Source organism: Coloeus monedula (genome assembly GCF_965178545.1).
Source record: "Coloeus monedula genome assembly, chromosome: 8".
Classification (NCBI taxonomy): domain Eukaryota; kingdom Metazoa; phylum Chordata; class Aves; order Passeriformes; family Corvidae; genus Coloeus; species Coloeus monedula.
Genome location: NC_138788.1, coordinates 28,826,508 through 29,044,927, shown reverse-complemented (window position 1 = coordinate 29,044,927; position 218,420 = coordinate 28,826,508). Strand labels below are relative to the sequence as shown.

At 42.2% G+C, this 218,420-nt stretch overlaps 3 protein-coding genes and 1 long non-coding RNA gene across 8 annotated transcripts; 1 reads left to right on the top strand and 3 right to left on the bottom strand.

The window, feature by feature from the left end:
• Window positions 1-9,880: 9,880 nt before the first annotated feature.
• RBM20 (RNA binding motif protein 20) lies at window positions 9,881-112,706 on the bottom strand. Of its 5 annotated transcripts, none has more exons than XM_082286196.1 (14): window positions 112,474-112,706; window positions 35,971-37,150; window positions 34,263-34,324; window positions 34,016-34,107; window positions 33,588-33,679; window positions 29,629-29,772; window positions 28,573-28,704; window positions 26,675-26,754; window positions 25,177-25,858; window positions 23,244-23,342; window positions 21,143-21,812; window positions 18,663-18,782; window positions 17,841-17,962; window positions 9,881-13,910 (listed from the first exon to the last, which is right to left on the bottom strand). In XM_082286196.1, exons 1-14 carry the CDS (start codon window positions 112,605-112,607, stop codon window positions 13,800-13,802), a joined length of 3,720 nt encoding a protein of 1,239 aa, XP_082142322.1. In that variant the 5' UTR covers window positions 112,608-112,706; the 3' UTR covers window positions 9,881-13,799. The 5 variants fall into 5 exon arrangements, with proteins under 5 accessions (XP_082142322.1, XP_082142321.1, XP_082142324.1 ...); XM_082286195.1 differs by having other exon boundaries at window positions 9,882-13,910; window positions 25,177-25,861; window positions 112,474-112,705; XM_082286198.1 differs by lacking the exon at window positions 112,474-112,706 and adding an exon at window positions 43,266-43,294 and having other exon boundaries at window positions 9,883-13,910; window positions 25,177-25,861.
• A 3,718-nt stretch (window positions 112,707-116,424) lies between these two features.
• LOC309575578 lies at window positions 116,425-118,168 on the top strand. The gene is made up of 3 exons (XR_014226610.1): window positions 116,425-116,665; window positions 116,744-116,790; window positions 117,448-118,168. It is a non-coding gene; the product is annotated as an uncharacterized lncRNA (long non-coding RNA).
• A 20,502-nt stretch (window positions 118,169-138,670) lies between these two features.
• SMC3 (structural maintenance of chromosomes 3) lies at window positions 138,671-162,798 on the bottom strand. The gene is made up of 29 exons (XM_082285777.1): window positions 162,693-162,798; window positions 158,709-158,784; window positions 157,097-157,135; window positions 156,225-156,292; window positions 155,782-155,853; window positions 155,516-155,595; window positions 154,902-154,980; window positions 153,435-153,552; window positions 152,709-152,884; window positions 152,027-152,107; window positions 151,592-151,756; window positions 151,313-151,434; window positions 150,748-150,961; window positions 149,006-149,109; window positions 148,690-148,789; window positions 148,075-148,235; window positions 146,638-146,779; window positions 146,185-146,335; window positions 145,062-145,214; window positions 144,041-144,192; window positions 143,670-143,828; window positions 142,859-142,966; window positions 142,343-142,451; window positions 141,593-141,840; window positions 141,259-141,471; window positions 140,399-140,590; window positions 140,060-140,237; window positions 139,423-139,529; window positions 138,671-139,112 (listed from the first exon to the last, which is right to left on the bottom strand). Exons 1-29 carry the CDS (start codon window positions 162,705-162,707, stop codon window positions 139,041-139,043), a joined length of 3,654 nt encoding a protein of 1,217 aa, XP_082141903.1. The 5' UTR covers window positions 162,708-162,798; the 3' UTR covers window positions 138,671-139,040.
• A 13,529-nt stretch (window positions 162,799-176,327) lies between these two features.
• DUSP5 (dual specificity phosphatase 5) lies at window positions 176,328-186,125 on the bottom strand. Its single transcript, XM_082285779.1, has 4 exons — window positions 185,685-186,125; window positions 181,341-181,483; window positions 179,723-179,942; window positions 176,328-177,889 (listed from the first exon to the last, which is right to left on the bottom strand). The coding sequence occupies exons 1-4, from the start codon at window positions 186,076-186,078 to the stop codon at window positions 177,489-177,491; spliced, it is 1,158 nt and encodes a 385-aa protein (XP_082141905.1). The 5' UTR covers window positions 186,079-186,125; the 3' UTR covers window positions 176,328-177,488.
• Window positions 186,126-218,420: the final 32,295 nt, after the last annotated feature.

Genomic DNA, 218,420 nt, shown 5'->3' with positions numbered 1-218,420 from the left:
CGAACCACGGCCTTCCTGTCTCTGTCGTGGCTTTCCAGGACTTGCCCCTCACATTGCACAAGAAGCCTCCCCTGTTGAGGGTTCTGAGTACACCCTCCTGGCAGCGGCAGCACCGGGTTTGCTCTGTAAAACTGTTCCAGGCATGTCTCCTCCGTGCTGCCGTTGTCATCTGTTCATTCTTGCCTTAACAAAGGGCAATCACGCATCTGAAAAGACACTTTACTGGAAAGGGCTGAACTTGTGAAATGTTTGGAAAAATTAGAGTATTTAAGAGTTCCAGACAGTGAGTTCATTTAAAAGCTAACAACCAGAAACACAAAATGCCACCTCTACCTCAGAATAATTGCCCCTTTTTACTGGTTTACTGTGGGAGAAAATCTTAGGGAGCCATTTATTAAAACAAGGTGTGTTATTGCCTTGTAATTATTATTTGACAAGCTGAGGTCCTATGATTAATAAATCATGTGCCTGCTTTTTGTGTGTATATAATCACATGCTCTATATTTATATGGACAGAGGGTTGCAGAACATTTACCTTTGTGCTTAGGACTGGCAGGAACTTCTGTGCTATCAGGTCTCCTATCAACGGCACCATGTGATATAATCCTTATCGTGACCTTGCCAAGTTCCATCCTCAAAGCGATTCAATATTTTGCATGCACGACTGCAGTGGGGAGGCCATTCCAGAACCACACTGTCAAATGGTTGGTAACGATCTAATCAAAATGTCTGATGCCTCCTTTTGATCATTTATTCTGTACCAGCACTGGCCCTTAGCACCATCAGCTCTTCTTTCTTCCCTTCCTGAGAGTATTTATGCAGAGAAAGCCTCATGTTCTGAGTATTTGCTTCGCAAAATGAAGTGAGATAGCCTCTCCTCAAGCTCACCCCAGCCTTCAGTGCAGCCTGGGCTGCACCTCTCCTGGTGCCTCCCAGGATTGCATTTCTCACTTCCTATTTCCACTACTGGCAAGTCTGTTACTTGGTGATCAAAGTGTGAGCTGCCAGGGAGCTTGCAGGAAAGGCTTTGGTCATTTATGCCTATGACCACCACTTTCTGCTATCTACCTTTCTCTGTCTAACATCTCAAGCCTCTTTTGTCCTGAGGTTGCTTCATATTTTCTGTCATCAGCAGTTTCACCAGTTCTCCAGTAACATTAGTGCCAAGCTCATTTACAAAAGCACTTTGCCGAATCTGCAGAGTGATGTTTAACACTCCCCTGGTAACTGCCCTCCAGCCTGACAGCCCCGCTGCTCTTACACCAGGTCTTTAGGGGGTTATACCTTGTGCAAAATCACCTCTCCCTTTTCTTAAGAACTTTCCACATGACCTCATATGAAATGTGCAATGTAAGTCCAGAGAAGTGAGATTCACCCCATTTCCTTCACTAGGCAAATGGCTTGGCAGCTTGCCTTACCCAAGGAAGATAAATGGGTTTGGTAAACCCATTTCATCTCATGCCATTTACCTTCCTCTCTTTTGCTAGCCTTTTCTTCACCATTTTTTTCTGAATCTGTCCACATACTGTTAAGCTGAAACCTTCATGCCTCTTCTTGCCCGAATCAGTTCACTTCTTCCATACAGGTTTGCTGTGCTCCTGTCCCTGACTGAGGGACCTGTTAAAGACATCGGGCCAGTTCTTCCAGAGCTCTGGCATGTGGATTAGCCCGTTCCTCTGCCTTCAGCGCAGGAAGCAGCCCTGAGATTTGCTTCTATCCGGTCCACAAACATTTCCATACCCCCATCCTATTATCCCTCACATCTGCAACCACATGATTAACATCCTCAGCAAAAGTTAAAGCAAAGTATGAGTTCAGGTTTTGCCCATGCCCAACACATATTAGCCTCTATCCCCTATAATCTGTTCTTCCTCCTGTTTTCTTCAGCCATATGCAACAAGGAAAAATATTTTCCCATTTTTTATTAATGTCCTTTAAAAGGCAAAACTCCGACTCGCTTTTGAGACATAGCTTTTATACCCAATTGGTTCTTTAGCTTTTTAGAATGATTCCTTCTGTTCATTCTAAGTATCATTTCTGAGGTATAAATTCATTCAACTGCAGCGTCTGTCTTCAAGCTTTTCCCCTTGCCTGGGTTTTATCTGCAGTGAAGTTAACTAGAATTTTATCCCCTGTCCTGGAGTCTCATCACAGTGAAATTTAGACATGTAAATCCCCAAGCTCCTAAGGAAATCTGGCTATATGGATTAGTTCCTGTTATTTATTTAAATACGCCCCTTGGAAGTCTGAAGCTGTATCAGTCACACCTGCCTTCATACAAGAGATATAATATTTTGAACAGGATACTGTTTATGCCTAAAAAACCTCAAGCATCTCAAGTCTCCAAGAAAAAAATTGACCAAAGTGGATTTTCGTGATAGTTCTAGGGTAAAAATAAGTAGCTCAGTGGTGGAGCAGAAGTAGATTAGTTGGTCTTTTTCCAATTTTTTTTCTACCTTATAAATATAACTGTGCCAGTCACCTTTTGTGATAAACACTAACAAGATGTTTTACCTCATCAGGGCCAAGGGCCTCAGCCAAGGCCTTCTCCTGACCATTGAGGTCTAAATGTCTACGTGCTTCTCTTCACCCCACTTCACATCTGCTTTTTTCTCCACCTCTCCTCTCCCTCCTTCTGGCTTTCCTCCCAGAAAACAGGACACTGTCCCTAAGTCCCACCACTGGACTGAAGCCAGAGAAGTGTCAGCATACAAGGATTTGACATTTTCAGCTATGTTGCTGCAAGGCACAAAGGTTTGGCCTCCCACAGCCCAGCCCGCTGAGGCGGCCAAAGAGTGTAACATCTCCTGATGTCCTGGCAGGTGTCTGAATGTGTATCCAGCCTCCTTGGCAGGCTTGGACCACCTGGTCTGGAGGGAATCAGTGCTGCTGCACCTTCACCATAGCCAGAGCTAATAGGAGAGCAGCAGCCTGGCTGCAGTGTTGGTACAGGGAAAACCACCTCTGGTCCTCAGTAGTGTCTCCCTGGGTGCCGAGGTTGATTTGCCCCCTGTTGAGGAAGGTCCTCATGGTCTTCCCATATGCGTATGGCCAGTGGGCTGGAGGGCTCGTGCAGAAGATGGGGCTGCAGTGGCCGTGCTCAGCCCAGGGGCACCATACCTTGCCCTCCAGGCCCTCCAGGTCACAGGCTGCGCTCACCCACCTCACCCCACACCATGCCAAGGCAAGCTGGACTGCAGCCTCAGGCACAAGAGATCCCACAACAGCCCCTCAGTTATGTGCACAGGGCTCCTGGGGAATGGAGCGCAGCTTGGGAACAGTGGGTGCTGCTCCCAGCCAGGTGTCTCCAGGGCACTGCCCAGGCTGTGCTGACACTCCAGGTGGGCTGAGTGCTTTCCCCCATCTCTGCCCACCCCAAGGAGCCGGCCTGGCACTCTCACTGCAGGGGAAGGTGGGGTGTGTCTTCTCTCTGGGGCATGAGCCACAGAGTCAGCACTTTGGGGCTGGGTTCCCACCTCTGACGCCGACTTACTGTATGACCTAAGGCAAGTCACTTAGCTGCTTTCCTGCATTTCCTGACTCTGCTAAATGCCAGGGATAATAAGTAACTTTGTGTGAGTGCTACGAAGCTTTGAAATCTTTAGATGAAAAGGTGCTGTATAATTGCAAAGCATTTTTAATAATGCTAATCATTCACTTCACTCTGCATTGCCTGACAGTCTCAGGCTGCAGCAGCCTCCAGCAGGCAGCCAGGGAGCATCAAGCTTTGCTCAAGTGCAGCGTTTTCCTGAGTTTGTTTCTGTTTTGACCTCATGCTGGTCCAAACAGGAATCTGAGCTCAGCCCAGGACCTGACAGAAAGCTGCAAACTCAGAACAGCTCCTGGGCCTTGCAGGCAGGAGCTTTCTGGAAAGCAGGGGTATTTGGGGGAAGGGATTTAAACAGCTGTGTTGACAACACAGACAATAGGGATCTGATTCAGGCTGAGGGGGGCTACGTGAAAGGCTGCACGACACTGAAATTAAAGCAACAGTCAAGAGCAATGAGAGGGAAGAAAGGAGGATTACTTGGGTTGAAATGCTCCTGGTTTGGAAGCAGCCACAGCCACGTGTCCCAGGAGATGCCTGGCTGGCACCAGCCTCCTCTGCATCCCAGAGAGCCTTTATCCTTTTAGATGCACTCTGTCAGGGATGCAGAGGCTTCTGGGGCAGAGTGCTTGAGTGTGAACATTAATCCAGAGGATTACAAAGGCAGGGCTTTTGTGAAGCACTGCAGATAGAAAAAGATGAGGTTATCTTCTTTAGTTAGGCCTGCAGAGCTCATGTTTAACCACAATATTATTTTTATTTGACTCACTAAAATGACAGTAGCTAGTGATACCTGCAGCTCATTGCAGTCCAATACCTCCTCTTCCAAACAGAGGAGACTCTGTGCACTGCTGGCGACTCCTGCGATTTTATCACAACTTAGATGCTTTGGGGATTATATCCTAAAATCCCAGCTCCTTGAAACAAGGGAATTTTAGCTTTCATTTATAAACAAAGTATGGCCCTAGCCCTCAAGGTTTTGTGGATGAAAGAATTGAAACCATGAAACTAGTGCAACCTAAAAGCTCAAAAAACCTGGGAGGTGAATAAAGAGATCCTAAAGTTTGTGGGCTAATAAAAAAAAAAAGTCAGGAAAATAAATAGTTGGCAAACAACTTTGTCTTGGGAAATGGGGCAGGGCTTGGGCTGACTCCTGGCTTTTTGGGACTTGGGGTTGCCAATATGCCTTTGAACTTGCAGCCATTCATAAATCAACAGCAGCCACAATGCACTGGAGCTCTGGAAGTGCTGACATGAGGAAAGTGATGGGAAAAGGTTATTTTAGACATGTATGACAACTCACCTTGAAGCATTACCTGAAGCCTCAACAACTCATATCCCCTTGGAAAAGAAGTATCTTTCTGCTCTGGGAACTCATTTTGCACTGTAGCAAACCTTTTGTAGGTAAAGAGGGATTCAAAGGTTCCACAAGATCACAGAAGGGCACTGAAAGAGGTTGAATGCATGGCTTGGTCCCTTGCATTTCAGGAAAGTGATTCTTCTTTGTTTCAGTGGGTGGTCTTTGCCGAAAGCCTCCAGGACCAAATAAGACAAAATGAGAGCTTCAAAACCCTCATAAGCTTCACTCTGCTTTACCCTGTCTGCATCTTCAGGCTCATTCACACAATCACAAGCAATCAAGACACCACAGTGGCTCTAGTTTGGGTACCAGCTGACCCACCCCAACTCCCTGCTCACACCTCGCTGCTCCTGCTGAGCCAACATCCACTCACTGAGACCACCTGCATGGTGCTTTCAGCAACCAGAATTTGCTTCCCACATTGCCTGGCTGACAAGAAGTGATTAATGAAAGTGATCTCATGCCATTCCTCACTATGGTGTGAACATGCCCCAAGTGCAGAGAGATGGAGCAGCTCCTGGAAGGAACATACCCCAACAGTATTTCTGAGGGGTTTCTTCAGTTTTTTTTCTCCTTTCACCAGGCTGGCAGAGCGCAGTGTTTCCTCACACTGCTTGCATCTGCTGCTGTTTCAAACAGGTTTCTAACTTACCTAAGTGCTCAAGTAGTTTTCAATTCAACCAGACTCCAACTGCTGGTTTTGAGATCAGACCCCATGGGAGGGGTTTGGGAAGAGATGTGCTGATGGCTGAACTACAGCAGCAGCTCGTGAATCAGCACCTGCCTCTGCAGGAAGAGAAAAGCAGAGGAGCATGTAACTCACAGCCTGTGAACATGCAGTCACAGGGACATCAGCCTGCTGGTGGGAAATACCCATGAACACAGTCGTACCCATTTATTTCAGACGTCTTGGGTCTATTTCTTACACAGCCTGGCATCAGTCACACAAGGCACTGCCAGGTCTCTGTGCCCCTGTGGCAGCTGGGCTGCCTTCTGTGCCTGGCACGGGAGGGGAATATCTGACAGCAAATCCCTACCCTGTCTCACTAAAATACCCCTTGTCCCCCTCCCTCAGGGGTCCCCCACCCCACCCCCAGGCTAATTTGTGAGTGAAAATGACAGAGAAGCTTTCTGGGATCGTTTACAGCATCCTGGATGCCTTGCTGATATCTTGAAGACTAATATCTAGCATATCCTGCCTGCCTGAGTTAATCGTTCCCAATTGGAATCAGGCACTGGAATTGCTCAGCTGGAGTGGTGCTGATCCCCATTAGCATCAGGACAGACCTGGGCTGCTCTTGCTGTTGGTCTCAGTGTTCTTTCTTCTCGCTCTGCTATTGAGCATACCTGTTTGAGGTCTACCTTTTTTCCAGAGACCCTGCATATGGTGGCAAGGGCATCTTGGGGAGCACCAGCACCAGTCCCTATGAATGTCTTGGTGCAGCCATGTCTAGGCAAGCTCATCACAACAGCTTCCACCTACAGACAGTGTCGTGGGAAGTAACAGTGAACAGGGTAGATAAGGAGGTTAGAAACTCAACTTGGGCACACCAAAACAACTTTACTTGTGATTGTAATGGTGAAGTACGTCCGATTGCCAGCTGCTCAATGCTAAAGTCCATGCAAGGCAGCTCGAGCCTTGCTCATGCACACACATGCACACACACCCCCACCCTCCAATGTGCCCACGCCTTGGGAGCCAGGACCTCTACAATGCACTAATAGTACTGCTGTGAAACTGGTTTTTACACCTCAGCAGTGACACAAACAGGCAAAATTTTCCTAGTTCTCCACCACAGGTGTGCAAAACACAGTGTGGCTACACCCCCTGAGCTCAAGGTGAAAGTTTGCTGCCAAGAACACGTTGCTATCTGCCAAAGATAAACCAGCTGCAGTGCAAAAAGCAGCCCAGCCAGAGAAGAAACCCACAAACAAAACAGGCTTCCTGTGTTCTCTATAGACACCAAGACAGTGTTTAAGGAAGGTGGAACTAATATGCATGTCCTCAAACAAGGCTCACGAACAAGGGGAGGACAGCTTTTAAACAAGAGCCTTTGTTTCTAAGGCACAGGGAAGAAATTAGGCTGAGAAAGCTGCCTGCTGACCCAGGGCTGTGCTGCTGGTACTTACTGTGTTCCCTTGAGGAATAGTGTCCAAGAGTCTGCCTTGCAATTATTTAAACGTTTAATAGGCTGAATTCAGCATGCCCTATGCAGCTTTCTCATTCACAAAAAGCTTTTGGAGGTGCCCACTCATTCAGATGATCCAGTTAATTAAAAATTGATGTATGCTCCTATTTCACTTTAAAGGAAGCTAGTTCAGGTAGCTGAGTGCTGCTCCTGACAGGCAGCCCTTTAACCAGAACAGGCCTGATGTGAACTGAGAGGGCTGCTGGCTTTGGGTATCTGATTAGAAATCTCACCCTGCAGAAGGCTGATGCAACTGTGTGCAGATCAGCCCTAAGAAAACCATCTTCACAGTGTGGAAGATGGATTCTGGTGGCCCCACTTCTCCCTTGCCTGATCCCATGCCCCCGTGACACCCACCAGGGCCCTACTGACCCTCATGTTGGCAGTAAAAGGGGACAGGTAGGAAAGAATAAATGGAAACTACCTCTGCTTCTTTCACTTCTGCATCTGGGAAGTCAGGTTCCCATGGTGCCATGAATATGTCAGGTTAGTACAAGCCTGTTCCATAAAGACTGGGGCCAGACTGCCAGGCTACAATGCACCATAACTCTGCTGAGGGCAATGAAAGGGGAGGTGGGACATGGTGGGAGAGCTGGGAAGGATTCCTGACCACCAGGTCAGTAAGACTGGCTCAGGCCCTGCAATGAGAATCATAGAATCACAGAGTGTTCTGAGTTGGAAGGGATCCACAAGGATCATCGAGTCCAGCTGCTGGACAACCACAAAATTCACACCATGTGCTGTCTAAATGCTTCTTGAACTCTTGGTGCTGTGACCACTTCCCTGGGAAGCCTGTTCTGGAGCCCAACCACCCTCTGGATGAAGAACCTTTTCCTAATATCCAGCCTGAACTTCCCCTGACACAAGTTTAGGGCACTGAAAACTTTTGTGGGTATTTCTTTTGTGTTTCACTGCTGCATTACCCAGTTCCACTAAGATGTTTTAGGGAGAATCCCTGTCTCTTGTTGAGTCCCTCTCTTGTCCCCAACCTGGGGAATTTTCCCTCCACAAATACATACCACATGCTCCCATGGCCTCATGTTGCAGCATTGCATCAGGTGAGCGAAGCACATGAGGAGAGCTTGACCTATTGACACAGGTAAGTGGAGACTGGTGGAGTCGGATGTAGGAAAATAAGCCAAGGCAAACCTGTTCTCTGTGGCTGCCCTCGCTGCCACCTGCACAAACATGGCAGAGTCTCAGGGCGCTGAAAAAGCAGGAGGGGGGAGGCTGCTCCACACAGTGCCTGTCAGCCCAGCTGATGTGCCAGGGCAGCGTCCCCCAGCCAAGCTCCACAGCAGCCTGTCCCAAAGCAGGCAGCACCATCCCCAGCTCCCTGCACACCCCTGTCCTCCCTCCTGGTCAGCTTCCCACAGAGGGCTCCTGTTTTGGGACAGCCTTGACCTGGTTGGCTCTGTGGGGCAGAGTTTTACAGCCTGGCTGTCCAAGTGAGGTCAGTCACAGCCTTGTGTCAAAGGCCAAGCTGGTGTTTTGTTCACCTGTGAATTTTCCAGACCTGAGTTCCCTTTTCCACCAAGAATATTAAGCGTGACAAAACCTGGACTTGAAACATTGTGTTTGAACACCACAGTTTGGATTTTTTAAATTTTGTTTTGTTTTTCTATTATGGATATATGATGTCATTTGCCTGATTTCTAGAGCGAGAGATTCATAGCTCCAATGAGATGGTATCACATGAACAAAGGTTTCAATACATCCAGGACAGAACTGAAACTATTTGTGCTTAAAATACATGACATATGTGCCTCGCCTGCAAAACAGTTACTTAAAAGACACTGATTTAACGAGCTGCAGAATCAGAAAGCTGACTGCCAGCCTTTCTGCCTATTTTCCCAGCCATTCAGTGGGGCAGACAGGACCCATTTCCCTCCCAGAGAGGGGGGTGGGAGGTGTAGCTCATGCTTTGATAGTGCCCCATGCCCTGCCTTGCACATGGACCAGACATTGCCTTGTCTCAATTTTCCTCCCGATGTTTTCCACGGAATGAATTCATCAAATCTGGTGGTAAATTCCCCCCTCAGCTTTTGTCCTCATTGCATTCTTTAAATATTTAGTACAAGAATGTTTCTACGTCACCCTGGCCGAGGCTGAGTATTTCCTCCCAGGAGCTCCGCTTGGTGGCAGTGGTGGTGAGCCAGGGAGAAGGCCAGAGTGGGAAAGGTCCTTGTATAGCTGGGGTGGCACTGGGGAAGACACTGCTGAAAAGAAAAAAAATCAGGAAAGGCAGAGGGAGGGCACAAGGGAAACAGAGCAATTGGGCAAACTTACGGGACTTAGGTTGAGATGATGGGGAGAAAGTGCCTGGCTGGGGAAGATTTTATGTGGCGCTTTCAGAAGGCTGAGAAGACAACTTAGATGGAGACAGCAAAAAGCCATTGGGATCAGACAACTTGCCCAGTTCATTTGAAAATAAAAAGAAAACGGGAAGTAAGGACATATCTAGAGGGACAGGAGTGGGTAATAACAATTAATAATAATTACAGAGTGAACTGCTGAGATGTGCTCACTTCAGCACCAGCTGATGGCAATCACTCACAATCTGTATAGCGGGAGCTCCCTAGCAAGAACCATGAACCAAAACTTGTAGAAATTGTATTTTAAAAACAAACCTTTTGTCCCTCTGCTTCATTCTTACTCCTTAAACTATCTTTTATTCACTTTGATTTTTAATAGATCCCCTGGGAAGCTAGAAGCATGTTGTTTCTGGGACAATTGCCCACCAATGTATATGCTTTATAATTCTCTTTATTAAAATCTTTCTTTTTAAGAAACACAAATTGAAACACTTTGCAATCAGTTACACAGATCAGTTAATACTGGTGACAGTTCCTACATAATTAAACAAGTACTAACAAATTTCAACTGTTTACAAACCAAAACTTAAATTAACAAGATTATATAAGCTCAATAAATAGTACATCTGGTCCAGTTCAAGTATAATTCAACAAATCACAGCCTTAATCCTTAGAGAGTAGAAAAAAACCCTGAATATAACCAGCCTAACACTAATTTAGTGTTAAAGCCAATGTGAAACTTTGTCTGATCTAATGGGGAAAATGTTTAATTCTTTCATTTTTTTCTTCAAAGAAAGTAGGTTGCAGATTGCCATTAAAGACTATTTGAGATGAATATAGATTTCACAGAGATGAAAAACATAGTCCCTATTATAAAAGTGCAATCTTTGGTTGAGATGTATTGAAATAGTTTTGATATATTAAGGAAGCTCCTTTTTAAATATCAATATTTGTTTGGCTAGACCTGAGCCTGCTTTGTGCTATATATATATATGTATATATATAAACAGCGTGGATTATAGTGATGATGAATTATGCCAACTAAAAAATGTCAAGATTTTAAATATAATAAACCAAGAGAAACAACACATTTTTACATAAGCTGAGGAAGGTAAAGGGCTGCCTACAGCAGAATTCTTCCTCAGCAGAATAGGTAGTAGAGAGAAGTTGAGGAGTTGAGTGCCTGTCAGCATTACATAATGGCCTGTTGGAGAGGGAAAGAGATTATCTCTGAGTTCTCAAAGTGCATCGGGCTGAAAAGTGATCATGGGCATCATTAGGAGCTACATGAGACTTGGGATTGCTTTCAAGTGTTGAGCTTTAGGGGAGAAAAGGACCTCCTCAGAAGGGGAAGTGCCCATTTTGCTGTTCCCAGGATTTTGCAGGCTGCTGTTTTGTCAGGGCAGAGCCCAAAGGGATGGGGTGTCCAAACCACCTCTACAAATGTCTGGCTCTGATCACGTCTGTGGGGTTGGGCTCTGCACCTGCATCGCTCACCTGAGTCATCTCCCTCCAGAAGAGGAAACTGCACAGGGCAGAGATGCCATCTAGAGCCTCCTTTCTCGGTGGCAAGCAAGGGCCTGTAGCTGTGACCCAAACAAGATATCTGGAGCCAGGACATTTCCTGCTGAGCCTCAGTCAAGTCTCCACCTCTGAGACTGAAACTTAAATGACTGGGGGCTGAAGGATACCAAGACCCACTGTATCAAGAGGGGATTTTGCATTCCTAATGCAACTGTCCAGGAAAAAAACGAGGTTAAATGCAAGCTGTGAATAATGGGAGTGAACCTGGTTCAGAACCAGAGGAGGGGTAAAGTAGTTTGAATCATCTCCCATAAATCCAAAAATAAGCCCCTGGGTAAACACTCATTTTAATTATTCTTCTGCTGCCAGTCAAAATCTCATGGTTACCTGCTGCTCTCCCTGCCTGCCTGTATCCACCTGTTGTCTGCTTTCAGAAAGTGTGATTTAAAGCTCTTTGGCCTGGGAAAGTCTTTGTTGTGGATTTGTGCCTTGCCTATAATAAAGGCAGTGGACCTGTAGCTTCTGCTGCGATACAAATAAAGAATAATAACTGTGATACTTTTCTCATTTGAGGTTACCTGGGGATAAAGTTGCTGGAGGCATATGACTTTGATATACAGTCAGCTATGTCTCACATCCAATTAAGCTTAACCACATGGTCTAACAAGCTCCCATTAGGCTGGTGAGAGACCCAGTTTGATAGCAGGGTTAGCTTCAAAGATTTGATGCTTGCATTTGTAGTGATTTCCTTCCCTTGCGTTCAGTTTCTGCTGAAGGGCATGAAGGGAACTTCATATTCAGATGATACATGACCAGCTTGAGAGCTGCACTTTAGAAGACAATTGCACAATCTTTACTGCCATTTTCATCATCTTATAGCCTGCAATACAAGCTCTTGTCCTAATAGCCCTGTGCTCAAGTTTCACTGCAATGTGAAAAACAAACAGTCAAAGGAAAACCCAACCCTTGAAGGAAAAATACCTGGTTTGCAATATTGGTGGTTCTTTCCTTCTCCATAGGGGAAAAAAAAACCAACCCCAACAAAAAAAAAAAAGCCACAAAACAAAACTAGCTGTTTTAATGACAGATGGACACAAGTCTTAACATACTTCAAGCCTGGACAAAGGTGGATTCAGGCTGTAATATTTTTCATTTCCCCTTGTGTTTTGGTAGGCTCTGTCTGAATCTGGGATGCAAAGAATCCCTCAACTTGCAAGAAGCAGGAATTCCAAATATGAAATCTGAACCTACCTCTGGTAAAAATGAGTGGAAAGCACAGGCCATGAAATGGAATAGGGCTTCAGGCACCTCTGAGACACTGCCTGGCTACAGGATACTTCAGCGAATGACCACAGCTGCTGGCACAAGACATGATGGAACAAATACTTTGGTGGAAGCAGTTTTGGCAATTTAGCCACTTTGCAATATTGTGCAACATCCCTGTCATTCTTAAGGATAGCTAGAACCTTCTGGGAAACTATTTCCTCTGCACAACATCTAAACAGGACATCCAGTACTAGCAATTTTTACAGAACATACTGTGATGAATATTAGAGTCAGGCAAAGAATGGAAATGCCTGCAAATCCCCATCTGCCCAGATCGCACGGGACATTTTATAAACTCTGGGATCAATCTTGGCAATGGTTTGCCTGCATATTCACTTTAGTACACAAAGCCCTATCAAAATGAACCAGAAACTTGTACAGTGCATTTCAAAGGGACTTCGCAAAATACTAAGGAACAACTGTGCAGAAACAATAGCTCATAATAATGCCAGAGCTGCTGGTGCATCCTGTGTTCTCTGTGCAGCGCTCCATGAGCCATCAGTTGTTGTATTCACCTTAAAAAATTCAGGGAAATAAAATACAAAAACAAGATTAGAAGTCTGGCATCATGCCATAAAAACCAGGAAAATTCAACGTTGCCAAGCTGAGGAAAAGCAAGCTTTAAAGAAAACAAAAAGACCCCAAAAGCAAGGATCTTGAATAAAATGTCTGAAAGAGACATGGTCCAAACATGTGGCACTTTAAAAAGCCTCTCATGAGAGTTTCAAGTCTGTAAGACTCAAAGTTGGCACCCTCTAGAATTATCAAAAAGAAGAGTTTCAAACCCAACGGTCCCTGGAGAACACCCTGGCCACACCATGGAAAATGCTGAAACCAGAGCAGGCTGGCTGTCAGCACGTGCATTTGAACTGCCCTTGCTGTGCTGGCTGCAGGCTGTGAGGTCCCTGGGACAGACTGTGGCTCCCTCGGAATTCGCACAACACCGGCAGTGTACAGTCAGTGCTTGACAACACAAACATTTTGTCATTTCACCAAGCTCTAAGACATGGAGGTGGGTGCTGATGGGGTTTACATTATGCCATCTGCTGACTAGTTTTAGCACAATGGTTTTAGATATCCTATGCAAATCCTACTTCTCACTGGGGCAATGAGTGAAATGGCTGAAGATATTTTAAGCAACATTAAAGCCTATTTATAGTCACATCTCCTTTCCTTCCAGCGTCCACTGGAGGATGCTGAGTGCTTCTAAGTACTCCACCTGACCTGACGTGTTACATCAGAACTAAAACTTTAAGAATCCCTGAGAATTCTGATTTAATCTAGGAAACCACTCCCAGCACGCAGAGTGTGAGAAAGAATTGCTCCACTTCTAACAGATATGCCAGCATTGCTTCACCGTGGGAAACAGTTTCAGGCATTTTGGTTTTTAATGGCACTCTGGGCATAGATGCATGGAACATGCTCTTTATTTCCCCTCCTCTGTACAGTGCAAATTGACAGTTATATCATAGAAATTAAGAAAAAAAAAAAAAAAAGTATCAGCATTCACTCATTACAGCTCTTCCAGTTCATCTACATCACAGTTTTTTCTTTGCAAAGTGAGGAACAATGCCAGTGTCATCCTGAGGCAGAGGGCTGCCTTCTTCCTTCATTTTCAGGCTTTCTTCTGCAAGCTGGGATAGATACTTCTGCAATCACATAAAAAAATAAACCAAAGCATTGTTACCAAAACTGAAAATATTCAACATGGGATTCTTTATGCCTGTTCAGAGCTCTATCTCTTCCAGCATCTCAAAAGGAAAGAAAGCACATAGAAGCCCCATTTTGGTGAAAACTCAAGCCAGAAAACATGGCTGTTTCAGGCAAACTACCTGAATACATGCAGAGCCTCAGAAGTTCAGTGGTTTACTGTTTGCCACAGGGGGAACTGGTGACAGAACCAGGAGGACTCTACTCCCCATCAGTCTGTGTAACTAGACCTCACCTTTTCTCTACTCCCCTGTGCTATCGGGCAGGAACTAACTCCACTGAGTCAACTAGGAAAGTACTGGTGTGTTAAACATAGACATGATTTCAGAGTCATGATTTAAAGTTTATATATTACATTTTCAGCATGTTCAGTTCAGAGAGACACCTTTTGTACTAGAACATTTTGTTTTAAGGGAATAATCACTCTCAGTAATAATTAACACAATTTAGCAGTTTGGCTAGAATATTTATATTTACTGTGTTTCTCTAAGATAAAGCCTCTTGCTACTTTAGGTACTCAGTGAGATTTAAAAGAACAGACATGGCCAGTGAGGCTTTCAGTCTTTTGGCAGTGTTCTTAGCTGGCAGAGCTGCACACAAAATGGATGAATGGTGACCCATGGGTGTGGGTCTGAAAATAGTGCTCAAACTATTTATTCAAGGTCAGCAGGCATAGCAATGGATGGAAAGAAGCTTCTTCAGCAGCAGCTAGTGCTGGGAAATTTACACATAATAACGTAGAGGTATTCTTATTAATGACTTACACGGCTCACATACATCCCATTCAAAAATAACTGACCTGGACATTGTTAGTATCATAAAACTCCTTTTCTAGCTATTTGCTCATTCTGATTTATTTTGAAAAGACCCTTTCACATCACCGCAAAATTTCACCTACTTGCAGGATTTCCCCAGAATACGGTTTACTTTTTGGCATCCATGGGGAAGAGATTAAATGATAAATGGATATAAAAATACTAAGGGCTGTGTTAGAATTGCCACATTCTCTCACGTAAATACAAGCTTTGAATATAAGAGGTTCATCTGAAAGGGACTCAGCAATGGTAATGAATGGACATACCCGTGACAAAGTGACAACTGCACCCTTGTTACTCTGAATAGAGAGATTTGGCTGTGGAAATTACACAACTCTCAGTCTTGATCTCTGGGTGCAAAATTCCATGTGGCAAAAAGCCAGAGTAAATGTTACAGTAGTATACAGAGATACAGGGTCCATAAAGGCTGGGAGACATGTTCCGTACACCATGGACTGTAATAAATCACTAACATTTGTCCCTGGATCAGATAACCCAGGCTTTTGGGGCTTTTAATGAGCACCGACCAAAATAAGACTCAGTTTTATCTGCTACCTTTAGCTGATATTGTCAGTTATCATGAGTATCACAAACACCATTTTGAAGTTTGCAGATTCAGATTAATTTATAGCAAAATGGCAGTCAAGCAAAAGATGTGTGGTTTTTTAAATTTAAATACAAGTTTTGACAAATACTGCATAAAGCCAGTGGAAAACAAGATGAAATACTGCACTGAATTGCCAAGGTAGCTTTCACCAGATGAATGGTGAGAGCTTTCTGTGGTAGCGGAGAAAGGGTTGGCAAAAATAGTGGATTTTTTGGACTTGGGAATTGCAGTGGATCTGTAAATACAAATATCGCCTGGGAAAATAATTTGTTATGATGAAGAGAATTAAAAATTACAGAAAGTCTGCAAGGCTGACAAAGAAACAGTTGGTTTTTTTATCAGTGATTGATGTTATTCAAGGGGCATCATACTTAGATGAAGTTGACTATTTTACTTCAAGACAAGGCTTTTTGAAGAAAATTGGCAAACAAATTGTTTAGCTTTGCATTCAAATCCAAACACTGAACACATGAACATCTATTTTGGATGTGGCTCAAGGAGGTCACATGAGAGACAACAAGTAGCAAATCAGCTATAAAAGACTTAAAGCCATGACACAATTTGGGACACTGTTGTTGTCACTGAATGATGGCATTTGGCATTCAGGCAGAGAACAGGAACACAGCTTGCAGCAGCACTCCCGTAGCTCCACTATAGTCAGAATCCCTAGCTCCTTTATTGGTGGATACACTCGTTAACTTCCATCATCACAGAAGACTTATATTTCTTGCAGAATGCATAAATGAGCATTATGGTGACTAAAAGTGTTCTAGCAACACAGAACAATGATTTGAAATTTGCTAAGTTTCCATTTGAGCAGGCAAAAGTTGGACGAGACATTTACTTCCTGTATTTAGTAAGATAAGAGGTATGGCTCGACAGAACAGCCTGTTTTTATTACTGCATTTGACAGATTTAATTTTAACAGCTTTTATAGTCTTTGTTCTTTTATCTCGATTCAGTGTTAGATATCTGCCACAGTACTCATGGGAAATCTCTTAACAGAGAGAAAAAGAGATTATTTTCATACTAAGTTTTAGTTGGGCCTTTTTTCTTATGACTTTAACAAAATAACTTAGAAAATGAGATAAAAATATAACTGACTTCTTCCCATGGAACCAATTTCCAGGGGCAAGGGCAGGAGCTGCAATATTTCTTTAATATGAGTTTCTTAGTGACAGACTTGCATGGGATACATGGCTTCCACTGAGTGGTGCCACCTCTGGTGAATCCTTCTGGATTTTTTGTATGAAGCAAAAAAAGGCATTGAAACTGGGCACTTGTTTTTCAAGCTTGCACTTGGAAGATCCATTATGAGCAAGCATTGCAGCTCTGTAGGAAACCTTCGGAAGCCAGAGGCCTTTGTATGGTTACAGCTATGGAACTTCAGGAAAGCCAAGAAAAAAATTCTCCCAGAGAAATTATTTGACTGTGAGTGTTACTAGAAAAGTCAATGCCTGCTAGCCAGCTAAGGAAAGAGAGCTATTACTTGAACAGAAGCAGAATTACTGCATTTACTGTGGCAGAGGGAAGGAACAGAGAAAGAAGGAGCAGCTCTGCTTTGCTCTGCCATGACTTTTGCTAAGAGTATGAGAATGCCAACACAAGTGTGTGTGCAGTGTACACACACTGCTCACGGGCAGGGACTGTGGTGGGAGCCAAGGCCAACTCCTCTGAGGAGCCCTGAGCATGGGGCAGGTAATGCTCAGGCTGTTGTGACTGATTCTATTGATGGTGCATCTGAAAAATGACAAAGGCAGGTCTTTGATTGAACTGCAGGCACATGTGTTCTCCATGTGCTATTATCAACTGCTGATGTGTTTTTGTTATATTCTTACGGAGCAACAAGTACTGACATGCTCCTGCACATCCTCATGGAAATTACTCAGCAGGGGTGGCTCTGCGTGGCTGAGCCATTGCGCTGCTCTGCACACAGGGAGGGGATTTCAGTGGGTCACAGAAAATGCCTCACAGAGCCCGTGTGTCAGAGAGCTGTGAGCTGAAAAACGCTGAGAAAGCTACACTAACACAGAAATGGGTCTGGCTACATTATCAGACAAGTGCCATATTTAATGCTCCCAACATTAAGATGTACTAAAGGCTGCTGCTGGGGTTACTCCCAGTGGCAGAAACACCTGGGACCCTCTGGAACAGGGAATTAAAGATCTGAGTTGCATGCTGTGCTAGTGAGAAGGACCAAATGTAGATGAGAAGATCAAATTACCATCTGGCCTCGTTTTACCTACGATCGAGAAGTTGATTTCTAGGATCTGGGAGTGAGAAATCAGCATGCTAATGTTTGGAACTACTGAAAAGTTTGTTTATCTGAATTTCACTTCATCTGAATTCTGTCCACAGAATAAAAACTAATTTTTTATTGCATCATCTACCTTACACAAAATCCACCCCATGAGCTTGTTGTTAGGTAGCTTCAGGTGTGTTTTTACCTGGAGATTTTTGTAGTGAACAGTACTCCTGCAGTGACTTGTCTTTGCTGTCTCTTCATTTGTGTAGAAGAGTCCACAGAGCTTGCAGTAAAATCCGGTTCTAGGCACCACAAATTCCACACCTGTTGAGAAATTCTGAATTACATTAAAATGTCAGTTGAAACCCTACCCCTCCTACAGTAAACTTGTTTTCAAAGAAAAAAGGTGCTACCTAGCTAAATGACAGGAATAGGAAGACTGAATCCTGGATTCACTTCTCTGATTTCCCTATTTTTGCAATATTGATCTGTACTTTAAAATCCTGTGCATTGAAAACACACATTTTCTCTTCTCTCTTAGATAGACATACTTTAAAATCTACCTTCTCATAATATTGACTGGAAACTTCACTCTGCAACCTCAAGGGCTAGAAAAGCAATAATACTTTTTAGCAGTAAATTCATGTTTAAGTTATACAGATCGCTTTTGAGGATGTACTTCTTCCAGGTTGTTTGCTCATAATCACTATTTACACAGTAAAGCCAATATTTTTGCTTACACTTTTATGTCAAAGACTTTTAAATTACTAAGTATTTTTTCATATGTATTTCATATATAGTCCAAGGGAACTTATTTCATCTCATCAGCTGCCTTTTGCCATTCATTTGGAATGAATTAGCAATAATCTATAATCAAAAGCCTGTTTCTTTCAACAGCAACCCATCTGTCATATACCCTATTCCTTCTCGCCTCACATCTGTTCTGAAAAATAAATACAGCAAGTAGCCTTAAAGTGACATCTTGTTGTGAGCCCTGGGTATTGCAGGGGGCGGCCCAACATACCCAGGGGAATGCTGAGCTCGGTGAAGACGTCCTCTTGTTCCCAGCCTGGTGCAGAGGGCTTTTGTTTAGACTCTACCTCCGGGTATTCCAGAGATCTCATTTCCAAGTACCTAGAATTTGCTTAACAAATGAATAAATGTATTGAATGAAAACAGTTTATTAAAGAGACGTTTGTAAACTTCTTGGGACACTTTCTGGGTGGATCTATAAATGAAGTAAAATCTGGGAAAAAAATGCTTTTCCATTCCAAATCAGAGGCCTGTTTAGTACAACTCTAACAGCTGTGTGTGCAGTCACTCCGATTTCTCCCAGTAGACCATTTTTCTATTTCTAATTTAATGTTATGTTTGGAGGGCCTTTTTGTATTTTAATCTCTAAATAGAGCTATAGCATTACACACCTCTGGCAGAAGCACGGCCTGACTGCAGCTTTGTAACCACATATGCTACTGCATGACCAGTGGTGCAGCTGGGCTGACACAGGGGCTGCTGAGATGGTGGGGGCAGCAGGACCTGATGAGAACAACTCCCCAAACCTGCCTTTTATAGGATGGCTGCAGCATCCTCTTCCTGGAGCCACTCTTCTCCCATCCTTACCTCTCCAAGGGACAGTTCCTGCTTTATGGCTCCCAGCCACTAAAAGATTTTGGTTTCTGAATAGTAGGGATGGGATGGTTGGTCCCTGCTGACTGACATTAATGGACACAGAAGGAGATTCAAGGTGTGGAAAACACTGGATTGATTTGCTGAGGCAGATATAGCCTCAGCAGAACAGATGCTCTCCCTTCCTATGATTTCTATCATATGAATTACTTTTATTTAAAAATAGAGAAATTTGCTATCACAGAGCTACAGAATTACAGGTAAACTGGTCTGATTCCTCTTCTTCAGTCCTTACATCAAAGAACTAGCTCACTTATCTGGACAAAATTTCTATTGAATCGCAAATTTCACCTAGATAAGAGATATACTTTCTTATAAAACAAACATATTTTGCCCAAACCAAACTCTTCCTGTCTTTCAAGTCTGTAGTTCAAAGATCTGCAGTTTCTGGCTATGAGGATGAATTTTTCTTCACTGTTTTAAATATGTCTATTGTATGATTTAAAAGAAAATAATATAAAATCCTAACTGGTCAGCTTTCAAATTAACTTTAAACCTACCCCAGGATTCCAATACCGCAGCAGAGAACCTGGAAAGCCCCCATTAAGCTGGTAAGCTTTACTTAAGACACCCAGGGCCTTTGCAGCAACTTAAATCCCATTTAAGTTGACTTCTGTGCTTCTGAGCTGGCAGCTGCATTTGCAGAGGGCCTAGAGCCTTAGACTGCAGATCCCAGATAACAAGTCCATGTCAGAAACCTGGGAAGCATGAGAGGCCCTGGAGCTTCCAGGCTCCCTGCTGACAAGCTGGAAGTTGAGATGCTGGAAACACTAGTAAATATGCTCTTGAGACACCCAACTCATTCATCAGCTGGCTGCCCAGGAAGCACGGGAGAGCCAACTTTGCCATGCCCAGTCCCATGGCAATGTTATCTCCAAATATGCAAACTCTGGCAAGGTGTCTTCAGGCCAATCAGGTTAATAACATGTAACAAGAGTTTCAAAGCTGTCCTGAAGGAAGAAGTTAGCTCCAAATGAGATGCTCACATGAAATGTTTCCAGCATTGCACCCTCAAAAATCTTCCATCAGCTTCTTTTCACAACCCCTTACCTATGACATAGGCTCTGGCAGCAATTAAAAAAGAGCATTTCTGACCAACATACTCAATGTTGTTTTTCACTTCATCTCATTATGCACAGCCCGTTTGCTCAAGGATCATTTGACAAGAAACTGAACAAGCTTTCAGACCCTCAAGATACCTTTTTTCCTGACAGCTAAAATATTAATAGGTAGCTATGATTACATTTATTGACCTCTCACAGCACATCCTATCAGTTACATTAAAGGCAGCATGCAGTAGATAACAGGACATGATAAGGCAAGTCCTGACACAAGGCATGTATTTGCATGAACAGGGACTGAGAATTAACAATCTATGCATGATATCCATGTTACTAATGTTTCAGTACAGTGTGTAAGAATACCCACCTTGTCCAGGAGCCAGCCAGACATTACAGATACTTTTCTGCTGACCTTCAGAGACTGTCACTCATTTCATTGACAATTCAAAATAAATTTAGCAAGGCACTGAAAGACTTCAGCTAAACTCATGTGAACCTTGACATGACAATTATAGCAGCTTATGCCTTTCAGAAAGCTTGCAAGCTGCTTATCATATTTCCTTTACACTATTCATCTAAGAGGCTCTAATGGTTTAGTTTGGCCAAAGGCACTGGGGTTCTTTTACTGAGCTGCTCCAAGGACAAGCCTTGATACTATTAACAACACTTATTCTCGTTAGCAATAAATTTCAGTCTGCCCTAAGAGAAAACATGCAAGGCTCTCTGCAGGCTAAAGGGAAAAAAAAGAAGTAGTTACCCTTGGCCTCTGGACACTCTTGGCTTCCATGTCTTGTTTCTTCACTAGCGTTTTTAAGGAGCATTTCCGTTACTTCTCTGCTCTCAGCTCCTTGTGATCCCATCTGTTTGTAATCATCTATAAATGTATCAGGGAGCTGGAGAATCTCTTCTTTCAGATGAACAGAAGGTATATGGCGATCTTCAGGCTCTAAACGAGTGTCAGAGCTCTTATCAATTTTTCCTTCCTTCTGCTGGCAATCAGACTCCTTAGCAGATTGGTCTTCTTTCAATTCCTCTGGCTTGTCTTCAGGGTCCAGATTTAGGCTTGATGCTTCAGTTACAGCATCATCATTATCATCGTCCTCATCATCTTCCTGATAGCCACTAGAAGCTGCACTGCCCTTTGCTGTTTTGAAGTTTGTTTCTAAAGCTTTATGGGCAAATTTGTCTTCACTCCTGGTTAAGTGGCTGTGATCATTTTTCAGTTCTAACACAGTTGACATACAGGGACACATTTCTGAAGCAGCTTTATTTTTCTGATCAAGTGGGACTATTTCTTCAAGCTCCGTTATATCAGGCTCCATAATTAAATCATCTTCTCCCACTTCATCTACTGTCACTAATTCCTCCATGTTAGCAGGATACCAGGTCTCACCTTCTATTTCACTTCCACTCTCCCAGTCTCGGTCCTGTCACAAAGATGTAAAACATTTGAGAGATTGGTGATCATAGATCATCACTGTTAAAAAGTGGGCCTTGAAACCAGGAAGAACCTTGATATAGCCATGCCTAATTCCTCTTGTGTTTTAGCTTCAAAGAGTGATATGCCTTGGTGTTGTGATTTTAGACTTATGCACAAGGACAAGAAATCTCTATTGAATTTTACATAAACTTCCCTTTGTGAAGATTCTGTAACTGCCTTGGGGATTACAGTGTCTCCAGTCCCCTGCTTATTGCTTTTCTGTAAGCAGTAGAGCAAGGCACAATGTGTTACACTTTGTTATGCAATGGGTGCTACTATGTGATGCCCAAGGAAATGAACCTCTCCCCTTCCTCTACTTCCATCTCAGTGCAATGAAAATATACAGAACCCCATTCGAGCCACTGTGGCTTTCCCTTTGCTGGACTAGGTCCTTTAAATTCATACGGTGACTGAGAAAACATGGCTTCCTTCTGCAGTCATTTCCTTCCACCAGCAAGATCCCTCTGCCAGGGACTGTGCTGGTAGCCACTGGCCTAAACCTTAGGAAAAAGCAGGTTTAGAGTTATACTCCAAGGTACATATTCTGAAATACCTCATACATGCAGTTACAGACTTATAGGACTCAGGCACTAATACTGGACTTTAGAAGTCTTAGAATTAAAAGGTATATCTTACTTTTAAGACACACTTGAAGCTTAGATTTCAACTCCCAGACTCCTGGTGTACACATAATCTATTAATAATCTGTATTCTCCTCCTGTTTGGCCATTCCCACACTTCCCCTCCTAGAATCCTAAAACAGCATGAAAACTCTGTGAGTTGGCACTGCTCTTGCCAGGAGATCAGTTTTCTGCAGCAACAGATATCAGTATCTTCCATATCTGACCATCAACCCATGACCTGAACCCATGATATGAAGCTGGAGGAATTCCAGGGACATTGCTCTCCCCGATTGCAACGCAGCAGTAGGGTTGCTGTAAAGGCATATTTAATTAAAACCAGAAACAATCAGGACACTACTATCTGTAGTTCATAAGGCCAATGTTCTAAAAAGTATCCATCATACTCCCCTCTTTCTCCACTAACTGACCGCATCTCCTATTTTTGGGCACGCTTTGCGAAGTTACCCAGTTCACTTGGGCATACATTCCTTACAGCTGCCACTGCCAAGCACTATGTATGTGAAGCAATGTACATGGGCAAAGAGTAACTAAAAAAAGAGTTCTGGAGGCTTCAGGAAAAGCTGTCCCTTAAAGCAGAGGTCAAAATAAGACAAGTTAATTTAGACAACCTCCTTCTCCAACCCCTTTACGTGTTTTTTCACGAGGGGTTAATATTTCATTTGGGAGAGCATGCTACCAAACCTAGGGTTTCAATCACTTTCTCAAAGAAGCCACACCAGCAATGTGTCACCAACCTTCTCTTTCCTTGTGTTTTCCAGAATCTCTCCGGATTCTTTTCCGTGCTTATTATCTGAAGGTGAGTTCTTCTCTGGAACTTGCTGCTCTTTTTCAAGCTAAAATAAATACATATACATGTATAGCAACACACAGTGGTGCTCTAGTATGTTTCTATTCTGGGTGTAGACAAGCAAAGTCACTCACAAGGTCACATTCTTTATTTCTAAAGTTTATGCAAGTCAACTAGGCTGTGGGAAAAGACCCAACAAAAATTCCATTAGCAGAGCTGCACAAATAAGAATTAAGAAAATGAATTTAAAAAAAAATTAGCGGTGTAATTTATATCACCTAATTGGCTAAAAGACAGGTGGGGGAGAACGTCAATTCATTAAAATTTCCAGCCTCCACTCCTCTGTTCTCTACCCACATTTGTCATGTTGGCTCAGATGTGGTAAGGAGAGCAGCAGTGTTAAAACTCTGCAGAAGACCTCGAGTGTTTTGTTTATTGACATAGGATCAGTTGAAAATGGAATTGCTTGCACAGTTCATACTTTGGAAGAATAAAACCACAGTACTACCTGGTATTTAGTAAAAGAGGGACAAAGCAAAACTGAGTTTAAGACATACAAAACTATTTCTTCCTTTTAAGATAAATTATTAGCAATAGTCCCTGGAGAGGTATGTCTTTAGCAAAGCCACTGTAAAATAACTTGGAAAACATGCAGAGGAGTGTGATTTAGGATGCTGTCTGACATTTCTCTCTGACATCTCCTCCCAAGGAGCCATACATCATAGTGAAATACCAGCCAAAGGAGAAAGATGATAAAAGGTGGTACAAACACACATATCTATGGCATGAGGTAGTGCTGCTGCTGGTTACAGACTAGCGAGATACAAATCTAGGAGATTCCACCAACTTGGCCCCACATGAGAAAAATGAATGCAAGGTCAACTGGAAACAACCAACAGTGGCCCTGGCAGCACAAAGGCACAAGCAAGAGATAGAGCCCTGGTCAGCCAAGCAGCTCTGCAGCCTCCCGTGCCAACAGCTCCAGGGGTGGAGAGCAGCAGCATATCCCTGGGGGACACCAGGGGAGGCAAGGTGGCCAAGAGCCAGTAACCAGAGCCCTGAGGGGTGGGGATATGAGTATGGGCTGTACTGGGACTGAACAAATGAGGCATCTTGATGTGTTCCCCCTCCTACTTTTTCCCAGTGGAGAATCAAACCCACAAACATTGCCACTTTATGACTGGAAGTATCTCTCCTGAAATCCCATAATTTTATAGGTGAGCTGATTCAGTGGTTCTTGCCATGGGAAGAGATTCCTGCCAGTACACTGAAGGGAGTGGTGTGAATTAGCCCTGCCACAGCTGAGGGTAAGAAACAATTGCTCTGTTGAGTTATCCAGAAAGAAATGTTCCTCATTAAAAGTTCATTCCCCATTTTAATAGTATAGCAACCACTTCCCTGTATAAATACTGTGCACTTCTGTAAAGTATCACTTAATTCCCAGATAAGTCAGTCCTCCTCACTGGCAGTGGAAGGTGGTGATGGATGCAGAAAGAGCAGTTATGGGGCATTCTGCACAGAGTTAGCAAGAGTACAGTTGCTCCTTCACACACAACCTGCATGCAAATAGCAGACTGTCACCTGGTTTTGTTTTCAGCTGTCTGTCCCCACCCCTGCACTTGTTACCCAAAGGTTCTGTGCTAGACACAGAATTAGAATGTCCATGTACCCAACACCACAACAGTGTAATAGATCTGCATGGTCTGGGCAAAAACACAGACACGACGACTTCCCAAGACCTCTTCTATGACTACATTCCCTGATTTTATCATCTAAAAACATTTCATGTTGCCAGCATCACACCCACGACAAATGCTCTAAGATATTTCAGAAAATATATTAGTTCAGCATTTACACTTCTTACATACACTTTTATTTACCTCGTCCTCAGGAGGTTTGGTTTCCTTCACATCACTGCCTTCAGCAGTAGCATCTTCTTGGTCTTTTTCAGCTTTCTTCACTTTATTCTTATCACTTTGTTTTTGCCTGGAGCCTTCAGATACTTTGCCGTGCTTCTGTTCAGCTGCCTCCTCCCTGGCAGTGTCCTCGCTGTAAGAATGCCTGCGTTCCCTTAACTTTGCCTCTTCCTTTCTCTTACATCTCCCAGGTAAATCCTGCAGCTGCCTCTGAAACTTGTCAGATTTTGACTTAGAGGATTTTCGGTAATAGTCATCTTCCCTGTTCTTGTAGCCAGATAAAGGGTGAAGAGACCCAGGGGAACCAGTCCTTAAGTATTTTTCTCGGTGTCCTCTGCCTCCTTCAAGCCTTTCATCCAAATCAAACTTGTCCAGTTGTCGGGAATAATGTTTCCTCTCATGTACCCACGTGTCAGTCCTGTCCCTCTTCTCATCCCCATTCTCTCGCCATTCTCTGCTATCTCTTTCCTCTTCCCGTCGAGAATAGGGGGACTGATCCCAAGCCTCTCTCCCGTTTCCCCAGTCGGTCCTGCTGGTCCCCAGCGGGCTGTGGGGTGAACTGCCAGAAGTGAAGCTGGGCGTGTGGGATCGAGGTGACAGTGAGCGGCTTATGGGGCTGCGGGAGCGGGGCCTGTCCGTGCCATACCTGCTGCAGGGGAAAAAGGCAGCTGTGACTGGCTGACCCACTGTTGTCTACCAATTCTTGTACACTGGAAGCTCATGGGGACTGCCCTGGGGACTGTGAACCTGAGACCCCAGGCCTTTCACAGACATGCACTGCACAGCTGCAAACAGTGAACAGGAGAAAAGGCAGTGTCATAGCCACAGAGCTTAACTAAATCCCCACAGAACTGTCAAGAATATATTCATTCATTCTTAAAAGCGTCTCATAGGGGTTTAGCATTAAAAGCTTATAATATGTTAATACCTTTACAATGACCCTAATGTATGTAGCCTTAATACTCACTCAGCTAGGGCATCTCTGACACAAAAGTGACAAAGGCCATCTGTTTAAAGGAGATGTTTTAGGACTGTGATTCTTCTCCAATTTTGCTGAAAGTTCCAGAAGTCAGACAGATCAGAAATGTACCCAAATACATTTTATTCTGAACTGCCTTCTTCCCACTTGGTCTCAAAGCACCCCCAGCCCTTATGCTTTTGACTCAACAGGGAGGAGAGTGGAACAGCTTCATTTTTGTGCTCTTCACATGCCAGACATATTTTCTGAGACATAATCAGTAGGAAAGAGTTATTTTCATAACATGCACAGTTTCAATCGGATCTCATTATACAGTATATATTATAGTGTACCTACTTTTGAACTATATAAAAATATATACTATTTTATAAGTGAAATCTGAATTAGGAAAGCCAGTGAAATAAGAGAGGGAAGCACACAGATAATACTTCTTCTATCTGTAAGTTTAGAGACTTCCAATTCCAAACTATGGAGAAATTTTACCTGTCCACTTCACGCAGCAGGTCCCTCTCTCTTTGTGAGTGGATGTCCTGGATTATAGCAGCCACATTCTTACCTGGTTTCTAATAAAAACAAAGACACTGTTTTTAGCATGCTCCTCTACTCTCCAAGCTGATACAGGTGATTTGTCCTTCAAGAAACAGTATCCATGCTTCATTCAATTATACCATAACTAGAAATATTTAGTTTCAGTGTTGTGGTTACACTCTTCTCTGCAGTTGGCTTCTCAATATCATGATCGAAACAGTAAAATGATACAAAGGAAAATTTGCTCTATTACATTGTAGCACTCTCTCCTCATCCTTGGCTGCTCTAACAGGCTTTGAAAACTAGCTTGTCCTTCCTTGTTACACAATCACTGCAGAGCATTTTCTAGGTACTGGATCTAAGAGGAAACAAACCAGAAAATTTTCTATATACAGAATTAAATATGTATAGCAGCCTATCTCTGATCCTCTAGGTATGAACTGCCTTCTCTTGATCTCAGAGTTACTCATTCTGGAGTATAGCTCTGAAGGACTATGTTTAGACAAGGAGAGGAGCTTCAGACAAGCTAAGTGCAAGATGTGTACTGGAGTGTTGATTACTCTACGTAGGTTGTACTACACAGGCTGGAGCGCTCTCAATTCCTCAAACACTTGGAGCACACAGAGATGAGCAACATAAGCATGCAGGAACTCAGCAGTTTGTAACAGTATATAGCTCATGCATATTTCCCTCTTTGTATTTTTATTTGTTTGCTTTCTTTCTTGTGCAGAAAAAAATAATTCCATGACCTGAAAAACTGTCACTGGAAAAGCAGAAAATTTTCCTGGAATCTAGGCAAACTATCACACTCTCCTGGGTAACTCCTGCCTCTCTGTCAAGATGCACAGTCTCCACCACCTAACATCTGAACCCCTCACTGTGCCACATTAGGAAAGACTGCCCTGATTTATGAACCTTTGTCAACTCCTTTAAGTGTCCTTAAACTATTATACAGATGCAGGAGAGAAAGAGGCTTTTTCAAAGATCAAACCAAACCATCCAAGTTCCTTTCTTTTTTTCCTCAAGGCTCATAAAAGGACCCTTAACAGTAAATTGGAACATTACAGAGTTGTTCTATAAAATAACTTTGTGCTGTGTTAGGTAATACAATATGGAGCTTTTAAGCTCTGCATTGCCAGTTCTGGTCCGAGTCACCATGAAATAAAATTACTCTCTCAGCATTACATGGCAGTATATAAGCCTCTATAAATATGGTCACAAGAGCAGTGATCTTTGGACATCACTCAAGTGTCCACAACAGAAGTGTCACACACTCTACAGAAAGTCTAAAGAATATTGCTCTGGTTTGACTCTATGTTAAAAGAAAAAAAAAAAAAAAAATCTTGCTTTATAACTTAGATCATTCACAAGAAATAAAAAGAAATCAGTGTGCTTTTTAGTCCTGTTACTGCTGCTTGGTGTCAAGATCGTGCCATGGCTCAAGCATGGAAGCAGTGAAAAAAGCATTGTTCTGGGCTTAATGCCTAACTAAAAGGATAGAACCATCAAATTTTTACTGACATATTGTATCTTACACATGGCTGTGTTTTAGACCTTTGTTAGACCAAGCAATGTAGGGAGCCTGCTCAAAAGGAAGCTCAGAAGGGATTTTTGAAATAATGGTATGAGAGGATCAGAGAAAATGGGGTCTCTTCCAAGAGTTACAATTTAGAATAAGAGCAAGCAGCTGACTGTAAAAGATCGATAACATACATTCATTATCTTTCTTAATTTCTTTTTCTATAATATTAAAGCATTCATTAGAAATGAGTAATCACCAAGAATTTTTTAAAATGTATTCTCCAGATGTGCCATGGAAACTCACATAATTTGATCAGGAATGACCATCTTACCTTCAGCTGCAATTCCTTGTATCTTTTAGACATCCTAATAAGTAACTTGTCATCATTTATCATAGCAGGTTTTTCTTTGTAGTACTGTACCATGGCTTGGGCTGCTTCACTGTAAGCCATTTCCAGAAAGGCCTAGCACAATGGAGAGAACTTTACAATCTATTACATAACTAAAAATACAAAGTGTAAGAGAGAAAAGGCAGCACAATAAATTTTCTCTGGATTCTTCTCATGCAAAATGTCTTGATACTACAAAACTGGGTAGCTTTCCAGGCCTGAGGCTGAAATGGTAACACTCAATCCATTTCCCAGTCTTTTTTTAACTGCAAATAATGATTTCAAACCAGTTATTAAAGCCAATATGTGACCTTAGAAGCTGGTTTAGTTTAAATGACTGGTATCTAATCTTTCTTGCCTGGCAGTGTTCAAGGCCAGGCTGGATGGTGCTCTGAGCAACCTGTTCTAGTGGAAGGTGTCCCTGCCCATGGCAGGGGGTTAGAACTAGATGGTCTTTAAGGTCCCTTCCAACCCAACCCATTCTATGATTCTGTGATTTTTAAACATTACAATCTCAAACATTGTCCACTGGCATGGATTCTACATCCATCCATTTTGTCTGCTGCAGGAAAGTGAAAGAAGATATTCTACTCTTACCAGCTTACACCACTGGTATACTTAAGCTACTTAGGATAGACTTAAGCTAAGACTAAGAGAAGTCTGAAAGTAACAAATGGCTTAGAGAAGGCAGCCAAGTAATTCACTTAACAAATTAGCAAAAGTACAGTTTTACAACACTTTTTCATTGAGATTTCTGGGATTTTTAAACAAGAACTCTAAGGCAGTTCTTGTGCAGAACATAGTCATGTTTATGTCCTCATCCAACCAGTGACCACCTTTTTTTTTTTTTAACTTTGAGAGTGGGCTTCATATATTTAAGTTTCTATTACTAAATAAGAGGTTTTCCCCAAAGACTCTGTCTTCATGTCTATATGTCTTCATATCTTTATGTCTTTATGCCAATAGATGTCAACACTGGTAACCCCAAATGTACAGTACCTGATTAGTAGATTTCATGAGGATATAGTTGGTGACCTTTCCAAATGGGAGGCCCAGGTTAATGACATCATTCTCTGTGCAGCTTCCCTCGGGGAGATTGCAAATGTGAACAACTCGACCCAGTGTAGATTTCCTCTGGGGAAACTGGGAAAAAAAAGCTCAACTCAAACCAATGTTTTTATCTTAGATATTCTATCCACTAGATAACATCTTACAGTTCTGCAAAAAAAATGAAATGCTCTGTGTACCTGTTATTAAAAAAAATATTCTTTAAAAACTTGCATTTTAACATCCTGGTTTAGAAGTGCAAATGGGAAGGGAAATGTTTAGCTGCAGTTCAGGTTGCAATTGAGTCTCCATCCCGGGACTTTGCAAAGTCCAGAGAGGATTTCTAGAAGGGAGACTGTCCTTCAGACAGGAGCAATGATATTCCTGCAGAAACTAACTGCTCACTGCAGTCCCTGCTGAATTTATGGATATTAGAAATCAGTTTGGGTGACTACATGGGTGTTCAGGATAGCAGGGACTGAATTTAAATCCTTCTTCGTGGAACAGACTGGGCTAGGGGTAAAAGTGATCCCACTTAACTTGTGAGAGGACACACAGCTGTACCTGGGGGTAGAAAACCTGCTACTTTCCCCTCTCACTGCAACAACACACAGGAAGAGGCATTTCCCCCCCGGGGCCACAGTGAGCACTGGACATGCAAAGAGGCAGAGCTCCCGAACTGGGCTGGCACAGGCACAGAGCACTGGAGTGGTGATTGCTTCCCAAGGGTGGAAGTCTATTTTGGAGTGCTGGGGCAGTTCCGAAAGAGCCGCCCATCTCTCTGACATGGAAAGCAGGCTCTACACTCCCTGTGCAAAAGGCAGCAGGGTACAGCCAGAGAGAAAGTTAATTTACCACAGCTAATGACAAGCAAAACATCACTCACGCAGGATTAAATCTTTCCAGACTACCTCCATGTTTATGACCTCTGCATTAGGATTTTACCGAAGAAGTAACTCTACCTTCAGTTAAAATTGTGCCATTCAAGGGAAGATGGGGATCAAGTTCACCAGAGCCATCACAAATGTTTGGCTTGTCAGCAAGTTCACAAGTTAGAGAGCTAATGTTATCTTATTTACACCTCCATCCTGTTGCCTTCCCTCCAGACTTCATCACTTAACCATTTGTGTATTTTTGCTGCATTAGGACCCTGCATTACACAGTGATCTGCTACTTAGCTTGCATCTCACAGAGCCCACCCAGGTGCATAAGGTAAGTCAAAGAAGTGCAAAAGTCCAGAAGTAAGATATGTTTTTAACAGAAAAATGACATAGACCTGATCCTGAACAAAAGATGAAGCAACTCAACTCCACTTGAACAGAAAAGCTAGTGATGTCTGCATGCATCTGGCAAGGCAGCATGTAGCACAGAAGAACACAACTACAGCTAGAGGAAAAGGAAACATCAAATGCAGTCCCAGTGTAAGAACACCCCAGGTCATCAGTCATCTTCTGCTTGTTTTGTTTGATCTGTTAAATGATGGTATGTAAGAATCTATGGGACTAGAAAGGCTCAGCTCTTCCCTGCCTTGGCTCCAGAGCCCATGTTCCCACCCACAGCCCTCAGTACATTAAATCAAACAACTCTAAGACACTGCCACTTCCCCACAATTGGCAATGGCTTAAATTAAAGTGCTATGCCATAAACCTGCTGCAGTTCTTGATTAAGAAGTGGTCACATACTCATGCCAGAAGTCAACAGGCTGTACCAAGCAATAATTTTGTCAGCTGATTGCAGTTAAACTGGATCCATTCATTAAATAGAGCTGTAAATCATGGCCAGAAAAGGAATATACACCTTCTGTATCTACAATCAGGAAGTTAGAGGAGCTGTTGCATGCCAGGTGTTGAATGTAATTTTCAGTAAGACTCAAAGTTAACTTTCTTTGCAACCAGTGTCTACCATGGGTTACCAATGCAGCTGCATGGCTATTACAAAAAACAAATTTAAAAAAAATATATATGCACAGCAGCAAAATTCACCTCATATTATTTGCAATATTACTTCATCCATCCAATTTGGTGATTTTTTAATTACAGCTTTTAAAAAAATATTTTGTTGTTGTTGTTGTTTTTTGCTTTTCAAAGTCTTTATCTCATCACATGAATTTTTTCTAAAGATAGTAAGAAACTGCCAATCTTATCCCTCCAGTGCTAATGGTTCTCCATGCCTGAGTGAAGACTGGTAGCACTTGCCTTTTAAAGAGGGATAGAGTTATTTGCAGATGGACAGCACAGAGCAAGCTCTTCCAGAAATCTGAACACTTTGTTTATGATTACATGGAGGGTCAAGTGTAATCTCCTACTGCTCAGTTAAATGGCAGCAGCTTAGCTGAAAGTGAATACTACCGTGCAAAGGTGTAATAAATTACAAGCCACCTGGGTTGCAGAGTGAATGACAGCTGGCAAACTCAGTCTTAACACCTCTAATATAGCTCCCTGTTCATCCAATGAGCTTCTGAAGAAAAAAGGGATTTACAGTGTCCAGGAAAATCAAAGTTATTGTTTCTTTTATGTCTCAAAATACTGCAGGTCATTCAGAAGGAGGATTTCTTCAGGCAGCTTAAATGATAAATAGTGACAGATTCTGAAGAGAAATGACACTGGTATTAGCAGTAATTTCATTTGTTGTAAAGTTGACAGACATGATGAAAAGGAACATTCCTCTGCACCCACTGCTAGTCCACCTTTGACCTTGGAGGCAGCTGTCATGAGCAGCTCTCCTCTTTGCTCGCCTGCACTCATGGTGTCCGTGACAGGCAGAAGCTGAAACCCCTTCAAATGACCTCTTGCATAGTAAAACTGCATGGTAGAAAATTGGTTGGATTAAGGAAATCTGGGTGACCTTTCTGCAAGCAGTGCCTAATGTGATCTGGAGGGACACAACTCAGCCTGGCCTTCCAGAGTGTCTGAGATCACATCAGGAGAGATATATACACAAAAGTTAACAAGGTGAAAACTTGAACCCCTGGATTACTGCTGCTATTCCATGAATGCCCTAACATAAGTCTTTGGTGTGCCCAGCTCTAGCTGTAACTTTCTGATATGTGATCAGTTTCATTTTAACCCTAACAACTTTGTCTTTTCATTATGAGTATGATTTGCTTTTATTTTCCTTTTTTTTTCCTTTTAAAATCTTTCTGCTTTGTCAGGCTAAGAAGCCCTTTTAATGTTGGTTCTTCTGGTATTTTTTGATTATAGAGCTAGGAATTCAAGTGTGCATTAGAGCAATATAACTGGGAACCTGTGTTGAATGCAGGATGCAGGGGAGGGACTAATAAACCTAAACCATGGAAGGCTCCACATCAAAGCAAACTTGTTGAAAGACTACCAGTGACAGCAGAGGATATAAATACCACACTAAAATAAACTAAGGAAAAGTTAGTCCAGTATAATGAACTGATCTGGGACCTCCAGGCAAATAACAGTGAAGCTGCAACCACTATCTTTGCCACTTGGGAGAAGGACCTCAGCATGAGAGAGGCAGAGAGCAATTGCTATGAATAAATAACCAGAGAGAAAGAAGGTTGCTTGATGGGGTCAGTGCTGAAGGTAACTAAAAACTAATCCAAATCTTCATTCCAAGCTGACCTTCCTGGGTCAAAAAGACTCAGGCAATGGGGGAAAAAAGTCAATGGAAAACACACACAAACCTATTTACCCACCTCCCCAAATAACCCTGACAAGAGAACAACTTTTAGGACTGAAAAAAACAAAACAAAACAAAAACTACAATTAAGTTCATATTTGGTCAAAATCAAAAGCATAAAAGAACTGCAGGGAAGTTGAAATAACAGAATGAATGTTCAGATTATTGTCTAAACTAAAGCCTTCAGAGTTTTAATTCAAGTATAAGTGGCTTCAACAAGAATCTCAATACAGACATCAATTTGCTTAGGAACTCACTCTTACCCCTGATGGAGGAGAAGAAAATGTAGGACCTGGCTGGCCAAAGGATCTTGCTGGTGTAGCGATAAAAGATGCGCCAACATTTGATGGATAATCTAAATAATGGATTACACATATTTCATTAAAATCTTGAGTCATATTAATTGCATTAATGTGCTCAGTAAGCAATGCCCCATTTATATAGTAAGTAATTTCATAGTCTCTACACCAAATTATCTGTACTATGAAAAGAAGTTACCGTTTGAAAGAAAAATAAATACGTATTTCCAAAGGCACAGTATTGGCTTTTAGCCTTTTTGTGCACAACTTCTCAAAATTTTTCCTTGGAAACTTTTACAACATTTCATTTAAAAACCCCAGTTCTCCACAGAGACTGGTTTCCCTTCCAATTAAAAGAAGTATTTTTAACTATTGCATATACAACCATTCACCTTCGATACTAGATGGATTGAAAACTGCTGCATTATTTGGTGATAAATGCAATGTTCCATCTGCTGAGCTTAACATACACCGGATACCAGTGCTGGAAAAGAAAGAAAAGAACTTTAGGAAGATACATAATGTGCCAAAAATATTAAAACTTAATTGTTAGGCAGAAATTCCTGGTGGAAAACCACTGAAGTAAGAGATGCTCTGTTAGCAATTCAGTTTGAAGAGTGACTCTAAAATAATACTTACTTATCTGAAAAAGCCATACATTTTTGGATGTGAAGACTTCCCTTAATGTGCTGATCCCAGTCCTATGTTGAAACAAAGAGACAATGAAAACAGGAAAAATCCTGAGAGAAATTTACAAGAGATTATTCCTCCATTCAGTTTACCTTATTCTAAAACCAATACTGAGATGCTGAAGATCAAACTGTGTGATGTTGGAGGCAAGCCACCTTCATCCAATGCATTTACTGATTCATTATTTGAACATTAAATTATCAGTTACTTTACAAAAGGAAGGTTTCTAATACAGAAGCCTTCTCTGTATTAGCTTTTAAATTCAGTATATTTCTAGTAATTAAGTTATTCCACTCTTGCTGAAGACCTCATCCTGCAAGGTGCTAAGCACTCTCAACTCCTGCAATGCCCATAAAGAAGGTGTTCAGTGTTCAGGGCAGCCAGGGCAGTGCTTATTATTTCACTAGATCAGCAACATTTGTTGAAGTACATTTAACTATTTACATTTCTATGATCCAATTGAGCCAGTGCATCAAACACCAACTAACATATTCCCCAAAACTCATTGCAATGACATTTCCCCTGCCCTTTTAAAGTGTTTAATGAAAAAAAGAAATGTCCAGCATGCCCTAGACAGGGGCTACTTCAGCCCAGCCCTGAAAGCTGCAGTAATCAAAGCAAAACCTTTAGCAAGCAGTTGCTAAAAGAGTAAAGGGTAAATATGAAAGCAAATATATTCAAATATCCCAAATCCCCAGGGTGTGTAGGGATCAGGTCCTATTTAATTTGCTAGCCATTTTACTTCCTACATACATGCTGTTATAATTTTATTGTCAGGCCACCATCAGGATGAGAACACATGCCTTTGTGGTTAGGTGCTGGTCCTGTGATGTGACAGAAAAGGTCATGAGGACTTGTTGAGCAGGGCTCACCAGGCAGCCAGAACAACCATGGATGGCTGTGGGGCTCAGAGGGCCACTTAAGTGGCCTCCTCCGGATCTGACCTATATAACATGACCGACAACGCACTGCCTGGGAAACTGGGAAGCTGTTTCTTGAGGGTGAGGCTGAATTTGGAGCTCCCTTGGCAGTATGAACAGAGAAGTGAGAGAGAGCACAGTCTGTACCACATGTTCTGAGCAGCTTCTTGCTTTCAGGTCAAAGTCCCTGGGGACCTTGAGCCCTAAATTTTCCTGTGAGATACCAGGAAGAGAAAAATCCTACAGAGGAATAGTTAAAATAATTTTATCAAAAGAATGTGCTGGTCCGTTTAAGCAAGCTGCTTCCATGAGGCTGTTAGGGGGAAGCCTTTGGGACCAGAAAGGGAGAAGCAGATGAAACTACAGCCGTGGGGTTGCAACACTGGCTTGAGTATTGGGGGATCATCTTCAAGCTCCTCCCCACCCCGCTCTGAGCCCATGAAGTGAGCTACGACCTCGGCTCAGACCTCACGTTTCTCACATCATTGCTGTAATCTCACCATCTTCCACGGCAAGATGTGGAACAAAACCAGATCTCGAAGCCCCAGTAACTACCATGAAACTGCCGTACCATACCCTCAGCAAAAGTATGGCCCTTTGTTTCTGCTTCGCTCAGGGCACCTCTGTGGTCATGGACACTGGCGGTGAGGGGTGGCAGGAGCTGGTGGCCACATCAGTCACCTGACAGCCTGTTCAAGGGTCTCAACCCTGCCCAGGGACGCCCTCAAACCACTCACCTTCAGATCGAAGATCTTCTTGTCGCACAGGGCGCAGACGTGGGGGAAGTGGAGAGGGGCCACGCCGCGGAGGTCGCCTAGCTGGTGCGGCAGCAGGGAGCGGGCGGGCAGATCGGGCGTGCCGCCACTGCGCTCCTCCTTCTGCCTCATGCAAGGGCTGCCGAAGCTCTGTGCGCTGTGGTTGAGGCGGCCGAAGGCGGGGGGGGCGGCCGTGCTGAACTTTGTGTCAGGTGTCGGCTCTTCGGGGTTGTACAGCTCGTTTCTTATTTCATACTGCTGCTGACTCGCTGACGGCCACAGGCTGTCGCCGGGCATGAGGTCAGACTTGTTTTGGCTGGGGAAATTAGGGATATTTTCCCACTGGTTGCTTGTACTGCTGCCATGCAGGACAGGTCCGGGATCTCCTTTCGGATGGGAGCCTGTGTGTGGGTCGCTAGGGAAGGCCCGTGCCGCCCCATGCTGTGCCGCCGCCCCGTAGGACTCCTTGGGAAATGCCGCTGCCGCCTCATGCTGCACCTGGCCGGGAGCCCCGAAGTGACTCTCGTAGCGCGGCCCTGCAGCTGAGGTGGCAGTATGGGTGCCACCAGCGAGGAAGCCGTGCTGGCTGGACTGTTCCCCCTCAGAGGCGAACGCCTGAGAGGCGGCAGTGACGGCGTTTTGCTTGTTGAACTCATAAAAGCCCCCTGCAGCAGTAGATGTGGAAGCACCTGCCTTGTTGAGACCCACCACCACGGGTTGCTGGCCGGAGGTCGGAGCCATGACATTTCCAAAGGGATTCACGACAATTGCATTGGGAGCCTGGGCTTGGACGGCTCCCAGACCTCCCCCCGGGGCGGCTAAGGCCGGGCTCTGGGCAGGAAAGGCAATGCCGCCGGAGGGGAACCTGGTGCCGGCAATGCCGGGCCCCTGGGGCGGGCCGGCGGCGTGGCCCTGCGGCGCGTTCATCACCGTGGGGTGCCTCAGCTGGTTGAAGAGCGGCTGGGACATGGCCACTTTGGAGAGCACCTGGTTGAGGACGGTGGCGGCGGCCGGGTTGTTGGTGACGGCGGTCTGAGCCAACTTCAGCCTATGGAGCGTGAGCTGCGCCTGGAGCTGCGCCAGCTGCAGGCTCGCCGGCGAGGGGAGCAGGGGGCTTGGGGCACCGACAGAGAACGGACTCTTCTCCAGGAGCTTGGCAGCACTGCAAAGGATCAGCATCTGGGTTAGCCGAATTTGCCCCACATCTACCTATGCTCACCTCCTGTTAAAGCCTGGCATGGGATACACAGCCGCTTTCAGAGATTTAGTGCATTCAAACTCAGGGAAAGCAAAGGGGTGATTGAGAATGTATTCATAGCAAGCCATCTCCCCTTCCACATCTGCTGCCACATCTCTTTCAATCAAAAAGATAATTGGTAGACAACTATGCCAAAGACCTTGCTTTAAAACCTTCATTTCATCCCTCATCAACCCCTGGATAAGACCTTCAGCTCATTTTAAGTACCCATAGGATTTATGCTTCTAATGAAGACCAGGAATGGAGGCCACACAGGCCCTCCCACATCATCCCCAAATCAACAATTTTTCCCCTTTTCTGCACTTCTTGCAACTTTCAGCTTCCCTGCTAAGACATCACTTACAGTGACTTTGTGTTATCACCATTATTCCCTTTTCCCACAAAGCAGGGGGATGTGAAGAAAAGGACATCAAATGGGATTTTAAAGCCAGCCCCATAGGTATTTCCCACCTAGCACATCTGCCTGCATAAAGCAAGATGAAATATTCCACAAGCATTTATTTTAATTGTTTACAGTTCTCACGTTATTGATCTGCACGGCAGCCTGTTCTGTAGCAAAGTCTATAGTTTCCTTGTTGAGCAAATGCAAATACAGAGCAGGAAAAAAGTGAATGATCTGCCAGAAGCAACTACAAACAGACTGTCTTAAAGAGTTTTCCCTGTTCAGCTGGAACGTAAGGCAAAATTTCTGCAGTGCCAGCCGGTGAAAATCAAGGTCTTTTTACATCCTAGAAATAAGAGGTACACTGAGTGTTGTCCTTCAAGTCTCATACATGGGATGAATAAATGACTGAATTGCCTGCTTCAATTCCAGAGCTGGTAAAATAGGAGACGACTTTTTCAGGCATATGGTGGTTCCTTGCTTTGGGAAACACCTTTGAGACATCTCACCAGTTCACAGCACCACCACCAAACCATCAGTCATTTTCGTGCCCCTACTGGAAAAACGTTATCCTTCCCTTCCCACCACCTCTGCTCACAGACGACACAGCTACTCATTGCATTACAAATGGCTGCTCATTCTGACAGTAAGAGCAGAGAGCACTCACACAACAGGGATGTGGTCCAAAGCTCAATTAATTTATATTGTAAAAATGTATTGAGTTTCAATTGAGGCCTTTCAAAGTAGCAGGAGCTATGCATCAACCACCATGCAACCCTCACTGTTAATAATTGGCGAATTTGCTAAACTGCATGGATGAAGCTGTAGTTAATGATAAATGTCTTGTCAGCATGCTACATTTGAAAACCACAAATTAGGAAAACATCTGCTTAAATTCAAAGTATGACTAAGAGAAAATGAATGGGTTTCATATTTAACATTTAACTTCCACTAGCAACTGCAAGGCACATCTGTCTCCCAAAACACAAAACACCATTTGGATAAGTGCATCATTATGTAATGACACGACTCCCTGCCAGCACAGGCTGACACCAGTGCTCAGCTTCAGAGCTGAGGTGCCTTTTGTTTTCCCATGTGGTTTCCATCACTTACTCTCTGACTTTCACTTACAACCCAGTTTGCTGTAAATTTGATTATGGATGAGAGTCAGGGAGCAAGTACAGTCAAAACAACATGAAGGGCCTCACAAACCCTGGCCCGGGAGATCCTGAGGACCCATAAAAGATGCTGAGGAGCCCATTGGGTGATGAGAGAGGCCCAACAAGTACAGCATGCCACAATGGCACATGCACTGTCATTGCCACCAGGAGACATGGCCTGGCCCCCTGCCTAGGCTGTATTGTGCCACAAGCATCTGGAATGTCCTGACTCATGGCATGTTTTCTGGCATTTACCACAGTTTTGACAACTGTTTCATTTTATAGCTAGTTATACCTTTTGTTCTTTAAGTAAGCTGCAAAACTCTTTTAAAAACTTTTACAAAGCACGCAAATAAGATCTGCCTAGTGGTCTCAAAAAAAAGCCAGCAGCATATAATGTTTTCAGCTCAGGAGCCACGGATGACTGCTGTTCCCAGCAATCTAATTCCACTCTGCTGCAAGCCTGTGCAGTAGTGTGCATATTCCGACAGCTGCAGCCACTTCCCAGATCTGGCGGCTACCTGCTGGACACAGGCACAGGCTCCCTCTCCAGAGAAACCATCTCACTTGATACTGCCACAAGCCCTGAAGCTGCCTCAGCCTCCTCATATTTTGACCAACTTTGGAGCACTGTTTCCAAGAACCCGCCCAGCACACACCCTGCCAGAACACCACCAGCTGAGCATGCCCTGGGCACTGGCTCTCCCCAGCTCTGCGCTCTCTCTTGGGCTCTGCTGCTGGGTATGGGGAAGGCAAGGCCAGGAGTGCCCTGCACAGCTGCACTGGGAGTGCTCTGGCCACTTCAGACCAGCAGCCTTTGGACCCTGCTACAGAGCAGGGCAGCACCATCTCCCTGTGCCTGCCAGCTTCATCCCTGGATTTCAAGCCAGCGGTCCAAACCAGGGAAAGACTGGGGCTGCAGGAAACCTTACCTGCAGAAAAATGAATTTTATATGAAGAAGCCACAGCCTCCAATCCGCTTAGAAAGGCACAGAGTTAGTGGGAACAGTTGTTCCCATGCACGTATAGGTTTGGGAATGGCCAAACCTTCAAAATCCATGTCTGTTATGAATTTCCAGATTTCAGAGCATTTTGGGTTGCAAAGTTGATCCTCCCACAGCAGAAACAGAATATTTTATCATCTAACCAAGGCAAAGAAGGAAGGGCTTGTTCATGGGTCGGTGGGAAAAGCAGATATGCAGATGGGAGGTTGGAGAAGAGCTGTACGTAAAGCACCTTTTAGAGAGACACCCGGATTTGAGGATTTCTGTTCTGCTGTGAAATACATGGCACAAGAGATACACCGGGCCAGTGTGCACAGCTTTGAAAGTTTCTTTCTTTCTTTCTATTCTACCACCACAATGTTTATGTATTTGATAACATAATTTTGTAAATAATCCTGCTACAGACTTATTAACCCACTGGAAAGTGCAAACACAAGGTGACGATGGCACTCAGCTAAGGTATTTTGTGGGTGCCATTCCCCATGTGGACACACACACCTCCCACCCTCAGCTCATCCTCAGGTTACCAAAAGGCAGCCCACCCCTGCTCGTGGGGGGTCTCTGCCACAAGATGATTGAAAGCAGCTGAATGAAGCTCTCATTCTCCATCAAGCGCTCAGGGAATTGGCCTGCGTCAGACAGAGTTAGCTCTATCCCGTGCAAAACATTCCCGATTATAAGGTCAGCAATGTAAAAAGTAAACAGAAGTTGTCCTCTGCAATTATTTATTTAACACCCGCTATACAGCTGGCCTACACCAGCACCACTAGGGACGCCAGAAATGGTCTTTCTTTGCTAAAATAATGACAGGCAGGAGTGCTGCCGCACAGTTTCGACAAAGAAATCTGTAGTCCAGACAAGTTTTCACACAGCTCTGAGAGACAGGAGTTGAAATTGATACATTGATACACGGTACATTGATATCTCTGCACTCACAATGGGATTGCAAACACTGGCAAGGTCATATCACCATAAATCAATTCAGCCCACCTGCTATCCCTGTAATCTTTATCATGCTTTTAGCATCCAGGAACAGTGTCAGAGGTAAGGTATCTAGATGGCTGGATTATTTGAGCAATCCTGTCTACAAGAGTGATGAAAAGGCTGACCACAAAACATATCTATTAGAACAGACCAACAACCTGGAGCTTGATTTTCAACTGGAAAAACCAAGGGTTTCAAAATGCTGCCCAGCACCTTTCAAAGTTAAGAAATAAATTTTACAATCTGGGCTAATAAATTGATTATCTGAGTTGCAACTATTTATATACTCATAAATATTTGAAATGTTGCATAGGGTGTGAATTTGAATGCTTTTAAAAAAAAAGACTCATTCATAGCAGTGCAGAATTTTTCTTACATCTTCCATGAATCTTGCATATCTTCTAAGATTTTTGATTCCCTCCCCCGAGACATTTGCCTTTACATATAATTACACCTACCTGTCAAAAGATTTGCATGAGAAAGTTTTAATAAGTTTTGTTCCAAAATGTGGAAATTTTTTCCCCAAGCTGTCTGTATTACTGTGTTAAACTTTCAAAATTAAAATGACAAGGACATTAACATACCCAAGTATCCTAAACATATCATCACCCTGCACTAGTACAGTATTAGATTTGAGTATGTGCAGTAGCATGCTGGTTTTTCTAAAGCTGCTTCTGAATCAATTTTTCTAACAGTTAGCAAACTTTAAATTTGTAATCCAGGACTCTTGAATACATCACACAGAACCATTTCCTAATTATGCACAAAACCATTCTGTTATGCAGAAATGTGAACATCCCTTCCCTGTAATGTATTGTTTATGTGAAACATATGGGGCTGCCTTCTCTAAACTCATCCAAAACAATTGCTGCTGTAATAAAAAAGAAAATAAAAATGCCTTAAAAATATACAAATCAACTGTTTGATGATGAAGTTGGCAAGGTATTAGGGGTAGACCAATTTTCAAATAAAAATGCATCATTTGACAGTACTTCGTTAAAATTACGTGTTTGTATGTGAGGACAGAATCCAGCCTCATGAATACAAGGAAATAATAACGTCGTATTTTGAACACTGGTAGGAGTAAAGACACAGTTCGGCAATCTCCACAACTTATATTAATTATAATAGTAATTATTATAATTATATTTTATGTAATGCTGTCTATGTTCACTTTTGCTTGTTGAATAAATCCAGCACACATGCCAACAAAGACTGGAGCATTGGTTAAAAAAAGAACACAGGAATTTTTCCTATACCCGGACGCTGTTTCTGGCTGATACTAAATAACTCTTTACTTTCCCTTCAGCTCCACAAGAAATATTTTCTTTTTGTTTAAGTAATACAAATTTCTTGGTCAGAAAAGCTTGGAAAGATTGATGAAAGGAGAAAACCCTTCACCTTTATAATTTAAGCTCTGAAATCATCTACCACCAAACTTTTTCTTTCCTGAGTTCTGGAATTACAAATGATTACAAATGATAAAAAAGAGATCATGTTTCCTAGTAAGTTCAGCTAATGATGGGGAGCACTAAAAACCTTAAGCTACTTTAATAGATGTATAAGCTGCAAGTAAAACCCTTCTTATCCCAAATAACGATTTCTAAAGCCCTCCATTACACTACTGAGAGAGGAAAATAAAACATCAGCCAATGTATACATGTGCTTTGCCAAGTGAGTTTTGCATGTTTGGCAATGCTAAACTCTACTATCTGGACAATTATCCAACCTAACAGTTAGCTGGAAGGTGAAATGTAAATGTTATCACAGAGCTGCTAACCCCGATGTTTACAAAGCTAATGGGAGTTAAGTGCTTGCCTCCTACCAAGAGTCCTTCTGCTCTTTTGAAACTTTCAAGCCAAAATGCTCTCTTGCCAGGAAATTTTCACTGAGAAAGGAACAAGATAAAGGGGCAAAATGCAGTAGCTTTGTCTTGGATAACAGTTCTTTGTTGTGATCACAGAAATAAAATTGGAAGTGATCTTAGGAGGAGGGTTAGACCAGTTCCTGAAGCGGGATCATGCTGAACTCAACCACTCGGGACATATTTGTTTAATGTGCTCTTAGGAAGCTTCTTTGGTGGATATTTCATGACCTCCAGGGATAATTAATTGCTCAAATCCCCTTAATTTTATAAAACTCCTCTAAAGCCTATGGTGGCTGTCTGCTGGCACCATAAACCCGTCTTCCAATGCACACATAGAAGGGCTTCTCTTACCTTCTGTAGCTGCTGCTATCGTGTCTTCTCTGCAATCATCCCAGATCCTTTCTCTACACATTTTCTGTGTTGCGTTTGTTTGCAATCCCAGTCGGATTGCTTTTCTTTATAAGAGCACAGCCCTGTGGTTCCCTGTTACACTCAACCCCTTTCTTGAAGAGCTATTGCCCAGAGATGCAGGTTGGAAGGAATCTCTGGAGCTCAGCTAGTCTGACTTCCCACACAATAAAGACTAGCTTCTTTTGACTGTCCAGTGGATTAACTGTATTACCATTTCATTTTATCCTCCTCAATATTGCATCCAGGTTATGCCAGATCCGGTTTGTCAGGATTACTCTGAATTCCCGTGCTGCCTCCAGAGAACTTGTAAATCCTCTCCTCTTGGCACCAGCTGCAAATTTAATGGATACTTTGCTCACCCAAGTTATCAATGAAAGCATCAAATACACTAAGGACTGTTCCCAATAACAGAACAGTGGTGTGCTTTCCATTTGCTCTCCAAACACCAGTAATTCAAGACATGTTATCCACCTTGAAGCTCTGCTTTGCATGCTTAGGAGACCATGTTTTTTCCTCCCCGACAGTCATTTCTGCTAAAAAAATAAAATTCTCATATTTGCACTTGCAAGAATAAAAGGGCAGATCCTCTCTGGTGAGACTGATTTCTTACTAACAACTCTTGCTCTATATTTCTGGGAGAGTTGTCTCAGACTGTTGTTTAAAATCAATTATATGTTCTGGCTTCTTTACAAAAACATTTCCTTCTATTTCGTTCTAGCTGCTTTCACAGTTGCTGAATCCAGTCCTATCAAAAACAGTTGGCACTTACAACACAAGAGTAATACCAGGTACGACTGAGGTCTGCGCTGGCCATCGCACTTCCTGCGTATGTTACTCTTTTATCCTGAAAATATGCTTCTTATGTTCTATGGAACCACAGATTGCATACTGAGCTTATTTCTGCTTTCCCCCATGCAATGCATCTCTCCATAAATATTCAGTTAGGTAAAGTTCAGTTCTTTTCAAGTAACGTACATAGTCTAGCAAATGTACCACCTAAACCCCAGGCTCTATGTCATTATTTCCAAAAGCTGGGAAAGTTATCATATTGTTTCATGATATTTAAATGTTGTTTGGTTTTGATAATGTGCCACAGTATGTCAAAGGTGTCTCTGAGGACTAGTGTGCACATAGGAACATTGGTCTATATTTTAAATTTCACTAGGCAGCCATACTAATTCCTTTAGCTATACTGCAAGCATCTAGCTGCAACTGTTTCCCAAGAAAATGTAATTCTTTATTTACTGAAGTTAAAGAACTATATTTTTAAAAGTGTATTTGAAATGTATGCTAAAACCTGTCAGAAACAGCTATAGCACCAGATCAGTGCCCTCAGTAACATGTTGCAAAGTTCTAAATTAGCAGAGAAATCGTGTCACAGTTTTGTGGAGATTTCAGGACATGCCGTGACAGTCTGGCAGTGCCATGCTGCCTGTGCCTGCTTCCCCAGCACCCTTCCTGTGACAGCTCTTCTCAACTAGGCTTCAAATACCCTTTACTGACGAAAGTCCTGGTTGGTTGGATGATCCCTGCAAACAGGATCCGCTGCATCCCAGCAGGGGTCCTGTAAGGAGGGGTGTTGGGGGTCCCCAATAACTTGGGACCCCAACAGCCATGGGCCCTATGCAGATGGTGGTGCCGGGGTGCTGAGTGCCTGTGTCCCAAACCCCTCCTGCTCCTGCCCCAAGCTACCAAGAGAACAGCTCTTTGCCTGGGGTCAAGGAGCACAGAAGGTCTTTTGGGGCATGAAAAGCAGGAGAAAAGGTGCTATGGACTATAATGCAAGTCCACAGGGCGAGCAAAAAGGCAGGGACAAGAATTAGCATTGGCAGAGCCAGGTAACTCTGGTGGGAATGAGGCAAATGCACCCCTGCTCTGGGAGCATGCTGCTGCTCTGTCACACTGCTCGGTGCTCCCGGTGCTGCTCCCAGCCTCCCCTCAGAAAGAATACAATTCTGGGGGGAAAGGATCTGGAAAGCTTATTTTCGTGTAATGAAGAAAAGAAAATGCAAACTTTAAAAAAGAAAAAAACAAGTCAGAAACCCTTTAAAGGTTTTTACATGAGCACATAGACAAATGCCCAGCTGAAAAATAATCCTTGACATATAGTATTTACTACAAGAGATATTACAGTAATATCTCACCACACCTCCTGCTAATGTGTTCTCTGCATGGCATTGTTAACCACTATAATAATAATAAGTTTGAGTGTATCAATATCTTGCAGTGCCTGGAGGCACAGCTGTTTTCATTTGTATGTTGAAAGTAGGAGCCATGATGTGGTAGGCGGATAATTCCTCATTTGAATAAGCCACTTCTATTTCATAGTAACATAAGAAAATACAAAAGCCCTTTTACCAAGGTAATATCTTCAGTTTGTAGACAGGAAAATGACATATAACTGTGGAAAGGGTAGAGTATGAAGAAGGATTTTTATTTCTAAAGTAGCTTCATTTGTGCTCCAAGAAAGAATTGCCATTTGTGGGGAAAAGAAATTAAACTCTCCTTTTATTTTTAAGTATTAGTCCAAGTGATACATTTGAAAAGTTTAATGAAAAAGCATATTAGTAAACTAAGTCTCTGGGAGAACACTATTGACACAGGCTACAGAAATCACATGCAAATCTGAGCTCTTCTGTTTGTACTCTCGGTCAGCCAAAAAGTGACAGCTTGTGACTACAAGTCACCCAGACACATCACATTCATTTCATAATTAATCTAGTATCACCATCTCTCCTAAAAGCTGTTTACATGCTATGTGCTACTAACCAACACAGCAGATGAGTGCCCGAGCAGAAATGCTGGAATAGCTCCTATCTGAAGTGGCTGAGATTATTTACTTTCTCTTTGCTGCTAATGTTGAAATGTTGGGAATTTAAAGTAATAAATTAAAAAAACACAAACCAACCAAAACCCCCCAAGCTTCAGTTATTTTTCGGTCAGATTTATGATTAGAAAACCAGAACCTCTGTGGACTTCCTAGGGGGTGTGTATATATGTATATATAAAATGAAGTTTATACAACATAAATGTTATAAATTCCTATTGTTTAGGTACTCACACACACTACTGGTATACATAAATTATTATACATTAACCTTGTGAAGCCCTGATCTAATTCAGCTGTTACTGAAGCATGCTGCAAAGCCTTTGCTGATTTCACTGTAGCAAGAGCAATGCTCCTGTATCCCTTTTTGGTTATATTTAATTTAAGCATAAAACATCAAAGAAGTTTGCTCTCTTTCAGTGATCTCTTTGAAATCAGCCTTTAATACTACGCCATAATATTTATACTGTTACACAGAAGTAATACGCAGTGTATTTTAGCCTGGAAGCTTTCATTATCTATTTTGCAATGAATGCTGCTCTGTTTTCTTTAATGCATTCCAATTTCTATGCTAAAGAAATTTAATGTGAATCCTAAAAGATATATAGGAGGTTTTCTTTAATTTTCTTATGTTAGAGGGCAACAGTTGTATGAATCAGACCTGAGAATGTTTCTTCTGGGAAAAAACAGCCTGTGCCAGAACTGCTGCAACTCTTTGGCTTTGAGAAGTTAATTTATTGTCTTCAATAATAAACTGCCATTCAAGCAACCTTGTGAAACAAAACATAAAACAGGATGGTGCTTAAATCTTGAACAGGAACCAAAAGAGTTTTCCATAAAGGAAACAAAATTGGGAGAAGCATTTTGTATTAAATAACGTCAATTATTTTGTTCTCTCTTTCTGTCTGCCTTCAGTATTAATTAAGAGCAACTGACAGTTAATATGCTCCAAGCTCTGCACAGTAAAATTGATTAGTATACTAAGACAGAAAATAAGAATCCGTTTTTGATGAAAAATATCAGGTTTCAGAGCACTGCATGTGGCAGCTGTGAGGAAGGAAAAAGTGTGAAGATATTAACCTATCCACAACACTGAGCTGGGCATTTGCCCAGTCCTGCTGACAGAACTGTCAATGGAGACGGCCGGCCACTACTTTTTGGTTAAGCACTGCTTTATTTCCTCTTAATTTTTGCTTGAAGGTTTGTCTATTTTTACTATAATGTATGTGGTCTGCTTAGTTGTCTAAACATCATAGAAGCTTATATGACGGAGGAAAACTAAGTTTCTATTTATCCCACTGGCCTGCATAGTAGATGTTACACCTTGTGTTATTGATGTATTTTTTAACTGCAAAACACCCGAGGACCCAGGTTCATTTTTTGTGTGAAAAGACATCTAAGAAAGTTATTATCGCTTTTGCTTTTTTTAAAAAATAATAATTATTTTATTTAATATTATTGTATTATTTACCAGGCTTTACTTCTGAAAATAAAAAACTCTCTTGAAGTATAAAGTATCAGCTATAGAAGAACCCCAAACAATAAAATGACAAAACAAACAAACAAAAAATAATACTCTGTTTCTTCTTTTTTCTTTTTTTTATTCCAAAGAACTCTATTCATAGTCTAATGAAGGCATTTCCAAACTCAAATGTCTTTGAAATATTTTGGTATTTTGACTTCTTTCACATTTTGCAAATAATTCTTTGCCCACTGGTTGCAAACAACATTAATATAATTGTGCTTTGTGCCTATTCACACAGACTATGAGGCTTATTACAGGGTGGTTAACCATGGCAAATCAATAGGATACAATTGGGTGTGGAATGTCTTTTAAAATCTAAAAGCCATTTATTACAAAAAGCTAAGCATGATAAGAAGATACTGCCCAAACCAGATTGTATCTTTAATCTGAAATCCCAGTTAGCTGTTGCCGCCAGAGCTGCACTTGCCTGTCTTTTCCCTGTGTTACAGAAAGACCTGTACTTCAAAATTAAATTTTAAAGACTGCTAAGATACTTCACTTGGCAAATTAGTGTCCCTCCTTGCTGAGGACAGGGGACACAGGCATTTCGGCATGGCGGTGGGAGGACACGGGTGACACGACATGATCTTACCTTCTTGCAACATGAAGGGCTGCCCGGAGCAGCGAGCTGGTGCGGAGGGAGCGCGGCCAGGAGCCGATGTCAGCGTTGCGCACATGCCTCTCAGTAACATCCCACTGACATTCTACCTGCTCTCTGCACCCCAATTATTTACAAGCTTCCTTTCAGAAAGTCACAACTTCAGGAACGAAAAAAACCCACCCCAAATGGAGGACTGGAAGGCGGATCACGTGGCCACCAGGAGCCGGTCCCGTTGCATTACACGCACCAAGTGTGGATGGCAAACAGTATCGGTTGATGTTTATGCCATATGTTCTCGATCTCTTCACGTATCAGCACCAAAATCCTGTTTCTGTACAGTGTAATGCCACGAGATCCTACTGGGAAGAGGGTCACAGTCTAATTAGGCAAACTGTGGAAAAAACACGGCTCACTAATGAAGGCTGAGGGAGACTGACTTACAAAGCAAGCTCTTGCTCTGGAAGGCAACAAGCATTGCCCAGCTGAAGTTTTAACAGTTTCTTAAAACACGCACTCAAATACATCACATTTTATCCCCATAGCAATTTGTCCATGTTCGGGCTGGCTGCTTCCTAAGGACGGTGAAGGTTTTTAGGAAAGATACTGTTGATATTTGTTAGCTCGAGCAGTATTATCACTCAAATCTTCTATCTGCCTGCTCGGAAATGTTCAGCGAAAGGAAAAGTCATCATCCAGCACTAATCCACTGCTCCAAAAGTGTACGAGCACTGACCTGTGCCACAGGTTCTGCTGGGACTCCAAAGCAAGAGCAAGAGGTAACACAGAGCCCGCACACCCGCAGCGCAGCCTTCGGCAAGTTATCTCAGCAGGCTTCTTCTTATGGCTGATCCACCTTTTCCTTGAAAACCAAAGCTTTCCAAGAACAAACTTTGCACTTTCATAAACCTAAATATATTATGCCTTACATGTGGGTGGCAAAATCAACAATCTTTCCCAGATTTCACATTATTAAAAAATTAACGTAGACACAAAACCTATTTTCCTGTCTCTGCTTCTAACATGACAGAGCATATATGTCAATTAAGAAATAAATTCTATTATTAAGAAATAAATGAGCTGTTCTCTCATATCCAAAGATCAAAATAAAGAAAATATTCCTATTTTGCCACAGAGACACGAGCCTCTTCAGCCCATCAGATGATGTTCCTTACAGCAAGAGCTTGTTAAACTTCCTTTTTCCAGCATTAGTCTGGAAACCTTTCGCAATAGCACTGGCACTCTGTATGTGACATGATCCTTCTATGGAAGATGCCATTTCCAAAATTACCTTGCACTAAGGCAAACCACAAACTAAATCAGCCTGTGAGTACACACCTCTTACCTTTAAAAAAAAACCATAATCCTGCAATACTTCACACTCACCCAAAGTGGAGACTGGAGAGTTTTCCACCCATATTTTCTAATTTTTTCCTGCCTTCTTTCTTCCTTCCAGCACTGTGTCAGAGAGCTCTCTCCGCCCCACAAAGGGAGAAAACTATTGTTCAAATTTTTGGCTTCTCTCCAAATACAAAACCCCCAATGTTTAAGAGATGACAAAGACCGTGACTGAAAGGGGAAAGGCACCTAACAGGTGGTCCAAGGGGGTTCCTTCACACATACAACTCCCATCAGAAAACAGCGTAAAATTCAGGGAAGGAGAAGGAATTAGTAAAAGCTACAGGGCTTTTCTACAGCCTGTCACATCTCCCCCCAGCACAAGCGTCCTCATGTTCTGCTCTGCATCTGCATTACATTAAACAGGGTGAAGAAACACAAACCAACTTTCACTCAAATCTGAACTCTCCACTTCATGTCACCCTCAGGACAATCATGTGAAGCACATATGGTGAGCTCAGCCTGGGAACCGCATGGGGACCTTTCCGGCCAGGAGCAGAGCTAATCCCCACCACTGCCCGCACATGGCTTCATGTGACTGAGCGCTGCAGGTTCTCCCAGCCCGCAGCTGCCGGCCCAGGCGCGGGGCCGGCCAACTGCACCCTGTCAGCAGGCAGACTGACATTTTTTTCCACCGAGTCAGAGCAGGCCAACAGTGAGGGAACACAAGGAGAGTAACACGGGCAGTCTGATTTCAGAAAACACTGCCTGCACAAAACACAGGCTGCATGGCTGCTGATCTCTCCGAAGAGGGAAAAAATTCACTCTCTCAGTTCTGTGGTTTTCCCCAACTTACATTTTCATCTGTCATCAGATACTTGAGTTTCCCTTCACACCCAGGGAAAGAACGTGCCCCAAAACCACGGTGTTCCAGGCAGTCTGGCAAGTCTCATCCCTGTGGCATGTCCTCACCTCATTTATCTGCTGAGCTAGGAGAAAAGAAGAAAGAAACCAGCAGCTAGTCCTTTCCCTACCTGCCCAGAAGGAAAGACCTGCCATTCAGAATAAATCAGTTAACATTCACTATTATGTGTCTTCCTAGCTTTTTTTGCAACCTTAAAAGTGATCAAAAGGGATAAAAAATAAGCATTACTTTTGAAAGTGGGTGTACTTCAGAGAGAGACTGTGAAGTCCCTCAGCTGGTTCAATTTCAGCTGGGAGCATCTTCATTGTTTTCACATAGTCTCAATACCTACCTTCTTGGCACATGCAAGGTTTCCTGACTGCCTGATGCCCTCTCCTCATATTAAAGGTAATATGATGCTCTCAGGGGTTGGTGAGATGAGAAAGGCTCACTGGCAGTCTTTAAATGTTAGTGAGAGTAAGGAAAGAAACCATTCAGACCACTTGGATCAAAAAATGAAAAAGCAGAGATGAAGTAATGCAGCTGAGAAGAGATTTTAGCTAGCAGTTGGCACACAAGGAGAGATATCATTGAGTCAAAGGCAATAATATATTTGATGAGGAGCTGTAAGTCCTGTGATGCAGCTTTTCAGGAAATTTTGCTCTCTAACACTCTACTTTGGGATTGTTTAGGCTTGACTTCGTAATTCAGAGGTCAATCTTTTCATATAAATCACCTAAGCATAATTTCTGGGCTCTGATATCACTTCACATGTTTAAAAATCTCTTTTTATTACAGCAAGCACAAAAAAATTTAGATTCTGCCCCTATTTCCAGAGCTTCTGGATCATAGTATTACTGTTGCAAAAAACATCAGTACGTCATTTGGAAAACATCCTGAGAAGTCAGATGCATCAATGCAAGCCAAGCAGGAATGTGACGGATCAATTTGAATATTTAATCATCAGAATTAAGAAAAAGAATTTTTTAAATGGAGTATGTCTCATCCATCTCAACCTCTACAATGTAATGCACAGTAAAACAGAGCATTATCTTCTTCACCCAAGAAAGAACTTAAAAAGATGTCTTCACACTACATGCAGAAAACTCACAAACCAACTTTTTTGTACTTTTTCTGCTTTTACTCACAGCCAGTCACTCCTCCTGAGCTCTCATCCTGCTCCATATAGTAATCTTCAAACAAAAGGGAAGCTACAATTCTTTTTGTAGCCAGCATTACAGCCTGGAAACCACCTTCCTTACTGTGACTGGAATGAGACAACTTCATCTACAGCTTCTTTATGATAGACAGGAAAATTGAACATTTGTCTTGAATGTCTATATCTAAACATAAGTTGAAGACTAAAAACACTCCACACAACTGTGATTCCAAAATGTCTGGACACTGACTTTTTGAACAACCACCAGCAAGACCATTCAAACTTTATAAATACTTTTTAACATGACATCAAGAAACAATGACAAACCTTAACACAGTCTTCTGGGATTATAAATGCAACTACTGTTAGATACTAAAACAGGCCCACAGCAATATTTCTAAAATTTTTTTAGATGCTCAAGTGCCTGTAGAGAGTGAGGATTCAAAGACTGGCAGTATCAATTCAGCTCCCAATATATACTACTGAAATCACAGTGTAGGGCGGCTGCCAGGGTCCAGGTCAATCCTGGTCCCTGGTATCAGGGTGGATGAGTTGTAAAACCTGGGTTTGGGATGATAAAGGACCCACTGGGTCACACAATATGAAATATCTGTGTTACACCTGAGGTCAGACTCCACTGTTTAGTGGTCCTTTCTAACTAAGAAAACCCCTACCGAGCTGAGATTTGCTCATATGTCCAGGATTCATGCTTCTTCTGCACCTGGTTCAAGTACTGTGCTAATCAAATACTCTAACACAAGTATTTTTGCTGCACAGAAAATACAATCTAGCAGAGAAAATGCTGTCCTCCTGCACTCCTGCTGACTGCTTCCATCTAAGGGCAGAACACAGTTCCTACCTGAATGATGTATTTCCTACTTTTCTGTTATCCCTACTAGGTTTTGTACTGTAGTCCACAGTGAATGCAGTGGTTCATTATCGCACAGGGAACTAATTTGGTGGATGGGACAGCAGGTGAAGATAGTGTTCAGTTCTCAGCACTGTTATAAAGAGATCCTGAGCAGTTCTCATAGGTGCATTGGTTTTCAATTACTTTATTGGATTACCTAAAATCCTCCTGCACAACAGATCAGTCTCAAAATCTCTTGTCAGATTTAGTAACCGTCAGGTGTTCTAGCTATGATCTGGCCTGTGGTCTCCATGTTGGAAATACTTTCAGACACTTTCACTCTCTGGCTTGTCTACTGAAAGCAAAGCCTTTGTTCATCATTGGAATTTCAAAGAGAATAATACAAACAATCAGCTCTGCTGCCCACTCCAGCATTAGCATACAGATAACTTAGAGGGCTACCTAGATGTCATTGATGAAAACTCAGAAACAAATAATTTAGTTGAGTTTTGTCCCATTTGGCCATACATCTGGAATAGGACATGATCAGCTAGGCTTTCACCGATACAGGATGGTGTTTCCTGCAAGACATCTGGTCCTGCTCAGTTATTTTCACCTAATGCAATGCACAGATATTATAGAAATTAAAACTATTGCAGAACTGCCATTAATTTCCAGCACAGGAAAGATTCATTAATTTTCTCCTCTAGGAGTGAGTGTGGCTCAGTACATGGGGCTACGACAGCTCAGCTCTTCAGTAGCTCTGTCAGGAGCATGCAGAGGTACGCAAAAGAGCTTTTTCCCTGCCTTATATGTCGGTCCTGAGGGGTGTGATGGAGACAGCCAGTCCCAAGTGCCATCTGCCATGCTACATGTGAGCATCACACTCTGCTGCCCCTTCACATGCCTGCCTGGATTAGCCAATGTCAACAAGATAGTTACACCCTTCCCTATATGGGCACGTGTGGGGCATCCAACTCCATGGGCACTGCGGGGGAGGGACTGCAGGGATAAGACAGACAAAACACAGGCTTGAAGCCTTAGGAAGCAATGCCAATCTACTCCTGACTCTTGAAACAGGATCAGAGACCCCGGGAACAGAGCCCTGGAGTGGAGTTGAACACACTGAACAGATTTTGTCCTGAATACAAGTCACCTGATGGCAAGGCATAAGACAACCCAGAGTTTTGGTGCTGCCAACCTTCTTGGTTCCTCATACCTCACCTTCTCCAGGTTTTGCAGAGCTGGTGTGGTGAGTACAGAAACTGATGCTCAGGAGGAAAGTCTCAAAGATCTCACCAGTCAGGAGCATATCTAGGCATGATGCATTTATCACCAGTGCCACAAAGGCAGGAGGGAACAAACCCAGATTATATCGGGTGCTTTCCCTGTCTGTCACATGCTGTGTTTGCTCAGAAGGTTGTTGACCCAGAGCATGAGCAAGGACATGCCAATGGTCCTTTTGGCCTCCTGGTCTCCAAGGAGGGAAAGAGGACAAGCAACACTAGGTCTATAAACAGATCATGGAAAGGATACAAGTGTTTAAAAAGCTAAACACTAAGCTAAAGGTTGGCTCAAAGCTGCCCTAAGGTGGTAAATCTGGGGGTCGAGCAGAAAAAGAAATTGTCAGCAAGGATACAAAGAGCGTGGTTGGTTAGAATGTATGTTCCTCCATCTGAGGCATATACCTTCAAGGGAAAAAAAGGTACTAAAGTATTTTCACATAAATCAGCTGAACGTAAATATGAAATATTGCATGAAAATCACAGGAATAAGCCTGAGATTTAATATCAATACTAACATATAGGATGAGCCATTTTAATAACATCTCCACTCTGCTTCTACCCGGGAAAACATGCTGATGCAGGCTGGGAAATCTGAGGAGCAGCTCATGTGATGCAGACTCCTGACATTCTCCCAGACATGACTAAGCTTAAACAAGTGGCATTATCTGGTGTATTTAAAAGCAAGATGTGAAAAACATGAAGGCTTCATTTGGTACCACTCAAAATGTTCCTGTTTGGGATCAGGATGAGATTTGTGAAGTGAAGGATATTATGAACAAGTTAAAATTTGCTTGCAGCTTTCACAGTCTCGCCAGCCTTGAACTTAGGAGAGAGTGCTGAGAGCTAACAGTATGAACATATAGAATAGTAATTCTGTGAAAATCCCTATAATGGAACTGACACCATACCCCATGGCAAAAGTAACTGCAATTCCTATTACAGAAAACACATGCTTGGCTAGAAATAAAGCCTAAAAGCAGGCACTCTTATTCAGTTTTGCAAGTTTTACATCATTACAAATACATTGATATTTAAAGTCTGCTGCCTCCAAATGTATAATTAAATAGTAGGTCACCACAAATGTTATTTTCCAATCATGAAGCTGAACATGAAAATGAGCTTTGTATTAATCAAAAAGTGATGAAAAGGAAAATGAAACCAAATGTACGATGTGAATCCCAGATGCTGTTACCCTGATGTGTGTGCTCAGCTCAGGAACACCAAACTCAAACACACTTAAGCCCCTGTGCAGGCACACCCTAAAGGCACACATCGACCAGAACTCCTGCACTGCAGTTTCCCTTATTCTTAGCATGGGATTAATTTTATTCTACATTCATACGTACTTTTAAAAAAAAACAACTTGATATTACAAATGAAGACTTCTGCTTTTGAAGAAAATAGAGCAGAGATTACACTTAATTTTAAAAGATTTTCAAAACATACATCGTGTGGAGTTAAACACAGCCTCTTCAAATAAAAACAAATGTGTTTTCCATCTTAAGAAACTTGTCATTTCTCATCTTTCCTACCGAAACTTTTGCATTGAGCTTAGCAACTACTGGAGGTGCTCTCTTGCTGATACTGCCACCCAATGGCTCTTTAGTCATTAACAGATTACAAACAATAAAATCAGATGTGATGCGGAACCAGTTCTGCTTCCGCTATGGGAACAGAAAGTGCCTGGGTAGTAGGACACTTCCACTAAAGAGGTCTTCTGAAAAATGACCATACAAAATACACGTTAAAAATACTCATTTGAGGAAGGTGGAAATGGAGCCAATTCTCAAAATTTCAGCTGAATATTCTTACTACCATCTCCAGCAATAAACATGGGTGAGTGATACAGCTGACGTGGACACCAGCTTCTGCACCCAGTCCCCAGCCAGGCACTTCTGAAGATGTTTCCCTGCTGCAGGAGAACAGATAAACAGCCTCTTTCTCCTTCTTCTTTCTGGCTTTCTAGCTCTGGCTACACTTTAGCCCTTCCTGACATAAAGCAAATCTTACTGGCCCTCAAGCGTTTTTAATTCAGGGCATGGAACGGGATCCAACAAATTATCTTGTGATCTCTGAGTATGTATGTATGTATATAGAGAAAGTAAAAGGGCCTTCAAGAAGAGAAGAAAAATTAATTAAAAGATTGAGGAGAAATAGAAAACTCTGCTTCCATTCCAGCAGTCAAGTCCATGAGAGGTTTCTTTGCCCACAGGTGGAGGAGACCTCATGGTGGAGAAAGCAATATGAAGCTTCCTGTGGGGAAGAAGATGGGGGTTTACACCTGGTCCACACCTCGACTTTGCCTTTGAATAACAGGGGGATTCCCTTCTTTCTCTGATCCCAAATGGTCCTGAAAATGCCTCCCCTTCCCAGGTTGTGAGACCCCAACTGTGTTTGTTGGCACCATTTCCCTCACAGCCAAAGAGGGACAGATGGCTGCACTACAGCCCCAGCCTGGGCAACTCTCAGACAAAGACCAGCCTTGAGCCACTCCTGACTCACAGCCACCACCAACATCCATCAGCCACACAACAGGGAGTTATGGTGAAGCCGTCAGGGAACAGGACTCCAACAAGAAAACAAGTGATAATGTTTTTATCTGAAAGGCTACAAAGCATTACATGCAGCAGAAATATTATTCTGCATTATATCTGCTACAAGGTCCCAACAATTTTACTTTAATGCAATAATTTGATTCACAAAGCAATGTCTAGTAACTAGTTCTTTTTGTCATTTTTTTGATGAAAAACAAGACTGATCCTGCTTTATTTTCTGCACACGGTTATGATGACAAGCATCTTCATGTATATTTACTGTGTCATAAGCAGTAGTAAAAGAATTCCCTTCCATATATCAGCAAATTTTTTCCACATGCAAATTATAAGTAATAAAAAAAAATTTCCTTTGGGGGGGAAAAAAAACTACTTTATTCTGGACTCACAGCAGTTTAAGACACCCATAAGGAAAGCACTGAGGTAACAGAGGGGCTACAGCTGGTCTTCCTGCTCTGTGTGTGTGTGTGTGTGCGCACGCAGGGCATCCTTCTCCCCGAAGTGGTACTCAGTGAGTGAAGGTGGAATAACCACTAGATGGGGATGTCAGATTTCAGAACGTTAAAGAACCAAGAGTTAAAAACAGTATAACAAACTCTGCAATAAAGCTTTTTCAGAGTATTAAGAGAAGAGGAAAGAAAAAAAAAAGGGAAAAGAGGAACAGAGAACCCATGCACTTGCCTTCTCCATGTCTTTTGCTGATTGAGTGAAAGACCAGTGAACTGATTCATATTGTGCAAGGGATAAACTGTACAAGAGAAAACAGGTAGAAAACAGTATCAGATCAATGTGCGTATTTCCAAACTGACCTGAAAATAGTTTCAACAGATATCCAGGCAAGAGCAAACTGCTGGTGTATCTCCCTGACCTCCTAGCAGGTTCCCCCACTTCTGACCATCTCTCTTCTCTGGCAAGGGATCTTTCGTAGTTCCACCTGCTCTTTGTCCTCCTCTTGTGTGCTTGTCCTTTTTTCCACCCTGCTATCCATACGGATCCTCTCCTCTTCCCTCCAGCGCCTGGTGACCAAATCCTACTGCTCCTCTATCCATGTCTTTTTATCAGGTTACAGCTAGAACTTCAATACGCGTCTCCTGTCTAAATTAATGGGATCCACACCTTCATAAGATGTGTGTGGCCCTCACCCCTTCCACCATGACAGAGCTCTTCAAGTGGTTCTGTAGGTCCCAGGGCATGAAGGCTCTCTTATTAGTCCTCACCCTCAAACTCTTCACAGCACTGTCAATGCTTTTTCTTTACCACTTTATCAGCTTCAGGGCCCACTTGTTCACTTGTCCCTCTTTCTCCCTGTGAGGGCAATGCCTTCTGCACTAAAACCCAAAGTTCCTTTTCCCTCCACCTTCAAATCCTCTTTTCTAGTATTACCCTCCTACCCAGCAAGTGGCTAAACAATGACAGAGCAGCAGAGCAGTGGGGGAATTACTCAGAGATACTTAAATATTTCATACATCCCTTGAAAATTCCTGTATATGTCAAGAGAAGGTTGCACTCTGAAGTCAGACTCTTTTACAGAAGACACTTGGGGAACCCTTTTAGGAATAGAGACAGATTTAGGGGTATTCCAAATAAGTTGGATCTTCTTTTTTCCACAGCTGAAAACTATTTACTCACATAAAGCCTTTCTAACTGATATTTGTTCACATTAAAAAAACACATTAAGTCTTTTAAACTTTTCACTGATTGCTTTTTCTTGTCCCAAGGTAAAAGGTTACAAACAAAACACAACTGTTTAATGCTCTGAAAGTAGCTGGGCATCTCCCTTTAAAACACCATTGTGTAAGAGTGAAAAATAGTACAAAACAAAAAAAAAGTTATTAAAAACGTTTCCTTCAACTTAATGTGCAAAATCTTGGATTTATTTCTACTGTGTTTCTAGCTGTGTTTCAGAGACGACACATATTTGGCCAGGCTTTCAAACTCTTGAGTAAACAAACAAAAGAAATAGTTAATGCCCAATATGCTTTGTCATACCTTTAAACTTACTGGAAAGTAAAGGTAAATACAAAAAGCACTGCAGGCTGTATTCCTGACTGCCATTCTTTTCAGCCAAGGATAAAATATTTATTGGTCTCAGCAGTACAGACTCAGCCTCCTCTGGGCATTTGCTGTAACATATCTGAGATCTGAGAAGATGCTGTTAATGGTCACATGGGAGCCTCGGTGCATTTACAATGCAATTCTGTCACACCACAGTGACAGAATTAAATTTTTCAAAATATTTCTAAAACTTCCATACCTTTGCACTGGTAAATGTTCAGTAAGGCTCATTACAGACTTTGACACACTCTGCAGTTGACTGTAAAGGAGCATTTTGCCATTTGCAAGACAGCTTTCCCCATGCTCTGGTCCTGCTCAGTGCTCTGTGCAGCCAGTTAGGCTGTGGAATTCCCTCCCATGAGGCATGAAGAAAGTAATTCATTGCATTATGCTTGAGCATACCAGTATCTGGGTGGGCACTCCTATTTACTAAAAGAATAACTACATGTGTGCATCAGAAAAGACTTTAACTACAGCTTCATGAAAGATCCTGTGCAGAGATCTCTTGAGGAGCTGCGGACAATACTCCCAAAAGGAAACCTGATTCTATTCGCGGAATTACAACATCATCCACTACAGCAAGGAAGCATAAAACAGCTCATTAGCAGCCCTATCAAGTGACAGACCTAAAGCCAGCTCCAAAGTCATCCACACCTGTCTGCCTATAGTGACTGCCAAAAAGCCAAATTCCTTTGGGATTAGAATCCTTGTCCCTTTTCTACATCTGGGTCTTACAATCCAAATTTGCTCCAGGAAATCACAGGTTTTAGAGCAGCAGGGTGCACAGCCAGGGTGAAAAGATAAGCAGATGCTGTAGATCCCTCCCCACAAATGAATGAATTCCACACTACTGTGTTTCAAATGTGAAAACCCAAAATGCCATTAAAAATACCCATCAATTTTAAGTAGCACCATTTGAAGTAGCACAATATTAAGTAGTTCAGCAAAAAATACACACTGGCACTTCTGGTACACCTGGTTCATTTATGGTTATAAACAAAAATGCACAAGCTCTACCACAATCTTAGGACCTCGTTTATAGTAGGCACCCTGAGGTGTTCTTTTGATGGAGTAAGAGCAAACAGTGTTAACAATATAGTAGTTATTATGTAGTTTCACACTGAACTCCAACACCACAGTGAAAAGCCTTAATTATGATAAAACTGAGCAGAACTTTTAAAAGTAATCCACAAAAATCTATTTTTCCACACCATACTTCACAACGATCTGAATACATCATCAGTCTCCCAGGATCTGTTTTCTATAAGCAGTGGGATTTTTTAACATGCTTTACGTACAGGCCTCAGGGGTGATCTATCAAGAAATTTAATAGTGAGTTCAGAGAAATTAAACTAACAACTGACATGCACATGTATCCAGCAGAGATTCAGCAACAGGACTACAAAGATCACACCCACATGATAAAACTCTCTATAGGAAGATGGGAACAGCCTCAGTTAGAAATCAGATGATTTTATCCTGGAAATCTTCCCTAATTGTAGCAAACTGCTAGAAAAATTATGATGAATAGATAACACAAAATGGTAGAAAGAGTGAGAGAAGAGAGAAGTAATTTTTTAAAGACATTTTAATAAGAAATTTCAGTTCTTTGTAATTACGTCTTGGAAGTGTGAAAAAGGAGCCCTCACTAATGCCAGCCCTGTTTGTTTTCCTTCCTGATACAATTAGCATTATTACTATGAGAATTTACTGCACTGTCACGGTAAAGGACATAAAACTAGATGCAATAGAGCTGTGGTAGTACACAGCTGTAATAAGACCAGCACCACTGATCCTATACAGTAGAAGAAAATTATACAGCAGCAAATTAAAACTCCTCACACTGCCAAAATGCTACAAGGTACAGCACCGAGGTACAGCACATTTGCAAGCCCATGTGTAAGAATTTTTCAGAAAAAATTACTACCTTGCAAAAAGCAAAAGGTAGAAGAAACCTTCTGAATACTTCCCAAAATTATTCCTTCCACTTCAGGAATATAAACCTAAGTGGTTTTTTCTATATATTAAACTCAGTTTTACGTTTTGATCCCAAATAACATTGAATCTAAATAGGTGAAGACATGAAAAGAAGGTCTGGGACTTTTCTGCTTGGCAGAGAAAAGGACTTAACAACAGCCTGAGTTCCTTGATCATTTCAGTACAGCTTCCCCACTGTCCAGAACTGCCTTAAATTGCAATTCTAATTGTAGACTTAATAATTCTTAAAAGAAACACATGGTTTTGATGTAAGGAAAAGATGCACTAATGCTGGAGGACCATTTAGTCTCTCTCTTAGCTTACAAAGACTTGTCTAGCAAAAGTTTGAAGCACAATAAAGATCCCAAAAGGGAAGTCTGAATGGCAGCATCCATACCCAAACACCCACTTGCTTCCCTCCACTGCCAAGCTGGTATGGATTCAGCAGTCAGCACAGACACCTAACCAGCATCCTCCAAATTTCACAACAAGCCTGCATGAACAGAAGGCAGGGCAGAGCCTGAAGCAGGTTTAAGGAGGCAGACAGCTGGCCTGAGAATGGCACAGGAATTCAGTAAACCAAAGGGCTGCGTTCCCAGCCCACATGAAGGGACCCACAACCCCAGATGCAGGATGCAAATGCTCAGAAGCCCGTTCAGTTATGTACTAAGTAGAGATTTACACTGGAGTAAAAAGTCACATATCATAGCAAAACGTTTGTGAGAGAAGTTCAAGGGCTCCTCATTACAGGTGGGAGGGCAATAACTAACAAGAATCTACTTAGTAGGTTCCCCTCCCTGCCAGAGCATTGAGACAGTTCAACTATTTCTCACTCAGTGTTTTGCCTTTTACCTTAACAAAACATGCAGAAATTTTAAGGAATTTAACCACCTACCTGTGGTTTAACAAATCACTACCTCTGGTTGAGAGTCCATTTAGTATAAATGTGCTAAGAGGTACCACCTTCAGTAGGGTTTTTAGGAATAATTACCTACCTTGTGAAGATAATAAAAGTCGGATCCATTGGAAACAGCTGCAGGTTCTTCTGGCACCTGAAGGGCATCTTTAAAGAAACCTCCAGGATCTGTAGCTGTAATGCCTGGTGGGAGAGCCCAGGGTTGTGCCTGGCCACTTGGTCACACACACAGTCCGAAAGTTGATGCACTGCATTCTGCTCTGCACCATTGACCTGCCCTTGCTCAGGCAGAACTTCAAACCCCACAGTCTGTTTGGGATAATAACTTAAATCCTAACCCATATCCCCCCTCCTAAAAATGCACTCTAACTGAATTCATTACTTTTGTTTTATCTGTGAGACACAATCAGTGTTGAACTGCACAGTAGATGGCGGTAAATCTTCACTTGCCATGTTAGAAACCCTCCGGCCTTCCTTAAGAATTTAAACGATTTGTGAATACATTTATGACATTTTTCAACATACTGTAGAAGTAAACTCCCACTCAGCTACATGACTTCAGCTTTCTCACCAACCTTTTCCCTAGGTGTGCACACATGATTCTATTATTTCACACATGGTTCATTCTCAAGAGTTCTTTTATTTTGGAAAAGCAATGGGATGTACACGCAGTTTAGTGCTCTCAGATGAAGACTGGCTTATTTCAGTGTAAGGTAATCCAAAAACGTATAAAACGTTAAACAGAGGATTCTTAATCACAGCTGTAAATGTGTTGACACACAGAGAGTGAGGAAGGGAAGAAACATACTCAGTGTTGCTGACAATATGTCAAACAGCATTACCAGAAAGAGACAAGCTGCAGCATGTGATTTGGATGACACTTTGGGACAAAGAAATATATCTCGATTTAAATTTTCTGCTGTAGAAAAGCATCATCTTCCTGCCAAGCCTTTGCAAAGTTCTGAATCTCCCCTAAGTTCTCAAACGTTCATCATTTAACCTCTTCTACCAAAGATGCCATTTCAAGTTTTAAAACACTCCATGTCCCAGTTCACAAAAGATACATTTACTAAATAATTTTACAGCTACAGGTATGCCCTAGTAATTTATAGGACACATAAAGCCATAAAAATTGAGCCAAGAAATGGTTTTCATGGAGGGTTTTACCCAGAACATGAATTGGTAGAGATATTTCCAGTTCCCTGCCTTCATTCTTGGAACATCATCAAAACGAACAAAGATTTGCTAGACAAGCATTTTGATCAAGTTCAGTCAGTTAAATGGCCATTTTTCCAGTAAAATTGTAAAATTCACACCAGTGAGGAAGGCAACCCTTTAAGTGCCTTCTCTTCCAGTGTACAAATTCAGCTCATCTCCAAAAAATATTGTTATGCCTTGCTGTGTTTCAGAGACTTTAATAAAAATCAGTGAGAAGCCATAAAACAATCTCTCTTTATAAATTAATTATGATACTAATTCAACCAGATTAATATTGTACTAAATTGTAACAGTGCACAGAAATCTGGTTTACATCACATCTTTCTGACGGACTACATTCCAAAATAATTTTGGTGCCAGCTCTCACATTCCCAAAAGTTTTTTAAAAAACCACCTTGCAACCATCTGTAGAGGTCTCTTAGCTTGCATCCAGCACTTGAATACTGACTCTCTGGGAATTCTGGGCTAGCATTCAAGATCAGTACCCTGACATCTGCACAGGGCAGTGCAGAAGTGTGAAATCTTTGGGACTCAAAACTCCACCAGAAACATCTTCTGATCACGCTTCATTTATATGAAAGTCAGTCAAACCGCTCCTGCAGTTCTGTTTCTCATGAGCAGCAGCTGAATTGCTTGCACAAAGCAATTCGCCTGCTGCACTAAAGCAATTGCCTCTGCATTGCTCCAGTGTGCTGGGGCAGCAAAGACAGAAATTTATGCCAGGACTCATAAACAATACTGCCCTTGTACCCTCTCTGTTCCAGCGTGGGACTTCCTTGCAGGGAGTGGAGAGTGCTTACCAACAATACAACTTTTCTTCAACATAATAATGTTGCAGATTCATTTCTCTTGTAATTTTTAAGTACTCTGTACACATATTTGATCTTTTCTTTTTAAAAGACCCCATCAGGGAGGCCTAGCAGCCATTTACTGCAGAAACAGAAGGGAAAGAGAAAGCTGCCTATGAACACCAGTCATCACACAGATGAGCTGGATGCAATGCAGTATCCGCTCAAGATGAAAATGCTTGAACAGAGGAAAAAAAGTTAAGAGGAAATTATCCTTTAGATGTTCACAGCACTGTCAGAAGAAAGAGGATGAACCTGCTTTAGCTCTACCAATTTAATCCTTATTAAGAAGTGGGGTTTGCAAAAAATCTCAGTGTTTTCAAGCAGCCTAACCAGAACATGGAGGCTGTACCTGTGAAAGGTCTCAAAGCTCTGAATTAAAATTCACCTCTTTGGTCTATCAACAGCAAATGCTTCACCTCCCAGCCCCAGGGCAAAGCCCACTGGCTTCACACTATTTCACACCATCTACATCCTCAGTAAAAGCACAGGATCCTCTACATCACCAGAGCAATTTCAGCCCAAGATTCTCATTCAGCTCAATGTAACGTGATTTAGGTGAAGCACAGAGGAACCTAACTGATTGTAATCTGATGATCCACAGCTTATGATCATCTATCTCCCTTCTCAAATGCTGAGCTGGACAACTAATAGGGCCACGAATTTAGGATTTCCTTGTCAGATTTTTATAAAACCCCCTCACAGATAATCTAGTACCTTCGAAGTGGCATTGTCACCCATGACTAGAGCTGAAAACTTGCTGAAGAAAAAGCTGTAATACACTATAGTTAAAAAAAAAAAAAAAAATTAAATCATGTCACTCTTTTTTTACCCACTAATTCTTCCAGGCCACTGAAGCATGTGTTTATTGTGGGTTATTGATGGGTTTAAGGCAGTGGAATAAATCAATTAACCATTTCTGTTGCTTCCAGTATAAGCAATACTGGAATTCTTTGGTCAGTTTAGGCCCCAAACACCACACATCAATGAAGCTCAGTAGTACGGAATTATATTTACACATTTACTGCAAAGAAGCATTTGCTTCACCCTCACTGTAGGATAAAATGCTCAGAAAGAGAAAGCAAAAATCCTTGTGGTGACATGTACACACTCACTTTGGAGAAGATAATCTTTCAGTATGAACAAAATGAGCTAGATAAACATCTCTTCACACTCCAGTAAGTTATGAGCCTCCTCCACATCAAAGACAGCACACAACAGCTGAGTCATATGCAGTATTTACAGGATGTCCACTTGTCCAGTAGAAATGCCCCTACAGAACCTGAATATCTTCAGCCTGAGAGAGAACTACAGACAATCCTCTGATACTGCCACAGCAAACACACAAGATCCAGACACTCACAGACTTGTGACCTTTATCACAGCCCATCACAGGCTGCTCACCAGGGTGTGGACAACCCTATTTATGGCATCATCAAACCACTGCAAGTTATCCCTTGTCTGAGTGCTTGGAGATCGGCATACCTGAACCATCAAATATCTCAGCATTCCTCACAGGGTGCTCAGTCTGTTCTAGCAAGACAGACAAATCAGGGTTATCGTCAACCTGCCTTGGTTTTAGTTCTGACACAGGTATGGGCAACACAAAAGTATATGATTCCATGGTATGAGGAGACAGTACTCACAGCTGACTACTGGTAATCAGGTAATTTCCATGACAAAAATAGGAACAGAAAGAGGACTTTAGCAAAAATGTTTTCCTATGGGCCAGAAATCAAAGTGGAGGAAGAAGCAAAGCAGTTGGGAATGATGAGAGATTTTGCTTTTTACCACTTCTCCCATTTTAGTCCTTTCATTGCCTCCCCTGCTGGATAAATGCAACTTGAGTTCCTGTCTCTACCTTAAAATTTCTTCAATCTTCTCCTTTTGCAAATTTTGGTTCAATCCTGACACTGCCTCGTCTGCCTTTTCCACTCCTCCTCTTATAATGCTGCATGAAATCACAGGTTTGCAAAGATCAAGCCTGGACATGCCACTGGCTCACCCCACATTACCCCTGTGTGCCACAGCCTGGAAGGCTTCACCTTGTTAACTCAGTAATATGTATTTGCATGGAAGCAAGGCTTTCTGCAAAACATCACTTTTGATCAAATTTCCCTTACCATTGCAATGGAATTTTATCTCAATTTAAACATCCTTTCCTGAACTTACTACTTTGGATTTGGCTTTAAAACCTGTTGTGTTTATAAGGGCCCAACTTGCTGCACAAACTGAGGTTACAATCTTATTGTTATTCAAAACTGCAGTGATTTTTATGCTTCTAGTGAACAGCATCTAGGTTTACTCCAAGCTGTTGGTGGAATTGCTGAATAAGACTCTTTCCGAGGCTCTATGAAAAGATCCCTATTTGAAGGAAATTCACTACTGCCAGTAGTTCTCAGACATTTCTAAGTTTGGGGCTTTTAATACAGTAGAAAGTTGCTGTACAGATAATGTGTTCCTTCCCTAAAAATAAAAAGACTGGGAGATATGAAGCAAAATACATGGCAAACATGAACTCTCATTATCTGTACACAAACCTTTATCAAACAAAACTGAAAAGCTGGGGGGAGGGGGGGGGGCAAAAAAGTCAGCTAACTCCTTTTAACAGAAGATTACACTGACTGAAATAACCACACTTCTACCCTCTTCAGTCTTTATCAATTGTATTCACCTTAAAAATTCCTGTAATATTGTCCCTTACTTGTATCAGACTAACCACACTAGAGCTACACAGACCACTCCAGTCATCATTTTTCAATGCTTATCCCTTCTTCCCCAGTTTAAATTTATTCCCACATTCCATGATTTTTTAAATTAAATTATCAGGGCAAAAATGTCTGGGAACTTCTGGATCCAGCTCTGCAGATTCTCTGGTGCAGGTGACCAGATGGGTTGATTTTTAATGCAATTCTACTAGGAAAAACATTACCATATTCTCACAAAATATTGACTTCAGTGTACTGTATCCTTCTGATTCAATACAACAAGGTTATCCTGCTCTTTTCCAAATAGAAATTAAGTACTTATTGAAAAGCAAGATAATTTATTGAACAGTTCTGCTTTTTTTTGCATCAATTCTATCTCCTTTACAGTCTTTATCTGGTCTCAGTCCTTTCTAGTGTCATTCTGCTGAAACACCTAAATTCTTCTATCAGCCATGGATTTTGTTTTTAACTTCCCAGAGAGAATGTCCCTGTTGATTTTTCAGTTATTGAGTGGGAAGAGTGCAGTAGATATTCTGCAAGGTTTCTTTACAGTTTAATTTAGTCACTTCTAATTTTTTCTTCTCAATCAAGTTTGCTCAGAAGATTTTTCCCCAGAGTGATGAAATTCAGCATTTCTGAAATGCCACATCAGCATGTTAGCCATCCAAACCAGTATATGCCTCTTCTTTGGGAAGTAGGTCAGGCTCACTGGTCCCTAGGCAACCACCAAATCTCACTCCCTTGATCAATTCATCTGCATCCCTGTTCATGACGTATGAAATGGGTTCAGCTGGTATTGTGTGCTGTGGTTTTTGCATTAAAAGATTATTATCTGTTTTTAGCAATGCTAAGTGAGTTATTATTAGCTGCATCAGAACTCTGGCATATTGAATGGCCCATTTTTAAGTATTTTGTATCTCCTTTCCCTCTCCTCCCACATACTGCCATACAACAGACTAGTTCCCATTGGTCTCTGGTTATATTTAACGGATTCTTTTCCAGACCTTGATTATCAAATTAATCCTTATGCAGTCAAAACTCGGTGGATATGAGTTACTCATCAATTCTTTAATATCATAACATCCAGCTTCATTTCTTTTTTGGGGCTCATCCTTTCTAAGAGTCTGGCTGAGCACATAAGCAGAGAGGGAAGTCACAGAGTACACCCCCAGCAAACTGCAACTACACACATGCACTACCAGGGCATTTGAAAGTATGAGAAGTGAACAGGCACCATATAGCAAGGCAGGGACCAGAAAGCACCATGACAGAGCTCTGGCTAGGCCCATGCAAACCTCCTTCCACTGGGGCTGGTGAGCTCCCTTGCAAGAGTTGCACTGAGTGTTCAAAGCTGCCATTCAGTCACAGTAGCCTGACCTGGCACTGGTTCAGCCACTGAAGTATCCCATGAGTTTTATGACCCTCATCACACAAATAGTTCCCTGAGGGTTCAGCAATACACATTTCTTAAAATCACTGAGAATATCAGTTCCCTCCTGCTGGTCTCCCACAGCACATCAGAGCTATGTGAGCAATTTCTCTCTCACATATTGTGTATTAGGGGATCAATCTATTCACTGCAAACTGAGCTCAGTTTGTACATTTGACTTAGCAATAGCACCCAATGCAGTAAATTAAATGTTAATTCAATGCCTTTATATCTGCTTCTTGTAATGTCAGACATCCTTTGCCTTCCAGTTTGTGAGGTACAGGCTCTGCAGCTCCCTGGAACATAGCCCAGAGTTGTGCTTGGGCTCTACTATTAAGATAAAATGTATTTGTTTATAAGGAAACAGCTCACAAGGTGCTGCATACTTTTCTTCCTTTCTCCTGACAATTATCTTCTGGTTATAGCTCAGAACTAAGATGAAAACCAGGACTGTTTTTCTTAACTACGTCTAAAGACATCTTGTGCAGGTAAGAGTGAAAAGCTAAGGAAGTACAAACTGCAAACCTAAAATTAAATTATGATGGAGAGACTAAAGCCAGCTACCAAAACATGGATATTATTGTGTAAAGGTAATAATTGTATCACACTCTCTCATACTTACTGTAACTACACCTGTATGATTAAAAAAAAAAAGAGATGTAAATATAAGGAAACAAAACACATATTTCCTACTGACATAGGAAATACTTGGGTTTGAAACTGGTGAAAAGGAAAAAATAAAAACAAAAATATGTGAAACGTAAAGGAAAATGAGAATGATGTATTTTTCTAAATGCTCTTGCAGATGAGCGATGGGCATGAAACAAAATTTTTCTATATTTGGTTGAAAAAAATGTGTCAGTTCTGGTTATCTGTCATAAAAGATACAGAGAAGTAAGGGAAAATTTCTTCACATTGATTAAAAATAGCATTTAGATCCAGTGCCTCAGAAGAGACAACCATGAGACACCACCAAATCCAACTACTGACTAATCCTGACCATTGCCTGCCCTGGCCCAGCTCATGGAGGGAGAGAACAGTCATTCCACCCAAGCAATGTCAAGTGACAGCAGTTTTACCTGACACATACACAGCAAATGCATCAACAACGCAAGTGAAGTAGATGTCACCTAGATCTTCACTGGGGAAAGCATGGGAAATATATCTAGATTAACTCCTCACCTCCATGGGATTGCTGCACTAATCATGGCTTGTCTTAATATCAGCAACTTGCATTAGCTCTCCAAAGCAGCAAGCCAAGAAGATTAAAAATAAAAGGCATTTAGGGAAAGTTGTTTTCATTCCTCCATGTCCCACCAGTTCAACCCCTCCAGGTTTGGGGCCTTGGCTTCCCTGTGTGACTGGTGTTCACATAGCTGCAGCCTTAAGAACTGCTGGGCATGACGGCCTGCAGACACAGCATATTTCCATCTGTCTTCATCATCAAGCTGTGGCTGTCAATCCCACCAGCTTCACGGGAAACCTTGGTGTTACCAATCAGCTTAGCCTACTGTGCACACGCCACACAGCCATAAACCATAAAATTATTGTTTTTGCAAGAGCAGCGGATTTAAAATTGCGTAATCCCTCCAACTGAAGAAATGGGAGGCTATTGCATCAACTTAAATACACATGTAAATGGATAAAACCATATGCACCAGTGTCTTCGGATGTATTTGAACCTTGAACCTACTATATATATATTTATGCACCAAAGAGAACAGGTATTCTGTATTTCTTATGGGCTGTCCTTGGAGCAGCAGTTCACCACATGATTTCTGAAGCCAACAACAGCAGCAGCATCTTCTATAGGTACAGAGACACGACAGGTGGGAGAAGCAGACGAGACAAGATTCCTTTTAGGTGTACAAAGTTTGTATTTCATTCATGCTATTTCTGAAATGGAATAACATCAGCAAGTAGTCATGAGGCCACAAGTTAGGAAATTACATCATGTATTTGGCAATGACTGCAGGATATAAATAAACGTGAACATCAAACCTTTCACAGAAACAGATGCAAAAAAGGATTCATTTGCCCCTGTGCAACTTGCAGTTTGTAACATTTACGTGTGCATGCGCAAATTGCTTTTTGCTTCCCAGGAGTCAAGACAGACCTGGCAGAACTGGGCTGCACATTCCCACATGAAGGGCAGTGGGTGATTGTTAACAAGACGTGGAGCACAGCATAGAACCTAACTCAGTACACCGAAAAAGCATAAATCCAAGAATGTATGTAAGGAACCTTTTTCTCTCTCTCCATTTCCCCATTCAGAGTAGTTATAGAAAGAGAAATTACTCTGAGTGCTACAATTCAGTAGGAGTAACCCTTATAAAAAATTGTCTGTAGCCAACCATACAATAGAAACACTACCTCCCTTCTTCCCTTTGGATTACTTTAAACCCATTTGTGAGTAGTTCAACACCTACAGCCAGACCCATCAAAGATAAAAACAGGAAAAATTTTATTATCACAACCTGTCTTACAGATACTTCTCGGAGCAGAAGTGGATACATGCTTCCAGAAAAAGGCATTGTGAATCATATCTGACTTAAATTAATTCTACACAAACTTTTATTGCTTCTTCTGCTTTTATAAAATAATGACTTAGCTCCCTGGATGAAGGTAGGCATAGATTACTGACATCCACAGGATATTGGACCACACTTGTCCAAAACTACTGGCATCCTATGCCATTAATTAAAAGGGACAGCATGGACTCACTTCTGCTGGCACTGGAATGAATGCAATGTCAATTTAGCAGCTACACAGTTTTCAGAATAAGGAAACTTACCTGTCAGGCCAAACAATTTGATAAATCTTAATTCATAATAATGTAAAAAACCCCCCAAACCCCAAAACAACAACAAACCAAAACCAAGAGACCTCTTTGGAAATACTCTTGGCACTTCATGCTGATCTTTAGTGACTTTCCTTCTTCCTCCCCACTCCCACCAGCAACAGCCTCGACATGTTGCTGAAGAAAGATGCAAGTGAATCCCACCCCTTCCACTAACATCCTTTCCTACATGGGGATGGTACTTTCCAGCGACATAAAACAGATTCCAGGCAAAATACTTCATCATATCTTACTGTCTGGCAACCAGATCAAAATGTAGAGGTTTTGGTATGTACTATGCAAATGTATACAGAATTAATTCTTGCTGTTCAGCTCCCCACTACCTTGCATCACTCTAAGAGCTTGAGAAAACACCTCAGTCTGGATTTACCAAATTAAAGATTTCTATTGCTGGTCTTGCCTCCCTGTAATTAGCCTTTGGTATTTCAATATGCAAAGTCTTTTCTTTATGCAAGAACTCCAATGTGCTTTAGTACTTCTGCTTAATTATGTTTTGCTGTTTTGGATTGTCGACTGTTGAGTGCAATGTACTTTTTACAGGTGAGGAAAGAGAGGGAAGACAGAAATTGAGCAAACCCACCTAAAGCAGGACCATGACACTGGCATTTTCTTAATTATATCAAATTAGCACACATGCTTAACTAGCAGGAGGTGTACACACAAAACTTCAGTAAGCCTTCCACAAGTTAAATCAATAGTGCTCTACAGCAGAGAGGTTCATTGCTCACTTAAGCTTAGCTACTGTTTGAAACAATGCACAGGTTAAATAACTGCAAATTCTAGAAATGTGCCAGGAAATGAGGACTGCTTGTCTATTCTAAGATTTGTTGCATTTCTTTGTCTTGCAGCTACAATTCATAACTATATGCAGAAGTCCTAAGATTTCTAATAGTTAATTGGAATCATGATCACATAAAAATAACTGGCCTGCAGCATAAAATTAATCTAAACATGGAGAAACAATTCCAAGCAAATGGCAGTCTTGCTGATTGAGGTTTTACAGATGTTGCAGGGATATTGCTTCCTTGCTTCTAGCACTGCCATAATTTTAAGACACAAATCTAAACACATCTTTATAGTGTTGGCCATCGGCCTTCACACATGGCTGCTGTAATCACTCCTCTCCGAAATTTTTCTTATTTTCCAAAAGGATTTTATTTATTTTGATCACAGCCTCTTACTCATTCTCTCTTGCAGTGCAGATAGTAAAACACAAATGTTATTCAAACACAGAAATCCTTAAAGTAGATTTCACTGGGGTTAGGGGCTATTTTTAGCCCAGCTAGCACAGAGATGCACAGAAGTGTTTACTAGCTTGAACATAGGTCATAAAGTCTGCATTTGTTGTTACCAAAGACCACCTGCAGTTTAGATAATTTATGATCAGTGACAACTGTGTGTTACTCTCCAACAGGCAAATACATTTAACCCTTCTCTATCAGCCATAAAGCTCTTGAATGGACACTGCAGCAGTGACCTTTGTGGTATCCCTCAAGTGTGTCTTTCCATCTTTGTGCCTATGGAAACATACAGGGGACTTGCTGCCCTCAGACTTACAGGCTTTTCATGCTACTCAGATCATCAAAAGTGAAGTCCCAATTGGACATGTAGGGCCAAAATTCACCAGGAAACCTCCCAGAAACATCAGGCAAATTATCTGGAAAGCAAAATAAGCCCATCTGAAGAAGATAGTGGAAAGAACTTGAGAACTCAGACCTGCGTATGAGAACTAAGAACTGCATATGTTACTGTATATCCACCACTTCACATTTTATGAATTTCAGTATTATTTCATCTCAAATTAACCTTGCAGGTAATTATAAGTCCCTGTGAAATATTCAGGTATGAAATGCAAAGCCATTTACTTCGCACAGTATTGTCAGTTATCTCCTCTACTGCCTTTATTACCTATTATGTTCATATTAGTATCCTGTCGTCTGCCATCATCACTCTATGTCCCTATGACAAATTCATGAAGAAGTTCCTAAAAGAGTCTCCTGGCCCACCTCTCCCTTGCTGATGGCTTAGGGTAGGAGGCTGAAGGAAGTTGCAAAGGGCAACAAGATTTTAATTGATCAGGTTTGGGCAAATACAAGAATTTGATCAAAGGTAGTGATTTACAGGATTGGGACTCAATTGTTCTGTGGTGGCTCTTTTCTGCTCTATTAAACAGTGACTGCATCTCAGCCCAGAAAAGCTACTCTACAGTTCAGCCCTGTAACAATACAAAGGATGGAAGAATGAATTGCATGGTTTTTCAAATCAAGGAAGTTCTCCCTGGGAATACTGCATTATTGTATTTGCCTACTGCAATACAAATAAGATAAGCTTACATTTGTTATCACCCCTGGTTTCCTCTACAGTCAACAGATAAAACTGAGAGTCAACAAATAAAGTCACATGACGGTTATAATTTGGATTGCCTAGATTGGGAACAATGTAACATTTCTCTATGACTAATTACCACACTAAACAAAAACAAGTTTGGTACTCTTTTTATAAGCCTAATGAATAGAATAGAGCTTTTGAAGTCAAAACAGATTCCCACAAAAACCAGATTTTTTTCCTTGTTATAATCAATTAATGAAAAATAATGCATAGATCATCTTGCATCTAAACCAGGTGCACAGTGTTACCTGGAATCCATTTTCTAAGCACAGAAAACAAATATGAAATCTGACTTTCAAAACAGAATGATCACTCCATTCCCCACCAACTCCAGTTCACCATATAAATTATTCTGGATTAATTCTCATTTTTTATTTGGGTGAACACAAGTCTTCTTGCAAGTAATTTCCATGAGAACCCAAGCTTAGTCTGTATCACTTGTCATGCCTAGATGAATACTAACACTAATAACTTTACACAATGAATTATTATCTACCATGTAAATAACTACCATGATCTCCTCAATGTCATTCCTTAGTATACTCAAAGCAATTAAAAACAACTATCCTGATGTTATTCCAAACTTTGATGAAGCCAAGAGAAAGATTTATATTTATTTCCAAAAATAATAAATTCTTTTAACTATATACTCATGGTTTTTAAAATGTTGTCTCTGACTCTGAGTCCTTAATTCGTTTGCAATCAAAATACTCTCTGCAAAAGTACAGGGCAAGACAACCCTGGAAGGTCTCCTGAGGTTTGCTGCCAGACAACTACAGTCTGCAAGGCTGGGCTTCTGCTTCTCCACCCTCAACCACCAACCTGGCAAGCCCTGGGAGAGCTGTCTCTGGACAGGGCTTTTGGGGCTGGTCTGCTGGATCTTAGTAAGGTGCTGGGCAGTGTATGACTGGGTTTTGCATTTGTGGAGGCAGGAACTTGAAGCACTGGCTCCACTCCTGGCTCCATCCCAGGCTGGATGCCCTGGGAATTCAGGCACATGCTGCTGAAACCACCAGGAACTCCTGCTTCTCTGTAAAGAGCTGCTCCATCTCAGCCTCCTGAGCCAAAGGGCCAAAGCAACTCAAAGATCTCAGGTGCAATGCAGCAACAGATTCAGAGCCAGTGCCTCTCTCAAGCAGGAAGCCCCTGCTTGGTTCATTTGAGAGTTAAAAAATGATCAGTCAGAAATTTTATATCTTAAATGCTTGCAAAGCAGCCCGTTAGTTAAGATCACACAATACTTGCTGTGTTTTTTCATAGAGGGACACTGCTTTAAAAAGCAAGCTGACACACTCTGCACTGGCTTTATCTTCTAAATGATTTCACATTCTGTGCCAAAGTCAGCACATTATAATAATCTTGCCCTGGAACGTAATGTGGGAGAAATTATTTATTACAAATATTCACATACACAGTACTTCTCAAAATAATCTGATGTTTGCTCATATTAGTAGCTGGAACAGTAAGTAGATTAACAATTTATTATCTCTCTCTCCTGTGAATATTATAGTTCTCTGTTCCTTGGCAAACACTTTGGATTGTGCAACAACATTACATTTCATTATGCATCACTGTCACATACTTTTGTGCTACGAAGCTCTTGTGTGAGATGTCGAATTTGTTAAAAAAATCTTTGAAGTGAATTAAATTTCAGGCTGTTTCATTCAATTGCTTATTGATGCTGTTAAATGTCTTCAAAATCCATGTTCCTGACAATGCAGCTTGAACTGCAGATGACTTTGGAAAGTAACACTTGCTCATAATTCTTGAATTAGCTTACACTGCTGAACCACATGGAGCTCAAACTTGCCTGGTTGCACAAAAGATTTAGAAAAATACAGGCAATTGAAATTAAGGATGCCAGATTTACCACTGGGATATTCTACTGCACTTCCACTGATCTCCATAGCATTAGTTAATAGCAAAGGTCACTTTGCATTCCAGCACGCTTGAACAACCCCCTGAAGAGCAATGCTTGGCGCTCTGGAGAGCTTCTGACAACTAACAGAGCAGAGGGGAGGTGAACAAGGACAAGATGTCACTGATGCCTTAAGGTACGTCTTCATAAACAATCAGGGAAACTCTTTAGAAAGAGATTGAGTTCTAACAGGTTTTCAGAGATCTGATTCATCAAGGGAAAAAACAGGGCACTTGGTGCTAATTTTATTAGAACTTACTGATTGCCACTACTATTTAATCAGCATACTTAATGTCATTCATTACGATGAATATTCACTTACTGATGAACAAACCTTCTGTCACATTTGTCAGCAATAATCAGTTCTTCAGAGGAATGCTAAAAGCCTCATAGCCCTCTGATGAACATGCTAAAATACACCAAGATAACCAACACTAGGAAACTGAAATTGGCTGTTTAAAGATTATGTTCAACGGGCTAATGTACAACATCTTCTCAGATTTTCATGACGTCTGAGAGATTAAAAGCCCTTTCGGCAGTGTGACCTTTGCATGTGTAGGGTAATCTGTATCTCCTGCACATCACATCCCTGCATCTCTTGTCCCCCCAAACTAATTTTCAAGCTTTCAGTTTTGCTCAGCTAAAGATAAAGGAGGTTCAGTGCTATGCAGGTAAACATGCACACCTCTTGCTGCTTTTGGGGTAGGATCAGAAAAATAGTGCTACTCCCACATGTTCATATAAAAAAAAAGCAGTAAAACTTGAAAGAAAAACTATGGTAGAGGGATGATGTATTTTGGGAAACAAAACAGCAGATTATCCCCAGATTTAGAAGGTTTATCCCATCATGCAATGAGGCCCCAAATTTCAGGACAGCCCAAGAAGCTGCTACAAACCTGACAGAATCAAGTTCTCCAGCTGAAGTGCAGCAGACCTAGGGCTCTGATATAATGTACAGGGATTAAGCAGTGGCCTTTCTGAAGATAGTGTAAGATTTCTTTCTTAGATAACATAATTATGTCAAGAGTCAGTCCCATTTCTTCTAGTCATCAATACCTTTATGCACTGTCATTAATATATTTCTAATTTTCTGATTCCTAGGGAAGAGATCCCTAGGAATTAGGATTTGGTGTAATGCCTTTTTCTCACACAATCTTATTGTATAACTTGCTGGAGAATGTATCCACCAGGGAACAAAATGCAGAATTTATCTGATATTCCTATATTATTGCCCTGGAGCAGATGCTCCAGCACAGAAGATTTTCAGATTATCAAGATGGGGTAACAGGAATGTCATGGCCTCTGGTAGTCTGTGTAGGGACATTTATCAGAAAGACAGCTGGTATAAGACTGCTTTGTTCTCATCCTCTGATGCAACAAAAGGTACTTTAAAAAAGTTTTTAAATAATTAAGTAGAAGGTTGTTTCCAAAATACAACAGACTGAGGAATTTGTTCCCCCAGCTGATGAGTTTGTTTTCTTGATGCTGAAATAGACTCAATAACATGGTAAAATCCTTCCTCTCAGTCTCCACATGAGCCAGTGGATATTTCCATTAGGGACACTGCTTACAAGGCCCTCAGACAAGAGGCTGGAATCACAGTTTACTGCCCCAACAAAACATTAGGCTGTTCTTGAGTCTGTTTTCTTGAGGTCAAGAAAACTTCTTCCCTACTCTGGTAGGATGGAAACATCTGGGGTATCTCACTTTGACAAGTCACAGAACAACTGAACACTTAAGAAAAAAAGTAATCCGTCAGCTTGTGGGGTAGAAGAGATTCACATTCTGTATCTCAAAACGCAATGGTGGCAGAAAGTTGTGCAAACATTAATGAAACTTCAGATTGCAATCCTGTGGTTGTGAACAAGAAATTGTACCTTTTATCTAACAACAAATAAATGCAACTCATGCAGGAAAGGAAAGAAGTCTTACATGAGAAAACAAGCAGCAAGGGAAATTAGCCTGTAAAACTTCATTCCTAAGATACTTATGTATCTGGCATAGGTCAAGCACTAGAAAAGATGCATGAAGGAGAAAGGTTGTGATGGGCATCCGTGTCGCCACAGCTCTGGAATGCTGCAGTGTATGTTTAAAGAAAGCCTTTCTGAGAATTGCAGGATGCACATGGCATGGTGCACACATGGTGCATAGTATGGCATTAACTGAGGAGAGGACCTGAACAAGGAAAACATCTGTATCTTCTCCTTTTTACAAGGCTACAATGTCTCCTTCAGAAGGGAATTAGGTGCCCCATCTGCATCAGAGCTAGCGCTGGCCAACACGCAATTTTTCTCTGGAAAGGATTTTTTTCTAAGGATAAAAACTGCTTTGAGAGTTGAACTTGAAGCTATTCTGCTCACAAAGTACTTAGGTATATTTTTTTTTTAAATCAGCTCTGATACAGTTTTCCTGAGTTTTGGCTTGTTTTAGTAATATTTGCATTTTTTCAATGTGCTGTCAGTGTTGAAAAGTCACAAGTAGGTGAACAAAATGGATCATCTATATAAGTACCACGAGAGACCTGACAAAAATAACATTTAACCAGTGAGGAAGTGCCCACAGGACATATGCACGTGGGTTTACCCATTTCACTGTGCATGACTTGGCTGTGTAATACATATTTTACATCAGCTTCTGCCCTGACTTTGTTCACATCAAACCCTTGTAAGAAGATTGACAAGCTCTTAGGAGGATATGAGATTACTGACACAACAGAACACACATAAGCCATGGCTTAATTCAGCAGTATCCCTAGATGGCCACCTTTTCCTAGAATATTTCCAGCTTCCACAAAAATTTCTGGAAAGCAAGAGACCAATATTTAAAAGTCAGCAACTGTTTAGCTTGAGTCTTACACTATTTACATCTATTTATCTTTTTTCCTTGCAAGGTTTCCATTTGACAGGAGAGTAATTTGCAACTGATAGCACTGAGATGCACGACTTTGCATACATTACCCACTATGGTGCAGCATAGAGATATTTCAAGATAGCTTAAAATAAACTGGCTTGAGCACAAGAAATGGGTTGAGATGTAACAACACAGAGCTCTGCCCACGGCTTCATCCATCCCAACAAGGACCAAACGCAACTGGCACAGCTTGCAGATACATTAGGCTTGGATCAGTGCCCACCTCTGCCGCTCCTACCCCGTTCTGAGCAGGCATTTTATTCAATTTTAACAGCACTTTTGTAGAGAAAGTTTAGGCTCCTGCTACCAATGTCCTCAGTGCACAGCTACTCATCACCAGCCCTTGCAGCAACACCCACATTAACATCAAACACGCAAACTAGCTGCCACATGCCATAACAGCAGCTGTGGCATCTGCAGAGAGCAGGAGCCTAAACCCCTCCCTCAGAACCCTATGGAGACACTGGAGACCCTGCACTGGAACAACCACCGTGGTATCCTGCACTGCTGCCACACTGGGCAGGGGTCAATGTAAAAGTAAGGAATAAAGCTTTCATGCACCTCAAAAGTGATTTACAACAAGTGGAGGTGGAGAAACGGGAGAGGAAAAGATATTTTCCTACAAATTTTTATGGCACATGAAAATCCTTCTTAGCATATCAGGTCCTTTTAGAATATAAAAATTGTAGTGACTGAAAAAATAACAAAATGGTGACATAAGAATCAAAACAAAAATTAGGCGTCTGAGACACAAAAGTATTTTCAAAACTATATTAATACTTTTGAATTTTAAAAAAAAAAAGTTTTTTAAAATTTTTAATGTCCTCTCCTTTTTGGCCAAAGCAATTATATGCTAAATGTTCCTAAAACTGCAAACAGCAAAGACGGAGAATCAGATTCACTCCTTCAGTGAAATTCCTGATTATGTAGGAAGTTAAAAGAGTTAAAAGATCAAACATTTAGTATACTTTCAAATATCAAGTTTGTACTCAATTGTTCATCAAGTTTACCTCTTCCCAGATTCAGGGATGTGATCTTTTCTGGCTTTAAAGCACTTCCTAAACATCACTTTTACAACACCACCTAAACAAACAATGCACTTGTACACATAGTGCACACTTTATGATCTGCCTACACCAAGATTTCCTGAAGCATGTTCAAGAAAAAGGCCACATGGAAGAGGACTTCTTTCCGCATGCACGACCTAATTAACTTTCAGTTGCTTCTGGTTTTTAAGAGGTTTTTAATGCTTCAGTTCAATTTTTATTCTACTGCCTCTTCCAATCAAGAAAGGAATCTAGAAATTTAAAGGGTAAGTCCAGGAAAAACTCACAATTTACTACAGAGGCTTATTTAAAAGCAAAAACAGCCACAGTGGATTAATGTATTTCCTTTCCCACAGCTTTTTCAGTTAAACCATAACTATGCATATTTACTGCAACTCTTCCATCTGCCAGCAGCATTGTGCTGACACATCCAGCACACAGGCTGGGGACTGATAGCGAGGAGACAGGTCCCACCACTGCTCTCAAACCATGTGATTAATATGGCATGAAAACTGGTGAAAAGCCACACTTACAGACATTGCTGACTATTGACAGTGACCCAAATCCTTGTTATTTCAGCCCTTTATCCTAAATGTGAGTCAAGTCTTTAACAACATAAAATGCTTATAAACAAACACTAAAATAGATTGTCATCAAAAGCTTAAGGCCTATAATCACACTTGCTCCTTTTTCTTACAGGTCCTACATAGCCTGTGTAGAGGAAGAAGAACTGGCTAATGCGGGCATTTGGTTTTTCTTTTATGAAAAGCAGTACAACCAAAGAGGAGGTACTTACCTTTTGACAAGGTCAAATAGAGTCCACATAGCTGTCAGAGTTTATCCTTTGAACCCAATCCTTTCAGCAGGCATATATATAAACAGACACACTTGACAATAAGGGAAGTGTTACTGATAGATAAGTTATGTAAATGATACAGCATACTATAATCACCTCTAAACTTATTCTTGGAGTTCAGAGGTTTCTGGAAGAGATCAACCAGCCACAATGTCATTCCAGTGCCCTAACATGACAAACCCACTAACTGCAGCAATGCCACAGTAATTCTTCCAACAGCTTGGTGACCTCTTACCTCTCTCCAGCCTAACACTAGCCTGAAAAAACCTAGCTCCTCCTCAAACTGAAAATTGTGTATAAAAGCCTATATTTTGCTTCCACACAGTGAACTTCAAGAAAAGCGATATTTTCTTTTCTTGTTTGTGATGGCAAGTCTGTTTTGGGGGATGGTTATTTCTGAAGTGTCATTCTTAATTACTAATAAATGAGCTGACTCCAATTCTGATACTGACTTCAGAGGTCCACCAGTTTCTATGGGGGTTTCACCCCTCTTTCATATTTTCTTTCTGTCCAACACTTTCCACATGAAAGTTATGGAAAACTCCCAATTGCAATTGGCCAAGATGGGCAAATCACAGCAGAATGTGGCCATTTCAGCGCTTGAGAAGGCCACTGAAAGCCACACATAATCCCAGTTGTCAAGAAAGCTGAAATCCAGAGGTCTTCGGACTACTGGAAAATACAGCCTTCCTGACCACCAGCATCCTACTGATGCACCAAGCAACAGCAACACAGCCAGAACCGGATAAAGTAAACCCACATATTTCCCACACAAAGGTAACATTGCCTCCTTCCAGAGGTTAAAGTAATGCACTCTCCCTTCACTGAGAACAACAGGCGGGCTTGGTGATAGAGATGTTTATTCACTGGGAATACAAATCAGACATATCAGTTTGCTGTGCAGAAGTCAACAAAAACATCCAACCTCATTTACTTCCAACTGGGCTTTACACTAAAAACCATGGCATGAATACTGTCTTTCCCTGCCCCATGAAGTTTCCTGGCAGGTGCTTTTTCCTTAGAGATGACTATTACCACTGATGATGCACATCAATGCTCTTCATGCTCATATAAAAAGAAAAAGCTGCAAGCTTTCTTAACTCTCTGCTATAAAACTTAATCTTTTACATCTTAGCACAAATACTATTTCCATGTGCCACACTAGTCTCATCTGATATCAAGCTGTGAAAAAAGAATCACCTACTGATCCTGACAGGCTTAAAGGTAATAAAATGACTTTTGGTCAAGAGTGTCAGTTAATATGGCAATTTCATAAAGGAATCTTGTAAGAAATATCACGCATTGCTGTTCATAAACACAAGCCTGGTTTGGCTATATTCAATTACAAGCAAAGAAGGATAATTAAACAGTTCGTGATAAGGAATGACTAAAACATGTGCAATTTTATTTCTGTTCTCTGCACCTGTGTTTTCTATGGCTTAAATTATAATTCTGATCTTTTAAACTGCACTCAGGGAATATCCCACTTCATTCACATGGGAATGAGATGTTCTATTTTTAATTAATATGTAAATTTAAAAGTATGCAAGATATTGCAGAGCCTTATCACTAGCCAAATATATATTGGCAAATAACTCTTAAATTGTTTACTCTTGTCTCAAGGCAACCCAAGTACTTCCAGAAGTAGTCTGTGTGCCCAGTTTACTTGTCAGTGTTATTCCTCGCCTTTGTTCTCTCCACCGTTAATTTTGTTCTGTTTGGTGCTTCAACTCACATTACTTAATCCACGCTGTTATGGGGACCTCTTGTAGCTCATTTTTCAAACCGGATTGTAACCTCTACCCGTGTAAGCTGCAACTGCGTTTTCCAACGCTCGGAGCAACGAAACCACAGAACCCTCGCTAAAGCCCTCTAATCCTTAACAAAGTCTTTGAGGTGGAGGCACCCGCTGCTGTCAGATGTGCGCAGGGGAATGGCACAGGGAGCTCTCGGTCCCGTGGTGGTACCGAGGACGACAGCTCTGGCTCCAAGGCGGCCGTGGGACACCCGTGGGTTCCGCGGGACCAGTGCCACCATGGAGCGACGGGCGAGCAGCGCACACGCCTAAGGCCAGGTGGGTAACTCAGCAGGTTTACTGCAACTGCCCACTCTTGTTCTAGCACCGACAGACTGCTCCTGTCCTAAGTATCGTGGGAAACATAACATCCTCATGCTTTCACTTAGTTATTACATTTTTAATTAGTTATTGCAGTATCATGGTAGATTACTGAGCTGTCTGTAATTTCATCTGCCCTATATTCCAGTCACTGCTTTTTACAGCACTTATAGAAGTTACCAAATAATTCTCAGGTATTTTTATTTTGCATGTTCCTTAAAAGTACTTGAAACGAAAGCACTGATAATTGGTTTGGATATAAAAATTGAAAGGAATCTAATATAAACTTTATTTTTTAAAAAAAATTCAGTTAGTTTCAAGCCTCCTAAACTCCAACAAAAAAAAAAAAAAAAAGAAAGAAGACACTGTACAATATATTTATGTGTGTCTAGACAGGGATTTCATAATATACACGACTGCTCTTTATTTCCCATCCATTTTCAAGCATGCGGGTAACACACTACGATATTTTTTGTTCAGCAAACACTTTCCCTTAAACTAGAAGAATAAAAATGGCTCCATAAAGGAAAAGTACAGTTACGCAACTGAAAGAAAACTAAACTACTTTCAAGATATTTAAACACATGCAAAGGAAAACAAATTTATATCCTTTAAAACTTTAAAATGCAATGTTAACCTGACTGTAATAGTTAAACATAGTTATTAGTTGACTTCTGTATTATTACATGGACTAGTGGTAATTAAAAATACTTAAGTAATGATCTACTATAGATATCTCCCACAAAAATCTAATGCCAAACACGTCAAAGAATTTTCTGACATGAAAAGCTTATATTATTCAATCTTTGTAGTACACTCACATTTAATTATAACATCAAAATGCTTTTGCATTTATTCCCTGTATACTCGGGACAGCACAGAACTTTCTGAGCTCAGTGAGGATTTCAAGGAAATTTCTTCATTGCCAGTACTAACATGCATATATGAACTTCAGAGAAACAGAAATTATCTAACATTTTAACTACTCTCACATATTGATGAAATAACTTGTTCAAGAGATTAATTTTTTCCCTTACCACCATTCAATGGTCTTTCATATTTGCTATACTTTTCTTATACTGTCCCTTTTAGAAATATGCAGAAATATACTTAAAATTTACTAAAAAAATGCTTAAAAATATTTGACTGAAAAAGATAACAAAACATCAAGTCAGGTATTACTATTTTTTAAAAACATGTTTCTAACATTAAAAAATTACTTTTAGATCATTCATAAAGAATGACATGTTTTTAATAAGATTTTCCTACTTTAACAGAAAACATCTAGGGTTATATTCATTGTACTTTATTCCAGCAAGCCAACAGCACAGCAGCTTCTAGCTGTAGGTGCAGCTCAAACCTCTCAGCATATACTATGCCAGCAGCATAGTAATGGAAAATTATTGTAAAATTTATAGCAACTATGATACTTTCTCCCAAGTAATTAGAAAAACATCTGTTATTTACATTGAGGTTTTTGTTTGTAACTGTTACTCTTTCTTTTCTTTTTACCTCTAGGTGATATTTTATTTCACAATAAAAGGAAGTGCATAGCTGGTTTTAGATTATGAAGGATTACACGGCATTAAGACTTCCAGAAGAAAGAGCCAGCCAGAACCAGCCAGATTAACACCAATGCAGTCATCAGGATTTTCCTTCCAGCACCCAACTTTTTACACTTAAAATATTCCCTATTTTTTTAGATTTAAAACTAATCCTTCAAATAATCTTATCATTATCTTTATTTGAATCTATGAAGTAGATATGCCCAGTGCTATAGTTTCAGTATTTTGCTACAGTTTCAGTATTCTCTGCTAAGGATGTAACAAACCCATCTGAGACATTAACTCTTTTGTAATTTGTGGGGTTTTAAAGATTTTTTTTTAAGATGAGAATTATACAACAGATGAAATTGAACATTCATTTTTAGTAACCAAAGCTGAATACAAATCGATTTTAATATTCTGAGCACATCACTGAGACGCATACTCAAGAAAGCCAGCAGAAACTCAGCTGACTGAAATATCCATGAGCATCCTTAAATTTTGGGATTTACCATAAAAACAAAACAAGAATAAACACACTCAATTACCCTTCAATAAGTTCTGCATCACCACCTTAAATGCAGGGGTTTTCCAATATTAAAAACATCAAACACAAGTTGATATACTTTTAAGATTATGTGCTATCATAAATGATGAGGAATGAATACAAGAAGCAGTCATTAACATACTTATTTACTAGTTTCAAAAACATATAATTACAATTATGGTTGTTAATGGTTTACTTTGAGAGCTTTCTTGCCAACTTTAAATTACCAGAAATAAAGATGACTGTAACCCCATTTTTTTATTGCAACTGTTTTGTAAAATGTATTACAATATGTATTCTGAAACAGATTATTTTTATATTAAGAAATTCTACACTACTTAATATGCAGGCAATTAGGCCACTGAATTTAAAAAAAAAAAATCTTTGAAATAGGAAGTAGAGCTTTATAAGTTTCCCAGACAAGTTTTGTAACTGCTGTTCCTTAAATCTAGCAGTCTTAGAGTCAGGGCATGGCACCCCATTACAGTTTCCTCACTGCAAATCAAACAAACAAAATAATACATACCCAACAAATCTTTTTGACAGGATACACAAAAACCAATCCCAAATGTAATAAAAGTAAACAGCACTATTTATGTAAAATTTTGACAGAATTCTCCAACAGCATATTTAGTTGAAAACAGACTGATTAATTAATATGAAGAAGTATAGAAACACAAATTGTCTACCAAAATATTTCTTCCTTTTATTAGCTAGCCATTTATCTTAGAAACTGTTGAAATACATTCTGCTAAAAGCTGACTGCTTGGGCCATTTCACCACACAATGATCAGAGGAAACACTTTCATGCTCTACTGAAAATGCACAGGTATTTTTTAGCACTCTTTTAAGCATAAAAGCAACTTCCTTAAACAACCTGTTTATGTGTTTAATATTCTCTGCTTCACTGAACATTCACACAAATTAAATCAACTAAAACAGAAAGCAATCAACAAAAGCAAAGGCATAAATTTGATGTGCTTGCTTACAAAATTCTGAGTGGACAATGAAATGCAATAAAAACTACTAAAAGATTTTGCTTGTTTGTTTATTATTTTGTTTTAGAGGTTGTTTTGGGGTTTGGGGGATTTTTTAATAAAAGCTAGAAACAGAATGAACAGTCTCCCTGAAGTTATTTGTTGAAATTATTTTACATTTTTCCAAGAGAGGGCTGGGTTCAGATTTTAGGAGTCAAGAATCTCCAGTGGAAAATCTGCCCAATCTTCCACACAACACAGAAACTTAGCCCCTAAACGGATTTAGTCTATCAGAAATCAGCTCCAGAGATAAGATTCAAATGCTGGATCCAGTAATTCCAGGTGTTCTCAAAGCCATGTTAGCGTCACAAATGGAAAGGATTTTAGCCTTCCCCACATCCTGTTTAAAAAGCAGATGTTGGGGCTCCCCAGACCCTGACAGACAACTCTTTGTTCCCAGTTGACTGGAGGGCGTCCAAACATTCCTGCTAAAGAAAATGGGGTTTCTCTGTCCCAGTTGTGTTATGAAGGAAAGAAAATCACTAATTCCATTGGGTCTTTAGGGGGCACTTCTCGATGAGAGTGGTCAAGGTTACCAACATCCACACAGGTTTGACAGTTGGCTTATTTTAAGGTGATCTTTGTTTTGTTTTTCTCTCAAGCCCAAAAATACAAGTGAATGAATTTTCATGAATAACATCTTTAGGACTGAAAATTTATTGATGAGAATTAATTGGGCTTGGGCTTTAAATTGTCTCATGTCAGCTAGTCAGAAAGGAGTGTTGGAAATCACTAACTGAATGCAATGAGATAATTTTCCTGTGCAACAAAGCCAACATTCCCATTCTTTCTTTAGCCATTTTATTCAGAAATACAGCATTTATTAATCCTGATAGTTCTTTAACATATCTTAATACTGGGTATTAACACCTATTTTGCTTAGATACCAGAGAGCACGCAGAGGATTCCCTGGGAGGTATCCTGAAGCAAAGACTCAGAAAAAGACCTGCTAATTCTAAAACAGAAATTTTCAAGCTCCAGGGGGACTAATGAATAACACAGAGAAAACCTCAAGCCAACTGACTTTGGAAATTTTGCATAAAATTAAAATTCTGAGAGAGCTGAACAGGAGTCTCTAAAATATTAATTTTTGGTAAAATCTCACTGAGAGATATTGTGAAGATACTAAAAGGAATAAAAAATGTATTTTCATGTTCCTGAAACAGAACAGTTCATGTTGCCTCCTGCTCTTTGAGGGTAATAAGACAGGATATATTTATTGGTGTAACTTATTGGATAATTTGGCAATTTATTGGAGTTCTAAACCAACATGATTTGCTTAGTTATATGCCTATAATATAAATGCACTAAGTAAAAAGGTACACATAAAGAACTCTTCCAGAACTAATTATTTCTAAGGAATACAATTCCATTCTGATTGTATTAAGTGTACTTTAACAACGGCTTTGGAGTACTTGTAAAAGATAAATAAATCTCATGGCCTGTCAATGTGGTATTTGATATATTGTGCAAATGAGTTGTTATTAATTTGCAGCTTAAACTCCTTCACAGGTTTGCTCCCAGTGCTGTACACAGCAGGTCAGTGCCAGTACTGAAAAGTTTTGCTGTAGTTTAGCAACTCCAGTTTTCAGTCACGCAACGCTGCAACAGAGACAAGGTTATGAGTTTCCTTTGCCACTCCATTTACTGGGAAACATTTTACTCAAACCATATTGAAGACCAGCAGTACGATCTGATAAAAAAGTAACCTCTCTAGCTTTCACTCCAGCCAAAATAAAAACCCATGGGTCGTTGCTGTAGAAAGCAAACTCCAGGTGAAGGACAGCAAAATACCACCAGAAGGAATCTGTTACATTCAGCATGGTTCTGACACTCTGCTGACTTGTATTACCTGACTGATACATGAAGAGCCTGAAAGATGGGGTTTGGAAAATTTAAAAAGTCACCATGACAAATTTTAACATAGAAAACATCAATGTGTCACAGACGTTAAGCCATTTTTACTACTCAAGCAGAATATTTTGGCTGTTTAAATCCTTGAAGATAGGTGGCTTAAAGAAATAATCCCAACTTTCCAACTGCAGAGGTGAAGAGGACCTGGCTGGGACCAAAGCAGCTCATTCTTTAGCACAGTTCATTTTTCCTACCTTTTTTTTTTTTTTTTTTTCTTCTAAGCTTTTTTTCCTTTTTGACAGTTTTAAAACGGGTGAATGACACTAAAAAGCATTGACGCTTCCATTCGGCAACTTCACAGATCTCTATATAGGAACCACATAGAATCCACTGAAAAAGCATGCAGTACACTATTTAACAGGTAAACACTTTTGTATCTACTCATCCAGCCCTAGGAGTCACTGGGGATTAATCTACATTTACAATCCATAGGATTAGGGAGTGTTTCAGAGCAGCCTATGCTGCTAAATTAATAATTTTTTATAAGAGCATTTCACAAATCTGTGTGGTCAGAATTACAAACTCCCAGGACAAAGAGTGACCACACTGTCTGATTCAGATTTTTTAGGTAATAACTAGGACTGTTTGTAGTTAATATAGGAGTATCACTTGTGGGGATGATTGCAACAGAAAGCATTTATTGTAATAGTAATTAATAAGATACACCAACAAATTTCTCCTGAAGGATATGAAGATCTTTGTTGCTTCAGGAAAAACGGGCATAATTAGGCTACGATTTACTAAGTTTCAACTTAACTTCTGTTTTTCACCTGATACTGAGACGCTATCTATAGTGATATAAGCAAGAAGTATGATATCAAGAAAATATCTATTCAGCTCCTCTAATTAGTTTTTAAACTCAATCAATACCAGCTTACAGTATTTTTTTTTAATTTGGTACAAAAATACTCTGAGTCAGATTTCATAAAACTCATTCTAACAATTTTAAACCAGTTTATCCAGGTCCATCAGCTTAATATCGCAGATAAACAATATTTAGACACAAAGCAGTTAACACATTGAAGATGTTCAGAGAAGACCTTATACGACAGTGTAAACTGCCTCTATGATAACCACGTTTTCTCTGATTAAGAATTCATTTTGAAAGAATTTCAGTTTTCCGAGGTTTTCATCCATTGCCTAATAAAATTACATAGATGTAGGTGTTAAATAGTAGTTTCTGCAAGGCTTCACTAACACAAGTTCAAATACATATTATTTGCCACCTTAATTTTCTTTTTTGGGTGTAATTTACCATTATTGCCAATTACACAACCATTTCTCATGTTGGTAGGCATGTAAACAATTGGCATAAAAATAACGTCCATAAGCCCTGAAAAGAGTATTCTGTATTTACCATGAGGAAAATATTCCTGTAATGTATTTTCCATGGTATAATTAAGTTGAAGAGACAGAGGCAACTTAGTGGTTATTAATAATTACATTTTATACAGTCTGAACACAAAGAACATTCCATTTTGCTGTTAACACAAGTTCATGAATTTTCACTTCCTTCTTCAAAGTTCTGCTTAAATTTTGCAAATGTGTCTTTAGATAGGGAACCATTTGCCAGTTAAATGCCTATATTGAATAAATTGTTTCTTCTCTTTGCCCCTTCCCTTGCAGTAGAGGAAGTTGCTATAGTATGTAAGAGACTGAAAACAGGAAAAACTACCACTTTACCAAAACCACCTATCTTTATCCATAGTGATAAATGCACAACCTCTTATAGGATTTTCTTCTTGTGCATTATTTATAGCTGCAGATTTCATAAATTTTCACAGCTACAGTTTATTTACATTATTGTATTCTATTTTTTAAATACAAACATAAATAAAGCCAATTAAAACATACAGTTTCTCAGTTATACTATTCCTTATTATTAACCCACAAACAGAGTAGGAACTGCAGTTAAACTGCTTTGCTCTTTCAACACTGCAGGATCCAAGAATTAGGGGCAGGAGGCAGTATCAAGCCAAAACACTAAATGGTTAAACAAAACCCATCATTTAAAACAATGTGAGTGAACCTGCCCACTAACACACTACAGCACAGACAAAGCAATTTTTTTGCATTCTAACAGTTTGTACAGAATTTGATGTGTTCATTCTAAAGCTTCCTTTAATGCCTTATCTTTATAAAGGCCTATATTAAGTTTTTACTGCTTATCTAACAAAAAATCTTTTTAAACAATGCACATAAATAACTTCTCCTTAAATAAACCACAATGTAATTGCAGTGGCCCCTAAAAACAGAGGAATTAATTGTTTAATTAAAAAAAAAATCCCAAATGCACCACAAAAATACACTTTGAAAGTACACCTACTGAACAAAACCAATAAATAGATAAAGATGTTTATAAAATTTTTTATACTTCCAAATTGTTTACACTTTTGTAACACTAATTCATGCTTTTAATAGATCTTTGTTTAAGGAAGCACGGTTTCCTATGGCTTCCTGGTCTCACTAGCAGTGTTCTCCCACAGCCCTGTAGCTCACTGAGCCTTGCTAGTGACTTTAGTGAGCATCCTTAAAAATAGAGAAAAGTTTGTGACTTCTCCTATCTAGGTCTTTTAAATGCCAGCACTTTCAAGCAGTCCCCCAGGACCCAGGAAGGATAAGGGTATGTTGTCAACAAAGGAAAAAAGAGATAAGGCCTTAAGTGCCCACCCCCTTGACCTAACAAAAACCCAGGGCTTGATACTGGTCTCCAGGTCAAAAATAGACTGTCTGCATCTGAAAGCAGCAGAGAACATTTCCACAGTTATCTCATCCTCATTCGTTTTGCAAATCACATTAAGCACTTCATATGTGCTGTGGAATCATTCGGTAACAACTCTGAATGATGTTTCAGAAAAAGCATGCTTTTCAAGAGCAATAGGAGCAATTAAGAAAACTAAATCCTACCATGAAGTCCTTTCTCTTGTACATTATGCTTTCAATAGATGTCTTCACAAAACCACCACCAACCTGTTCCAATAAAAATTAAAACCAAAACACACAGGCATCCCTCTGCCTTTTTTACTCAACACAATAATATGACACATTGGAGGCACAAACGCTTAACAAAAGATTGGATAGCCACACACAGCAGTGAAATACACTGTTTTCTCCTCCTTTTTATCTATCAAGGAAAAAATAACATTAACTACCAAAAGTTATTCTAAGCAATTTTAACAAACCAATATCATCAAGTCAAATGAACACACTACCTTTTCTGATTCATTATCTTTGCTTTTGCGTTTCTCCTCTTATAAAATTTTGTCTGCTTTCCTCTGATAAAAACTCAGTAATTCCCCATGTTCTTGCTGAGCGCTCATGTGAGTTCACACGATTCAACTGCTTGTGTCGTCCAAGCCAGTATAGCTTAAATCCCAGTCAGCCAGGAAGCCAGGCAGATAAGCACTGGCCTATGGAAAATTTATCTTTTGAAAGGGAACAGGGTACTTGAAACAGAACTTAAGGTCAGGACAATCTGTAAGTTAATGTAAACTAGAGTTTGTAAATTAAGGTCCAAGTAAATGCGTTGAACAAGATTATCTGCCAGGTTCCACTAGGTGTTCCCAATTACAAACCAATTAATTTTCTCTATTTTGAATTAAGGCAGATTTTGGATCCACACTTCCTCCGCTTCAGATTTTAATAATTTAATAATAAAATTAAACAAACTGGATTCTGAGATATGCAGTTTGATTAATAAAAAGGTGGTGGGATGCTTTTTAGCTGAGACATGCACATTTCCTTGCAAACCAACAGAACAAAAACATTTCCAGTGGAAGACTCTCTTGTATAAGAAACTTTTTTCTTCCTTTTTTAAGGAAAATCTTTGCTTTTATTTTAAAATCATCTATTCTAAAATCATCTATTCTATAAACTGAGTACTGACAGGTTTTTTTCCAGGACTATAAAAGTACATAAATTTCATAATGTGTTTTAAATTCAAGATCAGAAAGCTTTAGAAAATAATTAATATTTGCCTTTCAAAATCTTCAGGTATAATGGAATTCTAAGGCATTGAATAGTTGCAGAGAGAACAAAAATTTCATTAAATCAAGGGGAGAAATCATGTGTAAATAGTAATTGAAAGCCCAGGTATTATACAGTAGTATTTAACTAATCACATTTGACAAAGTATTAGCATATAGAACAGAACAAAACCACCTACTAAACCAGATGAAATTAACATTACTCAATCACATTTGTTCTTGAATGTGCACTTCCTCTTATTGAAAAGATTTGTATTCACAAATTTGAACTAAATTAATGAGTTATTTCCAAGCCTAAGCTAAAAAAAAAAGTCATTTAATGTAAAAAAATATTTCAAGGTTTTTCCTATATGTACTCCAAAAAAACAATTCAAAATACCACTACAGAGATTCAGACATGCCTAAATAGCTTTCATTATATAAATTAAAATAAATTCTACACTAAATATTATATATGTTTAGTTTAGAAGTGATAAAGAATTTGACTTGCCCATCTCCAATCTGAGATTCTAACGCCACAGGAATTTCTTTTGCCAGAAAAATTAACTCCTGCTTTTGGAAGAGGGTTTTTTCAGTGACACGCAATCTTCTTGATGGGATACAACTAAAAACACGTGTTCTCCTTCTGTACTACATATATATCCGAGAATGGGAAACAATTTAAAATTTACTCATAAAGTAACAGCTTCTTGAGCTAATGATTTCAACTTCTGTGCTCAACATATCTAGAGAACAAGCACAAAAATGGGACATTTCTGCAGCTGACTTGCAGGGAAGAAATACACTGACAGAGTAAGCAACAACGAGCTACAATATGAACAAACATGAGATATTTTGTTAAATTTACCTAAACAGAAAATATTTAATTACAGTAAAATTGTCTGATGCGCCACAGCATGTTACTGTTTACTGATGGATAAACTTAGGTGATTTTCCATTTTGCTTGTCCCATCCACATGGCAGCTCCACATCACTTCCCACTAACCTACTCAAAATAGAACAAGACTTCTGGATGGTTACTGGTTTGATCTTATCTATTATCAATCAGAGAAAATAAACAATACAGTTTGATAGCCTGTTGTATGATTTCTGCAAATTTTTTTCGGAAAGTAGAACAAAAGACCATGTGACTGCTTTATAAAAGCCTCCCACTTTAAAAAGGGCAAGGTTAATATACACAACCTGATGTTTAATGACTAAGGTGATTTATGCAGGAGAAATAGTTTATGGTTTGCTCTGTAGCTTTCCTATAAAATTACAGTTTGAGATGGCATATTTAGATAAACACAGCTCCTAAGAAACAATGACAAAATACGGTACTGCACTACTGATTAACAAAAATTGCCTAATTGAGATTAATTAGAAATTGAGAGCTGAGGTGGGAAGAAAAATGTAGTTTAGAATGTTAAAGGAACATTTGCATCATAAAAATACCTCACTTGTATCTGAATAATTTTTTAACCTATTTGTGCTAAAATGATCCTGTACTACTGCTGCAACTAAATAGATGTGTGAATGTATTTTAACCATATTATGCCTAAAGAATTTACTTCTAGACAGACAGCTTTTACACTGACAGATAGCTTTTTTCTTTTAAAATTAGAAGACGACGGTAAATTCACAAAAAGCAGAAGAGAAGTAAAATCTTCTAAAAACACTGTCTTTTGATCAACTGACTTTCCTACTGGTAGCACCACTTTAAACTGCAACGGGATTTTAAAAACTGTCCTGAGATAGCCAAATCAAACTCAGGGTATCTAACAAATTTCTCAAGTTTCTATGACTAATAGTGTATCACAGAGTTGATAGTTATGGGCTAAATGCAATCCTGACCTTTTGCGCTTACGGCTGCGAGCCCTGCAGTCTGTGCGCTGAGCCAACACAAAATCTATGCTTACAGCAGTGCTCTGCACGCCAAAAATCCTCCCAGACAGGATCCCCACTCAGTTTATAGCCTCTTTAAAATACAGGAAAGGGTTCCTAGAATCGCATAAGGTTCCCTACTCCTCAGGAAGGTAAAGTCTTTTACAGTTGCTCCCTCCTTCATCAAGAAAATCACATTTTTTTTGATGAGAGACAGTGTAGTGCTAGAAAGCGGCTGCTAACAAAGCATTTTCAGGCTTTAGATAAATGTTACATTTCCAGAACATAAAGATTTTGCTTTCTATCAAGTCTGAAAATCTCTGGCCTCTCTCAGTCAAACAAATGTTGAATTTCTATTCCTACCATCTTAAACCTTAAGTCAGTGGGCTAGACTTCTGAGCAAAAACCCTTCCAGGTGTCCAGTCTGCCGTGATTCTCTATAGCGTCTTACAAATGGGAAGAAGCAATGGATATTTCTACTTTGTGCTTTATACACAAGGTTCAGCTGTTGAGGAAGAAACAGCCAATTAAAACACCAAAAAAAAAAAAAAAAAAAAAAAAAAAATCAAAGAAGGCTTGGTAAAGGAGAAGAAACTAGGAATACAGCAGATCTGGACAAGGCAGGACATCAGGAAGACTAAAAAGTTTTTGTGTGGCAGAAAACCTGAAGAAAAAGTTGCTGAGGAGCACAGGAGGAAAGGGAGAAGGTCTGTGGGAGGACATGAAAACATTATCCTTTCAGGACATTTTCCCCTCCTCTGTCCCTTCCCTCAGCCTGGGAATCAGACTGGTGAGCCCATTCTCCACAAACTCTTTGCAAAAAGAAGAAAAGAGGTTACATGAAACTGAGCAACACAGCTCTTCCCCTGGGCTCGGAGGAATAGTTAATGAAGAATGTAATTAGGTCTCTGCTACTCTTCAATTTCCAAAAGCCACTGTCATTAATTTTGTTTCAGAGGACAAGGCGTAGCAATCAGAATGGCAAAGCACATTAATCACCAGCAACACGGCAGTGAGCAAAGACATCTTGAGTCAATAAACAAGCCTGGTTGAGTGACTACAAACAACAAATGCTCCTTACAAACAGCCAAACTGAAGATCATCAGGAAACTGTAAAATGAGACATGTCCATCGTGCAAACCTCTCCTCTTTCCCCCTTTCCCTAAAAGGGGCTGTTTTGACACTGAACTGTGGAATTCCCCAGAGACATGATAAAGGAAAAATAAAAACAGCTACCAGTTAATCAATGCCATGCATGATAAAAACCAGATGAGGAAGTCACTGGGTAAAACAGCAACACACAACCGTTAAAAAAACAACTGTTGGAATCTGCTCTGCTTTCCAGTGTGTCTCAGCTCTTGTTCCAACCCTCCTTGCCTGAAAGCCTACAGACAGGGTAGAAAGTGCTATGACAGGTCAGATCAACTAACCCAGTGATCTGAACCTGCCAATGGCAACCTATGGACAGCTGGTTCATAGACAATGAGACAACCACAAGATGCTAAACCCATCTCAGGAAATTTTCTCATTTCCAGAAGCTAGTAAAAACCATGTATTTATATCTCTTTTGCTCTTCTTCTCTCCATCCCATTTTTCTGGATTTAACCAAAGGGTAGGATAGCCTAAAGAAGTGCCTACAAAACCCACTCTATGGGATAGCTGCCAGCAGACTGAAACCTCCTACCCCAGCCCTAATCTCCCTTGAACACTTCTTGTATGTGGGTTCAAGTGAGAAACCCTACACAGCTGGATGTTAGGATACATAGGGAGTTTTCCTTCCCCATGTACTCCTCAAATCCTCCCTCTTCGCAGCAATACTGCACCTGTCCCAGCACAGTATCCCTGGCGCCTTCAATTAATGCTGAGAAAATCCTGAGTTAAGTGCCTACTTAAATTTGATGAGTTTTCCATTCAAATGATGGTCTGTCATCCTAATAAAAGCACCAGTTAGTAAACAACATTACTGCACGAACACTGGCAGAATTCTGAGCAACTGCAAGCTGCAATTAATTTGACCTTAGCCACCATGCCCACACAACCAGTGATGCTAATGCTGTCATTTTATTCCAGATCAATGTAAACACCAACAAATCAACATTCCTGCCATTTCTCCAAAGAGGAATCAAAACTACCCAGTGCAGCTAGAGGAATTTGCAATTGAACAGATGTAAACTCCTTCATAGCCCTGAGGAAAAAGGAATTCATTCACCAATGTGTAGCTTGAGCTAAGCTAATCCGAGTTGCATATCCAGTTTTCGAAGAGCTCTGAGTAGCAATCAATCTTCCTGCATTCACCAAGTGATTTGTTAATCTGCAGTTTTCATAATGTAATAAAGAACATATGGATTAACCAGCTATTGTTCATAACAGCCTGATGAGCTTCTTAGAGTTTCTTGGTTACTTACTGAGTATAACAGTATCCAGTGCAGTGAAACAAACTGGGCAGTATGGATTACATCATGTTCTACCATCTGGAAAACATTACAGCATAATCACTAATACTGTGAAGCCTCCTGAATCCGTTCTTCATTTATAACGCAACTGTTTGAGCTCCAGAAAGAGCATCTGAAGAGTGATTTGTAAAATATTACTGAAATCCTAAGTAGGATATTGTTCTTAATAAAAACCATACCTAAGTACAAACTTGATTTTCAGCTTATATCCTTAACCAATTATGTACCAATGCAAATCTCCACTGGTAAGTTTTCTTGCTAAATCCATCCTTGCAGTGGATTAGTTAGCTCAAAGAAACCACACTGGGATAGAGCTTTCCAGGACCAGCAAGGTGATTTGAACATTCCCCAGTGCCTGGTTAGCACCCTCTATTATGTATGCAGAGACACTCAAAAGTGTGATGACATTCGACAACAACACAGAAAGCTGGGTCACAGCTCAGGGAGTGAGTGGCACAGGCTGGCAGTGGGCAGAGCCACCGCAGTCACAGGGGCTATAGGTTATTCCTGGTCTATCCACTACTCCTGTGCTGACAGGGCAGAAAAAACTGCTCATGGTCAGTTGCTGAAGAGAAATGCTGCCCTAAGAATGCACCACACAGCAACTCGGCAGACAAACATTGTGTTTTGTATAGTCACCCACTTTCCCCATGAGGAATGTCCAGCATCCTAGCTTATTTCTGGCCTAGGATACACATGCTGCAGGGCTCGCTCTCACTACAAGAAAAGCCAGCCTTGCTCCTTCTAGCAAGGGACTAGCACTGCTTCTGACATACGAAGCAAAATCTACACAACACCCCCTAGATCCATTTCCATGAAACTTGTTCCACAGCTGAAAGCCAACAACAGTCAACAACGTGCAGCAGTTTAGTTTCACAGTGGATCCCCTTTACAAATAGCCCTGGGCTGATACATCCCACCATGCTTCTTAAGATATTTTTTCCAGTAAGACAAAGCCAAGCCCTTAATAGGGCAACCTGCAGAGAGCTCAGTAAATGAAACCTCCAGACTGGCTTTCCCAGGCAGCCATTCCCATTTTACTTCCAAGGCTTCGGTATCCCTAAGGAGATATGCAACAGGATGATTATCCACAGTTCAAGAAAATATATCTATGTGTGTGTGTGTATATATATATATATAAACACAGGCTTTCCACACAAAGCCACATTGCTACAACAATCTCAACTCTTCCATGATCTCCAGCTCTCCAAACAATCAGGTCAGGCTAACCTTGTCACAAATTTATTACAAATGTGGTAAAACCTATAGAAGGAGTAGTTTCTAGAAGTTACTGTAAAAGTTGGGTCACATTACAGGTCATGCAATAATCTGAAATCTCAACTGAAGAAAAAAAGAAACCATTTGTTGCTAAAATTGCACCCTGAAAATATAAAGCCAGTTTCCACCATACCAATGCTTTGGCCCAAGTGGTCCCAGAAATGTGGTAAGAAACAAGACATCTTTTGGACAATGTAGTTTATCATATACATGATTATTCTAAAACTGATTTTACACAATTCCCTTGTGAAAGGAGCACAGGCCTTTTTGGATGACATGGCAGCTGTGTGGGAGACCAGAATGGAGTATTTATACACTGGGAAAGGTTAGTAATATTAATAGCTAAAATTGTGCATAGTCTCTAAAACAGGAGCTCCTTACCTAAATAAAACTGTATATAAGTGCACAAACACACACACCACAAAAACCACACACACAAAAAATGCTGATACATTACATACATCTCTATTACTAACATTGAGATAGAAGTTTTCTATTCTGCCTGTATGATATGCTACACAAGAAAGTTATTTTGTCTCATTTCATTATCAGATCATGTGACAGGAATCTTGCCATTATTTTTATTCATTTCAGTGAAAAGTGCTTTATGACCTGGCTCTTTGGTTTTACTACCCACTTAAATAAATACACTTCATGTTCCATTTTTAGAAATAAAAAGAAGGATGCTTCAAATTCTTCAAATAAAGTCTACTATTGCAACTATTTAAAGCCCCAATATGAAGAATATGTAAGAATTTTTATTGTCTTTTGAAAAACCACACATTTACCTCAGCTAATAAATCTGTTCATGTGAACTCGGCAGCATTCAAACAAATGGATAATGCTCAAGCTGCTAAAAAACAGATATAGTTTCTAATTCTCCAGTTATTTAACCCATCTATTGAAAAGGACATTAGAGAATTTAAAGTGTCTGTTTTAAAATAAGATGAAGCTGGTAAGATGTTTTTAAACAGGCACTGACATTACAAAAATAGTTCTTTTTGCCACCTTGAGAAATGTACTTTTAAGATTATCTAGAACAATCAGCAATTCTACTAGACTTGCATGCATGAAATTCTCCTTTCCCTTCCAGTAATCTTCAGTCAATGTTGAGGGTAACTGCTGTCCTGATTGCCAGCTCATATTGAACAGATGAGCACTAGTAAATCAAAAGCTGTCCAGATCTCCTACTGTGGATCAACATATACAAAATGGCTGCTTGCCCATGACTGGAAATCCTTCTGATAGCTTAATGTTGTCAGGTGCTTCATTTCTAGTGGCCAAAACATAATGTAACATTCCAGAGGACAAATTTTTCAGGCTTCATTTCAACCACAGAAGTATGTGAACACCATTAAAACCCAATGATTTTGCCAAGATGCTTTTGTCAAGCATGTGTTTCACAAATTAATTTACAAAATAAACATACAAAACTAATCAATTTTGAAAACTAAACAGCAGCAGAACATGCAGACAAAGATGACAGAAGCAGAAGTTCTGCAGGTACTGTTAGTCTGGCATTTCTAATGTTGGACTGCATTCTCCATTGGAGAAAAGACAATATATTAACGTAATTTAACTTATTGTTAAAAAAATTGTCCAGGTGAACATCACATCTGTATTTAAGTCTGAAAACTAAATTTTACCATTTCTCAAAGAACAAGGGTCTGTACATTTCTTTACAGGATGTAATATGCTCACATAAACCTTTGTGCTGACAAATTTTCAATCTGAAGTAAAAAACAGGCAACAGTACAGGAGAGCATGAAGAGAGGGACAGCAGCCAGCCAAGGCAGAAGGATTTACAGAAGAGATGGTTTGCCAAGGGTTTTCTGGAGAGGGCAGGGAGGGGGTGGAAGCTTGGAACAAATTAATAGGCAAACTGTTCCAAGCACCAAGATTGGCATGGGAAGACGTGTCCAAAAGACTCTGACTCCAGGTTTGTGTTACTTAACATCACTGTCTAGCTATCTAACTATACTGACACTAACCACCGTGAATAGCAACATTTCTCACCAGTGATATAAATGAGCTGTCATCCAACACCCAAATCTATGAAATCTCCGGTGTTTCTGGTAAGCAGAAGATGTGTGAAAGTCCAGAAGTCAGAACAGCAAGTAGGATTTGCCTGGGCAGATGGAACCACACTTACTGCCATCCCCAGGTACCAGCCATCCTAAAGACAATTTGCAGCAGGTCACTTACCCATTTAGCTGTCAAGGGTAGGACTGCAAATAGACTCCCATATGCATGCTGCAGGAGTATGTGGATGTTGAAGGTAATGCCTTTCAAAACTGACCACCTCACCCAGCTTCATCTACCTGACAGGACACAAAGGACCCAGCACAGTGGAGCCTGATCACTGCTTGATCAGACATGAGAAACTGCAGGGAAAACTCTTCCCAAAATCTCCAGTGTCACAGCTACTCCCCACTGACAAAAGCAAAGGAACCAGGAAAGCACTGAGAAGGAAAGGGCCTCCATTTCCATTTTGTACTATGGTTAGGATCAAGAGCCAGTGACAACAGAGTACGCAAAGGAGCGCTGTGTTCTCTCAGGAGCGTCCTTCCCAGTGAAAGGGGTCATTTGGGAGTAAGTCGCACAGCCTGTGCTCCAAACAGCTGAAAGACAAAGAAGTCAAGGGACAAATGCCACAGGGAACAGAGACACCCTTTTCCCTTGGTACCTCTGGGTGCAGCGCTGGGTTCTGAACACCGTGTTCATGGACGGGGATTATGGGCGCGGAGCTGGGAGAGGAGGGTTTGCAGGAGGAAGCACACCCTCTGCAGGCTGAGACTACGCCTCTGGAAAACAGGAGCGCTCTAGGCAAGCAAAGGCAGCTCAGTTTGAAAGGAAGATGTAGGGATTTTTTTCAAACTCACTGAAATGCAGGAAGAAGAATTCAGTATATCCAAATCAGCAGAAAAACGGTACAAATCTACAGTATATAAGCAGTTCCACTGCACCTCCTGTTCTGGGATCACATTGCCCCTTTCACACATAAAAAAGAAAAGACATGAAACCAAAATAAAATAGGAATAACCTTGCACAAAGCAAAAGATGTGAAGGAATGAAAGAATAAAAAGACATTTGTTTTCACTTAATGTGAATACTTTTTTTAAGTGCACTTCCTCATGATATTTTCCAGGGGAACACATGAAACATACACAAAAACCTTATCTACTTGCTAATTTTTTAACATATCAAAATATATTTTTAAACACTTACCATGAGGTTTCCATCACCGTAAATAATAACAGAACTAAAAATTAAGCATAAAACTAAGTAAACAAACATCAACTAGCTAAAGTGTGTCTACAGAAAAGATTAATATAATTATAGCTCAGCAATTTGAGAAGAGAATATTTTGAATAAGCAGGTAATTAAGTTAAGAGAGGCCTAAAGAAAGATTTCACACTCACATTCATATGCTGAAGCAGTTTAAAAATAGAGAGCAAGAACTGCCTGACTTCATGTTTTAATTTTAGCTGGGTGATGAGCTGGTCCCAAAGACAGAAAGGGACAGCAGGATTTTTTCTCTGCAAAGTGCCCTTCGTATTTTTATGTGAAGGAAATGCAGTATGTTCTATTAATATCCTGTTGTGGCCCTAGATAAGCTTAGGCACCCTTTCATACACGAAAAAGTTCTGGTTTGCTTCTTCAAATCACTTCACTTTCAAAGACATACACACAAGTTAGAGAACGTCCCAACTGCTCTGGCCACTTCACAGGTAAACAACACCCACAACGGAATAGACACTGTTTTCCCATCAGTCACCTACAACAATTACTAAAGCTCTTGTTTTCTATCATGAGGAGAGAAAAGCAAATGACAGAGTTTGCACCTTAACTTCACTTTCATTTTAATTAAGAGTTGGGAAAAAAAATGTCTACACCAACCGGAAAGGTGGGTGGGTGCAGGAGGGAAGAAATGTTGTTTGACTTAATGCTGAGATAATGCCTAGGCTCTCCCAAAGAAGCTGGGAGAAGTACATAGACTTTTCCACATAAGAAGATTCTTCCTCTGGGTATGCTCCCTCACACGCTTCACCTTCCTGACATATCTCTGATTAACCTAATCCAAGCAAAAGCTTCCCCACAGCAGGTCCCTGCCCATCCAACATTGTCACAGGCTGGCAAATTTTCACAGAGGGGCAGGACTGAAACTCCTCCGGTTCAATAGTATCACATTGAGAACTTTTCTGTCATTCAGGGAATGGTGGAATCGAAGGCTAACCAGCTTGTAGATTATTTTTCTGACATACCCTTCCCAAAGTGTCAGCTATGCAAGTGAAGGTCAGATTCTCCCCCAAATCCTCCAGTATCACAAAAGCACATTTTTAACTAAAACCCATTTTCTTGATAGATGACAATGGTTAAAACCTAGGCAGGAGTCTGAGTTAATCCTGCAGTGAAAACAAGCCTGCTAATGTCTCCCGTCCTCTTCCACAGTTACATTCCCTTGCTTGTATTTTAGAGCAACAATCAGCAGTAAGACTTTAGCATCATCCCCCCTCTTATGTTCAGCATTTATTTATGGATTCATCTGAGGCTCTACCTGTAAAATTCCACATGCATTAATACTGGTCATTGATTCACTCCAGCTACTTCTGTGAATAAGCATTTGCAAACTTTATTTGCCAGGGAAGTGAAATGCAAGTCAGTCGAAGTTTGCATTACTATCCTGCTGGTCCGCACTCCCTGGGTGAGGATGCCCTGCCATTATGATCTTTAGTACACTATGTTAGTAAACTCTGTGTCCAAAACCACAGAAGAACCATGCCATCCCTTTTAGTGCCCTGCTTCCCATCCATTCAGCTCTTGAGGAAATAAAGCAGAGCACAACACTTAAGCAGGTGAGCCTAGGAAGATGTGTGTAGTTTGCTTACACCCATATAACTGATACTTTTTGTTTTTAATCTTAACACAGTTTTGCATTTTTAATTACTGTTTTTTTTCCCCACAATCCTACCTAACCCAATCCCAATTTATGTTAGAAGTTCCATACAGTTTTGAAAACTTTTCTCCATTATGCTACTCAGATGAAGGTCACTGTCTTTTCTCCCAGCAGAAGCATGCTCTGCATTTCATTTATACACATGAAATGAGCTCATTAACTCTTAACACTCCTAGCATTTCTAGTTTAAGTGTCAGATACGAAAACAGGCCCAGGTATCAAGAGCACTCTAATCCCACCATTGGAATGACAACCTCCACTCGACTTCTAGCATCAAATGAAGTTAAAGCACTTGAAACTAAAGACTGAAGAGATGACAAAGTCCTTTTGTATTACTGAAGACCCCTCTATTTTAGAGATGCCTCCTTGCAAGAGGGTTGTTGGCTGATATTTTTACTTTCTCCTGCTTAAGTTCAACACAAAGTTTGTAGGAAGAGATCATCACTCACTGCATCACTATTTATAGTTGCTTACTCTATCGTTATCCTAACAAGACCTTAATCAACAAAGATTCTGATCCTCCTAAATTAAAATTGTAACATGAAGGCATTTTTGTTTGAAGGAGTTTTTAATATAAACGAAATTTCTGCTTTTCTTGCTCTAGATAAAAAAAAAAAATCAAAAAATTCAAAGACCAATTCTTCTTCATTTCCCTTTTCCAAATCATTCATATAAAGCTTCTCTTTCATCCTCCTGTGTAAACAAATCATTCATGGGTTCTAGGTATGAGAGGTTGGTTTTCTGTGGCAGACGGCAGAGATATTCAATTTATTTTTCTATCTTCTAGAAAAGGAAGAATACCCTTTGAAAGAGTTTACCATGCCGACACACCCCTTCCTTCTACACAGCCCTCTTGTCCCTTCAGCAGGGTGATACACCAGACTCCACCAAGGGGCAAGTACATCTTTGACAAAGCAGTTCCAATTTCAGAAGGAAGCATACAAAGTATGCATTGCTTGCTCAAACAAGCAGCCAAGTCTGAGTTTGCTTCAGAGCCCACCCAGCAGGATCTAAATGCAGGGGAACGATAGGAACCTCTCCTCTGGCTTTATTAGGCTGTCTGGCAGTACTGTAAAAGAAGCATTCTCCAGGACTTATCGAAGATGCAATGCAGTCCCTGTAGCACTGGCTTTCCTGCATGTGAGGGGCATGTGTTCTCCAAGGCAGGCTTCCAGGTGGTCCAGCAAAATCCCCACCACCAAACTCTGGCACCCAAAAAGCAATGCCTGCTGCTCCCACTGCTGCCACCCATGCAGTTCTGTTCTTAGAGTAGTGCTGACTCCTAAAAGCAGGCCACTCTGCCAGCTTCGCTACAGATAAATAAGTACAATTACCTCAGGGAACTTAAATTAAGAGCTGCCTCTCTGTCTCATACAGTTATATACAATTCTGTCATGTTCAAGCTTGAAGATGCATTTTTTTCTTGCTCCCTTGATGGTTTTGTTATTTCTTAAGAACAGGGGCTGGAGGTGGAGGGCTAAAAGTTATGTACTCCAAGTCTTCTTGAATTACTAAAATATCTAGTCCCAAATCTGGGGTCCATTCATCACAAGTCACACTCTTGGTCAGTCTCTGCTTTGTCCACCAGGAGCCAACCAGCAAGCCTTCCTCCCACGCTGTGCTATTTGTGCAAACTGCTGGCTTGGAGGAAAAAAGTAGATACAGAGTTGGTTTACTTCTATTGAGGTCCTCTGGCATCCAGTTAAGAGGTGAGAAAACTAAATATAACAAACTTAAAACTACAATTATTGTAGGGGAGTTTGCCAGAGCCGCTCTGAAGCTCCTAATGGTCTGTTGGGGATTTATGGATCAGCTGTGAAAATTTACTCACAGCTAAAACTTGCCAATCAAGTCCTTGGCTTTGAACACTGCTACCAACTTCTACATAATACAGTTTGAAATTACAGAAATGTCAAAGCAAAACAGTAGGTTTTAATGCTTCAGAGAAGGGCACGGAAAAAACCTATCGTACTAAAAAGGTCAATAAGACATGCATGCAGAGGCTCCCTTCTGAGTGTTTGTATCTTTGTACAAAAGGGTCTTATATATTTACAGAGCAGGAGGAGATTACAAGTGCTGCCAAAATACACAGTAAGAGACAGTATGTTGTACAGAAAAGACTACAAACTGCTGTCTTGCATTTTAAGAGCAGATTCCCTCCATAAATTTTGCCAGCCATCCAGAAAATAATATTATTTGCTGATATTTTTTGTTCTTGCCATATGGATGGGGATAAAAAGGGATCATTATAAAATTTATAGAAGTGTCTCTGAAATTGTATCTGTTATTTTCATGTTATTCCATTTAAAAAGGGCAGCAAAGATAACAAACAAAAAATCCTGAGAATTTACACAGAAAGCAAAGCAAGTAGCCAGCTTGGATGATAGATATAAGACCATTATTAAGCCTTATTTCCCCCAAATGCTCAGCACAAATGGGAAGACAGCAGTGATGGCCCCCTGTAAGGGCAGCGTTGTGCAGAGGAGCTGATGGGCTCTTTGTAGATGCCTCTCCACCTCCAACTCTACAAATCCCTGCAGCTGGTGAGGCTTCAACACTCCAGAGTACTGGTTTGAAAACATGTCAGACCACTAATATGCTATTAAGCGCCACAAGGGAGCGTGGATCCGTACTCCTCCCTGCACAGATCCATACTCTTTTAAAAGGGAAGTTTTAATGCTGGAACACAAGGTACCTTTCTATTGTTTACTTTGGCTTCTACTACATTAGGTCTCTTCTGTCAGCAATTACCCCAAAAAACAAGCAGTAAAGAGTCATGAAGCCTTGCAAATTTAGATGATAAGATCTGATCCTTTAAAGCCTTATACACATAAATAATCCTCACGTGTATGAATAAGGCTTTACAAGATCATAGCATATACCCTATATCCAAAGAGGAATTCAAGCCCTATTTACCACTGACAAGCAAACTCTTGGCCACCTAGCATTATTTATGTTATGCTATAAATTATGTTATATATTTACAATAGAAGGACATGCTGCTTTACTCTGCACAGATATACTTTAATCATCTACACAAAATGACAAAGTCACTTCTAGCCCTTACAAATTTCAATTTAACTCCTTTTGTTTATTTGGAAGGGAATTCAATCTTTTAGTACTCTGCAATGCACAAAACCTACAAAGACTCAGTTAAACAGTAATGATCCCATCTATTTTAGAAGTCTGATCTACCAAAGATACATGACACGTGGTTAACCTAAATTTCATTGTAAAATTTGGAGTATTTATTTAGCACTTTTTAATTCACCAGAAACTGGGAAAGAGAAGCTATATTCAAGTGCAGAAAATAAGAGTTGACTTGGATTCAAGCACCACAGAACTTTGATTATTTTCTTACAACACTTTACCTATGAACCTCTTTGCCCATGCTGCCCAGAGATGGTGTCTATATCACCATCCCAGTCAACCACTACTCTTCTGTAGCTCTTAAAAACGTGTTTACCTCTAGATGCAATAATGACGCTTTCCTAAGTGTCATGCATGGCAAAGTAACCTGAGGCAGACCTCTTGGTTCATCTCAGAGAGTCAACAGAAGATGCCAAAGAAAGGGTCAGCCCTGTCTGTACCATGAGAAGGTGTTGGTGCACAACAGAACAGTGACCTTGGATGAAATAGTAAAAAAAAAGAGGCCGATGTTTAGTTGTGAGTTGCCAGGACGGGGGAAAACCGTAGGTGACCTTACAAGAATGTGCCATGAGAGGGACACAAATGGATGTTGCAGAGTACATGGATAGCAAGGGTGTGAATGTTAAGACGTGTTAATGGAAGACTTTGGAAGATAAGAGGAGCCTAGGGCTAGAAAAAAAAAAATCTCAGCCTAGTTCGCTAATATTTCTCTCCGTGGTTTCAGGAGATGACAGTCATCTTTTCTCCAAATGCCATCTTCAGTCTGGATTGTGCATAATCTCTGACAGAATTTTTTGTGGAGCAGCAGAGGAAACCTCTGACAATCTCTGGAATAGCATCCCAACTCCAAACCACGCAAACACCCATAGCTGTGCCCAGCTCTGCAGGGACTGGAGCAACCTTCTCTGTACCAGAAGTTAATCTGCTCTCACTCTATTTCCAAGAAGATCAGAAAGAAGGGTGAGAAAGACATTATTAAAATATTATATGGCACATAGTTCTCAGTAAGTATTTTGCAATTTTATCTTACAAGTTTTAAAAAAATGAGGCAAAAAATAGAATAATAAAAGTTGGTCAGCGTAAGGAGCTGTATGTGTCGTCAACCTAATAAAATTACTTAACGCATCTTCCCTTAGGGGGAAAACACATTCATCAGCAGAGACAGAAATAAGATTTCTTCCTGCAGAAACAGACTGTATTTGTTATCTCAGTAAAGGCAACCTCAGCCATCAAGCCACTTGTTGAAGAGGTACTTAAAGTCTGTTTCTTAAGACAAATATTAAAATATAAGTAAAAATGCACTGCATCTCCTGCACATTTCCAAAGAAGTGGCCCTAACTCACAGACACCATCAACCCACATCTCTGTGCATCCAGGAAAAAAGCAAAGCCATGATACATAAAACTGTAGCTTTTGACACTATCAAATTCAAGACATTTGACATTGCTTGAATTCTAAAACTCTACATCTTACTCGAAAGAAAATCACAAGTTTCATGGCAAGCTGAGGAAAGTCAAGATTAGATAACACTAGATGCTTTTGTTATCTCAAAAGCTGGTAAGTCAGAGAAGGGACCAGGTGATCAGAAATCTGTCAGGGAGCTCTCTCATAACTTACCCAAAATTCTCTGTTCATCCTGGCCAGCAGAAGACATTACTCAAGGGAAAGGGAATTAAACCCTTCCTTATCTTGTCCCTTTCTTTGGAAGAAGTAATCCAGAAGTGAAATCCCTCTCCAAGCAGTCACTGTCATTAAGATTTCATGTAACACAGGCTTTAGAGTTACAACTGAGCAGGAGATGGACTACACCTCACAACCAGCATAGCTACAGGTTCCTGTCACCCTGAGAGTCAGGCGGGGCTCATGGCATCTTTGGAGCATTCTGCAAAGGATGGTGAGACATCTGCACATCTTTAAACGGAGATGATGAAGAACGAATCTGAACTGCATCATTCATGCAACAGCCACAAAGAACACCTCCATCCTGGTCCTGCTCATTGCCTGTTCAGCTCATCTTCCAACACAGACATGGAGAAAACTAACAACAAATGCACCCTCCTTGTAGTTCCTTAGATGCACAAGACAATCTTACGACAAGCTGCATATTCAATATCAGTTAAACTCCCATTTCACAAGTTTACATACGCACACCCAGAAATGCAGTTAGCCTGCTACAAAGTAACTGCTTGTGCGCTCATACCTACTGATCCTTTAAGAAAACAAGCCTTTGCCCCCTTCCTGCAACAGAATACCCAATGCTTTTATTCAGCATTTCTTCTAAATAGGCAAGAGGCATTTGTAAAACAGGCTAGTCTTGAGCTGTCAGAATAGGACAGATATTAAACGTTTCTAAGGCCCAAAGGGAGACATTTTCTGGTTTCACCCTCTGTGTCAAGTGACAGCTCCACTATGACGGGTCATTAGTGTGACAAAGAGAAAGCAGCTGGACATAGAGAGGGGCAGAGGCTAACAGAGCGATTACATCCTTAAATCAACTATAAAATGTTACAAAGGATGAAAGAGAAAGAAAAAAGGGAGGAGTATACTCAGGGGAATAAAGTCAGTTTGATAAAGTGTCTAGCTGCGAATCATATGACGTTAATTCATTTAAATAAAAGAAAAATCAAGACAATTTCCTCTTCTGAGAAAGCAGATTCTATTTGAAGGAATATTTTAAAGTGATTAAAATTATTATTTCATGCAAACAACCCACTTTTTCCCTCCTAAATAAATTTCTACAGTCTCTATGAAGTAAAAATGTATCTTTGAAGATCTAGTTCCTCCCATTTTGATAGCCTCCATAAAGGATCAGAACTGGTTACTGAGGTTTGTCCCATCTCCATTTTCTTTTGCTCCGAATGAGATGAGAAAGGTTTTAGCACCATCACCACAGCATAGCAATAGCTCAGCAGCTTACACACAACTCTTACTGTTAGGTGCACACAGCTCTGAAAGGACAAGTGGTGAATTGAGAGGAAAACTAAAAGAACATATTTTCCAGTCTTCCCATTGATGGGAGCAGTATATTAAATTTCCAATAAAAAGCAACATCCAAGCAACTGAGTTTTATTAAAGAGGACTCCATTGCCATGTGTTGTACTCCAGAAGTCACTTACTATATTGGTCCTTATAAATTACACATTATTTAAGTTTTTGCTAAAGTTGGCATCACTGCTGTTATGTCTCTCTCCACTAAAATTTGACATTTCTGGGAAACTAAGAATTGATTCATAACTGATAATAAAAGTCAGATTACTTGGAAATGTTTGCATGCAACGCATTCCTTCTAAATTCTTTTGTTCTGACCCATTTCCGCTTTTGTACCTCTGTGCTCTCTCTTCAATCTTTTTATTATGCCTTTCTGCCAGTGAGCTGTTGGGTTTTAAATCAGAGATTAAAGAAAAAAAATCAACCAAACAGAACAAACTCAAGTCCCAAACTCCACACTTTCAGTCATTTTTCTTTAAAACAGAGAATAGCTATATGATTAAGTCATCTTTAAGCTTTGGGTCACAGCTGGTATAAAGGAAGGGTCATTGTTTTCCATCAAAAAAAGAATATAAATTTTAAAATAAATAAACAAAAAAGAAATTTTAGTTACATAAGTTGAAGATAATTATAATCACTGATGCTACTTTTGGAAAACAACTAAAAAGTGAAGCACCTTCCTTTTGTCCCTGTCCCCTCCATGCACACACATATTTGGTACTTTAAGTTGTGATTGTAATCTCAGGTGAGGTGTATGAAGAGTCCCAATAATTACACAGCAAGAAGCCAGACAATTCCAGGAAAACTGCATTTTCCCTCACTGTGTGTTTCATAATATACAGAGACAATAAATTGGAAACACAAGGAAGAGCTTGACAATGTGGGTTTAGTTCCCACATTCCCTGGCGAGTCCCACACCATGCTGCTTTTGCAGCTACTGTCCCTTGTTTTGGTAAAGCTGCTCAGCTAAAACAACTACAGCCCTCTCTGTTTTGTTTTCATCTCCAGTCAGGGCTGTTAGAGTTGTTTCAACACAAACTCCATGAGTTTTCAGAGCCCTATTAGGTAGAGAAGAACCTGAGATTTTGGAGATGTACTTTAAAAGGCAAATAAGTATGGAAAGCCTGTATCAGTAACATTAAGAAGAGAAACAGTAAAACCAGTGTTTCTCCTAATGTCCCCTTGTTAAGTATGAGCTTAGCCTTTGCCATATATGCCAAACTATTTGCCATGACTAATGTATATAATGGGAGTACATTTCATATTTTATCTCTCTTGAGAGACTTTGAGTTGGGGAGGGGGGAAAAAGAAAGAAAAAGGAAAAAGAAAATCCCACACTACACAAAAAAACCAGACAAGGAAGCAAATAAAAAACCCACACATTTAACATAATGGGTTACAGCTTAAAAAAAGAAGATAAACTGGAGGTAATTTTTCCCAACAAGTTTTCCCCGTGCTGCTATAGGAAATAAAGCACTCAGCACCAGCCTGCTTACTCCTCTCTGTCCCCAGAACTGGCACAAACTGATGACAACTTGGGCGCAGATGTTGGAAATTCCATCTTCCTTCCAGGGGAGCTCAAAATCTCCAGACTACAACCCCTTAGAAAAAAAAATATTAACTTTGGTTTTCCCCCCATTGTTTTAAGGTGCCTTTTATTCAATTTGTAAACCAAACATATATTCCTATATCAACACAGGGAGTTAAAAACTGCTCCATTTCCACTAGACAGATATTACCCATGACAAATCATTAGAAACGAAAGCATACAAAGAGTTGGATTTCAGTACAATGAGGTCTCCTGTAATCGCAGAGTATACTTGTGGCATGTTTTCAGCAAGAACTCTCACAGAAAACACTCTTCATGCAACATCTCTATAACTAACCCACAGTCACCACTCAGTCCTTTCTCTCAGTTATTTCCAGCTAGTTGCTCTGTCAGACTGCAATGAGTCACACACCTGGAAATACTAATAGGAGTCTCCACTCTCTCATGCTACTTAGCCACTCCAGCCAATCTAACAGCAGGTACTAAAATTTGTCACATACTGACCTGTCATCTAAAAATTACACTTTGCAATGCAACTGCAAATTATAAACAAAAGCTTCAAACCACAAAAATTTTCTCATAAGAGCGGACTTACCAAAAGAGGGGGAAAAAGCCCCAAGCCAACAGTTACAAGCTCACATTGGTCTTTTCAGAGCTATCCAATATGTGTTTCACTTGCTGGCACTACAGACCCTACCCTGCATTTCCACTCCTTCAAGACAACTGCAGCAAAAACCAGTTATGAACACTGGCCAACACCATTACAACTGTTCTTCTTTTCAGTCTTCTGCTTTATTGCATACACAAGGGTATGTTTTTCTAAGTCATCCTCTGAGGCATGTAAATTCAGGTTTCCCTTTCCCAGCAATTTCTCATTCTCAGCTCTACAGCTTGAGGGCTTTGACTGCAGTAAGGCTTTTAGTTTTTGAAAATAAGAAGTATTTTCCTATCAAACATCACAACAACCTGCATAGACAGAATGCTTTAACTGCTCTGTAAATCTTTTCATTGGACCTTTACTATCAACTCAACTGACGTTGTCATTCAGGAAAAAAGTATAACATGTAGTGAGCACATTTCAATTTATACCTTATTGTAGTTGGGTACTATCAGCAGGGAATTTCAAACTAGAGGTTTAGTAATACTTTTATATTAAAATTACATTATTATAAATGTTAAAGCAGAGGGGAATTTAAAGAATGTAGTACCTGCTACCTGTGTTGCATGAATTCAGCCAATGTAGCTGCTACCAAAGACATCTCAGATCTCCAGTTTCACTAAATTTTAATCCTTGTTCAACACTCACTCATAGTGAAGCTTTATCAGCTGCCCATGTGGGAAGCAATTTTTTAAAAATTACATTGCTCTTCACCTAACATCTGCAAAACTTCCTAACAAAGCTACTGAGGGGGAAGAAAGAAGGAATCCAGAGAGCTTTCAAAGTTTAAATGGTATAATGAAAAATGTATATTTTATACTATATTATAATGAAAGACTTGAAACAGGGAGGTGTTTCGTTACACACTGCAGAATATTCTGATCTACTTGACTCTGGATTAGCATTCTGCAACTGCACATTTGTTTACCGCAGCTCGCAAAGCAAAAAGATGACAATTATTTTTTAAAAAGTCAAGAAAAACAAAATGCTCAGAAAATGAGATCAAAGTTTTCTTTCTTAATAATGAAACCATAACTTCATTTTGCAGAAGAATCACTACTTTCCTTTCCATTGTATTTTACCAGTCATAATACCTGTTCTAGCATATTAAAATAAATTTGGAAGAGCAATTTTGGATATTCCCCAACATCTCCCTTCCAATCATTCACTGAATATTCAATTTAGACTATAAAATACCAAGTTATTATCAGCAAAACAAAGTACAATTTGCCTGCATTTCTAATTCAATGCATTTATTAATCGTCAGGTAAACAGGCACACACCAAATTACGCCACACGGTTACAAAACTGTATGATCAAGTTGCAGGACCTTAGATGGAGATGTTTGATGTTTGCCATCCTGCATCACATTACCATGACAAAGAACAGTCAGAACACGGCATCTCTCTCAAACCTTTCCATTAAAGTTAGGGTCAAAAGGAAAACTATTTCAAGATTTCCTACCTATAATTTGCTAGGAAGTATAACTAGCAAGAATGTGATGTCCTCATATGTAACACACACCACATCAGAAATACAATCATGAAGTATTTTCAACAGCTCTACCTATCTGACTTGCAATACACAGCCACATGAAGTCTTGGTAATTGTGAAAAAATAGGGTCATCTTTAGAGACTGTAGTTTAAGACTGATTTTGAGTAAGTGTAAATTACTCTGTGGTTGCACAATAATTCATATGTACCACTGCAACAACCCAGTGGACTTAGGAATAGACCACTAGTGTTTCAGTTTCAGTGCAAACCTCCAAGTCTGTATTTCCAATCAGAAATAAAAATGTAGGTAACAAGAATCTTGAATGTTTTCACTATTAAGTTACAGACCATGATTTAAAAGCAAACAGACTAAAAGAAAATCAAGCATCAAATTTACAGACCACAATCTGCAGAAAGTTTCGAAGTCCAATTATTTATATATTTATGAAAGCTGATGTGATTCCCAACTTATAATAACATTCATATCTTAAATTTACTGAAATGTTAAAGCATATGTTGAGCATAAGTATTTCTATACATGTGTGTATTTTGCAAATGTGAGAGAATTGAAAGCGTTTCCTCCGTTTGTTACATTGTTGGGTTTTGTTAAGAAAGTGATAATGGAGATGCCTAAGCCAGCGCCTTTGCTGAAGCGGTTGTTGCAGGAAAGCAGCTCAAGCCCAGCGGCAAGGCCGTGACAGCTCCTCAGTGCTTTGTCATACTCGCGCTTTGCTTGAGGGCCGAACACTGGCTCAGTCCACTTGGCGGTCTGGGACATGATATCGAAAGTGGTTCTCAACCTTCACCACTGCGCAGCACCCAGTGTCCTGCTCGTCAACTCAAGCAGCAGATCTTAAAGTAATAGAAGGCAATTCTAATAGCTCCACAGCCGGATATTTGTTAGCAGATTAAAAGCCCTTACCTCTTTTAATACGTTATGACTTGGGGGAAAATGAGATACAGTGCACACAACCACCTTGAATCAGCACAGATCATCAGCTTAGGCCTTACTCATGCTTCACCTATTAACTACAGAGCATTCGGTTTGTCTTCAAGCTTCTCATTTAGCCAGAGAAGTATCACTGGCACCACAGCATCTGTGTAGCTGAAGTGCTTTTTCCTTTCTTTCTGGGTGGAAAACGAAACAGCAAAATGCCATTCGCATCATTGCACTCATTAATAAGCCTTCCACGCCCGCACAGGTTATTTTTCCCGTGACACTTTTGTAGAGATGCGATCTCTTCTGGCACCCCGCAAGCCCCGCACTCCAGGCCTGCCGGGGGGACCGCAGCAGCGGAACCGCGGCCGGGCAGGCGGCACACACCGCCGCGGGGCAAGCGAAGGAAACTTCCCCGGCCCAGCTCCCGGGCGCGGAAGACGCGGTGCCAGGGCGAACCCTCGGGAAACCGACACGAGCAGCTTTTCGGGCAGAAAACTTCTGAGGGAAGAGAGGCTACTGCCGGTCTTTAGGGGAGTCCGTGCCCCCAACAGCGGGGACGGGCCAGCCGCCACCCGCACGGCGAAGCGAAGCTCAGCCCCGCGGGGCACCGCTCGGCCACGACTAGGGCCAGGGCCGGTGCCGGGCCGACCCTCCGCCCGCCCGGCTGTCAGTCTGGGCGCGGGGGGAGGGAAGGGGGGCACCGCCACCGGGGAGGGAGAACGACCCGCGCCTGCCCGCCCGCCCTCCCGGCGCAGCGGAACGCGGGGCGGCTCTTACTTGTGGAGGAGCTGGGGCAGGCTGGGCGGCGGCGGCGGCATCCCTCGGCTGGCGGCCCCGCTGCGGGCATCGCTCTCCGGCGGGTCAGCGCCGCGGGGAGCCGGGGCCTGGCTCATGGCAGCGGCGGGGACCATACGGGGCGGCCCCTGCGGCGGGAGGCGCGGGTGGCCGCGCAGCCTTCGACCGCGGCGGCGGGAGGGAGGGTGGCAGAGAGAAGGGAGGGTGGGGGTAGAGGACCGGCCCTGGAGACAACCTCGCTCCCCCCGCCGCCCCCCCGCCGGGCTGGCGACGGCGGGACAGGCAACCCCCTGCAGCTGAGCCCGCCCTGCGGGAGGGCTGCGGCCACCGGCGGGGGCGGCCGGCGCTGCGCGGAGCCCCAGAGACGCTGGCGGGGCCGGAGGGAGGGGCGGATGGAGCCCCCGGCCCGGCCCCACCTGGGCGCCGGGCCCGCTCCTTCCCTCCTTCGTCCGCACCTGCCCGACGGGAGGGACCCACGCCCCGCGGCAGCCCGGCGGCTCTGCCCCGTGTTCTAGCCGGGGCGGGGTGGCTCGGGCGCACCTGTTCGGGGCAGGTGACTGGGGCGCACCTGGCCCTGCCCGGGATGGTCCCGGGGGCCACGCTTGTCAAAGAATGGGCTGTACAGCAAAAAGCGAGCAGCACCGGCTCCTTCACGCTCCGGCAACAGTTTACAAGCGTCAAACGCCAAGGGCAAGGGGAAAAGCGTGTGTACTGTTCTAATCCCTCGCTGGTAGCACCTCTGAAGAAATGTTATCAGTCATGTATCAGAAATAGGCTCTGTCGGCTGATATAAAACCGGAGAGGAGAGTGTACCCCAGCCAATTAATAAACCTCCTCGAGTAACAAGTCATCTCTGTAGCAACCCCCCAGTCTGGGCCCAACCAAGATGGGCTTTTAATAAAAGATGTCGATCCTGGGCTCCCTGCTTCCGAACAGTGATCAAGATTTAGGAAGGCTTTACCTGCTGGTGTAATCACTCAGGATTAAGGAGTGGAATTGCTGCCTGATGATACAATGTGACAAAAAAAGTTTTACCTGCACACGTTTTGGGAGGAAATTTCAGATGACTAATGGAGCAGAAATTGCGCTCTTGCATTAAATAAGTAACACTGAAAATGTTTCTTCCAGGTTTTGCTTCCTCTTTAATGTGCTGTTTTTTTAGAGGGGGACAAGTCAAAGACCGTTTCAATACTTGCTCCTGCACTACCTCTGCTTGCCACACACCCTCCCCCCCAGCACGCACGTACACACAAACACACACACACACACACACACACGCACGTACCGAGGAAAGCAGAAACATCCTGGCTCCTTTGAAAAATTAATCCTAAGTCAGGGGAAAGACGAATTTTGAAGGAGTCAGGTTCTCCTCCCCTGCACCTGACATAGTCATTTACAAGTATGTAGCCTTCTAAATGGGAACAAAATTCCACCTCCGGTGACTGGAAAATTTTGTTAGTTGCATTAATCACGTACTTTACACTTTGCAGATGGAGAGCACCAGCCAGGTGCAGGGGAGTAGAGGATTGGGCTGGATTTCAGTTGCACAGTTACTTAATGGTAATGTAACACCAAACGCATCTTCTAAAAATGAATAGCCATAAGTACTTGTTTAGACACATTGACTTACACACACTATATTCTGAGAAATACAAAACGTGGACCTTTGCATCCTTTCCCACAAGGAAAAGAATTTTGAAAGTTATGTGTTTTCTGGTTCAGTGAGGGCCAAGAGGTGGTCAGCACTGTGTAGCTACAAGATATCTGATCTTCCAGCAAAGGAAAGGTAAGGTCTGGCAGACAGGTGAGGCAACTCATGGGAAAAAACGTTTAAGATGTGGAACTACCTCTGCCCAAGATTTAAAGCAAATCCCAGGTGTCCATTGATCATCCACAGAAAAGTGTCTTTGTGTGAATTTCCTGAGCAGCAGTGAAAGCCCTTGAGACTAAGCAACAGCCACTCCTGCCTGTAATTATTTGAGGAAGTGAAAGATGGTGACTCATGGCTCAGAGGGCAGCAGGAGCACAGCTATGACACCAATGCGTGGCCCTGGATTAGGAGGTGGATAGTCACAAGAACGTGTTACTTCGCACAGACATATTACATCACTTGTAATAATGGATCAAGTGTGTTTTACTAGGCACTACTGTTTCTGCACTTAGTATGTCCAGTGTACAACTAGGCATTCAGTCTCAGCATGGGGTCCTAAAACTCTGCAAATATTTTCTCCATTTATTTTAACAATCCTCATCCCTATGTCTGTTTCTTGTCAAGGTTTTTTTTCTCTTTTTCTGTCATACTCCAGTGTTTGGCTTGGCATGGTCTGGTGTGGCAGAAGCACTGACCCCTCACTGCCAGCTGGTCCCTGCCTTACCACAAAGCACTAGCGCAGGCTCACTCAGATGCTGTCCCACAGGGAAATAAACGGGTGGGTGTGAGCAAGCACAGACTGACAGACGTTCAGGGACTCTCTCATTCAAGAAATCAACATAAGCAGTTTTCTGGCCAAGCCTTACAGTATTTCTGGAGCACTGCCACAAGAGAGAAAGAACAGTGGCTGGTCCAAACAACACAGTTTTAGGGTCTGGGTTTGGCAGTAGAACTGAACAAGTGCTAACAGCTATACAAGTTCCTGTTCTCCTAATATGGAACATAGTTATGCACATGGAGAAATCAGAACTGTAGGGTTTTTTCCCTTGACTAGAGACATATCCTGTATTTGTGTAACTGTCAGCTAATAGAGATTTTATTAATAATATTGGCAAAACATTGACTTCCCTGTTGCTGACTTCCTATGTATTAAATACCTATGATTTTAGATTAAAACTGTTGATTTTTTTGAAGTATCTATGCCATGGGTGTTAATGAGAGCTCATGCAAAAAACACTCCTGACTAATAATTTCAGCTGAGATTAATATGCTTACTGCATCCTGCAATACAATTAAACAATCCCCACCTCTTAAAATGCCTTTTTGGGGTTTCCAGTTATAGCAGTCTGCATGCTAAAACTGAAAGCCTGATCTAACTGCTGTTCTAACTTGCATAAGGATAAATCAGAAGCAGCTCTCTGGTGTAAATGAACTCACACCCAGAATATTCCATTTTTAGGAGCACATCAAGAAAGGCACAGGCAGAACCCAGAAAAAAGAAAGGGATCATAAAGTAGAAAAGTGATGGAGCCAGGCACACACAGGATACTGTGTCTCCAAACAGTTCAGCATCAAATAACACAAACAGCAATGATTTCATTGCTTTAAGAGCTTATTTAACCATAGAGTCACACAGTAGAAAGGAAACCTATCTAAGAATAAAAGATGTCAATCTGCCTATTAGTCGGACTAAGGCCTTTCATTGGTTCGTGCCTGAATCTGTTATTCTGTGACCTGAAATTTAATCTTTGGAGAATTAATTGCCCAAATTGCAATCTTCTGAAAATTAGTATATAATCAACTCTTCATTATCAGGGAAAAGAAGCAGTTGAAAAAAAATGAAAGATGGAAAATCTAGATAATGTGAGTACCTCAGGGCCAGGGTTGGCCTGGCCGTATATGCTGTGCCCTGGTGTAAATGTCCTGCTCACTTAAGCTGCAGTGAGCAGTACCAGTTTAGGTACCACTGCATGTCTAACATGGTTTATTCCCAAAGTGAGTAAGGCACCCAGACATAATGGAGAATAAACTCTGGTTTTGACTGTTACTACTGTGCGCAGGTATTTTAATTCATATTTATAAAGTGTGATCTAGATAGTGTTGTGATGGTTCTGCAGCAGCAATAGTCATTAAAATACAAACATGATTTCATATAGAATGAGATGTCATCTCTGAAATAGGACTGGAGTAACATAAGTATCCAGTTGCAGGAATAAAAGACTTCATCTAGGAGGAATGGCAACATCGTACTCCTCAACAGACTGTGGAGAGAGGCAGGAAAGCACTCTCTTACTCGACTTCCAAAATTAATGAAGGAAAATTCAGGGGAAAAAAAATGAAATACACTTAAGTCCAGTCAGTTTATGGTTATTAATATATTAGGTTTTCCCAAGTTACACTGAACCCTGTTTCTGGAGCTTGCTGTACATGTTTTCTTGTTCTCTCTGATAATTGTTTGGATAGAGAAGCTGAAGGCTGAAGCAGAAATTTCTGGTGCCTGGGTGTGGGAAATCTGCCTTCTGGGTAAGTCTCTATTTAATTCTATCAGCTTCTCCTGAAAAATATTTCAGTCAGCACTACTTTTGACTTTTTTCTTTTCAGTGAGTTTCTTTTCTCCGGATGTGAATGGCAACAGGTGGCTACAACTGGTAGGTTCTTTTGCAGTTACACTGGCTTTGCATTTTCGTGCACCTGTGTGGGCTCTGCAGCTCATGACTGCATGTCATTAAAACAGTGGTGTTCAGAAATACTCAGGGTACATTTACAAAGGACCAGGTAAAATTTAGCTCAAGCCTGCAAGTTGCTTTATAAGCAAACAAATAAATTTTCTGACATTTGAAAGCACCAGAAAGTTTTCTATCAGTTTGAGAGGAAAATACAGGGGACGTCCTAGTCCTTAAGAATTATTTGGTTATAGAGCAGATGTTTTATAGGAGAACAGAATGACCTGAAGAATTTGTCTAAACACATTAGGTTAGAGCAAAATAATCACCCCATGAACAATAAGAAAATGAAGCTTATGAATGATTCACCGAGAGATATAGTCTGGTTCCAGACCTCTGAAAGATGAGAGACAAAACTCAGGAGCTGAACTGACGGCTGCAGTGTGCAGATCATGTGCTTTCATGAGTCAAGCAGATCAAGATGCAAAAGGATAACCTTTGGAGATAAGCTATGAGACACTCAACCATGGATAGCTGAGACTTTCAAATACGCTGGGACAGCCAGCTAATGAAAGGCAAACACTGCAGAATTTTCAGCCTGATGCAGAACAGTGTGGAATAACTAATGATGTCTTTTTGCAGGTACTGTGAGAAGCTGTGCACTCCCTCAGCACCTCAAGCCAGTGACAATATAATCCTCAATTCACATATTATAAATTTAGAAAACATTGGAATGTGCAACCGATCATAGCTAGGAGGCATACACACGCTTTGATCCCAGAATACTGGCTTATGTCATTAATGGCTTGTATCATGCTTTTTTCTACCCGCAGAAATGGCAAATGTTTACCATTTTAACTATATTAGCCAACTTCTTAAAGAACAGCAGAATGTAATTAAAGAAAACAGTGGGAACAGTAAAAAAAAGAATGTTAAACTACTCTGGGGAAAAAACAGAGTTTTAAAAAAATCCTTGCTGTTACTTTCAGCTTTTCAGATAACTGAAATATGCATGTTAATAACCTGACTTATCTTTCTATGCCTTCACTATTACATACTTCCATTCATATCTTGGCATAACTGGTCTGCTTCCAGTCATCCTCACTTTTGTTTCTCCCCCTTCATGGCCCCCTAAGCAGAAGAGAATTAACAATAATTACTTATTTGTTTACCCCACTCCTTTCTAATGCATGCATGGGGAATTTTTCCTCTCATCTTCAAAGTGGTAGGTAATAACTACCACATCTTCACTATTAATAAGAATACCCATAATTAATATATTTAGTACAGATTTTACTTCAGTAATTTTAAATTTTAAAGATACTATATTAGAAGTAATATCCAGGCCTTAAAAAGCTTAATTTGTCAAGCCTTTAAATATTAGTTCTTTATGTGCATGCACGTTCTAAGGATATATGCATAGTTGGATGCAAAGTCTAAACTTAATGGTTTCTTTACCCATGGTAAAACACTGATTTTTGCTTAACTGCTGAGTACCATTTGATAGCGATAAATACTAATGACACACAAGGACAAACTGGGCATAAATTAGATTACAAAGTAAGGTCTTTTTATATTTTATATGAAGACAAGTGATTTCTGAAAGTCTGCTTAAGTACAACAGCACCAAAGACTGCACAATTTACACCCCTATAAGTGATGTCTGGTTATAGTGAGGATACGGTGATCTGGTCTCTGGCAAACAGATCCGTTCCTGGGACCTCTCATTTGTGAAAGATGTTCTGCAGGACTGAATTTTTGACAGGCCACTTGTGCCAGCCCCGTGTGCTGGCGTGACCTGCCGAGGTGCCCTGACTCTGGGAAGCTGCAGAGCTCAGGCAGAGCCAAGGCCAGAGCTGCACTGCCTCCTGACGGAGCGAGGCAGGGCTCCTTCCCCCTTGTCTGCTGACAAATTGCACAGCTGTGGTGTTACATGTCAGCACTTGCAGTGCAGATCTCCGGAGACAAACCAGGAATGTTCTGCATGCCAGACAGTGGCGCTGAGCCATTACATTGAGACAACCTTCTTGAGGGAATCATGGGCCCTGAGTGAACAAGAGTGGGGAATCCACTGACGTTCTCACCTGCAGCCACGTAACCCAGAGGCAGTCTAGTGCTGCAAGGCCAGCTCTACAGCTGAAAGAAAAGAAGTCTTGCTAAAGTGTGCCAAATCCATGTAGCATTTGCTGCATAGACACTACAGTGATTTCAAACAACTCTCATGGCATTTAGACAAGGTAGGTGAGACTACGTGTCCCTGAAGTCTGAGGTATGCTTTCATCAACATTCATGGTCAGCCCAAAGTTATTTGATGATGTTTATCATCATCTGGAACACTTCCAGTGGAAAACATGATCTTGCTGATCTGGAATCTAACTCAGCTCCTGCAACCTATATATTCGGGGTAACAGTCAACAGAGAAACGCACACTGACATTTAATGAAGAGAAGCAAAGGACTCTGAAGTTACCTGAAATGATCTGCTCACCTGTTGAGGTCATCTTCTAAAATTAACCTTTCTGTTTAGAACCTACAGCTCTTGTTTGTTTCACTGAACTACCACAGCTGCTAACCTTTCACCTGCTCCTTCCCGTTAGAAAACCTACAAGGACTTTTAAAGTAATTTCCCTATTGAGAAGCTAAAGAATATACAGTCTATAGGATTGTAAAATAAATTTTGTAAATAATTATCATAGGGACTGAAAAATGAAACAGCAGTATTGAAAGACAATTATGGAGGGAAAAAACCCCAAAATGTTATTGTAACCATGGAGGAAAAAATGTAACTGTTATTACTGTGATGTCAAATTAGTTTATTGAAATGTGCCACCTAGGATAGGGAAATAATAAGAATAAAAAAAATTTTGACTCGAGTTCTGGAGGGCTTCTCATTTGTTACTTCACACTTTAGTAGTGAGTTTACCTCTTTCTTTATTGGCATCTTGTGAGGAAGGGCATAGAAAACAAACAGCAAAGACAAATATTGGGGTAAAAAGAAACATGAATTAAAGAGAAATAACTCATGGTCACAGGTAAGACAGCAAAAGCTCCACCATCTCAGAAAATAATCTTAAAAGAGGACTAGTAGCATACTGTAGATGAGACTACAAGAAGATGAATGCATTGCTTCTTGGAAACCTTCACTCACAGCTGGTGTGAGCAGTCTGCTGTCAAACTAGAATGGTGTATAATTTGGAAATCTGGAAGGGTTAATTCCTTTTCCTATATTGTTATTCAGCGGTCTGGGTAACTGAACAGATCACACATCTGAAATGTGCATGTAGGGTAAAGTGCTCTAGGCAAATTAGAGCAGAGAAAGAGTTTTCAGAATGATTTGGACAGATCAGAGAAACTGTGAAAAACACAGGATTCAGCGAGGAAGGACAGGTGTTAAGTCCTGTACTTAGGAAGGGAAAATATTGTCTGGGAAAGTACAGGATGGGGAATGACTAGACAGAAAACAGTTGTTCTGAACTTGGGGAGTATTACAGAGGATCACAGCTGAACATGAGTCAACAATATCATGCAAGGAAGGCATCCATCAACCTAAACTATATAAATAGGAGCTTTGTCTGATGTAATTCCCTTGTTTTTGTTGGTGGCGATAAGGCCTCAGTAAGAACACTACATCCAGTCTAGCAGTGGTACTTTCACTAGGAAGTAGATTGAGAAATTCAGAAGAAAGGATAGGACTAACCAAAAGCCTACAAAAGAAGAGCCATAAAAAAAAGGATGATGGAAAGGGCATTGTTCAGTCTAGAAATGAGAAGAATGAAAGCAGAAAATAACTTTAAAGAGAATGGAATAAATTTGTTTTGATACCCATGGTGAAGAAGATAGAGGAAAGTAGCAAGAAAAGTTCAGATTAAACCTGCTAATAGCAAATGAGAGAATATGTCCAATTTTGAAACACCTGAGCCTAGCAGTTTTAAAAATAGATTGCACAAAACATCTGTCAGGAATGAGTTAAACATACTCCAACTTTGGGGCAAGAGGAAGGATTAGATGCTTGGAGGTGTCCCGTTATCCGTGGTTATTGGAGGAAGCAAACCCTGGAATGGCAATAAAAACTGAAAAATCCATTGGAAAGCAAGAAGTGCAAAAGCTGATATTACCTATGTAGTTTGCAGGTCCAGCAAGTTGTGGATACAAAAATGTGCTGCTAGCAAGAATTTTCTTGCTATTTTCTAAGTCCGTGAGAGACTTTTCTCTCTCACAGAAAGAGTAGCTGAGTTCTATAAACAATGAAACATCTGCAACCTTGAGAAGCCTTGTTTATACTATAATAGAAAAATATATTGACAACGGATGTTATAGGATTTTAGCCAATCACCCCAAGGGGTGGCTGATCCCTTGTCCAATTAGACTATGATGAAAAAAGTCTATAAAAGAGTTTGTAAAATAATAAAATAAATCAATCTTGCTGCACAATTCCTGCCTGCTGGATCTTCTCTCCTCCTCCCTACGGCTGCAGGACGCGGTAATATACCCTAGGGCATTTTAATAGCAAGTCTTCACAGTCCTTACAGGACTGTTCAGGTGGCTTGAAGATGGCCAACAATTTATATTAATAAAAGGCATGACCATGCATCTAAAGAGGGTCTTGAAAGTGATACAGTCAAAGTAGGGAAGAAGAAAAGGCTGGTTTTTTAGGGAGAGAGACAGAAGCAGAGATCACACAAACATTTTGAATGTTTGTTTTTGTATGTAGTGAGAAGGGAAGTCATAGTGTCTCTAAGAAATGGATCACTCTCCCAGACACAGAAGCCATTCCAAGCACAAGCCCTGAACAGAAAATAAGATTTCACACGTGGAGTGTGCCTTAAATTCATCCCCATCCAGGAAACCCTGAACCAGAGCCTAGGGATATCTTAGTTTAACTGAGGCTTGTTTAAATCCAAGTTATTAAATATTTTGACTGACTAATAGGCAGTTTAAGTAAGAGTCTTCAAGAAGACATGTCTCCACATACAGAATATAAAATAAATATGATCATACCAGAATACTTTGCATTTAAAGAATCCTGTCTGAAAAGTCCAAAGCTTTAGTCCCCTCTTAAACCCAGCCCCTTTTCCCTCCACTGTTAAACAAGATGTGTGGTGAGACTGTGGCTAGCAATCCCAGGGTGAAAGAAGTGACATAAACTCCACCCAACAGTCACAGTCCACAAAGCTTTTACTTGGACTGCCCTTGGCTGTGATAGCACATCATTACTAATCTTCCAAACATTACACACATATAATCTGGAATGTAAGGACTACTATGCAGTCTGCAAGCAGACCAAAGCAAAGCCTTTTGATTACTTCACACTTGGGATACAAGGAAAAACAGAAACAGGCTTCAGCCAGGAAAAGGCTAAAGCCTAAAGTCTACCTAAAATCACACATTAAATAAATTCTGATTTCTGGAAATGCTCAGTTATGAAACTGGGAAGCCTCACAGTGGTCTCCTTGAACCAAAGAATACACAATCCATTTGTGAAAGCTCCCTTAACTTTAGTAGTTCACAGAGAAATCAATTAGGTTGTAATTACAATATATAGACTATTCAATTAATTTTTTTTCCTTAACAGGGCACCTTCAGGACAAAAAGCTATAAAAAAGAAAAAGAAGCTTTTAAAATCATAACTTCCCTCTTCCTTTTTTCCCCTTTCCACTTGTTTTTTCATAGAGAACTGACATTTCACACAGTTTTTTCCAGTAAACTGATCAACTGCCAAAAAATATGTAGCCTCAGGCAAACTTTATCAATCAACTCATGTTGAACACAGCCCAGGAGAAAGGTAATACTCCTGAAAGAATGATATCATTCATCTTGATTTTTCTCACAGGCACACTTATGTCCTTATCCTCTCAGTTTCAAGAGACACTAAAACTGTAAGTGTGGTTACAGACGTTACAAGTGAGGTCACATGTTGGAAAGAAGCAAGAAAACTTCTCAGGACCCCTGTGATAAAAAAAAAGACCAGTGGTAAGGACAGGCAGGAGGAAGGTAAGACAGAACCCAAATGGAAAGATTAAACCTGAATAGTTCCAGTTTAATAAAATTCTAGGTAATTAAAAATAAATTCTTAGTAAAGAGAAATGTTCAGGACAGTTCAAATTCCTCTGCCTTTTCAGAGAATGGATTTGAACTGCAGATTCCCATCTTTCCAAAGTTATTCTAATTTCCAGTCTTCTGAGTTTCTGGGACTGATCTCTTCCTTTTGTATTGAAGCTACTTTAGCTAATATAAATACATATAAGTCAAAGCAGCAGGAACTCAGTCCATACGCAAGTTAACTCTCCCTAAGTCTGACTCTGGTGAAGCTTTCACAAGATCAGTGATTGTTTTTCTTTCTCTTTGTTTTGGAGTGAGCATGTAAATGTAAAACAAATTCCTTCAGTGACATAAAAGTTGTGGTTTGGGTCAAGCTTGAACAAAATGGAATTTTGACAAGGACAAGAAGCAGGTCTTTGGCTGAAATGTTTGCTTCCAGATGGGCTTTTTTACTATCTCCAGCTACACTCTCTGTCCTTTCCTAGGACAGGATTAGAGGACAATGTATTAAGAGTCCAGCTCTTAGGTGAATGACCCATACAGCGATCGAATCCACAACCTTGGTGTTATTAACACCATGCTCTGACCATCTAAGCTGATCTCATTTCAGACGGCTAAGGCTCCATCCCACAAAGTGCTGCCCAGCTCCTGTGCTTGCAGACCCTTCTTGACAGCACCAAAACCACTGCTAGAGCTTATGAGGGGTTAGGGCAGCAAGAAAGACCCAGCCCAGCAGATCTGAAGGGTGCAGCACTCACCAGGAACCTCCATCACCTCAAGGGAATGGCCCCAGCTACATAAGTTATAGACAGCTCTGCCATTGCCCAGGCAGTGAGAACAGACCCCTTTCCATCTGCATAAAGTCTGGATAACAGAATATGTAAATGACAGAAAAAATTGCTTAACAGTAGTATATTGTTCCTTTGAAGTATCAGCTTCATTATTACTGCTGGTGAGTTTATGCTCAGAAACAAGGATTGGTGGCCCATGACATTTTATCCAAACTAGTCTGACTACAGATGCTGGTTTTTTAATGATAAATGCCTAATCCTAAATTTTTAAATGTTTTTTAATTGTCTTGACAGCATCCTACGACTGTAAGCACCACAGGTTAAACAGAAATCATTAATTGTTTCACCTTAGCAGCTCATAGCACATTTCTGAAAAGAGCCCTAGTGTGAGGCTGCACAGAGAACCTTTCACACTCTCCTCACTTGGAGCAATCCCATTACAATATCTGGCCCCCTTTCTGGATATGGCTCTGAATGACTTGCTTTAAGCCATTCAAAAAATTCACGGTAGACCTGGGTGTTGAAAGTAGCTCTCACAAGGGCTCATCCAGAGCTTATTTAAGTCAACAGAAGTCTTCCCAATTGATTTCAATTAACTTCTGACCAGATTCTGAGTCTCAGGGCACTGCCCTTGCTGTGGCAGCATGCTTTTTATACTGCTCATTTTATACACCTATCATATTTCTTCCAACAATTCTTTCCAAATTAAATTGCCTTAGGGTGCAAGGGAACATTTCAGAGAGATGAGGGACTGTAAGCTATCCTATTCTCATTGAAATCAACATGACTTGGATACTTATCTGCAATGTGTACCATTTAAAATTTTCCACTTAATCAAGACAGACCTTCCTGCAATGCCTTTCCCCATTTTTCTCTCTTTTCTTCTCTATGGATACTTTTGCAGTCTTTTCTGATGTGTAATGGGAAGATGACAGATCTTAGCATAGATGGACACTAGACATCACTGAGAGACTGATGCCTGAAAAATCTGTCTCAAAAAGTACAGTTCCATAAAAACAATTTATTAAAAATGGATGAAATTGGTTATTAGTTCAGTTAAGATAGGATCCTCCAGTTTTATCCTCTGATTCCAGTAGCACACAAAAAAAAACTGGCCTGCTGCCATGATAAAATAGGCCTATCATTTTCCAGTGGTTTAAATACGGGTCAAAACATTTAATCAGACAATACTAATTTATTTTAGTATTCCCTGGGGAAACCCAGGGTGACTTTAACAGAGAACTCCTTCTAGCTTTTGAAACAAAGAAGAAATGGAAGGACATCCACTGTGATTTATTTTCTCTGTATGATCAGTGGAGAAATTGGATATGCATGACACATTCATTTAGTCCTCACTTCCCTTTGATGATTAGGGCTGAATTTTCATTCTGGTATATGGGGATTTGTGTGTGCCACTCCAAACAACAAGTGTCATACATCTAAGTCCAAATGTAACTTTCTAAGAGTGAAATTCAGAGACAAGAATCTCCAGCATAAGTGGCCAAAATAGAATATCACAATAGCATGCAAGCAATATTTATGCTCTAACGTTGAAGCCTGAGCCTCACAGAGGCTTGACTAAATTTGTAATTAAGATCCTTTCCCTAGATTTGGTGAAAAAGCACGTTGGAAATATGTGCAGGCATCAACCTAATTAAATCTATAAAAATTGATTAGCCATTTCAAAACATCTGTTACTTGGTTCTTCTCACACTATTGCAAATAACCTCAATAATGAGGTGTGACCAATTGCTTTACAGTGGGAGCATTGCAGCCTTAGGCGAGGAAGACTGAAGAGGTGTAGCTGTAGCTCAAACTGATTGCAGTGAAATGCTGGGTCTGTGTAGTTAGGTGATGGAATTTCATTTGTTATAGCAATCATTTGTTTATTAATGTAACTCTTTTACAGAACATCAGAATTAGACAGAAATGTGAGCAACAGTTTTTCCAGCAAAATCCTTTTACCTTTTGGGATTACTTGATATTCACCAAAAGAAAGAAGTTCTATGGAACTAAGCTAATGGAATGAAGAAAAGAAAGCTATATAATGGATTTGTAACTGCTTCTTGCAAACTCAGAGGCATTTTGAAAGGCTATTGCTGTGGCATAATATTTTCCAGTTTTCATTCAGTCCCAATGTCAAGTGATACAAGCAATAAAACTCTCCCTTACCTTCCCCTGTAAGACTATTCCATACATCACATTGTGAGCAAGTTTTATTTTTGGACTGTGATGAACACCTCACAAGATCAGGCCAGTATGAAGGCACCAAGCACGCGGTGGTGACGCATCACATCACATGGATTCAAAAACACTGCCTTCCACCACTGCAACACTGGCTGCACTCATTGAAATGAACACATAATTAAAAATACAGCACAATTGCATTACTGTTTAAAACCTAAATATAATCCTCATTAAATAATCACACTGCACTCAGATACTAAACATCTGGTGGATCTATTTTAAGATTACACATGTAGCACCCCTGGACAGGTCTCAGCACTAGAGAAATCAGATGCAAGTGCTCACAACCACACATCTGCATTGCGAGAATGAGAAACACTGACCTTGAATGTGCTGAGTTTACCCAGCAAAAGAGAGGTGGTAACAGCAAGCAACTCAAACTCCACTTCGAGGATGCAGCAGCTATGGAGATGCCTCAGCTCCATTTGCAGATAACCATCCTTGACTCAGCTCAGGGGAGGGAGCTAATACACTCAGTATCTGAAACACCTCAACTCTTCTGTGTACATGTATTTTATGCATAAATCTTAAGAAGAAAAAATAAAAGCAGGATTAAAAATATAAATTTTTGGTATCCAAGGCTTATGCCTCTATGGCCATTTAAGAAAACGGCAATTTTGCTCAGGTGGGAAATGCCATGGCTCTGTTTCAGATGGGAAACTTAAAAGAAATTCCCTGAGGGAAGTGAGAGAAGAGCAAAGGTTTTTAATAGTCCTTGTCATGCGGAAGGAGTGAAACAGAGAAAACATTCTCTTCTGTTATTCCTCCTTTCATAATTCCAGGCATTAGTGTTTGAAAACCTTGGCAGTGGAAACTCCTGTGCCAACAGGAAGCCCAGAGTGCAGTACAGTGAGAAAACTTAAGTCTGATAATCTTCACACAAAATTTCTGTGCTGGGCATTTAATATTGTAATTTCCAGTACACAGATAAACCCCTGCTGGAAGGATAACAAAACAAACCCATTCCCACTGTTTCGGCTCTAATTCTACATAATAGACTGCATAATGCACTCAGGAAAGCTGTTTTTATCAGCATCTTCACCGAGTATTCCACTACAGTGGAAACTGTAGTACTAACAACAGCCTATGCTCAACAGCAAGGGATGGGCAGACCTACAAACTGATGACAAACACACTGTGCCGCTGCAAGCCTTCTCCCAGGCTCACAACACAGACTAATTTCCCAGCAACCTAAGCAGTGGGTGAGTGATCTTTTCCTCTCACCAGTCCAGCTCAAGGGCTACAGGACAGGACTTAAGCTGCTATAAATGGGACTCCTTTAATTGAGCAACAAATAACCAGCCTTAAAACTTTTTTGAATCATCCATGATAAGATTTTTCATAAGGGCGTAGTCTGTGGTGCTGTTATAAGGATATCAATTTTGGTGGAAATGTTAAAATAAACAGAACACCCAAGTCCCAAACCCACAAAAGCCATATCAGGAATTGCAATTGGGATCCCACCAACGAACATGATTTATGGACCATGAATACTGTTAAAGTCTTGTTGTAGGAACTGTTGGCCCCCATAAGTTTTATTTGGCTTTAAATGTGTTTTTTTAAGGAGCTAGGCTTTTAGGTCAGAGTAGATATGAAAATTTGGAAATAATTTTGCTTTTCACACCAGTTATTAATACACCCTACGCAGTTTTATTTTGGATTTTATTCCTTTCCCTGCAAATTCCACAATTAGATGGGTAAGACAGCGCATTTTTTATGAGTTGTTATACTGATAGGGGTTGAAAGCACTTGGCCCACAGGCTTGTCTCATTGTACACCCAAGGCCTCTGATAATCAATCCTCCAGAGGTACACTGTGTATCAAATGTTCCTTCATTAGGACCATACTTTCTCAGTCCACTTACCAAAAATCTTTCAAGGCAGCCCATAGCTGTGTGGTAAGCCACACAAATCAGACGTGGCAAAGGACCAATAAACCACTCTGAAGTAGACTTCATTGGCAAAACTCATCCATGTTTACCTGCAGCTGATTTTTACTGCAACTACCTTCCCTCTTTGGTTCCTTCCCTAAAAACATAGGACCCAGATCAATGTGTAAGAAATTACAGAAGGGTTGAGGTCCCCAGAGAGGTATTTTTGTCATCTTATAAAAACAACCAGGAAAACCAGGTATTTTTACAAGTCTTTGTTAGGACAGGATTATTACTTGTGTATTTCATCTGAACAGTTTTGAAGTAAAGTTATTTATTTAAATTTAAGAATTAATTTAATTCATTTTAACATTTAACTCTTTTAAAAACCCCAAAACAAACAAAACAAAACTTAACAGAACACTTAACAGGTGCAGTACAGACAGCAGAACTACCTGACTGTGCATGCCAGAAGGTTCAACTTATGTCTCTATCACAGTTCACAGCTTCATCTTCTATATCCTTATCCAGGCATAATGCTGCTCTCTTTTGCAGTAAAGTGACATGAAAACAGCTGTTAGCATTACAACCACATATGACAATTTCCAATTAATTTCAAAATTAAATAAGCTCTTTTCCAGTAATTCTTTGATGTCATCTAATTTTCTGCCAGTTGGTAAAGTCAGAGAGACAGAAGTTGCAAAGTAATCTGAATTTTATGGTTCTGAATTTTTCTCCCTTACAAGGAACAAACCATTTTTTGCTTTGGTCTTTGAGGGATTATTAGTATAGAGGAACTATTGTAACAACAATGAAGGGAATGTTTGATTTTCATTTCAACTTGTACATCCATCTCTGTTCTTGAAACTGTGATCCCTCATGCTGTGGTATACACTGAGAACTGATCAAAAGTTGCCTCAAAGGCTCATTAACACTTCAACACTAAAAAAAACACCAGGAAAACACATTAAACTTTTTATTAGTCACTCCACCACCAAGCCCCCTTTTCCTCGCACCGAGGTTACATGCAGTGGATCCATTTTCTCTTCCCCCAGGTCACTCCATAACTCCCAGTAAAGTCACAGAGAGAGGCTTAAGGGGTTTTATTTTAAGCTAAATCCCAGCAGGAAAAACTTGAGGCTATGTCTGTGCTGCTTCTTACAGAAGGGCCAAGGCTCCCTCATGGCAGAGCCACTAATTCTCTATAGTGTGGTCCTACAAGGGCCTGTGAATGTACATTCTGGGCCATGTGTGAGGGGGTGGCACAGCATCCAGCTTCATGTGCCAAGGCAGGCAATTATGTGGCCTCACATACCTGTGACTGCTCTAAGACCAGCCTTTTGGTACAGCATGGGCAGGACCTCATCTCAGAGCAGCAATCTCATCTGTTAATAGACAACCACAGCTGAGTTTGGGCTGGCTCTGATCTTTAGATGAGGCTGGACTCTTCTCAAGGGGTGAAAACAGCTACTTGTATTTACAGTTATCAGCCTTCACCATCAACCTCCTCAGCTGCTTCACATCCAGACAGGACTGCTTGGACCCACAAGACAAACCTCTGAACACTCCATCCAAAACAGGTGCAAAAACATAGTCAAGGTGGAAAAAAAAAAAGAAAAGAGAGCTGAAAATTAACAACCCTTTGGAGTTGTTGGGTTAAATTATATTGTGCATAGAATTTGCATAGCACTACACATAATTTTTCCTTGTCTGAGGTATTTATTTATTTCCCAGGCATGCTACCTCTGCTCCGTCATCTACTTTCTACATGCAGGAATTTCCTCCTCTTCCTCATTGCTGATCAACTTCATTAAATCTTATTCCACCAATCCCTCTGCTAACTCAGTATCACCTCTTCCAGAGGTGTTAATGTAAATCCATGATGCTCTATACCATCTTTTAGCCATATAACTGCATGGCAATTTCAGGTTTTGATTAAGAGTTGTTCCTAACCTTTCTGGGTACACACAACTGCTTTGAGATATGGTTTGCAGGCACATTTAAAGGCCAAAAGGGAAGCATCAAACAAAAAGAACCTACAGCCTTCTATTTAAAAACAAAGCCCCATCATTTCCATACACTCTCACTTTGTCTAATACTTGACTCATCATTTTGTAACAGCACTGGCAATACTGCAAAAGTCACTTCCCCGAGGAGCTGCCCAGGCACTTGTATATCCCTGTGATGGCTGCCAACAGCAGTAAATAAGCTTTCCAGTCTTACAGTCATGCTAAAGATCTAGCTATTTACAGTAAAGATTCCCAAAGATTCCCCAAGCGCTTGCAGACATATTCACTGTTACATAAAGTCTTTCCTATCTACACACTTAATCTAAAGCACAATAAACTCCATAGAAAAATTCTCATTAATCTCAGAACTCTTGGATCAAGTTCTAGAGTCACTAGTGCTATCCCAGTTTATAAAGGTCGACCTTCATACCTGTTTGGCTGCTGATACTTATGTCACTGTCATATATTTTTAATTTAGGCAAGGAGTACAATGGAATAAGCCAAGACAATTTTACTTGGCTTTCTATTTTTGTTTCATCAAAGCTTGCCTCTGTCTCAGTAATGTCTAAGTGCATCTGCGTTTAACATTTTCAGACCTATGTTCAGTTAATTTGGTCAAGCATCCTCTGCTGTTTTAGGTGCAAAACAGGAAGTGTCTCAGTCCTCATGTTAACTTTGGGCTTAAAGTACTCTGCAAGTTCTGGCTATGTGCATGAAGGAAGTTCCTATTATTGCATCCTTAATGTGACTGTAAAAGGATCCCTCCTCCTTGCATGGCATCTCAGGCCAGTGGGTGCATAACATACTGGAGAATTACCCTGGGAAACTGAGGACTGAGCCCTCAAGGGCTCAGCAGCGAAGGTCACAGACCCAGCCTCCAGACCTTGACCTTGGCTGACTGTGTGACAGTGCCAACATACCAGGCAAGAGGAGAGAGGGGGAGAAGGGTCAGCAGACATCGGAGACAGATGGCCTAATTCATCATACACCAGAAATAAATTAAAAAAAAAAGCTGTTCCAAGCTTTACACGCACAGTGATGGTTGTAAATTCCACAACTGTGGAGACCTGCCAAGCCATTATACACATACCCATATTGCAGTCACTGGGTATAGCTCCTGAAAGGTGAACCCAGGAGAAACTACACAGCATGAAGGGTGCTGAGATCTCAGGAAATTGGTTCATAAAATGATCATCCAAGCCCTAGTGGAAAAATGGCATGCAGAAGTTAGGGACTGATGTGATATTACAGTTTATTTATAACCAATGCACTTAAGCAATGCATCAGTTATCTGTGGATGTGATACTAAGTATTTTATACCTAATAAGCTTCTTTCAATAATAATTTTTTTATTTTGCTCTTAATAGTTTCCCAATTGGAGCTATTTGATAGGGCGTCCCGCTAAATAAAGTTCTCTTGTCACCAAGCAGAGTACCTCATAGGAACTGGCAAGGCTGGTGATGCTGCTATGGGAGGATAGAATGCAAATCAAACAGAGCTTTCTCCAGACCACGTACTTTGGTTTCTCTGCAGAAAGAGCAATAGAGCATCCTGGATGCTACCTTTCAATTTCTGGCATCTAGAAATCCACAGAAAAAAGGAAATAGAGTGGCATCAGTAATGGTGCTTGTTGCACAGGTTGAGTGCTCAAAGTGATTTTGTGAGCACAGCTTCCCTACAAAGACAACAGCAGGCATTGAGCTACGGAATGCCACAAAACAAGTGCCAGAGAGCTCGACCATGGCCTTCATCCAGCCCTTTAGCTCTCTTTCTACACAGGCCAGCATCTATGCACTACACAACAGAGTTATTAATACAACCTCCACAATCAGCCAGTGTGAAAACCCACACATAGATCCTAGGGCTCCATTCAGGGGTTCCTTAGGAGCGCATGGCATGGATAACTGCAAATTCTTGTCACTAATCTGAAACTGCAACCCACAGAGAAGCCTTCCCTTTTGCTGCCATGTGACCTTGGAGGGATCAGACAGGAGAAGGAACTCCTCTCTGTACAAGTAGGTTCAACAAGCAAAGGCGTTTGACAATTCAAGTATCCCTATCTGACTGCCAGTCTCCAAGTTTGTGGTTCTGGGTTGGTCTCCTAGAAGGTGGTGCTGTGTCAGAGAACCAGCACAACACACCCTCCACTACCTCAGAGTCACCATGCACACCTGAACTCTTACATAGTCAAGATAAAAACAACATTGTGAAAACCTGGCTGTCTACTTTTATCACACCAGCTGTATCTATCCATGCTTTCCCCTTGTCTCACTGCACATTCCAGAAACAAGCCCAAGCTGCATCAGAGGAATTAGACAATGAAGCACAAGTGTGCTGTGCTGAATATCACCAGCTGATCCCATTCTGACAGGGAACATTTTATTCACTGAAAAACTGCTCTCCATCCATGAAGTACCCCAGCCTCCTGAGGAGGACCTACAAGACAGAAAGCAGGCTAATATTCTCCAGTTTTCCCTCTAGCTATCCACCAGATATTCCTTCATGAAAACAAAATCCTCCTCCTCCATCCAGCTTGTGGTCTCTGCTTTACACTTACAATGGATACTGACGGAGTATTTATGTGATCAACCTTGACATCTAATCTAGGAATGGTTCTCTTATGGATCAGACCCTTGATATCTTATGTAGCAGATGGAGATGTCTTCCCAGGAGACAACTCCAAAGGGGTCATTAATACAACCCCAGCTGGTTTATTTCCCCTCTGTCTTTTGAAGGAGCACAATTGTATGGGCTCCCTTCTCTTTTTCACCCTCAAATTTGCAAGAGACCTTTTACTAGATTTGCAAGACACCTTTCATCTAGATACACAGACCATTGTGTTCAAAAGCTTTGAGATATATTCTGAAAGTACAGTTGTGAACACATCTTTTAGTGTCCCTTATTAAACAAGGGATTTGAATGTTGTCATACTTCCAAGTTGTGCATCCATCTAGCCAGGTACCCATCTGAATGAACTTATTTAGCATCAGAGCCATCTTACAAGCTTCAGCATAAATATCTTTGTGGGGTAAGAGAGGATTCATGAAGGCAATGAGACTGAGTAAGTTAGAACTTGGGCTCACACGCACTGCCTGGTCCTCCAGAGTATTTTTCTGTTGTAAATTTGTTCTCTGAATGAACCAGAGGACAAATCCAACAATGCCCAGGATCCGGCACTAATCAAGGAAGATCAGCCTGAACCTCATCCTCAGCCTGTGTCTAGTATGGCTCATGCAAAATTACTGGGGACCAAAAATCCTGGAGCACTGACTGAAAAGTGGTCAAAGAATTGTCACACAAAAAAGAAAGAGGCTTGGCAAAAGACTGTTTGAAAGGGGCTGTAGATAAATAATCAACACTGTAACTCATCAAATACCCCAAAGCTGTTATCTAGTGGCAAATATACGTGATAGTATTGCAGGCAAGCACAACTGGGAAAGAAATGTTCAAACCCAGAAGTGACATTGGCACATGTCTTTTTGAGCCTTCTTAAATAGAAAGTGTTTTTTAAAGTAGGTCATAGATACCACCACTGTGCATTGCAAGAACTGTGTGTGAATGCCTCCTCTGCATTACAGTGTTTTTACCATCTAAGCAAGCAAACCCTATGCTGTTCAGTCCCAATTCAGAAAATTTTGAATACAGCTGTGCCAAAGTTAAGAAGACTATTTCCTTAATGCCTTTATATATCCTAGGTGTTTTTATATGTATTATATACTTACACATTTTAATATTACATACTTTATAATATATATATTCTAAAATTTAGAAATCACTCTTAGCTGTTATGGAAGCAACATAGAGTAATCCTAGCACAGTTTTTGGTATCTGTACTGTCAGACTGAAGGTAATTACAAAGCAGTGAGAATGCAATTTATTCTCAAGTAACCAGTGCTGCAAATTACAGCTGTACTTGAGAGATTCCAGCTAGTCAATATTTACAAGTGTGAATTCTAAAACTGGCCAGAAATTCATTCACAAACTGACTTCCCCCAGTTTAAGCAAGGGGGTGTTTCCCTCTGCACTATGAGGGCCTGCATCCAGCTGTCCAGATGCTGTTTGAGTGATCTAAACACTGAAGGTCACGGATGCATTTTTATCCTTCAAAATGTAAGCAGAAAAACCTGTGAAGAAACAGAGGCAGATTTTCATTGTGCTCAAAGCTCCAGCAGCGTCTGCCTACAACTTTTAATGGTATCAACAGCAATTAGATGTACTTCTGACTCAAACACATGCTCTGTCTGGAATGCCTCCTATTTAAAGCCCAGTACACGCAGATGCTATATCATTGACATCCCGTAACCCAACAAACATCTAATAGATCCTCTCAGGCATAGCTGCAGAAGTGAGGTCTAAATGCTCATCCCATCCGATGTATATCTCATTTCTAGGATGGTGGGAACTGTCAGGCATCAGAACCTGAGAACATGCATGTCATTTCTCATCATTACATTTCCCCACAGAAGAATTAAGCTATCCTAAATGCAAGCCATGACTACAGTAAGAAATTACAAGCTTTTATCTGTATTAGCAAGCAGAAGCTTGAGACACTTAATAAATAAATAAAAAATAATGCCAAGGACTAACGAACAATGATTTTGTCCATCACTGTTGCTGCATTATGTAAGAAATGTTTGGCCAAGACAAAATACATAGGCAGAAAATTAAAATCAAAAAGCTGAGGCAATCAAGGTGACCAAACCCAAGAATTGCTCTCTTGTGGCTGCAGCCAAAAGATGGGGAACTAAAGAGATAGAGAAGGAAAGAGTAAAAGTGACGCTAAAGGACTAACAAAGCGGAGTAACTAGAAATAAGGATCTCAGTCTAACTGGCTTCCCTCTACACTTCAGCTGACTGTAAGAGGGAGAAGAGAGATGCAATTGCTAGGATTGAGGTGAGAAATACCTCCAACTAAAATAATCCTCAAATACATTTACAATTGCACTAGAAAGAAGTGTTACATATTTTCTATAAAACCCAATTTCCTCTTTCATAACCCTCCTGTAAATTAAAATGCTCTCACTGGTGAAGTGAACTTCAGCACACATGTGAAAAGATTTTCATTTTGTTACTGGGAATGCTTTTATTGGTTATTAGGAAGACAGTAAAAGCATCCGTTGTGTCCAGTGAAGAATGAAAGCAAATGCTGGAAATAAAGATCAATGTCTGAAGACTCTCAGCTTGCAAAATCAGCAGCTATTTCCCCCCAGATGAAGAACTTTTATCCATCAGAACCTGGTGCTCCAAGCACAGAGCAGTGCTCTTGTGTGCCTATGGAAAAATACACTCAAATAGGAGCAGCTGAGAGGATCCCAGTAGTTACTGACTTCAACAGTCAAGGTAACTCACTTCATACCTCCAATGTGAGGGAAGAACTTTAACAGGAGCAGCCAATCCCCTCTGACCGTCCCTGCCTTGGGAACCATCCCCTTCCAAACCCACAAGTTCATCTGCACGAAGAGAACAAGGACCTCATTCACTAGAAAGAATTATTAGTAATTTCTCATAGAGGAACCAGAATCATGTACCTTTGTGATATTTTTTTGCAATTTTTACTTTACTTGTACAATGTTTATGTTCACACAAATTTATTTATACATTTTTCTAGATTGCTAAAATGTTCTCATCGGGTAGAACTTTGCCAAACTATTAAAATCTTAAAGGCTTTTATAATTTTTTAAGCAAAAACTGTGAATTGTTCTCATTTACTTACATTCACATCCATGTAAAACTATATATAATTAGTATTTCTCCATTTGTTCAGGATCCTAACAACAACTGTAAGAGTCTCTGGAACTCCAAAAAACCTCACAGAAAAGCTTTGATTTAACCCTCAACTTTAACAATAAAGCAAACTTTGATTTCGCATTTAGTCCAGTTTGGCTCCATCTCCTGCTCAAAGGTACAAACTACATATTGTAACATTTAGATAAGCTTAAAAGTATGAAACTCATAGGTGTTAATCTTACAAAGTACTTGAAGAATGTTTGCTAGAGATGAAAACTATCCTAAGATATTAGAAGTGATCAGTGACTCAGCTGTTAAGTTTCACATATTGATAATTAAGAACAACTGAACACCTATATTGGTGAAACCAGTGGCTCTCTGGATATCTACAATTTCTGGGATGTCCTACATTACACAGCAAGTGTGTAGTTTCATTGACCTCTGCCTTAAAAATTCAGATGGAAAAAACAGGACACTGAAGAAACTCAAGGACAGAGTAACTCTCAACAAAGCTTATTTTTAAAACTCTAGTAGAATTTAAAACACTGACAGACCAAAAAGGCAACTTGTAAATTCTGGTGTTGTATGGCGCAGATATGAACCATCACAAAGAGAACACAAGATCATCCACCTTGGAAACACTCAATCACTCCATTCTGTAGCAATCTGAAGCAAACAGCAAGGAAAACTTCTCTGCTACTCCTGACCTTGAACAGCAGGCTGGGGAAAACAACTTCCTTTAGGTTATATATACTCGTATTTTTTTCACAACATACTTTCACCTTTGCATAAGGACTTCCCTTAAAAAAATTCAGCAACAAATGAGGTTCTACTTTTCCTACTTTCATGCAGTTCTCTCCCATACAATTCATTTTTCAATACAGTGGGCTGGTATGGATTTTGCTACATAACCTTCATCCCTGTTTGAGGCCCTCTTTAACCGTAGCTTCTAACTTAGCAACCCAAGCTCACTGCAGGGAATTCACAGCCCTGCAGAGGCTGTACTTTTGACATCTTGAGGAGGTTCTGTTACTTCACCCTTTCCCATTCCAGTCCCATGTGTACCAACGTTATTGTAACACACTCAGTACACCAGATGAAGCAACTGGTGGCATTATGTTTTTTTCGCACTGGCTAAACAACAGAGAGGCAGCACAGCATTAAGAAGGAGCACATGGGAAGAAACATGCTCACAGAAACAAAGTGTCAACTTAGAAAGTAGCCTCTCTAAAAACGCCTTTTCAAGGACAGAATAAAGTCCAGCAGCAATTTGAACAAAGAACCACACCCCCAACTTACCTTGAAAAGGGATTCTGAAAATCTTAAGTTATCTCTCAGAATTTGTGCAAGTAGTTCTAAACCTTGTTCTTTAGCAGATGAGAAACTGATAGCTAAAGCCTGTCTACTCTTCCTCTGCGCTGTTATCAACATAGTGCTCAGTTGTTTCCACCGGATTGCTGGTTACCCATTTTCCTACTGTGCTTGGTAACCCAACTTAACGCTACACTCAACCCAGAGATTTCCTGACACAGCTTAAGTTGTTCCAAGTTATTCAGCTGTATTTAGGCTTCACTATGCCAAGCATTGTAAAAAAAAAAAAAAAAACCAACATCACCAAAACAAAACCCCTTGCTCTAATCTACTTCCTCTTTAATGAGATTATGTGATAAAACTCATGATCAGTCTTAGACAGATTTAGTATGACACTTCTTAATAAGCACAGTAAGTAGCTTCATGGCCTGTGAACTACCTCTCTCTTCCAAAATTCAAACTAACTGTCATGCTGATACCCTAGCACTAGCAAGCCTCATCAGTTAGCTGAGAGCAGAGCCTGCTACTACCACAGTATGTTAAGTATCTGGTGGTCATGGATTACAGACACATGTCCTTACACACACTGGACCAAACAGCATGAAATCAGTAACCTGAGGTATGAACTTGTGGCTGCATTCTTTGGGTCCTTCTCTGGACTTCGAACTCACTGGCTTCACCAGTGAACTGTGAGCAATTCAGGAACACTCTGGTCTGCAGCAGCCACCCTAAATGCATATTCAGAGCTCTGTATGAAGAGGACAAATTTCAAACTCTTCAGGGTTCTCAAATACAGTCTATTCCCATGCTAAAAATTTTAGGGGCATTTGGGACACTTTGTTTCACATTTTGTACTCTGTCCTCTCGTCACTGAGAAAAGTCTTCTATGCAGCTAGTGAGTCCCTGGAACTATAGAAAGATTTATGTCACACCATCCTCCTCCTCCTGGCTTAAGACTTACTGCAGGTAGTGATTTCCCATGTCTCTCACTATCAGGGGAAGTTGCTCCGTATCAGCTTCAGTACTCTTCTCTCACCCTGCCTTGTGATGCCAGGATATGCACTCCTGAGCTCAGGAGACCAGACATCAGTGCATGCTCTCCTTTCCTGCACTTCCTGAAGTTTGCAGTGGGGAGCAAAGGCACTTGCAGATCAAAGCCTACCAGAGAGCTTTATTCTTCTGCTTTGTTGAACGTGCCCTACAGAATAAATGCAATACACAAGTTCACTGTTTCTCACTGTACTAATGAAAGTCACATACGGTATTCTTAAAAGTTATTATGTACTTATAAATGTACTATTTTAACACCAATGGATTCTCTTTTTACAACCACTTTGCTACCTAGGAAATCCATGGTTTGTGGTAAATCCTTAAGTGTTCCAGGAGAACGCATCAAATTATTCAGTATCGCTTTGCCGAAACTCTAGACAGCAGGAAAAGATTTCACTTTTTGACTGCTGACTGTCACTTGGCTCAAGTCTTTCAGGCTGAAGGGATGTAATAGACGAGTTGTTACACTGGACAATGTGCAGGAAAAAGAAGGGGCTGTGATTTGTTTTGATACAGTTCTAGGGTTTTGTCAGACTTTCCAGGATTCTCTGATACTTACCCTTTTTTCAGATCAATAACCAGAACACTATGGATTTGGACAAGCATAGATTTGGGGCAGTTTTCTTCTGGGACTGGCAATGTGCAGAAAAGGGGAAAAAGGAGTGGTTTGGGAGAATTGTTTTGTCTCACTCTGAAATACCCCACTCTAATACCCCAAGTGTTTACTTCATCTCAGTGGATTCCTCTTCAGAAAGACAATATAACCCAAAAACTTAATATATACAAGTTACAGCCATAAAACCAACCATTTTAATTGAAGCCATTAAAAAAAAACCATGTGAGGCAATATAAATGATAAAACTATACTTAGGAAGAAATAGCTAGCACTTTCTGAAAAGCTTTAAAACAGCAACAAACACTTTACAAAAGATTTGAAGGAAGAGAATAAAATTTCCAAACTACAGGTATTGTATAAAGGTAACATTAACAATTATCTTATAAAATACAGCAACAGAGACAAAACGGATACTCAAGCTCATTTGAAACTAAGCCTTCTGGGGTCTTGGTTAAAATGTGTGTTCAAAAACTATTTTAAACAAGGACTAAATACTTCATATTTTAAATGTACAGGTCCCTGGCATAAACATAGCACTATACACATCTTCCAAATAAGCAGTAATTACAAGTTCCTTTAACCATGCGTGGTGTCATCTTCTACAAAGTCTTTGGCCATTTCTGCTGTGATCACATCAATATGACTGACCTGGTGGAACAAAGAAGCATTCAGTTATTACAGTACCTCCTACAGAATAAGACAGACATTTCCAAAGGCTCCAGGACTCAGCAACAGATCTATGACCAATTTATAACTCCCTTTAAAGAATGAGACATGGGACATCTGCAGGTATTTAAATTCTCTTTCAAGAAGGAGAGAACTTTTCATAGAAGACCACAACAGAACTAGAAATTGATCAGCTGAAGTGAGTCTGATTCACTCTGAACTCTTGCTAAGTCTCAAATGCACAACTTATTTTAATTACAGCGTTTACCAAAAAGCCTATCATACTATTTACCTTGTTTCTGAATTTTACACCATAGAACTTGTCAGCTGACTCAAGCAGTTCAGGCCTAAAAGTTGTTGTAATAAACTGAGCATGTTCAGCTAATTCCATAATCATATCTAAAAAAGAAAAAAAAAATTCTTTATTAATGTAATCTTCTCAATAAAGTGAGACAGACAGGAATAGAAAACTCTGCCTTATTCAAAATGAGGTTTTGGTTAATGAAGCAAAATACTCACAAATCAAGCAAGTATTTATACCAGTTTTACTTCCCAGATAATACATACAAGTATTATCATTAATTGCAGTATGGACTCCGGTAAGTCCAGCCACTCAGCAAACCTACTATGGTATTAAACTTCTACAGTAAAAACAGCATAAGCATTTTTCCATTCATTTTTAATATCAAACTAGACTTCAAAACAGGACTGTTTTTCAACACACTTAAGTGCAGTAAGGAGACCCTTTAGATGCAGTAACAAAATGGAGCTTCTACCTAAAACCAAGTTCATGAAACCTTCCCCAAACACACCCCGGGCTTCTCAAAAATGTGCTTTTACGATTAAAAGCTTTATTCTTAAGCATCAGGGATGAGAATACAAACTATTACCTTCAACTACAATGAAGATTATAAAAGGTAGACAGGTACCTGAGACAGCTTTTCTGTGCTGGGCATCCAAGGCTTGGTCAATTTCATCAAACAAGTAAAACGGAGCTGGATCACATTTCTGGATGGCAAATATTAGGGCCAGGGCCACTAAAGATTTCTGTCCACCTGAAAGTTGCTGCATTTCTCTCATTTCACCCTGCTTCCCTGTGAATGATACCTAAGAAAACAATGCAACAGCAAGGTTATTCCATAACACTGAACCACAGCATCACTTGCTATTAAACAAACAGGATCAACTAACTATTGCCTTTTAAAATATAGTTCGAAGGCAACCTAAACAAACATGCAGGGGACTGAAAAACAAGTATTTTTCTTTACCCTTATGCCAACTCCAGTGAACTGATCTACAGATGGAACACTGCTCTGAGATCCAGATCCCCTTTCACTCTCAGTGCTGCCTTCACCTTCATCCTGGGACTGACTGCCCTCCACATCTCCTTTCTTCATCACTAACGTGGCCTTGCCACCAGGTACTAACTTTTGGAATACTTCACTGAAATTTTTTGACACCTGAAAAAGAAACAGTCAATAAACCAACTCATTTTTACAGAGTGAAATCAAATGCTGTTTTTGCATGAGCACAAGAAGTATCTGCTTCAAAGCAGAGATCCACATTCTTAAGCAGAAGAAATGTATGCTGTACAAAGCTTGAGTTAAAAAAAAGAGCCAAACCAACCATTTTTGTAGTATGAGAATTTTCAAAATTTTTTACAAGAAAATGGTACAATTAAAACATAGAACTGTAGCAAAACCAAGATTTATTTAGTAACCTTCAGTTAAGCAAAAAACCTTTAAAGAGAAGAATTCACAGACTTCGTAGTGAAAATCCTTTGTCAACATTAGAATTACTTTCACTAAATCTAAGAAGGGATTTGGTGCAGTTTTTTGCCACAGTTCCCAGAAAGGGTTGTACAGCATACACAGGAACTCACTTGACAGGAAGTATTGAAAAGGTTTAAAGAAAAGCTAGAGTTGTATTGGAGATGGGCACATACTGAAAATTGTAGCCTCTTTATTTTTCAGTACTTAAAAAACACACAAGCCTCAAGTTACATGACACTGCTTTCTCCCAGTATAGATTTATTTAGTATCTGCTTCTTCCCATATTGCTGCTACACCATGGGACAGCTTGATTGATTTCAGCACCAGTGTCTTTACAACAGTTCCCATTTTGTTACCTGTTTGAAAGTCAGCTGAATAGCCTCGTACTTCCTGAGCTCAAGGACATTCATCAGCTCCATGATGGATTTGTAACCCCTGTCCAGTTCTTCTTGTCTTTTTATCAATTTTTCCTTCTGCTCTGAGAAATTCACAAACTGATCTAAAGCTTTTTTATTAACGTGACTGTATTTCTTCAGTTCAGTATTGCACTGCTCCAGCTTGCGGAATAACTGAAAACAGAAAATATTAACACACCAAAGTGACTTGCAATTCTAGCCACATTTGACACCCAAGATGCAGGTGACACTAACATCTAGGGTTGTGAAACATGAAACCAAGGACACTATTTACCTGCTTTAAACTTAAAGTCTGATACTTTTCAAAAGCCTCCTGTGGAAGTGAACCCAACTCTCGGATTTTCTTCATGCATTCCTCTTTCTTCTTGAGAAGCATGCCTTGCCTGTTCGTCATTTTTTCAAGTTCTTTTGTATCATGGTTAATGGCATCCATATGCTCCTTTTCCATGTTCTTCCAGCGTTCCATGCTCTTCTGAAGTTCCTTAATTCCTGCTTCTGTTTTGTCAATAGAGTTATCCAGATCTGCAATATTGAGCAAGAGTACAAAACCAAAGTTGTAACTCTTACACGCCTGCATAAAATCAGCAATGATCCAAGAAAGTATTTATGAAACAAAAAGAAAGACTAAAGAAGATCTATTAAGGAACAGGTTAAATTTCAGGCAAAAGGCTGAAAATCCCTCTTTTCTTCCCCTCGAGAATATGGCTTAAAAAACCCCCAAACAAATGTACTACAGTCATATTGTTCAAGTCTTGGAAGAGAAGCAAAGGAAGTTTCAAGCCATACAGATGTGATAGTCTATTTGACAGCAGCTGAGCTTTAAATGGGTTAGACAAAATTCAGAACAATTATACAAGATCTTGCTTGTAGGACAGCTGCCTCGCAAGTACTATGCCCTGAAGCCAGAAGCCCATTACCACCAACACAAGTTAATTACAATATGGTCTATTCCTCAATCAAATATGGTATGTGTGAACTTTCAAAACCCTGGAGAGTTTTCTTTCCAAAACATGATGTTACCAACCATCTGACCGTGCCAGTGTATCCTTCACCCGTTTGTTGATAGCCTCAAGTTCTGATGTTGTGGCAGTAAGAACTGTGCCACCTTCTGTTTCTCGAAGCTCATTCAGTTCCTGTGGGATAAATAAATGCCACCAAGCTTCAGCAGGAATGGGAACATAAGTATAAGCCAGACAAACAAGCCATCCTTTCATATAACTACATTTAACTATTATATACATACAACATTCAATATTTTAGTAAAGTTCTAGAGAATAGTTAAAATTTTCAAACAAATCTGTCATTATGATAGTTCTACTTATACACAGGATTGTATTCACAGTAGTTTTTGTCAAAAACTTACTGTACTGAAATTCAAAGAAACACTTAACTGTTTATCCCAGTTTATACATATGGAAGCAAACCCATCACAGATAATGCAGTGTAACAAATGAATATTTATAAAATTATTTAACACGTGTTAGCCATGGAAATAAACCAAAACCAGACTGCAAAAATACATTTAAGAGGAAATCCTTACTTGTTCCACTTGGTCTAAGCGTTTTCTCAGATTCTCATTGAGATATGTTTCAACTCTAGTGATAATGCCTTCTAATTTAATCCTCTCATTCAAAAGCTGCCTGTTTTCCTGAAGAAAGTAAAGTAGCGTATTAGTTGCCTTACCTGACTAGGACCATTTTTTCCTTGTTACAAAAAAAGAAGAAACTAGTACAACCACAAAAACAAAAAAACCTACTCTTCACACAATTCTGTGTATTCAAATATCACAATTCTCTAGACTGTTCCTCTAATTTTAACAGACAGAAAAAACAAATAAGGTGTCTAGTGTAAAAGTCAACTGCACAGATCAGTGACTTTATTAATCTTTATTTCTATATGAACCCAATTCTTAAACCCAGAAATGCTTTAGAGAGTATATTTAAGAAGCAGTATTTTTCCAGCAACATGTGTGTCAACGAGAAGCTTAGTTTTGTCTCCCCTATCACGCCCTTAAAGGAATTGTTTTCCTTTCCCATACTGTGCATCCTCCCTTCAGATGATACCTATTTGTATTTATTGTTGGAAAGTCAATAGCAAGAAAATTATGATGATTCCAACACAAATAGCCTTAATTCTCACACAATCAACTGGCAAAATTCACCCAGTGTTTTGAGAAAACTTGCAAATACACTTTGCAAATGAGAGAACTCCAAACACACCTACCTACTACTAATGAAGCACTACTTTAATGACACTATATTCCTAAGTGACTTTTCATACAAAAGGACAAAACCAAGTTTATTGATAAGAAAAGAACTACATTTAATGGCAAGACGTTTTCTTTTCCTTACTTGCTGTAGTTGTCGGATTTCATCATTAAGAGCATCCACACGCTTCTGATCTTCAAGACTGAGCTGGGACAACAAATCTGTCCCCAATTCTGCTTTTAATGATTCTCTAGTTGACTCCATAGCATGTAAACTTGCCTCCAAGCTCTGCAAGCTACGTTGCTGTGGAACAGATATTAGACAGAATCACTCCTCAAAGCAATCCTCAGATTTATATGAATTTCACCTTTATATTAACATATTTTTGTGGAAAATCTCTAGTTATCTCTTAATATTTTGTATTATAATATTAACCAGAAAGGAATGCAAGTTTATCAGTAACATTAATGAAACAATATAAACCCAGTAACAACTTTCAATATCCCCATACCAACCTTAGGCATAAATGTCTTTTCAGACTGCTGCCTCTTCTCCTTCAGCATTTTCATCTCTGACAAAATACTGTCTCGAGAGGCTTTGAACTTTCTCTGCTGTGTTTCAATTTGCTGCATTTGGTTCATTAGCTGATCAATCTCATTATTAATCCATACTGTGGGCTAAGGAAAATTCTGTCCTTGTTTTAAAAATCATTTTATACCTACTAGTACCTTCAATTTTTTCTGTCTAATATATTCATCTGTCATCAAAATAAGAAACAAAGCAAAACTCCACCAAACCATAATAATCAGTTGTAGGGGAAAATTCAAGGATCATCAGCAAAAGTAACTTGAGCAGCTTATCAACTTATCAAGTCACTTATCAAGAACTAAGCTAAATGAAGCTTTCCTTGCTTATTTTACCTGACATTTAGAAGAACGCTTCTGCTTATCTGCTGTCCCAACAGTGTCTCTAATGCACTGATGCAGGTCAACAAGCAAAGGAGTCCAGGTTGTAGGACAGAACCACCCGGGTGATGCAGAAGAAAACGGTATAAATCTCCCTTACTCCTGAACTGTAGATACTGGATCTCAAAAGGACACTGTGCAAAGAGGCTGGAAAGACCCAACTGTCAAGAAACTCAGAGCTTATTATAACACAAAGCTCTCCCATCTCCCCTGCAGAGCGTAAGTGGACTATGTAACACATCAATTCAGGACACAAGTACTAAAAATACAGCCTGAGTCAGAAGAAGCAGAGAAGATTAATACAGATAACAAGAATATCTGGTTATGGCAGTTACTACAACAGACTCTAAAAGGAATAGAAAGCCTCATTATCTCGGGTTTAGCCTCATCTCTAAGTTTTAAAGATCAATATCAAATACAGTAACACAGAGAACTAGGCTGCACACAAAACAGTCAAAAGAAATGCCACAGCTAATATGTAACAAGTCTGTCTCCTGTTTTTCACCTATTACTGTAACCACAAAACAAAAGCTTTGCCACACAACCTTCCCCACTAACAACAAAAGGATATTTTCAATGTTCCTGCGTAAGTTTTCATTGAGCTTTGCTTCGAGTTCACCAAGTTCTTCTTCTGCTTTTCTAACATCTTTTTGCAATTCAAGCCGAGACTTCCTGGTATCATAATAACCTCCAGTCAAAGCACCTCGATGGCTGACTTGATCACCTAAGAGCAGAACAGAATGAGATATAAAGTGCACACTACATGCTTGCCAAAAAGTCCAGCACACTTTCTACAACGCAACTGAGCAGGTTAACTAGAACATTTCAACTAACCTACAAAAGCACTGACTGTATCAGCAATCATATGTTTACAGTAATTAGGGAAATGTTTATTTCTGTATTCATTTTAAGTGCATTCCCTCTCTCAAGATGAACAGAGACTGCTATGATCTCCTTTAAGCATGGGCTTACTTTTGTGTTTGTTTTTAATTAACTTCTGAAACCCATGCAGCTTGAAGGAAAAAAAAAATACTTACATTAAGGGAAAAATGCAAATGCCTAGTACTACCAGTTTGGAAAAAAAAATCTCAAGTTTTCTATGAGGAAATAGAGAGATGAAGTAATTAGCAGCATCTGTGGCTTGTAGAGTATGCTGATACTGAAAAATTAATAACTTCCTCCTCGGACACACCCTTAGAAATTTTTTCAGATTGACTTTAAGACACAAAAAGACAACAATAAGCCTGCAGGGAATCTGCCCTCTTAAAAACAGGCAATTAACAAGAGATATAGATTGTTTCAGAGAACATAACATGCATCTTGCCCTTATCAGGAATTAAGGCCATTCATTCACACCCTAAACACTGGCTTGACCTTGGGAAAACACCATGAACACTCCAGGAAAACAAACACCTGTTAAATTAGATTAAAAAACTGGATGAATGCAAACCTAATCTGCTTTCTAATTCTCAGGATGGAGATACATAGCTACTAACATTTAGATCCTAAGAAAATTCCACAGCTTGTCGAGAAATTCTGTATTTTTAAGCATTGTACTTGACCAAATGCAACCTTGTACATACATCTCAGTCAAGTATACTATTATTTTTAATTATCTTATTTTGACAACACTGACCAGACCAAGTTTAATGAGCCCCATGTCCCCAGGAATCCTATAAAATTGCAGTATTTACCTTCCAGAGTGATACAATCCATTGTGAAAGCTCTGGCCAGCTGGGTGGACACTTCCATGCTACGACAAATTAAAGTCTTCCCAAAAACATGTTTGAAAGCTTTATCGAATCTTGGATTGTATCTCAGTTTGCTGATCATAGGAATAGCATCCTGGAGTGACAGAATTACAATTCAGCAATTTAAGTAATTCTTGATTATCAGGTTACAATAAAACTCTACTTATTAGTATTGCCTTTTTACTTGCAAAGTGCAGTTAATAAAGAGCAGATATCTCGTAGGAAAGTGCTTCTCTGTAACAGGGTTTTTTTATGTTGAGAAGCATACATTAAAAGTAGTATTTAACTGCATTCACCAGAAAAGCAAGTGGTGGGCAATAAGCAATGTACACAGTTCAAAACATGAGGCTTTGTAGTTATGAAGCAAAGGCAGGTTTGAAAGGAATTCTTACTCACATTAGTCTCAGGATAAGCAGTATCTCTAACATCCAGCTTGTTCAGAGGGAGGAAAGTAACTTCTCCAGGAAGGTTCATTTTGTTAAATTCCATTAGGATTTTTGTACTGACCTCATCAGAATCCACAATGTGATAAAACAACCTATTTAACAAGCCAAACAAATAGGCTAAACTTTACTATTCTAAAAGGACAAACACTTGTATACAGACAGTATTCATGCAGGTACCATTAAATAACACATCACTATAAAGCTGCATTGCATTTTCAATTCCATGCCTTAGAAAAAGCAAGCGGAGATACTCTTTTCACTTTTGCTAATATGGGATCAGCCAACACCTTTACATTCCACCATCCAGCCAAGAGCAGCTCAATACATGTACAGTGACACTGTGTACACACCTCTGGCCTGCATTTCCATACACAACGTTCAGCCCTCCCTCTCTGCATGGATCTACAGAATTTGTCTCTGCTACCTCTATACACCACACAGAGAGACAGAGACCACATTCACCGACCTCCCTGCGCACTATGAGGATTAGCACCACAGGGACCGAAATAAGCAATTTTTTCTTTGCAAGTTGAACTACAACTTGCTTGTTACAGCTTTTTCCAAATTATGGTGCACAACAGGATTCAGAGAGAACTGAAAAGTGCTTGGAAGAGACGCCCTTGTTCACACTGAAACAGAAGTTGCAGAAGAGATACTGCATTCCAGTCGTGGTAGCATCAATATTTCTATGTGACACTTTGCAAGATCATGTCACCTCTGTGCTCTTTCCAGCTCTTACGCCACTACCTACATTTCATTAAAACAAGAACTTTTATGACTTCTCATGAGTTAGAACAGGGACTGATCACACAAAAAGACAATTTTAATTAGATGTTGCAGCAAGTGGTGGATCACCCAACAGACACTTCTTCTAGAACACATTTTACACGGACTCATTAACACTCAACATCTTTTCAGACAGCTTTTAAACAGTAGTTTTTGACAGTTTAGAGACCATTCTCAACCACGAGATTTTCTAGTGCAAATGAAATAATTCTTACTGTTACTGAAACATCAGCCTTGCTTACTGTAGAATTCTCCACACTAGAAGATGCTGTCCATTTTATTCAATATAAGTCTCACCACCAATCAAGTGTCAGGAGTGTGGGTCTGGGGCCTTTTTGTTTTGTTTTTTTTTTTTTTTTTCTTTTTTTCTCTCTGGTTTTGTTTTAGGTTTTTTTAGACAAAGTTAGGAGCAGCTAGGACTAATATTTAAATAGGCAGAATTCTTCTTAGTTCCTTCACAAAGGAATAGCAGTTTGATCACGCTATATAGAAGGCCCTTTGACAAAAAAAGGCAAGACATCAAGTTCAAAACAATAATATTTTAGTTGCAGCTTGCAACAACAACTGAATTGTGACACTGCACTAAAGAGCACATAATTACCTGTTCCCTGCAGTGACTTCAACACAGGTGTAGAAAGCTGGTTCACATTCAAAGTTATTCATCACGATTCCATGATAGCCATTTAGAACATGCTGGTTTATGCCTTTTCGACGGAAGTGCTCCAAAACTTTGTTTATGCTGTCTATACCATTCAAAATGGCCTGTTAAAATACAACTAATTACTGTATTGCAGCTAAAACGTGTGGGCGTAATATTCATTTTACCATTAACTTTGTAACAGGTGTAACCTTCTTTTTTGCCAAATTCCTGTAAACCTACAGCACTAACAGAAGATACAGAAATAAGAATCCATCACTTCTCAGTTTTTTTTATTAGGGGTTTTTTTAAGCAAAAAGGTATCAGAAGAAGTTTTAAAAACATTCCGTTTCTTCCTAGTCTCCTTATATTAACTACCTTGAGCTTGCAAAACTCACTTTCAGGTAGCTCTAGAACTATAAATATTTGAAAAATTCAGCTTAAAATATAATTTGTCGAACTTAATTATGACAGAAAGACAATAATTTAAAAAATAACTGTTATATCTTTCAGATAAAACTGACTTGTCCTTTAAGAATGAGATTCCACAAGGGATTCTCAAGAGCAAGGTTATCTTACCTTTCCTGTTGCTGCTCTGAGAAGCTGCTGTTTCTTTTCTAGATCCTCCCTCTTTGCAGCAAGAGCTTGTTGTTCTGCATTCTCTTCTCTCCATAGATAACTACAGAATAAAACCGATAAAATTTTGTAAGTGTGAATGCAATCTGTAAGTTTTATTATTATTTTCTTAAAGACTGCTAATCTAATGGGAAGGCAAAGTGCAGAAGTTCATACATGGCCATATTTAAAAAACATACCTACATGCCATGTTAAAAACTACACAGTTGGGGTCCTTCACATTAAGTGAGATTGAGATATATTTCAATTAATTACTAACTTTCTTTCACTCTGTAGTTCATCCTTTTTATTTTTCACTTCATAGTATTTTCTGTCCAATTCTTCAACACGAGCCTTCACTTCATTAAGATCCTGGTCCAGTTTCTAACACAAAGAAAAGAACAGTATGAAACTACAGCTCTCTATATTAAAAAAAAAAAAAACAAAAACCAACCAACCCTTTATTTTATTCAATACTGAACTACTAAAAAATCAGGTAAGTCCTACAGACATTTTAACCAGTTTACAACAAACTGCAAAAGCACTAAGAAAAAAGACAGCTTTGTAAAGAAGCAGTAACAAGGTGTAGGTGCCACACAGATAGCAAGGCAGGCACTGACTTCAGCTGTGCCTCTGGGCATTAAAGTGAAATGGATCCCTGTAAGTCATGGCAAGAACTGGAATCAAAACAGTAACTAACATACATATAACTTCTGTGTAATCATGCTCTGAAATGACATTTGTGATAAGTACAACTAATCTTGTGTACCATGTCAACCTGCTATTAGTCAAAAATCTCAGCCTGCTCTCCAGCAGTACTAGATTTTCAAGACAGCTGCTGTCAACAGTGTGCTGTTTAAGCCAATGCACAGACATCCTCCCTTTGCTCACTTAACACCTGCCATTTTCAAAGCAGCTCAGGGCTAGCACTCAATAGTGTTTACAAATTTGTATGTGTACAAGGAGAAGTAACTGTGTTCTAAAAACACAGCCAGCTCACTCCAAACTAACCTTGCAAGCTCTCAATCACATTCACCCAAGATGCCTTCTCTCTGAACAACAAAAAGCTATACAACTCTTCACCTAAGCATAAATCAACCTTCCTTGAGGAGGAAAAGGAAACCAAGACATGTTTATAGAAAGGAATCAAAATCCAGAACAAATTTAACCCCTTCAATTTTATAGAATTACCACTGAGCAGTCCAGTACAATTGCAGTCAGCCAGTGGTAAATGCTGTTTTCTTCATTCACCAACTCAGAGAATCACAACTTTGACAATGTGGGTCCCAATCAAGAAGTGTTTTAGCAGAACACCATCATCTTTGTACAACTACACTCCTCCCTGGTGTCAGACTAACCCTTAATTTCAGTAGGCATATTACACAAAGAGAAGAACACCACCAGCATTGGCACTGTATGCTCTCTCAATATAAAAGCAGTGTTTTCACAGCTGGAGCTCCCAGCAGGAATGCTATCTTTGGATTATTTTGCTGCATTTGCACTCTAAGAGCTGTTTCTGAATGGAAATTAAAATCTAAGTTATGCAGGTAATACAATAACAGATTAAACTTCTAACATGCCTAGGGATGCAACTTCTAACCAGCTGCAACCACGGTACAAGGGTGCAGCGCCTGCTGCATAGTTAAAAAGATCCTCTTGCTTGCGGAAAATGAGAGAAGTGGAAACAATCAACACAGACTTCTATAAGAACATAACAAACTGATCTATGATGTGGCTACGTTCAATGTAGACAAGAGCAAGGCAGATAGAAGCCTCTTCCTGATAACTCAGGCCAAACGTATTGGGGAAAATACCAGAAGGCAAAGCCAACATAGAGAGTGAAGTTAGTGCAATGCTAAAGGAGTTTAAAGCTTATCTGCAGATTTTCAGTAAGCATTTTTCAAAGACCACATCCAACCAGAAAGTCACATCATCCTTATAAATATGCATTGAAATCTGACTGTCCAAGACTGAGTATTTAACCCTTCTCCCAAAAAGACTGAGAATAAGCTGAAAACTTACACTGTACTGTTCCAAGTTTTTCTCCTTGTTTGCCTCTGTATCCTCTAAATCCTTGTGTATAGCTGCAATCTGCCGCTTCTTGTCATTGATGGCTTGATCTAAAGACTTCAGTTCTTTCTTTATCCATTTATCCCTTTCCTCTTTGGAAGTAAACTGGCTCCCTCGACCTTGTTTTGCATAAAGATCTGTTCTTTCTTGTGTAGCCTGTGCAAGTCTGTTTTGAGAATGGAACGACATGCTGTATTATAAAGAAATCTTGAATTTATTAAAAGCAAGCATTAAGAATTACAATTAGAATTTTCAAGACGTGTCAAACCAGGCTCTAAAATTTAAGCACCAAATCAGTAACAAAAAGGATCACGTTATAAACAATAAAATCATCCACAAGAAGTGGTTAAGCTTAGAAAATCATTTTGCCAAATACTGTTCCCATCCCAACAATAAAGCGGCTTTTTACAGACCGTCTCCAAGTGCATGTAGCTACCCCACTGTCAAGCAACATGTACAAGCTTTTGTTAATTGCAGATGGATAGCATTGATAAAATTTGTACAGAATGCCACAGACCTAGCAATTCCCCTCTCTTCTTTTTCTTTTACGCTGTTAAATTTTGGCTCTGTTTCTGCCAGTTCTTTCTGCTTCTCCTCGATTTTCTCAAGAAGTTTTTGCCTCTCTTTTAGCAGTCTTTTCTGAAAGTCAAACAAAGCAGTATTTAAAGCTAGTATTTAAACTAATCTACCAAACCTTACAAAATAGTGACAGGCTCCAGTCTAAAACCAAAACCTCAGTGTACAAGAATACTTCCTTGTGCCAGTGACATTTTAAGACTTCACTGCTGTTACATACCCTTTGCTCACTGTTGCCAGCTAATTCATCCTGTAGATCTTTAGCCTTCAGCTCTAATTTAGTCCTCTGTTTGATCTGCTCCTGTCTTTCAGCACTAAGTTGTTCCTTCTCTTCTTTCATTGCAGAAATCTTTGTCTTCAGTTCTCGAACTTGCCGTTCTATTTCCTATGCAAATTTAAGTATGCAGTATCTTAAACACTGAAGGAATATTTCACTATTTATCAAAACTCACAAGATCATTATTCTGTAGATCACAATACAGTAGATATGTGAAAAACCCCAAGCTTCCAAACAGGATGAATACATGCAACAGAATTTAATATAATTTTAGACACCACCAGCCCTCACCCTCCTCTCCCTCCCTCCTTCCTCCAAAAAATCCCCAACACCACAAAGCAAAACACACCTCTGGAGAGCCCTTAAAAATATTTTTACCTCCATTTTATCTCTAGCATCTTGCTGTGCATCTCTCAGCTGCCTGGATTTTTCTCCACTTGTCTCTCGTTTAGCAGAAAGCTGTATGGAAATATCACCAATAGCTTAAGTAGCCAGATTCTGTTTTAGTAGTAGTTCCAGAAAGAAATTATTTAGTGAAGAACAGTGATGCTGAGGAGTACATACAGTGCAGGTAGTTTGGTGCACAGCTGAGGACTGCTGCAGATTGAGTTTTGGGTGGCGGAAGCCACAGGAAGAGAACTAACGTCCCGTTGCACAACAAAGGGCATGGGAAGCCCCAGGCTTCTACTGTGATGGGATAAAAACTCAGTTTCCTTTGCTGGAGTCCCTCCTTGGAGGCACCAGCTTGAGCTGTTCCTTTGTTATTTAGTTACTACATCAAGATGCAATTATTTTAAGGATCGAGACATGTGAGACTCTGCTATGGGAAATCTGATCTGACTGTGAGTGTGGTGTGCAGGGAGTCAAGCGAGGCACCTGTGCTGGGAAGGGGCTTCGGTCCTAGCTCAGGTGGTGTGGTTGTGACTGCCAGAGTGGCTCCTGGGTGGCTGGACAGGAAAGTTCCCTTAACACTGTCAGGACTCCATCAAGGAACAAAAGGGGATGGTAGCAAAAACAAACCAACAGCTCATTACATTTTGTACTAGCCAAGATACTTTACCTCATCAAGCTTAGCTCGGGTTTCATTAAGTTCCTGATTATAAATGGTGTATTCTAATGCTCTCCTCATTTTATCCCATTTCTGGTATTGTGCCAGTTCTTCTTTCTCCTCTTCTAGAGTATGCAGTCGCTCTTCAATGTATTTCAACAACTCGTTGATCTTCTCTCTCTTGCCCTCTTTAGAGAGCATGACAAGATTGAAATTCAGTTAAACGCTGTAATATAATCTCTCATCTTTACAGCCACTGAATCTACTCCAGTGATTAACTATTTGTCAACATACATGAAATGTCCATACACCCCATACACAGAAGTTCTCAAAAAAACCATCCTAACAGCAGAACTGTTGATACTTGTTATGTAATGCAACACAAGCATATACTCTCTTGGCTCATACACTTATTATAGACTGTACAACATGAACTTTAGTGTTTGCACAGCAGTAGGTATCCTGATTTTTGGATCACTGCCAGCTGACATCACTCATATATTTTGAACAGTACATTTATCTGTATTAGCTTAGCTAAAAAGTTTTATTACTAAAAGCACACAGAAAGTAACTTACTAAACCTTTTGAGATATTGGAAATTCAAGGAGGAAATATGACAAGCTCTGCACGGTTTAACATACCATGAACAACATCTATATAGCTTTACTGAAAAAGCCTGAAGTTTTAGAGTTAATTGACTTACTGTGGCATAAAGCAATAATTTCTTAGAAATTTTACCTGTTTCTTTCATTAATGAAATACTCTCCTCTTTACGTTCATCGTACACTCTGGTACCAGCTACTTCTCTCAGTAATTTCAGTCTTTGAGAGTCAGGAGCTGTGGCCATCTGGTTGATCTGAAAATTCAAGATCTATGATTTCAATAACCTGCTCTGGATGTATGGCTAACCACAACAGATCAAAGATTGCACTTTTTTGCTCTGCCTGCTTGCCTGAGGTTTTGGCAGGAAGATTCAGACACACAGCACACACCACACTGCTTTCTTTTTGAGACAGTTAGTTTAGGACAGCAAGTATTCTGCTTACAATGAAATTTATTGCTTTTCAAATGTTACCATTTGTTGCCAAAACTCAGGATACAAGTATTGTGTACACTGAAGAAATCATAAACCACTCAAAATTATGTTTAGAGAAACTCAAGCTTGGGCTTTTAAGTCCTGGTACTAAATCAGAGAGTTTAAGTGCCTCCATAAAACCACACTAAAATGTAGGGATTACAAATCTTAGAATAATTCACAGCATGAAACACTCATTAATATGACATCAAATCAGTCATACAATTACACCCAACGTAAGACTCATTTCCCTTTAATAGAATTTCAGTGGCTGCATGCTTTTGTAAGAAGGTAACTGTTTCTTATTTGTCTTATATTAAAACCAGAATATGTATTTTGGCTGTTAAATAGTGTGCACCAATCCTCACTACAAGCGACTTTCCAGCTCAAAGCTGTTTCTTTCAAATACATATATTCAACTGTATAGGAAAATATGTCCTGATAAACATCTGGCAGACTGTACTGTGGGTTAGCATTCCTGACATCAAGTGCTCCTCAAGAGTCCTGCATTCCTCTCTAAGTATGCCTTCCAGTAACCTTTGGAGGTGACACTCACCAGCATCTCCTTGATCCATCCTGTGAGCCATTACAAGTAGTCTGTTCTTTGTCTGCAGATGTGGGTGTCTTTTGAAAGCTCTAGTAAGCTGCTTGGGTCTTCAAGACCAGTTAAGACAGGCCATGCCATGAGCCCTTTACCTGATGTGCACTTTTGGTACTTCTCCATTTTCCACTCATTGTCCACTGACAGTATTTTTAACCTCTAATTCTCTACCATTACTTTGCTACCTCATCTGTAGGCCCAGAAATCTTTGAATTTACACTGAAATAGTCACAGGAATCAAGTCTGCTTTGTATTTAACTATATGGAAAAAAACCTCATTGTAAAGATGACCATGACACAAACCTTTTACTAAATATCAACATTTATGGACATTAAGTTTTTTTTCTTAAAATCAACATAAACTACTAAAACAGTAACATCTGCCAAAGAAACAGCTACATACAAGAACTATTTCAACTACAGTAGATTTAGGTTTTGGTTTACTTCTGAAATAATTGAACTAAGTTTGGCATCCAGGAAACATGATACCCTTGACAGTGATTCCTTCTACTTTGTGAAAAAGACTTACCTTTCCTTGTTTGACAATATAGTAGGGATTACTGCGAGAAAATCCAGCACTTTCAAGAAGATTCATGACATCATTTTTCCTGAAATGTTATTATGAAGCCATTAAAAACTTATAGTAAAAATGACAGCTGTAAAAACGCAGTAAAGCATCACAACTACACATCACATAATATAACCACTGTGTGCAATGCACGCTCTGTTTGAAGAAGCTTCTTCATTTGAAAATGGCAATACTAAAATGAAATGAGAGAATAAAAATGGAAAATATCTAAAATACAATAGAATTGGAAAGAGATTAAGAAATAACGACCTTGAAGCACAGAGGAGGGAAATACAGAAAAGATATCACAAGGAAGGATATAAAACCACCTAGAGTGTGGTAACTTTTATTTTAAAAAGCCCTGAAAGAAATACTATGCAAGCAGTTAAACACCCCATCAACGGATGGATTAAACTGCAAATTCAAAGTCTGCTGTCTATTGCACAAGGACTGACACCCAGTATTACACAACAGAAATAAATTATTTCATGCTAATGATGCAAGTGTTGGGTTTGCCTGTAGAATTTTACAGGAATACTACTATTCTCATTCAGATAAGAAAAAGAAGTACCTACGTCACCATTTTCTTGTCTAAGAAATATTGGTCCTTCTTGGCTCCAATGACTCTGCGAAGTGAGACTTCCTCTTTATCAATCTTAAGAAAACAAAAGCCAGTAAATACACATACCTACTGCAAGCAGCTGTAACTAACCCAGAATGTTTATGGCACTTTTTACCAGAAATGACTCAAAAGCAATTACCATACTGAAGTCTTCCATAACACTGAGACTACTTGAGTCTGAAATTATAATCTATGTCCAAAGCAGTTCACTGAACTTACCGGTAACCTGTTGTCGGAATTGTCAAATATAATCTCCACAAATGCTGAAATAACACGAGGACCTGTACCTTCCTAAGAAAGGAGATGTTTCGGTTAGACAACTGCCACCTTATAAAAGATTTTGAACTCATTCTTCTCCCTCTTTTCCCTGATGACCCCACTTCTCCTTTCCTTTCAAGGACTTGAGATGCAAAAGCATTTACATAAGATCCAGCATGCGTATTTTTATTTCTAAAAATCTTGGCTACACATTCACTGGTGTGCATTATCAACATAATGTATTACTGTGTAATAAATTCCCTTTTGTAAATGGAAACAAAGAAAGATGCTTTCAAAATAATTAGCTTAAAATATCCACAGCCCAGCAATTTTAACATTTTTGTTGTACCATTCAAATGCATTAGCTTATTCTTTAGTTTTTTTTGTTATACACCTTCACTTACATGCAGCAAAGCCAGTCTCTGCTCGGGACGAAGATGACTAAACTCATCACTGAGGACAAACTGAATTGCTGTAATGAAATAGTAAAGAAACAGAAGATTTATTCTTTCCTTCAGGGAGCTATGCAGCAGTTTCATTAACTCAAAACACACTGGTTTACTGTTGTATAATACAGTCATGCTGTTGCTAAAATCTTACAATATTTCTTCATTAAAAACCTTAATTTGCTGGATCGTTATCACTCGACCTGCTGTACAGCAGGATTTATCTGAAGTAGTTATTGTTGCCACATTTCTGGTTCACTGCATAATCATTAACAATGCTGAACAAGTAGGAATTCATGAGCTTTCCTCTACATATACGCAGCACACAGGCTAGGCTAAAAATATTGCTAAAATACTTAGCACACAGCAATTTATAAACACAACTGTCACAAAGACTACTGACACCTTTAATTAGTATCTTTGCTCTTCCATTAGTGCTCCCACCCCACACAATCCCCCTCATAACCTTACATTAAGCTGTGCTATACTGCTATGGAGTAGAATTTAGCCACTAAGGACGTCTAAAACTACTGCAAATATCATGAACATCTTTCATGGTGGGCAACTTTTAGAATCACTCTCCTCCTGTAAATACTTTTGCCAACTGAAAGCCTTAGAAGGCCCTTAGTAAGAGAAGCTGAATTCTAGGGAAAAACCTGGACTAAGTATTAAACAAGTGCATTGAAATATGCCTTTCATCACTGTCAAGTGATTTCCAATCTGCCACTCCTTATTGAGGAGGATAATTTGTTAAACCAAATTCTAGCACAAACAAGGAAAGAAACCTGGTATCTTCAGCATCCCTTGGCCAATAAGAAATCCATGCTTACCATAAAAAAAGTTGCTTTTTCCAGATCCATTTCTTCCCACTGAAAATTAAAACACAAAGTATAGCACAGGTTATAGTTGACATAGGTTAACAGTGCAATGTACCTTAAATACTACATAAAAATATTCAAGAGCAGAACCCAAATATAATGCAGCCAAATGAAATCTCAAGGGAATGAGGTGAACTTGGTAGGTGGATCACTTAGTCATTGAGTACAGGACAGTAGCCCTTTGTCCACTCAAACACATTACCTGGATTTACAAACTCCAATACTATTCCACAATGAGAATAATAGTTATTCCAATCGTATTTATTGCTGGTCTTTTTGCTTCTTATACTGATATTCTGATGAATAAGAACAGTAGACCTAAGCCAAATTCTCCTGGCCCCAGGACATTTATCCAGAAGAAACCATTTGCCTGTGCATTCAGGTTGACTGTATGAACTTCACATAGCACATTAACTTCTTAATACTCCACTTGTTAATCCTGCAGTGGTTTTTTTAGAAGACTGGAATAAGTGCTACTTCTATATAGAAAAATAAAGGTGTAAGAACACAGCACTACACCAACATAATCTCAGTGTTTATTCCAAAGTGTTTCAGCAAGGCCCAGAGTCTTCTCTTTAGCATCAGCACCTGCTGTATCTGTTTCAAACCCACTTGTCTTCTAGCAGCAATGAACACCCCAGGCTTTTCATCCCTGCCTGCCTACATGCCATCCAGATTCACCTCATCCCCAAAACTACTTGGGATTACAAGGCATTCTTTTTAAAAAAGCAAAAAACCCTAAATGAAACAGAATTTTTAGTGTATTTTAAAAACATTAATACCTGGATAAAGTTTTAGCTCCTGAGGAAATAACATTACTTAGCAAGATATCTATTCATGTTATATGCATGTTTTTATTCCTAGTACCAGAGTTAAATCCTGGCTACTAAGATTTTATGTCCGAAACTGACTGTTTGCTGTTGGGTCAGCAGTCTCAAAAGCTGCTGCACAATCACTAAAATCAACGCAAACAAAAAGGGAGCGCCAGGCGTCCACAGGCAGAAATAGGAAGAGGTATGAGAATGGTGGACAACAGTGTGCTATTAAAATACGTGTTATTTATGAAACTGCCCTTTAAAACTTACACTTTTTGACAGTTTACAGTCCAGAAATTCATTCCTTTAAAACTGGAAGAAAGAGGATCTTCTTTCTCTGCACAAGTTCATAACTGCTGGTGTGCTTATTTATAAAAATTATGACACTTGCATAGATAAAAAAAATAAGAACCCCATACAAATTCTCTGCTGCTCTTCCTGCAAGGAGAACCTGTAAAGGACGTCTGGCTGATACAGAGATGTGCACCTAGGAATGAGTTTATGAACCTCACTCTGTTTCTGAAGATTCAGCTCTTCTCCCAGCAAAACTGAATGTTAATAGTTGTTTGCTGGAAGTGGAGCACGCCTTGTGGTACATTACAGACAACTGTACAGAAGTTTCCAAAACAGAAAATACAACCATCACATGTAAGACGACTATTAAAAACTATAAAGGAGACTAACATGAATATCACCTGAAATAAACGTGCAATTTTAATTAGTGCTAAAAGGCAAGTATCAGAACTTACCAATGACATTGTGTTTGGAGCTGAATGGGTCCACAATGGTTTGGTCCCTGTAGCTTCGAAAACCCTGAATGATTACCTGGTGAGAAGAGGAAGTTATTTTATCAAAGTTCTCTCTGTTCTTGAACAGTTTTTGTACTGTAAGGTTTGACAGAATATTTACATCAATTGTAATTTAATTTGCCTGCCCTTCCTGCACACATTCAGCTTTTCATCTCAAGATGAGAACTTACATGAAACTTGCTCCTCACCTAAGAATCGATTTAAGGACAGATTTCTCCCCTAGCAAGAGATGCTGGTATTTGTGCAGGCCAAAGCATAGCAAGCAAGAGAGTTCCAAGAGGTTTTTTTAACAAACCACACAAAAATATGTGTTCGCCTAAAGTATCATATATAGGAAAGAAAACTCAATATAACAAGCACTTATATTTAATTTTTCTAATGCAATCTACTTACAGCAAATTCTCCAAGCAGTGCAACTGCAGGTTGCAAAAACTGTACTAGACTGCCTATTTCACATGCAATAGTCTCATTTTACTGCACAATCTAGAGGGAAACATAAAAAGGCAAGCTTGTCTTGGTTCTACCAATTCACAGCCTAACAAGATAAATATGTGCACAAATAACTTCAGGAGCTATGAAGCAAATAGTCTGGAAGCACCACATCAAATTTCAACTATTTAATTTCAGCAGCATTTTGAGGTTTGTCAGGCCTAGTAATATACAACGTACAGAGTTACAATATCCTAAAACTTCAGCCCTGCATAGCAACAAAACTGATCCAACCTCCCACACCAAGCAACCTGTTTCATACATCAAAGCTGTGCTGAAAGCACGGCAGCTTTGCTCTGCTCAGTACGACACCAGAAATGCAGCAGCCACCTGAAGGTTTGACATTTGCAGATCTTCCAGCAAGAACACTTGAAACAGGACTACAGTTACCATTTAATAGTTGTGTTCTTTGCCCAGCTCTTCCCCAAGAGAAACAGGATACAGTTAAAACAGTGGCAGTGTTTCACTATGACAGCTACAATACACTAAAAATCACTTGTTAAGAAGACACAAAACCATCTTGCAAGATACTCCTCAATACTATTACTGCTGAAGCTTAAGATACGAAATTATTTAGATATTTTGTTCGTAAGGTCTATGGTCCCATCACCATTTTCTCTTTCTCTGAATATGTCATTCCTTCTCTCACACCCTCAAGTATTAAAGTAGCCCATATTCCAGAAAATGAGCATAATACTTTTTATTCAAGAAGCAGATACAAAACTTCAGGAAAAAGTCCAGAAGTGGTACTGTAAACATTTAAGCAAGCCTTTCCTCACTACTACAAAAGCCTCTATTAAGTGGACACCTCAGCATCTCAAGAAATAACTACCTTCAGAACTGCATTCACAGTCTGTAATATTCTGGTAGCATTACACAAACAGTTGGGAGAAAAATTCTGCCCACAAGAAGTACTGGAAAAAAAGTTCCAGTGTTTTGACTGGGAGAAGAAAATGCCCCTATTTATTTATGTCAAGTTTGATCCTCAGTCTTTCTCCCATTATATGACAGCCTGCCACTAAATATTACTGTGGAAAATTCCTCATATCACTTGTTTGTACTAATGGATTAAAACCATCTCATTAATATTGAATGAAAATGCCATGTCAGACAGCAACTCAAACACTGGAGTTTATAAAAATCAAAATGAAATAAAATCTTAAGGTATTAATTAAGTTTTAGTCAGAATTCAACAGAGCCCTTCTCTTCCCAGGCATTATAGCTCCCCCATCAAATTCTCTTTGCAAAATTATTTCATTACTGGAATCTGAAGCTAAAGGTAGGCAGAAAACTACCAGTCCTTGACCATCAAATATCAGATTGAAGCAGAAGCTATTTTGGAAAAGGAATAGTGTTCCAATACAGCTTCCTTCAATACTTTGCCTACCTAAACCTTTTCTGAACTGCAATTGCCTGTGCTCCCTCTCCTCAGGCCAGATAGTTTTCTCTAACCACCTGCACTGTATTCAGATCAGCTACACTGGAAGCAATCAAGGATTTCAGAATCTAATGGACCAAACTACAGAAAGCAGGTTTAAGTCAATGTATGGACTGAAGACCCAGGCACTGTGGCTGTGAATACAAACACCCAACCCTCCCTAAAAAAACCAGTCTGCCTCATCTACTAGATGGAGACTTTTGCAGCAAGCTCTGTGCCAGCAGCTTTCAAAGGAAAAGCAGGAACAGAATATCTTACTCAGGTCTTGCCACTCACCCTAGGCCACAGCAACTATAATCATTCACTTTGATTTTACATATTAAATAAAAAATATTTTTAAAAACCCAAAAGTTTTGAAACAGTGCTGCTTCCAAACTCACTAGATTTCAAGGGGAGGGGGAGAAATTAAAAGAATGGGTGAAAAAGTTGGTCTTTACTACAATTTTCCCATAATATTTTAAGAACATCTGGATTGGAATAATTAATTTACTTGAGTCTCATAAGAACCTGAAAGTCTCCATAAAATGATAAAAACAACCAATTATTATTTCTTGAATACTGCTATAGAAGCATAAACTTTTACCACCAGGTACTGGGCACAACTTTCACTCAGGCACCACGGGAGTGTGATACATGCAGACTCTGAACACCACCATCTTGTCCCCAAAATTTTTCTCTAGATGGTTTATCACTTCATCCATCCTATATATTCTGAAACATCATGACTTCTTTGTTACCTTGTATAGACTCAGATTAAGACAAATATTTTTAATGTTCAAACTCCAGGAATAACATCTGGAAAGCAACAAAATAAGGGATACTGATGGAATCAAATTTATTCTTATTCTTTTTATTCTCATGTTCACACATTGTTACACTCTCTTTCATAGCTCCTATAACAGTATTGGTTATTGACCACCCAATCTTCCTTCTTTCTATTTTCCTCAAAATGAAACGTTTCCCCTGTTCTGAGTTAATTTGGACTCTTACTCTATGTATCTTCACTGCCGTTTGCTTTTGGGAATTCAAATCTGGAGAACAAAAACTCTTACTCAAAGTCTTTAAAGCAATGTGCCCACCTATGATGATAAGAGTGATTTACAAAAACACGATCAAAAGGCGTTTGAAACACTGCCCAGTCAGCCAAACAGTAGATGAAAACCTGGTATCTGTGGAGAACATGCACTTTCAAAGTTAAGCAAGTATTCTTCTTACAAAAAGACACCTGCAGGGTGTCAGAAACAGGTCAATTTTGAGTCCACCAGGAAATCAGAATCCTGGTAGGCTTAGTATGAACACACATATGCAGCAGCACGAAAGCAGTAACAAAAATCTGCTGCTAAAGCGGTTGCAGGGATACTACAGAAGTAATATAATGATGACCTCAAAAACTGTTTTAAAAAGGTCCATACCAGGATCTTTTTAAATGAGCACCAGCCATAGATCCTTTGGCAAGGGTGAAGAATAACAGGTGAAATGGTTCATGCCCGGGGGCCTGAGACAGCACCCCAAAGCAAAGAAGAGACCCCACAACTTGAACAGCTGAAAGATGCCTCTGACAGCTGAGCAGAGCCCTCTGTTTGGGTACGAGCCTTCCGCAGCCGGGACACCGGGGCTGGCGTACAAAGGGGCCCCGCGAACAAGTCTCGGGTCCATGAAAGAGAACCCGCAGCGCCACTTCACACCTGCAATGAATGAAAGGGGAGCAGAGAGACAGAGAGAGCACCACCAGCCCAGCCGGCGGAAAGACCTGAACCGTGGCCGGGCCAGGGGCACCTCCGCCAGCCTGGACCTCGATCCGCCCCCCGGGATAGAAAAGATGGAAGAAAAGGCCTCCGAGCCCGCCGCAAGCCCGCGGACCCCCTGCTGAGGGCCGGGCAGATGTGAAGGTGCAGAACCCCCAGGGCCGGGGAGGGGAGAGGAGGACTGGACCTACCGCCCCGGCCAGGCCCAGGCCGCACCGCACACTGCGGTCTGCGCAAATCCCGCCGGCTCACCTGCTTGATGTACATGTTTGCCGAGGATGGGGTAGGCCCGCCACGCTGTCGCTCAGCCCGCCCTCGCCGTCTCTTTCCGGTCCGAGCGCTCGGCTTGACCGCGGGTCTCCGCCGCCGCCTCCCACCCCCTCAGCCGCCCCCCGCTTCCCGCACAGGGCCCCGCTCACCCTCACGCAAACAAAATGGCGGCGGACCCTCCCCGTCCCGTCCTGGCACGAACCATTCAGCGCCACTTGGAGGGAGAATTGCGGAGCAGAGGACGCGCTCCTGTCCCGCCGAAGAAGGCACACTACGTGGGACTTCGGAAATGTCCTTTTTACAATCTTCTAAAGTGTCTCGGTGGTCTTTTGGAGGGCGCTGAGTGGCGGGGAAGGCGGGTCACCCTGCCTCCAGGCCGCCGGAGTCCCCCCAGGGAGTTGGGAGAAGTGGTTTCTCCCGCCGAGGGGCGGATTGGGCGCCAAAGGCAAGTTGAGGCGAGCGGGGCGAGAGGCGGCGCGCGTCCCTAGGGGGCGCTGCCGGGGGCGCCCTGAGGGGCCACTTGCGCGGGAGGTAAAATAAAGGCTCGGTCTGAAGTCCCGGCTTCTGTTCGAGGATCTAAAAAGAATTTTTTAAAATTAAAATGGCAATAAAAAATAAGCAGCAGCAGCGTTAGGACCTGCGCTGGCGCGCTCCTTGTCCCAGCGCACCCGCTCCCTCAGCCATCTCCGCCCGGCTGCGTAGGGCTGGGAGCCGAGCTCCGCATCCGCAAGGAAAAAGTCTGGGCGAAGCCAAATAGGTGTCCAGGGTGAGCTGGGCAAACAGCGATGGTGTGAAACATTCTCGGGAAAACAGATTGGCTGGAGTCCTTTACCTCGCAGAGCAACTATTCAGCTCCCCAGAGAAGCTGTCAAACACAAAAATAAGCAAAATGGTGGAAGAGAAACATTAATTTTCACCTACTTTCTTCCAGTTACGGTAATTTCAGGTGTTGTTGTGAAAACAGTCGGGGCGTGACGTCTCAGAGAAAATGCAATTTTCAATTTGACAGTGCTCCTTCAAAACTGCAGCTGTAGCCAGCACTTAGAGGCATGCAATAGAATTCCTCCACTGAGCCTCTTAACACTAATAAAAAATAGATTTAAACAGAAAGGTCTAGTTTCTACCTCTCCTAGAATAATAGATGGATGAATTACTTTTCTTCCCTAATGGGAAAATCTCCCCAGTCCCAGACATTCTTAAGTGCCATGTAATTAAATGATTTTACTAACAGCCCTTCAAGAGGCTATTGTAAGAGATTTTACCAGCACCTATAGAGAAATGGTCCATTGTTTCTTCGGAAAACACAGGGCTTAAAAAACTAAAGCGTTTAATGGTTGCTCCACAAACAAATTCAAAATGAAAATTTCCTGCCTGTCTTATTTGGCTTTTAAATAACTCAGTTCAATGGGTCTGAGGGGAACAATATTTTCTCTATTTGCATTTTCAAAATCCCTTTCATCTTAGGATTTCAGGGAATTTTAAATCCTCAAATAAGTCTCACAGCATCTTTCTGGGATAAGCTTGTGAAACTAAGTTTACTCTTCTTCACTTTTTCTGGGGTGAAGTGAGTTAGAGATAACAGTAGTTCAGGTCCCAGATGCCTGGCCCATCCGAGGAGACTCCTGGCGGGGGGAGAAGAGAGTTTAAGAAAAGAAACAAAAGTCAGTTTCACCACTTTTCCTTACAACACAATTAAACAATCTTGTACCTGATTAAAAGAATAATCTACATCAATCTTTATGTTAATGTTTGCTGTAAATTAATTGTACACATTTACACAACCTTGATTACACAGATTTACACATTCTAAATAAACTTGGAATTTTCAAAACCACCTGAAACACTCAGATGGGAGAAAACAGAAATATGTTTTGCATATGCATTTGAGACTCTGTTGGTACTCCACATCGGGCAATGCAGTCCGACCTCTGCTGAAACAAGGCAACGAGGGTTTTGTCCCAACAAACAGTGAGGATATCTCCTCCCTAACAGTCTTCTCCTGCTAAAGACACAGGTGGTCATGGATGGACCATCACTGTTTCTCAGGGCAGTAATAGGCATAGAAATGTTCTTAAATTGGCAGGTTTTAAAGTTCATTCCTCTTTGTCTTCTGCTTTTAGAGGTACAGGATGCCTTGAGTCACGTTTTAGAGATTTCCTTTGTAGTTCAGAAGCTTATTTTCACGTAATCGTAGACTCCCAGAGGAAGGAATTAATCTTCGTGCCCTAAAGAAGGGGTTCAGAGAAACCAGCTGAGGAAAATTTGCCTTTTCTCTTGACTGCTATACTGACATTGTTGTGCCTGAATGCACCAAGTCCTCTTGAAAAGCCCGTCTCAAGCCAAACAATGCACATCTGGTGCTCCAGACGGTTCCCTGTTGTTGAGGTGAACCAAGAAGTGCATCACTCTGTTGTGAACAGGCACAAACAAGGACCTGGGATGTCTTTTATCCCCAGGTATTCATTCTCTCTTGAGGACTTTGGATATACAACTCACTCCAGCAGTTTGAAGAGGGCTCATGTGCATACAAATGTGCACAGACACACAGGTTATATTTATTCATAAGAGTAAAATCATATCCCACTGATATTCCATCATCAAGCACTCTCACCAGTGTGACGTTCTTGCAAAAATAGTAACTGTATTCATTAAAGATTAAGTGGCAAATGATTGTCTGGTTCAAAGAGTGTTTCAAATACTCAAATAAGGCCCCTGCACACAGGTTTTGTCACATAGCTTTTAGAGATTGTACTCGAGGGAGGGGAGTGGTGGGGAAGGTATTACATTTTTTGTTATTCTTTTGGATTTGTAGTACATGCTGAAAATATGCTTCCAACTCAAGTGTGATGCATGTCATTTTTATTCTGTCAAGCTGCTGTCGCTGTAGGAGTGTGCAGAAAGCTGGCAGCTCATAAAACAGCACTCAGCTTTCAGAACCTGCAAACATATAATCAGTGCTTGCTACGCGTGGAGCTCACCTTTCTTCAGTAGGTGCTGCAGAGATTTTTTCCATGGATCTGCTTTATAAGCAGTGTTTTTGTATAAATATGCTAGAATTAGACATTAGCATCAGAAGGGAGGAAGTGGGAACACTGCTTTAATTCATCTAGGCTTCATCAGCATAAAAATACGTCAAGCATTTATTTCATTAAACATAATGGGAACATATAGATGGGATTTCAGTTCTGCAGAATTTTTTTTCTCTCTTCTCAAATAGTAGAATTGCTCTCAGAAAAAAAATGTTAAACCTATTGCGGGGGAGGGACAAAGCACTTTAATTGTTATTAACCTCTTCTATTACCACTTTCAGTTGTGAACTAACACGTGTATGGACTGCTTTCATTCATGAATGGCTGCAATCACGAAGGTATTTACTGCCTTTTTCAGATGACTGTAGAAATCAGTAGGTTCACTGCAACATCAATCCCTTGTGCTTTATTGCTCTAAATCATTAGGGGAGGCAGAACTTCTGGAGACAGCTCTTCTTAATGCTGGTATTGCAGCAGGATCACAGGAGCAAACCAGGGAACTTGGATTTTGGTTGACACTTCGATTACATCCTGCAGAAACCAGTGTCCAATGGCACATTGAACTCACAGATATTCTAATGTTCTACTTCCAGTCTGGGAAACAAAGGCAGTGAGAAAGTATCTTGCCCAAGGTCAAACAGGATAACTGTTGGACAGCCAAGAATACCTCTTCTCCTAAACCATCCAAGCCTGAATCCTAAGGCACGTTGTAAATAAAGTATGTAATTCATGCTATTATGAATAAAACTGGAATGTAATCAGACCATGTAGAGACAGAGTTTCAAAATCCCTCCACCAGCCTGGCTGAGAGAAAAATTTCACAACACTAAAAGAAGTTCTCTCACAATAAGTGAGGATTCCACCTAGGTGGGGTTAGACCTTATCACCGGGACATTTGCACCATGACGACTTGATTACCACCTTCTGATATCTACATCTCATCTGATAAGGAATCGGACATTCCGGGAACTAAAAATAACTGTTCCAGGAACCAGAGATGGCCCATTCATCAGCAGAGATGGCCCTTCCATCAGCAGAAATGGCCCACTCATCACCCAGGATGGACAATTGATCAGACCCAGGAAAGGCTTTGGGCAGCCCAACTCCGGGACAAGAAAACTTCATGAATATGCTAAAATTACGAGAAGAATAGAATTAATTCGGACTCTGCCCAAAAACTGTATAAGAAGGGACCCGCCGAAGCAGCAGTCGTGAACTTGGGAGGTCTGATGCGATAGAGGTCATGTATACGTGTTCGCCCAGCTCCGACCCCGGGCTCGGAGCTGCTTTTCTCGATCGTGGCTTTCTGTGTGACCAATCTTTTGGTCGCGGAATAAAATCTATTTCTTTATTAAATTTAATTTGGCTGAATTTCTTTACCTCAGGCAGCAAGGCCATAATGCATCTTTCTCGCACCTTTAAATTCATTGGAGATTCTAGCAGGCAAAGTGAGAGAAACCAGTCCTTTATTGTCAGACCCTGGCATGTGCATCCATCTCAATGCCCTCAACCCACTAGGCTTTTGAGGGACAAGGAGCACTTATGCTGGAAAAAAATGCAAGCCAACCACACACACAACCTTTCCAACAATTTCTTTTTGTCTTGAACAAAGTTACTGTGCTCTGTTGCTCTCAAACCCTGTAGTCACCTGTGCCTTGCAATGCAGAGTCTGACCCCTCACCAGAACCTTCAGAAATGTCTGTGATTTTGACAGTGAGCAACTGCTTGCCACAAAACTTAGAAGAGGGAGCCCCAAGTCTGCAAGAGCCTTAAAAGAATCTCAATTTGATAAAGGGTGGATGTAATTACAGGTTCAGATGCCAGCTGCACAGCATTAGCCAGTGTTATCTCTGTTCCATGGTGGGTACCTGTTCCCACCACCCACAGGCCCTTTTCTTGCTCTTTTTTGTCTCCTGCTCCCTGCCTCTACCACAGTGTGTGCCAAGGGGTGCCAGGGTGGTGCGCTGTACAGGGGAATTGGCTGGGAGGCATCTATGTGAAAAATATACATGAAAAACACCAGAGGGGTTTTTTTTGCTTTTCCTTTTCTGACGCTTTCTAGTCACTCTAAATGACTCAAAACAGTCAGTCAGTCTTTTTTAACAATAAAAAAAAAGTTTCTCTTGATCACTATGATCCTTTGAACATGTAAAGTTGAATAATTATTGTTGACTATTAAGTATTCATCCATAACCGCTTTAATCCAACAACATTTTAAGAAAGCTAACATGTTTGTCAAGAAGAGAGTAGTGGGGTAAAACAGCACCTTAAAATGAAAAACAGAGAAAGGTTCCTTTTTGAAAAGAGCATGTGTTATTATGAATTAATCTGCTGCAGGTTTACTAAGGGAGACCGTTGTTGTGCTCACCGTCTTTCAGATGAGCCTCTCTGTGAATAAAATGTGGTTGTGGTTGAATGAATTTCCCTCGCTTCACCAATTTCATAAATGAAGGCATTTTGCACACATGGAGCTGTGCGGGGAGCGCCGCCGGCAGGTGGCGTGGGCCAGCCCGGCTCCGGCCGCGGGCGACCAGGGTCACAACCTGCCCGAGGGGGAAACCAGCGATGCTTTCCTTTGCTGCGATGCAACAAAAAGCTTCGTTGCATTTGGAAATTTTGTGAAAGAAAGCATTGCTCTCTGTTTTTTCTATTTTAAATTCCGGAGAAGGGAAGGGACATGCAGTGGGATGCTTATGGAGTCAGCTGTGTCGGAGGGCACCCATACATGCAGTAACAGACCTGTTTTGGATGAAGGAGAAGCAAATCAGGGACCCTGGATCCTACAGATCTGTTGCACCCAGTAGCTGCCCTAGCAGTGAGGGTGGTAGCCCACAGCATCTCTTGGCTTCAGTAGGGGCTTCCCTGAAGAGAGCCTGGGTTGGCACCAGCTCATGGGCATCAGGGCAAGTGGATGGCTTCTTTCAGGGGCTGTATGACATTCCTGAGGCCAGCACCTGCCCATCCACCAGCAGGGCTCAGGGACAGCCCATGGAGGACAGGATCAACTGGTTCTCATCAAAATAAATCATAAAGAAAGATAGAAATCTGAAGATCTGTTAAATCCCAAGCTCCAGGTGAAAGATCGCCAGCTGAGACAGCAGTGCAAGACTAGGAAATCAGGAGGTGAATTAAAAGCAATTTTACTTCCAAAGAATCTCCTCATGTTCAAGTGAGCAGTAAATGCAATCCTGTCAGTAAGAGAGCCACAGACATAAATACATATCCCCCATGTGCAGGACTGGCTGCTTGCTCTGAAGGTGTGTCTGCAGGAAGACTGATTCTTGCTGTTACACAAGAGGGGGTGAGGGACCAAGGGGAAGCAGTGGTGACTGTCTTGGCCCTGGAGGTGTTGCTGGTTTGATGACATCATTGACTAAAGGGATATTTTGCAACCTGTTCCCAGCAGTGGCAGGACACAGACTGACTGAGGGCTGTGGAGACTCCTTGGAGAAATTGGGGGATGGATGCAGAGAAGTCTCTGAATGTCTGCACTCAGCACATGTGATGAGCCAGACTGTGGGGTAGGGGCAGAAACAGCCTGTGTAGGTCTGTGACCCAGACTGCCTCATTTTGGGGCAGCTTTTTCAGTCTTTGTGGCCAGTACAAACAAATTACATTTGACAGAGGTACCAGACTGGATATCTGACTTCCACAGAGCATCCTGAAATTCTGGAAAAAACCTATCCCCTTGCCTCTGCTCCTCATTAACACTCTGGCAGGAGGTGGCTGCAGTAAATTTGTAATTAGATTAGAACAAAAATAGTTATTTAGGCTGACCACATCCATTCAACTAAGTAATACATATCTAAACAGAAGAATCACACCAGAATCACTCTGCCTGGGCTTTATTCCCTCTTTAAGTCATCCATCCGCAGCTTCGGGATCCACAAACAAATGTGATTTTTTAACCAGAGCACCAAAACCAGCCTCAGGAGAAGGCAGACTCCTTTCTCCAAGGCATTTTCACACTAAGGTAGGCGAGTTGCTGACCTTATGGCATCTGACTGACTAACAAGTTGCAGCAACTTCACCTTACACCGGGTGGCCTCCCCTAAGTGTGAAATTTCCCCCTATGCTTTGAAGATCAAAGGAAAGCAAAGATAACTTCCAGTTTTGTCATGGAAACTAAAACCGCTACCCCAGGAACTACCTTGGGCCTTACTCCCCATTAGCGCTCAGCATTTCTCAGGCTCTTCCCAGCCGGAGCCCAGGGGCAGAAGGACATTCTCCTATCACACCCAAGCTGGCAGGCTTCACCCGTGCAACTTGTCATGGGTCGGTCCAGGTAACAGGCATCTTTATTATCTTTTCCAGCCCTCCAAGGAAGTGTCTTGCTGTTTATTCTACACTATCTCTCTTAGCCCTGCCCTGCTGCCTCTTCTTGTACCCCCAGCTGCCTCACAGAGGGAGGATGGAGAAGGAAATGAGAAGAGAAACCAAGACGGGAACACTGTCTGAAGCCTCTTGGCAGCCTCCCCTGCTGTCTGCAGACATTCCTTATGTGTCCCAACAACCTTTCCCCAGGATCCCACAAGCCACAGCACTGAGTATGGCAGTAGCTGGCGATGCAGAAGTCTTCTGCTTCTCCCTTCTTCATGGCTGAAGCCTATCCCCATCAGATGTCACAGACAAGTCCAGAAAACTCTTTTCAGCCGGGTTTAGTAATCAGAAGTGCCAGGAGCCACTTTAACACTTAGCAGCGCAGGAAACAACTTACCCTCCTCTTCTCTCCACTGGTGGCCCCAATCAATTCTCTCGAGCATATCCGCCTGCGTCTGTCATGCTGACTGCCAGAAAACCAGCTGCTCTTCACAGCTGGATTCAGTAAACTGAACCATGTCAATACTTTAGCACTCAGTAGCACACATTTCTTGCCACCCACCCAGGGCTCCCATCGCCTGGCAGAGTGGCTGCGCTGGCTGTCTGAAAGTGCTCCACAATTGGTTTTGTTTTTAACTAAGTAATACATTATAGCCTGGGGGAAAAAAGAAAAAAAAACCAACAAACCAAAACCCCACAACAAAGTCTCTCTTCTAATAAGGAACACATGGACTCACAAGCACAGTACAACAAATACATCATGGTAACAAGATTTTGTGCTTAGGATAGTCTTTGTCATGGGTCTAATGTGCATTGCAAACATATGATAAAAGCTTTATGCCTTTCTCAGAGTGAGATTGATATCATTATCCGTGATGCAAGACAGGATGCAGAGACATATAGATAAGCCTGTGAGAAACATTTAGAGAGAAATTCAGGTTCACTCTAGCACCAAAATGCTTCTTGCATGAGCAAAGCCACATCAGCAAAGCTCTGTTTTAACAACAGAGTGGAAATATCCTCTGGAGAAGTGAGCTGTCCTGTGGAAAACACAGTTTTGCTGCTGCAGTCCTTTTCTATATACTCAAGGGACCCATCTGGTCAGCTTGGTCAGTCCAGGTCTCGCTCACTTCCTTTATGCTTTTGACAAATGTGCCTGTGCCAGCAGGAGCAGCTGCATCACTCGCCCTGGAAATCCACAGGCAGACCCCACAATTGATCCCAGACTGCCTGACCCCGGGGCTCTCTGTTAGCCACAGTAATTACTGGGGGCAATGTGGGCATTGCTAGGGAGACCTCAGGCTGAAAGCATATCTAGGAGATGAACACAGTTTCTGCTCCATCCCTGTTAGGAATCTGCTTCACCCTGGCCAGCCGCTCAGGGCCCAGCCGGATGGAAGTTAATGGTCATGCTGGAATTCGTGTCAATTGATTTTCCAGTTAACTTGACTTAATGTGATTGGAGGCATTAGAGCAGAGAGGATATACCCGCTGTTCCAGTTGGGTCCTGTAGACTTCAAATGCCATTTCAATGCAGAAGCAAGTTTTAGTTCCAATTAGAACAAATAGCTCCTTAAAATAAAGATTTAATGGAAAGATGCATCTAGACCCTGATCTGAGTCCCATTGTGTTTGGGGCCCTTCTCCCCACCAAGGCGATACGCCTTGGTTCAGGGCCTGGAGGCAGCTCACAATGTATGGGCAATTTAATAAAGAGAGATGACTCACCCACTGTCTGCTTTACAAAGGAATCTCAGAAATGGAGTATCACAGTGACAGAAATAAACTACTATTCACACACAGACAACCCCCCACCCCAAAAAAAAAAAAAAAAAGAAAAAAGCCCATCAAAACTACATTGTCATTTCACTTGGGAGACATAAACCTGGTCGAACTAACACTTACTCAAGTGAGTAACTTTACTAACATGATTAGTTCAGAAAACCAAATCTGGAGAAACGGCTATGCCAAGGGGGTTTGAAGTTTGAATTGAGGCCTTTATCAGTTTGCCTCTCATTTCCAAGCCTCTGACAGTCCCAGCAGATCAGAAACCTTTACGTGGTGCCTGTTCTGAAGTCCTAGTCATGACTGCAGCGAGCATGGGCTGAGGCAGGATTTGTACTAAAGGTCTTTCCCACTTCTCCTCATGCATGGCATGTCTTATGGGTCCCATGGATCCCATGCAAGCTTGTGTCCTAGAAATGCTTTCCAGCCATGATCTCCCCAGCACAGGTCATATTCTGGGATATGAGAACAATCCCTGACAGAAATATGGGAGTCCCCAGGCAATGCTGTCCCTGAGGCTCCTTAAGGTTCTTTCTCTCTTTTTATCTACCATGGTCACTCCTGATCTTGAGTTACTGCCTTTATGGGTTTGTTTGGTGTCCTGCTAGGATTCCCAGAAGCTACAAATAACAGCCAGTGACTTCAATGGGGTAAGCTAGTACATGAAAAGGATATCTAGGGGCCATAAATCCTCTTCAATAGCTAGCCGAGGCTGGAAGAAGCGCTGAGCATTTCAGCTGTTACTGCAGAAGCCATTTGTCTCAGTAACCTTTATATTCCCTGCAAGTGTTCATAGGCAGGACACATAGAAGTGTATCACCACTGCTGATGGAAAACATGAACAGATTTGGTAAGCCTTACTTAGATGTCAGAGTACTTTGAATTTTGAAGCTGAAATAAAAAGATTGAAATGACCCCAAAGTTTCCAATGAAATGGTAAAATAAAGTAGGACTTTACAACTGAAACCCTGGTGCCAGAACTCCATTTGATTTTCTCTGATGACTCAACCTATTTCACAAGCTATTTTCATATTCCTTATTTAGCAAACTTACTCATGTCTCAGTAAAAGCCTACGATGTGATAAAGCCAAGAAACCGTAATGTGTGGTACTGGTAACACCTCCCACGTAAAAAAAAAATCCTACTTCCATATTTATGTGGCTCTGCAAATTGGTTCCTGCCTTTTTCTCCCCAGAGAGTGAGCTGGCAGTGTGTCTACTCTCCAATTAACGTGAAGCTGTGAAAAGTGGAGATGGAGGGTCAAATTCACCATACCTGGGGCCTCACACTTTTTTTTTTCCATGCTGTAGGCACATTTGGACCTTTTACTTCCCTGCAAGGCAGGTGTTGTTTTTAGCATACGAATGACAATGCCTGCAGAATACCTTCTTCATTCATGCTTTGTCACCTAAAAATAGATGCTCCCACCAGAAGGCAAGAAGCTAAGAAGAGCTGCCTATCTTGTGTTGCTCAAGGGACTGGGGATGGGCACCTCAGTACCAAGTCCCCATGGAGCAGGTCAATTTTACCTGGATTTTAGTGGTAAGGATGCAATTTCTACCTTTTGGAAAGCTCTTTAGGCAGGAAGCAGAAGAAGCTGGAGAAAGCCTATGCTTTGTAACCAGAATAGACTGCAAATAACACCAGCAAATGTATGGACTAAGAAGACACTTAGGGACACTTAAGGACAGCACCCACTCATGCAACTCCACCCTAGATTTCTTCATAATCTGATTTGCAATGATTTGCAATGGTGTAGAGATATGTATTTTTTGTGGCAGTGTCTTGAATGCTTGTTTCTCTTGGAGACACAAAGGAAATGCAGCATGTGTAAAGCAGAGCCAGAGGCTGAGCAACTGCACTCATGCTTGCAACATGACTGCTCCTTGCAAGCCTAAAAACGAGGGACCAAAAGCTGTATAGCACAAGCCCTGTTCAGTCCCACCCCAGGATCTGAAACAGGTCCTGAGCGTCACCAAGCTGTCCAGGATGCAAGGGTGCACCATCAGGAGTGTGAATGGAGAGATGTCACATCCCAGCACAGCTCTGAACTTGCAAAATCCCCTTTTCACTGACATTTCCTCTCATCTTCTTTGGTGGATCATAATGGATAAGTGCTAATCGAAGCTTTGTCTCGAAGTACACCATTCCTGCCATCTTTCCCTCATTTGCCTTTTCTGAAGTCTGAAAGCATCCTGATGACAGCCTTCCCCTTGCTGTTATAGCTACAAGGATCTCTACTTTCCATCAGAATTTTGGTTTTGGTGTCCCTATTCCTCTCTGAAGCTTAGCTGGTAGATGGACACAGGCCCATCAAACCAGCTAGTTCAGCTCCCACCTCTACCAGCCTCCACCCTTCAGCTTTGACATTCCCCACACACCTACCTGATGTGAACTTCCATCCTTAGCAATGAGCCACTCAAACCCAAGCCCATTTGGGCTATAAAAGCCCCCTAAATATTCCATCCTACCATATCTGGTGAATTTCCTCAATGCACAAAACACTGTTGGAACTGTTCCTTTCCCTAAGGATGGAGGCACCTATTGTGTGCTGCTGTCTGGGAGCAGAGAACCAGGGGCTCTACCCTGCACATGTGTGTTCAAACACGTTGCCTTTTCCCAGGTAGGTGCCATCCCGATCTGACACACTCACCTTCATATATTAGTGCTCAAATCCTCAGCTCCTTCTTTCCCATGGGAGCAGCATGGCCAGGAAGGGAGGAGGGCACGTACTCTCAGCCCAAAGCCCTGCAGTCAGATGGCTGTGATGTCCCCTCAAAGAGGTGGGGTCTGCCAAACTGGCCAAGGGACTGAGCTGGGGACAGAGGTCTCACACTAGCACTGAAGTAGCAGAGCAGGCACCAGCATGAGAACACAACCCCCTGGGAGGCAGTATTTGCATCCCACTCTGACTTGGATTCTGCGACTCCTTCTGCTGGAAGGAGAGGTGGATTGAGACCAGACAAGAAGAGGGGACCCCTGCCCTGGACAGGAGCATAAACCTTGGTCTCCTGTGTCCAGGCATGACAACAAGTCCTCTTCAGGCTCCCCCAGGGCTGTGGCCTTCTACCCTTGCTGAATCCCAGCCCAGCATCTCCCCCTACTAGCTCCCGTATCCACCAACACACTGTGCTTAAAGCCCAGGATAAGAGCTCCCTTCCAAACACAAAGCAGCTGCCTTCCCTCTCTGCTAAATACCTGGCTCCTCCACCTGACCTGTGATCTTTTCCAGCTGCCTTGGTCAAATCTGTCAAGGTCAGCAGTCCTTCTGTTAATCCCTTCAGCCCACTGCCTTGTGCTCTACAGATTCCCGTGTTCCATCATTGGCTCTGCAGAGGGTTTCAGTTTTCCCATCCTTAAGAAACAAAGCTGGTTGTCCACCCAGAAGGGTTTAGTGCAGTTTTAATGAGAACTGTTGGCTGCTCTGTTTCTGTCCAGGTTGTAGGTGTCAGTATTCAGGACACAGCCACTCTCACTAAGCACAGCAGCCTTTCTGCTTGGGTGCTTGTGTGGGCTGAGAGGCAGAAAGCATTTTCCACATTTTCAGGAGTTCCCCAAGGGGTCTAGTCAGGTCTTTCAGGAAATTAATTGATCTGCTCTTACTAGATCATCTGCCTTACCTCCCTGGCTGCTGGTTCCCATGTTCAGGTTTCCCAGAACCCAGGCAGGGCTGCTGACACATCCCTCTGACACTGGGGGAGAAATCCAATGCACATCCCCAATAAGACCTTCTCATCTATCAGATTTGCTTTCCTGGGGGTAAGAAGTTACAAATGGATGCATATATGCACACATGCTGTGTAACCCAGATATTTACCATAAATTTTTCAACTCGATAGTTTGGAATTGCATATTATAAATGTGCTGTGGTGATGAGCCAGAAAAAGCCTAGAAACTTCAAGATGAAAAGGGGAATGAAAGGCATCAGACATGCTGGTACTTCTGATCTAATTTTTTTCATTTAAAGAAGTGAAAAGATGAGTGTTACCCACATGATCTGGTTCCTGGCACCCAGAGGTGCCACATGTCACCCACAAGCGTCACTCCAAGGACCAAGGCATGTAACATCCCTTGTCATGGGTTGGAAGGAAGTGGGGGCCATGCCTAGTTCAGATTTTCATCTTCAGCAAGATGGTAAATCTTATATAAAACATGCATGAATCAAAACAGAAGTGCCTGCCTGGCTGCTGGGAAGTGACGCCACCGTGACTCATGTCATTCTGTTTTAAACAATCCTCCCCCTCACCTTCTCCCCTCTGTAGTGATACACCTTGGTGGCTTTTCAGCACAGAGCACAGTGATACTTTCTCATCTCTTCTACCTTCTTTTTTCTCAGGTGACCTCTCCTGCCACTGAGATCTCCCAAAGTACTTTCGCGGCTCACTCCAAGTACAACGAATAGCTTTATTTTCCTGGCATTTTTTTCCTTTATTATTTTTTACACTCCATAAAAACCATTGCAAGTTTTCTTTCACGTTCACGAGATCTCCTGGAAATTATTGCCATTTCCCATACATATTACATATTTAAAAATAATAAAAAGGCCAACAGACAGAGACACTGATCCTGAACTCTCTGTGGACACAGAAGCCAATGTGAGCAAGACAGAAACCATTTTTTCTGGACAAAGGCTGACTAGAGGTGACCACACACTCTAAGCAAGTCACATAACACTGAAAAAGACCACTTGACCACACATGATACACAATGGGAACAATTGGGAAGGGATGGAGGAAAAGCTGTCTTGGAGCTGAAAGCTTGTCAGGTTTTTTTGGTGTGAAGTCCAGCAGTTACAGTGTTTTACAGCGTTATCTGATGGGAAGTGGATGCGATGAGGATTTTGGAGACATTCAAGTATTCTGGGGCTGTTCTTAAATAACAGATGGGAGGATAATAGCTCAGCAGGGTAGCTGATAGATGTTAAGTCCCTGCTTTACTTAAAAGCCCATCCAGTACAAAGGCAAATACAGAAGTACAGGAAATGCCACACCTGAATGGACCCACTGGTGGGGTTGGTATCCAGTTACACTGTGGACAATACCTGACACTTCAGAGGCTGGAGCAGGAGAAGGGATTTTCACCTGGTTGTGCAACAGTGTCCTGGGAAAGGCATTCCCTCTCCCCACTCCAGCCCTTTGCTCCCTGAAACATGACACAGGAGAGGGGAGGAGGAAAGCCAGAGAAAGATTTGAACAAATATTCACTCCCACCATCTCTGTGGTTGCAAAGGTAGTGCTTTTCGTTATGCTTTCTTCCCTGCTGTTGCTGTTTATTGCTTGAAACTTTAAATAAGGGTCTTTTCAAAAATAAGATGGGAAGGAGATGGGAACTGAGAACATACTAAATGGATTTCTCATGGTTCTCCAGGAATCTGGAAATACAGTAGTGGGTGCACGTTGTGTGGTTAAAACCCTAAAAAAGCACTTTGTATTTTTTTTAAAAAAAGGACAATAAAAGTTCAGAAAACCTGCCATGCTTAGACCACTTGCATCTTACAGTCACAGCGTATGGGAAGTACGATCCATGACAACCACTCCATCTCAGAGTAAGTGGATGAGGTTTCTCTATTGCACATTCATGAAATGTTCTTGTTGGGGATCACAGTTTGGATCAGGACCACACCAGCTCTGGGCCCCCCACGGTGTTCAGCAGGACGAAGACGCAGTCATTGGGCTGAGCTTCAGCTGGTGGACAGGAGAGTGGATGGGCACGGAACTCAACACTGAGGTAGGAAAGGCAAAGCATGAGCCCTCAAAGTTTTTGCCCAAAGTCAGTTCCTCTGCAAAGAAAGATGCAGCTTCTCTTTTGCATGAGGCGACAGGGGGGCTGGGGGTGGAAGACAAGATCTCTGACTCGTATTGTAGCAACTGGCCCATGAAACCAAAGTTTGGTGAGATCAGGCTGCGGCGCTGCTTGATGTAATCGAAGGCTTCATCCAGGCGCAGCTTCTTTGTCTTCATGAGATAGGCCATGCAGATGGTGGGGGAGCGCGAGATGCCCGCCTCACAGTGCACCAGGATCTTGCCGCCTGTTCGCCTGACGTAATCTGAGGGAAAAGCCATTACAGACATCAGTTATTTTTTGGGATGGAGAGGACACTGTGGCACACCCAGAGCTGGGGCAGGATGCAGCCTGTCTACCAGCAAGGAGAGGCTTGCTCTTCTGCTGGGTGCTAAGGGTGACATGGAGATCAAAAGACAAAAAGGACAAAACCCAGCCTGTGATGGACCTGAGCTGAAGATGACACTTGGTTTCAGAATCTGTGGATCCTGATTTGGTTCTTTTTGCATTTTTTAGGAAAGTCCTTTCCTTTCTCTTTCTCTGTGCCTACTTCTCTTTTGGAACAGCTGACATTGCAGAACATTGTGATACAGGCAATGCTTGTGTTTGCTGTACCTACATTTCTCTACCTGTGGCTCAAAATGTTGTCTCAAGCTCAGCCTGGCCAGCCCTCCCACTACCTGGTCACTCAAAAAACTGCAGGGGCTCTCACCATCTTTGCTAGAAAAAGAGGATTTTTCTTCAAAATCCTAACTCCCTGCTTGGCCAGTTGGCAGCAAACAGCAGTACCAGGAGGTGAGCCCTTGGTGGGTACCCTTGGGTGGAGAGGCTGAGCCCAGTCTGTGGGGCCTCACCACAAAGCACACAAGCACTGGTAGGCAGTTGCTAATTACAGCCTGGTTAAAGGATGCTTGGACTTAAGTCAGGATATAAAAGGCTTATGCAAAGCACCCATTTTACACAACAGGAGCCACTGTGGTTACTCACACAACACAATGATTGTTATTAGATTAAAGAGAATGTGCTTAAAATAAGCCCTTTCCACATAAAAACGCTGTTCAAAAAATAGACCTTTCTCTGTTCTATTGCCTTGAGCAACATGTTCATGCTCCAATTTATGGATAACTGTGAGTGAAACACACAGAGCTGAGGAAGTTATCATTTGCCTGCCTTCAATTGTCTGCCAGGGGACTGGTGCCACCACAACCAGTTATATTTAGCTACTGCACAAAGTTAAGGAAGACATGGGTTTGAGTCATCCCCAGCATCTACACCACATGCCCAATTTTAAAAGAAAGTGAAAATTAAAGTCATCCTCAAAATCTGGGAAATTTCCAAGTGACTCGACATCTATCAGAAAGGGTTGAGGATAGGACAGAAAGGTGCCATAAATTGTTATTTCCCTGAAAGGTGTGAGATGTCCCTTACTGGGAAGGAGAAGGACTTAGAGTGCACCCTCAAGTCAGGTTTTTGTAATTCTGCCTGCACTGTTGAAGGACTCAAACTCAGATGAGCAATGAGTCTAGTGAGTCTGTAACCTTGTTTTATTCTTTCTCTCTTGAATATTCCTGGAGAGCAACAGCACCGATTTCAACGTGATCTCCACCCAGGTGCAGGCTTCTCCACCCCACCAAACCATCTTGTGCTTCTCAGGGAGGATCCTCTCTCTTGTGCTCCCTGGCACAGCTCTTGTTCACGCACCCACTCAGCCAAATGCAGGAAGATTTGAAAGGGAATGGGACAAGTTTTCTAAAGGCCTCCTAATTTTTTTGCACTGGAGTGTTTGATAAAGGCTGAGATACTGGTATGATCAAAAGGAGGAATGGAAAGAGCTCTGAGATAAGGGGGGACAATGGATTTCTAAGACCCTGCCTTTGGGATATCTCAGCACAGTAAGGCAATAAGATGACTGCTTCATCTGGTTGTTACTCAGTCTGGCATGCAGGTCCAAGAAACTGGGGTTTTTTCCTTCACAAAATTCAGTAGACTTTGATGTGTATTTTATTTTAAAATTAATTAAATGAATTTTTAATTGATTTTACATTTTAAATTAGCTTAAAATACATGAAGATCTGAAAACTTGTTCATTTGTACCTACCAATGAATTCTATGGCTTCCTGGAAGTGAGAGCTGATGTCTGCTGTGTGACTGTCCTCCACTGGGATCCACTTGTAGCAATACTGGTCTTTGAAGGACTCTGAGCTTTTCCTGGAGACATTTAGCAGGGCTGTGATGTGTAGGTTGGCGAGAAATTCGCACTTGGAAGCGTGATAGGCACTACCAAGGTAGAGAAAAGGCAGGATTTCGACTGGACCACCCTGGAAGAGAAGGAGCAGAAACATGCAATTCTTTTTTCAAAAGTCCTGCGACGTAAGAGCAATCTGTGTGGGTGCCTGCTCCCTCCCTCTCTGGCTTTTTTGGACCCCAGTGCTGCTGGCCAATGAATCAGTGCCATGGCAAAGCCCACACAGGAAAAATGTTTTAATTTTCTTGTCCACATCTGCAAGGTACAAAGTCAGACCCAACCCACTCATGTGGAGGATGTTTGTGGCTTTCTTTAAAGTGCTGCTCCTTCAAGTGCACCCAAAGTGCTTTCATATGTGGTGCCCATTCCCACTGAGGCTTTACCGAAATAGGGGCAAAGCAGGGAGCCATGTCCAGCAGGGAGGAAGATGAGGACAGAGGAAGAGGCTGCTTTAGCTCAGCCAGGGCTTAGGCCCTCTGGTCACATCTCCAGAAGTGAAACAAAACAAAAAAACTGGATCTAGGCTCCCCATCCCCCTTCACCCCACACCTCTCTGGAGCATAGCACCTGCTGTGTCACCCACCCCGAGACGTCGTCTCAGTTCCTCCTTCCTCAGCACAAGCAAAGGCTGGATGACGAGATGGCAAAAGAAAAGCCACCATCTGATGCGGCTTTCTGAGCTGGCAGGTAACTTTCCATGATGCACAGGAGCTGCTGCCACCCCCCAGCTGCAAGAAACTACCTTTCCACTCCCCCTGAACTGCCCACATGGTGGGTTCCCATGCATCAGGGACAGCTGGCAGCCAGCCAAGGCAGTGGGAGGACACCTGGTGTGGGAGGTACTCCCAGGAGAGCAGAGGCATCACGAGGGGACTCCCCTGAGCAACAGGAAACGAACGCCCTGGCGGAAGCGTCCTGACCGCAGGGTGACATCTCGGAGCACACATAATCATGACGACTTCCCCTGTGGAAACCCCACTTCCCCTGTCCAATGGTGGCTCTTGAGCCATTGCCCCTTCTCAGAGGCACTGGCCCCCTTGCCAGCCTCAAATTCCTCCTGGGATGTCAGAGGAGGCATGGAGAAACTGTGCTCCCTTGTCTGCTGGAAAAATTACACTCTTGGCAGCCTCTCCCCTGCCCATTTTCAGTCTCCTGTGAAGGTTTGAGCTGCTGATGGCTCATGCTGCCTGCGTGTGTGACAAAGAGAGTTCATAAATACAGTTTTGGGGCTAGATATGGTGTTTGTCCTCCTTCTGTTGTCTAATCTTGAAGCCAGGCAGAGATGATGCTGACCAGCAGCACACAAGGGCAACTTATTCAGCACACAGGCTGTCAGCCTGGACTGTGACAACTTATTGACAGCCCACGGCAGCACCAGGGCCACTGACACCCTGCCAGCCTCCAACAGAGCCTGGTGGCAGCAGGGAGAAGTCCCAAGGGGAGGGTCACCCACCGCAGCCATGACACACACCTGGTCATAAGCGGGTTTGTGGTTGGCACTCTGCTTCTCACAGTGGCTGGCAAGGTTTCTCTCTGACTCCGTCCTCTCTGGGGAAATGAGTTTTCCATCCACGCAGCACTCAGGATATTGGGAGTTAAAGGTTTCATATCCCCCTAGGGAAACAACAACAAAAAGAAAGATATATTTGCCCTCCCAAGGACTGGTTTAATTCAAGTGAAGGACGAATGAAGCTTCAGCACTTGCAATGCAGTGGGATAGCAGTGCACAGCGATGAGCTCCAGGGGAGAGTTAGTGAAGGACAGTGCTCCTCTGGGAAAATGGGTTTGCTTAAAAGGCTTTGGGCACCCAAGGAAAACCTCGGATACCACTGACAATTATTAACTTGCCAAAAGCCAGTGAAACCATACTAAAGCTGTTAGCGAATGTAATTCTTTTGAGTCTAGCAACCATTAACTCCAGTGCGGCGGGGACTAAATTCCCTCCCTCTGGGTTTTATACATGAGCACTAATGCCAATGTTTGAGGAAAGATTTCTGTACTCAAAAGTCATCTTTTCTAAACCTGTCATTATATATACACTGTGAAAACACACAAAATATTTTATTTGCATTTTTAAATGGACATAAACACAAGAGCGGGATGCTTGCATCTGTCTCATTAATCACCACCATGCACAAGACAGGGAAGTAATGAAGATGGTCCCACTGAAACCAATCTATTAAATAACAGCTATAAAACTTAATGAAATCCTGTGACAGCATTTGACAACTGAATAGCCCCACATGAGCTATTCTGCACAGTTAAGTACTGCATTCGTTTCATTCAGTGCTCTGCTAATGAAAAGGAATTAATCCTATTATTACATTGTTACTCAAAGTTTGTCGTCAGCTAAATTGTTGCCTGTTTCCAGGCTGGGAATAATTCTGCATGGAAGCACATAATCTCCAAAATGAACCTGAATCAGTCAGGTAGCAGAAGCAGCCTGAAAACGTCAGTGGTGTGCCACATGTCTGCCACCTGTGCTTTTTCAGAGCAGAAAAGAATGGCTCATGAACAGCTACATTCAATAATCCTTCAGAGTGTGGCCCTCAAGTAAACAAGTCTTGGAAAGCAAAGCCTGCCGTTGTGATTTGTTCACCTGCAACTGTTTCACCCTGATAAGCTGTTTCGGTGTGGGTGCCCGGGTGCAAGGAAGGATTTTGAAATAAGCGAAGTGCTGAAGACCAGAGCAGCTGCAGGACCCCCACCAGCCTCGCTGCCAGGGCTGCCTGGTACAGCCACCTGTGACATTTCAGCCCCTCAATGCTGGTGTCTCATCTGTTTGCAATGTTTGAGCAGATGTGTGCTCAAATTCATGACGTGCTACTGTCGCCTACTCATTCCTGCCATGAAGTCCTCATGTTGCAAGTGGCCAGCATGATCCAAAGCCCACTGAATGTGATGAAAGTCTGTTTTCCATGACAGAAGGCAGGAGAGTGACTTTACAGTCAACGGGCACTCAGCACCTGCACCTTTCCTCCTGCCCCCAGCCACATTCTGCCAGCTCATTCCAGAGCTCACAGCATGAGGCAGTGGTCAAAGCAGTCAAGTGACCATGGAGACCATGGTGGTGGTGGGAGGTGCTTGATAAAATGATATCCACAACAACTGGGTTGAAAAAATGATATCCCTAACAACTCACAGTGTGAGAAAACAACAAACACAAGAAGCTCTACAGAGTTCCCTGATCTCCAACTGCCCTTCATGGGGTGAACTTTTAAATCCTCTTGTTTTGCATAGCTGACCTTACCTTCCCTCAACACCCTAGCCATTGCCATCACATAGGAAAAATATGTCCAGTTTATATAAACAGCCATTATCCCCATTTACACCCCCTGTTATTGTTTTTACTCTTGAATGAACACAGAAATCTGCCTGAGACAAATCTGCGTGTGTGTTTGAACAGACACGCATGTCTCGTGTCTCCTGGGGCAGCTAACACATGCAGCTGGTGAATGGTTAATTACAAGCCTTGGGGATCAGGATATTTGCAGACCATTCTTACAGTGAGTCATCTGCTCATCCCGTCCTCCAGCAATCTCCCCTCTTCCCCCTCCCCACTCAACCTACCTTCCCTGAGGTCATTTCTGCAAATACTCGGTTGCTCATCACAGAGAGCTGAGCTGCACTTCCGTTTTAATCAATAAGTAATAGAATCGTTATCAGCACCAAGGGAGGATCTGTAATTTTATCTTTCTTTTTCCCTGAGAAACAACCACTCTCACCGTGCTGGTGCTGAGCTCACCCAGAGTGAAACTGCACCTACACAGACAAAAGATGTGACCCTGCAAGCCAGAAAGCAAGGGAGGGAACAGGGCCTGGCATGCAAGACTCTGTGCCAGCTGCCGTCCCTGGGACCAGATCCCCAGGATCTTGATGACCTGGTGGGGTGGGGGTGACCTCCTCATATCTTATTGCAACGAGACCCCCTTAGCACTTAAGTAGCCAACACCTCCTCCCATCTCCATGCCTAGGTAGAACAGGAATATAAGGGGAAACCTCACTGTCATTTTTTCCTCGTGGTTTTACAGCCTAGTATTTGCAAATTTGGTAGTCGAGGCTTCCAAAGGACCCTTTCTCCTGATCAGAATCCAGTGTTCCAGGGTGATTTATATCCCCACTGTTACAAGGATCTTCCCCCAGGCCACCACAGCTTCGTGGGGGTCCATGACCCCAGTGAATCATCAGTGCTGCCCACTGAGTCATGGGCCTGAACCTGCAGCCCGGAGCACTTCCAGCAAAGCAAAAGGAAACTGCAGCAGGAAAAGGAGGAAACTTTCTCATAAACAGAGAGGAAATGTCTTTAGCCCCAAATCGACAGGCTTTCATGATAAGACACTTCACAACTCATAAGAGGTACAAAGCAGAGCCTACACTAATCCCTCACCCCGGATAAACTACCCACAGCCACAGTCACCACTTCAAAGTGTGGGGCTGGCACATGAGGAGGAATGGATGATCGTGTGGCCAAACGAGCAGTCTGAGAGTCAGCAGAGCTTAATTCAGCCCCTGGTTTGCCACAGACTTCCCACTGTGACCTGGAGATATTTCTTCGTCTCTAGTTTAGCATGGTCCCTAAGGATTTGACTGGCACAGTGCCAGCATCTCTGCCCTCCAGTAGCAGAATTTGTGCTTATGGCATGACTGTCAGACCCCAGCAAAGGCTGATAGAGCCAGGGAGGTGGCAAACAACCTGGGGAACATCCCCCTACCTCGGTACTGGGCAATACCCCGGCTGAAGATGCCTCTGCCCCAGCCGGTAGGTCATCACAGGAGGCACAAACTGGGTACATCAGGACAAAAAACTAGTGATAAAAGGCTTATTAAGCGGGAATCAACCCTGGCCCAGGAGAACACAGAGGCAGGCTTTATTCAAGAAACATCGCTTGGTTTTCCCCTCCGTTTATGGCCTTATGGTATGGCAAGGGGGGTGTTTAGAAACTCCTGCCTCGGCGTGGTGCCACTGCGGGAGCCCCGCGGCAGCCGCGTGTGCGGGGCTTCGGGCGGGAGCGGCCCCGCCCGGGCACGGCCCCGCTCCCAGAGCGGGTGGGGGCTGCGCTGAGAACACCGAGAGGGCAGAAGGACAAAGGCGCTGCCAGGAGAAGCGGGGGGGGGGGGACGCAGGGGCAGGAGGACAGGGAAAGGGCGGGCTGCTACGCTCGCTATGCTATTTATCGTTTTATTAGCCCGAGTTACACGGAACGAAAACAAAGAACCGCAATCGAAGGGCTGTAATACACGTGAGGGGAGGAGGTATTTTTGTCCCCCGACGAGCCCCGGAGTTTCGGCTCTAGGTTTCCCCTGCCAGCGTCGATGTGCCCGATGGAGAGAAACCTCTCCGCCCTCGGTGGAGGGGAGGGCATCGGTCCCAGAGTTTTGGGTGCCCAAGGCAGGCCTCCCCGTGTCACCGGGTGGAAAGCGAGTAGAGGTGGCCTCATCTCTCCTCATACCCGCGGGGCTGATTTTGTTTCCCACGCAGCGCCAATGTCTCTCCCCCTTTGATAATCTGCAACTTTTACTCTTCTTTACTGATATTCTCTGCTTTTCCCTCAGCCTCTCAAACGCGTGGCAGGGGTGAGCGGAAAGGCATTTCGGCTCAGCCGGCAGAGTCCATCCGGGATTTATTTCCAGTAGGTGGAAAAGAAACGAAATCCCGGTGTTACCTCCCTGCCCTCCACCAATAATCAGGTTCACTGCAGGGCGAAGGAGAGGGAACGGGAGCACCTCGGGCCGCTGCCAAACAGGGGAGCTTTGAGGGTCGATCGCGCCGCTCCCCCCCAGCTCCCATCCCTCGTGTTCCCTCGACCCTTCTCACCTTTCAGGAAGCAGACCCTGGCCCCAGCCTCCGGCAGGCTGGAGAGCAGGGCGTTGAGGACGATCTGGGCTGTGCTGTCCTTCTTCAGCTTCTGCCAGTGGCCCGTGCTCTGGTCCAGCACCACCACGGCCGCCAGGCGGGCAGCCCCCGCCGTCCCCTCGCCGCCCAGCAGCAGCCGGGCTCGGGCCGCGGCGTCGGGCACCACGAAGTGGAGCGGCACGGCCCCGCCGCGGGCCCGCCGCATCACCACCGAGTTGAGGTTGACATTGAGCGAGCCGCGAAGGCAGGAAGCCGAGTAGGACAGGTAGGGCCGGCAGTCCAGCACCAGGCAGCGGGAGGGCTCCTTCCGCAGCAGCTTCCGCAGCTGGCGGCAGTCGAGGGACGTGACTTTCATGCCGGCCGAGGGTCGCGCCCCGCGGCAGCCGGGGCAGGAGCGGCGAAAGCGGCAGGAGGGTGCCCGGTGCTAGCGCGGAGCCGGCGGCGACGGGACGGGACGGGACGGGACGGGACGGGACGGGACGGGACGGGACGGGACGGGACGGGACGGAGGCACCGCGGGGCCGCACCGAGCCCGGGTAGGGAATCCCGGCCGGCGCCGCCGGGTATTTATATGAATGGAAGGCCGGGCCGTGACGACACTGCCCATATAAGGGGAGTGACGCGCCCGCCTCCCAAACATGGACATCCCCCGCCCCGCGCACCGCCCCCTGGCGGGGATCCCCTCCCTCCCTCCCTGGCGGCTGTAGGTCAGGCTCAGGGGCAGAGGAAGCTGAAAAACGCTGCAAAAATTCTCCACTCATCGGCTGAGGCTCATCCCGACATCACCCCCGCCCCCTCCTCAGACTGTCAGGAGAGTAGGGAAGCGTGCCGGGTTTGGGGGGGGGGGGGGGAAGAGGAGAAGGAGGAAAGGAAGGAAGGAAGAAAGGAACGGCAGCGTTGGGGCAGGCTTCTTGCACCAGGTTGCGAATAGAGTTTCAGTTCCCCTTATTCCCCCCTCAGTGTGTATCCTCACCCCCAGCAAAGCCTGAGCCCAGGCAGGCCTGCCCGCGAGAGCTCTGCTGCTCGCAGGATGGGAGCTGTCCGCTCCTAGATCCCCTTGGAAAGAGTTGGGTCCCCTGCTCAAGCCATGGTTTGCATCAAGGCAGCTTTGGTAAGCGAGTGATCAGTTCCTGGGGAACAACCCCGAGGATCCAGTTACTTAGCCCAAGGTTTACAGCCTGGCAGCTAAGGAGCAAACAAGGAGTAACAGACTGGGACAAAGCAAGATGTGTCATTTCTGCAAAATTAATGAATGCTCTGAAGCAATGGGGACAAGGATGAGAGGGCCACCTGCAACATGAAAATTGCTGGTATGGCTTTTTGAGGGGAGAGTCTAATGTCCCTTTCCTTGTGGCTGCAAGATTGTGTCTCAAGGACTTGCAAAACTTACACCACAGACCACTGACTGTGCCTGTGTCCAGAAGTCATGACACTAAGACGCACAGGAATTAGGAAATTTGACACTTGCCCTTTCCTTGTAGATAGTTTTGTAAAGAGACCAAAAAGAAGAGTGGAAATTCCTAGAAGAAGTTAAGCAAAAGGATGAGCTTCAGCCAAGCTCATTACAGCCTGGGCAGATGACAGTGGAGCTATCTAAGAGCAGGGTGTCATTTATTCTGATGGTGCCCTGAAAGAATGCTCACCTCAACAGCAGGCAGGAAGTGCCATCCCTGCCTCAAATTGCCTGCAGCTGAAACAGAGAAGCATGAAAGAGACTGTGCAAAGAAAATGTTCAAGCTGATTGAAAGAATGGCAACTACTGGTTTAGAAGCAACTCCTCCTCCTCTTCCTCTTTCAATCCCCGTACAGCCCTCCCATCTGGCTCCTTCTAACCTGACCCCCCCCACTCCCCTCCTCTGAGTCAGCCAGGGTATGAGGTGGAACAAAAACAGAAGTAGCTTGTGGGTAGGGGCAGATGTTCACAGCACATCTTAGCGTGGGTGTTGTCTTCACCTGGCCACTGCCATCACGGCAGCCTGGCTCCTTCCCTTTCCCTGCATCCACCCTGGGACGCAGCTGGGCATTGTCAGAGCCTCATGGCTGGGGGAGACCCATGTGCCAGCACGGTTCCTGTCAGAACTGGGTCACCACAGCTGTGCCAAAAACCTTCACATGGACTAGATGGAAAATCTGGCATGGGCAGGGGTGGTGTGACCTAGTCCTGCTCACACAGGAAACCTCCACACCACCTGAACACAACCTCCCTTTCCTGCCTTTCAGCCCCCAGCTTCAGGAGCTGCTGCTTCCTCTCTGAGAAGCAGCCTGGTTCCCTTGGGACTCAGACCCCAATAACAGCTCAGCTGACAAACTGGTCCCAGTGGGGCATAGAGAGGGGAAGAGGTGCTGTGGGCAGATGCTAGCGTGCTCCTCCCTCCTGGGAGGAAGGAGGGGGCCAGCGCAGTCACAGTATCATTTCCTCTCAGGAAACCAAACTGAAACGTGGAGGGGTGAGAAAGAGAGCTTTTTTCCCCTCCACACTCCTGCTTGAAGTGATAGTTCTGAAGCCGGGGCAAAATACCCCAGCCCAGAAAACAAGTTCTCTGGAGAGTACCTGAAGTTTGGCCTGTGCTGCTGGCAGGGTTTATATCATCAGACCTGACCTGCAGCTGACCTTCCTCCTTTTACACACCTAATGCTGAGCATCCAAACAACTGCCTTTCAGTAGATTACAGCTCTGCCTTTGTTTCTTAATGGAGTGAGTCATGACCACCTTTTTATTAGGAGAAAATAACAAGGCTAACAACAGCAGTACTAATGTTTCCTCTGCTGCAGGGTGCTGGATGCAGTGTCCCTGACTTCTTTGCCCACCAGCAAAATGTCTCAGTTGTACTTGGAAACAGATGAGCAATCAGGGTTGAAGCTGTCAGGGCTGTGGGATGGACATGGATACTCTTTCCTGCTGGAGCAGCTCCTTCATTTGTCAGATGCTCCCAGTCAGAAGAGAGAAAGGGCCTGGATTCCTGTAAATGGAAGTTGTTGAGTAAATTAAACCACTCTTTTCTTTAGGTAGGAAACTCCCCTCCTCCCTGCAGCATTTTACATCATTCCCACTTAGGTTCTGCTGCATCTCTCTGCTCCTCCTCCCGCTTCCCCCTGATAATCTCCCAGGCTCTTTCGGCCTTTGTCTTGGGCTTTTATCGGGGCTTTCAGATCAGCTGGTCCTTTCCTTTTCTTCCAGGCTGTATTTCCCCTAACCTAGCTCATTCTTCCCTTCTCCCCTCCCCACCTCCTCCAGGCTCTTTGTTTCTGCCTGTTCTCAGTGCTGCAAAGGGAAACTTTCTCGCTGCAGCTGGGGAGAGGCAGCCCCAGTTCCTGGGGGGTGCGGCTGGACCTCCACCCCAGGGAACAGCATCCTGAAGGATCTGTTATATATCTGAATAAAACATCTTGATGTTTTATTCTCTCCAAACTGCCTTTTGGAGAGAATAAAACTCAAAAGAAGCTTTAAAAGGGGGCTTACATGAATAAATGAACACCATTTCTTGGGACGCAAATGAGACAGGCTCAGCCAAGTTTCTAGGGCTTGACTTGCCTCAGCTGAGACACGGGACGGCCTGTGCTGCGTGTTACAAATGTGCTTGCAACTCCAAAGAGTTAAGACCAAACCTCAGCAAGACCAAAGGTGAGAGAAAGCCAGTGAGCTCCTGGAAAGGAGACCGAGGAGAAGGCAGACCAAGGATCATACATGAGATAGGTCAGGGAGGTGATACAGAGAGTAAATAAGTGCCTTGAAGTCCTAGTCTGGGGCTTGAGCTTCATCATATCCCTGCTGGGGCACAGTCCTGAACCAAAATCCTCCTGTTGGTTGTGAAATGCAAGAAATTCCTCAGATGAACAAAGCATAGCACAAGGCAGCAGAGAAGATGGGTTGGCATTCCTTTAATGTTATTAAGTTTTCCATATCATCAGTTTCTAATTTTGGAGTGGCTGATGTCAAAACACTTACAGGACAAGCAGTGAGATAAGTTTGTACCAGTAAATGGAGAGCTGCAAGACACTTAAATTTATACCCAGGGCTAAGGTCAGCTGAGCAGTGGCAATAGGAGATTGTCAAGCTGAGACCTCATTGGTGTCATGACTTGGGCATTCATGAGATAAAGTCTAGGATCTAAGATCAGATCATGATCATTCGTCTCGTTACGAATTTCTCTCAGTCTCAACAGAACACCTGTTGCCAAAAGCTGATTCTACAGGGTGAAAAGCACTGTCAGACGGAGAGGAGTTGCCTGCACTCAGCATTTCTGAAAATTGGGCTGAAAGGGAATCTCAGTCTTAGTTTGATTTTTACCTGACTCATGCCTACGTGACTGTGACTGCACTGACTGCTGTAAGCTGCTGTCAACAGCTACAGTCAGGAGTGAAAGAGGAATGAACTAAACCTCCTGCCACTTTTTAGAAGCCTCTGTTCTTTCTGTTCCACTAGCTGGTGGCTTAACCCTGCATACAGATGGAAGATAATTTTTAAAACAGGGAATCCATCTATCTGCACAATCAAGTTTTAATTTCTCTGCTTGCTTGATATGGCCCAGAGCATCGTGAGCCATATTGATGGAGCACTTGCCAGACCCAGTTATGAATGTAAAGAACCCATCTTCCCATTTTCAACCACGTACTATCCCTGGGGTAGCTGCAGTAATTGCTTACATGGGAAAATGATTTGTGTAGTTAGCTGCCTTTAATGTGAGACAAAGCCCTTTTGTTCTTTTATCAACTTGCCAGTTCTCATTTGTTCTTTTCTCTTCCTGCCACGGCTTCCCTGCATGTATTTCTTGCCTTCTCATCCTGTCTCTTCCCTTTTCCTGGATGTATTTCCCAGGAACCTGCTCCTATTCTGCATTGGCAGATCTCCCTGCACTAACACAGCCATCACCAGCCTGGCTGGGCTTTCACTCACGTCTCCCAGCTATTCCTGCCTTTCTATACCCAACTAACCTGTCATACTGCAAGTCCTTGTGTGTGGTTACTGCTTCTTTAGACTGTTGTGAGACACCAAGTAACATAAAATATTCCTACATATGCTGTTTAATTGGATATTAGGACAAGCATATCTTGAAGAAATGCTGTATAGTTCAGTCCAGATCTTTTGGAAGCAAATCTTATCATCACTGAATCTGATTCCCTCTGCCTTGGTCTTTCTGACTGACTCATTTCTTAAGCACCAGGTTGCCTAGAGGCTATAATCACATAAGTATAATCCACTGCACAGTGTGTGTTACTATGCCCACTCCACTGAGAATGAGTACAGCTCCTGGGTACAGAAATGACTTTTTAAGCCCAAAATGGAACAGCTCATGCTTTTAGCTGAGAATGTTTTGGAGCCATTTCAGTAGGCTACACAGATATAAGCAAACAAACACATTCAGTAAAACCCCCCACACCCCTGTTATCTATAGCACTGCCAGTAACAAGAAAAATTCCCACCTCACAGCCCCTGCTTGTTTTCAGGGGTCCCCAGGCATGGTGCAGTCAGGGCAGGGCAACCAGTGGGTCATGGTGCAGACTATAAACGACCTCACTTATTCCAGCACAAGCATGGCATTGCACATCCCATGCCCAAAAAGCTCTTTATCCCACCTTTGAGAACAGAAAACAAGCAGAAAGTAGATCTTGGCTTTGGTCTGCCCTCTGGATATCATGTTAGATGGTGTTTCTGGGTGTCTAGAAGGCAGCTGTGGGGAAAGGGGAAGCGGCTGGAGCTGGTGGGCTGGGGGAGGCTGCAGCCACCGGAGCTGTGCAGGGGAAGCAGATAAAGCAGAGCTCCCCTTTCCCAGCAGTAACACGGGTAATGGGCTTACAGGGAAGCCAGGACAGCTGCTGGAGTGCCGGCGCTGCGGTCGCTCCCTGTGGCTGCAGGGTGCAGTTCTCCACGGCTCAGGGCTCCAGGAACAGGCTCAACAAATCTCTGTCCACAAAAACTTACACACAATCGATCCTGCCTTGGGCTACGGGTGGGCTGGATGACCTTTCAAGGAGTCTTCCTACAAATCCTTGTTTTAGAGGATTATGTGGGTCACGTTCAGGCACACATGCCTGTGACTTGGTAACCGTCCTAAAATTAAATGGCAAAATAACCCGAATTAATAACTTGATAAATTTATTTCTTATTACTGAGTGTCCTCTCTGCTCAAGTTGCTCTGTGGTTACTTCAAGTATTGTCTCCCTCCCTTGACACTGAATCATCCAGAGAACAAAAAAATAAATAATTTGAATGAAATACATTTTTCCCAAAATAAACCCAGTGAAATAAACTTGTAAAAGAGAGGAAATAGTTTACATCTTTTATGTTCCTTTCTTCTAGGTTCCTACTTACTTAACCCCATTTAAACTTTGCATCAGCTTATTACATCCGGTGAAAGTACACTACAGCTTATTAAAATTTAAAGCTGTTACTCCAAGGGAAAACACTGAAAGCTCTTTTATGGATTAGCCAAGCCAGCAGGATGTGGCTTCGACTTTGTATCCTTTTGGTGGCAGAGCCCACTTGAGCATCTTTATAAAATAAACCTCCCCCATCACTTCGGGCTCATTTTAGTTTTCTTTGCACCAAAGTGTTTCGTGCAGTAGGACTACATTCCACCCCTGTATTTCACAAGCAGAGTAAGAGGGTACCATACACTAACCCCTGAAATACAGAGCTGTATTTAAGGTAAGGTAAAATGGAAGTAAATACCAACAACAATGACATTCATTTAAAAATAGGAGAGTTAAAAATAATGGATGATACCTGCCATGGTTTTGCTCACCTCTGTCCTGTAGGAAGAACATGATCTGAGACCAGCAGGATATGAGTAATGATTTGTACTGGTATTATCAAACACACAGTTGTACCACTGCAGCACCTTGGTTTCTTTTAAGTCAACTTTGTATTGGAAACCCTTGCCAATACAATGCTGCTGCGTATAATATGAGCCTTCACCACAGTTTCCTACTGACAGAAAAGAGCCTGTGGGGTGACACAGCTGATTTCCTCTGCAGCTATAGCAAATAGCCTCTTTCACAGGAGCTCTCGTGCCAGAAACTGCCTTGCCCATAGGTGTGCAAACTGCACCCCAGCAAGCAGGGCTGAGGTCCTTAGTCCTCTGGTCCCTCAGCTTCAAGCCCATTTAATCCCACTTGCTATTACTTCCTCCCTGAAGGCTTGGGAGTCTGGAAGAGGCCAGTGTATCAAATTTAAAAGGGGGATTTCCAAGTTTATTAAGAGTCTCTTGTTTATTAAAGAGAATAAAAGTCTTCAAAGCCAAACCCTTCCTGAGTTTCTCCTGGGAAATGACCCTTCTGACAGAGACTGCTCAGAGTGAAGGATCTCTAGGGCTACCTTATAGCCTACAGCTAGCAGAGGGTCCCATCTTACAATCCTGATAAAGAAAGTAACAGCCAGTCCTTCAGAGCATGAGAAAAATGCTCCCCCTGTAAACTGCTGCTTGCTCCATCCCTTCTGCACCCAGCAGATTCAGCTTTGCTTTCCTTTGCCAAGATATCAGCAGAAAGATCCCAGCAGAGCCAGTAAAGGGGCTCCATGCTGGAGGGGCTGGACCATCTATCACTATCCTCTCCTCCAGCTCTGGGGTGTGGAGTGCAACCTCTGGCTGAAGATCAGCACAAAACCATCACATTTCATACCAATGCAGCTGTTTGCTGCCTGACTGTGTGCTGGGGGTCCCACAAAAATGTGGCTTTGGGGCTGCAAGCTTTGGCAGTCTTTATTATTCATGAACTGTGAGCAGGGACTTCAGTCATTCAGCATCATGCTGCTCTCTGCCCACATGCAGGAAAATCTAGAAATCCAGGGGAAGAAAATGTGCCTCAGTGCAAACTCACCATCCCATCAGAGCACAACGAAGAGGGCATTCAGGCTGCTCTGGAAGCATCTGTGTAGGCAGAAGTTGACTCACAGGGAAAAAAAGGTGGGAAGAGAATGGGGCTGAGCTGGGAAACAATTTGTCACTTGCCAGAACATTTGTCCAGCATTGCTTTCAATGATACTGGAAGTCCAGTTTAGGAGTGGGTGGCAAAGTGAGCCTCCATGCCAGTTGCTCATCTCTCTTCCCACCAGCCTCCTCCTCCAGAAGCATGGCACAGACATGAATGTTTCCTTTCCTGCATCCCTGGGATCTCTCAGAAGCCCCTTAAGAGACAGTGCTCTGGGAAGCAGTGCTGTATCAGGAGTGTGGCTTAAGGGGCAGTTTCCCAGTTGGGAAGGCTGGTCACTGGGACATGCCTCCACCTCAGCAGTGCTGCTTTGGGAATAGGGACATCTGTCACATCTTCCTGGCTGAATCACTGACAGTTTCAGTTGTTTACAACACATCTTTTATCTACCAGGAAGGGGAAAAATATATATTTGGACTGATTTAGAAAGATCTTGGGCACCTGAACCCAAGGAGCTTAAAGATACACAAACCCAGGTTTTCTTTTAGAAACCATTCCACCAAGGGAGATCAGTCCTAGAGAAACTGTTCACTGTGCAGAGGTGGCGTTCCTGGCATACCACTCGAGCCTACAGACAACAGGCTGCTCAAGTTGCCACTCCTTTTTTTATCCTAACAACCCCAGGAAGTGCCTACTTGTAAGGAACAGCTAAAGCTTTTCCAGGAATAAAACACATTTATGATATTGCAAGTCTGCTCCTGGGGCCATGCCTGTCACTGCATTGAGCTATGAATTTATGGTGACAGGAACTCTCTTTTCCACACCTATTCCCCATGGATCAGAGCAACACCCTCTGTACTTTCTAGCTAGCCAGAAAGACCATCAGCCCACATATGTGTCCCACCAAGAAGCACACACACAGTGTGACACCTCTGAGCACAAACCTCCAGAAGCAGAGAGGGAAAGCAAAGAGAAATGTTCAAACAATGGAGCTTCTTAGGGCTTACCTCTGCCTGCTCCCTTCTGGTGGTGTGACAACAAAGGGTCCACAGAAGGGAGTAACAGGCTGAGACAGGCCTGGAGAATCTCAGCTCAGCCTGGTTTTCCCATATGGTGACTCTACTTTGTCACAAGGTTAGCGAGACAAGATGGCCTGTGCATTTTCTCCTGATGTGAGAGTTTCTCCTATTAAAGAGGGGGAAATCACCCTCACTGCAGCAGGGAGAGCACAGAAGAGCTATTTGCATATTGGCAATACCCCAATGTCATTCCTAAAGACAGGTTTAAGTATCTGCTCCCCTCTCCCGCTGTGGGCCCAAACCCGCTCCTCAGGCTGTCCTGGAGCAGTACAGAGCTCCTTGCAGGGGCCATGAGCAGAGGTGTGATGAGTCCTCCCTGCTGAGTGCAGACCTACTGTAGGTTTGGGACAAGACTGTGGAATTTCTCTCTGACACAGGTTATGCTGACATTTCCAGAGGCCTCAACCTCACCAGCTCACATTTTGGCCCTTCTTTGCCCTTTCACTGCTGCAGCTTTAAGCCCAGAGAGATGAATCTGCCTGTCTGCTTCATGCAGGCTATTCACCTCAGTGTGGTGTAGGTGGCTCTATTTTAAGATAATTCCCAGGTTTAAAGAAAAAACCACACCAGGTGAGGGGTAGATGTGTCTGCTTCTGCTGCTCTTGCTGTGGGGACAGAAACCTGCAAGAAGGAGATGGATACTAGGGTCAATCAGTGCCCAGAAGGAGCAGCAGGTAGGCATCCCTCCCTCCATTAACACCCACCTTGGCACCATTTAGATCAGAGGCTGGTGCTGGAAGGTGCTGCATGGCTCAGCCCCCTTCCTACAGGCTTATTCCTTAACAAGAGGGCATTGTCCCTGCTGGCAGGAGCTTGGCCTCATGATGCTGAGCAGGACAAAGGCTCAATTTACCCTGTGAAAGAGCTGGAAACCAGGAAAGGGCCAGAGGCAGCCAAAGCCCACTCTCCCTGTCTGAGACACTTTGGATTTTGGTGCAGTGGGTTGGTCAGCTGCAGGCACAAGTGATCAGGGCTTAGAGCTGCCTGCCTTCAGCAGGAAGTGCTCTGGGACAGTGTGGAAGTGGGAGGTGTTGGGGCTTTATTCAACAAGAGAAGCACTTCAGATGCTTCAGACATGAATATACTCATATTGGCATTTAAGTGAAAGTCTCCTGCATTGCATATCCACCCTAGTGCACAAGAGAAAAAGTGGGGCCTGATATTTGAAAAAGCCACCTATGATTCTCCAGCTTTTTGCTGCTGGCAGTGCTCTGCCTGTTTCAAAGGACAACGCACAGTGTGTTGCTCTCTACAAATGGTTTCTGCCCTCCAAAAATACTGAAACTCCTGCCTCCTGTCATGCACCAAGATAACCAAGACAGGAATTATGGGGAAGATTCAAACATCCCTCTGAATGCAGACCTGCAGAGAGGAGGAGGAAACCCTTGTCCAAAGCCAAACACAGGACCATCTCTTCCAGGTCAAGTCACACATGTCAGTCAGTGACAGAGAAAGACTCTTTGACTGCTTTTCTGGAGGGTGGAAAAGACCCTTTGTTTCACCATCTCTGGTTAAAAAAGACAAAAAGGTTTGAAATTAAGAAGATAAGGGAAAAATTGTGGCACTGTCTAAAGTAAGGCAAGAACACGCAACCACAGATGACTTAATTCATCATGGAGAGGGAGGAGCTCAGGGAGCTACACAGGCATCTGATCTGGAGAGAGTCTTGACACTGTTGTGAGAAATGCCTTCCTCCAGCCAGAAATGAAGCAGTTTTGTATCACACCAGATGATGGCTTGGACAGGTTGATCCAAACATTCTCCAGGGGGCTGTACCTGGACACAAGCACACAAATGTGCAAAAAAACCTTCCACAACCAAAAAGAAGAAGAAAAAAAAAAACCAACCCCAAAGAACTTAATTGGAGGCAGGCTTTAGGACAACTTAGCACCTATCATTTTTCTCAGCAGGCAATTTCATCCATTTGTTCAGCTTCAATTCTTTGTCTGCAAATTCAGCACTTAGGCAGAAGACATTTCTCCAGTCCAGTCACAATTGACAGGATCGTCACAATACATATTTATTCTTGTGTGTTGTAGCTGTCAGCCTAAGTTGGATCATTTTGGACACCCCAGGAGAAGGCACAGTGAAGCCTGTCACATTGGCTGCCATGCAGATGTTGTCTGGGGAGGCAGGAGGTGATGTGACAGGCTGAGCTCAGTGCAGGAGGTGGCCACACAGCCACAAATAAACCCTTTCTGGTGGTGGACACTCATTAAACACTTGGCTGAAAATGATTCCCAGTCCTCCCAGGCACCCATATCAGCTGGATATATTAGAGAAAAACCAGAGGAGTTATTGACAGGAGTTTTGACTCTGACATTTGAGATTAGGAGACACTGTGAGAGCAGTGCTGTCACATCATCCCATCAATTCTCCAGTGAGCACAGGTCAGTGGGAGATGAAGCTCATCAAGAGGCAACAATTGTGGTGGTATTTCCTTGCTGTTGAATGCTAATAACTCTGGCTTGTAGGACTGCACTGCAAGAAACGTCCAGATACAGAAAGGCTCTCTTTCAGCTCCGTTTTTCCTTCTCTTTTTAGATTAGAATTCAAGAAAAGATATGGAAGTAGAGATAGATTTTATATCAGATTTTGTTTACATCAGGCTCTGTCTACAAGATTAATTGCAAGGTTGTTTTAGCTGAAATGTGCATTGCAAAGGATTTATAAAAACAACTGTAATTAAACTCATATTGAAGCATTTTTCTTTTTGCTCCCAAACACAAGAATTGGATTGCATCTCTACATAAAGCTGCCAGCCTGCTTATTCTGCAGAACTAAAAAAGATGCTCTTGCTGTGCATTGCTGTGGGCCTGTTTTATGAAAGGTTCCTCCTAACAATGCAATCCCAGCTTGATTAGCCATAGAGTGCCTATTCCTGAAAAGGGATTTTTCTATTTCAGTTTCTTCTTCCAGCAGGGGATTCCCTCTTAATCAGCTGCGGTAAAAGATTGCAGAACAGATTTGGAGGCAGAGAGAGAAGAGAGTGTGGAGGTCAATTCTTTAAAGTCAGAAGGGTTATTTCTCACCAGCTGCTGCAGAATATTTTGTCCATAACTTCTGTGAAGAAAATAAATTGCAGTCCTCTAGAAAATTTTGCAGGATTACTAGAATTTGAACTTGAGTTACTCTCAGCCATCTGGCTTATTTCCACTGCTCATGCTGGATGAGACCCGCACAAAAGGCAGCAATGGAAAGCAAAAGTCAACCAAGTTCATGTGAGAAATAAGACTCACATTTTTAGCAGCAAGAATTACTAACCACTGGAACAAACTTCCAAAGGAAGTGGAGGAGTTTCCCTATCCCAATGTCTTCAAAGCAAAAAATGCTCTTGTCAAGTAGGAGTTACAGGGTTTGGACCAGGAATCGCTGGATCGATTCGTCACACCTTAAAAACCATGAACTGCTTGTGCTGTGCAGACCCAGGGATCACATGGCTGTCCTGTGCTCAGACACACTGGTTGGAACCTATTAGCAGCTGGCTGTAGTGTAGCTACGGATGAGGTGTTGGTAACAGTTCAGCCTGGCCCCTGTATCACTGCGCAGGGAGGAAGCAGGAGAGCACATCCTGGGGTGGGTGAGCGGGTGTGCTCTCCTGGGAAAGCTGCTGCTATACAGCTATAAGTGCTTAAAAGCTGACCAGGACATCTTCCTGCCTGCTTGCAACACCAGCCCTCAACTAAATCAATATTTTTAAGGCAAACTCGCAGCATGTCATCAAAGTAACTGATACTTGCAACATCAAGAGAAAAAAAAACCTATCTGGGAACACCTGGCTTTGGCACTGAATGCACCCAGAGACCAAAGCACTTACAGAAAGGAAATAGATAAGGAAAAGGACACCATCCTGTAGATACAGGAGGGATCAGAGCTGCCAAGTGTGATCATGTGTGGGGCTGGAGTCCAGGATCCCAGAGCTCCTGATGCTGGTCTTTGCACCAAGCAGAGCTCTGGGATAGTGCCACTAGCAAACTTCTAGGAAGGAGCTGACCTCCCCAGCCCTCACAGTGGGAATGGGGGTCCCTAAAGACATCACAAAGCCAGGATTCCACCTCACTATGGCCACTGTCACCTAAAAGGATGAGGCTCACATACAGCTGACAGAATATACTTGAAAAATCCTTCCAGCCTCAACACGTCTCAATGACAAGGATTGGTCCGTGGCAGATTTCCACCAGCACAATTCCCCATGGCCCCTATCTGCCCCTCTGCAGCCCTGGGGCCCAAACATGAGGCGTGCAGTTCAGATCCTCAGGCAACATAGAAAAATGGGGAAAAAGTTGAATATTTATATCTGTTGTGGCTACAGCCCACTTGAGACCAACAGCCGTCAAAACAGTCTCTGAAGTACAGTTCTGCTTCCACCCAAACCAAGGACTACGTTGTCCTTACAGGGAGGTCATGCTCTTAATTTCATTTCTCTTGCATCTGGTGTGAAGAGCACTCAAATGTGAGAGCACACAAGTCTCTTCCCTGTCCATGGGCAGAAAGATCACCAGTGCACACTATTAACTGAATCTATATTAATTTCCCATTTTTAAGAATTTGAGTGGGTGCAATGTAAAATCCTTCAGCAAGTTCTCCTCTGTCGAGTAGGAGAAATCTCCTACTGCCATACTAGAAACAAACACAAACCCCAACTGGGTTATGTTTGCACTTCCAGCCAAGCCTTAGCCAGCAGACAGGCTAAAGGGGAACTTTGCTTTGACTACTACCCACGCAAAGGTCTGGCTGCCACATTTGTGCTCCTGCACTTGCACCAAGACACCTCTTCAGCTCAGTCCTCCTCCATGGCCAACCTCCACACAGGGGAAGAAATCCCCAAGGGGAGCAGCCTGTGGGTTCTCCAGTGCCTACAGCTGTGAGAACACATATTCCAGTTCAGGCAGGCCATGACTGATACCTCAGTTACCTTTGATTTCACTCGAGCAAATTTAGAAGGGCTTCATTGTTCACCTAGTGCTCAGTGTTACTTACAGAGCTGTGTCAGCCTCCCAGGCCTTGTCTGGGGTTTTTAGCCAATACCAACCCTTCCTACTTTAATTCAGGGTGCCTGTCAGCAGGGCTGACATGCCCACCTGGACAGGGGACAAATTTCGCTTTACCCAAGGCTTCAGCCTGCAGGAATGCTGGAGTTTGAACAGTGTATACAACTCATGCTTCCCATGGTTCTTTCAGATTCTCAAAAGACACAAATTCACTTTGCCTTCCTCACTCTGGGAAAGAGCCAGAGAAGCTCAACCTGCAGAGATCCAGGGCACCATGGAAAGTCCTAGCAGGTCAAGGGAGCAGAGACAGCAGCAATCATACAAACATTTGAATCCATTTATCATGCCTGATAAGATTTTTTCAGCCACGTAATCTGTCAAGAGTGGGATCTCAAAGGTGTTGATGAAGGGGGTCTGAAAACAAAGGTGATCTCCAGGACATCTTACTGCACCCCCTCCCTACATGCTGCTGCTCAGCCACCTCCTCAGCTGCTCCTCACTATAGTTCACCCAACAATTACTTGCCCAGGGCAACGGCAGCAAGACATTACATGGCTTTGTGCATCTTCTGATGCAATTTAATTGCTGGAAACAAAGCAGAAGAATGTTTTCCCTAAAAGTTCATGGAGTTTCCAGGGATCATATGCATATTGGAGCTCTCCAGTGGGCTCTCCTTACACTTTGTAAACACAAAATGAAAACATTGCCAGTGGAAAGAGACATGGAGAGAGAGGTAGTGCCAGAGATAGAGCAATAAGAAAAGCAGGGTGTCATCCACCTGATCCTGCAATCATTATCTTGGATAGCAATTCCCACTGCTTTCATCAGGTACTCAGGCAAAAGGAGGAATTCAGGATCTGGCCCAGCATGTGTGATGATATCAGTGGCTCATTGTCACGGAGCTGGGAATTACTGCCAGCATGCTTACAGCCCCTGCCACCCACACTTTTATTCTGTAACATCACACTCTCTAGAGAGTGGCTTGCTGCTGCTGCACCCTGCTCAAAACACCATGGGCAAAAAAGGTTTAGTGGAGAGTCCTCAGCCTGGGGGTTCGTCCTGCCAGTCAAACCCCTTTGAGCTCCTAGCAAACCAAGCCATAGGGCTCCTGTGTGCCAAAAGCCCACGGCAGGGCTCAGCCAGAGGCGTGGGGAGGGGAGATTAGTCAGTCAGCAGGCAGAGTGGCTGGACTCCCCAGCCCCTTGATTTGTTTGTCTGACTGTAAATATGATGCAACCTGACAGCAGCACAAGGGTGCAGGGGTTTCATTATATACCCACACACCACCTACATTTTCTGCCCCTGACCCACTGAGGTGCAGCACACCTGCAGCACAGACAAACATCAGCAGGTTTGAGAGCATTCAGCCCACAGCTGTATCTCTTGGCACTACACAGATCATAGTCAGACAGCCTGATTGCCTTCTTTAAAAAAAACAAAGTCTGTAAGAAAGAGGAAAGAGCTTTCATCTTCTTTCACCATTCTCACCTGGGGTTTGTGTCTCTCAAGGCAGAGGACAAATGGTTCTTGCTCCTCCTTGCCTAGGGGACGACAGCTCTTGCTGGGAATCAGCCTGTGGGGTTGGGCTCTAGTTGTGGGCATATGTGGGATACACTCACACAGAGGACAAACTCGTGCATCACCAGTTTTGCTGTTGCAGTTCAGGCCTAGAAACATTCCTTATACCTATTTATTAATAGGCACTGACAACCCCTCAGCTCCCAGGACTTCAGTCCTCTTTCCAGTGAGAAGAGATGCAGTCACATCACTGGTGCAGATGCAGCATTTCCAGTGAATGCCACCAGCAGGGGAAGGAGCTGTGCATGCTGCTTCCCTCCCCACCTTTCAGCAATGCTCCCAAAGACTCTGCAGGGAGCAAAAAGCTCTCAACATGAAAGCATAGAGGACAGGACACAGCCTGACTGAATTTGCTCGTGGTCAACAGCAATCTTTACCTCTCATTACCACTCTTTAAATGTTAATCCATCCTCCATTTTCTCCCCCACTCTTCCCAGGTGAATTCCCTCCCTCGTGGGTCTGACAAGAGCCTCACTCTCATTAGGGCAATTAATTAGATGGAGAAACACACCACTGAAGAAGCCAAAATCCAAATACGCTTTATATTCTCTTTCAGTATTTCCTGTATCAGGCTTTGCTGAGATTTGTGTTTTTCTGTTGTGTGTGCAACTCTCTCCTGCTGGTTTCAATCCCTGCCCACTGATCCTCCATGGATGTACCCAAACACAAGGGTGAGGAGTGACAGTGCTTTAGGCCAGGCTGTATGTCAGGGCTTTCTGAGTGCTCTTTCAGTCAAGGCCCTGTGAAGCCCCAGATGGCGAGAGGCTGCTCCTCAGGCACTGGGGCATTGGCTGAGGCAGAGCCCTGGTGTCCCTGGGACCCCACCTTCTGCTGGCCCATGACCAGACTGCCCAGAGTGTTTGAGCTCAAACAAGTGCCTTTTCCTAGCTCACCAAAACTATGCTGTCACCTGACAAGCATGCAGGCACTGCACAGTTCAGAGCACATCTGATGTCTCTTTGGTACCTCAATACCTTCCCGGATCTGTAGGATCTCTCTTTGGTCCCCCCTTCTCAGTGAAACACCATGGAGAGAGCAGAGTAACACACCATTAAAGCCATGTCCCTCCCTCCAAGGAGCTCTTCTTCACAAAACTGCCTGAAGAAATTAGATGTTTTGGGCCCCTTTGCATTGCACTGACAGCTCTCCAGGGCAGCACTTGGACCAGTAAGGGTAGCATGTGCATCTCCTGGGTGGTCTAGCCTTCTGCATGCCCCAATTGTGTAAAGAATTATCACAGGCAAGAAAAGAAAATCAGGGCAGTGAAAACACAGATGAAACAACACTTACTAGGCAAAAAAGATGCAGGGGAGGTGAACTGGAGACTGGACTCTGAAAGCATATGTGACAGGGCAAGTGAGTGGCTGCAGAGAAAGGGCTACCTTGGCAGAGAGAGGAGCAGTCTGGAAGGGGACAAGTCTGTCACTTGGAGACCTGCAGATCAAGGTGAATGGAACACAGGCTCTCAGAGCTGAAAGAATGTGGTAGGTAAACAGAAGCTGGAAATGAGCACAAAGCCACAAGCTGCCTTTCAAACCTGGTATTCAAAATTAACAACACAGCAAAGTCAACAAGCTCCTGAGAGTACCTGGTTTCCAGGCAGTTGTGTCTACAAACTCATAATGCACTCAGAGGCACTGTGGGAGAGCTGAACCCAGACTGAGGTCAATGCTGTGCAAACACTGCAGGGCTCAGGTAGTGAAAAGCTCCAGAAACCAAGCCCCACCATTTGCTTTGCACTGGAAGAATGCAAATCCACAGCTGCAGCCCTGCTCTGCCATGTGTGGGGCTTGTAGGAGCACCCCATGCTGCTCCCTCCATGCACATGTGATAGCAGAATGCCTGGACAGGGTGTGTGGGGGACAGGGAGCAGTAGTTCTCCACCAAACCCTGCCCAACACCTGAAGATAACCAGCTTTCCACAGAGCTCTGGCTCTGAGAGACATCCTGCAGTCCCTGTCCAGGTGTGCAGCAGGCATCTATCTGGCTCCCTCCTCACCCTCAGCGGGAGCACAGCCAACAATGTGCTGAGCAATAACCCAGAGCAGGGCTACAGCCCCTTCAGAGGAGGTTTTCCCTGGAGACTCACAGCAGGCTGAATTTGTTCCAAGGCTCCTGTTCAGTGAGCCCTTGTTGCTCTTTCATGCACAGAGGTTATCCTGCCCTCTCACCACAGCACTGCCAGCAGCCCACAGCCCAGACAGGAGCTGGTCTCATTTAAGCCCAAACCATCTCAAGGGTCCCATCTGTTGGAGTGCTGACGGAGAGAGCACATGGGGGCAGACACCCCTAGATAGGGCACCACAGGAGGGACATAGTCTACTTCCTCCTGCTGCCGAGCTGAATTCCTGTTTCCCAGTTCAAGGTTGTTTTAATAACTCTGAGGCATATGTCTAAAAGGTGGGATGATGTTTCAACCCTCATCCATGCATGCAAGGGAAGCCCTAATTCATGCCATTGCTCACTGATGCCTGTCCCGATCGCTCCATGGCTGCTGGTGGGCTTTGGCAGCTTCTCCTTGCAGCAGGGCTTCCCTCCTTTCTGTGCCCCTGCATCACCCCCACACAGCCCTGAAAGTGGGCAGCGAGGTTGGGAGCTGAAAACACTCTCACCAGGCCTCCACACAGCCCCATGAAATGAAACAGATGAATCCAGACTGTTTCCTGAGAGACAAGAGTTTCAACAATCCCTAAAGCCTCTTAGGCAGCAGCAATATCCTAAATGGGAGCTTTATTCTCCTACACTGCTCAACAGAGCCTGTATTCAGGCATGAAATGCCGGAACATGCACTCAGGAGCCCCCTCAGGACAGGAAACCTTCCCTGTAGGCGTGGGTGTCCTGGATCATCCCTGAGGAGCTGCAGAAAACTCCCACTGATGAGCTGTAAAGGCAAGGGGGAATAGGATGCCCCAAACCAGAAAGCTCCTTGTTGGGTTCAGAGGTCCCCCTTGAGCTCTGCACTTTCAAGCCTTGCTGATTCTCCCTATTGATAGTGACAAATTTTGTGTTCTGACCTGTCCCCTGCACAGGGGGCAGTGGCACATGGACATGTCCAGAGCTGGTGGTGAAACCCAAGAGTGTGACCTTTGGTGCTTTTGAGGAAGCCAGAGGCTTCTCTACACCTGCAAACAGGGAAGAGGGAGGGCAAAGCACCCCAGTGTCCCCTGTCTCACACAGAGGGCTTACCGCTGATGGCGGGGCAGAAATGAATCTGGGTTCGCTGCAGCCACCTCCACCTCCTCTGAGTTTCACACACCTCACATCCCTGTTCTCAGCCTCCTCCTGGCCAGGGATGCACACCCTGCTGGGAATGGTGAAGGGTGAGGGAGCCAGCAGCTGCCAAGGGTTCACGTGAGCTCACAGCATTCCTCCAGAAGCTTCTCTAATCTCCGTGACCTCAGTGGGTGGATGGCAGCCAATTGCCATCACTGCATCCTTAGCAGACCTTGGCTGCAAAGCCAAGGTAGTGTTACTACTGGGGGAGTTAAAGGGGGGGTGGGGGGGAAGAAAAAGGAAAGAGAAGAAAAAAACAACTGGCCTGGCCGGTCTAACTGCATTTGGTTGATCTGATTTCAGGCGTCTGCTAAGACACAGCAGGCCTATTTATCATAATCAGCTTAGGGCACAAGGACAGTGTTAACTAGGCTTTACTGGATTAAAACCTGCCAACTAATTCATAGCACCTACCCAAGCAGTACAAGTGGGCTGAGTCTCTGTGCTTTGTCTAAAACATTTGAACTGGGCATTAAATAAAGCACCTGCAGAAGGTGGAAGGGTACAATGGCCCTATTGATCCATCAGCATTATGAGCAAGAAAAGGGCTCGGGAAGTAAAGTCTCATGGCCCAAGTGCAAGCAGGTCAATACAGAGCAGAGCTGTAAAAGCACTGAGCACAAAGACTGTGCCTTGATATGTTCCTGCCCATTCAAACTGCTCAAGGCTCACTCTGAAATTGCCAGCAATATGCCTTAGAATCAGCTGCAGGATTCAAACTAAACTGGAATTTTCAGATAAAACATGGTTAAATCAGCCTGGAAGTTCTAATGTAAATGGATATTTTGAGGGTCTTGGTATAAAGAATGCAATATGTATTTGAAGTCCCAAAGAGCAAATGTTAACCGCAGCAGAGCCCCCTCAGATAATACTAGTGTGAGCAAAAAGGGAATTTCACTGTTCCTGCAAAAGAAGATGTAAAAATAGAAATAATACTTACAAAAAACCCATAAAAGAAATCCCCACAGTAGAGCATGGATGGAAACCCTCAGCATCCATGACAACACCCTTGAGCAAGCCCAAGTCTCCCTGCCTTCTGGGCTGTGGAGCCTTGCACATATAACCTGCCACCTAAGACTGTTTGGAGTGCCTGTAAAGCAGGGGACAATTTAAATATTTAAATATTTAAGGTGCTTCCTGTGAAGGTGATTACACTATAGAGAGTTGCTTCATATTACAGTAAACTTCTGCTGGTCATTTACAAAGGAGTCCCTGGATCAACTGAGATGAGTTTCTGACAAGAACCAGCCATTCCTAAGTGCTAGGAATCCTGGCTAAGAAAAAAACCCAACACCCCCAAATCCAGATGCCTTCCTGCCATGGGTATAATCTCATCCATCCTCCTCAGGGAAGTGGTGTCCAGACCATGAACTGGAAAGGGCTGCAGCTTTACCAGTGAGTTACTTAGCTGTGTTGGACCCTCTACCCAACCCTCTCATCACACCTTCGCTTGTACACAGTGCTTTTACTCCCAGTCTTCTTATTGCTGCAGGGTTCTGTGTATTGAACCATCCCAATGACCCACAACACATCCCAATGATCCACATGGCAGGACCTGACAAGTTTTTGACTGGCTTGTCAGATGCTCTGCAAGCCCAGCTCCTGTGGTCCTACAGGTTACCTTAAGGCAGCTGCTTTGCTTAAAGAAAAATGCAAACCATGTCCCCTGAAGGCTTCAACATAAAAAGGAAGCAAGAACCCCAGTGTACTTTCTTTGCATGGAAAACCCACACTGGGGGACAACGGGAAGTGGGTTGACTTGGGATTTTTAGATGTTTGAGGTCAGCAGAGCTGGTGTTTGTGCATTGACACATTAGATAATTAAATGAAGGCAGAGTCAGGTGTTGGCTGTAAGCTTGTCCTTCCTCCATTTAAGCCTCCACCTCCTAAAACAGGAGATGACCTCTGATTTCCCAGCAACACCCATATCCTTATTCAAAGGTAGGAGCTGCTCCTCACTGCGGTGGTCAGGGAGTTACTGCAGCTCCTATCCACATCCTGTAACACAATGACTGGTGATTTCCCTCCAGTGGGCCCTGCTCCTTGTGCTGCAGAAATCCCTGGATCCTGGAGCAGATGAGCGAATGTAGATGAACCAAAGTAAAATGGTGGGGGGGAAAAAAAAGCCCAGGAATGTATTAAGCCATTCTAAAGACCTACAGGATGACCAAAGACTTCATGTATCAGCATCCCTCTTTAGCCAGCTGAGTCCTTAGAGTTGTCAGTGCTGTTTGTCTTCATCCAGGTACATCCCAGCAGGAAGTGTAGGAAATGGTAAAGGGGAGGATCATAACCACGCACTAAGCCTGGTATTACTGACTCCATGAATCCAATCTGCATGTTGCAGACTGAGTCCCTTGGCAAGAGTTGCCAGAAGCCAACTCAAGGACTGAGCCCTACCACTTGGCTCCCTTTCTTTTCAGTGGGACTCTGTCATGGCAGATAAATCCTATTTACTGCCAACTCCCTGTTTGTGCTGCTGCTTAATTTGCACATACGCAATGTACTGAGGTAAAGTGTCCAGCTGCTGCCTCTCAGCAGCAGCCAAGCAGCCTTTGCTGCAGCTGGGAGGAACTGGGGGAGAGGATGGGGCTGGGCCAGAGCAGGAGTGGATGGCACCACCCCAAATACTTTTTCCCTCCCACACACTCATGCTGCTACTGGCACATTTATTCCTGCAAGCGCTGATCCCTTGTGACTCAAGCAAAGCAAAGCAGACCTGGCTCCTCTGCAGCACCCACATCCAACAAGAAAGTTGGTCCCTGTGTTAGGCACCTTTCCAAGAAGCCTTCTCCCCCATTTCTTGACTCCTCACATTCGCCATTGACACCTCTGCTGCCAGTGTGGCTAGTAGGGTATCATCAGCTGGGGCAGAGCAGCTGCAGAGAGTCAGGGATGCTGACATGTCCAGGAGGACAGATCCTGCTCTCCAGCCTGCTCGCAGCAGCAGGTCAGAGCACACAGCTCAAGACAGCTTGCTAAACCTTACCTGGGAGGCTCCCAGGACTGAGAACACCGTGATCTGAATGGAGCATAAAGGTCTGAACAGTGGATTTGTTCCCTCTCTTGATTTCTGGTTATAGTCTTCTCCCCACCCTGCATCTCAGTTTCCTCAGCTGTACTAAGGGGTCAGTGGTGCTCAGAGCACAAGCCACTCTGAGTTGGCAAAGTGCTTTTTATGGAAAGCCTGAGCACAGCACAAGAGATATTTACTGCACCTCAAAAGCAGCACATGATACCTGATGTTTAATATGCATGAAAAAGGCCTGGACTTTCTGAACCAGGGCACTGTGAAGTCACAGCCTACCAATGGATCTCATGTATGTGCAGGTACTGCAGAGATCTGGGAAGGACTCATCACCCAGCCATGCAAGAGGCTGAGGATTGTTATGATTAATCTTTCTCTGTGATGTGGAGGTACTAAAGGACTCCAGCATTTGATCAGACTGGCAGGAAGCCAGATCCTGGATAAACACAGACCCAATAGATCATTTTTGTCTCAAGGCATTTATAACCTAAGATGCTCAACCGGAATCATATATGCAACAGTGAAGAATCCAAAGGAAAGGTGTAGTAATTACACACTGAATGTGGAAAATACTCTGGGCTACTGAAAGTCAACTTTGCATACTATGGTGAAGAATTTTGGGGTGATAAAGCTAATGGTAATTTGTAATGCCTAAGTAAAATGGATCCAAGCTCCTTCCCAGGCTCAGGCTAAGGACTCCAGCATTCCCAGGGGTTCAGAATACAAAGCACTAGTTAGCCCTTCCATAAACCCTGGCTAACACCTACCTCTGGCAGAACATGCTCAGCAAGGCAATCTGCCCTCCCACCACCTCCTCCAGCCTTGAGCTGAGCACAGAGCTGTCCTTCTCACCCAAGAGGCTGCAGATGGACAACCTGGACACCTCAGGGGGACGTTTTGCAGCTGCACTGATTTAGTAGCCAGCGGCTTCCCTGCAGTCCCAGCACAGCACGAACTTGGAGCCAACCCCTGTGCAGCAGAGCAGAGTGAACAAGCTCCTCTCAGCTCACACACTGAAGCAGATGGACAAAGATGTGCCCCACATGCCCTTGACAGCTCCTGTTCACACCAGCAGCACGTGAGCCCCACTGGCAAACCAGGCAGCTACTTACCAGAAATAAATATGTACAGCAGTGAAACTGTACAGATGGAAAGTTCCTGTTTTATCTGTGGCACTATCTGGGGTTGTTCCAACATTAGACAGAGATCACTTGCTGTTGGGTTCTTTTTGATGTACTCTCTTAAAAAAAAAAATCCCTTAATAATATCCTAAATTAGACTACAGAGAGGAAGGCTTCAAAATAGGAAAATCCACACCACTTCTGCTTCTTAGTTGCAGAGGAACTCTTGAAAAAAATTTCTTAGACTTCAAAAAAAACTCAACCCAGAAAAGAAAGGTACTGTCCACCTTTCACACTGTTTGCACGGCATTTCAGGTGCTCAGGTACCAATTTCCTCTCCTGAATGTGGCTTTCACAGGACTGAGTGGGCAAGCTCAAAATCCAGTCAATCACTCCATCACTGCTGTGAGCTTTCTAAAATCTCTTACAAGGCAGTGATTCATGAGAATAATTCTTTCACCGGATGAATATTTGCAGAGAAGGTAGACAGGCTGTCAGATGACCAGAGCTTTCTTCCTGAATCTGTTTGTGACTTTGTACAATTTTTATCTACCTGTCAGTAACTCACTTTTTACCTCTCCATTTCTGTCACCTTTCCCTAGTTTTCCTTTTGAGATGGGTTAAATTGTCTCATGCCATCTTCTCCATAATGGGGCTGAGCTGTGGTTCCTGGAAGCTGCTGTACTGCTTTCCCTTTTCAAATGGAAGGTGGAACACAATTTAATGTCCCTCCATTTAAAATGTCTTAAAGCCTCTTAATTCTTGTCCTTTGAGAGCTGGGTGCTATTTTTATGTCATAAAGTAGGTATAGTGAGAGGATAAGTCTTTAAAAGTTGTTACTAAAATCAGAGGGATGTGGGCTTGTAATGGATCAGAAAGGCTGTACAAGATCACTTGCCTCCAGATCAAGGGTCTGAACCTCTCCTGAGTGGAGATTTTAGCAATTCTCCAAACATCCTCTGTTCAGAGGAAACCCCTTTCATTAGTACCGTACACAACACAAAAGCCTTTTGCTTTTCTTTTGGTGGTGGGCAGAACAAAAGTTATTACAGTTATATAAGCAGGATACCAAAATAACTATTTTTTCCCCATAAGGAAATATGAGAATCGGAGGCTTTTATTTTTAATAAGGAAAGAACCTCAGACTATCTAACAGAATACAGCATGAAAAAAACCACCCTGAGAGAAACCAAACACCATTCTATCCCAGTATCCTATAGCTAGTATAGATATCCTATCCCAGTTGCCCATAGCAGTTGCCTAAGGGAAAAGTGTGAGGTTGAACAGGCAGCAAAGCTTCCCCAGCATGCTCTCCCCTTCCATGCCCAAGGGTTTCTTGAGCCAGAGACACTGTGCTGATGTCTAACTACCTGTGAGGGACTTGTTTTGCTCTGACCTATACCCCTGCAGACCCTGGGCTGGTGAAATGTGAGATGCAAACCCTTTGTGCCAGTGCAGGAACACTCCTCTTGTCTTTGAGATGCTGCTCGTTCTCTGCTGTGATATAGGCCCTCTCATACCTGTTCCCCACCTTCTGACATGAGCCAAATCTCCATAAATCATCAGAGATTTCCCTTTCTGAGGGTCTCCCTCCTCAACCACTACCTTCAGTAGGAACAGAAACAGGTCAATACAGAGAAACTACTGAAAATTCCACCCTTCATTAACAGTTGCTTATAATATTGGCTCATCCTGAGTCATGACATAACTCTACCCAGTAACCCACATATTGTACACAGGACATGTTTGCACTGCAATCAAAGAAATAATTATTGAGATGTTTGCTACAACCAGACGTTATATAATAGTTGTGGCTAGTCTTACTGGCTACATTGGTCACATAATCCAGTATTTCCATGCTGATAACATAAGAATAACAGGAAACAAACAAGCAAAACTCCCACAAAAATCCAGTCAATAAAAACCTCTCCAAACACATTTGTACTAATGCTGCTGTTCTGCCTCCCAACTTCCTCCTGTATATCTCACTAGAGCATCTGGAGCACTTGCTGGGACCATCTCTGACCAGATTTTGAAAACATTTAGGTGTAGAGAGCTAGAGCAGGGTATCTAGTCAGGGCTTCTAAAGCACTGGACTTTTTAAGATTAAGAGATTGATACAGTAATTTTAAGCTTGGGTTGAGTTCCCAGAGGAGCTGTGCCATTAGGGTGGCATTCCTCTTCTGCCCATGGCTGGCACTTAGGAGTTTCATCTTTCCTGGTTGCCTAAGCTCCTAAACAAAGGTATCTCCGGAGAATGACTTATTCCATTAAGATGGCAGCTAAGAGGATAATGGAACAGACTTTTTACAGGTGCTTCTCTTCTTTAACTACAGGAGGATTTACACAACTAGTTTACACCTTGTGTTTGGGTGATTAACAGTAGCTAAGAAGAATTCATTACTAGGTGCCCACAGCTGTGTTTTAGATGTGACTTAAGTACTGAGGACTTCAGGTCTGCTTTTAAATAACAGGACTTTGGTTTTGAGATGTTTTTGGAAACAATCCTCTAAATTTGTATTAACTATGACTGCAGTGAGGGATGGGATGCAGTCTTCTTGCTCCATCTTTTGCCCATCAAAGCATCCTGTGAGAACACCTACCTGCTAATTATGGGTATGCACACAGGCCCAGGGCATTTGTTTTTGCCGTGTTATTGCAACGTTGTACCTGACAGGGTGAGCTGGGAGGTCAGGGCTGCAGATCAGTAAACAGGAACAAAACTGGGAAATCAGAAGACAACTATAAAGCAGAGTTTTTCCACTCAAAGTTTGATCTATTATTGTAATGAATGTTGCATCCTGCAACAGGAAGATAGAAAAATAACAGGAAGGATTCCGAGGAGAAGAGGACAAACCTACAGTCAGAGAGAGCTGGGCAAGAAAAGTCGTTGCAAGCTCATCAGCTTTGGCTGAAAAATGGCTTTCAGCTTACCATGCATAATGTGATTTGTATTCTGTCCAGAGCAATCATTAGACGAGGTAGTTATCTGGCTCTGTTATGTATTATGCTACAGGTGCAAGGTCTGGAACCCCATATAATTGCTGCATAGATCTAGATTTAGCTTATCATCATTTTTTCCGTTAGGTTTCAAAAGAACAGAAAGAGCTTTGCAGCTGCCCTGGGCTGGGCTGTGCAGTCAGAGTCACTCTCTCAGCAATCCCCCTGTAAGGATAAGGGAGCACTGTGGGCTAGCAAGTCCTGAGAAAGGGATGCCCAGCTCACACTGATGGGCAGTGCTGCACCCAGCTGCAAAGACTACAGCCAGATCCAGTATTTTGAAGAAGAAAAAACAAGAAACAGACAAGGACCACTCACTAGCTACCCCTCTGAGTATTCATGGGGCACCTTGTCCTTGGGCAACCCCAAAGCCTCCCTAGCTTCCAGACCCCCTCATAGACAGACCCGTGTGAAGACTGATGCATGGAGAGGATATGGGGTTTGCCCAAGGTCTCACAGAAAGCAGTGGCAGGGCTGCACCTACACAACGTGAACCCCTGTCCCAGACTTTAGCCACAAAAACATCACTGTTGTGTACTTCGGCTGACTTGGCAAGGGGAGATCAGTTTTGTTTAAAATCTACTATGAAAGCCATGCCCTTGAGGCTTATTTTGGCAAGCACATCCCAGGGAGTTGTTTGCTGCAGCCCGTGCAAGGGGCACACGCCGTGCCCCTGGCACAGCTCACTATCCACAGCCGTGCCAATCCTGCCGGATACTGCTTGGGGCAGTGTGTCACGGCGTCCTACTAACCACGGCTCACCTGCCCTGGCAGAGTGACCCACACTGCTCTAATCTGTAAATCGTTCAGCCTAACGCAATCCCCACTGGGATGGCCAGTAATTAACACCGTGCTAACCATGGGTGGAGTGCAGGGTGGAACCACTGGGCGAGCAAATAAAACCAGGACACTGAAACCAGGCTAGCACCCTTCTAGCAATGTCACCTCTGCAGCCAGCAGCCTGATTTCCCCATCAGAATCCACGGAGACTCTGAGCTTGCAGCTGTGACAGGGGTGACTCACGTGAGCTGGACATGTTGATGCGCTTGATGTACAGGAGGGCTGGCACAGTGCAATTCAAAGAGCATGTAAATCACAGAATCATAGAATGGTTTGGGTTGGAAGGGACCCTAAAGTTCATCTAGTTCCAATTCCCTATTGTCCTATACTTTACTACAGGCCCCTTGTGAAAAGTCCTTCCCCAGCCTCCTTGTAGCCCCTTTAGGTCCTGGAAGGTGATAAAAGACCTCCCCTGAAGTCTTCTCTTCTTCAAGCTGAACCACTCGAGCTCTCTCAGCCTGTCTTCAGAGGAGAGGTGCTCCAGCCCTCTGAGCATTTTTATGGCCTCCTCTGGACCTGCTTTAAAACGTCCATGTCCTTATTACGTTGTGGTCTGCTCCCTTGGTCAGGAGCAGCCTGCCCAGCCAAAAATGAGGAGCAGGAGAAAGGAACAGTTCATACTCAACAGAGTTTCTCTAGCTTGGCTGCTGTTCGCTAGGAAATCAAGCAGACATCCACAGGCATTCAGAAACAGCTCAGGTACCCGGGAATGTTGAATGCCAATAAATTGACGCTGGTCAGCTTGATGACCAGGTGTACTGGAAAAAGAGGATCACATTTTGTCTTTTAGGTGTTTGTGCTTGTAGATGCTTTGACATTTCGAGCAGGTTTTTCCACTGGTCGACTTTATTTAGTCTTAATAAATTAAATAATAATAATAATAATAATAATTTTTAAAGCCCTTTCACTTTTGAAATTACTTCAGATGCAGCTTGGCTGCCAGTTCAGGCTGTCAACAGATGTCCTGTGCAGCAGAATTTTGCCTTGGTTCATGGGGTATCATGTCACCTGTCCGACATATCCAGTGCTCTACTGACACCACTGTGGTTTTGTGAGTGGCAGGATCTTGTGCACTTGCTGGTCCAAAGGCAGTGGTGGTTCATCCATCCTGGCTCTTCCCCTACTGCTGCTCCTTGGGCAATACCAGAAGATTCTGTTGTCAGTGGAGCAGCTTGTTTTCTCTTCAGAAGCCCATATTTTAGGAGTCCCAAAATGCAGGGAATTGGTGAGGGAGGCTGGGAGTGTCAATTCGATCTTGAGAGCCTATGAAAAACAGATGTCAGAGAAGTCCAGGAGAAATGATCACTTTAGAAGGGTTGTGGTACTGATGCCAAATTTATGTTTGTGTGCACCAAATTGTCCCCTCTGAATCCAAACCCGTGATGGTGTAGGAAAGTTTGGGTTTATACCATAGGGCAGAGTTTCCAAAGTGAGTCTTTCCTGTTGCACTTTCTTTTGTTGTAAAAGAAGAAAACCTAGCAAATCTCCAAACACTGCTCTGGAGACTCTTACACAGCCCTTGAAAAAACAGGCAGGGCCTTTCTCTTACATTGTCTGAAGACTCCAGGGCTATGTGAACATATGAAAACTGACACATTTGCAAAATATAGCTCCATTCACACATGAGAGGTCAGGCTAGTTGGCTACCACCTACTCAGGACCAGGTCATGCAGAAATAGCCCACATTGTAATCCAGCAAGATTTTCCCAACCCCCAAACATCCCTCTCCAATGGCATGCAGATTTCAGCGAGGGATGAGCTTCCTTACCACCACTGAGCAAAATTCTGCACTGAAAGCTTCCCCCAAGCAGGGAACTGAGCAAATGAGCTATGGGAAGATGGTGATTTTTACAGTGGGGTGTTGTAGCCATGCCAGGGACAGGCTGCTCCTAGGGCAGCCAACCTGTCTGGTCATTGAAGGCAGGCATCCTGTCTCTGGCAGCAGCCCATGACAGATGCCCAGGGAAGATGTAAATGACAGGAAAGCCTGTAGTGACACTTCCCCAGAAATACCAGAGATTTCCTGAACCAAAGATACTATGTCCACATTTAAAGTGGATTTTTCATTCACCACAGTGTGACACACAAGACAAATTGTGTGGAAAAGCATCTATTGTTCTACAAACTGCTTCAATATTTTAATCTGATTCTCCCTCATGTAATGACTGCTCCCTCATCACCACTCTTGTGCCACCCCAGATGTCACAGGGCCTGGAGACCCATCCCAGCTGTTTGGAGCTTGTCTACTTGGTGCTTTGAACAGAAGCTGCTCTGGTTCTTTGTCCTTTTGTGTCTCAAATCTGGTACCCTGTGGAAGAGATCCCCCAAGGAAGTCAAGGAAGGACCATGGCTGATAATGTCTTGGACCAGGTCACAAAGTAGGAGAGGATATGGCATAGATCAATGCTTCTCAAACCTTTTTTTGCTATGGCTGTGCACAGTAAACTCTGTGTTAGCACCTGAGAATGTTTTTCTGTGGTGACTGCACATGAGGTCTTTGATAGTGACGCTCATGAAGGTCAGGCTCCAAAAAGACCTACCAATTTTCTACCATTATGACTGAAAGTTGGATCAAGTCACAAATTATCTGTCTGAAGTGATGAAGCATCCCCCACAAGAGAAGAGCCCTGCCTGCTGTAACCACATCACTACATGATTCAGATGCAGGTAACCATCTTTAGTTTCTTCTGACTTTGCTCAGGTCTTAAAAACATTGAGTCAGCATAACCTCTTGCCATTTTTTTTAAGTGCATGAAGATAGAATCTCTCAGCACCAGAACGATGACACAGAAATCTGCAGCAGAGGATCAAATGTGCAATAATAAATTGATACTGGAACCACAACTGATAATTGCTTAGTCATTTCTCTCTCCTCCTCCTGTGTTCAGTCCCAACACTGCTACCCCTTCCACAACTCCTGGGACATCCCTAACATGGTCTAAAAACATCTGGCTGTGCTCTCAGGAAACTGGAGAAACAGGGAAAATGTTGTCTTGCTGCTGAGCCTGCTCGATGTGTGTTATTTTTAAACCATCATGCAGAAGGATGAGGTTCCCATCAGCCAGGGCATTTCTGAGCTTCTGTGAGACAGGGCTTTACATTTCAGAAGGTAGAAAAGTGGCATGTGCTACTGCTGTTGCTGTGGCAAAACCCATGTGCAGTGAATGCTGTAGCCTAAAGTCACATGTTAAATAAACACACAGCTCCAACACAAATTAAACTAGCCCAGAGCAGCTGTTATTTAGATTGTGGACATTTTCTTAAATTAAATGTTTTCTTTTCAATATCCCTATGAGAAGGTGGAGTATGCAAAGTCAATCTCAGCTCACCAGAGACTGATTTATCTGCTCTCTCTCCTGCTGTGCACGACTGGGGGACACATCACCAGCTGAATCACTGAGACCCAGAGGAGCGGGGCTAGTGCTGGCACTGGCACTAGGGATCTCACTTGCTGTCCATGCTTGTACTGTTGTGGCAGTAGATAAAGTTGGGGCACACACAGGTACATGGCTGAGTTTTATGGCTGGGGACAAAAAGAATGAGAGCAGGTGCGAGGGGCACAGAAGACAGAATGCAGAGAACGATCCTGGATCCACTGCCTGTGCTGCTCTCCATTCCCAGGTAGTCCCACACTGTGATTCCCCAGCAAGTGGTGATGTCCATCTCATAGCACAGGCTCCCAGAGCAGGACACTGGTGCTTCCTCTCCCCCCTCTCTGGCAGCAGCCCATCTGTGAGCTCCCATTTAATTTCACCATGAAGCATTTGGATTCACAGGAGATGTGAAACACCAACATGGCCAGCCAGCTCCTGGTTTTAGGACATGTCTCACTCTTTCTTTGCATATAAAAGATGAAGCCATCTATAATTCTCCCTGCAAAGATCACTCAGTTGCACAGGCACTGTTTGAAGTCTGTGGGCTGGGTGGATAAGAGCGAAGTATTGTACCACTAAGGAAGGGAAATTCTCTTTCGTAAGGAAAAAGCATTGGGCTCAAGACCTTACACCCCTTACACTTCCTTCTCCAAGCTCACAGACAGCACTGGCTTCCTGTCACAGCATTACTTGTCTGTCACTAGCCCTGCTCTCCCTCTCCTGGCATACTCCCATGAGGCCCCTATCCAGCCATCTTATCTTGAATGGCATCCAAAAGCTCTTCCCTTCCCCTTCCCTTTCCTCTTCCCCTTCCCTTTCCTCTTTCTCTTCCCCTGTACCTTCCCTTCCCATTGGCCTGTTCATTTTCAACACCACCTACTCTCTAGCTTTGCATTTCCTCTGCTTAGCACAGGGATTTTTCAGGAGCCCACACAATACAAGACATGTCTTTGCAGTTTGTGAAATCCCAAAGGCACCCCAGGTGTCACAGCTTTGCAAGCAGGTGCCCAGGACAAGGCATTAAGAGCCAAACAAGTCAATCACCCACATGTGTATGTGTATCTGCTGGTTTGCATCTTTACTTTGTATTTTATAGGGAAAAAGGCAAACAGTGCTAATAGTTCCTAAAAAGAGGCCTAAATAAAACCTCAGCTTCTCCTTTTCATGCCAGCACAGGCATTAGGTCATCACCCTGTCCTGGCAATAAATGCTGACTGCCCACGAACTCCTGCTGAAACAGGTTGGGGAACTTGAGGAGCTAAATCCTCCTTCACGGTTTCAAAGAAGTTTCACAAGACGGTTCAAAGCCTCAGCAGCTGGAACAGTGATACATTGCCATGTGCTGCAGATGAAGTGCTAATACTTGTCCATAAAGGATTTGCCAGAATGTGTTCCACGTTTCCTCCATCTGTTGCCCCTCTCTCTTGGCATCCTCCCTTCCCTGGGGTTTTGTCTTCATAACTTAAGATGCCTGTTTGTGAGGAAGTGGAGCTAGGTTGATCTTACTCTTTTTCACCTTATCTTCTTGTTTCATGGTGACACAAGAGTTCATCACTTCCCAGGAGCAGGGTGCATGGTGTGGGAGAAGGAGAGCAGGCACAGCCTTCTCTGAGGCTGTTAAGGTAACCAGCTAATTAAAAGCTTGCTGATTGCTCTCTTAAAAGAAGTACAGTTAACAGAGGACTCACAATGCATATCTTTTTTGCCATAAGAGATGCTTGTAAATGAATTTACATTTTACACAAAGAGGGATTACTTGATTTGATATGTCATGTAATTGTCTGGAGCAGCTAGTGGGGAGAAATCATGACCAAAATCAAGCTCCTGCTCTGCTGCAGAAATGGGATTTCTCTCCCAAGATTCACACATTCAATCCTGGTCCTGACATTTTTTCTATATACACAGAGTTGGCATATTAAATGAGATGTCTTTCCTGCCAAGCATATATGAACTCCAGGAAGTTTACACTTGTGGGAAGAGAAGAATAAAGTCTGCACTGTACCTAATCAGCCATTCTTTCAAGCATATGCTCTCAGATAGGCTTGGGGTGGGAAGGAAAGGTTAGATGGTTGGAGCTCAGGTCCTCTCTCCTGCTTGGGCCACAAATTCCCCGAGAAACCTTGCTTTCTGACCTCAATTTTTCCCCCCAAAACACAAAAAGGTACCTGATGCTTTGTCCAAAGTGCCCATAAACCACTCAAAACTGTCTGGGATCCTAGGTACTTAGATTAACTCGATGAGAGTCTGGTACCTTAAACCCTAGGTAGTCACTTAAAACCAGATTAAAAACCAAAGGCACACATGTGAGGCGACAAAGACTGTCCATGGCCAAGAAAGGATCTAAACCCAGGGCTCTAGTTAATCACAGAATCTTAGAATGGTTTGGATTGAAAGGGACCTTAAAGATTTGCCTGTTCCAGTCTCCTGCCATGGTCAGGGACACCTTTCATTAGACCAGGCTGCTCAAAGCCCCCCCCCATCCAACCTGGCCTTAACCAATTCCAGGGATGGTGCATGCCCAACTCACTTTGAAAGTAGCTGGTC

Bases quoted from the DNA above. Each gene is read 5' to 3' on its own strand.
- SMC3 (XM_082285777.1), bottom strand. The intron at 144,193-145,061 runs ATATCCTTTTGT...AGCCCACAGTAT, and splicing joins CTTACGCAGGAACATTGAAA to GGATTAATAATGAGATTGAT. The intron at 140,238-140,398 runs GTAAAGAAAAAT...TTGTTTTCTTAG, and splicing joins TCACTGGAGTTGGCATAAGG to GTATCATTCACAGGGAAGCA.
- RBM20 (XM_082286195.1), bottom strand. From the start codon at position 112,607: ATGGTCCCCGCCGCTGCCATGAGCCAGGCCCCGGCTCCCCGCGGCGCT. The intron at 26,755-28,572 runs GTAAGATGGTCA...TGTTTTTATTAG, and splicing joins ACAAGGAATTGCAGCTGAAG to AAACCAGGTAAGAATGTGGC. The intron at 25,862-26,674 runs GTAAAATTTCTC...TTTCCCCTGCAG, and splicing joins CTGCTGCGTGAAGTGGACAG to CAGGTATGGCACGGACAGGC.
- DUSP5 (XM_082285779.1), bottom strand. From the start codon at position 186,078: ATGAAAGTCACGTCCCTCGACTGCCGCCAGCTGCGGAAGCTGCTGCGG. The intron at 181,484-185,684 runs GTGAGAAGGGTC...TTGTTTCCCTAG, and splicing joins CAGGGTCTGCTTCCTGAAAG to GGGGATATGAAACCTTTAAC. The intron at 177,890-179,722 runs GTAGGTACAAAT...CTTTTCCCTCAG, and splicing joins GGAAGCCATAGAATTCATTG to ATTACGTCAGGCGAACAGGC.